The sequence below is a fragment of the Peromyscus maniculatus genome, chromosome 8 (assembly GCF_049852395.1).
Source record: "Peromyscus maniculatus bairdii isolate BWxNUB_F1_BW_parent chromosome 8, HU_Pman_BW_mat_3.1, whole genome shotgun sequence".
Classification (NCBI taxonomy): Eukaryota; Metazoa; Chordata; class Mammalia; order Rodentia; family Cricetidae; genus Peromyscus; species Peromyscus maniculatus.
In genome coordinates, this window is record NC_134859.1 from 62,538,602 (window position 1) to 62,826,959 (window position 288,358).

At 44.0% G+C, this 288,358-nt stretch overlaps 5 protein-coding genes, 1 long non-coding RNA gene and 1 pseudogene across 10 annotated transcripts in view; 5 read left to right on the forward strand and 2 right to left on the reverse strand.

The window, feature by feature from the left end:
- Positions 1-28,800: 28,800 nt before the first annotated feature.
- Positions 28,801-63,785, reverse strand: Gosr1 (golgi SNAP receptor complex member 1). 4 transcript variants are annotated; one of them, XM_006977422.4, is made up of 9 exons: positions 63,343-63,785; positions 60,851-60,971; positions 56,037-56,124; positions 55,661-55,768; positions 51,284-51,375; positions 50,041-50,115; positions 38,209-38,238; positions 34,821-34,903; positions 28,801-30,642 (listed from the first exon to the last, which is right to left on the reverse strand). In XM_006977422.4, exons 1-9 carry the CDS (start codon positions 63,371-63,373, stop codon positions 30,518-30,520), a joined length of 753 nt encoding a protein of 250 aa, XP_006977484.1. In that variant the 5' UTR covers positions 63,374-63,785; the 3' UTR covers positions 28,801-30,517. The 4 variants fall into 4 exon arrangements, with proteins under 4 accessions (XP_006977484.1, XP_015851695.1, XP_076399034.1 ...); XM_015996209.3 differs by having other exon boundaries at positions 60,857-60,971; positions 63,343-63,498; XM_076542919.1 differs by lacking the exon at positions 63,343-63,785 and adding an exon at positions 62,738-63,141.
- On the forward strand, positions 63,410-90,082 carry LOC121831366 (uncharacterized). The gene is made up of 4 exons (XR_006074740.2): positions 63,410-63,641; positions 64,619-64,761; positions 81,577-81,734; positions 88,671-90,082. It is a non-coding gene; the product is annotated as an uncharacterized LOC121831366 (long non-coding RNA).
- On the reverse strand, positions 83,822-154,208 carry Cpd (carboxypeptidase D). The gene is made up of 21 exons (XM_015996208.3): positions 153,406-154,208; positions 147,490-147,737; positions 124,142-124,284; positions 122,807-122,976; positions 121,676-122,025; positions 120,975-121,166; positions 118,188-118,355; positions 114,963-115,072; positions 109,720-109,825; positions 109,139-109,281; positions 107,340-107,509; positions 105,147-105,470; positions 103,047-103,242; positions 100,121-100,256; positions 99,446-99,577; positions 98,637-98,732; positions 98,469-98,533; positions 93,501-93,632; positions 90,097-90,282; positions 89,433-89,532; positions 83,822-87,736 (listed from the first exon to the last, which is right to left on the reverse strand). Exons 1-21 carry the CDS (start codon positions 154,152-154,154, stop codon positions 87,510-87,512), a joined length of 4,143 nt encoding a protein of 1,380 aa, XP_015851694.3. The 5' UTR covers positions 154,155-154,208; the 3' UTR covers positions 83,822-87,509.
- Positions 154,209-174,380: 20,172 nt separating this feature from the next.
- On the forward strand, positions 174,381-174,481 carry LOC121831880 (U6 spliceosomal RNA; annotated as a pseudogene).
- Positions 174,482-182,963: 8,482 nt separating this feature from the next.
- Positions 182,964-209,491, forward strand: Tmigd1 (transmembrane and immunoglobulin domain containing 1). 2 transcript variants are annotated; one of them, XM_076542920.1, is made up of 7 exons: positions 182,964-183,202; positions 197,718-197,820; positions 200,218-200,496; positions 202,552-202,830; positions 206,828-206,931; positions 208,277-208,317; positions 208,822-209,491. In XM_076542920.1, exons 1-7 carry the CDS (start codon positions 183,125-183,127, stop codon positions 208,823-208,825), a joined length of 888 nt encoding a protein of 295 aa, XP_076399035.1. In that variant the 5' UTR covers positions 182,964-183,124; the 3' UTR covers positions 208,826-209,491. The 2 variants fall into 2 exon arrangements, with proteins under 2 accessions (XP_076399035.1, XP_006977485.1); XM_006977423.4 differs by lacking the exon at positions 182,964-183,202 and adding an exon at positions 191,261-191,510.
- A 21,682-nt stretch (positions 209,492-231,173) lies between these two features.
- Positions 231,174-271,593, forward strand: Blmh (bleomycin hydrolase). The gene is made up of 12 exons (XM_006977424.4): positions 231,174-231,582; positions 231,932-232,129; positions 235,462-235,571; positions 236,350-236,491; positions 237,814-237,902; positions 239,129-239,221; positions 251,583-251,738; positions 252,574-252,732; positions 252,833-252,900; positions 254,400-254,517; positions 257,370-257,439; positions 270,689-271,593. Exons 1-12 carry the CDS (start codon positions 231,570-231,572, stop codon positions 270,838-270,840), a joined length of 1,368 nt encoding a protein of 455 aa, XP_006977486.1. The 5' UTR covers positions 231,174-231,569; the 3' UTR covers positions 270,841-271,593.
- A 12,369-nt stretch (positions 271,594-283,962) lies between these two features.
- Slc6a4 (solute carrier family 6 member 4) overlaps positions 283,963-288,358 on the forward strand; it is a 34,787-nt gene continuing 30,391 nt past the window's right edge. The window contains exon 1 of the mRNA XM_006977425.4: positions 283,963-284,058. The gene's annotated coding sequence lies outside the window, so the exon portion shown is untranslated. The remainder of the gene's footprint in view (positions 284,059-288,358) is intronic.

Genomic DNA, 288,358 nt, shown 5'->3' on the forward strand with positions numbered 1-288,358 from the left:
TTTGGTGACAGGATTCCACCCTCAGCTTTTGCCACACACTTTGCTGGCCTGGAAGGAAAAGCCCAATGGAAGGAAGGCAGACATGGATGGTTTGGGGCCGGGGGGGGGGGGGGGGGAGGAAAGGAAGCGGCTCTCTAGCTGCTGGGCGCCACAAGCAGGGGCTGTTTTCCCGGGGTGGGGTGCTGAGAGAGCATTGGCAGGGTCACCAGGCTGGGCAGCCAATGGGCATGGAAGGAAATGCTGAGAAGCCCAGACATGGGAGGGGAGCAGGGGAGGAAGGGTCTTAGGACTCAAGAGACAGCAGAACAAAGTGGGTCAGGTTATGGCGCTGGGTTCAAATCTCAGTTGGCTATTTACTAGTTGAGGCCCCCTGGGGAAGCTCCTAACCCCTCTGAGCCTTATCAGATCTGAAGTGTGAGCATCCAGTGAAATAATCCATGTCAAGATGAGAACATCACCTCCACAACCACCTCAGGCCTACCTATCACCCAAGAACTGAAGCTGGAGTGCACATGGCCCATGAGGCTGGCTGGAGGCTTAGTCCTTCTCTCCCCGTGCCTTAGGAGGATTGCCCACGCCCGTGCTTGGAGGCCCTGCTTCCTTCTGCTGCAGAAAAAAATCAGTGCCTAGTCTACCTGCGCTATACACATGTGTGGGGGGTTCATGAACAACCATCCCGAAGGTAGATCTGGTAGCACAAACCTGTAATGCCAGCTACCTGGGAAGCTGAGGCAGGTGGATTGAAAGTTCAAGACTAACTTGATTGTTGAATAATCTCAAACCCATCATTCTAGGCAATTTAGGGAAGTCCCATCTCAATATAAAAAGCCTCGGGACACAGCTCAGTGGTAGAGCACTTACTTAGCACATGTGATGCCTTGGGCTCAATCCCCAGCAACACACACACAGGTATACACACACACACACACACACACACACACACACACACACACATGCACACCTCCCCCTGCCTTTATAGTATCCTAGTCACACCCCTTTCCTTGGGACCTGCTTCCTGTGGGGTCGATGGGGTACTACATGGTTAGCAGCTAGCTCCCCTTCCACCTGGTCTCACGTTCAGTCCTCATCTGTGTAACAAGCACCCTCCCTCCTACATGGGACGTGAATGTGTGAAGTGAGGCAGTGGGTGAGGAAGACACACAGCGCATACTCATGGGGACCTGTGTGGGGTTTCCAGAGCAGGAGGAAGTCCCAGAGTCTGCCTGGAAGGGGAAGGGGGGGGGGGACTCGGGGAGGAGGGCTTTCCTGAGGGGCCCCTCCCTCTCTCCCTCTCATCACAAACTTGTACTAAAGACCTCCTGTGTATCAGGCCCGGCACTGGACCCCCAGAGACACAAAGATGAAAAAGACAGGCTTCCTGGATCACGTGATCTTTGATCTCCAGGAAAGCTCTAGGTAGGAAGGGGTGGTTTTGTTGTGGCTGGGGAGCTGCCTGGATCGGTGATGGCAGCAGTTTAGTGGCCTGTCCCAGGAGGTCAGATGAAGCCATCAGGAGAGTGGCCCCCTCAGGAGCTTATCCTGGTATCTGGGGGACAGGCAGCCCTCTCACTGTCTTGTCGAGTGGTAAACTTCACAGTGAGAGTCGTTCTTCTTGAGACTGGCCATTTGTGTAGATGCCCTGGGTCCCTGGGGTCAGGCTCTAGATGTCTGCATAAGACACCCCCACTCGGGTTCCAGAGGGCCCCGGCCTGATTGTTACAGTATGGGCCCTTGCTTCATGCTTGCCTTTGTCTCTGTAACCCTAATAACGGTGCCCCCCCGTAGGGGCCTGTTCACCATAGTGTTGCTGGTGACATCACCCTGGTGGCATTTCTCCTTACTGTAGACCCTCAGTCAAGTAGGGCTGAGGCTAGCACTTCCTTATACTGGGTGCCAGCATCATCTTAACCCTCCTAAGACCTCTGAGAGAGCTCATTCATCGTCCTGAGATGAATCAGGACTCAGAGAGGCACAGAGTTAGACAGGGAGAAACAATGGAGAAGCAGAATGGTCTTTGGAAAAGTAGGGTGGGGGCTGGAGAGAAGGCTCTGGGCTTAAGAGCACTGGCTGGACCTGGGTTTGATATCCACTGCCCATGGCAGCTCACAACGGTACATAATTCCAGTTCCAGGGGATCCAACACCCTCTTCTGACTTTCATGGGCACCAAGCCTGCACATGTTTTCCATACAGTTAGGGTCCACAAGACGTCCCACAAAAGACCACTGGACACATATGCAATCAGCAGGTGTTTATTATCTCAAGAGTAAGAGTTCCGGCATGCTGAGACCGCACATTGGACACAAAGGCAAAATGGTGACCCTGAGAGAAACTCCCAGGCTCCTTTTATACACAGCTAAAGGAGTTCTAGAAGCAGTTACGTCATCCTGTCTATGATTGGCTTACGTAAGTGGCATCTATGTTAGTACATTTCTAATTGGCTAGGGCTAGCAGGGGCTGGCCAGGGGCTGGCCAGGGCTAGCAGGGGCTGGCCAGGGCTAGCAGGGGCTGGCCAGGGCTAGCAGGGGCTGGCTAGGGCTACAGCTTTACCATCGTTGGGTAAGTTTGGTCAAGTTCCAAGGCGGGATAGAAGATTTGTCTCTGGTCATTGCCTTGAGACGCCGTAAGGGATGGCCCAGGCTTGGTACATGCCATCTCCCTCATCCCTGCTGTCAGGGGTGTTCAAGATTGATTGTCCACGGTTCATGGTTCTCACAGGAACTGCTTGCTCAGTCTCAGGAAACTGAAACTGAGGCCTGATCTCTGACAGAAGACTGAGTGAGCAGCCTGTTATGGCATCTGCTTGCCTCTCTCATATACATGCATGGAAAACACTCATATACATAAAATAAAATTTAAAAAAGTTTTCTCCTAAGACAGGGTTTCTCTGTATAGCCCTGATTGTCTTGGAACTCATTTTATAGACCAGGCTGGCCTTGAACTCACAGAGATCTACTTGACTCTGCCTCCCAAGCCACCACTTCAGGCTGCTGCTGCTACTTTTTTTCTTCGTCTTTTTCTTTCTTCTTCTTCTTCTTCTTCTTCTTCTTCTTCTTCTTCTTCTTCTTCTTCTTCTTCTTCTTCTTCTTCTTCTTCTTCTTCTTTTCTTCTTCTTCTTCATCTTCTTCTTTATCTTCTCCTCCTCCTTCTCTTGATTCTTCTTCTCTTTCTCTTTCTTTCCTTCCTTCCTTCCTTTCTTTCTTTTTAAAGGAAATAAAAGCAGTATGGGTTACAGGGGCCCCTCTAGGCCTTAAAAAGCCCCCATAAAGATCAACAGCCCGGCAGTGGTGGCACACACCTTTAATCTCAGCCCTTGGGAGGCAGAGGCAGAAGCAGAGGCTGAGGCAGATGAATCTCTGTGAATTCGAGGCCAGCTTGGTCAGCAGAGCAAGTTCCAGGACAGTCAGAGCTACACAGAGAAACTCTGCCCTGAAAAAAACAAAAAAACAAAAACAAAAAAAAAAAGGAAAGATGGACAACTTCTAAGATGGCAGGCTTCTTCCTCACCCTCCTGCACTGTGACTAAAGCAGCTTGAAACAAAGGCCTTGGGGGCGTTTCCTCCCAGGAATACAGGCCCCTTCTGATGGACCAATAAGTTCAAAGCCTCGTCAGGACACATTTACACAACAGCTGTGGCTCAATCAGCCACCACCTAGACGTTCTTCAAACTGATCAGCCCTCAATTAGGGGAGGAAGATCCTTCAAAGACATAAAAAAACCAAACCACACCGAAACACCAGCCTTGGGGGAGAGGCCGGGCTTCCTCCATGCCCCCTCTGCTTTGGGCAGGGTCTTTCTCTCTGTGTATGGGTGCATTTCCTTTCTCCTAATAAGAGACAGGTGCTGGCTGGGGAGCTGGGGAGCTGGGGAGCCTGGGAACCTGCCCTCTCTTCCCGGAGAATTGGACATTTTAATGTACGTCACTACAGGGCTGGGTATAAGACCATCACATATGGTATATGACCTCTGCCTTAGGGCTGCAAGACAGCCATCTTTTAAAGAGCATTAACGCAATCCCTGAAGGTCCCCAGTAAGGAGAAATGCCACCAGGGTGATGTCACCAGCAACACTTCGGTGAACAGGCCCTTACGGGGGCACCGTTATTAGGGTTACAGAGACAAAGGCAAGCATGAAGCAAGGGCCCATACTATACCGATCAGGCCGGGGCCCTCTGGAACCTGAGTGGGGGTGTCTTATGCAGACATCTAGAGCCTGACCCCAGGGACCCAGGACATCTACACAAATGGCCAGTCTCAAGAAGAACGACTCTCACTGTGAAATTTACCACTCGATAAGACAGTGAGAGGGCTGCCTGTCCCCCAGATACCGGGGTGCACAGCGGTCCTTGGATGATAAGAATGGGGAATCTCCCCCTCAGCTGCTATGAAAGTACTTCCACCCCGTCTCTGTGGTGATGTGCCCTCTCAGTGAAGTGATCCCCTCTTGGAACTTAACCATTGCCTTCACGTGATGTGTCTCAATGCATTCTCTCCCGTCCACTTGTGTCTTAGTCAATTCTTTTACCGCCCAAGTCTTCAGTCTTTCCTAGGCTGTTTCAGATGACCGTGACCACACCACTTGGCTTGGTGGTCTGAAAGTGACTCTGGGACCATTTGCCTGAGACAATCAACTTTTGGAAACGTAAGAGTGGACCGGAAGGAACTTTGGAACCAGCAAGGGGGAAGCTGGAGCCCTCAACACAGGAAGTTTCAAATGACCGAGGTTGTGCTGAGGACAGAGGGTCTCCCTTGTCTCCCATGGGCTCTGGCATTTGAACACCCCAGTTGGTGGTGCTGTTTGGGGGTGCCTAGGAGACGTGGCCTTGATGAGAAAGTGTGTCCCTGAAAGTGGCCTTTGAGAGTTTAAAGACTCTCTCCACCGCTAGTTCTCTGTTTCTTGTTGCAGTTGAAGATGTGAGCAAGCGCTCAGCTTCCAGAGCCTGCCACTGTGCCTGCCCCCTACTGTCACGGTCCCCTGCCGTGACCCCAGTGCCTGCCACTGTGCCTGCCCCCTACTGTCACGGTCCCCTGCCGTGACCGACTCTTATTCCTCTGGAACTGTAAGCCTTCCTGATAAGCTAACTTGGTCACGGTGTTTTACCACAGCAACAGAGGAAACTAACACACCATCTGTGCACAAGGCGATGTTCCCCACCACCCCAAGGAAGCTGGCAGAAAGGACAAGAGCTGTATACATACGAGGGTCATGGATAGCATTGTCTTAAGACACAGCCTGGAGGCCTGTGCATCCTAGAACCTGGTCCCTGCTTCCTGCTCCCAAGTCCCGGCTGTCTTTCACCCTCCTCCTCTGACCCACAGCCCTGTTTGCCCAGGAGCGAAGCTCAGGAACCTCATGCTGGTCACGTGTCTCCAGCTCTCAGTCTGGAACCTCGTGCTTGTCATGTGTCTCCAGCTCTCAGTCCTGCCGTCCTCTGAGACTTTCAGGCCATAGAGAGGCACCTCAGGCCTCATCTCTCCAAAAGTCCTCCTCTCAAGTGACTTTCCCTGTTCAGTCTTTTCCTGATGGTGCTGGGGATCGAACCCAGGGTCCTGTAGATGCTCGGCAAGAACTCTACTCCCCAACCGTACCCCTGCTTCCACTGGTCCCTCTTACTCTCCTTCCTTTTAAGGGTTTATTGTAACAACCTGAGAACACCCAGGCAGTCTTGCTTCTCAGACATCTTCCTTGCTTGAGATGCACAGGGAAGGACAAGATAAACCCCAGCTCAGCTTAGTGGGTGTTTCTTAGCAGTGGAGAACTTCACCCCACTTTCTAAAGTGCTTGCCAGTAAGGTTGCAGCCCAGGTGTGAGGGTGGGAGGCTCAAGGTGGGTATATCCCCAGATCGCAATACCTGAGGGATGGTATTGGAAGCTTCCTCAGGGCAGAAGGAAATCCAAGCAGGTGTCTGGACAGAAATTTCTACTGACAACCGAAAGAAGGCTCTAGGCTCCAGAGGGCCTTTTTTCTCAGCCTCCAGGACTAGATGGGGCCGGTGGAGGAAGGCACCTTGGGAGACTCACTTCCTCCTGCATTCCTGGCTGAATAGGCATTCCCATCCCAGAAGGGGTCCAGGTGCCATTCCCAAATTGCTTCCTGTCTGCAGCCCCTGACACTGACCCTGAGCCGCCGCCGAGGGCAGCCGGGTTTCAGAGACCTCAAGTAACACCCCACAAGCGGAGCAGAGCACAAGCCTTTCCCCAGAGCCTTTAGCAGCTGAGTGGGTCAACTGGAATCTGGGCCCTGCCCAGGCAGCTGCCTGCTGCATTATTGATGTGCCGCCTGGCCACGAGGATGAATAATTCACCAGGACAAGGAAATAGGAGGTTCACCAACTGGAGGCATCCCGGCTCCTCCCCACCCTCCCCTGGCTTTGGGTTTACGTTTCTTGTCTTAATGGGTCTATCTAAACCTCAGGTTTTTCTTCCCACCTATGGGGGAGGCATGGGCATGGCCTCCTACAACTTGAAATTGGTCTAACCCAGGATGGAGCTGCCAGCCACCTGGACACACGGAGCCTCGCCTCTCTGAGCCTCAGGGCCATATTGGAGACTGTGCTATAATGTGGATGAGTGGGGCATCCCCGGCCCTGCAGCCCATGGTTGTGAAATGTACTGCCCATGCTGTTTATAATTAATGCTGGTTCCCGTCAGTGTCACCAAGGGCTTGGGAAAGGGGACGTGCTGGACTGCTCAGTGCTTCAGGAGAGTGGTTGCCTCTGAGAGTGGGGAGCCCAAGCCAGGGAGTCTTTGGGTGGGGTGGGCAGGAAGGATCAAAGGGCAGACATTGGAAAGTTATAGAATCACCCAGAATCCTGCAGTGATTTCTCCTCCCTGATCAGAGTTTCTGAAGTCTAGTCTCGGGGTGGGGGGGGGGGGCTTCCCTCTAGGCTGGAAAGACATTGCTACTGCAGGAGGATAACAGTGGATCTGGCCAGCTCAGTCCTCATACATTAAAGACCCTAAGCTCAGTTCTGGTCAGCAGAACATTACTGAAGGCAATAGAATGCCTGACTCTAAGGCCAAACCCACTTGTACAAGAAATGGTGGCGTTTCCTTATAGTCTAACTTAATTGTCCCCATTCTGCCAGATGGACGCTTTAGTCAGATCCCTGAGGGTTACAGCAGGGTCACAGCAGGCTAAGGCAGAAATGATTTGGCCCTTTCATTTGTCACCGAGATCTCTCCATTCCATTGTCCTTAATACCTGTGATGGTCCTGAGTTATCTGTCCCTGGTGTGGATTATCATTTTAACTATGTAAAGATGTGCTACATTTGTTTCTGCTGTGGAATATTACTTTACCAACTTGAAGCTGTGTTACATTTGTTTCTGCTGCCTTTGTTAAGGATGTCAAGATGTGTTACATTCATTTCACTTTGCCTGCCTAAGGCTGATTGGTCTAATAAAAAACTGAAGGACCAATAGCTAGGCAGGAGGAAGGACAGGCAGGGCTGGCAGGCAGAGAGAATAAGGAGGAGAAATCTAGGTTCCAGATGAACGAGACAAAGAGAAGGAGGAGAGAAGGAGGGAGAAAGAGAGGGATATGCCCTCCAGCCAGCCATGGAGAAGCAGTGTAAGATATACAAAAGGAAGAAAGTGAAAAGGCCGGAGACAAGCCATAGATGAAGAGAAACAGGTTAAGTTAAAAGAGCTAGCAAGAAATGAGCATAAGATAAGGCCAAGAATTCATAACTAATAATAAGTCTCTGTGTCATGACTTGGAAGCTGGTTAGTGGCCTAAAAGGAAGCCAGGTACAAGTCTCCAAACTGCTCTTCTGCCCTCTCCTGCTCAGGGACGATTTAGTTAAATCCATTAGGAAACACGTTTGGCTGAGCATGCACAGGCCTTCCAAACACTGGTGTAGACAGGATAGGATTGTCTTGTGCTCACTTAGCAAGAATGATTTAACATGGTCAGGTGCATGGCTCGGTGGTAGGGAACTTCAGACCCAGCCTTAGGTTTGATCCCTGGTACTGAAAGGGGAAAGAAAGAAAAGGTCCAGACACAGGCAGTTCAGGCAGGTTCAAGGCCTCCACGATGTCATCATTCATGTCCCAGGCACCTTCATGGCATTTGTCTAGCTACAGACTACCTCGTGGCCACAGGATGGCTGCTATAGTTCCAGCCATTGCATGCATCAAGGAGGAAGAAAGGGGGAAGGCATACGGGCATATGGCCGCGGAGTGGGTGGCTTTTGAAGAGCTTCCCTAGAGGTTCCAACTTCTGCTTAATGTTCTCTGACCATGATATGCCACGGCACCAACCCTAGTTGTGGGTCAGTCACCGAGAGAAGAGTTGCTAAGTGTCTCCTGTGTGACAGCCTGTGCTGAGCTTCCAGACTTACCTTCCAGTGTTTAGAGGGACAGACAGATGGACACATACTCTCAGTGTGTGGGGGGGGGATGTTAGGAGGCATCTATGAACATCTGTGCTACGGGACCACCTGATGATCAGCGACCTGAGGAAGACGCTTATATCATTGTGGTGTGTGGAAGGGCAGGTGTCCAGTCAGAGGTAGGCCAAAGGTCAAGGTCCAGTCAGAGCAGGCCAAAGGTCAAGGTCCAGTCAGAGCAGGCCAAAGGTCAGGGCCAGGCCAAAGGTCAAGGTCCAGTCAGAGGCAGGCCAAAGGTCAAGGTCCAGTCAGGGCCAGGGCCAGGCCAAAAGTCAGGGTCCAGTCAGAGCCAGGCCAAAGGTCAGGGTCCGGTTGGGCCAGTGTGGGGTGCTCCTGTGGCCATGTCGGGCCGTGGCTCATGCCCGTTCAGTGATGCAGCCTGGTGTGGGTGGAGGGATGACAGGGCAGGTGGAGTGACAGCTGACATGCTGTGCCATTGGAAGGAGAAGGGACCGTGAGGTCCCCAGCAGCCCTGTCCTATAGAAAAGGGCTTTGTCACCCAATAGAACACTCTGGATTGAACAAGTTGAGCAAGTGGCCAGAGTGGTGAAGACTTCTCTGAGCCTTTAGTGGGCTGATGGGCCTGAGACCTTCCAAGGTCGAGAGAATTGTCAGTATTCCCCAGTTCGTGGGAAGCTGAGCTTTCTTTGAGAGGCATTTCCCCCTCAAAACCCATTTTAGATTTGCTATCCCAAGTATTTCTCTCTTTTATTTAAAAACTCTTGTAAACACCCTTTATTTATTTATTTGAGACTCCCTTACACGGATTAGGTTGAACGCAATGGCCCCTGCTTCCGCTAACTGCTGGGATCACATCCTTTTAAAATGGCTGAATGTTAGCCGGGCGGTGGTGGCACACGCCTTTAATCCCAGCACTCGGGAGGCAGAGCCAGGCGGATCTCTGTGAGTTCGAGGCCAGCCTGGGCTACCAAGTGAGTCCCAGGAAAGGCGCAAAGCTACACAGAGAAACCCTGTCTCGAAAAACCAAAAAAAAAAAAAAAAAAAAAAAAAAATGGCTGAATGTACTGTGTGAACCATTCCGGTTTACTGACCTGCCTTTCCCCACAGTGCTGGGCATCCCCATGTCTAACCTTGTTCTCCCCACTTGTTTTCCTGTCTACAGGTTAAACACCAGGCTGTAAACTCTGAAGGCACTTCAGGGCATCTCCACCTGCTCACACCTGAGTTCCGTGCTCTTCTGGGCCGGTGATGACATCCAGAGCCTAGCTTCCCACAGGGGCAGCTGACCCAGTCACTGTGGCAACCCAGGAGTCAGGAAGGGGGAAGCTGCTCTTGGATGGGGCTGGAAGCCCATACCAGACAGCCAGGAGCCTGGCACTGAGGCTGTCTAGACCAGACTGTTGGGGATCCCTTGGGAATGATAGCTGTCATTTTCCTCATGACTCTGGAGAGTGCCAGGCAACCAGAGCCTCAGCTAGAAACCTTGTTCTTCCCTGAGAATGCCTGCTGGGGCGAAGGTCAGGCTGGGATGTTGAGTGGTTGGGGCTGAGTAGCCTTCACTCCCACTCAGGGCCTGGGTACCCTTGGTCCCTAAAGGTCTGCCCTGCCCCCTGCATTTTTCACTGCATGGAGATTTTCTTCTAGAAATAGCTCAGTCTGGTTTAAATTCTAGGGTTCTTCAGGAATTTGTAACAGGGATCCCCTTTTGCATAGTGGACTGTCAGAAGTTTCTGGGTGAGAGGAGACCTTGGTGTTCTTGGGACATTTCTGGGAATGTAGCCAGCAGGGGACCAGTGTCCCAGAGGTCCGTGTCTGGGGGTTCAACCCTCACCCCGACTCTCAGACAGCTGTCCAATTCTGTACAAGGGTGGGACTGGGTGGGGCAGTTCAGATGCTGGCCTGTTGTGTGTGAGTTTCAGGGTTCCATCCCCGCACCTCACAATGAAAACCAAACAAAACCAATGCAAGTTCCATGCACCATGCACTTGGTGGGCTTGGGGTGGGCTTGGCCGGGGAGAGGTGAGGAACCCAGCCTTTGGGCTTTTTGTTTTCCAAGACAGGGTTTCTCTGTATAGCCCTGGCTGTCCTGGAACTCACTCTGTAGACCAGGTTTGTAGCTCAGAGCTCTGCCTGCCTCTGCTGAGATTAAAGGTGCGTACCACCATGCCCAGCTTTTTATTTTTATTTATTTTTTTATTATATCTTGTTGAAGCCTTTGGGTTTTTATTCCAAATACATCACATCATCAGAAACTTACAGCAAGCCTTTATTCCTACATTACTTTTATAATTCATAATTTAATTTAAGAAATAAGAATGTATGAGGGAGGAAGGATTATTCCCCGTGATCCATTAGCTGAGGCAATCAATGTGAATATCTGAGCATTTGTCTCCGGGCTTTTAAAAGGGGGTTTGTTTTGAATATATAGTGAGAGCCACTTTGCGACAGGCCTTGGCTAAGTGCTCTCTGGCCGCTGGACTTCACGGAGCTTTTAAGCCACGGGCCTCTTCTGTCCCTGCAGCCGGCCTCCTTCAGATGTTAACCTCACACACTGAAATGCTGGAATCCTGGGAAGTGAAACAGCCTGGGAGGTGTCAGAGAGGCTGAGTGCCCTGGGCCTGCTCTACCCACTCGGGGGACGGGGGACGCTGCAGGGAAGTGCCCTTGCAGCTCACCACCGGGCCACACAGGACCCACGCCGTGGATTTCACGGTCCTGGAACTGTGCGCACCCGGCTCCCGTCAACAGTTTCCCCTCGGCCCCACTCTGTCTTTGTCTGAACACTATCTTCTTGCCAATCCAGATGCAGAGGCCCAAGTCTGAACCCCGTCCCCTGGCTGAGAAGCCAGTCCCTAGGACAGGGCTGGGGCAGCAGAGGAGGCTTTTTTCCCCCCAAGTCAGATTCTAGAGACCTGTCAATGTTCACATCACCTTCCTTGACTGGATTCGAATTCACCATGGAAACACCTCTGGGCCCATCTGTGTGTGTGTTTCCAGAGACTGAGGAGGAAGACCCAACCCGAATGTGGGCAGCATCATCCCTTGGGCTAGGGTCCCTGACTGAATAAAGGGGAGCAAGCAAGCTGAGCACCAGCATGCATCTCTCTCTGCTTCCAGTCCAGCAGCCTCCCCTTCCCTCTGCCATGCCTTCCTCCTGCCAATCATGATGAACGGTACCATCAAACTGAGCCCAAACCCTTTAGTCCCGAAGTTGCTTTTCTCCGGTATTTTGTAACAACAAAGAGGCAAGTTACTCATGTACCCACCCATCTGTTGGGGGCTGGGTAGACTGGAAGGCCCTGGGCCTGGCTGGGAGGTGGAGACACTCCCCAGAGAGGGGAACACACAGTTCCAGGCAGGCCAGGCTGTCCTCTAGGGGCCCCAGGCTGGATGAACTCATGTTTTGATGGTGGCCCGTGGGAGCTGCTCTTGGGATGGTTAAACAGGCAAGAGGTAAACACATGCCAGGGTGACAGAGGAGGGTTTCATCATAAGCACAATACAATGACAGCAGGGCAGACTTGGGGACATGGAGTGTGGGGGGGTACTCTCTCTGTACTTGTGGCCTCCGTGATCTGCCTCTCTGGGGCCTGGCTGGGGGGAGGGGAGCTTTGTTTCTTCCCGGGTTTCGTTTTCCTCGCATCATCAATACAGTCTCACCGCAGCAAACTGGGAGAATTCGAACGTGCAGAGTAGAGAACGACGACCCTTGCCCCACTTGCTCGGTGGACCTCCTCACACTCAGAGCCTGAAGCCCCTCCCACAGCGGCTCCTCTTGCAGACTTGTTGACTGCCGGCTTCTTCCTGCTGTGCTCCTAAGTCCCCTGAGAGCAGGGGCCTGTCTGCTGTTTGTGTGTGTGTGTGGGGGGGGGGGACGGGACGGGACGGGACACACACAGAGTCGGGGCTCGGTTTGCTATATGGTGGTTGATCGGTGAGCGTTTGTGCTCAGGTGTGATCACACAGTTCCTGCCATTTTGCACACGGATTCCTTCCCTTCCTACCCTTCTCCTTCCCTCTCCTCCTCTCTTCCCCTCTCTCCCTTCCTGTGCTGGCTAGTTTTAGGTCAGCTTGACACAAGCTAGAGTCACCTGATAGGAAGCAGCCTGGTCTGAGAAAATGGTACCGTAAGACTGGGCTGTAGGCAGGCCTGTAGGGCTTTTCTTTGTTAGTGATTGATGTGGGAGGGACCAGCCCATTGTGGGCGGAGCCACCACTGGGCTGGTGGTCCCGGGTTCTGTAACACAGGCTGTGCAAACCATGGGAGGCAGGGCAGTAGGGTAGCACTCCTCCACGGCCTCTGCATCAGCTCCTGCCTCCTCATTCCTACCCTGCTCGAGCTGCTGTCCTTATTGCTTCTGACGAACTGTTGTGTGGGAATATGAGTGAAGTAAGCCTGCCCTTCCTGTCTCAGTCACTGTTCTATTGCTGTGAAGAGACATCACGACCAACACCACTTCTATAAAAGAAAGAATTTAACTGGGGGGCCTTGCTTACGGTTGCAGAGGGTTAGTCCATTATCATCATGGGAGGGCATGGCTGGACCATGGCAGTACTCACAATGCTGGAGCAGTAGCTGAGAGCTACACATTGATCTGCAGGAGAAAGAGACTGGGCCTATCATGGGCGTTTAAAACCTCAAAGCCCACCTCCACTGACACACTTCCTCCAACAAGGCCACACCTCCTAATCCTTCTAATCCTTTAAAACATTTCCACTCCCTGGTCTATGAGGGCCACTTTTATTCAAACCACTACACCTCCCCAAGTTGCTTTTGGTCATGGTGCTTCATCGTAGCCATAGTAACCCTCCCTCAGACACTTCTTTCTGCCTTGTCTCACTGGGCAGTCATGCTGCCCTCAGACCTGCAATCCTCTTGTCTTAGCCTCCCATCTGCTGGTGTTGCAGGTATAGACTGTTAACACCCAGCTTCCTATTCTAATTTCTTTTAATTTGTTATATTTATTCCCCACATGATTGTCATTTTTTAAATTAAATATTGTTAGTGTGTGTGTGTGTGTGTGTGTGTGTGTGCAACACGATATTTGTGTGGCCATGTGTGTCACAGTACACATGTGGAGGTCAAAGGACAACTTGGTGGAGTCGTTCTCTTCTCTCTCTTCACCTTTTTTTTGTTTGTTTTTTTAAGGTTTATTTATTATATACAGTGTTCTGCCTGCAGGCCAGAAGAGGGCACCAGATCTCATTACAGATGGTTGTGAGCCACCATGTGGGTGCTGGGAATCGAACTCAGGACCTCCGGAAGAACAGCCAGTGCTCTTAACCCCTGCGGCATCTCTCCAGCCCTCCACCATTTTGTAGGTCTCGGTTGGACAGGCTAGTGGGGCAAGTGCTGAGTTATACTGTCGGTCCCTAGACTAATTTTACTACCCGGAATGTCACTGGGTTCTTCACCCCAAGTGGGATGGGGCTGAGGTCATGCCCAGGATGGCAGCTTAGGTTCAGGATAGACAGGGGGGGCACAGAGAAGGTTGGTCCCCAACAGGTGATAGTACAGTGAGATGTTACCAAGAACTCCGCTGAGAGGAGCCGAATGGGAGCAGGCTCCTGTCAAATCCCTACCTCGTGTGTGTGTGTGTGTGTGTGTGTGTGTGTGTGTGTGTGTGTGGTGGGGGGCTCCATCCTTGGGCCCCCAGTAGGTTCTGTACATACATCACAGAGGATCACTGGACTTGAGATCTCACAGCTGGTCAGCAGTGGAGTTGAATGGGAGCCGCAGATCCAATAATGAAAGCGGCTGCTTAGGGAAAACATCAAAGCAGAAATCTAGGCCATGTTGTGAAGAGGCTTTCAATTACAAAGGAACTGGGAGGACGTTTCAGAGTGCTAAGCGCCTGTGCAACCGGGACTCTGTGGAGAGCCTTAGTCTGGGCTGGTGAGGAAATGGAGTTCATCAGACTGACTGCTGGGGCCAGGGCTGGCCAGCTGATTCATGAACTGAGGCAAAGTTCCCAGGGACTTTAAGATGGGGTGACCCTTGTTCTTGTATGACACGTGAAGACGAGGAGGCTGGCTGGCTGGTGCAGTGTGTGGGCTTTGCCCGTCTGAACTGCAAAGCTCTACAGAACACAGGCAATTGTGGAAACATGCAATGGAGGCTGAGTGGACCAAAGTCTCTCAATTATATACATTCATCACCTCATTCAAACAAATATTAATTATGCTTGCTAATTCAGAAAGAACTTTCCACACAGCTCTTGGTCTCATTCTTTCAAGACTACAAATTTCTCAGTGGCTTCAGACATGGCCACTGAAATGGGCAGGTGCCACCAAGAGGTGACCATGCTCCAACAGAGAACCCCTGACTTCTAATTTAAGATCCTTAGGTCAGGGGCTGGCGGTGCTTAGCAATGTCCCTGACCTTGCAGTGACCCAGGTACAAGTCGCTGTGTGTAAGTGTTTTGCCTACATATATGCATGTGCACTATATGGATGTTTAATGTCTGTGGAGGTCAGAAGAAGGCATTGGATCCCCTGGAACTGGAGGTATGGATGGTTGTGAGCCCATGCGGATGCTTGAAACAGAACCTAGGTCCTCTACAAGAGTTGCCCTTAACTGCTGAATCATCTTTTCAGCCCCCAAATAAAGAAATACATCTTTAAAAGAAATGCACAGATAGGTCTTTCAGCCTCCCCCTGTCCCCCCTCCACACCACACCCAGTCAGGCTTCTTCCCTGTCTGCCTCCTTTCTGGTCACCTACTGCTGTTTATTACCCAGTCAGAGCTGTCTCTGGGCTGGATTTACGTCCACGGGCCACACTATATCTTTGGTTCTTCTTTTGGTTGTGGTTGCTGAACCCAGGGCTTTATGCATGCTAGGCACAGGCTTTTGCATTAAGCTATACCCCAGCCCAATTCTGGTTTTATTTTGGTTTGTTAGATAAGGTTTTCATCCTCCTGCCTCAGCCTCCCGAGGGCTGGGTTTCCAGGCTTGCACCACCAAACCCAGTTCCCAACTTTAATGAGAAGCCCTAGTGTTCTCATCCCTGGATTCCTGCTCAAGTTCCTAGCAGCTTGGAGCTCAGTCCTGGCCTAATTAGTGGTCCCAAACGGTCCATTCGAATCAGGGGCAGAGTCCTGCCTGCCCAAGGGAGTCCCTGAGGAACTTGTGACGCAGCAGGTGGTGCCCCAGAGTCCTCTGCCCTGCCTCCCTTACCCAGAGGCTTCTCCCCAAGCAGATGATGGGGAAGCCGGCCCTGGAGGCTCATCCTCTGATAGACGCATGGTCCTTCAAGGGAAGGAGTCTCCTTGGAGTCTTCTCTCTGATGGAAGGAGGGATTCAGGGACACAGACATCAAGAAGCTCCCAGGATGAAGGCATGGCAGGGTATGTGGGTGGAGAGCAGAGATGAGCCGGTCCTCCCTGTTACACAGTGGAGGAGAGGGAGATAATGGGCATCGGGAGTCATGCCCATAGTGAGCCGCAGATCATTTTCACTAACTATCCTATGCTTTGGGTGAGTGTGGCATGTACTTGCCATGGTGTGGATGTGGAGGTCAGAGGACAACTTGTGAGAGTCAGTTCTCTCCTCCCACTGTGTGGGTCCTGGGGGTCAAACTCAGGCCGTCAACCTCGGCAGCAAGCTCCATTACCCACGGAGCTATCTCACTGGCCCCAGACTTTCTTTAAGAGAGTCACATACATCAGGTGTGGTGGCACACACCTTTAATCCCAGAATTTAGGAGGCAGAGACAAGTGGATCTCTACGAGTTTGAAGCCTACCTAGTGAGTTTCAGGTCAGCCAAGGCTAGACAGGGAGACTTTGTCTCAAAAAACTCAAGAGAGTCATACAAGCAACGCTTTATGAGAATCTACTGCTCACATTCATATACCTTTCATTTGAGCCTCATGACTATGTATTTTATTACTAATATTTTTAAATATTTGTTATTTGTGTGTGTTTACACGCACACGCGCGCGCGCGCGCACACACACACACACAGACACACACACACACACATCATGACCTGAGTATGGAGGTGAGAGGACCTCAGGGCAGGAGTTATTTCCCTTGCCCTTGTTGGTCCGGTCTCTCTTGTTTCTGTCACTTTTCACACTCCAGGTAACACTTCTATGCTGTGGAATGGAGTATTTGTTTAACTATGTAAAGATGTGTTGCATTTGTTTGTGTTACAGAATAACTGTTTAACTGTGTAAAGATGTGTAGCATTTGTTCATGCTGCATTTATTTAACTATGTAAAGATGTATTGCTGTTTTACCTTGCCTGCCTAAGGCATTTGATTGGTCTAATAAAAAGTGACCAGCCAATAGCTAGGCAGAGGAGGGATAGGTGGGGCTGGAAGGCAGAGAGAAAAGGGGAGCTGGCCAGCAAGCGGGTGGGGGGGCAGCCAGCTGGAGGCCAGACAGACAGGGAGGAAGCAAGAAAAGAGGATGGACAGTATGTAGATGAGGTAAATAAACCACGGGGCAGCGCATAGATGAATAGAAATAGGTTAATTGAAGCTTTAAAAAAAAAGAGATAGCTAGAAATAAGCCTAAGCTAAGGTTGAGCATTCATAATAAGTCTCTGTGTCATGACTTGGGAGCTGGTGGTCCAAGAAAGCCTGCTACACTTCTGTCTTTGCCTCCCATCCCCCTGTACAAATGCTGGGGTAACAGGTGCGTGCCACCAAATAGGACTGTTCAGGTCCCAGGCTTCAGATTCAGATCATCTGGCTTGTGGGGCAAGTGCTTTTCTCTACTGAGCTGTCTCAAGTTAATTTAACTAATTAATTTTTTTCTTATCACTTTTTGCAGCATTGTGATTGAATCCAGCACCTTGTCCATGCTAGGCAAGCACTCTACCACTGAGTTATATCCCCACCCCCAACAATGCATTCTATTTTATCTATTTTGAGACAGGGTGTTTCACCCTGTGGGCCTGGCCGTCCTGGATCTTGCTCTGTAGACCAAGTTGGCCTTGAACTCACAGAGATCCGCCTGGCTCTGCCTCCCCAGTGCTGGAATCACCCCTGGCCCCAGTGTCCAAGGGCTTCTAGTTTGTCCACATCATCACCAGACCTTACCATTTATTTCCTTTGGTAGCGGTCATCCTTGTGAGTGTGAGTTGTAAGCCCATGGTTTTATGTCCTGTCTCTTGTCCCCATTGACAGGCAGGCTATTAAGGGACTGTGCATGGACCCTGTCACAAGTTCCACCAATGAAAGGCCACGAGTATTAACGAGATCTAAGGCAATGGGAGGGAGAAATGTGTGTGGCTGGTCGGTGGTCAAACTGTAGAGCTGGTGCTCCAGTTGATTTGCAGAAGCAGGCAGACCCAAACCAGAATCCAGCAGGGTTTCTAGGGACCTACGATGTTCTGAAATGGAGATAAAATTGCAAAGGATCAAGAAGTAGCCCAGACAGCCCTGGGCAAGATGAACATATGTGTAAGATTTATGCACCTACATGTCGAGATACATCATACCATTTTAGTAATTATGATAATGTGGTAGTGGCTCAGGAGTAGGAAAATAGACCAGTGAGAAAGATGGGAACATCTAGGAGGAGACGGATATACTGGATTCCCAGTGCAGTGAGGGCAGGAAGGCTCTCCATAGGAGAGGGAGTCTCGTCTCCTGCCTCACATCATCGACAGAAATCAACTGCAGAAAAATAAGAGCCCTAAACATGAAAAACACAACAGTATGGCTCCTGGAAGAAACCACTGGAGCATGTCAGAACTGGAATGGTCACTCATTGGTGGTTGAAATGGAGACTGGGATGGCCATTTAAAAAGACCTATCAATAGTACAGCCTGAGACTGAATATTCACATGCTCCTTCTCTAGAATGTTCAGAGCAGCATGGCTTATAGCAGTTTCGATTTGAGAGTAAAAGGCAGCCTAAGCTCCACATGGTGGCTTACGCTTTAGAGTCAGCACTTGGGAGGCAGAGGCAGGAAAATTAGAGGCCAGCCTTGGCTACATAGTAATACCCTGTCATACATACACACACACACACACACACACACACACACACACACACACACACACACACCCAACAAACAAAATAAAAACCCAAACCAACAATCAATTAACCAAAGAAACAACTGACCAACCTAGCAATAATGTCCCCAAACCCCTGATCCTCCTGCCTCTATTTCCTGAATGCTCAGATTACAGGCATATGTGGTACTGGGGCTTGAACACAGAGCTTCAGGTATGCGAGACACTTCATTAACTATCTGTATGTCTTTTATTTTTATTTATTTTTGTGATAGCCCTCACTATGTAGCCCAGGCTAGCCTTTAACTTCAACTTCCCAAATGCTGGAGGCTCTGAGTTTAAAAGGGGCCTATTCCTTTCACTTGTCTGACTGATTAACCAATTAATTAATCGACACAGACTTGTATTCAATGGTAGCCCAGGTTAGCCTTGAACTCAAGACAAGCCTCCTGCCTCTGCCTCCCAGGCGCTGGAATTACAAGTCTGCATCATTACACCTGGCTTTCTGGCCTGCTTTAAAAGGGAGCCTTGCTCATCTTCTCATTTGGAGGTCCTCCTCCTTGGCCTTTGTCAGTATATTCTCAAGTTCAAAAAACAGCTAAGCGTTCATTAGTAAACTGCAGAGCACCCCTCAGTCCAATTCATAAAACAGACAGAATGAAAGGACGAGGCTGTGCACTTAGCAGCAGAGGAGTGCACAGAATGATTTGTTTTCAGGATTTTTAAAAGGAAAAGTCAGTGCGGCTCATTTATTTATAATGGGCTAAAACTTGGCAGGCATAGCTTAAAAGCGTGCGTGGGGTGGGGTGGGGGTGTAGACTTGAAAAATTAATCAGGCTCGGCCATCTGCAGAAGGAAACAGTGCAGCTTTTGCAAAACATGATGCGGATGAAGAATTAATGGCTCGGGAAGTTGTGGGCATCGTTATGTGAAGACGCTGGCCACAGGCAGTGTGGGGCCGGGGCGCCTCAGTGGCAGAGAGCTCCCTGCTGTGTGAGCATGCCCTGCCCTGAGGAGAGAGGCAGGGAAGGGGGAGAGAGAAGCCGGGTGTGTGTGTGTGTGGGGGGGTGGGGGGTGGGGGGTATTTTTTATGATACATGATTCGATTTTGTAAAAGGGCTGGAGAGATGGCTTAGTGGTTACGGGCACTGGATGCGCTTCCAGAGGAATCGGTTCAATTCCCAGCACTCCCATGGCAGCTCCCATGCATCTGTAACCCTAGTTCCCGGGGATCCAGCACCCCTCTTCTGTCTTCTTTGGGTGCTATGATGTACAGACATACTTTCAGGCAATCCACCCATACAACAAAATAAAATTTAAAAATATTGGGAAATACATCTTTTTTCCCCCCTTTTCTACTCAGTCCATGTATTCTGCCATGAATAAACACTATTTTTTGTTGGAAAAATGTAATTTGGTCCATAAGAGCTTGCCATTTTCAACAGATTACAGGGAGCTTTTGGGCTCCATGAGGGCCTGTCTCAAGGAAAATAAAAAGGACTCAGTCTAGGAGATGAATTTTAATTTATGTGAAAATTTTATGAACTAGTTAATTAATGGATTGGATCAAAGAGCAGGGCCAGAAAAGAGTCCCTGTGAATTCTCCTTTGCTTTCTTGGATGAGGTCCTTGCCTAGTCAAGGTCTCCCACACCTTCCCAGATCTGTCACCTCTGTAAACCCGTATCACACCCCAGGCAGGAAGAAGAGGGGCAACAATCCAACATGTTTTATTTCATTATGATTTTTTTTTAAGTTGAAGCAAACTGGGTCTCTGAGAGTTCGGAGGTCATCTTCAGCAGGGACAGGTGAGGACATCACAGGAACATCATTCCTTCAGTACAAATACTAGGTCCTGCTTAGAGGAATCCTAGCCCAGACATCTGCCAACTGGGCAGCACCATAAATGATTGAAAACAATCGGATGCAAGATGCTCACGGTTCCATTAATGGCTCATCGCTCCAATTTCCTACCAGCGAGGAGTTTCTGAAGCGCTCCTGGCTAAGCAGGCAACCTCTATACATCCATTAAGAGACACGCCTTCAATACTGATGTTTTCAAAGCAGCCTATTTCTTTTTATAAGAATGTAATTTAGGAGGCTGGGGGGAAGAGGGAGGGAGGGAGAGAGGGAGGGAGGGAGGGAGGGACAGAGAGAGAGAGAGAGAGAGAGAGACAGACAGACAGACAAACAGAGAGACAGAGAGCTCAGTGGTTAAGAGAACTTACTACTTTTGCACTGGACCAGAATCTGGTTCCCAGCACCCAGACAGTTGCCCACAGCCCTCTGTAACGCCAGCTCCAGGGATATGATGTCCTCTTCTTGCATTTTCAGGCACTGCACAAACACGGTGCACAGACATACATATAGGCAAGATACTCTACATACAAAATTTTTAAAAAAATTAAAGTTAAAATGTATCTAATTTAGATTATTAAAAAATACTATCTGTGTTGTGTATAGAATCAAATCCTTCTTGTCTGTCTGGGACTTCCAGCCTGTCATTCTTTCCCCCAGGCCACTTTGTAAACAGTTTTCTTGAATATCTTTCTCAATAGTCTACATATAAAACAATCTGTGAAAACGAGTAAAATATTTGAACAGTCAAGCAGGCTGTGGTGGTGGTGCACACCTTTAATCCCAGCACTCAGGAGGAAGAGGCAGGCTGGTCTCTGTGAGTTCAAGGCCAGACGGATATAATGTACTTGAATAGTTATTTTTATCAAAAAAAAAAAAAGATATGTAGGTGATAAGCAAACTCATAAAAAAAAAAACCAACATCCACAGCAAACAGAGAAATTCAAACAAAGGCTCATTGGGCTGTCGTCACGCATCAGGTCTTAAACTTGAGATTGGACTAAACACTGGTGAGGATGGGGGTGAACTGGGGCTCCCCGTGTGGCATGGCACAAGCTGAAGAACAGCTTAGCATTTCTTAAATACTCAGGCATACATTTGCACTGTTGTAGTTAAAAACGGTGGGCAGTGGCCTTGGCCGGCGGCTGGGAGCCAAAGGGCCAGGCAGAAAGTCACGCACAGCTTGCAGACAGCACTCCCATAGAGGATTTTATTAAGGGAAGGGAAGGGATGCAGGGTGCACCTCTGGAGATAAAGGCTGAGGAGAGAGGAGGAACGAGAGAGGAAGAGAAGAGACGGAAAGGGGGAAGAGAGGAGGTGTAGGAGCAGCCTCGTGGGAAGAGAAAAGAAGAGACAGAAAGGTGGGCAGAGCCCACCTCTTAAAGCAGGCTTCGAACACGTACAAACGGGCTATGCAAATGGGGCTACGGAGGAGGACGTTGTCAGGACCTTGAGTAGGCCAAGGTACTGCCTGCCTACTGGCCAGGTAACATCTAAATGCTAATATTCCCCCTTTTGTTTATTATTAAAAGGCGAGGAGTTAGAATCGGTAGCACGTGAGTGGGAATGGGGAGCTGAGTTCTTGAGGTGGGAAGAGGGAAGTTGGGAGTCAGGGCCATGCACAGAGGGAGGTGTGAGTGAAGAAGCATTCAGTTAGCTGTCATCCTGGAGAACTCAGGCATCTGTTCCTTGAGGGAGCTGAGAAGGCAGGTTGCTAGGAGAAAAAACAGATTGTTATCATTGGCCCCATGAGCTGGGCTAGCCATGGGAAGAGTGATAACTGTCAGAGAGAATGAAATGGAGATGTGCCCTGGTTGTACAGAAGAGGCAAGGGTGAATGAGCCAGATGAAAGAGTTGATATGCTCTTGAGTCTGGAGTGGTGGTACCAGCAGTGAAGTCCCAGGAGCTTGGAGGGATGGCACACCAAATCGAGGGATGATGTATTCCAGGGGTACAGGAGCCGTCACATCTGCTGTTTTTCTGGAGATGGGAAATGCTTCTTTCCATCCTGTAAAAGTGTCAGTAAGTTAGGAGATAACAGAGTTTTTATAAGTGGACATGTGGGTGAAGTTAGGTTCCTGCCGGTACTCATCTGGTTAGTGTCCTTGGAGCTGGTACAGGGGCTGGCATATCTGGAGGACCCCTTGTGGGTTGGCCTTGGCATGAGTCTGGCAGGAGGGGTGGACCTGTGCAGGAACCTGCAGGTGTCTAAAACAACTGCAACAGATTTATATCTTGGTGTCATCGCAAAGGGCTAGAAACTTAAGGACTCCTGAAAATACTTTGTAGTCAGTACTCTATCAGTTTATCAGAACAGCATTTATCAATGCTAAAATTTTGAACCTCTGAAATTACATCAGAAACCAGTTTATCCTGTACCCTGAAGTCTGTGAATGAGGCACATCTGTCTGTACTTTTAACAGGAAACTTAATAATGAGCTACCAAGGTGCTTGTAGCCTTGGGGTTGGAGGGGCGGGGGGAGGGGGGAAGCTGTAAAACTGGCAAATCTATTAATACCTTGGTCACCAAACACCATCAGATCTGAGAAGGACAAGTAAATGAGGAGTGAGGCAGCTTTCCAGCTACCTAGGCACTCTCAAGTCTCTACATGGCTGTTGGCGGGTAGGGGCCATAAGTCCCAGTTCAGCTGCTAAGCCCAGAAGATCTGACAGATTTTTTTTGGAGTAGGTATTTGGGGAGACTGACCCACCTTGACTTCGCAGCATGGGACAATCAATTCTCCAATGTCCTTTTTTCTAGTCCTGGCAGGATCTAGGTAGCGGCTGGGGTGAAAGGTAGTTTTTTGCTCAGTGGCTAGCGTTGCCACATCCAAAGCAAGCCTCCAGGTGAAGGCTCTTCCGTGGCCATACATCTTCTTGGAGGAGATACAGGATTCTGCCAGGAGCTGGCATGTCTCTCTATCATATTAAATGCCATATTCTCAGATCTCTAAAGGTATTTGAGGATCAGGGGAATAAAATCTTTTAGGTATATCTAAATTAGACAAATGTAGTTTGTGCTTAACTTTGAGAGCATATATAAGGTAAATCTGAACATACAATTTTCCCAGTTAGTTACAGCTTACTAATGTTAGTAAAAGCAAGATTAGGCATATATTCTTAAATTGGTCTCTGTTAGCCCGAATAGACCTTAGATAAGGAGAGAGACTAGGTATCATCAAATAGGAATATCTCAGTCTCTGGCATTTAGCTGTGGTCCTAAGATATATAAGGCAAAACCAAGTTTTAACGTTGCAAACAATTTAGTTTCAATATCAATGGGCTTATTCTTAGGTTACACAATCTGGCTGCCAGCAAGAGTCATCCCTGTACATGAACGCAGAGTTGCAGCTTTAGTATCTCAGGAAAGCAGCATTCTTTTAAATCCTATCGTTTACAAACCTTGTTTTTAGGACAGGACAGGAATTATCACATAGAAATCTATTTAATCCAAAATAATTCGAAGACCTGATGTCTCCTGGTGGACCCGTCACCCTTACTAAAGATGACTCTCTTTTTAACCTTAGTCAAGATGGCAACTAATCACCTGGTCACCTCCTCACCATGGCAGACCATGTATGTGGTGTTTTCCAGAGCAGTTTAATCTGGAATTACAAGGCTTTTTTTTTGTTTTTTGTTTTGTTTTTTTTTAGGTCTTAAACCATACCAAATTTCTTAGCTTTTTTTCCCCCATAATTAGGTAGAACAGCATAAAGAACTTTCTCTGTCATGATAAAATCTGAACCCAAGCGGCTAGAGAACACAGCCGAGCTGTTAGCAAGACACACGGAACACGTAATTAAAAAACAAGCCAAGCACACTGTAGCCACACTCCTGCACTCCAAGAGACAAACACAAAGTTTTCAAAGGAAACGGTGTCAGCTGACCAACTTAAAATCCTAAAATACGAGTTTCCAGTATAAAGCAGCACGTGAGAGACCCTAAGAATGAAAGACGTTTCCTGGCCAAGGTGGCGGAGGTTGTGGCGCGGGATGCTGTTCTTATCGGGCCAGCTCACTGCTGGGCATTGTCAGTCCAGGGGCAAGCGGAGGCGCCTCATGCACTGGAGTGCAGAGAAGGTGCTGTAGAGAAAACAGGGAGACAGAGTAGCAGCACAGCTGGGCGGGAGGGAGGGGACCCCATCCCTCCCGGGCTGTGGCAGCGGCGGCGGCAGAAGGGAGCAAACAGTGACAGGGCAAACAGAGTACAAACAGAACGAGACATGTTGAGCGGAAGCATGAGATGCCAACAGGCACAGAAGCAGGGAGCAGGACCTAAGAGCGGCATCCAGCAGGCCACAGCCCGGGACCCATGGCTTGGGAGAGGAGAGCGAACAGGACAGACACGCAGAACTTTGGAGGAAGCGTTCCTCAGTCTGTTGTTGAGATCACAGGAGGGAGGGGTAGACATTGTTGTCTTGTCCAGGGAAGGAATTTTATCATTCCTTTACACACTGTGCTAGACACTGGGGGGCTAGGGATGCTCCTCAATAGCCTTGACAGGTCATTCGTTGTTCAGAAAGCTAAGACAGGCTGCTACGTGCAGGGGGCCAAAGAGGACAGACAGAGGCAGGGCATGCCCACAGCAGGTGCCAGTCGGGCAGTGAGAACCAGCTCCAACCATGAGGGGGAGAGGGAAATGGAGAGGATGGTAGACTTATTTAATCTAGGGTGAAAAAATATAGAATGCTATCTTCACGTTGAGATCTCTCATTTTTAGGAGACAACTGTTTAAACCTTAACCTATTGGCACTGGGTTAAAATCAGGTACCAACCATATTGGTGTGCTCAAGAGAGAAGAAATTTCTGCAAAAGGTTGGGTGTGTGAAAATGTACAGAGTAAATGGGTTGAGGTAAGTGCTCATTTGCTAGAAGCCACATCTCTGAAGCAGGCAAATGGAAAACCACAGAATGTCGGGGTGACGGTTATCAAAGGACCATGCGGGAGGGAAGAAAGTCTCCCAGCCATCGTGGGAATTCTTCTAAGCAGGAAGTTCAAACTACATCACCTGGTCTTTTTAGATTCTAGTGTCTTCTGAGAGTTAGCCTAGAACAGAGAGTTGCACACTGAGCAACTCTGCTGAGCCAGGAACTGTAGCCAAGGCGAAGAATCCTGTTGGTCGCAGCTCAGTCACACCATCTGTCCTCAGGACACTTGCTTTTCTCCCAGCTTTCACGCTAAGGAAAATGTCCTGATGGCAAACATCTTCAGTGAGCGTCCAGTCATCTCTGGCTATGAGACTAGGGTGCCCTGGGCCAAGCTCAGGACCTTTTGTGAGGAAAGAGTTGAGCAAGCAGCAACAGCCTCCTTCAGAGGACTCCCCTTCAGCAGGGTACCTCTGCCTTCTCTCTTGGATGGCCTTGGTGCTGGCCAGGGCTACGAGTGAGGGTGCGGGAGGGCGGAGAGAAGCTGCACTCTGTCAGTGGCCTAAGCATTTCCTTTGACTTCACTGCAGCGCACCAGCACCCGTAAGAAACGTAACTTACAGATGGGACCCTCTCAATAGCACTTGGGTAGTGGCATGCCTTTGAAATCATTAAGGCTATGAAACTCTGAATGATTACTTTTAAGCAAAATCAGTGATTTTTAATTTCCCTTATTTCTTAATCAGGCAGCTAGAGTTAAACGATCTCTTTGGAATTTGACACCAAATTCCTCAAGAGCCGGGGGCATAGCTGGGTGGTCGAAAACTCGCCTAGCATGCACAAAACCCTGGGTTCCACCCCCAGCGCCGGGAAAAACAAGCCCCCAAGACTCGAATCCTTTTACCACTCACTCAGGGACTGGGCAACACCCAGTTGTGCTTCCTATCTATGGGATGGAAAGGCTACCCGCACGAAAGCGCTGGTCATTATCTGTGTCTACATGGCAGTGTGCACACACATGGCAGCACACAGTGGTTGTAAGGTTAGGTCCCCAAGGAAGAGGCGGGTGGCACCTCAGAAGCCATGCTGGTCAGGAGGGAATGGCCGCAGTGCTGAGAAAGGAGAACACTGTGGTCGGATACAAAGGACTGTGGAGCGTGGGCTGCTGTGGAGGGCGGGGCTTCTCTCTGCAGTGAGGCAAGGCTCTGGCCAGCCTTGCAGTTGGAGAACTGGCACACTAAAACCCCAGCAGTACACTTTACAAGGCCAAACTTTACCTCCATGGACTGCACACCTTATACTGTAGTTAGTTGATTTCTGTGGTCCTGGGACTCAGAGCCAGGGCCTCCTGCATGCTCAGTGAGTACTCTAGTGTTGAGCTGTAGGCAGCCCTGACAGTGTTATCTTACAAAGAGACAGAAAACATGACTAAGAACATTTGGTTCAAGACTGGGAAATGAGCTATTTCCGTTTTCTGGAGAATCAAGTTCAAACAGTCATTTAAGGAGGTGAGGGCTTATGTTTCTGACTAAAATAAACATCTTTAGACTTTTGTCACAACCCCTGACATGTTACGATAAAGATATTCTCCTTCATTAAAAAAACGGTGTGTAGGTAAAGCTACCTTCATGTATGTCCATTCATGTATGTCATGTATGTTCAATTCCCACATATATGCTAGGAATCGAACTTAGGTCCTCTGGAAGAGCAGCCAGTGCTCTTGACCACTGAGCCATCTCTCCAGCCCTTCTTTCATCTTTGAGCTCAAACACCACCCAACTGTTCATTCAAAGCTTGGGGCATCTCGAGAAGTCCTACACAGCAGTGATGTCACAATCCCAGAGGGGCTCAAGGTTATCTCGCCAGTACAGACAACCACAGGTCTGACTATTTAGATATTTAATTTATTAAATTATATAACAAAGTTTCTTCTATACAGTCAGAAAATGCACATTTAGATGAGAACAAAAATTAAGTACAAATACAATAATATTGGTTCCAAGAAGCAATTTTAAAAGCAAAAAATTAGAAAGTGCATTTGGAAAAGAACAGATTAAAAAAATCAGTATGGCATTTTTCATGAGGAAATCGTCTTCCATCAGAATAAAGTGTGATCAGAACTGATTCTGCTCCCATCTCTAAGAGCTACTAGGGTGTGATACAAATATTTTGGTACTACAATTTTAGATCAGATGCCAAAAAAAAAGAAAAAAAAAGAAAGATCCTTTAAGACATGGCTCAGCCTCCCCAGCTTCTCACCCAGACACCATGCTTAGACCCTGCTTCTTGTTCCTGACTCCCCGAGAGGGGTGTGGGGGCACACACAGGAATGAACAAGTCGAGTTCGGGAAATTCCCCATCTTTTCGGAGACCTAATGTGAAGAACGGAGCACACTCAATCACTTGAGCAGGTTTGACTACTCTGTCACATTTACAAGTGACCGGGCACAGCATTTACCCCAACAACTTACTATTACAAGTTTGAAAACTCAGTGACTTTCCAAAAATCTTGTCTAGTTAATGATAGATGATGAAGTCAGAAAGGTCAGGCCCATTCTTAAAAGCCACTTCCTTAGGTTCCGGTCATCAGCGGCGAGACAGGGTAGTAATGGGGGGTGGGGGAGGGAGACCAAGGTCGCTCAACTTGATGGCCCCAGGCCACGGCATCACGGGACCAGAGAGCACACTTCCACCCACAGATCCACACCAACCGGGAGGTGCTCAGGTAAGTATCGGGTTCTAGGTACCTGGTATCCTCAAGGGAGTTCTTTCCCTCCCTGTCTCCATTCTTAACTCCCAAGATTCCCACATTTGATCTGAGTACCAGAAGAAAGGGAAAAGACATTCTCAATAAAAGGAAATTTGGTATAAAGGAGAAGGGAAAAATCCAAGGTGACTGATGCAGTGGCAGAGAATCCCTCAGCATCACTGAAGTCCGGGGACAGCCAGGGCAGGCAATCTGCCGCAGTTGTGGATCTCGGGAACAACTCAGTGAACGTCTTTTCTAAGTCACCGGTACACAGCCAGACAAAACTGTAGGAACTTACTGTTGGGCCCCGGCATGGTGGGCGGTCTGCACCAGGTAGCAGTCCAAGGTTCTCAGGAGGCTGAGGCAGGAGTCACTCTCGAGACAAACACACACTTGGAATTTTCTCCTGTTTGTTTCCATTTTTTCTATCTTTTAGTGAAGTGGGAAGTTTTGAATGGTTACTAAAACTTTTTTTAAAAAGGTATTCTGTAAAAATGATGGCTACGGGAACAAATCTTTCCTAAGAAGCAGCATTTCACTGGGATCACAAGTCAAAAAGGCCTCTGACCTCAGGCTCTGACCAGAACTTCTTAACTGCCAGCTCCTTAGCCTGAAAACTGGGTATGTAAGCCCAAAGGGGAGAAACGAAGACAAGCTGAAAAGTTACGGGTCATAAAACTGAAGTTCCTATGGCTACCACAGGGTCCTGTAAAGGGCAGAACCGGAAGGAAGGAGACCCTTCCCTCTCGAGCACCGCACTGGGAGTCAGTCAGACCCCAGCCTCTACAGCGAGCGTTCTCGGCATCCTTGGAAGAACTGGTTTACTCAAAAGGAAAACAGGCAACATAATTCTATTCGCTCATCTGAGCACAGCCTCCCGGAGCGGCCCACCCGGCACCAGCTGCGTGGTGTGCTGTGGCCTCCCAGCCCCAGGCCCTGCCCTGGCTTCCTCTCCCTCATCAGGTTTAGTGGATGAACCAAGTAATCAAACCAGTAGAAGACTGGCAGTATATTTAAATAAATACCTTTATTTAGGATACTTCAGGTTTTATATACGCCCACTATATACCAAACTCCCATAAAGTCTAGCTGAGGCACAACCACCAATCAAGGCCCTTTGAAAAAAATCAAAGATAATAAAGTGTCAGGGAAGAGAAGTTCTGTTCTCCCAAGGAGAATTTAACAAACAAATTTCCCTGATTCTTTAAGGTCCACAGTGGGAAATTTAATTTCCTTTTAAGGGCATACCCAGTCAACAAGCTGATTAACCCATACTTAGAAAAATAAACCCCATAATTAAGAAAAATATATCAAATGCCTTTCATACCCAGAATGTACTAACACTTCAACACTACAATGACAAACCTCTCCTCTCAGTCCCAGACCGGATGTCAATCTACCCATGAGCAGCACTAAGTACATCAAGTCCATCCTGTGGCACCATGCCCACACCATGAGGTGGTGAAGGGCTACACCCTAACATCCTCTCATTGCCTGGGGTGCCAGAGGCTATTCCAGTGGGACTAGCAGCCTTCTCTCTCAGTGAGCAGATGCCAGAGGTCTATAAAATATCTGCTAGTTCAGTAAGACAAGTTATCGATTTCAGATGCTGAGAAATGGCTAACTTCAAAAAGCCTTTACAACTCTGTCACTGTCCATAGCAATAAACAGGTGCAGACAGGAGTCACAGGCACCTTCAGCAACGAGACTGTGGCCTGGGGTGCAGAGGATCCTAACAGATGAGGAATGAAGAGACAGATCCTCCCAGGGCAGAGTTCCTGTGATCCAGGCTGCAGGGCACTGTCCCATGGGATGACATGGAGAGCCACCCCTCAATGTTTTCTCACATGTGGCTCATGAGCAGACTTCACTGAGAGCCACAGTTCCCCCCTCAGTTCCTAGTACTAATCTTCACATGATGAGGGACCACTAGGGGCAGTGACAGACACTGGCTGCTTGTCTGTCAGAGTGGAAATGCAATTTTATCGTGTAGAAGCAAATATTAATCCAGGGGAAGTAATAATAAACAATGACCAGCTCTTCCGGTGCAAGGTCTGCACTCTTGATGTATTCCCGGTCGGTCGTATAGCTGCCCCAGTGCTCACAGTGAAACAGAAAAGACACGCCCTTTCTACAGCGCTCTCCATTTCAGACAACCTCAAGCATGATGAAGCTGGACTATCGGCATCTTACAGACTGGTGCAAAATGGACTTTTTCTTGACTGCCAAGAGTTAGGGACACAGAGTAGAATCTAGATCACAGAGTATCAGCCAAGGACCGCTGATTTCTCATCACAAGTGTTAAATAAAAGGACAAGAATTATTTTTATTCACATCCAATCTCGTGGCTGAAAGCAAAGCCTTCTTTGGATGTGGAGAGCCTGGTGCTGTGAGGAGTCCAGCTATAAGGCCCACTGGTCATCAGGCTCCACCAGTGACTGAAGCCCAGTTCTTGGCTTCTGCTTGCTTACCTCCTACGGAGACACAAGCAACTGAAAACCTTTTGTTGTTGTTGTTGTTTTTAAAATTAAAAACAGAGTAATGTGTATTAGAAAAGCTAGCACAGAAAAACTGTGGCTTCAGCTCAGTCTGACCAGGTCCGAGTCATGGGTGGCATTAGAATTCATCCCTGGCAGGCTTGTGGCCAGGACAGTCTTTCCCTTCCTCGTTTCCCCACTCCAGGGCACGGCATGAAGGCAGTGGGCAGAGTCCTGGGGCCGTCCTTTCAGTGGAATGCGTACAGCAGCAACAGAATGGTACAGACGCCGATGACCCCCCCAAGGATGAGCGAGTCGCGTCGTTTCCTAAGGTTGATCCTTTGTATCAGGCTGTTCACGGCAGGAAAACGGTCTTTGAGAAATGTGGTTAAGGTCATACTTGAGAAGTCTCTTTAATGAAAAGTCACAGGAATCCCAAGCAGTAAATGATCCCAAACAACAGATGTCGAGAAAGCATGGGAAAGAGAAGAGCAACCCGCATTCCCAAACTGGGGAACTCAGTCCACCCAGGCTGCAGGGCGCACCAGCAACACGAACGGGCAGAAGAGAACCAGTGGAGAAACAGGACAGTGCAGAGTCTGCCAGGGCTTCTGGGCCGCCTCTGCAGGTCCCTTTCTGTCCTGTGCCCTCCCCTCAGAGACAGGGGTTCCGAAGAAAACCCAACCCTTTCTGCCCCAGGAAGGACTCCTTCTTGGACTCAGGCATTTGGGCACTAGTGAATTATTCAAAATTTTAGGTTTACTTTGCAGCACTCTGTAATAGGAAAATGGGCTAAATGCTCTAGCTGCTCTATTTGGGGAACATTTTTTAAAAAGAGAGAGAGAAAGAAATTAGGAAATTTTCAATATCGGGCTTTGATAACCACCCCAACCATATTTTAGTTAGTACTTCAAGTCATTATCATACTCCCTGCACGTGTAGACCAAAGCAGCTGCACTGCTCCATTTTTCTGGCGACACACCCTCTTTGTTGGCAGAGACATTACACCAAGTTCAGAAAGAGCAATGACCATCCTCTTCTTGAGAAATGTCAGTGTATTTCCCCCATGACTATTACAGGGACACGTTTACTTGTGTATGTACAGAACCTACATCTTGTATGATCATGACTCTAAAATGTCTTCAATGTCTAGAGTATACTCCCGGCATTAGTACATTTCTGAATGGGAAACAAAGTGATAACTGATAGAGAAACAAGTTTAAAAATCAGGAACAAGACACGCATATCAAAGTGACAAAATCTTTTACAAAGTAAAACCTTTTCACAGAGAAAAATCCTTCACTTTTTCGTGTTCAATGCAGGGATAAAGGAATTATCAGGGGCTGGAGAGATAGTCAGAGGTTAAGAGTGCTTGCTGCTTGGCCAGAAGACTCAAGTTCTGTTTCCACAACAGGCAGTTTAGAGCCACCTGTATCTCCAGTTAAACCTTCCTTTGGCCTCTGTGTGAGCACACACACACAGAGATTAAAAAAATAAAACAGCATCAAATTGTAGTATCAGAAAACCTTGACTGTAGTGGATCCAGTTTTTAGTTTAATCTCTGGGAACTATTCCTCTCGTTTTTTCTTTCTCTCTCTCTCCTTCCTTCCTTCCTTCCTTCCTTCCTTCCTTCCTTCCTTCCTTCCTTCCTTCCTTCCTTCTTTCTTTCTTTCTTTCTCTTTTTAATTTCAGTTTTTCGAGACAGGGTTTCTTTGTGCAACAGTACTGGCTGTCCTGGAGCTCCACTTGTAGCCCAGGCTGTCCTCGAACTCAAGAGATTCACCTGCCTCTGCCTCCCAAGTGCTGGAATAAAAGGTGTGCGCCACCGCCCATCTCCTCTCTTGTTTCTAATAATGCAGTTAGGGTAAGGCTGAACTTAGTCTCTGCAGGCAGGAGCATCTGTACTCGGGTGGTAAAAGAGTCCTCCCCTCGGCCAGTGGCTTTGCTAGGAATGGGCAGTGGGATAGGCTAGGGGATTTGGTGACAGCTGTTACAAAGTTTGTTCTTTCCCTATGGCCCTCGAGCTGTGTTGTAACCATCTGTCATCATAAGGGGAGAGGCAGACTAACGGAGAAGAAAGGAGATCTGTGACGGGGAAGGGCGGAGACGCCGGGAAATGACAGCCTCCTGCTGATGGTTACGCTGATGCTGTCAAACCCAGGTCCTCAGGTTTTGTCTTTCTGTTTTGCTTTTTACCACTTCGCCATCTTCCGAGGCCCTGAGCACACACTCTTTTGGAATGATGAGTGTTTTATCTGTGGTAGGGAATATGCCGGGCTTGGATACTGCTCCTTTAGTAGGACTTGGAGGACACATACATTCAGAGAGAAGGTACAAAACACAGTGCTAACAGATTGGAATGGACAACTCGGTTTCAAGCAGTATGTAAAATAACCCAACTATTCAGCTGCCACTTTAACTTTTTATTTTATTTTTTGAGAGAGGGTCTCACTGTGTAGCCCTGGCTGGCCTGGAACTTGCTTTGTAGACCAGGCTGGCCTTGAACTCAGAGATCTGCCTGCCTCTTTCTCCCAAATACTGGAATTAAAAAACAATTGTGCTACCACACCTAGTTTCTATTTTATTTTCAGTGGTTACACAAAATACAAATACCTTTACATTCATTAAGTTGGTTCTGCTCTTGTTAGTGACTAAGCTTATAGTTTATAATAAATATAGTATGCCAGCTTCTTCTGGGCTGAGGCAGGAGCATCACCTGAGTACCTGAGTCTAGGAGATCTTACTAGGCTCTGTGTTGTTGAACAGTTTTCTGTGAGACTGAAACATTCCATCCAGAGAGACTGAAAGCTTCCATGGAAGATCCTTAAGCCAGGAGGTAAACAACTCAATAATAGCTTCAGGAAGTCCCTGAAACTGACCGATTCACTAGGCCCCTCCCTGGGAGAGAAAGCAGAGCTAACATACAAAGAAGACTCTTAAAACCAGATCAGCTACCTACAATAGGTTTAGGCCAAAGTCACCTGGAAAGGACACTCTCTAACCTGTTGAGCTGCCTGCAGCTTGTGCCGTGTGCTCCAGGCTTCCAGCTTTTGTGAGCTGTCACCCATGCTGGGGTGGGCCTTGGAAATACAGCTGTCTATGAGTCACTTCTGCTCCAGTAGTAACCCTGCATCCATATTCCTGTAAGTAGCAACAATACAACTCATTGGTTCACCAAGCTGGACTTTGGTGGTATCTGTACTCTGGTCTATAGTGGTCCCCATATATGGGGTGAGTAAATGAGTGTGTTGCATCACCCCAGAAATGACATGCATTGACCTTTTATATGAGTTCTGGAGATGCAAACTCACACTGGGGACAGAGCGACATCACCTGGGGGAGGAGGAAGTATGGTAATGATTTGATTTCATGGAAATGCATGAAAAGTGCACTGGGGGCCGGGGAGAGGCCTCAGTGGACAGACATGCTTGCTGTACAAGCTTGAGGAACTGAGTTTGAATCCCCAGGACTTACATAAAATGTCAATGCATAGTGCAAGCATCTGTAATTCTGGTGCTCCTGTGGAGAGATGGGGAGGTAGAGACAGGAGAATCCCTAGAAGCTTAAGGGCCAGCTAGCCTGAGGCATATAGCTTCATACAAGAAACCCTGACTGAAACTAGGTGGAAGATGAGGACAGGCATCTGAGGTCCTCAGATGCCACATGTGTGCCGCAGAAACATGCAATGGATGCATGCATATGCACACACAAAGAAAGAAAAATCATGGGAATTTAAAATACAAATCATATATATATATATATATATATATATATATATATATATATATATATAGTGGATCTAGGCCAGGCCACTTTTCTAAGCCTAGTTCTTTATCTGCAAAGTAAATAATTTCCTGTTTTTTCCATTTTATGAAAATGACAAAATGAGATATGAATAGTACTATATAAATTGTATAGCACTATATGAACTATGAATGACTTGGCATTGTAGTTTTTATACTAGACTAAGAAAACTAACAAAGGATTAGAAAACGTCAAGCAACACAAGGTATATTCTTTTTTGAAGGGGTCGGGGGATAGATTATCAGGATAAAAGTACCCTCAAATTACTGTGGACCAGATGAGTTGGGAAGGTAAAAATGTAAAAACCAACAAGCAGAGGCTGTACTCTGCACTTGGGCATGTGCGGTCGCCATGTTCTGCCAGCAGTTATGTGCACCGCAGTGTCCCCTCCCTTCCAGGTACCTGTGACTGACTCCCAAGTGGCAGTTAGAAACACAGTGTTGGGGAGGTTAAGAATAACACAGGCAGGGAGTACTAACTTGGATCCAGAACTTTTAAGGGCAAGGAAAATTTGTGACAAATTTTACAAATCTAAGTCTTTAGTATTAAATCTCTGGAGTGCTGTCCCCTAGAAACGGTGCTAAACCTAAGTTTACCACACACACAGTAGGAAATCCTCACAGGATTTAATTGCTTAGGGGTCTTATAGCTACTGACAGTGCTGGTGACCTGCACCCCACCCCATAAAACAGAAGAAAGCAAGCAAGAAAAAAACCTCACCCCACCAACAGATTTCAGAAAGGATACTGGCCAAAGTGTTCATTTTGCTGTGAATTGACTTGAGCATTCCTCTCTGGGAAGTCATGTTTTCTTTTGTTGCCATAGCAATGCTTCAAGAGAGGGGAGAAGAGACAACTGAGTTGGCACTGGAGAGTCACCTTGCTCAATTCATCACATCTCTAAAAGTACAGTGAGCAACCAATCCTGGAATGACCAGGCAGGAAATGGGTGCAGACCACCCAGCTACCTTCCCGTTGTCTTTTTTGGACTTAACGTTACCACTGTTACCCAATGCGGTCTTTGTTATGAGTCACCTCGCGTTTTCTTCAAGTAACTAATGAAATGAGACACTAAGACACAACTCACCCTTACAAAGTGCTTCTAATGGCTTGAAAAGGATCAACTACAAAAACACTCTTCATCAGGAAAAGCTGCTAAGAATCACAGCCATGAAAACAGCCCAGGTACGTCTCCACATTCCACCAGCGCTCCACAGAGACAAACGAGGTTTCAAGAGGCTAGGCAGGCAGTAGGCAGATTTGGGGTTTCACTAAATGTAAGGGAAAACGTCCATTTTTCACAGAATGTAGCCTCTTCACGTGACCACTCTGACATCCTGTGGAGAATCTGAGATAGTATACCTTTTGCTATCACTTCTATGACCATGTGTTTTCAAGTCTTCCTGCCCCAGATATTAGACTCCCAGAGGGCAGGGTCAGTATCCACTGTGACATGTGACACATGGGGGAGGGGGTGCTTTAGATGTGAACATTAAGAAAGTTGAAAGGGGGAGGTTTTGGATAGGTATGATCAAGAATCACTGTACATATTTGAATAGCCAAAGAATGGAAGACACTCTAAAATGTATTTTAAAAGAGTCATAGAAATTGGGGGAAATGGTAGCTAGAGACACTGTCCTGGTTTACCTTTGACCCATTTTCCTCCACGGAGTGACAGCAGAACAAAAGTACTCACGCTGGGGAAGGACCGTCTCAAGCCCCACTCCCTTGTGTCAGGAAGACAGCCGGCTAGAGGGACTCATGTACCTTCCCGAGCGAGAGACCCGAAGAAACACAGGGAACCCGACGTAGGAACCTGCGAACCGTGTGCCCTGAGGTTACAGTACTGGACTCAATTCCCCTTGGCGTCTGTACTTGCAGAGAGACTTAGGGGCTACTAGTGAGGTGCTCAGCCCCGAAGGGGACAACCCATGGGGCCACCATTGCTGGTAAGCTGCTGGTCTCCATGGGCAAAGACTCACAGAACCAACTACCAGGTGTTCTAATGAGGGGGTGCTAGAGGGATGAGAAATTAATCAACACTTTAATTTTATGATGGAGACGACAAAGAACGTGTAAGGGGATACCTAAAAGGGTATTTACTGAAGCATTTTAGAATAGTGGGGGAAAAGCAACAGAAAAAATAAGAGAAACACCCCACAAAGCCAGTGACCTCACAGAACAGAATCGGAACGGCATAGGATGAGCTCAGAGTGGCCCAGGCTCTTTGGAAAAACCATGGAGTAGCCGTCAGGAGATGGTCACTGAAGCTAGGAAAGGAAGTGAGAGCTACTGACAGGCAAACAGGCGATACGTAAAAGGAGGCAGAAGAGTGGACAGTCCTTTGCAGTGCGGCCAGGAAGGCCCAGAAAGCCAGCTGTGGGGCTCTGGCCAAGGAAGGCTCTGAGCAAGCTGTCTCTACAGCACACGAACTCTCCACTGCTGGCCTTGTAAATGGCCAGTTCCCTAGAGAGGCAGTGATGAAGGCCAGACAATGTCACGAAGCTCCTCGAATCCAGGCCATCAGCTGGGAGCTGAGGCCTCAGCTTCCTGAATGCTGGGATACAGGCATGTGTCATTTGGCTCGGAGGATCGATCCTTTGAAAATATCGGGAAGAAAGGGAAGCAGCAAAGAGATGGACCCTGACCAAATTCCGCCTGACAGGACAACAGGGCCGGGAACCAAGCACTCCGACTTTAAAGCAGCACTACGGTCTTACAGAAAGGACCAATTCAAACACAGGCCCATCTGAGTCGTGAGGACCATCCGAAACACAGAGGCCTCTGTTTCTTAAAGGGGGACTACCATTATCTCATGTGCACTCTGACTCACAAGTGGATAGACATTAAAAAATAATTTCCACAAAGCACTTTGTATTCCTTGGAGAGTAGATATTACATTAAGTTATTACCTTGTTGAATATGCATGATTTCCAGTACCACATAAAGTCTATCTAGACATACTTTCCCATCTTATCTCATCATCTGGAGTTGAGCTGAGTGAAATGTAGGCTATTATTTCAAGTCAAATACTTAGAGATAAAACATAAGCTTCATATAATATATAATGCTTTAAAAATGATAAATCATTTATATATTTACTGGAACTTCAGATTTCTTACCAGTATTATGAACTAAAAGCATAGTTACCTATCTAAAAAAATTAATTTACCTTGTGTGTATATGTGTGTCTGCATGCATGCATGCGTGCATGTGCATGTTTCTGTGTGTGTCACATGTGCATGTCAAGGTCAGAGGATGATTGTCAGGAGTTGGCTCTCTTCTTCCACCAAGGAGGTCCCAAGGGTCCAGTCATCAGACTTGGTGGCAGACACCTGTATCCTTTGAGCATCTCACTGTCTCAGAGCAGTGGTTCAGTAGGAATGATGTACCCTCTCACTGTCTCAGGGCAGTGGTTTCAGTAGGAAGGATGTACCCTCTCACTGTCTCAGGGCAGTGGTTCAGTAGGAAGGATGTACCCTCTCACTGTCTCAGGGCAGTGGTTCAGTAGGAATGCTGTACCCTCTCATTGTCTCAGGGCAGTGGTTCAGTAGGAATGCTGTACCCTCTCACTGTCTCAGGGCAGTGGTTCAGTAGGAAGGATGTACCTCTCACTGTCTCAGGGCAGTGGTTCAGTAGGAAGGATGTACCCTCTCACTGTCTCAGGGCAGTGGTTCAGTAGGAAGGATGTACCCTCTCACTGTCTCAGGGCAGTGGTTCAGTAGGAAGGATGTACCCTCTCACTGTCTCAGGGCAGTGGTTCAGTAGGAAGGATGTACCCTCTCACTGTCTCAGAACAGTGGTTCAGTAAAGATACTGCAGCTCTAGAGTTACAAGAAATTCCAATTTGGGGAGTTGAGTACTTATTAGTCATGTGACCACAGCAAAGTCCTTAATTTCTTTTCATTTTGGAGACAGTATCTGCTGATCAATGTCTATCTCATGAGCCGGTTACTAGGAAGATTAAATGTCCCTTATAAAGGGAGGCCACAGTAGAAGTAAGTGCATTACCATCTAGTGAAATTCTCATCTCTTGAGGAGCATGGCTGACCTTCCCTTTTGTGAATGGGTTGACTTGATCTGTTCATTGATCTGTGCAACAAACAGCAACGAAGTAAAACAAAAACTATTCCTACCTTATTGTTTCTTCTATCAGACGGTCAGAACTGAAAAAAGGAAAGAAAATTCACAGTTTGGAATTATTAAACATATACTTAAAAACATTTCTTACTTTTTCTATGTTTATAAACTTTACAGCCTTTTCTGTACATAAAATAATTAAGATTTTTTAAAAGTGCATCTTGAGAAAATCCTGAAAAATTAATTCAGCCACACGTGAAATAATTTACATTTTGTTTAACTTAATTTAAACCTTCTGGTTTTTTTGGTGACATTCCTTATTATTAAAGTCTGGCTAGTTTTAACGACAGTATCAAGAAGTGAAAGTTCTTCGATCTACATAACTCAAAGTTGTCACTACTATCCATTCAAAAGGTAAGAATTACAACCAGCTTGTTGAGACAAGGTAACAAACACAGTTCTGGTGCCTCTAAGTAGTAGCGTTCAAACCTCAAAGTTCCTTCCTTTTTAGTTTTGTTCTGTTTGAAAACAAATAAACAAACAAACACAACTAAACCAAATCTCAGCTCCTGAAACTTGAGAATCCAAGAATGTGAATGAAGAACAACCATGCCCCCAACAGCTCACACCAAGTAAGAAACAGCCAGTCCAGGCTGAGATAAGCTCGGGACTTAGTGATGGGCCTTTACCAAGCTTAACATCAGAAACAGATTTCCAGAATTTGGCATTTATCTGGCAGCTACAAAGCATGGAGTAGCACAGAAATAAATATTTGCATTTCCCCAGCCACTTTCTTCCAAAAGAATTACTCTGGTTTCAATTTATCAGTGATATAAAGTTCAATAAAGATGAGTTCCATAAGAATGCCATAAATACCTTGCATAAGTTCTACAATTAAAAATTTTTAAAAGTATCAAAGATAGTGTCTTGGAACTCACTACAAAACCCAGGCCCTCCTCAAACTCAAGAGATCCATCTGCCCCTGCCTCCTGAGTGCTGAGATTACAGGCCTGCACCACCATGCCTGGCATACTTCAGAGTATTTCGATCAAACATTTTAGTATATAAAGAATTTAAGCCAGGCGGCGGTTGCAAACGCCTTTAATCCCAGCACTTGGGAGGCAGAGCCAGGTGGATCTCTGTGAGGCCAGCCTGGGCTACAGAGTGAGATCCAGGACAGGCACCAAAGCGCCACAGAGAAACCCTTTTAACTATAACAGAGATGAAATGCTTCGGAGTTTCCATTTATTTTCTGTTATATGAATGTTTAAAAAGGACTGGAGGACTGGGAATGTAGCTCAGTTGGTAGGGTGTATAAACTAGGTGCAGTGGCACATGCCCATAACTCCAACACTTAGAAAGTAAAGACAGGAGGATCACAAGCTGAAGGTTATCCTCAGCTACAGAAAGAGAAAGGTCAAGTTGGCATACAAGAGACCTTGTCTCCAACAAACAAACAAATGAACAATCAATTAAAAAAATGAATAGGACCGGAACTTTGAAAACCAGATGAATCACAACATTCTATAAAATAGCACTTTGTAATTGGTTTTGAATCCTCTTATATATGGAGTAAGAGCTAACCAGAAATACATTTTTTTTCTTCAGCTCAACCTACATTATGGTCAAGGTTCAAGCGTGTGGCTATCTGAGCCCATCTCATGGACTTTTCATACCATAAGGTTAAAGAAAATAACCTAAGGGAAAGCAGCTTGCAAATGGCGTAACCTGTAGGCGGCTTGCTCTAGATCAGGCACTCTGATGTCTCTTAGCTGCTCTCTAGTCTAGGGTCTCCTTTCACAATTCTAAAGGCTTACAAATGTATGTGTAAGCGTGTGTGTGTTTGTGTGTACAGGTGCCTGTGGAGACCACCAACGGGCAGGCCATCGGATCTCTGGAGCTGGGAACTGAATGCAGGCCTCTGGAAGAGCAGCGAGAGCTCTAAGTCATGCAGCTTCCCTCCAACCCTCGTAGTTGTTCCCATAAACAACTTCCATCTCAGTCTAACTCAAAAGCTGTGCCCTTATGAAGCTTCCCCTTATGGACCAGTGTATACAGGCAAAACCATTCTTCTTTACATTATGACAGTATGTCCTCACATCAGTTCACTCGAGAATATAATATGTAGTGTACTTCGGATATTATGCTACAGAGAAAGAAAAGGGAAGGCTTTGAAAATACACCATCTCAGAGGATATCACACTTATTTGTTTACTACTTCTCTAAGCAGTGTGAGTTCCCAGGGGTAAAGACTGAGTCTGATGCATCTTTGATTCCCCAGAGTCTAGAACAGTACCTGGCACACAGGAGATACTCATTAAATGCTTAATAAATGAATGGATAAAACGAGTAACAGACACTTCTTGCATTAATAAAATATCAATCAAGATTAGCACTGAAATAATCCTTACAATCCTATAAGTTTTCCACAGAAGCACACACACACACATTTTATAATCATAATTTTATAATTCCTCATTAGACATAGTTCCTCCATTTGAAGTCTTTTGTTTAAGAAAGGCGTGTGCCAACTAAAAACAGATTTCACTACTGAACCAGCAAGTTCAAATTAAAGAAAAATGAGCTGTGTGTAATAGCTCATAACTATGATCCAGCTGTGGGGCAAACCTATAATCCTAGTTCTGGGGACATGGAGGCAGGAGGATCAGAAGTTCAAGGTCATCCTTGGCTAACCAGGTCATTCTGCTTTGCCATTTATTTCAATATTGGAGATAACTGGACCATTTGAGACAAATCTGTAACAGAGAACCTTGAAATAGCCCATGAATAGAATGAGAGACACACAACAGAACAAATTCTCTACTATGCAAATGAGCCCTGGTAGAGCTGAGGGATTCCTTAGGATTTCTTCACTGTGCTTCCCAGGTTTTCCCTTCAGAACACTGCTGTCGGAGAACTACTTAACTACCATCCTGTCCTTCTTGTCACCTGGGCCGACAACTCTGAACTCAGGAGCCAAACCAAGTCTTTGATTCCCTTTAAGTTTATCTAGCTGGTTGTGGTCATAGCAATGATAAACATTTTTTATCAAATAATGCTTTGTAAACATTTTCTCTCTGCCTATGGTGTTCTCTCCTTGGAGTAACATTTCACACAAGCATGCACAAAACCAAAGACTACGTATGCATGTACATAAATTGTTTCCTTGTAGTTACATGTGAATAACAACAGGAGCAAGTAGGAACTTAGCACCAAGGCTGATGTGTAAACCTGCTGTCCAGATGGGTGAGTGGGACTGTTAACCAGCCAGCCAGGCTTCCCTACCAGCAACCCCACAGCATATAATACTCAGTAACACTCAATACTCAAGAAAGCCAAGGTCAAATCCTTAAATGCCAGGATTCTGTATTATTTCTCTCATTGATGTTATACCTGACCATTATATAACTTGAATTCTATGATACTTATTAAACTACCTACAGTGCAACCATGTAGAAAACTTTTTAGAGACTTATTTTAAATTATGCTACTTATGTGTGCATATGCATGTACTGAATGTAGGTGCCTGTAAAGGCCAGATGCATTGCTTCTCTTGCAGTCAGTGTCACTGGTAGTTGTGAACTGCCTAATGTGGGTGATTGGGAAATGAAACTTCAGTCCTCTGCAAGAGCAGCACGCACTCTAAACTGCTAAGCCATCCCTCAAGCCCCATAAACACACACACACACACACACACACACACACACACACACACACACACACACACACACACACAGAGCATATAAAAAGGGTTGTTGGTGTAGTCCCTTTCTCTTTCAGTATTTACAGTTGTCTTTTTGGCTGTGATCCTAGCCTTCAACGGCTAAGCCATCTGTCAGACCTACTATTTACTTCTGTTGATCTTACACATGTACACATGCGCATGTTCCATGTACCATGTTCTTATGTGCAGGACGGGCTGACAAAACCTCAGCATGCATTATCTCTGCAACCCTGGGCGGTCTTTGCATTCAGAACCACTTTGAGGAACAGCACAGAAACAAAAAATCGGAGGACCTGGGCTCAAATCTCTGTGAGTTCCAGACCAGCCAGTACTACACAGTGAGACCCTGTTTCAAAACAGAAAGAAAACAAAATGTCTAGTGGTGATTAGCAGAGTGCTTGCCAAGCATGCATGAAGCTCTGAGTTCAAACCCCAGTGCTACATCAGCTAGGCATGGAAGCACACACCTGTAACCTCAGCACTTAGTACAGGCAGGAGGATCACAAATTCAAGATACCTGACTATATAGTGGGTTCGAGGCTAGTAGCTACAAGACCCTGTCTCAAATAAAAAATCAAGCCTAACTAAAATATTTCTGCAAAAAACTTTAGACTATACAAATGACATGGCTGGTAAAATTTAAAATTAAATTAAAAATACCAAAACCCTAAACATAATTGAATAATGTATATGAAAAATAATCAATAGTTAAAAGGCAATAAAATAATTCTTTCCTCATTCACAGACATGGTTAGACCTAAGGTAACACAAATAGATAAGTGTACATTCTCTGTGTCTGCTAAGCGGTCAACAGAATGAAAACAAACAAGTTATCAACTACACATTGTATGACGTGCTTTGTACAATGATGGTTCTGCATCTGAAAAGTTACCGGAAATAAATTCTGTGACATTTCAGAATGCTGTTAACTTTATCAAGTGACTTGACTTTAATGGCATTCATTTTTATGTATCACAAGCTTGCATTCCACTTTAAAGGTGAAAAAATGAGAGAAGCCAAGTAATGCGCTTTCATAGTAACTGGTCTTTCAGTTCTCTATAAAATCAGGTCACGACGGTTCCTTGTTACAACAAATATAAAAATTTAAAGAAACAACCCACAGGAAGGCAGTGAGGCCTGGACAAATAGCAAGCATTAGGAAAGGTATGTTAAGTAAAAGCTACAGTATTAAACAGTTATGAGACCTCGACCTACATCCTCTCCAAGTCTTGTTTCTTCATCTGTACACAGAGGGACGCTTCTTAGAGACTTAGTGAAGAATTTAAATTTGCACACTTTTCTCTCTCTGTGCGTGTGGTATATGCACATATGTGTACAAGTGCATGTGTTAGTGGACATGCAAAGCCAGAGAAGGGTGTCAGGTGTTCGCCTTTTATCACTCTCTGCCCGAGTCCTTGGAGGTATGGTTTCTTTCCGAACCTGGGGCTCATGTTTTCCAGCTAGCTGGTGGTCAGCAAGCTGCAGCAGCCTGTCTCCGAGCTCGGGTGCTGGTCCCAGGCACATGTGAGAGCACTTCGGAGTGCTAGGGTTGACTCTAGGCCTTCATGGTCGAGCAGCAAGTGCTCTGAACCAGAAGCTATCTCTCCAGCCCCAGAATTTAAAATTTCAAAAGGAATCCACTTTACAAAGCAAAAGATAACTGGTTACATGAATAATATTTCCTATAGTCCTTAAAATTAATTTCATATTTGTGCATGTGTATTAAGTATTCAATAAGTGTTTGTAGTCTTCTACACTAGGGTATAATGTATACTCATGTTTATGAAAATAAAATCAGTAGCTTTGCTTAAAATCACTGATGCATACAGCTAGGTGTTAAGTGTTATGGGCACAGCAGGGGCTGGTGAACTAAACATGCTAACGGCAGACGAAGTTCTCCCTCATGAAATTTACATTCAAGAAGGGCCTGAGAGGGAAAGGACAGAAAGAACAAAGCGTCAGACACTGTCATGAGGCTTTGTTAGGCCACAGATGGGTGGCCTGGCTGAGTTAATGTGTAGACATGGCCTCCTTGAGGAGGGGCAGGTAAGCACAGAACCTGAACTTGTCAGCAGACAAGCTCTCTGGAAGAGCAAGAAAACAGTGGATCAAACAAAGCAAAGACACAAAGAGGATGACAGGGAAGGGCTTGGCCTCTGGGAAAGGAAATGACCCGCATGGCAGGCAGCTAGCTGCAAAGGGATGAAGATGGAGTTAAGACGGTTAGGTAAGATGACCCACACGGAGGGCGCTGCAGACCCTGGGGAGGTTAATTCAACTGAGGGAACGGGGGAGGAGGGGACTGTCAAAGTAGAACTTCTTTCAGGGAGTGGATGAGGTGAAGAGGCTCTGCTCAGTCTGTAGGCTAGCAGAAAACAGAAAGCCCAAACGGATGCTACCGGCTGGCTAAAAACCTCACCGGAGCCCCGAGCATACACGGAGCATACCCACCCCTCTGGCAACAAGAATGATTTATGCCTCACGCTGAGCTGATTACAGTGAGCCATCTACTGGCCAGGGATATTCAGACTTCTTGCCCTTTATCTACAGATATCCACACAACTTATACCTAGGAAACCTTCCCACAAAGGAAACCCCGAGCTGGATGGACTCACTGCTAAACCCTGCACACGTAAGAAGGACACAACACAGCCTGCACAAACTCTTTCAGAAAACAGAAGGGACACATCCCAAGTCACTTAAAAGGGACAGTATTACTCGTGATAAAAACCACACAGGGACATTCCCAGAATAGAAAACCAGATTATATTTCATACGAATAATGCAAAATTCCTTAAAATAAATCCAGCAGTTACAGAAAAGAAGTATTTCATGATCAATTGGGATTCCATAAACGCAATACTAGTTTAATGTTTGAAAATAATGTAACTGATCATATTACGGTAATTAAGGAGAAGCAACTGTTCTCAATAGTTGTAGTTAATTAATTAATTAAAACACTGAACACCATTCATGATAAAAACTACTAGCAAAGAGGAGCATGGAAACAATGCCCTCAATGGCAATAAACAACAACGAACCCTCCTTATGCCTATATCTGAGTTCCTGAATAACACTCGCTAATAAAAGAAACTGAGGCTGCTTAGTCAAGTGGCTGAGCTGAGGGAGGAAAATGTAGCATGAGCCATGAATGTTTCATGCTACCGGATGTCAAATGACAGATGCTAACCCAAATGAGGCTCCATGATGTAAGTAACAAAGTAACTACAGTCCCAGACAAAAGCATCTGACTCTATGCTGAGGAACATTCATACTTCCTACAGATCTAAAATCAACGGAAGAAGGACTGATGAAACAACAGCCAGGAGAAAACACTGCAGGGAGAGTGAGATCAGACAGGAAGGGTAAACGGACGGAGTGAGAACATTTTGAGGAGAAACAGTATTGCGGAGTCTCCAAGAATCTTCTTTTATATCTGTTTTTATTTTATTTTATTTTATTTTTTAATTAAGGACTAGGGGTCGGGGGCTGGAGAGATGGCTCAGCAGTTAAAAGCATTGACAGCTCTTCCAGAAGTCCTGAGTTCAGTTCCCAGTACCCACATGGTGGTTTACAATCTTTTACTACAATTCCACAGGTCTACCACCCTCTTCTGGCCTCTTCAGGCACCAAGAATGCATGCAGTACACATATATGTAGGCAAAACACTCATACAAATGAAATTACATTTTAATTTATCGTGTGTGTGTGTGTGTGTGTGTGTGTGTGTGTGTGTGTGTGTGTGTGTGTGTGTGTACAGGTGTCACAGCATACAAGCAGAGGTCAGAGGACAACTTCTATGAGTAGATTCTTTCCTTCTCCCACGCAGGTCTTTCCATTGATCCCAGGCTTGGTGGAAGTACCTTTATCCACTGAGCCATTTTTCTAGCCCTGCTTCTTATTTTGGGACAAAGTCTCAATATGTTGTTCAGTCTTGCCTCAAATTTATAATCCACACAATTCAACCTCCCATACAGATCTCATTATACTTATTATAACAGGAAATATATTTAGCACAGTGTACACACACACACACACACACAGAGTCCTAGGGCTAGGGGTGTATTAAGTGATAGCATGCTTGCCCAGCATGCAGAAGGACCTCTGTTCCATTTCTCCTGGAAGAGGAAGAGCACATTCATCATTTCTAGCTGTGAACTCTGCAGCTACAGTAATGACTGGCCCAGCAAGACATGCCCCCTGGTGCAACAGCAGCATGGACACCACGGGGCTAACCAACTACTTTCTGACCAGGTGAAATCTGGACCTGACACCATGATGAGGCTAAGTACCTATGGCAAGATACGTCATAGGCTAAAGGAGAGAATTTACTATTGTTATTCTGATAAAAAGGACTTAATATTAAACCATCATTATACCCATGGATTAAGGCATCTCTCAATCCTCAAAAGAGAAGCTTCTGTTTGCAGCAGGTGATGATTAAAACAGATCTGAAACTAGGAAAGATGCAGAGAATAAGAGATGACAGAATTTTCATCTCTAAGGGATTATATACACCACACCCCCTCTTCCAAGGCTCAGGATCATTGTGGAGGTCAGGGCAGAAAGTGTGTAAGAGCCAGAGTCGGCTGATGACATGGTAACAATGTTTCTGAACGCAGCAGGGCAGGCACACATAGGAACTCACACCAGTTGTGACATATGCACAAGATTTGTGCAAGCCCAGGCCAGACCAAATCCCAGCAGAAAGAAAGGGTCAGTTTCCTCTAAGAGTGTAGCCCATGATAATGAAGCACGCTCCAGCAGAAGGACACACCTCCAAGAATATTTGGGCTGCACAAATTGGTTTTGATGGGGGCAAAAAATGACACAAAGTTGGGTGGGAAAGGAAGCGGAGGTGTATCTGGAAGAGCTGAGGAAGGGTAAGACCAGAACTCACTGGGAGACTGTGTTCTGACACTGAGAAATGACTAAATCCTCTGACTAGTATCAAGACCCTGCTCCATTACACTTCTACTTGCCTCCGTTTCTTTTCTCACAAGAATGTTGAAAGGAATACATATAAAGTACTTTGAAATCAAGATACATTCTATTTTCTCATCCTCTTTTATAACTTTTAACAATTAGATTAGATACCTGTACTTGAACTGCTTCACTTTTCCCTGTAAAATAAACAATATCAAACTCCTACAAGATTTACTGTGAATAATCAAAATAAAAACCCAACTTCCTGAAAAAACTATTATAAAATATAGTGTAGGAAATATTCTGAAGTCTTGAAATAAAAGTATTAACATGAATTGTTATTTTGGTATACTCTTTTAGACAATAATTTTAAAGTATTTCTCAATACATCTTACTTATTTTTGTGTGCACACGTGTATGATTGTGGGCATGCACATGTCACAACACACTTGTGGAGATCAAAAGACAACTACTAGGAATCAGTTTTCTCCTTCCACTATGTGGGTCCTGGGGATCAAATTCAAGTTATCATGCTTGGCAGCAAGAGACTTAACCCTCTGAGCCATCTTGTTGGGTTTCAAATAATTTTTTTGTCTTATGTGTGTATATGTTTGATATGAATGCATACGGGGTGTGTGTGTGTGTGTGTTAGTGGGGGCATATGTGTGTGTGCAGAGACCAGAGGACACCCTCGGGTACCACTCGTCCTTACTCCCCTTGTTTAGGAAGGGTCTCTTGTTGGCTGCTGTCTATGGCAGGCTAGCTGGCCCAGGAACTTCAGCTCTCTCCTGCCTCCTCCTCCTCCCACCTCACTGTTGAGCACTGGGATTACAGACACAGGCCACTGTACCTGGTCTGAACTCAGGCCCTCATGCCTATGCAGGAAGCACTTTCCATATGCCACGCCAGCTCTCCAGCCCAAATCACTGCTGCTGAAGGAAACTATTGGATTTCTGATGTCTTCCTTACTTTCTCGAGAGACGGTCCCACTGCATAGGCTAAGTTGACCTGGAATTCACTGCGTAGCTCAGGCTGGCTTTAAACTAGTGAGCCTCAGGCTCCTAAATGCTGGGATATTTAAGCAGGTCTTTCCATGCCCAACTGACTGTCTTTTTTTGAGGCAATAAATACAGGAACACTAAAACAATCTGATTTTTTCTTTTGTATTACTTGAATATAGTGCCTTTTGAATTACTCTGTACTCTAGGAATATATTGATATAGTTCTGGATGCAATGAAAATTCTTTCACAGTGGTCTTACCCAACACATAGACAACTCTCAAGGCCTATAACTGTATACTCTACTGACTGCCCCTGTGGCAATCAATATGCAACAACTAAAAGAACTAGGGCCCGGGCTGGAGAGATGGCTCAGAGGTTAAGAGCACTGACTGCTCTTCCAGAGGTCCTGAGTTCAATTCCTAGCAACCACATGATGGCTCACAACCATCTGTAAGGAGATTTGGTGCCCTCTTCTGGCCTGCAGTCATACATGCTGTATACATAATTAAAAACAAACAAACAAACAAACAAACAAACAAAAAAAAAGAACTAGGGCCCAATACGATGGCTCAGTGTGCTGCCAAGGCTAGGGACATGAGTTTGAGCCCTATAGCCACATGGTGGAAGGAAAGAAGAGATTCCTAAACCTTGTTCTCTGACTTTCATGTGCACGCTGTGGCACAAACCCTGCAAACACAAAATACATTTTAAAACTGTAATTTACGAAAAAGGAGCTGGAGAGACGGTGCACTGGTTAGAGCAACTGCCATGTAAACATGATGACCAGAGTTGAGACCCCAGAATCCACGGAAGTACCAGGCGGGTGTAGTGGCCCAGCTGGAATTCAAGCTTCCGCATGAGGAGACAAGGGGTCCTAAGAGCAAGGTGGCCAGAAAGACCAGCTATACTGGTGAGCCAAGGGCTTGGGAGACCCCACCTTAATGAACAAGGTGGAAGAGTGGGAGAGAATCAGCCCTAGCCTCAGGCCTCTACAATCATATAGCCACACATGTGCGTGTGTACACACACACACACACACACACACACACACACACACACACACACACACACCCCATGATGGATAATAAAACCAAAAAACCAAAAACCAGTTCTAACACTAGAAGAATCATGGCTTCTAAAGAGATCTTAATTGGCCAAATTGGTAGTTCAGAGGTGGAGCACTTGCCTAGCATGATTCAATCCTCAACACCACATACAAGACTTGATATTACTCTGTGTATGTGTACATGGTACACACAAAGTGTGCTAAGATATGCTCTTACTCTGTTGCCCAGACTGGTCTTGAACTGGTGGGTCAAAGCAACCATTCTGACTTACTTTCCTAAGTAGCTGGGATTGTAGACATGCACCACGACACTCGGCTCTATATTCCATTTTATTTTTATGTGTATGTGTGTTTTGCCTACTTGTGTGCCTGGTGCCTGTGTAGGCCAGAAGAAGACATTAGATGAAATTACAGACAGTTGAGAGCCATCATGTAGGTGCTGGAAATTGAGCCCAGGTCCTTTGCAAGAGCAGCTGGTGTTCTTAACTACTGAGCTATTGCTTCAGTCCCTCGTGTCTTGATTTTAACAGCTTATATTTAAAGTGGTGGCCTTTATAGGGAAATAAATTCAACAGTACCTTAAGCTTACCAGACATAACCAACTAATGACATTCAGTAACAAACAGCAGATGAACTCCTAACATTGACTATTATGAATACTCAAGAGCTGACAAGCTGAGTTCAGAGAAGACCATTTTGATCCTGAAGTTCTACCACAAAATACAAATAAGATAAAAAAAAAAATCATGGAGAAAAATAGATGACACAAGAGTAGAATGTGGGGACTTGTTTTAAAACACATCTATACTTCATCCAATCATCAACTGAAATCTCGGGAAACAAGCTTTTTTTTCATTTTTTTTTTCCTTTCTTTTTCTTTTTTGATATTTGGCCTTGTTCCCCTTTATAAAGCTTCACTAATAAGGAAGTGGTACGAGACCACTCCAGCGTGAGTTATTAGTATTCTTATGGCACCATTAATAACTTGCAGAAGGGTAACAGCAGCACAGCAGCAGTCTGGTAAAGAGAAGACAGGCAAAGAGCGGAGTAAAATCCTCAAAGGCTATCTTTTAATTATGGCCGATGAGCTGGCATCCATTTCTACTGAACCCACTTGGAGCAGGGATAAATTCTCACCAGCAAAACCCTTACTCTACAGGCAGCACTTACTTCCGAAGGTGGTCATGTTCTTTCAAAAACAGTTCTGTTCTCCTGTTGTTCACTCCAGACCCACTTTTATATGACCTAGAACAACGTCAAGAAAAGGCAAGAACACTTTAGAAGACGCTGCACCATCAGGTGAAGGGGCTAACCCTGAGATAGCAGAAGAGACCACAGTTTCCAATAAACAATCAGAACACAATGCTTTTCATTTCCCTCGAAAAACACTATTACAGACGTCAACACAAATGTTGCTCCAGATTAGATTTAGGGGTGTTCTGTTCTTCACCAGCCCAACCCAATCTCAAGAGAGGACCTCACTTCCCTTCGTGTGCTATCTGCTGCATCGTTTTCTCCAACAGAAGCAGAACTTTACACTCGTCAGCACATAGCACACTGGGCAAGAGAGCTACTCAAACGATGTAATCCTTCCTAGCAGTGCCAGCCTGAGGAACACTGAGACCCAACTGTTCCATCTTGGCTCACTTAGGAGTTCCACATTCATTGCTAGCACAATAAAGTTACCAAAGTGACACTTACTTCTATCAATATTATCATTTTCCTGCTTTCCACTAGTAGTAAGAATCAAGAACACTTTCTTTTCTTGTTTTTCTTTTCTTTTTGAGGCAGGGTCTCCTATGTAGCCCTAGCTGGCCTTGAACTTACAGAGGTCTGTCTGCCTCTGCCTCCTGAATGCTGAGATTAAAGGTGTGTGCCACCACAACTGGCCTTTTAGAACAAATTTTTTAAAATTCTCAAACTGAACCAATGCCTACAAAAACAGGATCTGGTGAAGGTATCGAAGAAAAGAGCAAATCTCATAGACTGAGGTCATTGTAAATTGCTCAAAGTCCTTAGTTTCATACAAGGTTTTGATTTTGTATTAAACCTGGGAACTTCTACCCACATACAAACACATTTCAGAATTTCAGGGATGTTAATAGTTATCTGAATATGTAAGTGCTAGGGCAACAGAGAGAGGCCAAAGTCAGGGAAATGGACAGTTACTGGCAATCAGCCCTTCTTAGCACATCTTTCAAGCTGGACTTAAGATCAAGGTTGGCAGGGGCTCCTGGGAAGACTGGGAGATGGCAAAGCAGATTCAGCCCATACTGTAACAAGGCACAGAGGACAATGGAATGGAAATCAGAAACCCCAAATCTAAATCCTGGTTGTGCTACTCAATTTGCAATTAACCACAGATGTAGCCTAAATCCACATAAACATTCTATGAACATGAAAGGTAACTTACTCAATATCTTTTCGTACTGATCCCATGAGATTCTCCCTTTCCCGTATTGCCATAAAGTTTGCTTTGGTTTTATGGAATTCATGTGTATAATCCTGAAATAAATCAATATCCAGTCTCAACACAAACTATTAATGTACTTTTATCCCTGTAAAGTAGCTGTGCGTGGTCATCAGGTTACACGATTCAAACACTAAGCATTCTACCACCTAGTACCATAGCACACAGAATTATAAAGACAAAAGTCTAAGACAAAATGACTTCAGATAGCATAGGATAAAAGAGCAGAGAGATTCTTCTACTCAATGATGTACTTAGTAAGACTCATGGCTCATTTTTTTTCAAACCTTTGCCCCCATCCCCATCTTCCCCGCAGTGTTGGGGATCCAACTCAGGACTTTACAAACGCAAAACAAATGCTCTACCGCTGAGCTACACCCTCAGTTCATTTTCAAGTGTTTATAATTTTTGTCCATTTTCCTATTTTGTCTTTTATATTTATGTTTATATTAATTCTGTGTATATTAAACAAACGAGTCATTTGTTGTAGTTTCTGACATTAGATCTTCCTTAGCTCTTTAGTACTCAGAAATTATATTATAAATTTCATCCAGGCTCTATTTGGAACTTTGATGTTTTTTTTTTTTCCTTTCCTCCTTTCTTATGCTTTTTCTACATTTAAATCTTTGGCCTGGGGGTGGGGGGAGATCTGCCAGTGAAGCACTATCTGATCACAGCTGGGCTGTCAAAAGCTGGGTGTTGATAGTGTACCCCTGTAATGCCAGCAGTGAGGAGACAGAGAAGAGAGGAGCCCTTGGGCTCACTGGCTGGTCATCCTACCCAAATTGGCAAGCCCCAGTTCCTAGTGAGACCCTTCCTCAAAAACCTAAAGAACAACTACTAAGGAGCAACAAACAAAGGTCAACCTTTGGTGCGCACGCGCACACACACCCCTTTAAAGAATTTTTACAATTTATGCATGCATGTTTGTATGTGGGTGCATGTGTGCATGTGTGGAGGTCAGAGGACAACCTGCAGGGGTTAGTTCTCTCCCTCCACCATGTGGGGTCCAAGGAGTGAATTATCAGGCTTGGCAGCCAGTGCCTTAACCCATGGAGCCACTTGGCTGGCCCCTAGATACAAACTATCAATTACCCTAATTTTGAAACAGGCCTTAACATGTGGTAGAATTCAGTACCCGTCCTGTGCACTTTCAGAACTGTATTAAACTGTATTCTTGGTTACTCTTTTATGATGGACTAAATGGACTTTGGTGTCATCTTGCTATTCTAAAATAAGTAAAGAAAGTCATGCTTGGCTGGTGCACACCTCTAATCCCAGTACTTGGGAGGTGGAACAAGAGGATCAGGAACTCAAGGTCAGTTTGTGGTAAAGGAAACTCTGTCTCAAAATAAAATTAATTCATTAATTTAAAAAACAAAGAGTTGGGTATGGGCACACACTTACACACTTGTAATGTTAGCATTTGGAGGCTGAGGCAGGAGGATGAAAGTCAAGGACAAGTCTGGACTACAAAGCTAGACCATAGAGCCTGCCCCAAACAAAAATCACTTCCCATGTTTTCCTTTATATATGTGTATATAAGTTTTCATTTACCCCACAAGAGGGTTTTGAACTCCTGATACTCTTGTCTACCTCCCAAGTACTGGGATTACAGGTGTACACCATCACATCTGGCTGTGTTTGTGTGTGTGTGTGTGTGTGTGTGTGTGTGTGTGTGTGTGTGTGTGTGAGAGAGAGAGAGAGAGAGAGAGAGAGAGAGAGAGAGAGAGAGAGAGAGAGAGAGAGAGAGAGAGAGTGTGAGTGTTCATTTTCTGGTGTTCATGACTGAATAAGGACTTCATTTACACTATCACTATGCTGCCCCACCCCCAAGCCCCTTTCATTATATTTTCTAATAAGTCATTGTTTATACAGAGGATAATGGCTTGCTTTAGATATATGTCTTTACTGAATTTGTTTCTAGCTTTTCTCACTTAACTTCTTGGTTTATCAGACATATACAATCTTATCATGCCACATGTTAGGAAGTTTGCCTCTTCCTTTCAAATATTTATTTCTCAGGTTTTATTAACTGTACCAACAAGAAACTCCAAAGCAATGTCAGACATTTATGATGGTTATAAGTACTCTTTTCTTGTTTTGTTTTTTTCTTTGAGTCAGGGTCTAATTTAGTCTACTGTAGCCTTGAACGTCTGATTCTCTTGCCTCTTCCTTCCAAGTGCTGGAATTACAGGCCTGTACCAGCACATCCAGTTCTATGCAGAAGTGGGACTTATACTCAGGGCTTTGTGTATACCAGGCAAACACTCTGCTACCTAAGCTGTATCCCCAACTCCCTTTTTCTTTAGTGAGAACACTTTTAGTGTTTTACCATTGGCCATAATCCTAGTTCTCAACCTGACATTCACATTTTTGCATTAGGCAAATTATTTTTAATCCTTCTTTGTATGTGCGTTAGTGCATATGTGGTAGTTTGAAAGAAAATGGCCCCTAAAGAGAGTGGCACTATTGGGAGGTGTGGCCTTGTTGGAACAGGTGGGTCTGGTTGGAGGAAGTGTGTCACTGCGGAGGCGGGCTTTGAGGTCTCACTTATGTTCAAGCCATGCCCAGTGACAGACCACTTCCTGTTGCCTCTGCAAGATGTAGGACACTCAGCTACCTCTCCAGCACCATGTCTGCCTGCATGCCGCCATGTCCGACCATGATGATAATGGACTGAACCTCTGAACTGTAAGTGAGCCACCCCAGTTAAATGAGTTGCCGTGGTCATGGTGTCTCTTCACAGCAATAGAAATCTTAACTAAGACAGCACAAGCACACACTTGCACTTCTGGAGACTAAACTTGGAGCCTTGTGCATGCTAATCACAAACTATTCCTTTTTGTTGTTTTTTCTTAAGACATCGTCTCACTATGTACCCCTGGTTAGCCTGGAATTCACTACACAGACCAGGTAGACTTCCAACTGTGGCAACCCCCTGCCTCTGCCTCTGCCTTGCCGGTGCTGGTCAGCTACATGATAGCTACATGCCACCAAACTCAGATTCCTAGCTGTGAGCCAGCAAGATGGCTTAGCAGGTAAGGGCGCTGCTGCCAAGCCTGACGATCTGAGTTCAAGCCCAAGACAGAAAACTAGAACTGAATCCTGCAAATTGTCCTCTGACCTCCACACATGCACCACGGCACATGGACTGTGACACACACGCACAAACTTGTGCACACACACGCACACACACAAATAAATGTAAGAAAAGAAAGTTTTAAAAAGATTCCTATCTTTGTGTGTGTGTGTATGCATGTGTATGGTGTGTTTCCTATACATATGTATGCAGAGGCCAGAAATGAATGTGGGTATCTTCTTTTACTGTTCTCCACCTGCTTTTCGAGACAGGCTCTCTCAATGAAGCTTGCTGTCTTGCCTAGGATAGCTGGCCAGCAAGTTCTTAGGATCATCTGTGTCCGTCTCCCACAGCACTAGAGGAACAGGACATGTGGCCTCGCCTGGCTTGTATGTGGGTTCTCAGAATGTGAACTCAGATCCTCTTGCTTTCATAGCAAGCACTATGACCAATCAGCCATCTCCCCAGGCTCCTATTACCACCACCACCACCACCACCACCACCACCACCACCTCCACCACCACCTCTAGACATGGTCTCACTCTGCAGTCCTGGCTGACCTGGAACTCATTATGCAGACCAGGTTGGCCTTGAACTCACTGACAGTGACTTGCCTCTGACTCCTGAGTGCTAGGATTTAAAGGTGTGCATCAATTTTTTTTTTTTTTTTTTTTGGTTTTTTGAGACAGGGTCTCTCTGTGTAGCTTTGCACCTTTCCTGGATTTCACTCTGTAGACCAGGCTGGCCTCGAACTCATAAAGATCTGCCTGACTCTGCCTCCCAAGTGCTGGGATTAAAGGCGTGCGCCACCACCGCCTGGCTTAATTTTTAAAGAGTTCTTAAATAGGCTGGAGAGATGGTTCAGCAGTTAAGAACCCTGGCTGTTCTTCCAAAGGACCCTGATTCAGTTCCCAGCACCCACAGGGAAACTCATAGCTGCCTGTTACTCCAGTTCCAGAGGATCTGGCACCCTCACATACATACATACAGGCAAAATACAAATGTACATGAAATAAAAATAAGTAAGTTATTTTAAAAAGTTCTTAAATTGTAATGGTTGATTACTTTTCTTGGTAATAAAAATGTTTGCCTTCCAATTTTCACTTCTGTATTTTAATACCACCTAATACATCTTCAAACATTTAGGTTGTTTTGCTATACTTTGATATTCTAAACACAGTTAACTATTCCTCTTCCCTGTTACCTCGACAACATAAATACTATGCCGAACACATTACCTGTAGAATGTCTCTATGTCGCTGCAACGTATGCATCAGTGCTGCATTCAAAGAGGGGACCCCTGCACTGTTGGTATATTCTGCCATTTTGTCATTCACCCCCGTAAGCTAGGAAGAAAGGGAGAAAGCATTTTAAAAAGCACCAGAAACAGCGCAAGTAAATCAACATGTCCTCTTGGCGGGCAGTAAACAAGGCAAGACTCAGTCAATCAGCATTTCCCACAAACGACATCTGTCACAATTTGGATGGCTGCCATTAAAATTCAAGCAGTTGGAGGAGAAACACACCTTGAAGAAATGAATGGTTTCAACAAACAATATAACTCAGAACCATATCTAACAAATAGCAAACTAGCTGTTTACCAAAAGCACTTACCCTTGCCAAAAGCTGTTCAATTTCAATGGCCATTGTCTCAAACATTCTATCTTGACTTGATCCATTTAATAGGGGTGTTGTGTCAGAACTAAAGAAAATTTAAATTAAAAAAAAATCCATTACTTAGTGCTTTAAAACAGCCTAAACTAATGAGGTAATTTTTCTTTTCTTTTTTTTTTTTAAAGGTAATTTTTCTTAAAGAGGTCAAATGAACCCCGAAACATCCCTTCTGTTTCTTTAAAGATTATGCTTTACAGCCAGCAAGATGACTCAGTGGATAAAGGTGCCTGCAGCCAAGCCTGATGCCCCCAGTTCAGCTCCTGGGACCCACGTGGTAGTAGGAGAGAACTGACTCCTGTAAGTTGTCCCCAGACAGTCCACACTGTAGCCCTCTACATAAATAAGTGTAATTTAAAAAACAAAACAAAACTATGATTTTGTTTTTCTTTTTAAAAATATCCCACATGTCCTAAAATACTAAACACAGTGCAAAATATAAACAAATATAAAGACATTCCGAATGCTGTGTACTATTCCCCAAATGATAGAAAAGAGCTGAAGCAACTCAAACTCTGAATCTGAGAGAACAAATAATGGGAAAGAAGCCAAAAACTCCTTAAAATGGTGAAGAAAAAAATGGATTATAGATTCCATTTGGAGCCTGTGAGAAATAACCTTTAGCTTTTCTCCAAAATTATGGTTTACGCCTTTAAATTCTCTCTTCCTCTACTGACTCTTAATAAGAAATAAACCTGAGATTTAAGTGACTTGATTAGATAAGCAGTTATTAAGGAGTCAGGAGCTAGCATTCAGGCCAACAGAGCCACGACCAACACACTTTCATACTAAGTTCCCACATTTCCATCGTAATACGTGTTCACCTCATACTATTTTACAAAAACATCTTGAATGTCTTTTTATACCACAATAGCCAGTCAGAAATCTGACTTTTTACAGATGAAAGATGTTTGAGACTCAAATTTTAAAATCACATACCCTGAGAGTTTCATTTACCTCTTCTGAAAAAACAAAACAAACAAACCAAAAAAAAAAAAAAAAAAAACAGTACCTTTTATCAGGAACCCAAGTAGTGTAGATATAATCACACAAGCAGCTTCATAAAGACCAGCTGTTCTTCACACAAATAAAATGGATTACACTCTCTAATCTGACTTAAGACCTTTTCCTGCCCGTTTATAGCATTTGAATGTGGAGACTCAAAGACTAAATCATCGATTCATTGTCAAAAAGAACCTCAACGACCACTGTTCCCCTATTTACTTTCACAACAAAACCAATCAGTGAAACAGCCAAAAAGTAGCTAATGAGAATTATTTAAAAGATTATTTATTTTACTTTATGTTTTTTGTTTGTTTGTTGGCCTATGTGAGTTTACATGCATCATGTGCATGTAGGAGCCAAAAGAGACCCAGAAGAAGGCATCAGATTTCCCGGACCTGTACAGGCAGTAGTGAGCATGGTCATGTAGCTGCTGAGAGTCAAACCTGCGTCCTCTGCAAGAGCAGTAAGAGCTCACGGCCATCTCTCCAGCCCCAGATTCTTTGTCCTTAAAGACAGAGGTTTACTTTGTATACACAGGCCAAGCTAGCCTGGAACTTGTGACCTTCCTGCCGCATTCTCTTAAGTGCTGGGATTATAGACATGTACCATGACTGGTTTTAATAAGGATTCTTATTAGACGTTTAACTAGGTTTTAAGCTTTATTTCTTCTTCAAACATTCCCATATACATTATGCCTTGCAACATGACATAAAAATATCTAGTTCTTAGCCAGGCATGGTGGTACACGCCTGTAATTCCAGCACTTGGGAGGCTGAGGCAGGAGGTAACGGGGTTGAGTCCAGCTTGGGCTACACAGTGATAAAAGAGCATGGTGTGGAGACTGGGATCAGTTCTTTACTGTGTCACAGCTAAGCTAAGGCTGTGAACGTATCTCCTAGAATGTGCAACCACAAAAAACCTGTTGATTGCTAATATAAACTCTCCTCCACCAGGTACACTTAAAAGAGCAGTGGGCCAATAGAGGTCAAGGAAGGAGACTGTCTGTCTGCTTCATAGTTACATGCCTCGCACCTGGCAAATTCTGACACGTTACTGTTCTTTAAATATTTGTTGAATGAATGAGTAACAGGGCATCTCTACTACTGGATATTCCATATTCATTATTCTTAGGACAGTACAGAAGTCCAGGGAAATGGTCAAAAACTCGATCTCTACAATATTAGGATTCTGTTAAATTAATTCACTTGATAGTGTGTGATGATCCACAGACCTTCTGATTTTTTTTAACTAATTAATTAATTTACTTATTTATTGAGACAAGGTTTCTCTGTGTAGGTAGCCTTGACTGCTCTGGAACTTGCTTTGTAGACCAGGATGATTTTGAACTCACAGATTCGCCTGCCTCTGCCTCTCAAGAGCTAGGATTAAAGGCGTGTAACACCACTGTCCAGGGACCTTCTGATTTTCGACATACAGAAAAACAAAAACAAAACAAAACAAAAACCCCCAAGATTCCTAAAAGCTCTGGTGACTGCTAACTTTATTCATCTGACATGTGACATGCTTCCAATCTGGGCATCAAACAGAAGCCTCAGCATTCGAAGTCAGTCTTTATTTTCCAGTGCTGGGGATTACAGGCAAGGCCTCACACCCACCAGCTAAGTGCCCTGCCACAGAGCCTGTGTGCTCACAGCCTTAGGCTCTCTAGTGAAAGCAGAATCAGTTCCAGTTTGTAGCTGAACTCAGAATATTTTTAACACATTGTTTCTTTTAAAGGGAATCCAAGCAGAGACCACAGAAAAAAGCATCCTGCAATAGTATTTCCTGACAGACTTGAGTTTTAAAATTGTATACTTATTGGCAAAACCAAATGTGAGCTTTAAATCTGGTGAAAAGCTTTCTGAACAGAAAATTTATTCATTGGGAAAAAAAAATCCTCACTCCCTCACTCTCCTTACTTAGTGAAAGAAAGTGTGCAAAGCAATGCCTTGCACTGGAGTCCATGGGGTATGCTAACTAACATTTTTAGGTCCACAAAGTTAGCCTTGCTAACTTTGCAAGCCACATGTCCTTATAAAAAAGGAACACTTTTGTTGTAACAGTGAAAAGAGCTCTTGCTGGAATGTTTTTAATACAGTGGCTTTTAGAATGTGGGTTCTGGGGGGTGGGGGGCAGAGGCAGGAGCCGGCGCAAGCCTTTAATCCCAACACTTGGGAGGCAGAGTCAGGCGGATCTCTGTGAGTTCGAGCCAGCCTGGTCTACAGAGTGAGATTCAGGACAGGCACCAAAACTACACAGAGAAACTCTGCCTGGCGGGGGGGTGGGGGGTGGGGTGAGGGGGGAGAATGTGGGTTCTGGAGAGAGAAGGTATAAGTTCAGATTCAAGCTCAGTTTTGTTGTTTTAATTATTAGCTAAAAAATATCCATCCTCCACTACTCTTTGAAAAATACAGAAATAACTGCCGACTAACAACTGAAAACTCTGCTATCAATGCTATCATCGCATTGATATATATGATGGACATAAGTACAATCTAGGTGGAAATATTTACAGCAGCATTTTTACAAGGCTCTAAGAATGGAATTTGCAATACAGTGATTACTCTGTTAGCTATTAAAATTATTATTATTAATTAGCAAAACTTAGAAATGTCCATCAAATAGCTAAATCCTAATGCAGTTGTTTAATATGTGAAGCAAATGAAGACAGTAGAGTTAAATCTATCAACAACTGAACCTCAAAGACAATGTTAAATAAAAAAAAACACACTGCAAAATAGCTTTTGTAATATACTATGAATTACCCAGGAATACTAAGATATGTAACAAAAATTGTAATATTTATATGCAAATAGGAAAGACAACATGGTATGCTATTAGGGGCTTCACTGGAATCTGCAATGATTATTTTTTAAAAAGAGACAGAAGCAAAAAAGGGTTCATTATATTATTCCTTATATCTTTCTAAGCATCTCAAACATTTCCTGATTTTTTTTTTTTATGAAACAAGTGGATAACTTAATCATAAGACTTAAAAATATGAATAAATTTTTCTTGGGTTATAATATGCTAGTTTCTCAAAAAAGAAAAATAGATCAAACATTAAAACTAGCTTCCATGATCAACTGTGAGGGTCCTGCATTAGATTCATGCTAAAAGAATAAAACACCAGGAAGTTTGTACGTTTTGCATTTAGGTTAACTCCTCAGTTCCATTCAGAAATTACAAAACAAAAATCAGCCAGGTGGTTGGGGGTACACTCCTTTAATCTCAACACTGGGGAGGCATTGGCAGGAGGATCTGTGAGTTTGAGACCAGCTTGGTCTACAGAGTGAGTTCCAGAACAGCCAGAGCTATACAGAGAAATTATCTTGAAAAAAAAAAAATCAAACAAACAAATCATTGTGGGCAAATCAGACATTTCCGTGGACTGAGACTGAAACTGCTCTGGATTTGCTATGGAGCCCAGATGAGTTTGCAATCATGTGGCTCCTGTCAGCCTCCACATGTTCACAGGCCTGGCATCAAAAACATTATGGATATAAACTCATTTCTAAGCTCTAGAAGTTTCCTCCTGAGCTATTACAATCTTGGTCTAAAGCTCTCAAATGTTAGTCTTAAGAATTACAATTTCGATAAGACACCCTCCACACATACACCACCCCCACAAAGACAGTGACAAAGAAATTAAAACATCAACAATTCACCAGCACACCAAGTCATAGAGTTCTACAGCTCGGTTTACTTTTACAAACGTCATACAGTTAAGGTACCCGAGAATCTGGCAGTACCTGTACCTATCGCGGCCTCCATCCCGAGCGCTGCTGTGACTGTGACTTGTGCACAGTTTACTGAAGGAAACTAGCTTCAGGTCAAGTTCATTTTCCAGCTGTCGAGCTTGTTTCCTGAGATCTGTGAGGAAATTACAAAAGCAAATCATTTTCCACCAAGAGACATTAAAATCACAAGACAATTTTGAAGAAAGCCAACTATTGTATATTGATCTCTGATCTAGCTCCCCAGAAATGGAAGACTTACCCAAGAAAGTAAATTAGCCATGTCTTTAAACTTCAGACAGGAGCGCTAAGAGAAGCAGCGGTAGGAGACACACAACCTGTCTGTCACTCTTCTTTTTTTTTTTTTTTTTTTTTTTTTTGGTTTTTCGAGACAGGGTTTCTCTGTGTAGTTTTGCGCCTTTCCTGGAACTCACTTTGTAGACCTGGCTGGCCTCGAACTCACAGAGATCCACCTAGCTCTGCCTCCGGCATGCTGGGATTAAAGGCGAGAGCCACCACTGCCGCTGTCACTCTTCTTTAAGAGACAGCTTGACAACCAATGCCCTAACATTCCTGAGATTACTTTTACAGCAATAAACCAAAGTTGTAACTTGAAGGAAAACAAGAGAATATAAATCACAAAGATATGAAAATGGTTTATGACCACCACATCAATTTACCAGCTAACTTTATAAGAAGCCTGCATTCTTTTGGTCTTTTTTGTTTTGTTTTGTTTTGTTCGAAACAGGGTTTCTCTGTGTAGTTTTGGTGCCTGTCTTAGAACTCACTCTGTAGACCAGGCTGGCCTTGAACTCACAGAGATCCACCTGCCTCTGCCTCCCGAGTGCTCCAGCTTGCCTGCATTCTTTTTGAAAGACATTTCCTTTTATGTTTCAAAGCTTTGTTAGGATTTATTATACAGGTAAAATACTTTAGCAATTAAACACAAAGAAAAAGCAAGTCAACAAAAACTAAAAATGCTTTTTCAAAAACATAGGGGAAAAATAGAGGTTAAAAACTAACTGTACTATGAACAAGGCGAAATACAAATCTAACAGGTTTATTTAAAAGCATATGTTTTAAAAGTAGAAGCAAACAGATAAAAAGGTGTAACAGCTTGGCTTCTAAAGGGCTGAATGAAAGAAGCCATACCAGGAAATTCATATATATATATAAAATCTGAGTATTCTTATTCATGGTAGAGTTCGAATGAAAGGCTAAAATACAGGAAGGAATAATGTAAGAACGTCTTAGGAATACAATGCAGTGAAAGGCAGGAAGCAGAATTATATGACGGAGTAAACCTACCCAGCGACCAAATCCCACTTCGAATGTCAGCTCCGCCACCTACTGTCTTTGAGATTTACTGATGATTCAGTTCATCTAAAAACTTCAGCCTTCAGCTTTAAAGAATCTAGCACAAGGTATATTGCCAATAATGACTTGCTATAATTATTACAACATAGTGTTTCATAGCCTAATGACTATCAAAGATACCAGTAGCCACTTCTTCATAATTTAAAAGTAAATTTTAGCTACTACAACTATTCCCAATAGGGCATTTGAAATACATATTTTAAGCTCTAGGCATGTTTCTCTAACCATAGTTATGTCCAGTGGGAAATATCAAGTAAAAAGCATTTTGAAAATATGACAGATAGGAATTTAAAATTCAGTCCTTTATGTCAAGAGGTTGATGATAAGAATACCATACTTTCCAGGGGCTTCATCAGTCAGAAAGAGGAAATAGGTTAAAAAAAAAAAAGAAAGAAAGAAAGAAAGAAAGAAGCAAACAGTTAAATGAAAATATAAGCCATTTCTGATTGTTGTGGCTCATCGTGGTCTAGGAATGTTTTATATGACCTCACTTGATGGGACCAGATTTTCAGGAATTAAACACACCTGAATGTTCTCTTGGTGAGAGAAGGATAGCAAATGTATCGATTAGGACCCTTTATCATCTTAACAAAACCGATCTTGGACTCCAGGACAGAAGGTAAAGTTATTTTCAGTATTCTGTCCCCCCATCCTCGGTGAAGTCTCAATCTTAAATTGCCAACAGGGGTCCAGGAGGAGACATTCCTCGCAAACTTTGCCCAAGGCCGGGACTGACAAGTTCCTCTCGCTCTTAGTTTTCTGACAGTGCCCGCAACTCCCAGGCTCTGACTACTCGTCTTCCGGGCTCCACACTCGTCTCCTGGCAAGAGTTGGTCCCCAAAGCCCTACCGCAGAGTCTCACCACCCTCAGCTACGTCCACCAGGAGCCTCAGGCGCCTCTCCCTCCCCTTCCCCGCTCCCTCCACGCCGCCCAACCCCTTCCCGGATCCGGCTCACTCCGCCCCAGCCTCTTGCTCAAGTTCCCAGGCCCGGGGCTCCTCCCGGACCACCTCCTCCCGCCGTGTGGCCGTTCCTGAGGTCTGTCTCTTCCCTCTGCTGCCTTCCTCAAGACCCAGCCCCACTCAGTCCCCTGTGCACCGGCAGGAGCCACCCGGAGGCCTCGCCCTCACCTTCCCAGTAATTGCTGGACCCCGCCGCCATCTTTGTTGCCCAACGTCAGTCGGGACGGGAGAGTAGAGGCGTTGCGGGCCAGAGAGTCACCTCCACGCCTCCTTCCACCCAGAGCGCCAGGGCTGATGGGACGTGCGAGTCTCCGTAGATAGCTCCACCTGGTGGACAGTTCGCTATTTTACAGCCTGAAGTGGCACGTTAGAAAACTTCGGTTTAGCTTATGACGCGGCCTGAATCTCTCTTTTTAGGGCCTCCACCTTCGATTCGTTCGTCTTAGGCTTGCTCCTCCTTTTAGCAGGTGACTGAGAGGAGAGACACTCACAGTTCCCGCATGTCCCCCTAACTAGATGTTTGGGCACTTGGGGGGTGGGGTGTAGTTTAGTGTGTAAGATGCCTGCCTTAGATGTATGTAAAAGGCTCTGGGTTCGATCCCCAGCACTCCGTAAACAGAACATGGGGTAGCACATGCCTTCAATCCTAGTACTCAGAAGGTGGGGATAGGAGGATCAGAAATTAAGGTCATCCACGGCTACGTAGGAAGTTCGCAGCTAGGGATAAATGGAACCCTGTCTCAAGGGGGAAAAGGCATCTTCAGTCAGCATTTTCCTTTCTCGGAGCTAGAGGCTCTGCCTCATTCCACCTCTCCACCTGTGCCCATCTTCCTCTCCCCAGCATGTGAGGCTTTCTCCACTCCCTGGTTTCCTTATGTCTACAGCAGAGCTCAGTCTTCTGTCTCCTTTCTAATCAGCAAGGGTGTGCTAACTGCTTCCTTCCCTTTCCTAATGTGCCCACAACCCAAGCTCACCGATTGGGTTAGACTGGCCGCCCGCAAGCCCCACTTCTGCTGCCCCGTGCCGGGATTAGAGACATAGGCAGCTCTGCCTGGCTTTTCATGTTTGTGCAGGGGATCTGAACTCACATCATGCTTGTATGCCAGGCACTTTACGGGTTGAGTATCATATGCATTATATTAATAAATGGTTATGTGTTGTTTATTGAGAAGCTGGCTGTGGACATAGGGTTGCCACTTCCTGCCCCCCCCCCATACACACACTTCATACCCAAGAATGTCTCTCTTAAAGTGTCTCATCAGATGCCCCGTCTGGGGATGGGCTGGCTGGCTGGTCCTTTGAGGAGGGAAAAGTAGAACAGCAAAATGGCCCAAAGAGTCAAAATACCATGTCCATGAGAACAGAAGAGAGTAACGTGTTTGAGTCTAAACACTGTGACCTTGATCACAGCTGGAGGGCCAATCATTCCCATTCACCTTCCCAGAATAAAGACGCCTGTGGTGGGGACGGCTCATTGGCAGTGTGACCTAAGAGAAGACTTTCTTCCTGGAGCCCTTCTGTGGATCAGAGGCTCCAACCGACTGTTTCTGTTCTCCAGGCTTCCGCAGTTGCTTTCTGCTGGATGACGTAAGTGTCTGATCTCATGAACTACTACCTCCTTCCTGTTGGCTGTTTCATTCTTTTACTTCCGCTTGCTGTATACCTAAAAAGCGCATTCATTTGAAAAGAGCATGGCTATTGCAGATCATTCTTCAGACAGAACACTGAGCCCTCTCCCCCCCAATGCCCGCCAGTACTCATTTCTAAAACTCTATTCCCCGTTGTTCTGGTTGGAGAATATCCGTTCTTCTGTCTACACGTTGGTTAACAAACAACTGGGTCCTTCCTCTGCCCCCTCCATGTCGCTGCTGAACCTATTTGGTGAGTTTATTTCAATTATTGAATTTTTCAGATCTGAAAACTTGCACTCACATCCTCACGTTCTTTTCCTTGTGAACACAATTTCCTGCTGAGACTCTGAAACATCATTTGTTGCAAGTTTGTTTATAGACGAGTGTGGTGGTGCACAGCTTTAGTCCCAGCACTTGGGAGGCAAAAGCAAGTGGATCTCTGAGTTTGAGGATGGCCTGGCTTACATAGTGAGTTCCAGGACAGTCAGGGCTGAGTAGAAAGAGTCTATCTCAGAGAACAAAATAAACAAGCAAAATCAAAAGAGTTTGTTTATAAGTGCTCTCCAAATTGTTTTCATCATAGGTGTTTTTAATTCTTCGTCAGATAATCCTGACATCTGGATGTTGGAGTCCATTGGTTGTGCTCTTTCATTAGTTTACATTTCCTGGGGTCTTGGTGTATGAGTGATATATGTCTGTCTATGTATGTGTCTTGAGTATTTTAGGGTGGGGAAAAGATGCATCAGTTGGTAAAGCAAGCCCAAGGACATGAGTTCGAATTCCCTAGCATCCATGCACCTATGTTAAAAATAAATAAGCCAGGAATAGTAGATTGAATTTGTAACTCTAGTGTGGGTGTTGGGGGTAGAGTGGGGAGATGGCCAGATCGCAGGAGCTCATTGGCAGCCCCCAACCTTGTGGAACCTGTGAAGCTCCAGGTTCAGTGGGTGACCCTGTCTCAAAAATCCAGTGGAGCCGGGCGGTGGTGGCGCACGCCTTTAATCCCAGCACTCGGGAGGCAGAGCCAGGTGGATCTCTGTGAGTTCGAGGCCAGCCTGGGCTACCAAGTGAGTTCCAGGAAAAGGCGCAAAGCTACACAGAGAAACCCTGTCTCGAAAAAACAAAAAAACAAAAAACAAAACAAAACAAAAACAAAAAAAAAAATCAAGTGGAGAGTGATTGATGGAGACATCCAGCATCCATGTCAGGCCTCCACACGGACACAAATGCATGCATATCTGCATGTATACACACACACACACACACACACACACACACACACACACACACACACACAAATTATCTCTCACACAGAATAGAAAATTAAAGATTAAAAATGTATTGTGAATATTTTAGGTATTATAAATTTCATGGTTGGAATGTGAAATGTCCTCCCACAGAGTCATGTATTTGAACACTTGGTCTCCAGTGGGTGGTGCTATGTAGGTTGTGGAACCTTTAGGAGGTGGAGTCTTGCTGGAGGCGATGAAGTCTTTCCAAGTAATAACATATTAGAAAAACATAGTTTTCTCTAAATGAGCCCATGTTCCCTCGTTACTAGGCCTCTGAGTTTGTTCTCCCATGGTAGGTGGGGAGAGCCCCACAGCAGCTGTGCACGAGCCTAAAGTCCAATGGCACTTTAGACCTCAGCTGAAGACCAGCAAAAAAACGTCCATATGCAGACTAGAGATAGAGACATGAACCAGGAACTGGGGGAGATGGTTAAAGTGTTGCGCAAATGTGGGGACCTGAGTTCAGATTCCCAGCACTGGCGTAAATGCCAGGCAAGTGTGGTTGCTTGCCTGTAATCCCTGAAGCAAGCTGGCTAGCTAGGCTAGCCAATCAGTGAGCTTTGTTCAAGTAAGAGAACCAGGAGAGCAGTGAGGAAGACACTTGACAGGAACCTCTAGTGTACACATGCACATACACATGTATGTATGCCTATACACATGCACACATGCATATATACATGCACAGATGCCACACAAACATAGGCATGCAATATAGAAGAATGAATCAAAATCCATGGTATTTTTTCGTGAGTTAGAGGATCTGCTCCTACAGACTTAATCATCTGTAATACTTAATAACCTTAATAATCTGTAATTCTACAGATCTTAGTCTCGTATTTACTGCTGTTAGTGGGAATGCTGAACTGAAGATTTCTTGAGGTGTTCCTGAAGGGAGCCCTGGCAGACAGCTTTTCTTAACTGTTCAAAAATGTGCCATGACTTTCCAACAGAGTGTCTTCTTGGAAGAGACAACAGGGTATTGACATTGGGTTTCCTACAGTCTCTGTCTACATTGAAAGGTAGGGTTTTCAAACACAGATTTACACATAGAAACCAGGTTGTGTGGACACCATGTGTGACAAGAAAGCAATGCTCAGGTCAATCTCATTTATCTAGTAGAAGACATGGAAGCCTCTAAACCTATCCCTCCTTAGTCTATTGAGAGTTCCTTTTCATGCTTCAGGGTGAGTATGTACGGCTTCCCATAGAGAGGTTCACAAAACCCAGTCATCTGAAAACACTTCATTAATTTGAAAATGAGAAGCAAAGAGCTATTCCCCGACCAGTACCTCCTTATTAGACCCTCCTCCCCATTAACATGTAACATAAGCATTTATACTTTTCTAACATAGAAACGCCAACACAAATATGTAGCATCATTACATAGCAGTTCTTTAATACAGAACCAGTTACTCTAAGGGTGTGCAAGAGATTTAGAAAAATATCTCTAATCAAAGCTCCCAGCACTAGACCATGCCAAACTCAGAATGTTTGCTTTAGAGAGCTCTTTACCTGTTTCTTTGGATGCACCAAAGATCCACACCAGGCAGCTCGGCAGCACAGAGGTGTGCCAGCCCCAACAGGAGCTTCGCTGTCAGCAAACTCACACCTCAGGGGCAAGGAGAGGAGACACTGTGAGTGTGCCATTTAGGACCCAGGAAAGGCCCTACCTAGCTTGGAGGACCTGAGAGATGAACCCTGGCAGGGGGAACGAATGGGAAATGTCTTAGGGTTTCTATTGCTGTGAAGGGACAACCATGACCACAGCAACTCTTATGAAACATTTAATTGGGTGGCTTACAGTTCAGAGGTTTAGTCCATTATCATCATGGTGGGACATGGTGGTGTGTAGGCAGACATGGTGATGGAGAAGGAGCTGAGAGTTCTTCGTCTTGATCTGCAAGCAACAGGAAGTGAACTCTGTCACTGGGCTTAGCTTGAGCATAGGAGACCTCAAAGCCCACCTCCACAGTGGCACACTTCCTCCAACAAGGCCATATCTACTCCAACAAAGACACACCTCCTAATAGTGCCACTCCCTTTTGGGGGCCATTTTCTTTCAAACCACCACAGGAAATGATGTGTTAAAGGTGGGAAGCTGGATTCTCTTTCAGACTAGGAGGAGATCCTGCCTGTAGGTAAGGTGTAGGAGTCAAAGGCTATACAATCATCATGTAATGGAATCTCTATCACATGAGACAAACAGCAAGGACTCTGCCCCCTGACTGATTATGGCATCCTCTAATGCCTGGCTCAGCAGATCTTCAACACTGTAACCCATGAAAGAGTCAAGGAAACGGGCACTAGTGCTGGGTGTGTTCTACGAAGCTGTCACTAAGATTGTTGGGGTCTCACCAGGGCATTGGGGTTCATGTTGGACAAACCTACAGATGCAGTATGAGTGCCAGGGGATAATCTGCAGTGTTCTATGAGTCTTTCCTGATCAAAGTTTTCAGGAATGTAGGATATGATATGATATGATATGATATGATATGATATGATATGATATGATATGATACGATAGCAAGGTACAATAGTTTGAGGTATTCCTTGGCTTGGCAGAAGAACTACATCCCTAGTAGTAACTTTTGCCTCTTCCATAATATACTTCTGGTTTTGGAACAGGTAGCCACATGGGTTCAGATCTCAGATAGAGTGGATTTTTTTCCTATAATGCTGGGCATTGGACCTAGGTCTTCCACATCTAGGCATGTGCTCTATCACTGAGCTATAACTCCAGCCCTTGTGTGTGTGTGTGTGTGTGTGTGTGTGTGTGTGTGTGTGTAGGCCAGAGGTTGAAGTCAGTGTTTTCTTCAGTTGTCTGCTTTATTTTTGGATACAGGATCTCTCACTGAACTGATCTGGCTAGACTGGCTAGCCGGCAAACCGAAGGGATCGTCTTGTCTCTGCCCTCCCAGTACTGAGAGTGTGTGCAGCCTCAGCCAGATTCTTATGTGCACGCTGGGGAATCAAACCAGGTCTTCATGCTTGCACTTTACTGAATGAGCCATGTCCACCTCCCCTTCCCTCACCAGCCCTTTTTAACTTCAAATTTTGCGACAAGAGTCTCACTAAATTGCCTGGTTTAGCCTTGAACTTATTCTGTACCCTAAAAGCCTTGAACTCTTAATCCTCCAGAGTAGCTGGGGCTATAGACCTATAGTCTGGCTGGCCCATAGGAGTTCTCAGGGTATCTAGATGCCTCTGTTCTTTGTTTACTGCTTGGGTGCCACACCTTGGATATTCATCTTGCTCACATCCCAGGACACTTAGGTTTCCCTGGCTTCAGACATTCAGGTAGCCAGAGTAGCTCTCTCCCCTGCTCCCCAGCACTCCTTACCCCATCTCCCCCCAACCCCTTTTGAGATGGATGGTTTCAGTTTGCAATTTAGGGAAGGATATTGGCACACAGGCAGACATGGTGCTAAAGAGGAGCTGAGAGTTCTACATCTTGTTCCCAGGCAGCAGGAGAAGACTGTGCACCACACTAGGTGTAGCTTGAGCATATATGAGACCTCAAAGCCCGTCCCCACAGTGACACACTTCCTCCAACAAGGCCACACCTCCTAATAGTTCCACTCCCCATGGACCAAGCATTCCAACCCATGAGTCCATGGGGGCCATTCCACTTCAAACCACCACACCCACTGAGTCATTTCTCTGACCCAGAATTTACCTGTCTCTTACAGACAGTTGGAGTAGGGACGGATCAGCTCAATCCACTGTGGGTGGAACTGGCACCAGGTATGGTTCTCTGTGGAAGTTGATTGCTTTAGGTTAGCCCTTACTTTTACTGTGAAGCTCTTCCTTTTCTAACAGAAAGCAGGTTTACCTGTGTCCACTGCGTGACATGCTGGACTATTGTCTGTAGCATGAATTCTCATTGGCCTTAATAATAAAAACCCAGAGTCAGATGTTGGGGTAAATGCTGAATGATCAGAAAAGCAATAATTACATTAACAATGTCTAGTCCATTAGCATTTGACAAATTCAGAGAAAATACTCCATTATCTATCATAGCTTGGTGAGTGCAAAGTGTTGTACCTAATTTACTTTCAATCCTAACTTGCATTACCAACCCCAAACTAACTTTTTATGTTCCTCAACCTTATACACTTTACATTTCTTGAGTGAATTTCTTTTCTGAATATGTTCATAAGGAAAACTATAACTATAAAGTCTCCAATTCTATCAGAGACCCAAGAAAGAAATAATATTACCCAAGTAAGCAGAAAATGCAAGCAAGTGACTTCTAAAAACTGTGAGAAATGAAAGAAACATCTGGCTGCCTGGACAGTCACCCAAGATTCCTCTGTAACATTGGGGTATCCATCTTTGGCCTACAGGTCTAGCATATCTGACAGACTTTCCTGTGAAGCAGGATATTCTGAAGGGCTATCCCACCTTGCCTTGGCAAAGTTTGGCAGCCACTTTCTTTGTGTTCTGCTTGTCCAATTTGGAAAATATATTGTTAGCAGTTGAGGCAAGAGCACTTTCTTGCCCAGTGGCTTACTTTTGTCACAAAGAAAGTAAAGTCCATGTGGAATTTCTTTGATGCCCGTCATCTTCTCTGAAGTAGATTGGTGTTTTCAGGAGCAGACATGTCTCATTGTCATAAAAAAAACCCTGTTATTAAATCATCTTAAATGTCATATTCTGTAGATCTCTGAAGTGTTTGAAGACCACTTGCCTATCTAAAAATATATCTCTGTTTGACCTTGAAGACATACCTAACATGATTTTAATAGGTGGCTAACTACTAACCTGAATTTCTTTATTATCCTAAATAGTTTGTAATAATAACTTTCAAGGACTAGAAATTTACATTACATTGTTAAATGAGCTGTATAGGTACAATACCTTGAACAAGAATAGAAACGTATGTACAATATGTTCTAACAAAAATAACCTTAAATTTGTATCAATATACGAAAATCCATATTTAAGACTATTAGTTGTTTTTTTTTTGTTTAAAAGTAGATTTAATAATGTACCCTTATCCTATCATATCTATATCCCCCATTTTTCTTTTTAAAACAAGAATTTTGAATCTAATCTCCTTTGTTCAACTTTTTTCCTGACCATTACCAATAATAACTTATAACCAACCACGCTAAACGATGACAGATATCCATAGCCCAATGAAAGACCAAAAACCAACCACTCTACCTCTTGGGAATGTGGGTGTCATGTTTTGGTTTTTTTTTTTTCCGAGACAGGGTTTCTCTGTGTAGCTTTGCGCCTTTCCTGGATCTCGCTCTGTAGACCAGGCTGGCCTCGAACTCACAAAGATCTGCCTGCCTCTGACTCCCAAGTGCTGGGATTAAAGGCGTGCGCCACCACTGTCTGGCAGGTGTCATGTTCTTAAATTTACTTCCTGCTGTCTAGCATCTTTAAAGGTTCCTGAAAAGAAAAAATTGGGTTAATTATTAAGTCCTGGGAGAAGTAGCTGCACAATTTTTTTATCCAGTTTTTGCATAATGGGAAAGTGCAAGGCTTGTCTCAAGTCCTGGCTAGAGTAGTCTGTGAGGCTGGATCATCACAGCTAGCCACCTCAAAATGTTCCTGAGCAGTTAGTAGTCCAAAGCTAATCTTTAGGTGGTGTTTTTCAACTTAGTGGTGCTATTGTATTCCTGTTGGAATCGTCATTGTGGGGCCCCATCATCCTTTTGGGGACTTCAAAGGTCACTGTTAGGCATGGCCAGGGTTCACTGCAGAAAATATAAACATTTTAAAAGTCATATGCATCAGATCTCAAAGAGGTCAATATTTGCAAACCTGAAATCATGTACAGGAAGCTAGATGAAGCCTTTTTCTAAAATTAGTTAGTACTCTATATGACCATTAATATCATGACAAAAAGTTCTAAACATATACATATTAATCTTATAAATATAAATCTTATAAATCTTGCTATAATATTTATACTTTAAGAAAAGTTTTCAAGAGTCAAAATAAAACCAAAGGATTATGAGATTAGTAGCAATAGAATAGTCCCTTAATTTTGGTTTTCTTCTGTCCCATATCAGGTGGCTCTTCTTACATGAGACAGAGATTTTGGATTTTCCTTCAACAAGCATGCTTGGGTTTAGAGAAAGAGAGAGCCACACTCCAACTCCAAAGCCAGCTTTAATTTCCAATTGGACTGAGACTACAAAAAGACTTTTTTGCATTATATGTTGTAGAGAACAGCAGAAACAAACATTTAGGAAGGTTTATGGAATTTTATCCTGTTGGAGATGTGATATACCAATAAGCCGATATACTCTTTTTCTTGGGACATTTTTTTTTTCTGGATGATTTGTCCTTTTCCTTCACATGTCTCATTTGTCCAGTGGTCTTCAGATTCCTTAGCTGGATGCCTTCATTCTCCTGAAAAGACAAAAACAAAACCCTTCCCCAGTCCTAATTTTGAGGAGGTTCCCTTTTGGCAAGTTATATCTGATCAAATGAAAAGTGTTTGTTAGTCATAAAGTTAGTCTAGATTGAATGGCCACGTTGTTTGATGAACTATAATCTCTTCTAATTAAGAGGTCTCTCTTGTTCATATTGAACCTTTATCAATTTTGATGGTATCCATAGCTTTTCTTCTCCCGTGGAAACAAAAGCAAAACCTCTTCTTCAACTCAACACATATCCTGGTTTCCATTCTGAGGTCAACACATCTTTAAAGTATACAGCCTGATTTAATTCTGTAGTTTTTGTCTGTTATCCAATGGAAAATTCAGTTATTAAAGCATTATGCAGTCTATTTCTGGGGGTCTTTATTGCTCCTTTCTGTTTATTTAGCATATCCTTTAGAGTTCTATTTGATCTTTCTATAACTGCTTGTCCTATAGGATTGTGTGGTATACCTGTAAATATGCTTTATATTGTAATAAGAAAAATATTTTTTATTTTACTAGTGACATATGTTGGAGCATTGTCAGTCTTAATTTGTACAGGTATTCCCATGATGGCCAAAGGTTCTAGCAAATGCATGATTACAGAATCGGCCTTTTCAGAACTCAACAGTTGCCCATTGAAATCCTGAATAGGTATCATTGGTGTGATGTACATATTTTAATTTTCCAAATTCTACAAAATGAAACACATCTACCTGCCATATTTCATTCCTTTGAGTACCCTTTGGGTTATTTCTTGCAGGTAGTGGAGTTTGGTTGTATAAAGAACAAGTAAACATTTCCTTTTTTCCTTGGCTTCTTACCAAGTAATGAAAAAAAATCTTTTTTCAAACCTTTGCTAGTGACATGGTGTTTTTATGAAATTCTGAGGCCTCTAGCACATTTCCTATCAATAGTTGATCAATTTCTTCATTACTTTGTGCCAGAGGGCCTGGCAGACCCATATGGGATCAGATGTGTGTTGTATCTATGGGATGATTCTTATTCCTGATTATTTTTTGTAACTGAATAAATAATGAGGTTAATTCTGACTCATCAGGATAAATTCAGCAGTTTCAATATGTAAAACAACTCTTTCTGCACACTGAGAATCAGTAACTATGTTAAGAGGTTCTGTAAAATTCACTAATACCATCAGAATAGCATATAATTTTGACTTTTGGACAGAATCATAAGGGCTTTGAGCCACTTTACTTAAATTTCCTGATTTATAACCTTCCTTTACTGACTTGTTTGCATCAATATAAAATGTAGGGGCTCCAGAAATTGGAGTTCCCTATACAATATTAGGACGAGTCCAGTCAGTTCTTTTATAAATTTAATTCTTTTGCTTTTGGGGTATTTGTTGTTAATCTCTCCAAAAAAAATTACTGCAAGCTTTTTGCCAGTGTTCATCTTCTGCCCATAATGAGTCAATTTCATCATTAGTAAAAGTTACTGCAATTTCTGCTGGGTATATTCCTGCTAATTGACAAAGTCTCAATTTTTCTTTTAGAATCAACTCAGAGACCTTTTCCACATAAGTTTTTATTTTTTTACTCTGTTTATGTGGTAAAAAGATCCATTCCAAGATAATATCTTTCCTCCTGCATTAATGTTCCTGTAGGAGAATGTGTAGAGTGTAAAATAACTAGAATGCAATCAAGCTCTGGATCCAAAAAATCCACATGTGCATCTTGTATTTTCTTTTCCACCAAAGCCAGTTCTCTTTCAGCTTCAGCTGATAATTCTCTTGGACTATGTAAGTCCTTGTCACCATTTAAGGTTTTGAACAAATTACTCAATTCATCATTTTTTACCCCAGTAGTGGGCTGTAGATTAGAAATGTCTCCTAGCAATCTTTGAAAGTCATTAAGAGTCCACAATCGATTTCTCCTAATTTTCACCTATGGGGTCTAATTTTTTTGTAGACATATTTTATATCCTAAATAATCAATAGAATCTCTTCTTTGTATTTTTTCAGGAGCAATTTGTAATCCCCAACAAGGCAAAATTTTCTTTACTTCTCCAAACATTCTTTCTAAAGTATCTATATTTGAATCATCTAGTAAGAGTAACTATAGATTGAGGAAATTGTTACATATCATTTCCAATGGCTGATGTACAAAATATTGGCACAGGGTGGGGCTATTTAACAGTCCCTGTGCGAGAATCTTCCATTGATATCTCTTAACAGGCTGAGAATTATTATAAGTAGGCACCGTGAAAGTAAATTTTTTCTCAGTCTTTTTCTTGTAAGGGTATTGAGAAGAAATGGTCTTTTAAATCAATAACTATAAGAGGCCATTCTTTAGGTGACAGGGAAGGCAAAGGAATTCCAGACTGTAGAGAGCTCATTGGCTAAATCACCTTATGAACAGCTCTTATATCTGTTACCATTCTCCATTTTCCAGAGTTCTTTTTAATAACAAATACAGAAGAATTCTTGAATATGCTGAGCATTTAGCTGCTCCTGTACCAGCTGTTCTAAAGCCTGTAATTTCTCTGATGTTAAAGGCCATTACTCAAACCCATACAGGTTTATACATTAACTATTTTAAAGGTAGGGCTGTTGGTGCCTTTGAAAGATTAGCAGCTGTGTGTCTTTTTCTTATACAACCTGAATGATCAGTGACTATTCTTTATAATACCTTCTAATATTTCCCCAGACACATATGCTAATTTATGGTTTATTTCTGAGATTAGAGGAATGTTAATCTGAGTATTCCATTGCTGTAACAAATTATGTCCCCATAAATTCATTGCTATGTTAGCCACATATGGCTTTAATTTTCCTGTCTGTCCTTCTAGCCCTATGCATTCAACCCATCAAATGCTCTGTTTCACCTGAGATAACAATTCCTAAAAGCTGAACATTTACCTCCTGAAGAGCCCAATTTGGATGCCAAGATTCTGGTACAGTTATTGTTACATCCACATCTGTGTCTGTAAGACCTTCAATGACAATGTCATTTATTTCTTTTTTAATTTTGGTCTTTGTTCATTTATAGAAGTTTGCCAAAATGTTCACTTTACAGTTTCTCCTGAAATTTTTGTTCTCTCTTCTATAGCTATTCGATCATCCAGAGCTGTATGAATTTTTTACAATAGGCATTAGGTTCTTTAATTGCTCTGGGAAGGAGTTTCCTCCATGACGATAGGAAATGACTGAATTGAATTTGACATGGAGGCCTGTGAGAGGCCCCTCAAGGTGTTTCTCAATGGCAAAGGATTACCTTGATTGTCCCTTGTTAATCTATATTCATTATTCCAGCGTCTGCCTTTGCCACACCTCCTGCACACTCCAGAAGGGAGGGGCTTTCTGTTGGGATTATTCTTAGAAAAAACATTGGTTTTAGGAATGTCCTGTTTAGAATCCCTTTGTAGGTGACCTTGTTTACTGCAATTGAAACATTTGACATTACTACTTTTGTTCAAACATATGGAAATCACCTCTCCTACCCAAGCATCATTGTGGTTATGAGATTCAATATTGACTGTTTCGAGGATCCATTCCTCTAAGGTACTGATCTTGCATTTAGTGGCCCAATTATCCTTTTGCATCATGCATTAGCAATTTCAAAAGCTCAATTTTCTTTCTACTTCTTCAATTCTGTCCCAGGCATTCAAGGCTGCTGTGTGGCATAAAGCCAGGGTGTGGTCATCATATAGAGATTGTCTGTGTACATTAGCATAATCTTCCTCTTCAAGAAGTTGGTCTTGGGAGATTTCCATGCCTCTAGCCCTACTTCATTGTTCAATGGTCTTAGCTTCATCTTTCTACCAGGTCCTCCATTGTAACTGAGGACCAGGCTCCAAGACTGCTGTAACCAAGTCTCTCCTGTCTTGAGGTATAATTCTATTACAAATTGGCCACGAGTTTAACATCTGCTTCACAAAAGGTGAATGCATGCCATATGAGACTATCACTTCCTTGAATCTCCTCAAATCTAACATTTGCACAGGAGTCCATTCAGCTCTTATACAGCCTTGGGAATATCTATCGTTTGGCAATTCCTGTTACTGGATAAATTAATGTTGGTTGTTTGAAAACCTTAGGCTGTTCCTCTCTAACCTTATAATGCAATGCTGAGATTGGTTCTCCTTTAAATTTCTCTGTCTGGGTCTGAATATCTCTATGATCTGTTTTAATAAGTTTTCCCAAAACTTTTATCTTGGCACACATATTAACCAACTTTAATGATAAAACAAAAATGATCAAACAGATAACATTTATAATTGACATCATGTAAATCCCACCTAAATTAATTGTCCTCTCATTTAATTGCTCCATTTCCAAACTGGCCAAAGTATTATCATATAGAGACCTAACTCCCTCCATTGTAATCGTGTTTCCCATTTTTTAATGCGGGAAAAGAGTCCCTCTTTTAACTAATTTCCCACTTTAAGAATTCCCAGTTGTCTCACCAGATCTGCCAACATGACGACTCAGATGACAGTGAAGTGTGGGACTGACTGCTCTGCATAGAATAGAAGCCTGAGCAGTTTTCAAGGCAGCTACCTAGTGTGGCAGCAGCCTGAGGAGGGGGTCCAGGGAAAGCCCACAACCCCCTGGGAGAGAAGCCAGAGAGCCTGCCATCTGCAAAGGGGACATGTGAAAGCTGCTAACTCCTGTGGTTTTGGAGTCCAAAAGCCTACGGTGTTTGCTGCAGAGAGGCCACAACTGAAAAATCCCAACTCACTCAGAGGCTCGAGGAAAACCTTAGGCGGGGTAGTGACTCCGGCCTCATGCAGCTCCAGCCTGTCCTGGTGGCTGCAAAGCCACAGGCAAGAGGCTTTTTTGTGAATTCATGCCCAAAAAGTTGGATGCCAGATGTAGCACTAATTGGTCTTAATAATAAAAAGCCAGAGTCAAATATCGGGGTAAATGCTGAAAGATCAGAGAAGTGAAGGAGCCAGCCACTAAAGAGCCTCTACCAAATCCTCTGACCGAAAAGGGTGAGCTCCTGCCTCCTCCCACCTTACATTCCTCTCTCTGCCCAGCCATATCACTTCCTGTCTCCACCTCCCTAGTGCTGGGACTAAACACATGTGCCTCTAAAGTACTGGGATCAAAGGCATGAGATCCCAAGTGCTGGGATCAAAGCTGTGTGCCACCACTGCCTGGCCTAGAGGTTAACTAGTGGCTAGCTCTTCATTCTGATCTCCAGGCCAGCTTTATTTGTTAGAGCACAAACAAAACTTCACACAATTGTCAGTCAGTGACAAGGCCCGACCTATTGGGTGCTCTGCTCTTGCTTGGCTTCTCTGCTGTTAGATAGCACTCCCCCCCCCCCCCCGCCCCCAGACAGGGTTTCTCTGTGTATCTTTGCGCCTTTCCTGGAACTCACTTGGTAGTCCAGGCTGGCCTTGAACTCACAGAGATTCGCCTGGCTCTGCCTCCCTAGTGCTGGGATTAGAGGTAGATAGCACTCTTTCTCCTAACTCCATGTAGGAAACAGCAAATGCCTGTGGCAAACATTTTATTATCCTGTTCACAACTCACTTGCTTTAGGCTACTAAACTCTTAGTAGTTCACCAATTCTTTAGTGTGTATTTATTTTTCCTATCCCAACTTTTTTTTTATTTTGACTCAGTGGGTCTCACTAAGTAGCCCTGGCTGTCCTGAATCTGTACATAGGTCAAGCTGGCCTGGAACTCAAAGAGGTATACCTGCCTGTTTCTCCAACTACTAGGATGAAGTGTGTGTGATCATGCCCAGCCCAATTTTTGTAATTGCTCTTAATAAAGTCTGTTTCAACTCAGTCTACCCAGAGTTACAAGTAGAACTAAATTATATTATTTATAATTTGTAAATTATTTTGTATTTTCATATATAATCATATTATCTGCAATTAAAAGATTTTTTTCCAAAAAAAAGTTATTTTATATGTAAGAGTATTTTGTCTGCATGTATGTGCACTATATGCACACTTGGTGTCCAAAGATAGGAGGGGGGTGTCAGATCCCCAGGAACTGGAGTTAGGGATGGTCAGCCATCATGTGAGTACTACATACTGAACCTGGGTCCTCTCCAGTAGCAACAAGTGCTCTTAACCACTGAGCCAACTCCCAGCCCCTGGTATCCATATCTTATTTTCATGCAGAGATTTCTTGTCACAGAGAAAAGTCCAGCTACTTCCATAGTGGTTCGGTTTTGGTGACAGGGTAGAAAGTGCTCCACCTCTGCAGTTCTCATCTGACAGGATTCTAAAGCATGCCTTTTGCTTTTCTTTCATCCCCAATTGTCAAAAGGGTGCTTCTCCTTGTGTGTTCTACGCTTCATTAGAAGCTACATCTCAAAGATGCCCTCAAGTCACACCTAGCCAATTCAGATCAGGCTTACATTGAAGCCCTGACTCTCCAGTTTGTGGTCTGCTCCACTTTGACATGTTTTAGACCATATGGTGATTCTACATGGGCCCAGCAACCCAACATATGCTTTATAGAGTTGACAGTGGTAAGAGGTTTCTGAACATGCCATCACTAAGAATTGATCCAAGGCCTGGAGAGGTGGCTCAGTGATTAAGAGCACTGGCTGTTCTTACAGAGTACCTGGGTTCAATTCCCAGCACCCACATGGCAGCTCACAACTGTCTGTAACTCCAGTTCCAGAGAATCTGACACACTCACACAGACATACGTGTAGGCAAAACACAAATGCGAACAATATAAAAATCAATCAATAAAATGGTGTGGAATAATCATATAAAAAAGAATTAATTCAAAATCAAATATATGCCAGGTGGTGGTGGCACGTGTCTATAATCCCAGTACTTGGGAGGCAGAGGCAGAGGCAGGCAGATCTCTGAGTTTGAGGCTAGCTTGGGCTACAGAGTGAGTTCCAGGACAGCAAGGGCTACACAGAAAAACCCTGACTCAAAATGCACTCCCCACCCCAATAAAGTGTGCAGCAATTCCAAGGTGTCTGGAGCTGTGCTTGCCTGTCTTCTCACAGTACTTCATGAGTTTTGGTTCGAGCACACGGCCCAGACTTTGCACTGTGCATGACATCACACCACACAAAGGCAATGACAGCTGCCTGAAGCACCCAGCTCAGATTCGAGACTATGTTATAAAGTTCAGTGTTAGTGCACGCCTTGAATCCCAGCATTTGGGAGGCAGAGGCAAGTGGATCTCTGTGAGTTCGAGGCCAGCCTGGGCTACAGAGTGAGTCTCAGGAAAGGCGCAAAGCTACACAGAGAAACCCTGTCTCGAAAAACCAAAAATAAAAATAGACAAGTGTATTTATCTCATTAGCATGTAAGTGTTTTCATCTTTAATGGTGAAGTTATGTGTACCAAAGAATTAAAATAAATTCTTTATGATTGACTATCACTGGATGCTTGCTTTGTATATCTACTCTTTGTTCTTATATGCCAGGATTGTATAAAAATTCCTTGGGCTGCAAGTGGACACTGTCAACAGCGCTATCAGACCCTTCAGATGGCACAGCCTTGTCTGTCTGGCGGTAATTCTAGATCAACACTGGAGTGGCACATCCATTTGCTGGCATTCCTGTCTTCCTCTCAGTTCGCTTCCCAGCCTGGTGGCGCCACTGAGGGGGTAAGGGTAGAGGGGTATTAGCAAGGACATGCTGTGATGTTTATTTTTTTCATCTTGTTCAATTTTGATTATGACATTCTCTACTTTCATATTATATCAAGCATATGGTTTCTATATACATTTTTCTTGGAGGCAGGTTCTTGCTATGAGACAGGCTGGCCTCAAATTAGGGGTCTTCCTGCTTTCTTGCCTCAGATTACTGACATTTCAGGTGTGTGCCCTCACGCCCACCTCTTTTCTGTTTTGCATTTTTCTGAAATGAAATACTGGGAGACAGCCAGGCTGCTGACAGTGTTTCCAGCTATCTGCAAGTTCATCTTCATCCTTGAAGAATGTATTAACATATTCTATGTTGGAATCACTCAGGCATCAGCCAGTATTTTGAAAGTAGACTTTCAGTCTATGTTTGTTTGTTGTTGGGAATGAGTTTTCCTTCCTTCCTTCCTTCCTTCCTTCCTTCCTTCCTTCCTTCCTTCCTTCCTTCCTTCCTTCCTTCCTTCCTTCCTCAGGCATCAGCCAGTATTTTGAAAGTAGACTTTCAGTCTATGTTTGTTTGTTGTTGGGAATGAGTTTTCCTTCCTTCCTTCCTTCCTTCCTTCCTTCCTTCCTTCCTTCCTTCCTTCCTTCCTTCCTTCCTTCCTTCCTTCCTTCCTTCCCTCCCTCCCTCCCTCCCTCCCTTCCTCTTCCTTTTTCCTCCTTCTCCTCCTCCTTCTTTTCTCTCTCTCTCTCTCTCTCTCTCTCTCTCTCTCTCTCTCTCTCTCTCTCTCTCTCTCTCTCTCTCTCTCTCTCTCTGAGACAGGGTTTCTCTGTGTAACCCTGACTGTCCTGGAACTCACTCATAGACTACACTGGCCTCGAACTCAAGAGATTTGCCTGTCTCTGCCTCCAGAGTGCTAGGATTAAAGGCATGTACCACCACCACCACCACCACCACCTAGTTCAAATTTCTTAAGACTCCTAAGAATGTCTACAAGTCTATCTTCTGGCCAAAACAACTCTCTAAATTTATTTTTCATATCTTGTTTCCAGAAGTCTCTTATTTTATAGTTTCTTGTGATAGTCCCTGTTGACTGTCTTTTGTTTCTTGTTTTATAGCATTTGATAATGCCAACACCCGAAACAAAGAGAAGCTTTTTTATTTGTTCCTACGGTGGTGAAAAAGTTGTGGGGTCCCCTCTGCCTCTATGATGGAGACACCTTCCACAGAAACTGAGCTCTGTGTAGCTGGCCAGGCTCTAGGCATCCTCCTTCCTATGCCGGCTCCTCCTCAAATGTGCCACCATTCAAGTCCTGTTAGAGAGAAAACAGTACAGAGTCCTTCCCTGTACCCCTCCAACACCCACATCCTCCACATTAAAACTCAGCAGTCAGTTCTGCATTCTCTTTGCAGATTCATCTATCCGAAACCCTCCTGAAGTTATTTTCCCCAATCCAGCAATCCTCTAATCCTGTCATTACCATAACCTGCCCACACCTCACTCATTCCATACTGTCTTTAGGATTAATTCTAGGTTCCTTATGTCTTTTCAGATCCTAACCCAAAAGCTTGTTTGACACTGGGCTCTTCCAGAAACAATATGATCATCCCAAGTGACAGTGTGTACAGATGCTGGAGTCCTGGGAAACACTTGGAATTCTAACAGGTGGTGATGCTCAGGCTGAACCATGAACCCTGAGCCTTCTCCATGGTGGGCCACTGCTTTACCACTGAGCTACACCCTCAGCTCTGCTCTAGCAGCCTAAACTTCCCTCACACCTCCTTCACTTTGGCTCAAGCTCAATAACAGTCCTAGAATATGAACAATGTTATCAACAGTGTGTTTATTCTCTTGTTTCTAAATGGTCCACCTTAAATTTATACAACTATCAGTCTTCTTTTCCACTACAACTCTGACTTTATCTTGGTCTCTTCATACTCTTCTATTTGAATACATTATTTGTACTAAAGTTGAGGTATCCATTCTACGCCTATCCCCGCCTTTGGAGACAAGGGGTCTGACTATATAAACCAGGTTGGCCTTGAACTCATAGAGGTCAGCCTGCCTCTGCATCCTGAGTGCTGGGATTAAAAGCGTGCGCTATGCCCAGCTATACTGACTCTTTTAATTACTACGATCCTTCAATCTATTCATGAAACCTGTACCCTTGTGTCTTCAGTCTTCTTCCAGGAGAGCCTCAAAACTGCACTCGACTCTCACACACTTCTCCCTCACTCTATTCCACTGAGGCCAACCTGTCATTCTTGCTCATCTCATTCCCATTTGTTTACACTGTACCAGGGAACCAAATTCCATTTGACCTAGCCAAAAGTACTAAAGAAGTAGCGTGCTTGCTTTAAACCTATTACTGGGTAATGCTGGTGGAAACTGTAACTTTAAATGTCATTCCATTGCTTTTTAAGTTTTAGGTCACTGATGGCATCGTTATTTAACATTTATAATAAGTAATAGAGAATCAGCAGTAGGATTTTAAATGGAAGTGAGAATGGGACATGCGGATCTGCATGCTGGCTTTTATTCATAACTGAGAAGCGTCTGAGCAGTGACTACTGTATTCACAATGCTGGTAACAGCTCCTAGACATCTGAAAACTGAACACAACTGGTAGACCGTGTTTATAAAACCAACCAAAAGACTTCTGGATTCAGGCATGAAAAAAATGGTCAAACTCAGGACAGGATTTCAAAGTTAAACAAGCTTTTACCAAAGAAGTGTAAAGACAACCTAATCTCACCTAAGGACAGTCTGAAGCGTCTGGAAAATTAAAATGTCTGCCACACTCCAGACCACCTACTGACCCACATGGTAGAAGAGAGTTCCAGCAAACTGTCCTATCTAAATGTCTTTTAAACTGAAAGGATGACCTCTAAAAGAGCTTTGTTTATATTGCTGGAAAAGTCCTTTCAAGTGGATCAGGAAACAGATGAAGGAAAATGACACTGGCCACTCCAGGTATCCAGTTTTGAGACAACTCCACCTCATCAACCCACACTGTCATTCTACTGAAGACTTAACAAACATGAAAACGAGCCTCGGAGCCTGATCTGAGAGTCCTGAAATTCAAGGTCACATTGCATAGGACATCAATCCCAGGCTGGGCCAGGCTGAAACCTCTCCACACTTGCTCAGGAGACTTTCTACTGAGAGATGCTAAACGCTACCGAAGCACAGTCTAATGTCATTTCTGTTCCTCTAGTCTGAACTATGAGTTCCCTGTCGGCACAGCCCATGCTTGTTTACATAAGTGTTTTCCCAACTCAGTAGAGCAGCAATAGCGAAGAAACCTGTTAAATAACAAGGGGACATTAAATTTATCACCATCACGCCTGACATCAGGGCAGGTTATTCTAAATGGGCTTCACCTGGAACAGGGACCATAATTTTAACAAACAAGTTTAACATGGGTCTATAAACCTCTCGTGCTTTCCTGATCTGAAGGACAGCACACAGAATAGATGTGAAGTGGGCACAGTGTTAAAACCTGGGTTGTTACTGTGTGTGGTGCTTCTGGGGAGTGGCTGAACACATCATTCTGGGCGAGCTACGCAACTGTGGCTGCTACGTGATACCGTCACTTCTGAAACAAAACCTGTTTGTCAATTCCTACAGAAAGAACATTGGATAGGTGACTCCCTGTTCTCTGACTTTGGTACTGTTTTCTACTTAAGTCAGGTAGAAAAACTTAACTTAAAACTTTCAAAATTAGAGCAGTAACTTTCTTTGGCCTATTGTTTTTGAATAAAGATTATGAGACAACACACAAAGAAAGACAAACATCATAAAATAACTTTTATACAGGATTAGTAGATCTGTTTACATATATAAAAAACAAAGGACCTCATTACAGTTAGATTTCACATAAATTACACAGATTAACTTTTTAAAACTACTATTCAATTCTTTTAAAGTTCCTTTTAAATTTTTTGTTTTGAAGGCACAGTGCATGAAATCCAACAAAGACCAAAGCACTTAGGAGGAAGGGGTGTCAGGCATGCCACAGAAATAGCTAAGGGCGGTTTGGGAGCTGGGGAGGATCATTCTGAAAGAAAGCAGAGAGGTGAAAAGAACATAAAAAATTCCATGTCATACCTCCAAAAAATCTGCAGCACAGAATGTAGCTAGTACATTCATGTTATGCCACTTATAAACATCGTCATTGTCTATATTTACATAATTTTTATCCAATTGCCTCAAAATGGTAACCTACTTTCAACTTTCAGAATCAACCAGGGGAGTATTCTCAGAGTCAGTGGAACCATTAATGAATTTTTTGCCAAATATAAAAAGAGAAGTGGGTGTTGGGAAGGTTTTCTTCAAGAACTAGAAATCCAAATTCAATTGACATTAATCAAAGGCCCTACTCACCCTCTCCCCCAAAACCTGCTATAATTAAAATTAACCAGAAACCTAAAGTTATCAACAAGTTGCTATACAGAAAGATCATTGAATATTTAACTATTAGTGGAATTTTAGTAATAATAAAGGAAAAATTGGGGAAAATGCCGGGCTGCTACCGTAAAACAATCCCGCCAGAGACCCACATCACAGGACACCATGACAGATTCATAGCCAAGAAGCTTCTAAGAGAGCAGGGATAAAACCTGGCACAAGTGTGAGTGTGACAAGACAATAAACATATTTAATGCTGGGAATAAGTAGAAATCAATGGAGTAGCGAGTCTTGGTTTCTGGTAACCTGGGGCTAGCTCAAAAACACAGCAAGTTCAGACATAAGTACTACCTTTTTATTTTTCCACTCATAATTAGTTTTAAATTTAATATTCACTAATTCAGCAAATCTCATTCAGATGAAATCACCAAAGATTAATCACTGAGCCAAAAATACAATGTTTCCTTCCTTGAGGCTGACAGAGTCCCAAAGCCAGTTCCCTTCAGTGAGGACCGAAAGTCCTCTTCGCTGGATCAGATCCCATCACCACCCAGAGTTCCACCAGATACACTTGGCAATCTTTGTCAGTACAAGTGCATCCTCACAGGCAGACACTTTAAACATCACCTACCAATCATGTAGCCTTTATTAAGGAGCAGGGAGGCGAGGCTTATAAACTCATCACCAGGACAAAACAAAGCCTGTGAGCAAAGGAAAGGCACATCTCAGACTGGGGCAAAGTTCCTAATACTGTGACACTTGGGTCCGTGACTACAGAAATGGCAAGTCTCCAGGAGAAACACTGAAGGAATGCATTCCCCATCCCATATGGCTTCAGTGCCCTCTGCTGCCAAAGCGGTCCAACATTCGATTAGATCCACAAACAAAAGAAGGCAGGGCTAAGAACACAGTCTTAGTAGGCATGGATCGTGTACATTCATGTTCACAGGTAACAGAGGGTGGAAAGGGCTGGCTTTCCAGCTCAATGCATTAGACGTTCACCAAAGACTTGAAACTTAGAGCAGAATTTGGGTTTCATTTCAGGAAAAATTATTCTGTATATTCACCTCTAAAAATTCCACACATACTTTAAAAGGCATGGCCTCTGACCACTGAGATGGACTGTTAAGGACACACTTAATCCGAGAACAAGCGGCAAGGTGTTCTTTGGTGAACACCAACACTAGTAAAGCAAAGGCTGTCACAGGAACTTGGTTTCTAGCTGTAATGTCCCGAGCAGGGCCCAGCCACAAGCCCCTTGTTGGTTTTCTGACTTGGCACTTTGAAAAATAAAGCTGAAAAAGAGCAATACACATCATTTAGAAAAACACAAAGTGTTATTAGAAGAAATGAAACCATGTGCCTTTCACTAATATTAACTTCCACGAACTGTTCTGTTCATATGGTAAAACAAGGGTTCAGATCTGCTGATACCAGCACTAATTCCAGAATGGCTGAACCTAAGCCACCTAACCGACCACACCTAACAAATATCATGATCTCATTATTCCCTTCCATGAACCAAGATCTGGATTTCATACAGCCACTTTGATGCATTCCTCACCAATGTGGCCGAGTGGCCAAGGTGAGCTGAGGCTTTGGGGTAACTGATACATTAATGGTATGAATACAGTTTGGAAAGGTAAGAGCTAGTTTTTTGATCCCCTGATTTAGTATAAGTTCAGCAGCAACTTGGCCATTAAAACATTCAAAGTTATCAAACTGTTACGTCATTGGTAAGACTCACACTTACAAAAAGCATCATTCTACTGAACAGCATTAAGAGACACAATAAAATGCAAATCTTTCAGGTCTTTGCCTGACTGGCAGTGAAGAGGACACCTTCACACCACTGTCCCATCACACGGCAGTCCTTTAGTTGACTCTTTTAGATGGAGGGAGCCATATTTAAAAGCTTTGAACTGAAAATTTTAACATAATCGCCTGATTTAAAAAAAAGCTGTCAAAGGAATCATTAGGACTTGCAGAGGCCTGTACACACAAGGCCACAGTATTTCTATAACAGTATGCCATCACACGGTGAAGGCTTGGGCTGGAGCATCAAGTGTAGACATTATGGATCCAGGTGTATTAAGAATGTCCAAGGAGGTCTCTTCCACTCCTAGATATTTTCATCAGTAGAATTCGGGGCCTTTAGGTGTGGGGTCATCTGGAAACGGTAGGTGTACAGTACGGAAAGGGGCTGATTTAGGAAACATTAAGGAACAGGCATTCCTAGAAGAACGAGTGCTTCACAGATAAAGCAGCAGCACCTGTGGGTTTTCCCAAGTTAAGACAGGCAAGTCCTTACTTCTGCTCCGTCTCCCTCTGACCTCTACGCATGGGGACACCTGGTGCCTCCACAGCAAAGCCAGTGAGTGTTCCCCTTTAAGATGAGGATATTTAGAGCTTTGATAAACCTTACAAGAGAGGTAGTGAAATCCTGCTTAGAGCACAGCCCACCAGTTCTGATCCAGCTTGGAAACAGGTAGAAAGATAAATACGGAAGCCCATTTATTCCATTTTCTAATGTCATATATGTTTAAGAATCATCCAGCCTCCATTACCTGAATAAGAGAAACCCCAGCTATTTGCTAACTGGAGAAGAGAACTCCTCAGTAGATGGAGAAATATCTCGAGTTTTTAAAGCTTTATGTCAGAGTCTGACTGGTGTCCCTGCCTTAATGTTTCTAGATTCTTTTGGCCTTTAAAGTAAAGAGAAACAAAACTAAAGCCACTAGTAAATACCTGATGTACAAAATACAACATCTACTAGATGGCTTTATGCTGTTACTATATAAGCTCTGAACAGCTCATCTTAAATTAAAAAGGAAAACAAAGTGGCTGTCCCATCTTCTGCTGCATAAATAGAAATCAGATTTTTAGAAAAGGTTAAGAGTACTTTAAGGAAGGGAAGTTCAAAACTGCCCATGATATTCAGAGAATAGGAGTTTAGCAGGATAACTTCCCAAAGCTCTTTGTAGAAGGAAGGAATCTTTCTTCTCACTGCAGTCTCCCAAGAGGAGCTGTCACTTTGCTTGGTGCCTATGGAGGGAGATATGCAAAACGTGTTTTTCAATGTTTGCTAGAATACAACGTTTCCTCTTCTGTGTCCGTTTCATCTTGGAACTCATGGCTTAGGAGGGACTTCTTGGAGCCAGTGGACATCATGCGAATTTCATCCTCATACTCATCATGATGCTGCCGTAGCCGATGGAAGCCATCTTTGTGTCTGTTAGACTTGATGGAGCAGATGCACCAAATGATGCAAGCAGTTAGGATCAATGCTGACATGGTGGCACCTGTCCAACAAGACCACACAGGGCGTTATGAGTAAGCAACTACCTCCAGAGCCCTTTAAATAATATGTCATTTACTGTAATTTCATGCAACTAGGAGCAATTTGCTTGGTCTGGAGATGTTCTTCTGTGGTAGACTGCTTGCCTGGCAGGCAGGAAGCCTGGGCTTCAATCTCTGGGATCTCAACAAAAACCACCCTGTTATCCTAGACGCAGCACATGCACAGGGTGCGAACTGGGAAACAATGAGCAAACCATTACATTCCTACTACCTCAAGAGAACTTGTAATTACTTTAGTGTTATTTCCCTACATCTCCTTTCTCTCTTTCCTTCTTTCTTTATTTTCCTGGGCTGGGGATTGATTCTAGGGCAATCCTAGAGCTGCACTCCCAGCTCCCCAGATTGTTTGTTCATTCTTTCTTTCTTCTTTTCTTTCTTTTTTTGAATTTAAAAATAGTTACATTTTGTTTATTTATATTGTGTGTGTATGTGTGCATATATATGTGTGCACACATGTGTGCATATAGAGGTCCGAGGACAACTTGTAAACGTTGGTTCTCTCTACTGTGGGCTTCGGGGATTGAACTCAGGCCATCAGCTTGTGCAGCAAGAGCTTCTACCCACTACGCCATCTCACTGGCATCATTTGTTTGTTTGTTTGTTTGTTTAGGCTGGGTCTCACTGTATCTCAGGGTGAGACTTGCTATGTAGTCCTGACTGGCCTCTAACTTGCAGTGATCCTTCTGCTTTAAGCTCTCTGTTATTTTAAACTTGTATACAAGGTTACCAAAACAACAGTCTTACAACAACAGAAAAATAATAGTCATGAAATAAAAATTGAGTTCACAATAGCTAGTGGCTGGCAAAGCTAGATTTCACCCATGGCTGAATCCAATGCCTGTGCCTTTACCCACCAAGTTCTTTGTATTTTGCCAGGTTCCTATGAGAATGTTAAGAACCCCACAAGAGGTCTTGTGACCACACCATGTTCCCAAGATTTACCGGAGAACCCCACCCCTGCAACAGAGCTTGGGCTTTTGCCTTAAGTCCAAGTCAAATGAAGAAATGAATGGAAGATCACTGTGTCAAACAGATGCAGTGGAGTGGAACACTGTTTTTCATGTGTTTCCCCCTTAACCTTTCAGTAATTCAAACAATGGCACATTAACCCGGCTGGGAAATGTTCCCTCTTTCCTGGACCTTGAAAAACATAAGTTCTAGCAGCCAGTGTGATCTTGATACAGAGCAACATTTGCTTATTTAACAATACCCAGTAAGATCAACTGTGCTGACTATGACGCGAAGGTCTGGGGATGCAGATCAACTCTCTGTTGCTTAGAGCTTTTGTTTTGGTGGAGGACATTAAATGTAGACAGTACAGTGGACAGATACGTATGGTATCAGTGATGACTATTATAATGGAAAAAAAACATAGGGTAGAGATAATAACAGGGCTACTGTGTTAGCTAGAGTAATGAGTCAAGGTCTCTTGGTGGAGGTGAACTTGAGTATGGGCCTGCAGAAGTTAGGGGCAAACCAGGAGAACATATAGGACAGGAGCTTGGGGAAAACAGGCTTAGATAAATAGACTCTAGGGAAAAAGCAATCAGCTAGAGGTGTTTGTCAGGGCTAGCCACTCTCAAAGCATAACAGCAGAACTGGTTTTAACTTTAAGTACTAAAAACTGAAAATCTTTACCTGACACAGTTACCACGAGTTCCCTTGGCAAACCAAATATCCGGTTATCTGTATCAAAGACTATTAGCACAGAACTGGGGGCATCATGATGCACAAAGACCTGCAAGGATAAAGTGTAAGAATCATAAAACAGTCACTATGGCCTGGAGAGATGGCTCTGCAGTGAAGGGCACTGGCTGCTCCTCCAGAGGACTGGGTTTGGTTCCTAGCATCCACATGGCAGCTCACAACCATCCATAACTCCAGTTCTACAGAATCTAGGACTCCAAACCTTCTTCTGACCTCTGCTGGCAATGCATGTGCTGGATGCATAAACATATATGCAAGCAGACATCCATACACATCAAATATTAAAATTAAAATTTAAAAAGTCACTTATGGTATACTATAGCCCTGCTTCACGAAATGCTTTTGGGCCTATAAAACAAACCAGGAAGGTAACTGAGTGTCATCCTAACTATACAAAATGCTATGCAAGTTTTTTTGGTTGTTGTTGCTGAGGAACAGAAAACTTTTGGCAACAAAATGATAATAGATGCTGTAATCAAGAGGTGGACATATTTTTCATTTCTTTGTTCCTTTCAAGCTCTCTACAAGAGTTTCAAAATAAGACACAAATGTTATTAACAATAAATACTTATATAATCTGACTTGGGTTTCTTACCTGTGAATGCTGCTGCTGGTATCCTTCAGCAATGGCATTGATGTTATGGACACCGGGAGCTAAAAGCACATGGAAATAACCCCCCTCTTTTGTGTGTACTTTTATTCCTTCATTAAGTACAATGACTGCTTTAGAGATCGGTTTACCACTCTTGTCTTTAACCAACCCATGGACTCCTTTGTGGACCTGAAAAAAATGATAACATAATTTATGTTTCACAATGTCAGCAGATATTTTACAGGCAATATAGCTTGAGGCTTGAAACACACACACACACACACACACACACACACACACACACACACTCCCTACACAAAACAACAACAAAACCCTTGTAGTTATGAGTGGAGCACATCCTATAATCCTAGCTACTTAGGAGGCACATGCAGGAAACAGAGTGCAAGGCCACCCTCATCAAATTAGCAAACCTGTCTAAACAAAGTAGGGGTTTGATGGTGTATTATAGCTCAGTGGTAGAGTACTTAACGAGCATGCCAAGGGTTTTTGGTACTGCAAGGTTCTGCAAAAATCAAACCGAACCAAGCATGCCCCTGTCAGCCTGGCTTACCCTTCACCCCACTGGCCCGGACCACATTTGCTCATTAGTCAGTACTTCAGAGCCAGAGGGAAGAGAAAGAACTTTGTCTCTGGAAGCCTAAAGCATTAGAAGCCAGCCTTCAAATGCCTTGAGTTGTTTCCTTCCATGGAACAGTGACTGTATAACTGTATGATCCTCAGCTGGAAGAGCATGAAGCTCGCAGCCACAGCAGATTCAAGATATATGAATGCACAGCATCTATTTTGGCAACAAAAAGATGAATAAAATTCAGCCTGGGCATTAAAACAGAATCACGAGAAGAGGCAAGATGGCGGAGACAAGCAGACGCAGGTAGGCCTGTGGCAGCGGCCCGCGGAGGTGGATGGGTCCGGCGGCAGCGGCCGACAGGGACATTTAGGCCCGGCGGTAGCCGGCTGAGACATTCAGGCCCAGCGGCGGTCCACAGAGGTGGACAGGCCCTGCGGTGGAGATAAGCAGACAGAGGTGGACGGGCCTGGCGGCGGCGGCCAACAGAGACATTCAGGCCCGGCGGCGGCGGCCCACAGAAGTAGACAGGCCACTGGGCAGAAACGGGCGGACGCAGGTGGGTCCGCAGCGGCGACTCGCGAAGGTGGAAGGGCCCGGTGGCAGCGGCCGACAGGGACATACAGGCCCAGCGGCAACCGGCAGAGACATACACACCTGGTGGCAGTTCGCAGAGGTGGATGGGCCCGGCAGCAGTGACGGGCAGGGGTAGGTAGGCCCGCAGTGGCAGCCGGCAGAGACATACAGGCCCGTTGGCCACCCGCAGAGGCAGACAGACCCAGCGGCAGTTGACAGGGACATACAGGCCCTGCGGCAGAGACAAGTGGACCCAGGTGGGCCTGTGGCGGCGGGCCACAGGGGTGGACAGGCCCAGGGATGGAGAGGGGCGGACACAGCTTGGAACGGGGACGCCCCTAGCCCCAACACCTGGGGAAGAGGTTATCTCCGTGGGTCAGAACCAGGGCGAGTCTGGGCACTCCGTTTGGGGACAACCCAGGGCCCAACTGCTGATCCTGTGAAACCCAACAACTTGGAGGTGTTGGTGAGACTACCCTGCTCAGCTGAAACCCATCTGGGAGAGGATTCAGATGCCTACAGTTTGAAGTCTGAAGAAACAAGATCAGCTGAGGAGTTGACAAATGAACAAAACGTGACCTGGGAACACAGAAGAAGGCGCTACCCAGCCACTAAACCAGATCACCAGAATCATAAGTATATAATTCACTGACTGAAATCAGCTGTCCCTGAAGAAACAGCCCAATAGCACCAATTTAACCAAGAACCCCTACTAAACCAAGACTAAAAATTAGAACAAGAGAGGCACTCTCAGACACAGACACCACCTGCACCACACAGAGGAAAAGATGAGTAGACGCCAGTGCAAAAATACAGGCAACAACATAAAGACCTATATGGCAACATCAGAACCTAGTGATTCTACACCTGCAAGACCTAAACATACCATGACAGAAGAAACAGAAGAGATCAACCCTAAAAATGACTTTAAGAAGATGATAGAGGCCCTTAAAGAAGAAATAAAACATTCCCTCAATGAGGAAATAAAAACTTTCCTTAAAGAGGAAATGAAAAACTACCTTAAAGAGGAAATAAAAACTTTCCTTAAACAGGAAATGAAACACTCTCTTAAAGAGGAAATAAGAACTTCCCTTAAAGAGGAAATGAAAAACTCCATTAAAGAGGAAATAAAAAACTCCCTTAAAGAAATGGAAGAAAAAATGAACAAAAAATGGGAAGAAATCAAATCAAGCCAAGAAAAAGCAATTAAACAGATGAAAGAAACATTCCAAGATCTGAAAAATGAATTTGAGACAATAAAGAAAACACATGCTGAGGGAATGCTGGAAATAGAAATCCTGACCCTATGAAACATGTACATGAAGGTTTACAGCAGTGTGTTGCTAATAGTAAAAAAGTTAAAACAACTCAAATAGCTATCAAATACTGGAGAGAAATATAACGTGGCTTATTCATACAATAGAATATTATTAAGACATAAAAATGAATGAGAAACTAACAGATTAAATGACTTTGGTGAACCTTCATAATTTCATTTGTAGATCTTTCCATTTCTAATTTATAAATACATTTGGGGTTATAAATTATAAATGTACTGCCTCCTGTCAACATTGTATACTTCTATTTGATGATTTCTGTGTCAAACATTATATGGAAATGTTTCCAAGTATTTTCTGTATTAACTGTGAATGAATAGAACAAAATAAAATGCCTGTGATGGAAAAAAAAAAAAAAAAAAAAAAAAAAATTCAGCCTGGGGAGATGGATCAGAGGAGGAGAGTGCTTCCCACCCCAGTGTGAGGAGGGCTGGAGTTCAGATCCCCCATTACCCATGTAAAAGGCCAGGTGACCATGGTAGCCTACCCTGACCCAGTGCTCAGGAGATAGGGACAGGGATCCCAGGGTCAAGCTGGCTAGCTGGACTAGCTAGATTACTGAGCTCTGGACATATCAAGACATCCTGTCTCAGTATATACAGTGGAAAGTGAGCTCAACCTCTGGCCTCCATGTGCACATGTACACGTGTATGATGGCCCATGTGTTAACAGCATACACATACACACCAATAACACACACACACACACACACACACACACACACACACACGCGCGCACACACACACACACCTTTTCACACACAGAACAAAATCTTTCTATATACATTTAAAAAATGTTTTAATAAATGTTTTCATTGAATACACTCCTCTGATGAAGCCTAGCATGGATGAGGCTTTGGGTTTGATCCCTATTATCAGAGGGAAACAGACAACTCAAAACCAGCTCACCTCCACCAGCATGCTAAGGAGAGACTTCTTGTTCTCTGCCCACAAGGCAGGGAGTTGAGCTGCACTTGGGAAGTAGCAGCAGCTTGTGTACACGGTGATTTCTGGGCAATGGCCGTAGGTAACACTGTAATCCTGAAACATAAAGTTCAGAATCAAATTAATACATGCGAAATTAACTTTGTAAACGAAATGAAAAGAAATGGGTGATAGAAGCAGCATTGTGATGCATCTTACACCAAATATAAACAAGTCACCATGTACAATAATGGGTCGCAAACAGGACAGTGACGATGTCTCGTTCCTTCTGATGCAGCAGTGTTTCCCACAATGCCTCTACGTGTGGGTGATGTTTATTGGGGTTGCTGAACGAAAGAGTCCCCACGGACAGCCAGCTCGCCTCTCATCTCTAGAATCCTCTGTTGCTCCCACGGCACTGGAGGTGGAGGACAGCACTTGCGCCTGATACCTTCAGTCTGAACCAGCTGTGACAATGGCCATGGCCACAGTAGAGCACTTAGTCAAGTGCAGGAACCACTTGTGCAGACAGATTTCAAACTTTACCTGCCATCTTTCCCCTTCAACTTGTTCTTTTTCTCATTTACCTAATGATACTAACTTTCTCACGTTGTCATGAAACTATCTTTTGTTAATAACATTTTTTCTCTTATGTTTTGAGATTACAATGTAGTTATGTCACTTCTCTCTATTCTCCTTCCAAAGCCTTCCATATATCCCTCCGAGCTCTTCCAAATCCATGACCTCTTTTTTCATTGATTGTTGTTACACATATTCTGTATACATACAGATCCCTAAACATAACCTGCTTAGTCTATACAATGTTACTAATATGTGTGTTTCCAGGGCCAACTATTTGGGATTCTAACCAACTGGTGTGGTATTTGATAACCAATTGGTATGCTGTTCTTTGGGGAATATTATATCTTCCATTCTAACCATTCCTAAGTTGCCTGTAGTTTCTGTTTGTTTGTTTGCTTGTTTGTTTTGTTTTTGTTTTTGTTTTTGAGACAGAGTTTCTCTGTTTAACAGTTCTGGCCGTCCTGGAACTCACTCTGTAGACCAGGCTGGCCTTGAACTCACAGAGATCCACCTGCGTCTGCCTCCCAGGTGCTAGGATTAAAAGCGTGCGCCACCAGCACCCAGCACAGTGTCTGTAGTTCTTTGTATAGGGTTGAGGCCCTGTGGGTTTCCCCCCATCCACTTTAGCATGTTTACTGTGTTGTCCTTGTTCAGCTCATGCTTAGGCAGTCATGTTGGTGAGATTTTTATGGGTATAGCTTCTGACATTCCTAAGAGACACAGTCTCACAGCAAGCTCCTTGACTGGCTGGCTCTTGAAATCTTGCCCTCTCTTCTGTAATGTTCACTAAGCCTATATGTGCTGGAGTTGTTTTATAGTTTATCTGTTGGGATTGGGCTCTGCAGCTCTGCATTTTGATTGGTTGTGGTTTTCTGTAGTGGTCTCCATCTGTTATAAAGAGAGGCTTCCTTGATGAGGGTGAGGACTACACGTACCTGTGGGTCTAAGGACAAGTGTTTAGAATAAGGACTGTGCTGGTGTAGTAAAGTGGTGGTTGTAGGTTCTCCTCTAAGATCCTTGACTTCACTAGCCCTGAGAAGTTGGCCAGGTTTCTTTTGTTGAATGGGTCTTAAGTCCATCTAGAGAGCTGCTGGTTACTGCCAAGGTATTCAGGCCACTACTGCGCCCTCGGGGTTGCAGGGCCAGAAACTTCACCTTTGACATGTTTCACTCTCACCCACAATTTCCAAACCCTGTCAGCTCTACTTCAGTACAATGAAGGGTTTCAACTTTCCCACTTCTACAGCTGAATTTAGGTTTCAGGTCTCTGAGAGGGGCAGACAGGTGTCTCTCCCAACAAAGGGCCATTTATCAACAAACTACATTCAGGGACGAGGGAGAGAGCATGAACAAGGCCTGAGTCAGCCGCACAATGTCTTAAGGACCCTTGAAACTTAACCAAGCATGTCCAAAGATAAAACCTCAGCCAATGAAAGTGTACTCATGTAACTGCTCCTTGCTTGACCAATTATGTTTGAGATGACCTAACCACTCCTGAAATTCCCTTAGCTGTGCTAAAAGGGAGCCTGCACGCTCCTCTCAGGGTCGCTGTCATTGTGTACAAGTGTCGACCCCTGCATGCTGGAATATTAAACACTTGTGTTCTTGCATACTATTGGAGCTGGGGTCTTCCTTCAGTGTCTCCTCGGACCCTACAACCAAAACTTCAACACTTGGTTCCTAGCCTAGTGTCACTACTGCAATCAAAGCCTTCCTTGATGACTGCTTGTCTAGACTATTTCAAACCAGTTTCTTCACAGCCTCCCTTCCAAAGTATCCAGCCCACTATTATGAACTTAATTTCCCCTAAGTACAACTGAGATCATGTCACCATCGCCTTGCTCAAAACCTTCAGTGGCTTTCCATTCCTAATGCAAACACACTAATTCAAAGCTCTAAACTCTTCACTCTTGTCTCTATCTAGTAATGGCTCCTCAGTCAGCTGCTTACTGGTCCCAGTGTATGCCACTAAATCTTTCTGAACATCTTGCTTCACCCTCTGTATTGCAAACATATCTCCATATAAAGAGAAGGCTATGGCTCTGACTAGGTATAATATTTTCTGTCTTTAAATTTTCATATATGTAGAAAGATATTCTCTTCTAGGTCAAACCAATTAATTCTCTAACAGCTACTTGTTCAGTAAGTCTTGAACAATATTTTGTCATTAATATGAAAAATCTTTCCCACATAGTAAATTCTTTAAGAAATTTGTTAAGGATTTGTTTTATGTGTATTAGTGTCTTGCCTGCATGTACCTATATGCACCACATGTATGGAGTGACACAGAGGTCAGCAGGCACTGTCCTGGAACTTGATACAGGTGGCTGTAAGCCAACATTGTCCCAGCATGTGGGTGCTGGGAACTGTACCTGGGTCCTCTGGAAGAGCAGCCAGCATTCTTAACTGATGGACTAGCTCTCCAGGCCCCACATATAGTAAATTCTTAAAAAGTAAAGGAGCAAAGAAATGGGAATGAAGTCAATGTTCTGTTGCACACATGAACCAAAGACCAGTTAATCTCTCATTGTCTAATTGTAAGAGCACAGACAAACCAATTAAATGCTGTCAGAAAGAAGATCTATAGGTTCAACACGACCCCTAAGTAAATCCAAACAGCCTTTTATGCAGAGAAAGAAAAGCCAACCTCAGGTTCAGCTGGAATTGCAAGGACCCTTGAACACCCTAAACAACCCTACAAGAACAAAGTCAAAGGGCTTCTGAAGCCTCGTTTGGAAAGATATCACAAAGCTGGAGCAAACCAAAGGACAGACTGCATGCAGACAAGGGACAGCATGTCTGGATAACCTGCACATCTGTGTTCAAATGCTTTTGGAAAGGACATCAAGACCATTCAATGAGGAAAGGCTTGCATTTTTAACAAAAGACAACTAAAGACAACTAGATCCTTACCCTCCAACAGACTGAGCTGCCTTACCCCATATACAAAAGGAACATCTACCATATCAAGAACTAAAGCCATAAACTCTGACAAGAAAAACAGTCTTAATAACCAACAAATTGTGAGAAAAAAAATTAAGGTAAGATAAATTGGACATCAATTAAAAAAAAAAAACCAAAACTTTTCCTATCAAAAAGGCATGATCAAGAAAGTAAAAAAGGGCCGGGCAGTGGAAGTGCACACCTTTAATCCCAGCACTCAGGAGGCTGAGGCAGGCAGATCTCTGAGTTCGAGGCCAGCCTGGTCTACAGAGTGAGAGTTCCAGGACAATCAGAGCTACACAGAGAAACCCTGTCTTAAACAAACAAACAAACAAACTAAGAAAGTAAGACAGGCTCAGAGAAATGAGTCAGTAAGTAAACATAGTTGTCACCAAGACTGACAACCTGAATTCCATCCTAGGACCCACATGGTGGAAAGAGAGAGCCAACACTCAAAAGTTGCTCTCTGCTTCCATAAGTAGCACTTGCTTGCTTCATTCTCCAAATAAATGTACTTTTTATTCAAGTTAAAAAGGCAGCCTATAGGATGGTAGTTGAAACTATCTGTAAGTCATGTACATGATAAGGATTTAATATGTAGACTATATGGAAAACTAACAACCCAGTGAATAAAAAAATGTTTTAACTTTATTCTTATTTCATGTGTATGGGTGCTGTTCTGCCTGCATGAATGTCTGTGCATGTATGTGCAGTACCCAAGAAATCCAGAAGAGGGCATTGGATCCCCTAGGACTGGAGTTACAGATGGTTGATAGCCACCATGTGAGTACCAGGTATCAAACCTGGGTCCTTTGGAAGAGGTGTTCTTAACCACTAAGTCATCTCTCCAGCCCCCAATTGAATTTTTTAAATTAACATTGTGTGTGTGTCCATCTCATGGTACGTTTGTGGAGGTCAGGAGACAAACATATACAATATGCTATGTATAATAGAATTATATTTTGTTCTAAAGGCTATGTGATAAGAGGTATGAAATGGATAAATTTCAAAAAATATGTTAATATAAGAAATTAGACACAAAGGATTACCAAGTAAGTCCTCTTATCAGATATTTAGAATGGGAAAATTCCTAGACATAGAGGTGGAGGTTACCAGGGTCTGTGGAAAGGGAGAACAGGGAGTTACTGTGTATGTAACTGGTACAGATGCAGTTTGAAGTAATGAAAAAAAATTGGAAGTATACCTGGTAGTGGTTGTACAAGACTGTAGGTATAAGTAATGTTATGAAATTACACAGTTAAGAATGTTTACAAGAGAAGATCACTGTCAGGTTAATTTAAGGCTTAAGCATGTCTAAGAAGTCACGAGGCAGATGCCAATCACTTCCCTGTCTTAGAAAAAGGACCTGCTTTTTCACTCCATGACCATCATTCTGAACCCATTCTAACTGTATCCTCTGAAACATACCTTCATGCTGCCCAGATGACTGTGCCATTCTGCTCCACGCATTACTCCTCCTGGAATGTTCTCATCTATAAAACCGTTGGGAGATGTATGATCAACAAGACCAAAAGACTCTCTTCTCCCAAAAGCAATCAACCAAAATGAGTAGCACAGGGTAGGGGGAATGCCTACCTGACTTATTTGGGCAACTGGGTTGACCCATGTGCATCGATGGATGGTTATTTGCATAAAGAGACGCCAAATGCTTTAAAGTTTCTTTGTTTTCCACTACCAAGAAGAAAAATTTGAAAGTCAGTGGAGAAATTGAAGATTTTTGTTCAAGTTCAGTACTGTGGATTCAAGTCCTCTTCCTCTCTTTCTAGCAAGTTCTGCACCCCACTGAAGTTTACTGAGGAGTTACCATAAATAACAACATTGTTTTGTTTAGTCCAAGATAATCATACTTAGGAGCAAACATCTTCCTCACATTAAAAAAATACTAAGGGTGAATTTACACAACATGCTACTACACTAAGATACGATTTTTTGGCTTATTGTACCTCAGTTACGGACAACTGGGGCCTAATAACAATATCCCTTGTAACTGCATTGAAAATGACTCAAACTGTCTGCATATGCTGTGACCTGGTGGAAATTCAACAAGCAGCTGTTTAGCTTACCACAAGCACAACCCAGTAGGCAAGATGTCAAGCATGGGAGGGAGAGCTTAGACTGGTCCCCTGAGCATCTGGCACTGTGCCATATTCTTTTTGGTATTCTCAAGTTCTACAAACACTGTTTCCTCAAAACCTGTCTGTAGACCACACTGATCAGGCCTTCCTTCTCCAACCTGCCCCAACACTTCAAGTACAGGATGGACAACTGGATAAGGTTGACTATGTGAGCAGACAGCAAATCAAATGCTCACTCAAAAACGTTTAGAAGGGATGTTACTTAGTGACTTGGAATTTCCTACATGTGTGGACTGATACTCAGCATACCTGTCTGGACTGGCTTGTCATAGGGATATGTGACCAGCACAGAACCACCGTCTAAAGCAATGGAAAGGCTGAAATCCTGTTTTTGAATCAAGTTTTCAATGATGGCTTTGGTCTCAGGTTGGGAAGCATTACCTAAAAAAGAGAAAAGTTAAATATCAAGTTCTAAATTTTAGTGAAAGCATAAAGAAATACTCTATTTGAATTCCATTATAACTCTGTCTTACAAAACTTGTAGGTAATTATCTCTCCACGTGCTGCCTCAAGCAAAAAAGACATGTTCTCACAGGGAGGTTATTCTGAGTTGCGCATAGTTTGAGATAATGTGTGCACATTAGTAATATATATAACAACATGCAAATATCCTGTGTATATACACATATTCAGAAGGGTAGAGAGAGAGAGGGCCTATGCTACCTCTATATGCACTGGAACACCCCAATAATCCTGACTAAGTTTCTTTTTAAAAAAAAAACAAACACAAAACTTCAATTACTTTTGCAAAGTGAAAGGAAAAAAGTTCAAAGTATTTTCTGGAAGTCTGCATTGATTTATACTTCACACTCATAACCTAGACAAGTACCACCCCATTCCTCATCTACAAAATGGGGCTGATCAGTCTCCAGTACAGAAAGAGTTATCCCCAAAGTCCTTCAATGTCCTCAAATACGGTCCTACTTGTGAAGTCCGTGTCCAGGTCTTTGCCACGGGCATTTGCTTGCCCGGTCTTTGAGGTACACTCTTTCTCCTGTGCGCGCTCTCGCCCATCTGGATTTAGAGAAGGCACAATCACAATTCTAGTCCTGTCAACCAACTAAAATGAAAAGAAATCAAGAGTCCATTAGCTCTATGTGGAACTGACATGGCCTTCCCCCTCAACACAGTCTTTATTGTTCACTTTAAATAGTGTTTTTAAAAGGCAGAACACTAAAAGAAACTAAAATGTAAAATACAATTCTCATTGCCTTCAAATAAATAAAAAAAAAAATGAGACAACACTGTATAATTAGCGATCCTCTTGGTGACAAACGGGTCACAGAAGCACCCCAGGTGGGCAAAATCCAGTTTGCTGGCTGCTTTTTACGCAGTAAAACTGTGTAAGTTTTTACTGGAATAACCAAGCCCATTCATTTCTGTTTAATTATTTTGTGTGTTATAATGATGGAGCTGAGTAGCTACAGGATGTCTGCTCCTGCAAAGCTTAAATATATACTATCTGGCCCTCATAGAAAACAATTGCTGATCACTGACTTAATAGTAATGGTGGAACTCTTTTCTGGATTAAAAGTGGGAATGTAAAATCTGAAAATACCAATGCCTTTTCAGACAAAGAGAGTTGAAAACAGCATGTCCCAAAACCCAAGCTAGGGTATCTGCCTTGCTATAATTTCTCCTCTAGATGCTCCATAGGCAGTAATACACATGTAATACCTATACATGTGACATGAAATAATTTCTGAGGTGCTTCACCCTACGTATTTCTAATAGTGCAACACTTAATCTTGACTGTCATTTTGACTAGATTTAGACTCATTCCAGGAACACACCTCTGGACATGCCTGTGGGGGTATTTTTAGAGAAGTTTAGCTGTGGACCCACCCTCACTGTGGCACCATCCTACGGACCAGGGTCTCAGACAGAATAAAAAGGAGGAAGCAAACAGACCACTTCATGTCTGTGCTTCCTGACTTTGGACCCACTGTGACTGGCCACCTCTTGCTCCTGAACACTACAGGCCTTCACCATCACGATGGGCTCTGATGCCCTCAAAGCAAGAGGCACAAGAAACCCTTTCTTCCTGAAAATACGACCCTTTAACTCACTTGCTTTTAAATCTCTGCCTTTGGGATATTCTAAGATAATTTACACTTCATCACGGACCTACTCAATAGAATCTTTGGATTCTGTCACCGTGTTTCTCTTTTGGCAGGTTCTACTGTATCCCAGACTGGCTTCAAAAGCTTTGTGATTGTTAAGGTATTTTACCTATGATATGGTCGCGCTCTCTCTCTCTCTCTCTCTCTCTCTCTCTCTCTCTCTCTCTCTCTCTCTCTCCTTTCTTTCTTTCTTTTTTTTAAATATGGTCTCTTATTACCATAAGACCAGTAGGTACAAGTTTAGCTATATATAAGAACAGCCTGGGCTGGGGTATAACTCAGTGGTAGAGCATGTGCCTGACATGTACATGTCCTGAGTTTGATCTGTAGTATGTGAGTGTACATGCCTAAACCCTAGAGCTTCAGAAGTGGAGGTGGGAGTGTTGGCGTTTGAAGCCAACTTGGGCTATATAGCAAGTTCAAAGCCAACCTTGGCCATATAGTAAAACTGTCTCAAACAAATAAGCAAACAGCCGAAAGCTGTGACACGTTTTGTGTGGCAGGGGGGAAGGGAAGCCTAAGGAGTTAAAGAAGAAATACTGATGCCTCCTGGGGATGAAGTCCAAGCCCTGGTATTTTTAAAGGCTCTGAGGTATTCTAATATGCAGCCAGAGGTTTCACTATCTTATACTATCTCATTTTAAGAAAGAACAAACAAGTGTCTGGGAGACACTTTGGCAACCTGTAAGAAGCTGTTGATGGAATTTCCTTTGCTGGAGATGCTAAAATAATTTTTATTAAGTCTGATCTCACCTAGGCACACAGGTCGCTTCTAATCCTGATCAAGACACCAGTTCTTTCCCAGTCTCTTGTGGGAGAGTGGTACAGTATGGCAGTACTGCATGGGCTTTATAGCAAGATACACTTAGTGTTCGTTTGTTTTTAATTATAAGAAACACAAACAAGAGACTTTATATGTTGGTTTAATGACTGCCTTCCAGATGTTTTGTAAATTAACAAATACCTCTACCTCAGTTTCCACTTGTATGGAATAGAGAATCCCATCCTTGAAAGGATGAGGACCGAATAACAATATATCCAAAGTACTGGGCAGTAGTGCTTGGCACAGTCAGTGTATATTCAAAGAGTACTGGTTCTTCCCTCTTTCTCTAATCCAATATAGGCAGTGCTAATTACTGAGTGTTCTTGCCCCTTTCCCTAAGACAACACAAAGCAAGACTTCTTAATCATAGATGCCTAAGCCCCTAGGACAAACTTCTTTTCTCTTCTACAGCCACAGATGGCTAAATTAGATAATGCTGTATTAGTTTGTATACAATTACTTACAGCCAAGATTCCCAAAGATTTTATATACTATATGAAAAGGTAAAAAGAATTCTATCTTTCACTCTATTTTTCAACCTAGTGGCTCATTTTTAAGTAACTGAGAATGGCAGTTCCTCAGGTTAGAACACACAGAACTGTGGGCAAGGTTAAAAGGAGCCTCACCTTCAAGGAATACAGGGCTGAAGACAAACTTTTAGGACTTTTTCTTCTTTGCCTCTCAACATACACAAAGAAATATACTAGGAAGACACTATGAACAGTGAGGATATTCAAAGATTGTTCTTTTTCTTACGATTGTTCTTTTTCTTACAATAGCACAATGTACTAGCACTGCTTTTGTGTAATATAGTAAGAAATTAAAAATTTTTAAATGGTGCCCTGATATCAATGATTCCAGAGCCTTTGTCTTTAAAGTATGGCAAAACAGACTATTCTCTTACTTGGGTAACAACTGGGTTCTTTTTGTAATTCAGGCAAAGAAATTCTGCCAGAGCCAAAAGCAGTTCAGTTCCAACTGGAGCATTTCCATGGATACCAGCAACAAAACGAATCTTCGGTTCTTCAGGTTCTGATATGTTGGGTTTATTGGAGATTTCGAGGGACCAAATGTGACGATACTCAGCACTCTGTCCCAAACTTTTAGAGCCAGAAACAAAAAGTCAGCAAGTAGTCAAGTGTTATGTGAAACTTAACTTATGGACTTTAAAAACAGAAACAGATGAAGACAACAAAACACAGAACCCTTTAAGTATTTTAAAGAGTGAGTCACTGTCAGAAAACCTTAGGAGTAATAGTTTTCCTTGAGCAAAGAAAGTGAAACCCAAGTCCCGCATTGCCAGGTGCGGCGCTCATGACCCTGCTGGGCAGCCCTGCAGACTCTAGTCCTCATTCCTCACCACACTGCTCTAGCTGGCATCTGTCTTCTCTATGGAGCAGACCCGCCTGGCTCTGCCTCCCGAGAGCTGGGATTAAAGGCACCACCACCACCACCACCGCCGCCCCGCCTGTCACTTCAGTTTTTTTTTTTTTTTTTTTTTTTTTTTTTGGTTTTTCGAGACAGGGTTTCTCTGTATAGCTTTGCGCCGTTCCTGGAACTCACTTGGTAGCCCAGGCTGGCCTCGAACTCACAGAGATCCGCCTGGCTCTGCCTCCCGAGTGCTGGGATTAAAGGCGTGCGCCACCACCGCCCGGCCACTTCAGTTCTTTTATGTAAATATTTAACTATACTAAATGTAGGTGTCTCCTTTTAAAACCTAAATTAATCTACATAAATAACACAGCTAACACACTTTACAATAAATGCAACACTAGTTTGACAGAAAAAAGCTAAGATCATAAAGTCAAAATAAATGATCAAATTTCCACTTTCACAAGAGTTTTGAGCTCAAGGCTGGCTTTCTTTACTGTGACAGAAGATTTACCAGGTCAGGAGTAATGTATTAGCACTAAATTGAAAACCACCAATAGGATAAAAGTCATTGCTTTTTCATGATGCAATTCAATGACACTTAGTGCCTGGTGATAGACCACCTAAAAAAAGTCTGTCCCTAACAATGGTAGACATGCTGTATTTTAAGGCAATATCTAATTTTCAAAAGCACCTTGAATTAGAAACCCTTGAATCAAAAACCCTTGAATTAAAAGGGTTTTAAAAATGAACTACGTCAGCTAGCAGAAGACTGTTCAGTCTGGGTTTATTCAAAATACGCAGACTAAACTGCAGGTGGTAGTATGGTAGATGACTTTATGCCCAACAAGGCAGAAACGCTAAAAAAATCAGTTCAATAAAGGACGTTAGTTGGTTCTGCCAAATTAAGCATTGTCCTACATCTATAAATACTGTAAATCAGAATTTAAGAAGCAAAAGTTTCTGGCAAAATTCAAAGAACCAATGCAATGAGAAAAAGTAAAAGGCTACATGATGCTCATTAGGTATGCAGAAGGCAGCTCATAAGCCTGGGACAGAAGGTAAACATCCTCCCTACAGCAGGGAAAGCACAGTGAGCAACTCATCGTGGATGCTCTGGAGTAACTGTAACAAGGCATGAAGACCTAGAATAATGACACAGGGAACCTGAGCAGAGAAGCCCCAGAATGGAAGGAAAAGCTGTCCCAATCACCAGTTTAACATGAGCTTGTACTGTGGCTTTCCCAGGGTCGCAATCAAGCATGTCTTTAAAATGTCAGCTGAGAGACTATGAACAGACCAGAGTGCAGCAGCGACAGCAGCTAAGCCTCTTTTCTAGTCAACAAGTCTTAGACATGATCCCTGGCAGATGAGCTCAGAGTTCCAAAATGTGCCCACTGCCCTCAGCAAAATAAAATAAGCTAAACAACATTTAGTCAGGATATAAATCTGCAGATGGAACGTGGCAAGTGTGTGAAATCAGTCGGAGGAAGCATTAGGAAGAGAAACTTTACTTTCAGAAGGCTCAGTCTGTACAACTCTAACCCTAAGCAAGTCTAAGATCCATTTGGATGTGGCAAAGCATGAATGAACCCGCTTAAGGAAAGTGAAAGAAAAACAAAGTGATCCTCACGTGGTAAGGTTTGTAATGTGTGGGTAGTTCATGACAAGTCCTCTCAGGAACTCGGATAAGTCTTTGTATGAATGGTATCGATAGAGAGCCAGGTCTGAGGACGAGCTGAGCATGAAGCCCTCCAAACCATTCTCAGCAGAAAGGTGTTTAATTAAGGCTTCGAACTCTTTAGTAGTCGGGTCACTGGCATCATCAGTGCTGGCACTATCCCCCTTTCCTTTCTTCGATTCATTGTTTGCATCTGTGGAAGATCGAACGAGCGTGAAGTTGACCTGAATAGCACCTTCACTCCTGACGGTCACATTCTTGGTAACGGGGTTATACCTGTAATAAAGCAGACAGATCAGACCCATATTTCCTTAGTATCCAAGCACTGGGAAATAGAGATGTGTAGATCCAAGGAATAAATGTGATGCAGTTCCCAAAAGAGTAATTTTCAACTTTGAGGCAACTTATTATTAAAAAAAATTACCAAAGAACAAACCTAGGTAAAAGTATAATATGAATGTGTTTCTAAGATTTCAATTAGGATTTCATGTTGGGAGTGGTGGCACACAACTTTAATCCCAGCTGAGGGAGGCAGTTCTCTATGTTCGAGGACAGCCTGGTGGCTATAGTGAGTTCCAGGACAGCCCCTGCTATGGAGAGAGACCCTGTCTCAAAACTAACAAACAAACATAAAAAAATAAAAAATAAAAAATAAATTTAAAAACAGAGGATTTCAGTGGTTAAGAGCACTCACTCACTGACTACTGTTCCAGAGGACCTGGGTGCAAATCCCAGGACCCACATGGCAGCTTACAATCATCAGTAACTTCAGCTCTAGGGGATCCAACACCCTCTTTTGGCTGCTGTGGGCAACAGACATGCACAGACATATATGCAGGCAAAATACTCACACACTTAAAATAGTAAAAAATTAAAATATAATTTCAAATGAAAGTTTGAGCTTATTAAGATACCCAGTGGCTCCGGGGTCTGAATACACTCAACAGCCTTTAAAGCATGTGGGTGGAAAAGTCTGAGGTAGCAACTTAGGACATTCTCTTCCAAAGATGACTCTGCCTGCTTCTCAGACACCCTGGTGCTCTAGTTTCTCTAATATTCTGCCCAAGTAGAAGAAAACAGAAGAACCTTGTAATGCAATAGTATGGGCTTCTGAGCCTGTTTGTGAGCCACTAGATATTTAAAGGCTCTATTCTTTGTGGGGAAAAAGGTACTAACAACTCTGTCTCCATGGATTTAGCTTTCCTCCAATGGATGGTCAAACTAGCTTCACAAGTATGTTGGTTAGAAAGGAGAGGGGAATGTTCTGTGGTAGCGCCCAGCCTCATTAAATCAAGAACAAAGAAAACTAGCTGAGTGTGGTGATAAGCCTGCACCCTTAGCACTCCAGGGGAAGGGCAGGAGGGCCAGAAATGCAAGGCCAGCCTCCACTACATAGGATGTTTAAAGCCCAACCTAGGCTACATCAGCTCCTGCCTCAAAACAAGAAAAGAGAAGATTCAGAGTAAGTAAATGTTCACAATTCTAGGCCACTTGTAAAGGACTATAAAGAAAATCAGGTTGTTTGAGTTTTCTACCATAGGCTTATTTTCTTCTTTTTAATAAATAAATCTAGTTGGGGATGCACTTGAGAGGACTAGGAGTTTTGGGGTCAGCCTGAGCTACATGAGACCCTATCTTTCAGATAGACAGACAGATAAAAAGACAAACAAACCCTTAAGAGGAAAATGTCTTTACTCAGAGCTTGTAATCAGCAGAAATTTTCACTGAAGCAATGATGTAAATGTATCACAGAAAAATGAATGCATGTGAGAGCTTGGAAAAGCTATAAAAGGGAACATATACAGAATTGTGTTCCCTGTGGGCAGCATGAACTAACTCAGCAGAACAAGAGTATTTGCCTTTTTCCCTGCTTCTTCCAACAAGTACATCCCAGAATTACCACTGACTGAGGGAAATCACAGGGAGAGGGCAGGTGATCAGAGCAGAGGCAGGCCCATGACTTCAGAGACTATTTGACGGTGCAGGGCCATAGGCAGCAGATACTCAGTAGTGAGACTAGCTCTAAATCTCTCTGCATTAACTCCACGTTCCAGGCTCTCTGGGACTTTCTGGAAATAACCTTCTAGAAGGGAGCCATGTTTGTCTTATTCCCAAGGCCTGAATCTGAAAGCAGTCACCACTCACCCTCGAGCAGATGCTGTGATCTTGTAAGTCCCTGGGACCAAGAGGCGCCAGTAATCTCCAGCTTTGTAAGTAGTCACTGGGTGATTAATTTCAGCAACACTGAGGGTAGCATTTAATATGCCCCTGCCATCTGTGGCATCAAGGACAAACCCTTTGACACCCTGATGAACCTGGAGAAAGAACAACAACACCAGATTTTGAATGATCATTTAATTCCTTTGGGAGCACATATCCACAATGACAGATTACTAATAATGCAAACAAAGGCGCTTCCAGGACCTTGGCTTCTGAATAAAGCTAAATGTAAATGTTCATTAAAACATATTTGTGCTTCTGAAAGCAGAGGCCATGTGAAGAACATAACAACATCTTAAATTTTAGGACATTATGACTACTTCAGAATATAGGATGCTGCAAAAGAAAACACGCCAGGCCTGTTTCAAATAGACTGCTTTAAAAAGGAAGAATGTTCTAAATTAAAAAAGATAAGGAGATACCACAATCAAATATACTATATCCTGCTTGTAAATATATCTATAAGATTACATGTAGGGCACATAGAAATTTGAATATAGACCAGATATTATGTAATATTAGAGAATTGGTATAATTTTCTTAGGTGAGAAAATAGCATTTAGAGATGCTATACAGGAGAATATTCTTATTTTTAGGAAATAGATGCCTAGGGGCTACACAGATGGCTCAGCAGTTAAAAGCACTGGTTACTCTTCCAGAGGACCTAGGTTCATGTCCCAGCACCCACATGGCAGCTCACAACTGTCTAGTAACTCTAGTTCCAGAGGATCTGATTCTGATGCCCTCTTCTGGCTTCTACAAGCACCATATATATATGCAAATACCCAACATACAAAAGTAAAATAAATGAATGAATAAAAGTAAATAGATGTACAGGTGTTTAAAGGTAAAATACCCTAACATCTCTAATTTCCACTGAAATAGTTAGCCAGAAACATGCATCTGTATAGTTTTTATATAAATAAAGCAAACACAGCAAAATGTACAAAAAATGTTAAACCCAGGTGTGGAGTGGTGTGTGTTTACTGTACCAGTCATATGCCTTCTCTATACATGTCAATAACAACACATAGTGGTTTTAATATTAGTATACAAACTCAGGAAAACTATAGAAATGTGGTAGCATAACATATCAGGTTATTCTAATTCACATATTTCTGAAGACTCTTTACCTGCTGGCCACTGTGCATATTCAAATAAAAGGATCCAAATAAAACTGTTACATACTTGTGCATGTTACACATACACATAATCAATGACAATAAGAAAAACATCCCTCCTATCACCTAACAAATGCTGGTAAGCAGCTAATTCATGTCAGCTTTTTATAAAGACAGGATTAAAAAGTAATCACTAACCATTACAGCAAATAGTACCTTGTTTAATCACTTTTTTCTTCTTCCCCAATTAAACTCATCTACACCCATGAATTTTCTAGGTAAATATACAAAGCAAACTGGAATATAGAAACAGAGCAAATATACTAAAACAAATTAGAACTAGAAAAGGTATATTCTGGGGCTGGAGAGATGGCTCTGTGGTTAAAGAACACTTGCATCTCTTGCAGAGGACTTGGATTTGCTTGCCAGCACCCACACGGCCTCCATGGACACTGCACACATGTGGTACACATACATATATGCAGACACCCATACACATAAGAATGTTTTAAAAACATTCTCTAACTTCACTATAGAAAACCTACATGTACATAAAGCTCTTCTTGGTCTTGGAGGGAATCGTGTTTGTTCTTGAGTAGTTACCTGTTTCATAAACTGAATTAGAGATCTTCGATTTTGCTCCCAGTACTTTGGCAGTTCATTCTCAAACGGGTATTTTACACAACCTAGTTCGATAGTTACTTCAAAGCAATTTGTCTGTAGATAGTTCCAGTCCTGCATACCACCTAAAGACATGGAATTAAAATATATCACTGGGAATACATTTGAAATTGTTTAGACAAGGTGAGAATCATTCCTAGTAAAAAGCCAAATTATCTTGTCCCTGCAGTGACTGAAGAACAGTACTAACTCATGGGAGAGCTCTTTGACGCTGTGTTTTCATTAAGAACTCATTGTACTGCACGGCCTTCCCACTAGCACATGAAAGACCTATAATGGTTTGGAGATAAAAATCTAGATCCTGGTCAGGCTGTAATGCAGTGTGTCTATGCAGAGCTCAAAGAGCACTAAACGCCAAACAGTTGAAAAGGTTATTGCAGTGTCTAAATCATTTGAGCATTTTATAAAAAACAATAATTCTTTTTCAAAATTGAAAAAGATCATTAGCAAACAGCACCATCCAGGGGAACAGAAAACCCAAGCTGTACGGCCTTGATCTCTACCTGGGACGTTATACCAACTAGCTCCGTTTGTTATCCCATGAGGAAAATACTCATTAAGGATACTCTTATCCTTGCAAGGTGTTCCTTGAAACATCTGGGAGTTTTCCTGAAAAAGAAAAAAAATGTTTACTAGTATTTGTTTGCAGCCATATTTAAAAAAAAATGCTGGATGGATACAGTAAAAATTTTAAAAGGTTACCAAGAGGGGTATATAGAAGCTTGAGACTTTTCAATGTATATATAGTATTCTGTCAGCTGAATTTTGACTATGTGAGTTTATTTTTTTTTAATAAAAATCAAAGGCCACTGAAGTGATTCCGTTGGTAAAGACATTTGCTGCACAAGCCTGGAGACCCGAGTTTGACCCCTGGAATCCACATTGACTCCAGAGTTGTCCTCTGACCTCCTCCACACATTGCCATGGCAGGCAACCTCTTTCTCCTGCTGCACAACACACATTCACACACAGTAATAAGGAAAAATAATTAATGAAAATTAAGAGCTTGGTGTGGCAACATCTGTCTACACAAGACAAGCCAGTCGACATTCCTGTACAGAGTGGGGAGACTGGTATTTTTTTCTTATTTTTATTTATTTATTGCCATTTCTGCAGCCATTTTTCTTCTTTTTTTTTTTTTTTTTTTTTTGGTTTTTCGAGACAGGGTTTCTCTGCGTAGCTTTGCGCCTTTCCTGGAGCTCACTTGGTAGCCTAGGCTGGCCTCGAACTCACAGAGATCCACCTGGCTCTGCCTCCCGAGTGCTGGGATTAAAGGCGTGCGCCACCACTGCCCGGCGCCATTTTTCTTCTTTTAGGACAACATTCCTGGAAACAATTTGTGTGTTGGTGTCTTTAGTATGCAGCCTGGCATGTGCCATGAAGTATGTATGCAATCATTTACAGTTCCGTGAGGGCACAAATAAATGCTACGGGATCCAGAGGAGAGAAGAGGGCTTTGACTGGGGAAGAAGTTTCCTGAAGAAATGCAACTCTACAAGATGGCCAAAGCTGCATCTCCCTCCTTGGCAATAGAAAAGAAGGACAAAAAATGGTGACATTTCCTATCACCTTAGAATTAGCCGTTTAACTTTAAAATATATAAACAAGCTCCTAACAGAAACTTACTGTGCCTATTAAAAGCATCTGATCCCACCACACTCATGTAAAAACCATTATTTTAGATCACTGTAATAACTGTACATATGCTTTTTTTAGTGCGGGTCTTACTGTGTAGAACTGACTGTTCTGGAACTCTCTGTGTAGACCCTGGAGATCCTGCTTCCTCCCAAGTGCTGGGATTGAAGGTGTGCAGCCATCACCACACCCAGCCATACTTTGCTTTCTGGTTTTCTACTGAAGGTTGCCACCACGATCCGCTATCCTCCTGACTCCATCAATGTCTATCCATGTCTACCTACTCATCAGATTATACTACAGAGATGTACTGTTCTACTATTGGACCAATATGTAGATTACAAACATTCATAAATGTTAAAGGACACTGTAAAGAAATCTAAATAGATTCCTAGCATTATTCCTGCATCTTCTCAGATCATCTAGTATAAACACACTCTGGACACCACTGTTCTAGGCAGTAACTGCCACCATATCGATTCACTCTCAGAGCTGTTAGGAGCCAGTGAAGGTGGTGTGTGATACCTGAATGGCTCTAGGAAATGTATTCTGACCAAAGATACTTGACAAGGACACCAAAACACTTCAACAGGCAAGTAATAATCTTTCACAGACGGAATGGAAACATTGAATATCCACATGCAAAAGACTGAATCTATAACCCTTCCTTACACCATACCTCCAACTAATTAAAAGAAGATCATAAATCTCAATATAGGAGCTACAACTTAAGAGTGAAAATTGCCGGGCAGTGGTGGCGCACGCCTGTAATCCCAGCACTCGGGAGGCAGAGCCAGGCGGATCTCTGTGAGTTCGAGGCCAGCCTGGGCTACCAAGTGAGCTCCAGGAAAGGCTCAAAGCTACACAGAGAAACCCTGTCTCGAAAAACCAAAAAAAAAAAAAAAAAAGAGTGAAAATTAGGAATAAATCTTTGTGACCTTTGTTTACTAGGTAGACACCAAAAGTATAAATGACAGAAAGATCAGGAAACGGTATGCTATGAGTCCTATTACACCCTCTCCCTCACTCGTTTTTCATAGTTTTCAATTGAAGATGTTGCTTTGCATGCCTAGCACACATCTGGGTCACACTTAATTTCTCTGGGATGCCAACTTACGACTTTCTTCTCCTGATTGCCTTTTGGAGTAAGAGGGTTTTCTGGTTTATATACGTGACAATTCAGTTCCTAATTTTTAGGAATTTCTCTGTGATTATCTCTCTGTTCATTTTTATATTATGAGGTTCTTTTACATGATTTCTAGCTTAATTGTTATCTTTTCTGTCAGTCTAGCAAAGCCCAACACTTGAATGAGGTGGCTTTATTTGTTCACCCTGCTGGGAAGCGTGAAGTTATGAGGCTTTGGGTTTTAGAAGTACTTTTCTTTCTCATACACTTACCTCTTTTTCTTGCTCTTAAACGAACTGCCAGAAGGCACCTTTCTTTCTCCTCCAGAAGCTATGAGTTTCAAGACCCAACCTGTCCTTTTAAAGTGTCTATCTTTTTAGATCATGCTGGAGCCTTCTGTCTGTCTGTTTGTTTGAAAGAGGGTGTCTCTATAGCCCTGGTTGTCCTGGAACTCACTCTGTAGACCAGGCTGGCCTCAAACTAACAGAGATCCACCTACCCCTGCCTCCCTAGGGCTGGGATTAAAGGTGTGCACTGCCACCACCACCTGGCAGTACTGGAGCCTTCACTGGAGCCTTTTGAAATCTGTTCTCAGAATCTCAGTGCTCTCATTTGCCCCATTACTTGTTTAGTATCTTGGACTCCATCCGTTAGCCTGCACTTACTTCACTGTTCTGTACCCCCCCACCCCAATCTCTACAACCTGTCTTCTTCTACAGGTTAATCAGCTCTTCCTCACTGCCTAGCCCTCCTGATGAGGCAAAGTAGGATGGGTGCATGACAGGTCATGCTTATTATTGTTTTACAGTTCTTTATTTGCATGTATAGAAGAGGTGAGAGAACACCCTGTGGAAGTTGGTTCTCCCCTTCCACATGTGGGTCCATCCCAGGAACTGAACTTAGGTCAGCAGATTTCACAGCCAGCACCTTTGCCTGCTGAGCCATCTTTCCACCCCTATTGTTTTAACTCAGTTATTTGCATTTTCAAGATCTTTCATAGTGCAATCGGTAGAATTTTGGTAATTATAAAGTGGGCTTGTACCAAATGAGGAGAAATATTTAGAGGATGACTACTATACAGCCATTACTGTCTTTGGTCACTCAGAAACCTACCAAGACTGTTCATACTGGAGAAATTCGGAAGCATGGAGATGCAATCAGAGGGAGATAGCTTTGCGGGTGTTTACTAAGGTTTATGTAAACTGTATTTTTACTGAAGGTGCTTCCTGGCCAAGAAAAAGGAGGCTGTGAACAAAGACAGAGGACCTTAATGACCACCTTCCCCACTGACGGCGGAAGGTAGACATAGACTCCAGAGACAAAGGCGGATGCAGTGGGGTCAAGAGAAGGAAGAGAGGACAGGTAGGATACAAGTAAATGATGGCTGCGAAGACTGAATCTGGATGGCCTCACACCAGTTTATGCAGTTCTACTTTTGTTCAATGCAAAGTCACCTACTGAGAATAAGTGGAGTCAGAAGAAAGGCTTACAATCACCACAGTGGGAAATGAGTTGGGGGGCCAAGGAGCAAAATGTCAAACATTGCCACCCAGGACTGAGGGCTCAGCTGTGCTTAGTGAGTGAAGGCTGACTGTAGCAGACTGCCACAGCTGTGTGGCTATTCTGGGTTATGTCTGTAACAATGGGATGAGGAGAAAGTTGGTGGTTGTGCTGGTTGTTTTTTGTCAACTCAACATAAATATAGACATATCTGCGAAGAGGAACTCCAGTTGAGACCATGCCTTAGTCAGATTGCCTCTAGGCAAGTTTATAGGGCATTCTGTTGTTGTTGTTAATGACTGAAGTGGGAGTGTCCAGACTGCTGTGGGTAGTGCCACCCTGTAAGCAGGTGGTCCTAGCTGCTCTAAGAAAGCAGACTGAGAAACCCACGAGGAGCAAGCCAGTAAGCACCATTTCCACAGCTTCTGCTTTAGCTCCAACCTCCAGGGTCCTGTTTGGCTTCCCTCAATGGACTGTGACCCAGGATATGCAAGCCAAATAAAGCTTTTCCTCCATAAGTTGCTTTTGGTCATGGGCTTTATCACAGCTACAGAACCAAATGAAGACAGTGATAACTACTGAGGACTAGATATTGGGAAAGCAGGTATGTGAAAAGGATATGCAAGATCCTTAGGAATATCACTGAAAGATATAGCTATAGGGCTAGGCTAGGGAGAAAGATAAACAAAAAAAATTTAATAGTCTAAGGAAATAAAATTAAGGTAAAGAATTGTTGGGGCAGGCAGTGGTGGCACACGCCTTTAATCCTAACACTAGGAAGGCAGAGGCAGGTGGATCTCTGTGAATTTGAAGATAGCCTGGTCTACAAAGTGAGTTCCAAGACAGCCAGGGCTGTTACACAGAGAAACCCTGTCTCAAAACAACAACAACAAAATATATTAAGTCATGGTGAATGAGTGTAGAGTATGATGGGACTATGTGAAAAAATCTGATCAGTTAATTTTGATTTTTGATAGATGGTAAAATATTCATTCTTCTTATTGTATGCATGCCCCCCCCAAGATATGCCACACCCAAATAAAAGGTAACAATTCTTTAAGGTAAAATCAACAGCTGCATTCTTTTATTAGCAACCCTGAATATGAATCTCACAAGGTCCATTTGTAGAGCGGGAAAGAGTATGAAAGTGGGATGATCACAAGTTGTAATCAGAGAGCAGAGTTGCAGTAATAACCTTTATGATCCATAACCAATAAAATCACAATCAGCTATGAGAGTACCTGATCTGAATGTTTTATTTTTTTAATTTATTATTATTAATATTTTGGGTTTTCTCTGTGTAGCCCTGGTTGTCCTGGAACTCGCTCTGTAGATCAGGCTGTCCTGGAACTCACAAAGATCCACCTGCCTCTGCCTCCCAAATGATGCAATTAAAGGTGTGCACCACCACCACCAAACTACAAATGCTTTAATTTAAGGTAGTTTTTACTGAATTAACTTTCCAGCATCCAAACATAAACCTACCTTGGAATAAGAAAGCGCTATTTGCTGAAACACGGCATCATCTGGTGATTTACTGTATATAGCCACTCCTTGTTCATTATCATCAAAAGGATAGTTAACCACCAAAGAACCTACAAGGGAAACAGGAAAAGGCACCATTAACTGTTCTAAAATAAATCAGCAATACAAACAAGCTTTTCACAGTACAGTCAGAACCGGGTGGTGCTGATTGTGACCTTGACAGGATCTGGAACCAATCATCGGCAAGCTTCTTCCACAGTTGTGAACTAGGAACACTTTAAGAATGATCTAGGTTGTGTCCACTGTAGCAGGAAGACCCACCCAAAAGCAGCACCATTCTTTTGGCTATACTGCAGAGGAAGCTGGCTGAGCTCAAGCACTGCCCATTCTCCATTTCCTAAACGAGAAGATGCCTCAAACTTCTGCCGTCAAGACTTCCCCACCAGGATGGACTGAACCCTGGAACTGTGAGCTGAGATAAACCCCTTCTCCCTTAGGTAGAGTTTGTCAGAGTGTTTTATCACAGCAACAGAAAAAGTAAGATAGAAGGGAGATCCATGAAATTTGTCAAGGCCAATTATCTTAATATAAAAAAAAAAGATAAAGATTAGGGATGTAGCTCCATGACAGAGGGCTTGTCTAGCCTGCACAAGGCCTTGGCACCAATCCCCAGGCCTATCAAAAAGAAAAACACAAACAACAGCAAAAAGAAAAACCCCACACTTCCCCTAGTGAAAATCAAAGTGAGCAAGTGGGAAACTAATACCCACGTACAAGTGTAGCTAGAGTTTTCCTGCCTTGCCCACAGTCAGGACAAATCTCTGTCACTCGCCAGTCCCACAACCGCTCAGACCCAACCAAGTAAACACAGAGACTTATATTGCTTACAAACTGTATGGCCGTGGCAGGCTTCTTGCTAACTGTTTTTATAGCTTAAATTAATCCATTTCCATAAATCTGTACCTTGCCACGTGGCTTGTGGCTTACCGGAGTCTTCACATGATGCTTGTCATGGCGGCGGCTGGCAGTGTCTCCTTCTGCCTTCCTGTTCTTTCTTTTCTCCTCTCTGTTAGTCCCGCCTATACTTCCTGCCTAGCCACTGGCCAATCAGTGTTTTGTTTATTGACCAATCAGAGCAACAGATTTGACATACAGACCATCCCACAGCATACAAGAATCAAAAGGCTCTCTTAACTAAATAGGTCTTAAAGAACTTGCAATTAAAAACTATCACATGGTGAAATTAAGCGGGCCCAAAGTCTACCCAGCTCAATGAACTTCTAGAATGGCTAGAACAGCCATTCTGAAGCTGTGGAGCTTCACACTGGATTTTAGTGAATGTGTAAAGTGCTTTGATGATATTTTAGATCATAAAAACTGAGTAAATTTTGATACTTTTTCAGTAACTCATTTTAAAGGTCATGGAATTTTAAAATAAGAACAGACCCTTAAGGTCCAACTAAGTCATCCCTTATTTTGGACATGGAATCTAAAACAGGTTAAGTAACTTATGTTATGGATAGCAGGGCCAGCCTGATCCACACAGAAAAATTCTTAAACTTTCTTATAGTCTAATTATTCCACTGGAGTTGCACCATCTGACTCAAGGTAAAGACAGTGATGCTTTCAAGCACAAAAAAGCTGTTGACACCCCTCATGCTTTCCACTGGAGGGAAGTAGTAAAGGTGGGTCTAGGGAAAAGCTTTGAGCTACATGTGTCAAAGGACTGATCCTTTAGTTTCCAGCTTGTCATACTGTTCTCATGTGTCCACTTATTATTATGCTTTCTACTGCATCAGCATGCATGTGTAGAAGTCAGAAAGCAATTTGCTGGAGTAGGCTCTCACCTTCCACTGTGTAGCTTCAGGGGATAGAACCTGGCATGTGCCCATATCTGCTGGGCCATCTCTCTGGCCTGATACCTCACTCTTAGTCACATAACTCTAGCTGGACATTGTGATGTTTTGTTTTGTTTTGAGACAAGTTCTCATGTATCCCAGGCTGCCTTGAACTAGCTATGAAGCTGAGAAGGATCTTGAATTCCTCCTCCTGCTTCTTTTTCCTGAGTGCTGCGATTATAGGCATATGCCACCATGCCAGGTTTATGGGGGTGCTGTTCATGGATTCCAGGGCTTCATGATGTTAGGCAGGTACTCTACCAACTCAGATACAGACCTATGGTATTTTTCCTAATAATGACCTTTTCTGTTCAACTGACTCACTCCTGATGAATCATATTGACATATATAGTCCCAAACCCTCAATGAGAATGAAGTCATTATGCTGCAGTTAAGTAGCTATAGCATATGTGTATATATACATACAGAGAGAGAGACGGACAGCCAGACAGACAGAGTGCACAGTGGAAGACAGGAGAACATCAAAACCTATACTCACATAAGAGAGTTTATGAGACTTCAGGAGCGAGCAAGACTGAACATTTGGATCTGCTGGTGCTTGGTTTTTATGATGACAAAGTGCATGGCGCCTAGTTAACAGGATAACGAATGAACATGAAGCCCCTGAAGAACTATTGGAGAAAGGGGAGCAGGTGACAGGAGAAAAAGAAGAGCAAGAAAGGGGAAGGAAGGATGGGGGGAGGGGAAGAAGAAGGAGAGGGAGGGGAGACGGCTCAGTGGGAGAAAAGCACTTGTGGGCAAATCCACAACCTGAATTAGATCCTCAATCCAGTGGAAGGAGAGAACTTACTTCTGAAAGGTGTCCTCTGACCTCCACACACATGCCATAGCATGCATGCACGCACGCGCACACACACACACACACACACACACACACACACACACACACACACACACACACCATACATACACAATAATAAACAGCATGAAATGAAAAATGAGAGAAAGATGAGGAGAAGCTGAGCTTGCTGTTTGCCTGTAATCCCAGCACCATGGAGGCAGAGGCAGAAGGAGGTTGGCTGTGTGAGGCCAACACAGTCTGCACAGTGAGCCCCAGGCCTGCCTGGGTACTTGGTGAGGACCTGTCTAAAACAACAACCACCACAAAGGAAAGAAAGAAAGCGTGTGTGGGGAAGGAACAACCAGCTCACTGACCTACAGAGCAAGGAGGAAGGTTTTAACTGTTCTCTGTCACAGAAGCAGTAGAGGATACTCACTTGAAGCTAGCCTAGGACTAGATAGAATTTCAGCAGAATTTTCAAATGCTCTCAACAAGAGCTACTTAGTCCATACGGAGCTGCCATACCTCCATGCAGATTGGCCGACAGCACAAATGGATAGGCCTTCACCCAGCTCATCACCGCGATGGTCTCTGGCTGAGTGGGATCTGTGATTGGAACAAACTGGTCTGGGAAATTTCGATTTAGGTCAAAGTTGTTGCTGTTGTTTCTGCCAACTACACTTATTGAGTCTCCTGCAGGACAAAGGATTAAAATTTAAGACATGTTTTATTACATGTTAATGCCACACACACAACTTCAGCCATCTTAAATGTAAGCACATCAGGCCCATTGCTACCAAACCCACTGTGAGCAAAATGTATCTTTTTTTTTACATTGTATATTTTTTTTTAAAAAAAAATCTCTTTTCTAGATCTCTAAAGCAAAGAGGTAAAATCATTACTCTTTAGCATCTGTCCTCTGCTCATCCTTTGAAAGGAAAAAAAAATCCAAATTACACAAATGATACTAAAGCATTGCTCAAGTGTTAATAATAAACACACAATAGCATAAGCAACCCCTTGAGTTGGTGGGACTTCATCACAAAAAACCAGACCAACAAAAAGAAAACTGAGGATGCTGACATTAAAGTGGTCACAAGAAGGTACCATCAGTAGAGAGCATTGTATCGGGATATTTCACCCGATAAAGGAAAAAGGTTCCACTCAAGCTTAGCTGTGGAGATTCTTACATGAGCAGGAGCCCCGTTGCTGTCATTATAACGAGAGACCTGAGGTGAGGAGGAGCTAACTGAGGGACCTATGGGTACTGTGCTCTCCCTTTCAGAAGACTGGAGGTGTGCGTGTGTGGATCTGTGATGCCGGCAACTGAGGAGCAAGAACCTCAGAATGCTAAGATCACCCGGAGCCTGTCTGTGTGAGAGCCATGTCAGCGCGGTGGGAGCTACCCTCCTGTCTGCACATCCACACTGCGGGGCCTGCTCCATCCACAGGAGACGCTGCTAGGAGCAGCTGTGGAGAGTAAAGCATCATGCCCAAACAGGTGGCTGGCCACCCTCAGGTTGGCTATGGAGAGACTACAGAGAAAGAATAGCTCTGCAAAGCTGTCCTTTTATACAAAAGCTTTCCTCCCTGACACCCCACTTTGTGCCTAGGAAAGCCATTCCCTTACATAGAAGGGATTGGGGTCTGACACCTGGCCAGAGATGATCACAGATAGGTGTCACCTGGAAGACTTTATCTGCCTGACAAAACAACCCTTGCTGGCTGTGAACATTCTCTCCTCAACCTTCCACAGCCCATAACCACCTCCCACCCAACCAGACCCAAAGCCCCTGGCTTAGGTGTAAACATCAACTGCTTAGTTCTCCCTTGAGACTTAGATGAATCTTATGTTTCTCTATATAAATACATTTAAACTTTTCCTGTTAAGCTACCCTCTATCAAGTCATTCTAGATGAAAATTATCAAACTTTTAAGGGAAAAATATTTAAAAGTTCCCTATGGAGTCCTGGGTGGGAAAAGATGGATTCTTACTCTTCTGGGGTTCTGCAGAAGGCGGCCTGAGTAAGCCTGTCCTCCAGATCGCTCAGCACTGCCTCAGGAGAGATGGGCCTGCCTAGGGAGGCAGGCAAAGGAAAAGCACTCACTTAGCAGGCATGGAACATGGATGAGTATGGGAGCTGCTGGTTTGAAATATTATCTCGTTTGATTTTCCAAGGATAAAGTAAGGTTACAAATATAATAATTTAATAAGAACAGTTAAAAATGAAACAATTTAGAAAAGTCTTCCTTTTTTTTTTTTTTTAAATAAATGATGGTTCATCTTGCTTGTCAACTTGACTGGATTGAGACACGAGACTAGCAAAGCGCACTGTGGGGTGTGCCCTCAAGGATGTTTTACATACATGGGACAGTATGATGAACAGGGCTGGCCCTGAATGTGTGTGGACCGTCCACTAGGCTGGGGGACCCAGAAAGAACAAAACCTATGAAGGAGGAAGCCAGCTAGCAGCTGCCAGCTCCGTTCTTCCTGAGCAGGTGCATTCACTTCTGCTGCTGGCACCCATGGATCTGACTTTGGCTTCAAGACTTTCAACAGCAACTCGCATCAGGGACTCCAGGCAGCTGCCAGGGCTTCAGCCGTGGACTGAATCATTGGTGACTTGGTTTAAGGCTTCCACCTTCTTGTTCTGAACAGCTACCAAGTTCTCTGGTTCTCCAATGCACACGATTATTGTTGAACTACCCAGCTTCTAATCATATAAGTCAATCTGACTAAGCCCTTTTTATGGTTTTACACACACACACACACACACACACACACACACACACTCACTCATCTCTATCAGTTCTGTTCCTCTAGAGAACCTTGATGAAGACAAATAATCACTACAGAAATGCAAAATCAAACAAAGACCCCACATCTTGGTGAAGGGCTGGAATGAATACCTGTTAGGACCCCGGACACCCACATTAAAAAGCTAGGTACTCAATGTGCATCTGCAACTCCAACGCTAGGGGGCGGAGTTAGGCAGATCCCTGGAGCTCACTGACTAGCAAGTTGATCTGAATCAGATTCCAGGTTCTCGAAAATAAGGAGTGGAGCAATTGAATAAGAACCCAACATCGACCTCTACCTTCCACACACATACTAGTGTACATATACCACACACACATTCTATACATATGTTTCATCACATAATGAAAAGTCTGCCCTATTTTCTAAGTACATAAAAGCTAAAACCACTCACAAATCATAAAAACAAAAAACTTCAATGTCTTCTCTATTTCAGAATAACCATGCTATACAACAGTCAACAGATGAGGCTTTAATAGTCAGCTCTGTTTTACCTTCCTGGGACTTTTCATACCCATCAGGATTCATGGACGGCATAAGGTGAATTCTAGTGCTGCGAACCAAATCTGTTACTTCAGGGTCTGTTCCAAAGTTCTTGCAAAGGTATTCGATGAGGTTTAATAGCAGTTCTCTTCCAACCACTTCGTTTCCATGCATATTTCCAATATACTTAAATTCTGGTTCCCCTGAAAACAAATAATTACATGGAAAAGCCTGTTTTTTCCTCTTCAGTTAACATGAAGTCTGTTTTTTCCCTAATATATATAAAAACCATAAGCTAAAATATTAAGTAAATATGTATAGTCAACATCAAGAAAAATCTACATAAGCATATTGTAGCTTCCTTACCAGAATATATGTCCGAGCAGATTATATATATATATATATATATATATATATAGAGAGAGAGAGAGAGAGAGAGAGAGAGGGGTCTTTCTAATATGCATACATGTATATCCACATGCCAAACTGAACTCAGCTGAATGAATCCAATCTATGAACACACTAATATCATGCAAATATAGATTACTAAATGGATTTTCTCTTCTGGGAACAGAATGGCTCTGTTATTTTTGACCATGTGTTCTTAATTGAAGTTACACACTATACAGATGACATTTCTGAACAAAGCACAGTGATACAACACTAGCTTTGAGAGGAACTACTGAAATCATGTGTAAGGCCAGCCAATTACCTGGTTCATGGACACCTGGGTTATCAGATATCTCCATCACATACAGTTCTCTTGACTCCACTGATTTTCCCAGTGAGTAAAGACGAGTGATATTAGGATATTCGTTGGCAAATCTTCTCAAGAAGATTTCCATATCAGGGAAATGGTGGTGGTGAAAGTCTTTAGGCTGAATTGGCTGATGAGAGGATGATGTTCCAGAAGGAATATTAGGGACAGCCACTGTGCCAGGAGTTGCTACACCCTCAGTTGAGTCAGGCATTACTGAAGTCACAGTTGGTCGAAGGGAAAAATCCATTTCTGTGGCTGGTCCTTCTTTCACCATTATATTATTAATAGTCAATGGCATATACCTTTAAAAAATTAGAAATGGAGGTGGCATGGAGTTAAGACACACAATGTTTTAGCATTATGAAAACACAGTGACCTTTTTTCATACTCCTGCACTTAATGATCTATCAAAACTCAAAAACTAAACTAAGACAACTGCATAATTTAGCCATCTTAGAATGTTATTTCCCAGAAAATACTGTTAAGTCTTTAAGAGTTATTTCTCTCACAAAGCTTCCCGGGCATCAAACACTAGAATGTGTGTCAAAAAAAGCTGCTGTGATATTCAAAGGGACAGACAAGCTATTGCCCCATGTACTGCTGCCACGGTGTTCAGAGGCAGGTGCTAGGCATCTCGGCACAGCCTTGCCAGACTAGCATTCCCACTTCCTTCCATTACAAAAGCTCAGAATTAAAGATTAGTAATAAAATCCCCATGACGTGAGCATGCAGTAAGGTTTGCCCAGGTGAAAACCACTGCTTTAATGTATCAGAAAGCTGTGAGGACAGGCCTTCAAGCTCTATCTACAGAGCCCGGGCTGCTTCTCTCAGATTCAATTAGCAGAATCTCTCGTAAAGCTTTTACAATTGTTCTGCCGCCGACTGTTACAATTATGCTCCACACTGTTGGACTATGTGAAAAACACTCTGTGATTGTACTTTCTCATTATTAAAGAACCAAAAAGTCAGAGAACAAGGAAAAACAGAAGCCACACTTGATGAGTAGCATTTAGATAATCCCTCTGTCTTACATCTAAAGAGAGGCTTGGCATTATAATTAAGAGTCTAGTTTAAAACTTTTACCCAGTTGAAACTGCTGTAAGATTGTAAATTCCAGGAATGAGTAATCTATGGAAATCACCAAATCTTCCAGTTGTGATATTATGATTAATACCAGCCACTGAGATGGTTGCATTCTCTAACCCAGCTCCTGTTACTGAATCTTTAACAAATCCTTTAATTCCAATGTGGACCTAAAAGACAAAAATCAAAACTCAGAGGCAATCGGTTTGGTGCTAGAGTTTCTAAACAGTAAGACTATTATACTAGTTTCCAATTTTTCTTTTTCTTTTTGGGACAGTCTTATTACGTAGCTCTGGCTTGCCTGGAACTCTTTATAGAGACCAGGCTGGCCTCAAACTCACAGAGATCCACCTTCATCTGCCTCTGGAGTGTTGGGATTAAAGGTGTGCACTACCATGTCCAGGAGCCAAAGTATTTTTTAAACCCTTGAGGTTGAAATGAAATATAAACCAAGTACTCAAGTAAAAATTCTTTTTATTTTAAAGAATTTGTTTGTGTGTGTGTGTGTGTGTGTGTGTGTGTGTGTGTGTGTGACCTGCATGTATGTATGTGCACCATGTGTGTTCCTGGTGCCCCACAGAGGCCAGAAAAGCATATTGGATCCTCTGGAACTTGAATTAACTGGAATTACAGTTGGTTGTGAGCTACCATCTGAGTGCTGGGAACTAAACCCAGATCTTCTGCAAGAACAGCCATTGCTCTTAACCACTGAGCCATCTCTCCAGCCCCATCACTAAGTTCTTAAATTTAAATTATAAAAATCTCCATAGTCCTGAAGTGCTTTTGAAATTCCCTCTCTTTGAAGACAAGCTTCTAATTTTCTCTCCAAACTATAATATGGCATAGTCAATAGTTAGATAAACTTTTCTGATAATTACATTAAACTGATGTCCACAGTTCATATAGTGGTAAACGGTCTCTAGCAAATATGAACAAATGGCACTGTCAAGGTGACAGTACGAATTTGCAGGATTTTGTTGGTGCCAGGAGTTGAATGTAGGGCTTCATTCATGCCAAACACTCCTTCTACTACTGAGCTGTATCACAAACCCCCAGTACAAATTTGGCCAATTATTTCCATTTGTAAAAGTGTTCTAAGACTGCCAAAGGAAGCTTCCATGTAGCACAGAGCCAGGGTTGGACACAGGGATAGAAAAGGTGGATTTTGATGTACTCTAATAGATCATAAACTAATAATTTCTAGGGATAATCTACAATCTTAAAACACATAAGATAAAGAACACCCTATTTGGATTGTTATTCATGTGCATTCAAATTTCTCTCTTATTTAACCCATTATTTCTAAATCCCAACCTTCTAGGCAGCAATTTTTACCTTTTCAATCAATGTGATCAAAGACTCACGATTATTCTCCCATTCTTGTCGAAGCTGAGAAGCAGGTGGATACTTGCAACAAGACAATTCTAATGTGATCTCAAAACAGTTGGCCCACACATAATTGTAATCTTGCATACCACCTGTAATGTGAATGGAAAACAAGTTTATTTGCAAAAGGAAAGGAATTCCACCCTCCAAAGACTGAAGAAATTAAATCATCTAGTTTTTTTCCTTTGTAAACATTTTTGTTTACATTAAATTGTTTGAAATTGAAAGAAGGCTCTTCAATTACATAAACTAAGAAGGAAGGTTTATATACACTGGGAAGGAATTCCTTCCATATATATATATACATATATATACATATATATATACACATATGAGAAATACATTTAACTAGCATGATGAGTAGCTATGAAAAGTATGATTAAATCAGTTAGTAACAACAACTGTTTCAGTTGCTTACAATGTCAGACCAGTTCTGTTTTGTAGTCACAGTATTTCTAGCAGTTGTATAAGGGAGGTATTACTATTTTTCCCATTTTACATATGTGAGAGATCAGGCACAAAGATGTTAATATTTAAAATAGAAGGACACAGTGAAGAAAGAGGTCACATTATCCTAAAGCTATGAAGGACATTCCCTGCTAACATGTCATTAAGCATCTACTATTCTAGCTGTATTCCCTTTATCAAGAAGGTGGCAAGAGAAAAAGGCTCCATTTAGGGTGGTACGGGTCCATAAATCAGGGAAAATGAACTCTTTAAAAAGTGTTTAATGGGAGGCAGAACTGGAAGGAGAAGAAGCACCACAGTCAACTGCCTTCCCCCCTTCACACCTACACAAGCCCACACACTCCTGCACAAGCGATTCACCTTATCGTGCCTGCCACTTGCTTTTCTCACATCTTGTTTTAGGAGGATGAATAAAGAGTGGCGAAGGAGGGTGGCATAACTTCTCTATAAGCTCACCTTGCTCTAAAATGTGGGTAGGCAAATACACACAGAACCAGGAGCCTCCCACCCTTTTTTGCATGTGAAACAGGCCCTGACTTTAGTCATTTCCATTATCCCTCAGAAGGATACCCCAAAGCTCAAATTTGCTGAGTCAATACCTAGAACTCATCAAAATTGTCCTAGGTACCTGTCCCAGGCAAAGAAGGCATCCTCTTTCAACTGTCCCTAGAGATCTTGGCTCTACCCCCTGACAACACAAAACACAAATGTGCATTCTGAGGGTTATCTTTCTCTAACTCTTGGTACATTTTAGACCTGGGTTGGATACCAGATACCCTGCGTATCAGATATTTATTTACATTATGACTCATAGCCATAACAAAATTACAGTCATGAAGTAGCAAAGAAATAATTTTATGGTTGGGGTCACTACAACATGAGGAACTGCATTAAAGGGCCATGGCAGTAGGATGGTTGAGAAACACTTAGATTATAAAACTCATAATAAAAGAAACTGAGCAAAGAACTTTAAATAGAATCAGAGTTTTGTATCTCCAACAAAAACCATTTAGAAGAAGAAATACAAAGAAGGAAACTGGACATATGCATGTAGCTAGAGTTTTCCTGCCTTGCCCACAGTCAGGACAAATCTTTGTCACCCTCCAGTCCCACAGCTGCTCAGACCCAACCAAGTAAACACAGAGACTTATATTGCTTACAAACTGTATGGCCGTGGCAGGCTTCTTGCTAACTGTTTTTATAGCTTAAATTAATCCATTTCCATAAATCTATACCTTGCCACATGGCTTGTGGCTTACCGGCATCTTCACATGCTGCTTGTCATGGCGGAGGCTGGCAGTGACCCCTTCTGCCTTCCTGTTCTTTCTTTTCTCCTCTCTGTTAGTCCCGCCTATACTTCCTGCCTAGCCACTGGCCAATCAGTGTTTTATTTATTGACCAATCAGAGCAATTTGACATACAGACCATCCCACAGCATATGCAATCTGTTCTCAGGACACATAAAGGAAGCTATCAATATACTCATGCCCATCCATGTTAATCAAATGCTTGTAAACAAGGATGAGTTTTTAAAATTAATTTTAAGGCTAGCATACAAAGCGTAGAGTTTCACATTTATTTTATTTTTAAATTATTTTGAGGTACTGTGAGATGAACCTGGGACCTACATAAATATACAAGTACACCATTGCTCAATTAGATCCCCAGCAGGGGCCAAGTCTTTGTTTATAATCTAGAGGTGACAACTACAGCCATAAAAAAGAAATATAAGCATGATTACACAGGTCACATGATGGCTACACAACAATGTGAATATACCTAATGCCAATAAGCTGCACACCTAAAATTATTGAAATGTGCTGTGGAATACTCCCTTAGTACAGTGTAAAGATTTGTCACTCAAATTGGCTTAATAAAAAGCTGATTGGCCAGTAGCCAGGCAAAAAGTATAGGTGGGACAGCCAAACTGAGAATGCTGGGAGAAAGAAGGGCAGAGTCAGAGGAGTCGCCAGCAGATGTAGAGAAGCAAGATGGGCATGCTATACTGAGAAAGGTACCAAGCCACATGACAGCATAAATAAGAAATATGAGTTAACTTAAGTGTAAGAGTTAGCTAGTAACAAGCCTGAGCTATCCATTGAGCATTTATAAATAATCTTAAATCTCCATGTTGATTATTTGAGAACATGCAGTCAGGACAAGAAAACATCTGCCTACAAAAGTGGCTATTTTTATATTATATATATTGCCATAATTTAAAAAAAAAAACAGCAATGGAGAGATTATGGGCCTATACTGGTAGTTTCAATTTTAAGATTGAGGAGAGACCTAAAAGGTTTCTTGGGAGGTGTTTCATTGCTTCAGTTTTTCTAGTTAGGTCTCAGAGAAAAATGGGTAACTGAGTCAGAAAAGGAATCTTGCAGAATCAGAGGAATCAGTGAAAGTGGAATTATAAACTTCGGGGTAGGGTCTGGCGTATGTTGGTTAAGTAGTAACTCGTGACTAGGAAGCTACAAGATGAACAGGAACGTGGGAATCCTGTGAGAGATCGGGCTGGAGAGAGAGCAGGTCTAAAGGGTCTGGGGACTAGAGGCTGCACTACAAGACTGTTTCTCTTGTTTTGAACAGAAAAGTGGCATCAGAAATGGAAGGTCCGATGGTCCAGAAAAGAGGAATAGGGAGAGAAAAGAGGAGAAGAAACACTAGAGAAGAGGACAGGGAAGAGGAACAGCCTATTTTGGCACTTTTAACAATGGTTCGAGTCAAACGTGATTTGACCTAAAGGTGGTGGCAAATGGATGGGAAAGATGCAAGATGAAATACTGACAGGGTCTGCTGAACAGTGGAAGGTGATGGAGAGAAGAGAATCGGGAAGGACCTCAGGCCTGACAGCTGAACTACAGACAGAGCTTGGCAGAGTGGTTGGAGGGGTGTGACAACAGGTTTGGAGCAGGCTAAACCTGAGTTTGAAGTATCGGCAGAGTGCTTAGATAGAAACATCCAGGAAAGCATTTTAAAATTCAAATTGCAGGCTTTAGTAATGGAGTACAACTTTCTCAAGAAATGGTCTGTGGTGGTCTGAAAGAAAATGGTCCCCAAAGTGAGTGGCACTATTAGGAGGTGTGGCCTTGTTGGAGCAGGCATGGTCTTGTTGGAGGAAGTGTGTCACTGGGGAGGCAGGCTTTGAGGTCTCATATACGCTAAAGATACTGTCCAGTCTCTCAGGCCACTTCCTGTTGCCTACAAGATTAGGCCTCTCAGCTACTTCTCTAGCACCATGTCTTCTTTTATAAGAGTTGCTGCAATTATGGTGTCTCTTCACAGCAACAGAAACCCTAAGTACGACATAGTCATTGAGGCCAGGCAGTGGTGGCACACGCCTTTAATTCCAGCACTTGGGAGGCAGAGCCAGGCGGATCTCTGTGAGTTCAAGGCCTGGTCTACAGAGTGAGTTCCAGGACAGGCATCAAAACTATATGGAGAAACACTCTCTTGAAAAACCAAAAAGACATAGTCATTGAGGACTAGGAAGTTAACTCATTCATGGCAGGCCTTGTTCTAAGTACAGGGTAATACAGTTATGAAAAGACAATGTCTACACCAAGATAACTTACATTCTTAGACAAATGTGAAAAGTATCAAATAGTGAGGAGTGGTGTACAGAGTTCAAGTATGATGTGACTATAGTGGACAGCTGTTCTGTCTATGACCTTGAAGTGCCACCCCTAGAGATGCAGCAGGTAACTGCTTTACCTGCCTATGACCTTGAAGTACATGCCTCTGAGGTGTGGCCTCATGGCAACCCTTAAGACCTGAGATGCACATGGGCATCCTCTTTTTCCTCCCTCATGGTTTGGATGTGGGACTGAGATAGGCGGCTGGAACAGCATTACAGAGCCTGCGACAATTTTGTTTTGTATAGTGAGTTTTTCTCCCTTAATAAATTCCTTTGCCCTTTAAGCAGACTCTATGGATTTCTCGCTATATGTGACAGCCAGAGGCTGGTGACAGTGGATGCTGGACTATCAGGAAAACACTCTGGTGAGGAGGATCTTCATGTGGAATCAGTGGTAGACCCCCTTTGGGCATGTCTGTGAGGGGCTTGCCAGGGAGGATTCACTGAGGTGGGTAAGACCACCCTGAGTACGAGCAGCAGCATTCACCTCTCACTGTTTCCTGACTGCAGACAGTGTGACTAGCCCATGCCTTCTCTGCCATCGTGGAGTGCATGACAGAGTCCAAAGAAATCCTCCTTTAAGTTGCTTCTGTCTAGTACTTCATCACATCAACAAGAAAACTAACACACACTACTGAGCCAAAACAGGAAAACAAGACAGAACCAGCTGGGTAAAAGCCACAGAGAAGAGACTTGTCACTTTAGGGAAAGGGGAAAGTGGCTGTTGTGGTTCTATATGACAAAAGAGAAATGGTTCAAAATGACGCTGAGCAATGTTAGCAATACAGGGTCACACAGGGCTTTGATACTCAGGATAATGAGTTTAGAATTTTATCTCAAGTACAATAGAAACCACTGCAAAGTTATCATCTTGGTCTTATTCTGTTAATATGTTCATAACATAAAATTTAGTGCCATAATCATATTTAAGTGCGTATTACAATAATGTTAACTGCTGCCATTGTTCGGATATGGTTTGTCCTCCAGCAGCTCATGTTCTGGAAGCTTAAACTACAGTGTGGTGAGATTTCAGTGACTGAGCCTTCAAGAGATAAAGTCTCACAAAAAGTAATAAGGTCCCTGGGGCACTGTCCTTGGGAGGGATTAATATAGTTCTGAAGGAATCCCAGTCAATTCTCAAAAAGAGTCCTTACAAAGCAGCCCATCATCACCTTGCTCTCCTCTGCATGTGGCTGGTTCTCTTTTTATTTTTCTGCCTTATCACCATCTAGTCTAGAGGGCCCTCACTAGAGGCCACTGATGGACCTGTCTGACTGGAGCTTTCGGCCTGTGTTAGTTACTTCTTCATAAAAGTGACCACAGTGTCTGAGAACAGTCTAGCGGAGAACCATTTATTTGGCCTCACGGTTTCAAATTCAGTTCAGGGTTGTGTGGGCTCAGGTGCTTGGACAGAAAGAACATCAGGGGGGTGGGAGTGGCAGAGTGAGCTCTTCACTTCATGGTGATCAGGAAATATTGATAGGGAATACAAGAAGAGGATAGGGTGAGATGTAGTCCTGAAAGGCCTTACCTCCAACAAGACCCCACCTCCTCCAACAAGACCCTACCTCCTCCAACAAGACCCCATCTCCTCCAAGACCCTACCTCCTCCTCCAACAAGGCCCTACCTCCTCCAACAAGACCCCACCTCCTCCAACAAGACCCTACCTCCTCCAACAAGACCCTACCTCCTCCAACAAGACCCCACCTCCTCCAACAAGACCCCACCTCCTCCAACAAGGCCCTACCTCCTCCAACAAGACCCCATCTCCTCCAACAAGGCCCTACCTCCTCCAACAAGGCCCCACCTCCTCCAACAAGACCCCACCTCCTCCAACAAGACCCTACCTCCTCCAACAAGGCCCCACCTCCTCCAACAAGGCCCCACCTCCTCCAACAAGACCCCACCTCCTCCAACAAGACCCCACCTCCTCCAACAAGACCCCACCTCCTCCAACAAGGCCCCACCTCCTCCAACAAGGCCCCACCTCCTCCAACAAGGCCCCACCTCCTCCAACAAGGCCCTACCTCCTCCAACAAGGCCCCACCTCCTCCAACAAGGCCCTACCTCCAATTTCTTACCACCTTCTAATAATGTCACCAGATTATGAATTCATTCATTAGGTTAGAATCCTACTATAACTAATACTGGAAATATATTCCAGATAGACCTAAAAGGGTGCTTTCCTAATCTCCTAGATGTTTCTCAATTCAAGCAGATTATAATTAAGATTATCCATCAGAATCTCCAGAAACATAAGCTAAATAAGCCACTTTTCCTTGTGGCTTGGATATCCTGTAATAGCAATCAGAGAATAACAATATCGGTGTTGCTGCGTGACAGATCTCTAGAACTTCATCTTACAAAACTGAAACCTTGAGCCCAGTGAACAACTCTCCTTTTTCTTCTCTCCTAGGCTCTTGGCAGCTACCATTCTATTTTCTAAGATTTTTGATTTCAGCTACATCCTTATGACTGGCTTATTTCATTTAGTATTACTGATGACAATACAATGGCAACTATGTATAAGAGATTAAACTAGACTGTTATAAAAATAAATTTAAAAAATACTACTAGCCAAAGGCTAGCCTTGTTGAAGAAGTAAAACAGAGAATATAAAATAACAATGTGAGAACAATATTAATATGAATTTGTCTTTTGCATAGGTGAAATTTAGTAACTACTTTATTATAAATATGGCCAAACCACACTTTTTAAAAAATATTTATGTATGAGTGTGCTATCTGCATAGATCCCTTTAGGCCAGCAGAGGGCATCAGATCCCTGTGAGATGGTTGTGAGCCATCATGTGGGTGCTGGGAACTGAACCCTGGTCGCCTGGAAGAGCAGCCACTGCTCTCAACCACTGTGCCATATCTCCAGCCCCAACCCACACTTTAATTAAGCCAGAGGGCAGTGAAACAGACTGTAACAGCACTGAAAGCGATCAAGCTTGAGTCCTAGCATCCTTTTATCTGGTGTTTGTTTTTTTAGTTCAGTAGCCATTTTTGAGATACTAATTAAAGAAAGGAGGATCAAGTTTATTTATTACAGAGTGTTATGTAATCTGGTTTTCATATTAACTTTTATAGGACTGTAAGCAGCCAGTTCTAAGCACTGGCACATCCAAATACATCCTCAGGGTAGTGAGCAGGAGAGGGCAGAAGTCTTTTAACAAAGATGAGATCTGGGAGCTAGAGAGATGACTTTTGGTTAAGAGGGGCACTCATTGCTCTTTCAGCGGACCTGGGTTCAGTTCCCAGCTCACTGGGCTGGAACTCCAGGTCCAAAGGTCTGACGACCCCTTCTGCCCTCCACAAGCACTGCACACACAGGGAGGGGTGCACTTACATCCAGGCAGGTAAAACACTCATATACATAAGATGAAGTTAAACAAAATCTTTAAAAAAATAAAAGTAAGAGCCGGGCGGTGGTGGCGCACACCTTTAATTCCAGCACTTGGGAAGCAGATGAAGGCAGATTTCTGTGAGTTCGAAGACAGCCTGGTCTACAGAGTGAGTTCCAGGACAGCCTGGTCTACAGAGCAAGTTCCAAGGCTACACAGAGAAATCCTGTCTCAAAAAACCAAAAATAAATAAAAGATTAAAAATAAATAAATAAGTAAATAAATAAGAGCTTTAAAAGTACATCTTAGTTGTCTCTAGTCCTAAAGATCACACATTTTTAATATTGAGTATTTAACAAATAGTTCTATGAACGACACAAAACTAAAGGTCAGATTCTTGGAGATAAGCTTCTCTCTGTAGGTTCTTTAGACCCAAGAAGAGACTTCAGTAAACAGTATACCTAAACATAACTTTAATATTAGCTTCACAGTGCAGAACCTAGTGAAACAGAGACAATCAAAATCTTGACATGCATGCCCCAAATTTTCCTTTGCCAAACTCTATTTAAGTTAGACATAAAGCCATGTACAGTGATAGTGGAAGTAAAAAAGGACAACAATGTTTTTCGGCTGAGTGTGGTGGCGCCCACTTTTAATGCCAGCACTTAGGAGGCAGAGGCAGGTGAATCTCTGAATTCCAGATCTATGGAGTCAGACCTTATCTTAATAAACGCAACAAACAACAACATACTATTGGCGGGTAGTGAAGGTACCTAGTGTTAGAAGAACATGAAGCATAGGCACTGGGTTCAAACGCCAACATCACACCAAAAATACATACACAAAAAGCATCTTTACCATAATCAGAAAAAGGGATAATAGCAAAAGTTGTAGGATTAAATATAATAAAATGTATGATACATATCAGTATCATAAAATTTACTGAGGGACATAGAAGATCTTAAGAATATTAGGAGACTTGTATAAAGATATAAAATTTTTCCAATTTAATTTGCAAATATTAAATATTATATTAAGCAAGGTCACACAATTTCAGAAAGAAATAAGCCACATTTTCTCTCATATGTTTGAAGATATTTACCCAGAAAGCATGAAAGTTTTACTATGTAACATATCAAATAAATGTTTTAATCTATATAGCGTTTAATGTAAAAATTAAGTCATAAACAAAAGTAGAAGCCAATATGAATACTTCTATATTCTCAGAAGAAAGCCTTTCTAATTATGATATCAAAATGTGAAATCATTAAAGAATGATAGATTTAGTTACCTAAAACCTATAAAGTATCTCTAAAAATAAAAATTATAATTATGTGGATATAGTGCAATCTATCCAGTCTCCATGTGACGAATGAATATTCCAACTTTGATTTTTTTTTTTTTTTGGTGTATATGATTGTTAAAAAGAAAAAAAGAGAAAAGAAAAGAAAAAAAGTGGGTGCTGGAGAGAAGGCTCAGCGGTTAAGAATACCAGCTACTTTTCCAGAGGTCCTGAGTTCAATGCCCAGCAACCACATGATGGCTCACAACCATCTATAATGGGATCTGATGCCCTCTTCTGGTGTGTAGGTGTACATGCAGATAGAGCACTCATATACGTAAAATAAATAAATAAATTAATTAATTAATTAATCTTTTATAAAAAAAGTTACACATAGATCTTATAGTGGAAGAGTTCTCATGTCTCTAAGTAAATATCCTCAAATGTATTTAATGATGTAAAAAGTCTGTTTTCCAAAGTGGCTGTCACATTTTCACAATCTCACCAGCAATGGGTGAGCTGCTGTGTATTACCTAGATAAGTTCTTAAGCAACTGGCCAATTTTAAATGGCTTAGGTGTATATATGTATAGTGTGGATGTATAGATGTAAATAGCATTCTAGGAAATGTGTAGATGTATAGTGGTATCTCACTGTGGTTTTAATTTATATTTCCCTGATGATTGATAATATTACATATCCTTTCCCATGAAGGGACATCTTTCACTACATTTTTATCATCTGTATTGGGAAGCCAGACTTGAAAATGTTGCAAATATGAGGATGTTCACAAAGGGGTTTCCTAAGGTTATCTATCAAGTCCTGGCTCCTGAACTACACTCCGGAAGTGCATGTCTGACCTGAAACAGTACATTTCCAAGACTGGCTTGAGCGATACAGAGGACAGATCTCGACAGCACCAAACGGCCTTTGAAAACCGAACTGAGACTGGAGTCCCACTCCACCTAAGGCAGGTCAGAGCTTACGGTTGAATCTAAATAGGCCATTTCCTGCTAGAACAAGCAAACAACAATTTTACCATAAAAATAAACAAGGACGGGAAGAAGGAAAGAATGGAGAGAAGGAAGGAAGGAGGGAGGGCATTTTATGGACAATGGTAAGGGGCTTAAGCACTGTTGCTGCTGGAGTATCAGCTGAGAGAAAGCAGAGAAAGGAAACTGAAGGAACAATGGCAAACACTTCACAAATTTGACAAAGGTCAAAAAGACAAAAATCTCTTCCTAACTTCTAACAACCAAACACAAATGAAACAATCCCTGAAAGCAGACCGACAGCAACACTGCAGGGAGAATTCTGGAATGTTCAGGAAAGGCAGTTTAAATGACTGTGGCTTTCTCAAAAGAAACTACAGAGGTCAGGTGGCATGAGGCAAACATTTTAAAGTGCTAAAAAAAACCCAACAAAACCACCAATAACACCTGGCAACCCATAACCTGGGGTTTTATAGCCAATAAAAAATATCCTCTAGTAAAAAAGATAGAACCAATAACCAATAAGAGAGAAGCAGAGAATCTACTACAACCAAACTGACCTTAACATAAATTAACCAGAAAGTTCCTCAGATAAAAAAGAAATAACGCCCGGATTTAGAGAACAAATGAAAAGCAGTAGCTGTAACTATCTGGGTAACTATATAAACTATTTTTAGCCAGGTGGGGTGGCACACACTGTAATCCCAGCACTCAGAAGGCCAGGGACATCTAGTAAGACCCTGTCCTTAAACACCAAGGGCTAGGTCTAGCAGGCACAAGGCCCTGGGTTCAGTTCCCAGTAGACATACACACAAAAAACTAGTTTGCTTTCTCAGCAATCAGGAGGCTGAGGCAAGAGGATCATAAGTTTAAAGCCAGCCTGAGCTACATAAAAACATTCTATCTCAAAATATAGCTTTACCCCAAGCTCCAAAAACCAAAGGCATAACAGGAAAATTAATTAAAATTTAAATCCAAACCTACCAGTCATTATACATTCAATATAAACGTTACAAACAAAACAGAATAAAAGCAACAGTAACACCTGGCAACCCATAACCTAGGTTCATTCATTTTGACAATTTTTTTTAGTTGAAACCCATAACTTTGTCAAAATCAATTAACATTTAGTGTTGGAGATCAGATTACTTCATATATACAGTATAGATAAGTTAAAAGTAAACAACAACAACAAAAAAAAAACCTGGAAAAAAGATACCATGTAGACACATTTAAAAGAGATGAAGGGCTTGGGATATTAGGTCACTAGTAGAGTGCTTGATTAGCATGTGCACGGTCTTAGGATAAATTCCTAGCACCACAGGGATGAGCAAAAGGAGGAGGAGAAAGAAGGGGAGGGGGAGAGAAAAGGGGAGGAAGGGAGGGAGACAGGGGAGAAAGCAAACAAAAGAAATAAGAACAAAAAATGAAGTCTGATATCTTAACTCAGAGAAATAAAAACTGTGAGGAATAAGATTATATAATGATAAAAGGGCCACTTCACTAAGACAATATAGCCCTAACTGTACAAGTATTTAAAACAGGAAGAAGAACTGATAAACCTAGGAAGAGAAATGCACAAATCTACAGTTACAGCTGCAAACTGGCATTCTCTCAGTCATCAGCACAAGCAAGGGGCAGGGGCCGCAGAGGACAGAGAATCCACAGCACTGGGAACTCACCAGGTCTAAAGGCTCGTTACACTGTCCCCACCCAACAGCAGCAGAGCACACATGCTTTTCAAACACGTACAAGCAGTCATCAGATACACCACATCCTGGTCATGAAACAAACACAGGTTTAAGGAAGTGAAATCCTGTCCAGCATGTTCTCTGGCCATGATGAAAGTGTAGAAACCAGTAAGAGGTCCAAAAAAGTATCTTTTTCTTGATAAAAATCTCATAAAAGTAAAGCGCATTTCCTTTAAGAACGAATGAACTCCCTTCAGAAGGTAATTCATGGATTGGGTTACGTACTTTAATCTACATTTTTCTAAAACTCGTGACTTGTCAGTTAAAAGAACAGAAAACAGACTTATTTCACAAGGCAAAGCAACACAAAAGCTATCCTACCTTTAGAAAATCAAAGTCTTTTGTCACCAGCTTCAATTCATAATTTAGAAATTTCTTCTAAAATTATCTAGAAACAAATGGAGATACTGTCTGGCATGAATAATTTAAGAATTTTTTGTGAGTTACCACAAGTAGGCATCAGTTGACATCTATATTAAATTTAACATTTGTTTTTCTGATACTAAATGTCAAAGATCTCATAAGTAATTGTGAGAAACCTAAGTAGTTGGCTTGGATCTATTGTCTTGATTTCTTTCGTCAACACAATACTGATCCACACAAAGCTAGCCTTCACTGTAACAGGAAGCAACCACTGATGTGTAACTCATCTGACATTGCCACAGCAGTCACTGCCAAATTCAGTTGAGACATTTACTTATTTTTTTAGGCTAGTATGTAATTTGGCTCAACATAAAGGAGAAATGTCAGACTTCACAATAACATCTTATACAGGCAAAGAAAAATTTAATTTGGGGAGTAAAATATTCAGCTATAAGTATACCTCAAGGCAATAAAACACCTTAATAATAGTAGAAGGGATCTGCTATTTGTCTTATTAATAGTTGTATATAAGCAAGCTTCTGTGATCAATTAATGTCTTAGGGAGCTATCTAAGCCAATGATCTTCAACTTGTTCACACTAAACTGAAAAAAAAAGCAACAATTTACAATTTATGGATTTTTGTGGCACTGATGATCAAACCCACAGAGGGAAGAGGGGGTCAGATACCCTGGAACTGGAGTTATAGACAGGTGTGAGCCACCATGTGGCTGCTGGGAATGAAACTCAGATCTTCTGGAAGAGCAGCCAGTGCTCTTAACCTCTGAGCCATCTACCCAGCCCCTTATTGCATTGATTTTCAACTATTTATTTTTGAAACTTAAATTTTTAAAAATTTATGTGATATATGAGTGTCTGCTCATCTGTATGTGCATTGCATGCATGCAGATGCCCACAGAGGGCAGAGGAGGGTGTTCAATGCCCTAGAACTGAAGTCATAGGGACTTGTGAGCTGCCATGTGGGTGTTGGGAACTAAACCCAGGTCCTCTGGAAAAGCAGCCAGTCCTCTTAACCACTGAGCCATCTCTCCAGCCTCCAAAGTAATTATTAGAATCTGTCTGGTGCTACAACAAATTGTTATCAATACCATTATTAATTGCTACAGTAGCTAAAGGTTCTGATCAAATTATCTACTCATAGCCATTACTCTTTGTAATACTCAATTCACCTCTCTAACAGAACAAGTCCCTGTTACTGATTTTAGCACAGAGATCTGGCTTTAAAGAGGAGAGAGACTTCAATCCAGTCACCTTTTTTTTTTTTTTTTTTTTTTGGTTTTTCAAGACAGGGTTTCTCTGTGTAGCTTTGCGCCTTTCCTGGAACTCACTTGGTAGCCCAGGCTGGCCTCGAACTCACAGAGATCCGCCTGCCTCTGCCTCCTGAGTGCTGGGATTAAAGGCGTGCGCCACCACCGCCCGGCTCCAGTCAACTTTTTATAAGACACTAACTATTTACTCTTCTACCTCAAGCAGAAAGCTAACGGAAAGAATACAGTAAAAGTGTCCCTGTTAAAAACAGCAACTATCAAGCTGGGCATGGTGGCACCCACCTTTAATCCCAGCACTTGGAGAGGCAGGCAGATCACTGAGTTCAACCTTGTCTACAGAGTGAGTTCCAGGACAGCCAAGACTACACAGAGAAACCCTGCCTAGAAAAACCAACCAAACAACAACAACAAAAACAAACCCAACAACACACACACACAAAAAACCGAACAACGTTCCCCCTCTTCCAAGGCTTAAGGAACATCTCAGAAGAGTGTACTTTTCTTATTGTACCAGTTGTTGTTACTCCCTTACAGTACCTGTTGAATTTTAAGTTAAGTACTATAAGAGATTAAGAACTGATAGAACAAGTGTAACAATATACCATACCGAAAGTCATAGGAATGTGTTGTCTCCTCATGTCTTACTGGAATGCACTCATTTCTCTGGTGAGGAGGTGATGTGACTCCAGACAGTGCTGAGCTACTGTGTGAGCACGGCTTGACTGGAGCACTACAATATTTGAAAGTCATGTGAAAAGCCAGACTATTGGGCAGGTAGCACACACACTGTGGATATTCTCATCAAAGGGATGAGTCAGGTCCCAGGCAAGACAAAAGATTCATCGTGCTACGCAGAGCAGTGCATAATTTAAAGCTTATGAATTGCTTATGTCTAAAATTTTCCATTTAAGACTTTCAGATTATGATTGATAGCCAGGAACTGAAGCTTGGGACAGTTCAACTTCAGATAAGGACAGACTTCTTAGCATTTCAAAAGGCAGTAAGAAATTGCCATAATTTGGATTTCTGTTAATTTCTCTATGTACAATAAATGATAATTCTGCATTCCCCCAAGACACTTTTAAAAAGTTCATAAACATGACATTCATTAAAAAGTTTAAGGGGAAACACGGAACCAAAAGAATGAAAAGTACAAATTGGCCTTTAAAAAAAAAAAACCCTCAATTTTAAATCTTTAAATTCCTCTCAACTTGTTCTTTGTGCCCTGGTAACTTCCTGTGAACATCCGTTTCCTCACCGCTCCCACTAGATATATATTTGCTAATGATTTGATTCTACAGAACAAAACTAATTACAACAGTCCTGCCTGCCTGTTCTCGCTTCCCATTTGGTCAACACTCTCTCACGTCTGAATTGTATTTATCCTTCTAAAATTATTCCCGATCATGAATTACACAGAAAAGAGATCAAGGACTGAAAACATCGAATTCGTAAACATGAGCTCTGAAAACTTGGGCCACAACCCTACCGGCGCATCTGGCTCTCTCCTGAGCCCATCATCATGTTACAAAGGATACAAGTGTGCTGAGCCTAAAGGTCAGACTGTAGACGAGGGAGAACTACAGCTCACAAAAGCAAACTCATGACTCAAGTAGAAGCAATTGTTCTGTTTGAATGTGGTTTCACCTTTTTCCTTTTACATTAGGTAGCACTCAGACTAAAGAGGAGAAAGATAAAGGAGATAAATTCAACCAGGTCTTTAATGAACAAGATGAGGTAAGACTAAAAGCACTTTATAAGACACATCTCACTATCAGTCGTACTTGTGAAACATGAACAGGTTCAGAATTAATGTTTGAATTGTCAGCATTCCTTCAAGAAAACTTCCAGGTATAAAATGCTACAAACGTTTTCACTCGGGAGGTGAAAAATCACCCATCTGTTCAACTATGTTCTAGTTGGATTTTGACTCTAAGCAATAAAATTATGCCAGGAAAGAGTATCAATTCAATTTTCCAAATCGTGGACTGACATATGCCGTTCAGATGTCTCACAAGCCCAAGCCTCTTCATTTTGCTCCCACCCATGCTCTAGAAGCTGTTTCTTAACAGTTCCATTGGAATGTGGGACTAAGTACTACCCCAGCTGCCCTCTTCTCCCACAGCAAGGCTGGGGTGGGGGCATCTCTTCTGTGGGTTCTCCTTGACACTTAACTAGTGGCTAGTCTTTTGATTCTTCTCGCACAACTTCTTCCTTCCTTCCTTCCTTTCTTTCTTTTTTCAGAGACAGAGTTTCTTTGCACCTTTCTTGGATCTCGTTCTGTAGCCCAGGCTGGCCTCAAACTCACAGAGATCCACCTGCCTCTGCCTCCCGAGTGCTGGGATTAAAGGCATGCGCCACCGCCACCCAGCTCATCCTCGTACAATTTCTTATACCTCTCACATTCCCTTTTCCTTTCCTCATATTCTTGTAGATAAAGCCCTTATCGTCAAGAGATCACATTCCAAATAACAATAAAAACTCTCCCTAGGCTCCCTTTGCTCTAGACTCTGTCCCTTTCTGCATGTTAAACAAAGGTAACTCTGAAATGGGCAGTACCACCCTGCCCAACACAAGTGGGCAAGATTTACATTCATGCTTTAGAAAGAAGAGGGTGCTCTGGGAAGGCAGGAGAGCTGAGTTACTGCATGGGAGGCTTTCCAGAGGCTCGGTGACCTGGAAAGGTCCTTATTTGCCCAGGAAGGACAAGGAGTCTGGTGCACAGGAAAGGCTGGAGACAGGTAGATAAGTAGGCTGACTAAGTAGGTTCAAACCTGATCTACTGAAACGTGAAACCAGCAGAGCCAGAAGAACCCTTTAAGATTGCCTTCATGTGTTGTTTGTTTACGACATAGTTTTAGAAAACCAAGTCACACTTCCTAGACCCAGACCCAGCTTTCCCAAGCCCTACAACTGTACCTCATTAGTAAACAGAGGTCAGGAAACACGCTGTGAAGCAGCTCTCTGCACACGTTTGCTCTTCAGGTTCGACTGGTTTGTCTAAGCTGTTTAGATCCACTAGTCTTCATGATCTAACAGTTACTGGAACACAGTTTAAACCCCTACCATCCTTAAGGACTCATCTTTTGTTGTTGGTGGTGGTGGTGGTTTTTTGAGACAGGGTTTCTCTGTAACAGCTTTGGCTATCCTAGAACTGGTTTTCTAGACTAGGCTGGCCCCGAACTCACAGAGATCTGCCTGCCTCTGCCTCCTGAGCACTGGGATTACAGGTGTGCACCACCACCGCCTGGCTAAGAATTCATCTTTTATTGGTATCAAAATTGTAGGGTTTTTTTTCAATTATGCATTGCTTATTTAATTTCTTGTTTTCGATCCCAGTTTTCTGGTATATACCCTATTTAACGAAATACAAAACTCTTGTGTTATTCTCTTCACAGCAGCAAGCTATTTCAAGTGCGTGCACTTCAGTATTTAGAGCACATTAGTGCTGCTCAACGTAATGGCCATTTTAGAAGAAGAATGATGTCCACATGATCAAAGGAGCTCACACTTACACAGGGCTGCTCTGGTTATGTGATGTGGTATCTGCTCACATTTCATAACTCTGCCAAAAGTATAAAAAGAGGGAAGAAGGTTGGATAAATCAACAGAATGCTTCCTTCTTCCAAAGGAAGAAAAAAAATCATAATTGCCAGTTTGAAAAGGCTCAGCTCCATGTTAGCAACAGCTTAAGAAACAAAATAAAACCCCATAAATATAAAGCATTACAGCAGCTGTCCTAACTAGTAACAATATTCATAGACATGTGAACACATGAGGCTGGTGGCTATATTTCTGACTAATTTCCTGTCTCCATACTCATTCAAATTATAGGGAAAGCAACCCACAGTAAGTTGTAGCTCAAACTTCACTATAAATGACTATAAGTGAAGTATATAAGCATGCCAGGACAAAAAGGAAAAAGAAGTTATCACATAAAAATTACAAGGTGTTTTGTTCCTGTTAGAAAAAATTGAAAGTAATTCAGTTCTATGGCAGCAGAGATCAAGAGCAGAGCTGTTTCAAACTGCAGGCTATTGCCCATTACTGGATTGTAAGATACGTTACTACACTTTCAAAATAAAATGAAATAGAACAGACTAGAGGAAATAATACCATATATATTACAATGGTAGATCAGTTATCAGTTCTCTGCAGTGATAGTCATGTTTTTTGCAGCAGAGCCAAGGTCCTGCTGTGTGCTACATAAATGCTCTACCATTGAGCTATATCTCTAGCCCCACATTTAAGTATTGTTTCATAAAGGGTTTTTGTTTGTTTGTTGTTGTTGTTGTTGTTGTTTTCAAGACAGGGTTTCTTTGTATAGCCTTGGCTGTCCTGGAACTCGCTCTCTAGTCCAGGCTGGAACTCACAGAGATCCACCTGCCTCTGCCTCCCAAGTGCTGGGATTAAAGGTGTGCACCACCACCACTTGTCTCATTAAGTTATAATAAAGTTTTTAACATGTATACCCACAGATGAAATGCACATAAGCAACCAAAAAGAGGACTGGGAAGATATTCAGTGGCTAACAGGAGATATTGCTCTTTGTAAGGACCCCAGTTTGGTTCCCAGCACCCATGCCAGGCAGCTCACACCCACCAGGAACACCAGCTCAGGGGACTAGACACTCTCTGGCCTCCATGGGCAACAGCACTCTTATACATACACATGTAGGCATACACATAATTTAAAAAAACTTAAAGGCATTTCATACTACAAGATATTAGTGAAAATTTAAAAACCACAGAGACCTACCATAAAGCAAACTTATTTTCTCAGGGGAGGAATAATATTTTTATAAATTTTGAGTACAAAGTTCATGTATCTAATATTTTAAACAACCATGTACCCATTTTTTTTGCGATAACAAGAATTTGTTTATTCAACAATTCACAAAAGATGTACTGTTTGCCTTCTATATACCAGGCATGATTTTAAGTCATGGGAATAGAAAGCCAAATAAAACAGAAGTCTTGCCTTGATGAAGTGGAAACTCTAGCAGAAATAAGTAATTTCAGTAACTGATGCAAAGCTAAGTGCTTAAAAATAGTTCTCAGTCAAACCTTATATTCCGATGAAATAGATTCTGTAGTTTTATCTTTATTTTATACATAGGAATTGAAGGTTAAGGAATCCGTTAACATGTTCAAGATCAACTAATCTCTCATACACATGCACACACAGAGCTCACCAGCTGAGCTAGAATGGCTGCCCCACCAGCACACAGAACTCAGAACGAGGCTGTCTAGAAGTGACTTCCTGGCTAGACACAACCACCAGGCTGTGGCAGGTGAGTGTGACTATCCACAGGCTATTAGGACAGACATTCCCTAACTGGATCCTGTGGGCTTGAAAGACGTGAGAGAAGAAAGGACTGCACATGGGCAGCTAGACACTCGAGTCAGCCTTAGCAAGGAAGGTAAAGGTGGCAGTGGAAAAATCACTCCCTCCCCCACTACTTATCTGCTATCTGAGCCTTCCAAGTAGCAACTGTTTCTGCCCTGTTCTTACTGTGTCCCTATCACATAATACAGGATATGAAACATGGCAGGTAGTCAGAACCATCTGCTAAGTGAAGAGTTAGACTGTAAGTTATTTCATCTCTTACTTCCTGAATTTCTATAAAGCAAAAGAACTGAACTAGATCATTATAATCATTTTCAGCTCTAGACATCTACACTTCTTTGAGCAGGAATTCATATATATATCACATGGAACATTAACAAAATCATTCCAGGTCATCAGCTTTGAAAATGTGCCCAGTCACAGGTTTACAACATCTCACTGAAGTCTTCCATGAGATAAACAAGATGGTTTTGCCCTGTTCAAGCTACTGGAGCCAGCACAGCTTTCTCTTTAAGGAGCGGTTGCTCTGGCAGGAAGAGAAGCTAGCTACTGTAGAAACAACAGACCACATCTGACCGACCGTTCAGCTCAAATAAGAGTGAAGTTAATGCTCCCAAAACAATGAACAATGGCAGCAACAAAGCTCAGCTTCATCAGATGTGGGGAGAAACAGAAAAATTTAATAACTGGTTTAATCAAATAAACCGTGACTATGTAGCAAAGTACACTTCTTTTCTCTGAAGTTAGGATGGCTATTTATCAAACAGTATGTTTTAGTATATTTTTCAATCAATGGTCAATTAGGAATTATTTTTTAACCTTTTAGGGTATTTTTTCCCAAAAAGATAAGGTAAATTATCTTTTATCCCATTGTCTTAAATAATATCTCTCATTCATAAAGTAACTTAACCAACTCACAAAACTACTAGTTCACAAAGTTAGATTTTAATATATATATTTACTAAAGATTGAAATATAAGGATTGCACATTAAAGTATGCCCCTTATCAAAAGTTTCAGTGGTTTTCAAATCACGTCTAACTTTAATGAGAGAAAAGTTTACTTTCTAAATATTTCAAGCCTTTTTCTAGATGTTTGTTACACATAAAATATGGATAGAAACTATGGTGGGGAGCAGGAAATTCAGCCCTCAAACTTATGACTCATTTTCAGGATATGCAGATGGATATACAAAGTAAAAAAGTAATTAGCCAGGCATGATAGCAGCACACAACTTTGATCCCAGCACTTGGGAGGCAGAGGCAGGTGGATCTCTGAGAGTTTGAGGCCAGCCTGGTCTACACGGTGAGTTCCAGGACAGGCTTAAATAAAGGTGTGTTAACAGATACGTCACAGGACATTTTCTAACGAGAGTGCCGGTAGGAGGGTAAGAAGACCAAAGCATCTCCCCATGGGTTCCAATGACATCCCCATGGGTTCAGCTGTCCCTTCCGCTTACTATTTGAAGATTTTTTAGACAGTCTGTGTAGCTCATGCTAGCCTCAGACTTGTAATCCTGCTGCCTTGTCTTCTGGGTGCTGGGATGCATGTGTGCCACCATGCCAAGCTTCTTGTGCATATTGCTTATATTTGATGTGATGTATGCCCTGTATGTATGAAGAGAGGGTGTACACACCCATGGACATGAATGAGGACAGAGGAGGATGTCAAGCACCTTCCTTTCCTCTCTAGCTCTCCACAGTGGGTCTCTCCCCGAACCTGAAGATCACCTTTTCAGTTATGTTTCCAGGATCTTCCTGCCTCTGTCTGTCAAGGCTAGGTCACAGGCACACATGGCCGTACAGGACTTTTATGTGGGTGCTGAGGATTTGAACTCGGGTCCCCTTGCTGAGCCATCTTCCTAGACCCACTTCTGCATATTCTTTTTTTTTTTTTTTTTTTTTTGGGTTTTTCGAGACAGGGTTTCTCTGTGTAGCTTTGCGCCTTTCCTGGAGCTCACTTGGTAGCCCAGGCTGGCCTCGAACTCACAGAGATCCGCCTGGCTCTGCCTCCCGAGTGCTGGGATTAAAGGCGTGCGCCACCACCGCCCGGCCACTTCTGCATATTCTTAATCAAACATTCTATGCTTTACTATTCAAAGTATACTGAAGATTTTAAGATAATAATTACTTTCATGAGTTTTGATTTTTTTTTAATTTACCTTTCATGAATATAGGTATTTTGCCTGCATGTATGTCTGCACACCGTGAGTATCAGGTGCACGTGGAGGTCAGAAGAGGACTACACATCCCCTGGAACAGGAGTTAGACAGGTGTGGGAAGTTGTGAGCTGCCATATGGGGACTAGAAATCGAACCTCTGGAGGAACAAGCAGCAAGTGCTCTTACCTGGTGAGCCATCTCTCTAGCCCCACTTTCATGACTTTTACAAGAAAGGCAAACAATTCAAGCTTGCTTTAATAACTTTTTCAGAGACAGCGAAGGGGGTGTACATCCATGTGGGTAAATGTGTTTGCAGATGGACATGCATACTGGTACATATGATTGTGGGTGTACGTGGGTAACTGTGTTTGCAGATGGACATGCATACTGGTATATATGATTGTGGGTGTACATGGGTAACTGTGTTTGCAGATGGACATGCATACTGGTACATATGATTGTGGGTGTACATGCTTATGTGTGTGGAGACCAGAGGTTGACATCGGGTGTCCTCTTTCATCACTGTCCAGTTTATTTACTGAGGCAGGGTCCCTTGTTGAACCCAATTCAACTAGCCTACTAGTTCGAGGGATTCCCTTCTATGTCTCTGGAGCTCTGGGATTACAGATGGGCCACGGTGCCCTTATAGGTTTTTGTGGGTTCTGGAGATCTGAACTCCAGTCCTCACATTTGTTCCACAAGCATTTTATCCACTGAGCCATCTACCTTTATAATTCTGTTAAAATAGTAGTCTATGAAAAATAGGAGCCCTCATATATTTCTGCTAGGAAAATAAATGGTATAGCTACTATGGAAAATAGTCTGATGTCCCCTTAAAAACTAAACAAAGAATTAATACATGACCCAGCAATTCCACTCCTAGTCATATACACCAAGAAAACTAGGATGTATACAATAGTGTTCATTACAGTGTTACTCACAATGCGAAGCAGAAATGAGTCAGTGCCATTGAGGGAATGACTAGACAAAACCTATTACATATCTGTGCATACATGCATATATTCTACAGAGAGAATATTCTTTAACTATAGAAAGGAATGATGTTCTGGTACATGCTATAGGATGGATGGACCCTAAGAACATTAAGTGAAGCACACTAGATGCCAAGTACAAACAGTTTATGACTTCAGTCATGTGAAATATCTATAACAGGCAAATTCACAGAGATAGAAAATAGATTAGCAGTTTCCTGCAACTAAGGAAAGGGGAATATAATGGAAATGATTACCAAGTCATTACAGAGTGTCTAAAGTGATGGAGTATTTTGAAAATAGACCGTAATGGTTGTATATAACACTGTGAATGTTGTTACTAACACTGGAAACTTATACCTAGAAAACTGGCCAGACATCATGGTGTAACCTTGTAACTCAGTACTTAGAAGGTGGGAGGCAAGATGATAAAGAGTTCCAGGCCAGTCTGAGCCGCATGAGACCGCCTCAAACCCAACAACAATAGAAGCTGGACTGCTGGGCTTACGAGCAGTTCGGTGCTGAAGTACTTGTCTAGGTTGCGTGGGCTCCTGGAGTTTGATTGCCAGAACCACAAAAAATAACAAAAAAAGCACACCCACATGCATGGAAAACAACCCAAAATGGCAAATTTTCTGAGATTTATATAAAATATTAAAAAGTAAGCTGGAATTCCATGATCACCGCACAACAGCAAATGTACCTTTATGTAAAAGGTAAGACTGGTGGTCACTGTACTCACTCAACAACTTAGACACATAACTTGACTTTCTATGTACCCTGACATGTGATATGCTCTATAGAATGATTTTACTGGGAAACTGGAGTTGAATTATAATATGGAAAGTGACAAACCTAAAAACTGGAGTGTTCTAGAGGACAGTAACTTGGACTTTTTTTTCCTTTTCATTACAATTACATTTATTCCTGTGTGTGTGTGTGTGAGTGTGTGAGTGTGTGTGTGTGTGTGTGTGTGTGTGTGTGTGTGTGTGTGTGTGTATAAATACATGCACACAACAGTGCATTTGGTGGAGGTCAGGGGACAACCTTCAGGAGTTGGTTTTCTCCTTCTACTATGTGGGTCCTAAGGACCTAACCCAAGGTGTTAAGCTTGGTGGCAGAAGCCTTTATCCACTGGGCACTGGGCCATCTTGCTAATCCCAGCCTGGACTCTTTACAAGATCAAATGCAATGGCTGAGCCTTAAGCAGATCTTGGAGAAAAAGGAGCTACAGAGGATGGTTGGGGACAAGAAGGGGAATGAGCTGCAGGCAGCCTGTGGATGATAGTACTGGGTTTCTAGTGATTTCTCAGTCATGATAATGGTGCATGACAGAACAAAGTCTGGGCTGGTAAAACAGTGCTGAGGAACTGAGGTACTTCAGCAGCAGCCTATTTCTGGATGGTCTGGCAAAAGATTGCATGTCTGGGTATAAGTAGGTGGGGAGGTAAAGCATATGGCAAAAGAGAACAATGGATTAATTTAAATGAAGGATGAATACATGTTTCTGTGGTCATCTTTTAATTTTACTGTAGTTTTGGAAATTTCAAAAATGCAAAGAAATAACCTTTTTAAAATTGAAACACCACACTTTTGTCTTATATTCAGAATATACAAAAGAAAGCTAAGCCAGCAGAAGGCAAATAGAGCTGTTTCAGTGCTTTGCATACCTTCCACGTCATACCAGTGTGCACCGTTTGTGATGCCATCTTTGAAAGTCTCGTCTTCTTCTCCGGGACAGTGGGGCTCACCGGTCTTCATTATGGGGTGGTTAGAAGCGTAGGCTTTCGCCAAGTATCTGAAGACTTCATCATCGGATGTTCTGCTGTAGACTCCCGTGGTCGCGTGCTTGGGAGAGTCATCAAAAGGATAGCTTGCGACCACTGAGCCACCATGCAGATTTCCAGAAAGCACAAACCTTTGAAAACACAATCAAATTACATATCACCTTCAAAAGAACAGAAAATACCAAGCATTTAAAAATTTCACAGGATCTTTCATAAATAAACTCATTTTTTTCTTTCTTCATTCTTTTTTTAATTAATTAATTCATTCATTCATTCATTCACTCAGTCCTGAAAATGAACCCAGGGCCTTGGCACATGCTAGGCATGTGGTTAACACTGACTCCATCCTCCACAAATGAATACTTACCTTGGGGCTGGCAAGGTAGCTCAGTGGGTGGCTACCACCAAGCCTCGAGCCCTTCTTTTAATCCCCTGGGCCCACAACAGTAGAAGGAGAGAACTGAGTCCCACAAGTTGTCTTCTGACCTCCACATGCACATTTGGCATGTGCATCCCCCCCATAAATAAATACAAAAAGTTACTTAAAATTTCAGAACTAAAGATATAGCTTAGTGGCTGAATACTTGCCTAGCATGCATAAGCAAGCCCTGGGTTTGATCTCCAGCAACCAATAAATAAATAAAGGTGCTTTGACATTTCAAATACATTCCACTTTTATAGTAGAATATTATTTTAAGGTGTGTTACTTTTGTTTATGTTGCATTTGTTTAACTCTGTGAAGCTGTGTTACTGTGCCTGTGTAAAACACCTTATGGTTTAATAAAGAACCAGCCAATAGCAGTGCAGGAGAAAGGATGGGCGGGGCTGGCAGGCAGAGAGTATATATAGAAGGTGAAAACTGGGAAGAGGAATCTAAGATGAAGGAGGAGCCAGAGAAGGAGGAGGACTCCAGTGCCCAGCTACCCAGCTACACACACACACACAGCAAGCCACGGAGAAAGAGTAAGATCTACAGAAGTTAGAGAACAGGAAAATCCCAGAGGCAAAAGGTAGTCGGAATAAGTTAAGCTAGCTAGAAACTAAGCCGGCTGGGCATTGACAAGTAAGAATAAGTCTTCATGTGCAATTTATTTGGGAGCTGGGTGGCAGGCCCCCCAAAAGACCAAAAGAGCAAAAATACCCAACACACTTTGCATAGTACTTTACAGGGTTTTCTATCATTGAACATGCTCCTAAATAATACAGCATTAACTAATGTTTTAGGAAGTGTCTCACATGAGGAATTTCAAGTTCATTAATTAGATTGACCTTCAGGAACTTGCCAGAATTCAACCTTTTCTCCTCCTACCTACGAAAGTGACAGTTTCATATAGTGTAATCTCGAACTTGTGTTTCACAATGTGTCAGTTTCGTAGGAAAAGTGACTAATATAATAAATACTTGTTGAATACAGGAGGTAAGTTAATAACATGTTTTGTATACTTACTGCCCAAAGAAAAATTTTAAAATAAGGTATCTAATTTAAAACACAATGTATCTTATATGACTCCAGTTTCACAAAATCCTAATACCAAATTATATTTTCAAAGCTTAAAAAAAAAAGAGAGAAAGAAAGAACAGCATGATACAGTGGGCCTCCTTCAGAGAAAACTAATCCAGCACAGCAGAGCCGCCCTCTGCTACTACAGGACTTCTGACTGAATAAAAAACTGACAGACAAGGCTGCTCCTATTTAAAAAAAAAAAAAAAAAAAATGTTTCTACTTGGGGTGGGAGTGGGTTCTGGGAATCAAACTCCATGTTCACGTAAGCCACACATCCTAACACTGAGCTACGGCCCCAGCCTCATTTCTATGTCTAAGTGAACCACTTATGCACTCAAATTTATGGATACAGAAAAATCACAAGAGCTCCTTTAGTGGAGAAAACTAAAAATAAAGGCATATTCTATTTGTACATCTTTCCCTTATGTAACAGTTTAAACCATTACTACAAATAGAGATTAAATTCTTTCTCTTTGCATTTTAACTAGAATTTTCCTGCACCTGCTTACTTGTAGTTGAAATAAACGGACCTTTAGAGAGTCTAAACATTTCTCTCTGTATGCATGAAAGAAAACGAAAATTATCATATTGTAATCTGAAAGGCTACTTTAGGCATGATCGGTACCATCTCTGAGGTGAACAATGAAAATTATAACAGAGGAAAGAACTTAGCCAGTAATGATTAAGACAACAATTGAAAATAAAGGCAATTAGTTTAAAATGAATACAATTCTAATTAGCTCCCTTCCAGACAGCAGAGTACACTGTCTGCTGTAGTGGCATTAGGACAAACTTTGGAGCTGGGCAAATGTCTCCCAGAGCTGGTGTTCACCAGCAATATGATCAGAGTCATTGCCTCTAAATCCCAGTTTCTCTCTCTCATCTATAAAATGGGAATATTCTACCTACCTCTCAGAATTGTTATAACTACTAGAGACAACACACATGAAACACTGAGGCTAACTACTACGTGCTAACTTCTCAACAAACATGCGTTTCTTGGGAGCTATCTAGCATCCTGGTGAGAGAATAACTGCCATACAGATTTTCATTCTGCTCGACTTCCACTGCCATTTCTTGAGTGATAGAATAACAGAGAAACAACAATGAAGGTCACACTCCAGCTTTCAACCTTCTCCTAGCTTCCCCGCCCCCTGGCTAACGTATTAACTATTTACTGTCTGGTTGTATTTCTAAAACAACTCAAGTATTTCTTCCCCCTCTACTTACTTTGGGAAGACTATCAAAAGGTTCAGGCACTTCATTTAGCAACAAGCTTTTTTTTTTTTTAAGTATTAACTATGAGCTGACTACTACTGTAGGCACTGAGAATACATGAACAACAAAAAGTCTCTGAATAGTCTGTGTAAGTGGGGTGTGTTACTTCATATATTTCAAGTTAAAACTCTACTAAATGAGAGATCATTTTGTTCAACATTTCTTGTAACATTTCTCACAAAGATCATAAAGAGGACCTGACAATTCAACTACTTTTATTGCAGGGAAACATTAGTAATATCTGATAGTGATTAAATTTGATTTTCTGAATTCTAATTACATAGCTTTAAGATCCATTGTCACTCTTCTGGGGCCAATTTCAAAACAAAGCAATACCTCTCACAGTAGCTGTAAAACTACTCTTTAGTATCTTTGTCAAAGCAGCTTTGTATATCAATTCCAATCTGATTTGAAAGATAGTTTAAGACTTCCATTCACATCCTAAGTGTTTCTCATGCCTGGCTTCAGTATCATAAGATTTTTTAAAGTTACTAAATATACAATATTAAAAATAAGAATCTTGCCAGGCAGCGGTGTCACAGGCCTTTAATCCCAGCACTCGGGAAGCAGAGGCAGGAGGATCTCTGTGAGTTTGAAGACAGTATGGTCTACAGTGACTTTCAGGACACCCAGGACTACACAGTGAAACCCTGTCTCAAAAACAAAGTAGTTTTCTCATATAGACTAATGTCTGTGTTTTTCCTTTTAATATCCCTCCCATCCATCCATCTCAAATTGTGTTTTTAATTTTATTTAATCAACATCCTTTGTTATTGATTAATCATTAATGAATATGTATTTTGAGTTAATTTTTAAGACTGAGACTATGAATGAATTTTCCTTTTTGATTAGAGTTACATCTGAAAACAACAAAATTTGGGAGTGACTAGAGTATCCAAACCACTGCCACAGGCAAAGTGACTGTGTAATACCAACTGACTCCATGAACTTTAAAAACCTCACACACTCCTTTCAATGACCTAACAAGACCATGACATAACTCGTGATCATTAAATACGACTACTCATTTGGAAGAGTTGCCAAAGAGTGAATTTTGGGCTTGAGACTTTCAGTATAGCCTCAAGGTAACATATACCAAAGGAAATTCTGCATGTTGGCCACAGCAGAGCAACGGGAAACAAAAATCCCTGCAAGAGTTCTGACGGGACACGTTAGACCCAAGCAATGGAACTAGTGCAGCAGACACAGGTTCTCCAACAAGCCCTAGCTGGCAATGGCAAGCACCCTTAATTCCAGCAAGGAGCAAGAGGATCTCCGTGAGTCTGAGGTCAGTCTGGTCACAGTCTATGCTATGAATTTCAGGCCAGCCAAAACTACAGAGTGAGAGAGACCCTGTCTCAAAACAACAACAAAACATAAAATAAAAAGCCCTGCTCACTATAGCTTCTGACAGCAAGTATTATATCAAAATCAAATTTATATAGATGTTCAGAGATCTCACATGGTCAGGGAAAGGAAATTGTCCTAGAACATGTAAACAAATTAAGTATCTGCAAGGGACCTTCTAACCACTAGTAAAGTGGAAGGTGGATGATTAAAACACTTGGAACCATCATAATGTCCACAGATTTTCTAGACCTCATAGCATATGACTGCAGTCTTACAAAAAACATCTCAGGAGGGCACTACGCGGCTCAGTTGGTGCAATGCTTGCTGGCATGCACGAAGCCTTGAGTTCAACCACAGGCAGAGTGGCCGCACACGCCTGGAACCCCAGCCACGGCAGAAGCAGGAGGCTCGGGAGCTCAAGTCATACCTGGCTACACAGCCAGTCCGTGGCTATCCTGGGCTACATAAGAAAGGATTCCAAGTCTCACCGAGAAATTTCTTCGTTCATTTTTACCTTTGCCTCATCCACCGGTCCCAAAAAACCCTTCAACTCAAGACACAAAGGTCGTAACTACTGCCTTCAAAAGCCTTCTGAAGACAGGACGTGGGAACACGCTGGCAACGCTGATGCTTGAGAAAGAGGCACGTTCTTCACTTCAGATTCCATCTGGAGTAAGTACCATCTTCCTTTACCCCTTCCTCTTCCTCTCTAAAGACTCAGACCATATGCTACCTCTCCCACAAGAGATGGTCCTTACCACTGCAGCTCATGCACATTTTGTCAGGGGGAAGAGTTTCTGCAAAGTTGTAACTGAGTAAACACCATTATATATATAATCTTGTTACATACTAATTTCTGAAGGTCCTTCTAGATCTTAAGTCTTAAAATCCCACACAATGCTTAAATGTTGTCAATGTAAATGATTAGTTGTGCTGCCCCCAATAAGAAGGCGCACAACCGGCATCAGAAATGAAGCAGTTCTGACCTGTGGGAGTCTCCCCTTATTCCGTTCTCCCCTAAGCAGAATCGGAAATAAAGGCAGGGAAATCGGTTTCTGTCCAATGTCAGAGGAAGTGCTGGGGGTGTCATTTGCTATTTCTGAGCGACATTCTGTCTCCCTGGCTTCTGAGCACCAGGCTTATATTGCCCGAGTCTAGACAACCAGTTTGCCCCTCAATTTCCCCCGTATGCAAAACAAGGGTATGAGCGGTGTCTAGCGGATGTGAGTGGTGTCTAGGTCGCCGGGTTGTGGTCAACATCAAGTGATATAATGCAGTCACAGAAAGTGCTTACCACAGTGTTTCTAGTGATGACATCGACAGCTTAGCCTCATAATGAAGGTGTTAACTTAAGAATCCTTAAAATCTTACCCAGCGCTCCTTATACGGCGGTCCTTAAAAAATAGGGGCGGAATGACAGAAAGTCTCCCCTCGGGCTATGCCCTGCACAAATGACAGCCCCAGGGCAGGCTTCTTGACAATGAGCAAGATTAGGATGCATTGCAGCCCGGCCTTCGTTCCAGTTACAGAGTGTCACCCTCCACCCGGACTGCCCCCCACCCCCTTAGGCTGGCAAGCATTGTTTGAGCGCCTAGTGGGTGCCGGGATCAGCCTCCTGCCCTTGAAGACTTCACGTGTGTGCGAGAGCAGGGTCAGGCAACACTCACTTGTTCTTGCGGATCCAGTCGATAAGGGCGCGCACCTCCGGCACCTCATCGAGGGAAGGGGGCTTGCCGGTGCTGAACTGGTCCGGGAAGCTGCGGTTGAGGTCGCGGCCTCGGCTGTTGTAGCGGCCACCGGTCCCGGGCGGGCCGCTGTCGCCGAGGCCGCAGTCGCCCTCGCGGGAGCGCTCGAAGCCATCAGGGTTCAGGCTGGGCAGCAAATACACGTCGGTGGTGTTGAGCAGGCGGACCAGGCGCGGGTCCCCACGGCGATAGCCCGACGCCAGCTCACGGGCCAGGTAGACCAGCACCTGGCGCGACACCGTCTCGTCGCCGTGCATGTTGCCTACCAGCTTCACTTGCGGCCGGCCGGGCAGCAGCGGTCCTGCGGCGTCCAGCCCCGAGGCGGCGGCGGTGGGCGGCGGCCCCAGGCCGGCCGTGAGGCGCAGCACCCACAGCGGCCGGCCCTCCACCGAGCTGCCGATGCTGAAGAGCCGCGCCAGGCCGGGCGGCCCCGCGGCCGCCGCCGCCTCCAGCGCCTCGCCCAGCGCCGCTTCGTGGTAGTAGTGGTCGAACTGGCCCTCGGCCGCCTCGGAGCCGGCGACGGTCGTCGTGGTCGCCTCAGCCTTCTTGATGTGCGCGGCCTGGGCCGAACTCCTCAGGAGCAGCAGCAGCAGCAGCAGCAGCGGTGGCGACGGCAGCAGCTGCAGGCGACCCAGCCGCCAGGGCGGCCGCTCATCCCGGCCGCTCGCCATCTTCCAGCAGCGCCGCTAACACCGCTCCGCTCCAGCGGCTCCGCACTCCGGGCGGGCGCAGCCCGCCGGATCCCCTCCGCGCCTAGCAACCCCATCCCGCCCTCCGGCCTCAGCCAATCGTGGCCCGGAATGTCTGGACGTCACGCTAGGGGGCGGGGCCTTCCTTAAAGCGGTCGATTTCCCTCTGGGCGTGCCTTCTCCACTCCAGACCCCAGAGACTTTAGTCACTTTCTCTTCTTTCACTAAGGCTCTCTTCTCTGTCTTCCCCGCCTCCTTATTTCCTCTTCTGCATCTGCTCTACGGCTTCTCTCTTCGCTCAGTCTCTATAGCTTCTCCCCTGGAATTCTTGCCCCCTTTTTCTGAGAGCTTTTACTATCCGCCCCCTTCTTTGTTGCTGCGTTTCTCAGCTACGCTTTAACGCTTTAGAGTCGATAATCGAAAGAAGTAAACGGTTCCAAAAATTCAGAGGACTCCCGAGAAAATCAGAAAGTTAGGAAGAATCTGCGCTGAAGAATCAAAGACCTCCTTATCCCATCTCCTTTGCACATTTCCCCCCCTCCTGCCTAGGCTTGAGCCCACCTGCCGGCATGCCATGGAAGAGAATGAGACACCTGACGCACCTCATAAAGCAATCCATTCTGTTTCTGATTCGCCACGTGGCTAGATGTCTCCTTTCTGAAATGGAAAACTGTAGTAGGCTCCCCCGGTGTTAGTGCGGTCTGTTTCATTGGACACCCAAAAGTGTTGGACTGCAACTGGTCTTCTGTGTGTGCTGGTCTCGGCCCTCGTTGGGGAGATACCATTTTATAGTAATCCTTCCCTCCTCTCACACTTCTTTTGAGTAAGAGCATCTAGATCACCTCTGCACAGCTATAACTGCAGTTTTGGAACGCTGTTTTTAAGAGAGAGGTTTAGCATTTCTAGAAATAACTGCTCAGCAAGCATAATCCCCCTAGCCCAGTGTTTGGGTAAATCCAGAAAACCTAACCTTCCAAGTAGGCTTTAATTACTTTAGCGTGAAGAAATTTGAAGTTTGGCAATCCTGTTACTAAGTGTGAAATGCTAACCCATCTAACCACATAACTGTGATAACCATTTTTTATTATTACTATTATTATTCCCCGATTTCAGTGCTGGCTACTTCAAAATCTCTTTTCCGAACTATAACTGACTCTTCATAGGACCTGTGGAATTCACTGATTACCAAATATGTGTTGAGTAACCAGTGTGTGTCCCAGTGTGGATGCTGGGAAGCAATGCATAGCTCTGCCTAGATAGAGATTCAATGCAGTTTGTAATGTACATCTGCGGAGGCATTCCTGAGGAGAAACTCATTCAGCCTGAGGAAGAGGAAAACAGGAAGACAGGGAAGAAGCCCAAAGAGAAGTGAAGAACTCTGGGTAGGAGGAGGAGCAAGCACAGCAGGTTGCGAAGTTTGAGAGCAGAGACTCTGTGTTCTAGAATTGTCTGTAGGTCCAGGCTACTAGTAAAGGGGATCACAGAAGTAGAGGTAACGAGAAACAAGGTATGTTGAACCAAAATGGAAGGACCCTGCGAACCAGGACCTGGGAACTAACTACATTTGATCCAGAAATCCATAGAGTGCAAAGGATGGGTTTGAAGGTAACTTAGAAGAATCCCCCTCTGACAATGACTTGGAGAATGGACTAGGTAGGCAATCTCAAAGATGAGACATATAATCCAAGAAGACGACAAGGCTTGAACAAGGGCGGAGCTGGCAGAAGTGGGAAAGAGGAAATGGATGTAAATGGCTTAGGAGTGAAATGGAACAGTTCCTGCCACCCCAGGGAGAGGATGGTAGGCTGGCTCCAGATTGAACTAGTGCTTTGCCATGGTAACAAGCAGTGGTGTGTGACACCTACTCCTACAGAGACGTGAACAGTCGTCTGCTCACCCCAGCTAAGGAACCGGTGACAGACCAAAGCAAGGGCACCACCAGAGTCTGACTTGGTGAACTAATGATGTTTATTGAGGCTATAGAATATGGATGAGGGGTCACTGACAGGAGCAGAAGTGACTCAAAGACAGCAGCTGCATCGCCAGGAGTCTACCCAGTATGGGTGATGGTTCATAAACCGGAAAACTGGAAGGCACTCTGCAACCTGCAGACAGTGCAGCAGGTTGACAGTGTTTGTCTTTCAGTCAATTCGGTTGGTTTGTGCCTCCTCCAGGCAGCTCAGCTGATCGCTGTGTCTTCTAAGCAGCTCAGCTGGTCTGAGCCTTTTCTAGGCAGCTCAGCAGGTCTGAAGAGTGTCCTTCAGCAGTCTTTATGGCTTATGTGCTGAGGGAGGGAGGGGTCTAGTGAGTCTGGTCAGTTTCAGGGACTTCCTGAAGCCGCTGAAGTGTTTCCTTCTAAAACTTCGCAGCAGGATGGAAAGTTTCTCCTCTCCTTTTGACATTCTGCCTCTTAATGAGATTTCCTCCAAGATGGAAGGTTTTAATCTTGAAGGAAATTGCTACAAACCCCAGTCATTCTGGTGCTGTGAACACTTCTTCTCCATGTCCCACTTACACTGCATCATGCACAACAGCTGTAACTTACCCCAACAGCATGCAGAGACCCTCCTCCCCTCTGGGAATGCTTAATCATTACACTGTGCATTTTTGCAATCACCCAAATCCAAAGAGCCCAGGGAACACATCAACCTCTAATCATATGTTTCCTTCTTTATCGTGATCACTCTTCTTTGACTGCCCCTCACTCTGGCAGAGCAGCTTCCCTAAGGAGGAGTGGCTGAAACACAAGTGTCAGCGAAACAATGGTATGTAACTTGAGCCAGTGCTCTTTCTGGCATCCTTAGGCCTCCCACAGCGCACTCCTGGGCCCTGAAAAGGCTGGAGCTTTCTTCTTTTCAAGTACAACTTGGCCTGTCATGAAACCCAAAGCTACAGACCAGGTCACTGACTGCTCAGTGAAGGGGAATAGAAGGGTGGAGGGCTGGCTTTGTAGTTACCCACAGCTGAATACCGCCTCTGTTCCAGAACTCTAGGAGCTTGTGATAGGTGTCCCTTTCCTAGTCCACCTCCCACAAAAGCATTGGCTCACAAATAAGTAAACTTGGGGAAAGCTCAAAAAGGTTAAAAAAAAATTACTGGCTTCCTGTTTACAGTAGCTGAGTAGTAATAATCTGGATTTAAAAAAAAAATGACAGAAGATAGTAGATAGCCTGCCTTATTCAATAACCATTTTCTTCACAAGATTTGTAGATAGGGGACTGGAGAGATGGCTCATAGGTTAAGAGCACTGGCTGCTCTTCCAGAGGTCCTGAGTTCAATTCCCAGCAACCACATGGTGGCTCACAACCATCTATAATGAGATCTGGTGCCCTCTTCTGGTGTGCAGATATACATGCAGGCAGAACACTGTATACATAATAAATAACTAAATCTTTAAAAAATGTAGATAATTACAACAGCATGATCATGCACTTGTAAATGTCTTATAATGAACGATCGAGAATGCCATGCCTAGAGGGGTTTGTGCTATTCCACATCCAATAGGAAAGGTGCAGAACTATGTGTGAGGGTGGTACAGACAACACCTGTGCTTTAGCAAGAACGTGCCACATGTGTGGAATAGGTTAAAAAGCTCTGTTTAGACAAAAGCTGATTCTGCTAAATTCAGAAAGACAAAAGGATTTGGGGCTGGAGAGATGGCTGCTCTTCCAGAGGACCCAGATGCAATTCCCAGCACCAACACAGTGGCTCACAACTGTCCGTGACTCCAGTTCCAGGGGATTGGACTCCCTCTTCTGGACTCCAATGGCACTGCATACATATGGTACACATAAATACGTACAGGTGAAACACCTATGCACATAAATTATTTTTAAAAAGAGTGGGCTGGAGAGATGGCTTGGCAATTAAGAGCATGTGCTGTTCTTGTAGAAGACCCAGTTTTGTTCCCAGTACCAACATGGTGACTCACAACCACCCATAACTTCATTTCCAGAGAATTCAATGCTCTCTTCTTCTTTTTTTTTTAAACGATTTATTTATTTATTTATTTATTTATTTATTTATTTATTTATTTATTTATTATGTATAAGCATGTATGACTGCAGGCCAGAAGAGGGCACTAGATCTCATTACAGATGGTTGTGAGCCACCATGTGATTGCTGGGAATTGAACTCAGGACCTCTGGAAGAACAGTCAGTGGTCTTAACCTCTGAGCCATCTCTCCAGCCCTCAATGCCCTCTTCTGACCTCCCCAGACACATGTGTCCTTATACATACATGTAGGCAAAACTCTCATACACATAAAATGAACAAAACTTAAGGAGAGGAGGATTTGAAGTATGTTTAGGTTGTCGGGTTTACAGGATTTAACAATTACCCGGATAAGAACAAAGGAAGGAAGAAAAAAGAAAAACCAGTGAGGGTGACCAGGTAGGTGGCTTTGCCATTATCAAAAAGAAAGACTTCAGAAGGAAGGAAGCTAAGTGGGAGGAGCTTGGGGAGAGGGAAAGGAACTGGGTATTGGGCTGGAGACCTTTCAGATTTGAGGTGCCTGTATGAAATCCAGAGTGGCCATGCCTGTTCATCTGTATGCTTTTCCCTTTGAGACAGAGTCTCCTGCAGTCTAGGCTGGCCTCCAACTTATTATGTAGCTGAGGATGGCCTTGAACTCCTATTCTTCTTGCCTCTAACTTCTGAGTTCCAGACTCATTGTGTGTGTGTGTGTGTGTGTGTGTGTGTGTGTGTGTGTGTGTCTGTCTGTCTGTGTCTGTGTCTGTGGTGTGTGAGACCAGGTCTCAGAGGGGTGGGCACGTCTAGGAGGTTTGGGAACAATTTCAGAAGCAGTGTCCCAGAAGTAGGTCTTCCAATGAGTTGAACAGGCTGGATGATGTCTGAGCTTGTGTAGCTAAAGTACTGAAGAGAGGCACTGAGGCCCATCTGAAGGCAAACAGCTTTCTTCACAGACCAAAGCTGCAACTCTAAGAATTCTCAATTTAAATGTGAGATACTATATTCATTTATTCAATAAATATTTATTATATGTATATAATATGCATAATATATACTATATACCAGACATAATTGGACAGCAATAAATAAAATAGAAGAAAATACTTGGACTAGGGTTGTAGCTGATTGGCAGAGTGCTTCCCTAGCATGTGTGCATGAGGCCCTGAACTTAATCACCATCACCACAAGAAGAGATCCCTTCCTTTGGGAGAGCTTATATAATACAAGAGGCATGAATATGAACAGATGGAAAGGGAATATTCAAAATAAACGGGTTTCAGACAGTGTATTAGCTATTCCCCTCCCTGCTGTGACATATTTGACAGAAGCAGCTGAAGAAAAATAAATGAATTATTTGGGTTGATGTCAGAGGAATATGGTTCGTCATGGTGGGACAGCCTGGTGACAAGCATGTGAGCCAAGTGGTCATCACTGCAGTCACAAAGCACAAATGAGTGCCAGGGCTCAGCTCACTTTCTACTTTTTTTTTTTTTTTTCAATCCAGTGCAGAGTCCCTGCCATTGGATGGCTTGGAACAGGTCATGGTAGAGGTCAAAGTGTTGAGACATAGCCGTACTCTACATATATCTTGAAAGTAGGATGATAAAATTCACTGATGGATTAGTGTGACAGAACTAGAAGAACTGATAACTCCAGGATCTAATCAACTAACAATAAAAAGAGAATTACTATTTACTGGAGGAGGAAGGTTTGGGGGAAGGGCAGGCCTGTGGAGAATTAGCTGAAGCCGAATTTGTAGAGCTGCCTATTAGACATCCAAGGGGTGAAGCAGGTAGCCGCACGTGTAGATCTGAGGTCCTAGGAGAGGTCTGGGCTGAGGGTCTCCGTTTGAGTCCAGGGCAGGGAGACATTTCAACTGTAAGGCAGGACCACCACAGGAGTGAGAGAGACCGAAGAGAGCCGGAAATGGAGATGTGAACACCCGATCCTGTCCCCTTGGGGCCCTTGGATGTGCGCAGGTGGGAAACAGAGGAATGAAAGACTAAAAGTCTCTGGGTGGTCAGTAAGTGGAGAAAAGTCAAGAGAGCAGGAGTTCTTGGAAGCCGGGTGAGGGATGCGCTTCACTGTCAGGTGTGGTCGTGGGTGTCTGGGAGGAAGGGAAGGCAGGAGAATAGAGAGATCCAGGCCAGTCGGGGCTATATGAAGAGTTCAAGGTCAGCTTGCCAGTCTCAGAAAAGGAAAAACAAAACAAAGCAAAACAAAAAACAAGGAAGGAAGGAAGGAAGGAAGGAAGGAAGGAAGGAAGGAAGGAAGGAAGGAAGGAAGGAAGGAAGAGAAAAGGCGGAGAGGGAGAGGAATGGGGGAAAACAGCATATTTAAAGGAGAAAGAACGGATTGTGTTAAATGTTACTCAGGGCCAAGTATGACTTGACTAAACTAAACCATTGAGTTTAGTAATGCAGAGATTACTAGTGAATTTTCTTTTGTTTTTGTTCTGTTTTGTGAGATAGGGTTTCATGCAACCCAGGTTGGCCTCAAACTCTCTAAGTAACTCAATAAGTAATATCAAACTCCTGACCCTCCTGTCTGAAAGCAAATTTGAAATAGGCAAGAATAATATCATTATTTGGATGGGAACTCCACTTCAACCCTTGGCACCCTGGCATCCCTATACCCTAAGAGTCTGGAATGTTCTGATGGAAGATCCACCTCAACTCCCCTCCCCTATCTCTTACCCTAAACCACCCCTTCAAAGCCCACCAAACACAGCTCCTCCCCCAGAGAGGCTCAAGACCAATCCCACGAGGTATTTAAGCTGCATCCCAGAAAACAGACACGTGGTTCTTCCCGTCTCTGTTCTGGTCTCCTCTCTGAGGGGCCAGGAAATCACCTGGAACACTTTACCCATTAAACTTGGCCTTTTCTAATTCACTCCGATTCGGTTTAATTTGGATAGCTGCGTCAGCGGAGAGGCCTTCAGCGTGCAAGACTTATCAATCATGTCAATCGTCGTCGTCTGTGTAATAATAATCCCCTTATGTTTATGTGTGCTTTTGTGTACGTTATCTCAGGCAATGCTCACAGCAACCCTGCAGGCTGGCAGGGCACCCTGAAAGGGTCCTAGTTTTAAGTTGCCACTAGCTAGCTCAGGAAGGAATCCAGCAAGACACACAGCAGAGCCACAGACATCTGCTGCATCTGGGGAACCTCTCCAGAGCGCCTGTTACTGCACCGTGGACTTTATTTGTTCCGCATGAAGTATATGCACATTATAAACTTACATAACTCACAGTGATTAAAAGTGAAGGGCAGTCACAAGCAAGCCTAGAACAGAGACACGTGTCTGTGAGAATGGCCGAAAGAATGTGTGAATAATTTTAAGGTTCACTGATCACTAACAAAGAAATACAATGCAATAATGCAGGTGAGCTTGTATGTGGTTAGTGCCTGTGGAGGAAGAAATCCGAAGAATTAACTCGGGACTCCAGAGACCCATTAACTTAAAGAATACTAGAGGAGCTGACAGAAAAGATGAAGAAACCATGCAGCACAGCTAGAATTTTCACGTACTTGCTGGGACGTTGCGTGGGAAAATAAAGTGAGTTTCACTCTTAAAGGGGAGTGTTAATGAAGGGAAAACTCACGGTGGACTCTGGCCCATCCGTGCGGCTGTTGTCATTACCAGCCTCCGGGTTCCGCCCAACCCTTCCGTGGGAAGATTTCTCTTATCTAACAGGCGTGGCCTTTGCCTCCAACCCACCCTTTGCCAGGTCACAGTTTACCTCCTGGCCTCTGAATGGGACACCACTTTCTATGGAATCAGACTGCAGTTCGAGCTCGTTTATCCTGCTTGGCTTCTTCTGTTAGCTTGTTTCCTTTAAACCTTCCTAGGTTTCTCCTCAAGACACTCCCCCAGTAAATCCCTTCTACAAGCTTCCTGTCTCAGGAAATGCTTCCAAGAAACCTGCTTTTACACAGCCCTGTGTGGAGTTGGAGAGATGGCTCAGAGGTTTAGAGCCCTGGCTATTCTTGCAGAGAACCTGGCTTTGGCTCTTAGTACCCACATGTCTGCTCACAAGTGCCTGTAACTCCAGTTCTAGAGGATCCAACACCCTCTCTGGCCTCCACCCACACCAGGCATGTGCATGGACACATACATACATACATGCAGACAAAACACTTATACCTGTAAAAAATTAAAAACTGGAATGTTTTTGCTTTCTTTTGTATTTTGTTGATGTTATTATTTGCTTCTGTAGCTTTTTTTGTTTTACAGAATTCTTAATTCCCTTAAGTCTCTTCCTTCTATGCCAAAGGGAAATGAAATATGTTTATTGAAGTTTCAGATTTGATTTTGGTTAAGTCGGCCTATTCTAGTTCTTCATTTGTTTTGCTCTATTTTGAGATGAGGTCTCACACTGTAGCCCAGGCTGGCCTTGAACCCACTAAACTAGAACCATAGGTAGGACTATTCTGTTTTAAAGGAGGTTTTTCGTTTCAGTGGTAGAGATGGAAGCCAAGGCCTTGAGTAGGCTAGGCAGATAGATGCTCTGCCTAAGCTTCATCCCCACCCCTATTTTAAATGGCAGTTAGAGCCAGTTTCTAGGGCATAGGTCACTGCTACTGAATCATGAAACCAGGTTAGTAATTCCGATCTATATTTCCAAAAGACCCTGAGCCAACAACAGAGGGACAGTTCTGTTCCTGTGAGACAGGCAGGGAAGGGAGCAGGTTTCAGACACTTTCAGTTGTATACATTGGAAAATCTGACTCAGTCTTGCTTAAATAATAACTGGAATTTATTGGCTCGTATAACTGAGAAGTCCAAAGTGAAATCTGGTTTCAGGCATTGCTTTATCCAAGTGCCTCGTTTATTTTTGCCTCTTGGCCCTGCCTTCTGCAATGTTTACTTTATTCTGAGTCTGGCTCCCCATGTGATTCCAGGAAGGTTGCTGGTTGCCACGTGTTTTCTCATTCATACCTGGCAAGAAAAACTGATCACGCCTTTGGGATAGCCAAATATCTGGTTTCACTCAGATTGGAGAAACTTGGGTCTCATGCCTACCCATGAACTGATCACTGTGGCCAGGGAGAAGACCCCTGTAGCCTTTGCTGGGGTCAGGGATGGTGTCTAATTCCCACGAGTCACCTGACTCCACAATGGAAATCAAAGTTCTGGCAAGGAGACATCAGGGAACAGAATCTGAGGAGACCACCTGGAAACACCGACCTGCAGGACATCTTCCTCATGTAACATCTCCCAGGGTGCCTTGCCTGGATTGGAGGGGGTGTGAGTGAGCGCAGGACAGAAGAGGAGCGGTACCCTGAACTAGCACCAGTAAGAACAAAGCACTAATAGCCTGGGCCTGCACGGCAATTTAGTTTGCAATATACATCTCATCCAGTTTATCTTGATAATCGCCAGTTTGAAAGGAAAAAGGAAACATGTGTCCCGTTCTTGGCTGTTCGGTATCTGAGCCCCTCCCCCGCTGAAGGAACACCCCCACTCCCACTTCACCCCACCCCCACTTAGGAGTCTCAGGCAGCACCTTCTGGGGCTCCTCCTTCGCAGGGCAGGGCCGAGCAGATGAACCCGTGACAGAGTTTACATTGGGAGCTGGTGACACAATGAAGCATGGGCTGTGGCTAATTCTAGCTGAGGTGGAATAGAAAAGGCAGAAATACGGTTTCTGGGGCGACACAGAAAACAGGACACTTGGCTTCTGGAGCCAGAGGTGATGGCAGGACAAGTCGCAGCAGATGGCACTCGGTGACTGTAGCTACTTTAGTCCGGCCACTTACGTTGTTCTTATCTGTGTATAATCTGTGGATTGTCCAACATTCTGGCAAATCTATGAATGAGTCAGTGTCTTTTTACTCTGCTTTGTGTTTATTTTAAGCTGAATATATTCATGTGCTGTCACGGTTCGGGTCATAAATAGCATCCCATGTGTTAAGGCTTGGTCACCAGACTGAAGCTCTGCTGGGAACTGACAGAACCTTTAGGAGGGACTCGGTGGAAGAAAGTCAGGTGACTGAGGCCTTGTCCTTGAAGGGGATAGGGGACACTGGTCTCTTCTTCTCGTGTTCCCTAGTAGCCAAGAGCTGAACAGATGGCCTCTGCCATATGCTCCCATTATTATGGACTGCACCACCACTGGTCGGTCCAGGGCCAGGGGCCAGTCAACCAGGGACTGAAATCATGAGTCCAAATAAAACATTCCTCCATTTAGACGGATTTAATCTCAGCTGTTCGTCACAGCAATGGGACACTAACTAACACACGCCGAGCCATAAGGGTTTGTTTCTTCTGGGATATCTTTTTTTTTTTTTTCCTGTACAGCCTTCTCTTCAGGGATAATTTGGACCTCTAGATATGTGTGGTTTTGTGGGGCTTTCCAAGTCAAGTAAATAGTGAAGTATTCTTTGCAGATCATCTCAGGCTACTTACAGAGAAACAAATCTTGCTTACTTACTATTTTTCTTTTGGGGAGTGCCAAACCTTATAAACCAGGCAAGTGCTCTGTCAGAGCCACGCCTCAGCTCGCCATTATCCTCATACTGAATGCATTTCCCCCCAGAACTAGTTTCTTAGGGCTGCACCTTATTGAAACACAACCCTTGGAGGGCTGGATTATTCTCATTTTCCAGGAGAGAGGACAGGTCCTAAGAGATTAAGTGGGGGCACTTAGGATCATGTTTGTCACCTTTCTCTGGAAACTTCAAGCACCACCCCTTTTTTAAAGCATGTGCATTACTTGCTCAAGGTAAGGAGTAACCAGAACAGGATCTTTTGTTTCCCAAAAAGCACCCTTTCCTCCACCCATCTGTCTAGTGCCTGAAATGCACCATTAGGAAAGGGCTCCAGCATTCCGAAGCTTCTCTTCCATTAAAGAAAAAAAAAAAAAAGCAAATGAGAAGTCATTGAAGAGAACTCTTTAAAAGTGTGATAAGGGTGCTGAGGTATAGCTCTCCACAACTGATGGCTTCCAGTGAGGGCTCGGGAGGGGAAGGACCCAGTTCTATTCAAGGGGCAGGCCACTGAGAGTTTGACTATGCTGCAGTGAGTATATGGATGATACAAATTGAACTCGTTAGCTGGTCATGGTGTCACACGCCTCTAATCCCAGCACTCGGGAGGCAGAGGCAGGCAGATCTCTGTGAGTTCAGGGCCAGCCTGGGCTACAGAGCGAGATCCAGGACAGGCACCAAAACTATACAGAGAAACCCTGTTTCAAAAAACCATAAAACAAATTGAACTTGTTTTCTTATTATTATTTTCCTATTTTGGGGGGGGGGTCACAAGGGAGGGGGATGGACGTGGAAAGACTGGGAAATGAGTGTGACCGGGGTGCATGATATGAAATTCCCAAAGAATCAATAGAAATATTATTTGGGGGGGGGGAGGAAATGAGCTGGAGAGATGGCTCAGCAGTCAGAACACCTGCTACTCTTAAGGTTCAATTCCCAGCACCCACACGGCAGCTCACAACTGTCTATAATTGCTGCTCCAAGGGGTTTGACATCCTCTTCTGACCTCCAAGGGCAACAAGCAAGCACATGATGCACATGCATGCATGCAGGCAAAGCATGCACACACATAAAATAAAATAAATAATTATAAAAATATTTTTAAAAAAACAAAAACAAATACTCCAGGGGGCTTGCGAATGTGACTGCTGATATCTAGGGGCGGGGTGTTGTTATGTATGACCTTTTCGTGGGGCAGTTTGAACAAATGGCTACTGACCAACAATAGATGGGAATAAAGAGCCCACCTAAGTCTAGCTTGGTGAAACAGTAAGTTTGTTGGGCTTAATTACAGAGCATGGGTGAGTAGTTACTGACAGAATCCGTGGCGACCTTAAAATAGTTATACCACCAAGTCTCAGCCCGCGTGGATAATGACTTCCCCAGAGCTGTATAGATGGAGTCCCTCTTTCAGGTAACCTTCTATACCTAGAATACACGAGCCCCTCTGAGACCATGAGACCACGTGCAGCAGGGGCAGAATTACGTGCACCTGAGCAGGAGAAGCCGCAGGGAGTCCTCGATCTCAGGTGAGGATCTCAGGACCCTTCCGGCCCTCCTTCCACGCCTCCACACCTGCGCATCAACAGGCTGGATCTTGACCGGGGGCTTGCAAGAAGTTGCGGCTGCTTCTGATAAAGAAATCTGGCTGTTACTCTTTGAAGACAGCATTCCTCCAAGTCCTCTGACCCCAGAGAAGATATAACAGACTGCAGAGGAGCTAGAGCCCTGAAAGCAGACTGCGTGTAGAGAGCACAGAACAAGGTAAGATACTAAAAGGAGAAAACTTGGGTTCCCAGGGGCTACTTACGTGGCTGGGGCAAGCTGAATTTGTCTGACATTTCTAAAGTAGATCATTGGCTTGGCTGCCTCTCATCTAGAAAAAGAGTGGCGTTCCATGTAGGAAAGCCCCAGGGAAGACTAGATTACTTGGGGGCGGGGGTGCAAAAATTTGTGGTTTGAGGATTTAGCTCAGTGGTAGCGGTCTAGCAAGCGCCAAGGCCCTGAGTTTGGTCCTCAGCTCCGGGAGTGGGCGGAGAGGGGGGAGGGGGACACGAGATTACTATCAAGTGATGGGTGCTCATCCTAATTATCCGTTAGAATTTAACCAATGTAATTACAAACAAAACCAGGTTCAGTGGCGAGACTGACAGCTCAGCGCTTCAGTAGTCCTCCTTGTTCTTGAGAGAGAGAGATCCTGAGACTCCTGGTAGGTGCCTAAAGCCATAGATAAGCTCCAGGGTCCCCGTCTCAGCTTCTTCGAACACTGGAGTTATCGATGTATGCCGCCGTACCCAGCTCTGACGAGGGTGCTGGGGGATCTGAACTCAGATTCTCTTGCTTACATGACAAGCACTTTATCACTGAGCCATCTCCCCAGACTAGCATTTGGATGGTTTTTTTTGTTTTTCCTGCCCTCACTAAAGTATTTTGTCAGTGTCCCTGCTCTCATGCTCTGAGACCACTACTAACCAAAATAAAAGTTAACTGGACCCAAACATTGTGATACTGTAACAGTGGAGCCGATGACCCAGGTGGCCATCAACTGACTCATAACAAGGTAGCATATACAGTGTAGAAACTGGACAAAGGATAACTCATGTTCCACAGTGGTCAGAGCAGGGCAGTGTAGGATTCCATCATATTTCTCAAGATGGTTGCGATTTAAAACATTTGAATGGCTTATTTCTAGAATTTTCCATCTCGCATCACTATGGTAACTGAAACTATTGAAAATGAAACCAGAGATAAAGGGACACTGCTAAGTAAGTTTTCCTTTCTGGATTATAAAACTTGACAGAACTCAACAGAGCTAGTCATGAGTATATGAAATGCTGTTGGAACATGCTCTTTAAAATGGCTGAGATAGCTAGGCGTGGTGGCTTTATCCACTCAACATCTCACGGGCCCTAGAGCTTCCTTCTGGATATCCCCGAGGTAACTACAGTGAATATTCACCAGTTAGTTTTTACAGTTTTTATAGGAGTGGATCTGGATTTCTTTTATATGTGACTTTGCTGTTAGGACTCAATGCAACTGGGTTATAACTTCAGTTGTATCTTATACTTATTTTATAAGTTTGCCAGAGACCAGCCCTAGATTTCAGCAACAAATTCAAATGCTCCCAAGTGTTTGTTCTCTTGCCCAGATATATATATATAATCATACCCAGAGTCAAAGACCTTTTCCAATTAATGAAAAATGACAAAAATGACAAGAAATCAGAACTGTTCTGTTGCAGATAGAGCCCAGAGTACATTACAACCCTTTAATCACACACACCAAAAAATAAAAATAAGTAAATAAAAAGTTCAGTTACTAAATGATGTCCCGGCAGGCAACAATACCCACCTCCAACTTGGAAGAAATGCTTCAGTCGGCATAAAGCACATTCACACCCAGCCAGCTGGATTGTGTCCCAAGAGGACAAGCTGAAGCACCAGAAGGTGAAGAAATTGATGCTATTTCTGGGGACAATCTGCAGCCACCTCTCTGTCACAGGTCTGGGAGAAAAGTGATGCTTAGAGCCCTGGAGAAAGCAGCTACCCACATACCACAAGCCTGCACCAGAGAGCCAGAGCACCCGAGGAGACCCCTCTCACAGAGCAGGGCGGAAGGCTTGCGAAAGTACCTCGTAGGAAAGAATTACTACGTCATTGCTCATTATGCATTGGAAATCCTCAGAGAGAGGAAAGAACAGATAATGAATCCAGATAAAAATTAGGGAAACTGGTGCAACCAAAGATAAGACAAGATTGGCGGAAATTGTAGCAAATTTCCAAGGGCAGCTGATGTTCCGGCTAAGCCTCCTGTGTTGCTTCCTACCCTGGTCCCCAGATCTTGTCTTTATCATTTTCTTGCTCCTTAGTTATGCTCTACAAGCTCTCCCAGCCACAGAGTAGCTCACCCAGCAGATCTGGATTAAGCAGAGTCTCTCTGTGGGCATTCGGAAGTAAAGAAAACACAGGTCAGATGCATTAGAGCCTTGGAGGCTTTCACACTGTAAAGATGAGAGTGTCCCTTCCAGCAAAAGCATTCTAGATAAAGTGCTGTGTTCAGGATGACATGGACCCTTACCTGTATGCTAAAATTACATAACTTCTTTCTATGCTGTGAAATTGAGATTTTTATTAATTAAAGACGAACATTTCTGTCACTCTTGTTTTCTCCCTTAAAGGATGACCAACAATAGACATTCAAAGCTACTAAGGGAAACTATGGAAATCTGAAGAACTCATGATTCAACGGCTTAGGTGGAATTCTCCTCTTTCTAACATCCCTTTGCTGGCGTCCTTCTCTCAGGCCCCCCATAAAAACCCTTGCTACACGTGGTTGCTCCTTACCACTTCCTGTCAGCTACTTGCTGACTCAGCCTCCTGCTCACAGGTTAATTTTATTTAATCAAACACATGTGTGAATTGTTAACAAAATCAGTAGGAAAAAATTCAACACACTTTAAAATAATATTCCCCAACCGAATTCTTTCCAGCAAATCCACTAGATTTTTTTTTTTTTTTGTAATTGATTGGGGGAACCAATAAAAATTTGCACAGAAGTAACACACCACACACACATACGCACACACACACCCTAAAATGGTTAAAATTCTAAAAACTGACAATACCAAATTGTGAACTGGGGGAAAAAAAATGAGACTCTCATGCATAGTTGGGAGAGAAGGGAATAAAGAAAAAAAGCAAAAACTTTTTGGAGTGCTTGGGGATGTAGCTCAGTTGATGGGGTACTTGGGGATGTAGCTCAGTTGATGGGGTACTTGGGGATGTAGCTCAGTTGATAGGGTGCTTGGGATGTAGCTCAGTTGATGGAGTACTTGAAGATGTAGCTCAGTGGATGGGGTGCTTGTGTAGGATACATGAATTTTGCTTAATTGGATCATTTGAAGTGGGAAGATTCACTTCTCATTGGGATCTTTGAAGTGAGAAGACATGCCTTCAGTCCAGATCTTTTGAGGCAGGAAGACTCACCTCTATTCTGGGGTCCATCTTCTGCTGGCAGCCTATATAGGAAATGAAAGAAGGAAGCTTCACTCTTTGCCTGCTTGCTCCTGCCCTCGCTATCAAGTCCATTCGTTGACTGGCATTGGAGCCTACTTCTTTGGGATTCCAGCGTACCCTGAAGAGCAGCTGAGACACCCAGCCTCATGGACTGAACAACTACTTGATTCTTGGACTTTCCCCTTATAGATAGCCACTGTTGGATTGGCTGGATTGCTGCCTGTCATTAATTCTGATAAATTCTCATCATGTATATGTGTGTGTGTGTGTGTGTGTGTGTGTGTGTACACCTGGATATATTCTCCTATGTTATCACACTGTTTGGGGTTTGTTTGTTTGTTTGTTTGTTTCATCATAGATTATTAATTTTAAAAAAAATCTTTCCAATCAGCTCCAGTTTGAATTAGAGTTTGGAACCACTACAGAAATAAAGTGAGTTGATGGTACTACCACTAATTAAAAACTCTGAGCCCGTAGGACTTTATTTTGACGCGATGTATCTTTTCCGCCCTGTCCTAGAAGCTGCTTCACTCAGGTATAGCAGGAAAGTGTGCAGTGTGAAACTGTCCTACAGACAGCTACTGGAAGACTGAAGGCCAGAGAGGCCTCCCTTCCAGAGCATGAGTAAGCGCTGGAAAATAGGTCATCCTTGCCCCATACATTTAGATAAGTGCACTTCTGGCTACCCTGCGTCTAGATTCTAACGTGTGCGCTTTTAATGCGGCACCAGCTTCCACGGCAATAGCTCTTGCAACTTGGGCTTCTCAGAAGACAGGAAATGAAGCAACCCGAAGCTTGAGGCAGCCTCGAGGCTACATCTCTGTGGAGGTGTCAGGGTAGCATGAGAAGCTAGTGCGGGGGCTGGGGATGTGGCTTTAGTGGCAGAATGCTTGTCTAGCATGTGCAGGCCCTGGGTTTGATGCCTTCTACCACAAAAGGAAAAAGAAAAAAAAAGTGTGAAATCAAATGAATTTAAAAGTTGGCTCCAACATTCAACCATGAAATTCTGAAAGTCGGCTCCATGCCTAAGCTCTGTGTGTCTATGAGTGGTGGAAAGGAACAAGGTGACTGGACATGGCAAGCTGAGGTGGTCCAAGAGGTCTCAGGTTCTATATGTGCAGTCTGTCTTCCAGCTAAGGAAGACTTTGAAACAAGCAATGAAGGAGCCCTTGTAACCTGGTTTTCAAGGCTGTGGAACATGGAGGCACACATGACCAGTTTGGTGCTGCAGAGGCAGAGAAGCTGAGCAATATGATCACACATCCTTCCTTGAGACAAGGGCTTCATAATCTAAGGCAATACTAGGTAAACTTTGATGTCAGTTCATGTGAGCCATTGGGAACATAAGGTTATCTCCAGCTGAAATGCCCATGAATATCAGGAACTAGAAAGCAATAGACAGGCACTACGGAGGGAACTGGGTAAGCAGGAATTGTTATCTGATGCCTAGTCCACAGGCCCAAACTGTGTATATGGGAGACCTAAGAAAGAAACTGATTCAGCAAGGACCTGAGACTGGTATGGAGCATTGGTGGCAGTGCTGAACACCTTAGTGGGGCAGGATCTTTATGAAACATTTCCTTCCTGTAGAAGGTGATGCTAGAGCTGGAGATGGTTTGCCCAATCAGGGTCTCCCCTAGCATCCAGATGTGGATGGAGCGTCAACAGCTGTGACTCTAATTACAATGCCAACCCAGGACCCTTTGGACACAGGAAACCAGTAGGTACCACAGGGGACAGTGGGGCCTAGCTTTCCCTTGACCCTGGGAGGGGATGACCACGTTGAGCCAGCCCTATGGAGTTCATCAGAGCAGGAGAAGTACAGGAAGGCCCTATGGAAGAGTTCCAGGACACAGAAGTGGATGGCTTGGAGAGAATGATGGAAGATTGTGGAGAGCTCACTAAGTTAGTGCTTGTGTTCCATGCAACCGTGTCCAACACTGACCCATGGAGGAATCAATGGATATAAAGGGATGGAATTTTTCTGTGCTTTATTAGACCTTACTGAGGTTTGACTTCATTATCTTTTTAGTTTTAAACGTCTGCGGTCACTTGACACCTGCTTGGAGCGACTGGCAGTGGACTTTCAGAGTGCTTTCCCAAGGAACAGTGGCTCGGGACTTTGCATCATTGTTCTGCCTACCCTCTGTGTAGAGGTTTTGCTATACAGAGACAGCATGATACTGACCCTCAGTGGGCCTGTTTACTGTTTACCTTCCCTCATAGGAGGCAGTGGGGTGGAGCATCATGGGACCCTCAACCGAGTAACAATGGCACAGGAGCCCATTTATTTTCCAAGAATTATAATGAACAATCGTTAGAATAAATTTTTTTAATTTGTTTGTTTTGAGACAGGTTTTCTCTGTGTAGCCCTGGATGTCCTGGAACTCACTCTGTAGACCAGGCAAGCTTCAAACTCAGAGATCCACCTGCCTCTGCCTCCCAAGTGCTGGGATTAAAGGCATGTGCCACCATGCCCAGAGGAGTGCCCATGTTTTAAGAAGTCAAATTTTTTGTTGTTTCCTATGATAGCATCTTGTACTAGTTTTTTTCTTTTAGGCCACCAAACAGCTCCCAAATCATGACATGGAGACTTATTAGTTATGAATGCTCAGCCTTATTTTAGCCCTTATTTAATCTGTTTCTCTTTATCTACATTTTGCCTCAAAGCTTTTTGCCTTTATATATATATAAAATCTCTTACTTCCCTGCTGTCTCCATGTCAGTCTGTCTGACTGGTTTCTGACCCTGGGTGTGTCCCTCTCTTTCTCCTTGTTCTCCTCTTTTCAGCTTGCTTCTTCCTTTTCCTAGATTCCTCCTCCTACTTATCTCTCTGCCCGCCAGCCCCACCCATCCCTCTTCTGCCTAGCTATTGGCCGCACAGCTTTTTATTAGACCAATCAGGTGCCTTAGGCAGGCAAGGCAAAACAAATGCAACACATCTTTACATGGTTAAACCAATGCAGCATAAACAAATGTAATGCACCTTTACACAGAGTAATATTCTGCAGCATAAACAGAGGTACACATCTTTGCCTAGTTAAAGCAATAGTTCACAACAGCATCTTTACAGTATCGTACTGTAGAACTGTAAAACATGGATTTGGAAATTTCTTTAAAAGGTCATTTTGCCAGCTGTCATTTCTCAACTACACCGCAGGCCCTTTCACTGGATGTCCGAGAGGCACTTTGGTTCAGCAGAGTTAAAGAAGAATTTGTTGTCCCCCCCCCCTCCATACTTTCTTTTCTTTTCCATCCAGGCGTCGATCCTGCACCGTTCCGTAACTCTCTGTGCTGCTGGTTGTCAGTGGTACGGTCTGCGCTCCGCCATATCCCCAGGACTTGTTCCTTCTCAGCCACCACCCGACCTCAGCCGCCTCTGACCGTGGACCTGGAACACTGCTTTGCTGACACAGTGACTGCTCCTTATCTTCTTGTTCTCTTTGTTCTGCCTTCTTGCTTCTCTCATACATGGACTCAGAGCTGTTCTGAGGCAGGGGTCGCCAAACCCTCCAGGAAGCACACTGTATCCGTGAAAATGATTGAGCATAAATCTCTAGTATTATATGAGTATTTTAAATACTATATATTTCTAAATTATGTACCTGGATAACTAAATGTACATAATTACAAAATAGAAGTATATATTAATATGAAATGAAAAGGAAATAGAAAGTGAACGTCCCCCCCGCCCGGTGATGAGGAGTAAACCCAAGGCCTCTAATATTCTAAGCTAGCATTCTACCACTGGTCTATATCCCCAGCCTGGTTTTTAATTTACATTTTTGAGTTTTTAGAGGTCAAAACTGTTTGTTCTTCCTATAATTGAGAAATACCCGCTATTTTCAAAACATATTGGCTTACCAAATTGTGAGGCAGTAATTCAGATGCACATTTCTAATTTCAGTTCACTTTTAAAAATAGTTTTTAACTGCCATCATAGCTGACAAGGATATTCTTAGTTACAAGCACCAAATGCACCCAAAGCGCATTACTAAATTCCAACCTTCATTCCCATACAACAGTCATGAAAGGCCTTACTGAGTTCGGCCAACAGGGAGGCCAGCATGTGCGCTTGTAATTCCAGAACAGCAGTCTGTTGTTCTGTTGTTGTGTTTGGCGGTGCTGGATTGGAACCCAGACAGCATTCGTCCACTGAGCTACACCCTCAGCCCTTCCAACTTCGAATTCACAGCAATTAAGAAGAAAAAGAGAAGGACTAATGATGGTGTCCACTGGCAGTCGTGATGACAGAAACATCCATTCCCAGAGGCAACTTCAGTTTCTGCACTATAATAGCCCAATGTCACTGTGTAATAGCCCAATGTCACTGTCACCTCTCTTCCAAGCAGTAGAGAATGCAGAGCTTTCTGGCTGATTCTGGTTTATGATGTTATTTAGACTGCTGTCTAGATGCTGTAAGGGCCCTCCCACGCTGTCCATTCTCAGAGCCTGCGACTCCATCTTCATCAACAGTATCTCTTTTTGTAATTCTTTTTGTGCACAAATAAACTAGGGTCAGCTTCTGTTCCTTGTGACTAATACCCTTGGCTAAAGGAGGATAAACTTTGCATGTTCACTGAACACAGTGCACGCGTGACATAAAATTGAACAACAAACCCTTAAAAGAATCCATCCCTAGATAGTGGTTTATTAAAACATCGTAACTATATTACTATGGTACTTAATGGTGAAAGACTGAAGTCTTTTCCCTAGAATAAGGAACAAGTGTTCCCTTTGGCAGCGCATATACTGAAATTGGAACAATACAGAAATTAGCATGGCCTCTGTGCAATGACATGCACATTCATGACATGCATGAATGACATGCACATTCATGAAGGGCTCCATATTTTAAAGTTGGATGTGGTGGCACACCCATCAGTTAGGGTAAGTAAACGAGGAAAAGGAAATTAATAAAAGTCATCTAGGACTGGAGAAATGGCTCAGAGGTTAAGAGCACTGACTGTTCTTCAGAGGTCCTGAGTTCAGTTCCCAGCAACCACATGGTGGCTCACAACCATCTATAACGAGATCTGGTGCCCTCTTCTGGCCTGCAGTCATACATGCTGTACACATAACAAATAAATCTTTTAAAAAAAAAAAGTCATCTAAAAAAAAAAAAGGTACAACTACCTCTATTTGTAGATGACATGACCTGATCTCTAAATAGACAAGGTATCCACCAAAAATCTAGAATAAGTTCAGCAAGGCTGCACAAAACAAGAGGAACATGAGTTGTACTTTTTAATGTTTTTGAGACAGACTCTTGTTGTGTAGCCCAGGTTAGCCTTGAGCTCAATCCTCCTGCTTTAGCTTCTAAAATGCTAGGATTATGGGCCTATGCTACCACACTTGGCTTCAATGTATTTCTGTGCTCTCGACACATATGTATGATGAGAAAATGAAAACAAGCCATTTTATAATGGCACCAGAAAGAGTAAGGTGTTTAGGAATAAGTTTAACAAAAGTACAAGGTGTTTACACTGAAAAGCTATGAGACCTCACTGAAAGAAATTGGGACCTAAATAAACAGAAAGGCTTCCCCTGCTCATGATCAGATGACTAGACAGTGTAAGGTGGCACAGCTCTGGAGGCTGGAGAGATGGCTCAGCGGTTAAGAGCACTGACTGCTCTTCCAGAGGACCTGGGTTCAATTCCAAGCACCCACATGGCAGCTCACAACTGTGTGCAACTCCACTTCCAGGGGACCTGACACCCTCACACAGACATACATGCAGGTGAAACACCAATGCACATAAAATGAAAAATAAATTATTTTTAAAAAGACAAGATGGCACAACTCCAAACTTCTACACATCCAATGCAATGTCTATCAAGATGCCAGCAGCAGCAGTGGCTTCCTTTTCATCTTCTTACTCTTTTTTTTTTCTTTCAGAAATCAGTGAGTTGCTTCTAACATTTATAGAGAGATGCAAGACTCAGAATAGCCAAAACTCTCTGGAAGATGTAAAAACCTATCAACCCTATCAAAAAGCAGTAGGCAACTAAGAGTTCAGTTCCCCAGTACTCCATAAACCGGCCATGGTGGTGCACATATCTAATTCCATCACTCAGGAGGTGGAGGCCAGAGAATCAGAAGTTTAAGGTCACCCTCAGCTACATGGTGAGTTTGAAGTCAGCATGGGATACATTAAATTCTGGAGGAGAGAATAGCAATCGCCTAGGGGTAGATATTAATGGAATGGAAACCGGTGTCCAGAAATCCTTCCCAGTTCTTGTCAACTGATTTCCAACAAGGGTGCTAAAGCTACCAGAGGGAAATAATTGTCTTTTAAGCAAATGGTGCTGGGTCAATTGGATGGTAACTTGCAAAATAATGAATGTGAACAATCTCATGTTGTATACAGCTAAATGGATCACAGTTTAAAACCATAAAACTCTCAGAAGAAAACATAGGAATAAATCTTTGTGATGGTGAACAAGGGAATAATGTCTTAGTATGTCATCAGAAAACACAAGTAACAAAAAAGAGCCAGGCATAGTCTCACATGTGTGTAATCACAGCCTTGAGAAGTGGAAGTAGAGGGATCAGGAGTTCAAGGTCATCTTCAGCTACATAGCAAGTCAGCCTGGACTACATGGAACCTTGTCTCAAAATGAAAACTAAAACACAGAATAGGGGTTGGGAGGGATAGGGCTCAGTGATAAGACTGCTTGCTGTGCAAACATTAGGACCTTAGTTTGGAATCCCAGAATCCACATAAAAATCCAGAGTGCTGTGAGGTGCCTTGTGCTCACAACCAGAGTGCTGCAACAGCACACACCACACACATACAAATCCACGAAAGCAAAACAGCAGCTAACCTTTTAAAACATTTCCGTGTGTGTCAAAGGATGGACTCACTTGCTACCACTCACGTGTGAAGGTCAGAGACAATTGCAGAAGTCCTTTTTCTCCTACCGTGTGGATCCTGGCAATTCAACTTGGCTTGTCAGGCTCGCAATTACCTTAACCCACTGAGATATCTTGCCAGCCCTCTGTTTTTATTTTATATTTTAAATTATATATACATATATGTGGGGGTGGCACATGAGTGCAGGTATTTGCAGAGAACAGAGGGCATCAGAGCCCTGGGAACTGGAGTCATAGGTGGTTATGAACCACCTGACAAGGTACTGGAGGAGAACATGGGTCCTCTGGAAGCTGTATGTGTTCTTAATCACTGAGCTATCTCTCCAGCTCCGCTCCCCTTTTAAAAAGTCAGCTGGGTGGTGGTGGTGCACGCTATTAATCCCAGCACTCAGGAGGCAGAGGCAGGTGGATCTCTGTGAGTTTGAGGTCAGCCTGGCCTAAAAGTTAATTCCAGAACAGCCAGAGTCACAAAGGAGACCGGACAGCTTTAACATCCTAGCCTTCAAATGTCTCAGTTTCCCTAACAGATGAAGACTACTGGCATACACCAGCCTCCTCTACTCAGCTTAGACTTCTTTAAAATTAAAAATGTTTATTCCATAAAGAACACTAGAAAGAAATTAAAAGGCAACCTACAAACTGATGGGAAATATTTGCACATCATATATATGATAAGGGACTTATAATTTGAATATATAAAGATCCTTATGACTCAATTTAAATGCCCAGTTTAAAAAAAAAAAAGGTACAGGATTTTAACAAATATTTTCCTCTAAAGAAAAATACAAATGTCCAATAAGCCCATGGAAAGATGTTCAGAATTATTACCCACTAAAGAAAAGCAAATGAGGCCGGGCAGTGGTGGCACATGCCTTTAATCCCAGCACTCGGGAGGCAGAGCCGGGCGGATCTCTGTGAGTTCGAGGCCAGCCTGGGCTACCAAGTGAGCTCCAGGAAAGGCACAAAACTACACAGAGAAACCCTGTCTCGAAAAACCAAAAAAAAAAACAAAAAAAGAAAAGAAAAGAAAATGAAAACTACCTTGAGACCAGCAGTGTTAATGCTGTAAGGCAAATTGTAGTGATTGCTGCTATGACTTGTGAATGTAGAAAAAAACAAACAAACAACCAAACAAAAATTGAACTGTGAATGTTACAGGGTGAACTGTACGTTAGTGAACTATAGCTCAGTAAAACTATCGCAACTTCCTGCGCCCGCACACCACCTCCACTCAGACACTAATACTGAGATGTCACTTTCCGACTGTTAAGTTGGTGAAAAATTGCAACTCTCCATGATTGATGATTCAATAAAATAGTTCCATTTTAGAAAACTGGGGTTTAGTTCTTAAAAAAGTGAAACAGAGTTACCATCTGACTAGCAATTACACTCACAGACAGATACATACCCCAAGGAAATGAAAACATGTGCACTTGAAACTTCTGTTTGGGTAGCATGGTCCACAATAGCTGGAAACAACCTAAAAGTTTGTGAACTGATGAGTGAATAAACCTATATAATGACATTTTTTTTTTCAGAGCTGAGGACCTAACCCAGGGCCTTGAGCTTGCTAGGCAAGCTCTCTACCACTGAGCTAAATCCCCAACCCCATGACATTTTAATATAACAAAGAATGAAGTCCCTGGTGTCTTATAGATACCATGCTGGGCTGTAAAGATGCCTCAGCAGTTAAGAGAACTTGTTTTTCTTTTATTATTAATATTTTTCATTCTAGTGCATGGGTGTTTTGCCTGAGTATGTCTGCACCATGTGCATGCCTGGTGGCTGGGGTCCTAGACGAGGGCATCAGATACCCTGGAACTGGAGTTACAGATATTGTGAGCCACCATATGGGTGCTGGGAATTGAACCCAGGTCCTTTGGAAAAGCAGCAAATGCTCATAACTGTTGAACCATCTCTCCAGTCTTGAGAACTTGCTTCTCTTGCAGAATACCTGAGTTGGGTTCCCAGCTCCTATGTTGGGTGGCTCACAACTGCCTGTCACTCCAGCTCCAGGGAATCTGATGGCTTTTTCTGACCTCTGTGGATACCCACACTCACATGCACACACACAAAGATTCATATACACCGTAGTTAATAATAAATCTAAAAACAACACTTATGATAAAAGAAAGAGGTTAGTTAAAAACTGAACACAAAGCCAGGCGGTGGTGGTGCATGCCTTTAATCCCAGCACGTCAGAGCCAGGTGGATCTCTGTGAGTTCGAGGCCATCCTGGTCTACAGAGCAAGATCCAGGAGAGGCACCAAAACTACACAGAGAAACCATGTCTCGAGAAACCAAGACAAACAACAAACAAACAACACTGAAAACAAAAACCACTATTTTGTGTGGTTATGCTCATCTAAAATGTTCAGGACAAGCAACTGAAGAGCCAGAAAGTCAACTAGCAGCTTCCAGGGCTGGAAAACAGGGAGGAAATAGGGAGAGATTGCTGAGGATTTCTTTTGGGGCAGTGAAAATGTTCTGAAATTAGATAACAGTGACAGTTGTACAATTCTGTGGACACACTAAACAGCACAGAATTGTAATTTCTAAGATGTGCTGTTTCCCTGCAAACACACATGTGCACCTTGTATGTGTCTGGTACCCATGGAGGTCAGAAGAGGGCATCAGATTCCCTGGACCTGGATGGTTGTGAGCCTCAACATGGGTGCTGGGAACCAAACCCAGGTCCTCTGCAAGAGCAAGTGCTGTTAACCGGTAAGGCATCTCTCTACCCCACAAAACTGTAATTTTAAAGGGCAAGTTTTATATTAATTGTATATCAAGTTTTTGTAAAATCATAGCTAATAATGCAAAAATCACACACCAGAATAGCATTCTAGAGCCAAATAGTGAACAGAATGCTAGTTAAAATGAAATGTGACTCTATATAAGTATCTGAAAATATGATTATTCTACAAAAGTAGGCAATAAAAAAACATTCCAAATAATAGAAGGATGGTATGACTGCACTGTTGCATTTCACTGTGTGTTGTATCACTGTTATTGTGTGAGCCGATGCCCACGAAGCTGGAAAAGCATTGTTTGAGGGTATCTAGGAGATGCTCTTCTGGTGAAGTCTCAATCAGTAGATCAAGTAAAGAAGACCAGCCATTGCCAATCCCTACCGTCATCCAGGTAACCATCATCCAACCCACAGAGGGAACAAAAGGGCAGCAAAGGCCCACATCTTCTCTGTTTGAGCTGTACCATCTACCTTCTCCCTGCTTAAACCAGGCTGTCCTGTGTTTCAGGCCTCTGGACTCAGAATGGTTACAGCACCAGTTTTCCCAGGTTTCAGCTTGCAGGTGGCAGATGGTGGGACTCCTTGGCCTTCGTGGTGTTAGGAATCAATCCCAGAAGTCTCATCACGGACAGATAAAGATAGACAGGTACATAGAGTGAGACTTCTGGTTCTATATATCCCTGGAGAATCCCAACAGATATACTGGGTTCACAATTTATTCGCCCCTATTTCTGAATATATTGTTAATTTTTAGTTTATATATGAGCAAAACACTACTCATCTTTCTCTTTTCCTTTGCCAGTTTTTTTTTTTTGTGTGTGTGTGTGTGCCTGTGTGTGTGTGTGGTGGGGGGGGTGTTTTCGAGATAGAGTTTCTCTGTGTAACAGCCCTAGCTGTCCTGGAACTCACTCTGTAGACCAGGCTGGCCTTGAACTCAGGTCTGCCTGCCTCTGCCTCCAGAGTGATTAAAAGCGTGTACCACCACTACTGGGCTCTCCTTTGGTTCTTATTTATTCATCTTTGTGCTGAAGCCAGAGGCCGGGTCTCACACAGCTGAGCACGTGTTTTCCTACTGAGCTGTCTGTCCCCCAGATGCCACCACGGCTGCTCCTGTTGAGTTGTCTGTCCTTGTTTTACCGTCATTTTCAAACAAATCACAGAGACTTGTCCAGTGCGAAAATGTTTTTTCCCTCCTAGAACAAGATCTTGCTTTCCAAATTGATGAGTTTTTATGTCTAATGGACTTAGTAAACCTCAAAACCACTGGAACATCCCTGATGTCTCTATTTATTGAGTCAAAACAAGGCTGTAAATCAGTCCATTGTTAAAATGGCACAGGCCTGTTCCCAAAGCTGACAGGACTCATGTGCGATGAGAAACCGAACAGAAGTCTTTTATGACAGTCTAAGCTGTTGCATAAGTTTGACAGCACACAGAGTGAAGGCATCAGAGAACATTCAGGAAAAAACAAACCCAGTTCCTCTACTCTTGCTCAACAGCCAACTGAAGAAAGACTTGTGTGATCAAATATTTGGGTTTTCTCTCACAGACACCAAACAAGTGATCCTTCCTGTAACAGACATTCTCGGATTCTGTTGTGTGTGGCACTGGGTTAGACCACACGGCTCAGCCCCCCATTCTGCTACCCTCCCCCACGTCAGCTCTGGTCTCCAGGCCCAGGCTGTTTTATTTGTGCTTTTGACTTCAGACTTTACAGCCTCATTCTCCACTTCCGTTAGTCTTCCAGAGTAGCTCATAGAACTCAGGGAAACATTTAGGATTACTGGTTCACCACAAAAGTACCTATCAGAGACCGTGACTTGTTGGCTCGTGTTTGTAATCCCAGCACTTGGAAGGCAGGAGCATTGCCATGAGTTAGAGGTTGGTTTGAGCTACATAATGAGTTCCATGTCAGTCTGAACTACACCTGTAGTCACATGCACGTACTCATACACAGATGCACAAATATACACATAATTTAAAACTAATAAAAATAAATACTTAGTAAAGCAAATAAATACATAAAATTAAAATAAATAAAGTTAAAATGAAGGGGCCATTGAGGTGGCCCAGTTCAATCCCAAGGACCCATAGAGTAGGAGAGGACCATCTCCAGCAAAGTGTCCTCTCTGACTATTCAGACACACACACAGACATGCGTACATGTAAATAAATAATAAAATAACACTGACAGATATTAGGAAGGCACTCAGTGGTAGAGTGATTGCCTAGCATGACAAAGGTCTGGATTCAATCCCCAGCACCACAAAACAAAACAAAAATGAAAATCAGAGGCTCCTGATAAACGGCATCGCATGAAGATTGGGGTTAAGTAAAGCGCAGAGGAAGGGATGCAGAGCCTCCCTACCCTTGCCACCCCTCAGCATCTCTGTGTTGGTCAGCTACCTGGAAGTTCTCCAAACAGACTGCTGGGGGTTTTATGGAGGCATCATTATACCAGGCTGGTAGAGTCAAACACTGCCCACTGATGATCAACTTAACTTTCAGCCACTCTCCTAGTCCCCTGCTGGGAGACTGAGAACTAGGGCTCATAAATCCCAACCCTCTAATCACGCCTTGGTCCAGACCAGCCATCATCCTGCAGGAATCCAGAGGCTGCCAACCACCATAATCACATGAGCATGTATGAGGCTCATCACTTTGAAGATTCCAAGGCTTTAGAAGTTGGTATACCAGGAGACAGAGGAAGACTACAAATATGTTGCATGATATCACAAAAAAAGTAATTACTAGTATGTGTACATCTTAGAGACATTTCTTACCACAGAGGAAGGAAAGGGCTGACACTGAGCAGAGATCAGCCTCTAGCAAATGTATGCAACCCACGTGTGGGAAAGTGTGTGAGGGCATTTTTTTTTCATTCTATCATCCCAGACTTGTACTCTGGGAGAAGGTATTTTTCATCTACAATAATTGTTTTGTGATCCAAGGGTAAGCCAAATGAGTTCTTTCCTTTCTAAGCGGTGTTTTATCACAGAAACAAAGGGAAACTAGGACACCTGGTCTGGCTCTTTGACGGGTCAGACCTTAGCCTACTGTCCCTTCCTCCCATGGCAGGGACCAGGCTGCCATATCAGTCTTGAGCTATCTCTGGGCTTGTCAAGTATGCAATAGAAATGAAGTTTCGTTTTGAAAGCCTCTTTTAGATTATTCTGTTATTCCTGGTGGAACATAATGTCAATTAATTGGATGGTTTTCTTTAAGTCCAAATGCTAAATTTATTCGAATTAAACCTAGCTAGGTCACAGCCTGAGCAGCCTACTACTTCCTACAGTGTTCTTCCAGTGGGTGTGTTGTCTCTCTATGGTGAGCAAAAGGCACAGCAAACATTGACGGGGTCCCCCTGGCAATGGGTACGAACTCAGGCTGTGCAGATGGCTGGCTGTGTGGGGAAACTGGCAGAAAGCCGGACGCCCCTCCTGAGCCACAGGGATGAGGCTGGGTAGAAGAAGGGCTAGCGCTTGGGGTTTCAACGTGTGGAGCCCCATGGGAAGCTGTTGCTGCCCTGCTGTCTGCCCTATCTGCTGCCTGAGTCCAAAGGCCTGAGACCCACAGCGCCAGTGTGTACCTTTAAGAACAAAGAGTGGGAGGGGCTGGGGATGAGGAAGTACAGACAAGAGATGCTTTTCTACTTGGGGGGAGTAGGTGGAGAAAGGCTACAGACAAGAAGTCTGTACTGAGGCATCAGGGTGGACAGTGTTTGCTTTGTGCATACAGTGCTAACCAGGGGCTCTTGGAAAACAAAGGCCCTGCCTGATCTCGGCTCTCCTCTGATCCGTCGCCGCTGTTAGTGTAACCTGCACCCAGGCTGATGGCAGGGCTATGTTCACCTCCCACCCTCCTTTTCATGGCATGCCAAGGACACATAGATGGCATCTGCAGGATCCAACAATAGCAGAGGTGAGCCCAAGGTGCCTACCAGTTTCTTAGGCCCAAAGGATTCTTATTGTATGAAGCAGGTTCTGTGCTGTAGAAAGGTCAGGAGTCCACTTTAGGTAACAGGAGACGGTTAGCAAAAATCTGAGCTTTTTCAAATTACATTTAAAAACTCTGTGTGTGTGTGCGTGTGTGTGTGTGTGTGTGTGTGTGTGTGTGTGTGTGTGTGTGTGTGTGTGAGAGAGAGAGAGAGAGAGAGAGAGAGAGAGAGAGAGAGAGAGAGAGAGAGAGAGAGAGAGAGCGCTGCACATGTGTTATGTGGGAAGGTAGAGGCCAGAGGAGTTTGTCCTTAACTTCTACCACATGGGTTCCAGGGACCAAACTCAGGTCATCAGGCTTGGTGACAGGTACCCTCACTCTCTGATCCATCTCTCTGACCCTTAAAGAAAAGGGGACTGTGCATGCCTGGCATGTGCTCTGCTGCTGAACTACATTCCCAGTCCTTGGGATGTGGACATATACTTATTTCCAAATGCCTCTGAACTATACTTAATGCAGTGCTGAGAACTGAATCCAGGCCCTCATGAATGCTAGGGAAACACTCTACCACTGAGCTATCTCCCCAGTCCTAACACCTAGCCTTACTCTAATAATCTAGGAAGGGCTCCCCCCATTAGCTTCCATCTGTTCTTCCTTGGGATGGGATGCACTAGCTCCAAAATGCTTCTAGTCCAAAATCCATTTCCCACTGCCTATCGATGTAAAATACGTTTCCCCTACTTATGCAGAGGAGCTCTGGCCCAGAATTGATCAGTGTGAGAGAGTCAGTGTAGACTGGAAAGGCATGGCTCTCAAGTCGGGCAGACTGGCTCAGAAACCAAGATTCCTACGTCAGAGTCCAGAGATATCATCTGTAGTTCTGGAAGAAGAAACGAAGCTATAAAGGGCACCACAGAGAACTAATAAACCTTGGCAAAACCTTGAAGCAGCTGGGGACATAAAAAGGAAATGTGGTTAGTATGTGAGCGAGTTAAAAAGTTATTAGGGTTGGAAATGTAGCTTAGGGGCACTGGGTTCAAAGCCCAGCCCAGAGGGAGGGACAGTGTGGTTTCAACAGATATGTACCATGTGCCAAACACTGTTCTAGACATAAATACACCAAGAAAACCAAACAAAGTCGCTGTACTCATTATTACAGTAACAAACCTTGAAGACAGTGACTACCAGAGCAAATAGGAGTCTTGAAAAGAGATGCCTTGGGGAACAGGTTTGGAAGAGGGGAGCCATGGACAGAAGCACAGCCTGGGGTTGTTTTTCCTTATGAGTCCTGCTGTGCATCTGGATTTAAAGTTTTAAAAATTTTCAATTATTAACTATTTATGAGCTGTATAGTGGGTTTTTTGTTTTTTCTAGTTTTTTGAGACGGGGTCTCACTTTGTTACTCAGGTTGGCCTTGAACATAAGGGTCTTCTTGCCTAAGCCTCCCAAGTGTGGGGTTTACAAGGGTGTGTTATCACACTCAGCACCCTCCCCCAGGTATATAATCACACCCAGTGTCTCCCCACCTGCCGTGTGTGTGTGTGTGTGTGTGTGTGTGTGTGTGTGTGTATGTGTGTGTGTGTGTGTGTGTGTGTATGTGTATGTGTGTGACTGATGATTGAACTTAAGGACTTGCACTTGCCTAGTCAAGTATTCTACCACAAAGCATCTCTAGCACCTCAAACCATTTATTATAAGAGTACTTGGTAGGAAGGGGGCATGTGGGTGACCACTCCCTCCTGTACATCTTCCCATGGTATACCCTGAGATATCCATCCTCTGGGCTGGCCTGAGCAGATCAGGTGACTTCTCTTTGCCTGTTTCTATCTGACACTAAGATGCTCATGTAAATTTCCCCAGAGTCCTAGAGGGACAGGATGTTGTTCATTGTGGGACCTCTGTAAGGACTTCAAGCTTCTTGGAAGAACACTGGTCAGGGCACAGGGTGGAGCTTGGTAGACAACGTGTCTACCATCAGGGATGAAGCCAGGTGGTGCAGTCTCTACCATCGCAAAGGCGCCCAGACAGACCAATCATGACACAGCTTCCATCTGGATGGTACTGTGCCGTCGTTGATGGCATCTGTACTGCTCACTCATGGAAAGACAGGGTAATTTGCTGTCCTGGCTGGATTATTGCCACAGAAGATTTCACAAGAAAGCATTTAATCCCTAAGGCAAGAAGGGCCTCCAAATGAGGTGCAAGAACAATTATGTATTATAAAAGAAAGAAAAGAGATAACTGTCTGGAATCAGGATGTAGTTAATAGGAAAACACTTAAAATACCTGCGTAACAGAACAAGGAAGATTGCCCGGGAAGGTGAGCAGGTGCTCCTCTGTGAGTCCATGCCCAGACAAACACAGAGGCTTCGGGCCATTCGGGTGGCACACACGTGTGCTGGGGTGGCACAGTGATGCTCTGGTAAATGTCTGACAGCTCCGGAGAGGAGAGCCTGGCTTTGCAGCGCTTACCAATTTCAATTACATAAATTCTTGCACCTTGGCCAATTTCAAGCTACCCAATTGAAGTCACTGGATGTGGAGCTGGGAGGGAAGCCGTCAGTTCTGAGCAGTGCCTGTTGGCTGCTAGGTCCAGCCAGGTTCCAGCACTGTGGTTCGATTATAAACCAGAGAGCCCCTAGGTTCCTCAAGTCATCTGCCCCTAGCCTTGTGGATAATGCTTGGACTTTTATCCCAGAACCCATCACATCTTCCAAACAGAACTGTCTATCTTGTTATGGAATTGTACCAAGAGCTGTGGCTGGCTTCCCAGATGTCCTAGGTCTCTCCAGAGGTAAACAGAGCATTGAGGGCCCAGGGACAAAGGAAGTAAAGACTTCAGCAGAGAGCTGAAGACAGGTGGTTATTGAAGCAGAAGCAGAGGGCACCCTGTCAGGAAGGGTGGGGTTTCCAGAACGTTTGGAGGACTCTGGGCTGGCCCCTGGCCCCTCTCCTCCTCTGATCCTCTTTTCTCTCGCACCCCCTCCTATTACGTCATCTCCTAAGCCGGGATGATCCTTGGCCCAGGGAAACACCAAAGGCAATGCAGCAATCCAGCTGCGGAGTAGTTCAGCTGTTACATGGGAAGGTTAGCACTTCCCCTCCGGCCTCTCCACACCGCCCCCCGCCCCCGCCCCCACTGCCTCTTCCCTGAGAACTCCTCACAGAACCAGGTCCAGGTCCCCTTGCCCACTACACAGTACACCAGATTCTGAAATGACAGGTTTTGCAAAAGGAGATTACTGGCAGGGTAGCCAGGCTCGTGAACTCAGATTTCAAATCCACTCCCGGGAGGGTGGGACTTGGGGCTGTTTATAACCTCAGGTGTGGGGTAAGGTGAGCAGATTCTAATCAAGAACTGATAAAACAGGCATTCCGGAACTGCGAGTAGGTGGTTTCCTTGTCATTTACCCCTTTGCAAAGTTCACAGCACAGGAATTCTGGGACTGTCCTTTTGGTGTTGGACTTTTTCTTCCAAAATCGACACAATGGTTGGCAAGAGCATTGTTTATTCAGAAAACAGCTGACAGGATGCGGCAGGCAAACTGCTGCCAGCCACAGGAACCTTTAGGCCGTCAGGAGGAAGGACTCCCTCACCTCTGACTGCCAGCCATCACCCCTTGGAAGTTAAGTGGCTGCTGGGGTCTTTGGCCCTTGAATGAACCCTCCTGCTCCCACAGGAAGCGCCCCCTGGTTAGTCTTGGGGCGGGTGCTCTGAACTCCTGGCCTCCTTTTCCTCTCTCATTAAATCCTCTGTACTGGAGCCAGTGGGGCTAAAGCCGGGTCCCACGGGGCTCGCTGCTTGTGTGGAGAGGCCCCTTTAAGGAAGAGAGTACCAAATTACCAACATTCATTGACCGACCATCCGGGCCTTTAGAAAGGGCCTGTGTACATCATGGTGCCTGGAGCTGGAGCTCCATTAGATTTTACTAGGCAGTTCGAGAAGGAAAGCGAATGCTTGCCGGTGACGCAGGTAGCAGATCATCTCATCTGGGGGTGCCGCCACCACCTCCTCTTCCTCTCCCGCTTTGGATAAGGAAGTCTCAGAACTCTTTCCACTTCAATCAAGACTGACAATAGAAGACATTGTCCGCTCCTTCTAAGGGACTCAACTTTATTCTCCCCGGCTTGATCAGAACAGACCAGTCCTGCCAGTAACAGAGACCGGTGTAGAACCATTGTGGGTGAGAAGTGACCTCTAGTGGTCAGTCGCAAAGGTCACCCACTTTGGCTCTAAACAGTGCGGGGGTGGGGTGGGGGGTCCTCAAGCGGAGGAAGAATGTGGTGGCCAAAGCAGGTTTGGAGTTTGAGGCCAGCCTGAGCTACATACTAAGATCCTGTGTCAAAGATAAGATAAAGGGGTCAAGGAGATGTGGGAGTGGATACAGTGCTTGATACATATGGGAGCCCTTTTTCAGGTTCCTCGTGGCTTTACCCAGCAGGTCCGCATAGAAGATGATCAGGACCACGGGCCTGAGTGCAGGTGTCTGAGATGGTCTGCACTTGGCTGTGCTGGGGAGGGGGGGGGGTTTGCTCCACCCCTTGGCGTCTCTATAAATACCCTGGGGCAGAGACAGTCAGGGCCCGTTGGAATAGGTTCCAGGCCCTCTGGAGGCTATCCTTTATTTTCTATCTGTTTATCTCTACAGTCTAAATCCTTCTATCTAATATTTCCTGTTGCTCTCACTCAAGAAAACTCTGGGGAGCTGTGGGGTTTGTGGGTAAACGCCCCACAGATATACAAGTATGAGGACCTAAGTGTAGATCTCCAGTACCCAGGTCAAAACCAGATGTGAAGAGTGCACCTGTCATCCAATGGATGGGTAGGGTGGGGAGACAGGTGTATCTGGGGGCTCCTTGACTGGCTAGTCTAGCCAAGACTGTGAGCTCCAGATTTAGTGAGAAATTCTGTCTCAAAAAAGAGGGTGAAGCTTGGCATAATGACACACACATTTGATCCCAGTGTGGGGGAGGGGGTGTGAAGCAGGTGGGTCTCTGAGTTTGAGGTCAGCCTGGACTACACAGTGAGTTCTAGGCCAGCCATGGCTACATAGGGAGACCTTATCTTTAAAAATAAATAAATAAGTAAATAATAAATAAATACAGGTGAAGAGTGATAGAAGAAGACGTTTGATGTTAAAACTCGGCCTCCACACGTTCATATGCACTCACACACATATATATCATACACAGAGAAAAAGATTGAAATCAGATTTTCACCGTCACTACTGTGCTGTCTACTTTGAGGGCAGGGCATGTGTCTCCCGGGAACATTTGCACTTGGGTTTCTGAGTTACTAGTATTTTTGTTTGTTGGTCTTGTTTGCTTTTGTTTTTATATTGCCACTAAAACCCAGGACTTTGTGCGCGCCGGGCGGGCTCTCTGTCACTGAGCCACAGCTGCCACCCCATCTTAGTTTCATCGTCTTTAACCCAAGGTCCCTTAAGCCTAGCATCCTTCCGTGGGAAATGGTAACTATCATGAGCGCCTTCTAAATGGAGGCAAAGGCTGACTGAAAGAGCAGGGGTCAGGTGTAAGGAAAGGGTCAGCGTGTGCTTGGTACTCAGTTAAAATCGGTTCTCGGTCCTTCAGATCCAAAATTCATAGAGGCTGAGGAAGGAAGGAAGGGATAGATCAGAGGGGAGGAACTGGTTTTGGTTTTTAGTACAGGTAGGCTGTGGAGGGTAAGAGCCCAGGATGAGAGACCATCTCCCTAGGAAAATGTACACACATACACACAAACACACACACGTCCTCACAGATTTGGCAGTTTTCCCAACGCTCCAAGCCCGTTTGTAGTAGTTTAAGAAGTCACATTAAGAAACAAGATGGCTGGGCATGTAAAGGTGCTTGCCACCAAGCCAGAAGACCCGAGTTCAATCCCCAGGACACACATGGGACAAGGAGAGAACACCTCACCTTCGCACATGAGCGGTGGCACATAGATGCCCTCCCCCTAGAAAAATAAATGTAATTTTTTTTAATTAAAGAAAAACTAAATACATCTGGAAAAGCATGTGCAGAGGGCAGTTTTCAATGGATTCTGATTCCCAGTTGGTCAGTAAAGAGGTGTGTCCCCTTAGACAAGCCCCTTTTGTGGTGATATTGTGTTCCCCAAAATACTGTGCACCCTAATAAACTTATCTGGGATCAGAGACAGAACAGCCACAATATTAAACATAGATAAAGATAGGCAGTGGTAGCACACGCCTTTAATCCTAGCATTCCAGAAGCAGAAATCCATGTGTTCAAGGATACAGCCAAGCATGGTGACTCACGCCTTTAATCCCAGAAAGCGAGACTTTAATCCCAGGGAGTGATAGCAGAAAGCAGAAAGAGATACAAGGCGAAACTAGAAGCTTTTGGCTGGTTAAGCAATCAGGCTTTTGAGAAGCAGTTCAGCTGAGAGCCATTGGGATGAGGACACAGAAGCTTCCAGTCTGAGGAAACAGGATCAGCTGAGGAACTGGCATGGTGAGGAAGCTGTGGCTTGTTCTGCTTCTCTGATCTTCCAGCATTCACCGCAATAACTGGCCTCAGGTTTGATTTTATTAATAAGACCTGTTAAGATTCCTGCTACATATTGGTGCTCGCCTTGGCAGTGTGTGTACAAAAAACCGGAGTGATAGCATGGCACCTGTGCAAGGATGATGTACGGATTTGTGAAGCATTTCGAATATTTTTTAAAGGGAGAGTATCACAGTGATACTTGGCTATGTAGTGAGCTAGAGGTCAGTCTAAGTCACGTGAGACTGGGTCTCAAACGCACACGTGAAGAAGTCCTGGAAAGATGGCTCAGCATTAAGAGCACTGGCTGCTCTCCCGGAGGATTAACGTTCCGTACACAGAACCATATGGTGGCTTATAACTTTGTGTAGCTCCAGTCCCAGGGGATCCAACACCCTCTTCTGGCCTCCCTGGGCACTGTACGCATGTGCTGCATAGATGTATATGCAGACAAAATACCCATACACATAAAATATAAAATAAAAACAATTGTTTTTAAAAACAAGTGAAGGTTAAACTGATGTAAACTTGCCAGATACAGGATAAGATGCCTAACTACATTTGTATTTCAGAGAAACCATGACTTTTTTTTTGTTTAAGTATTAGTGTATACCAAGTGTTGACTCTGTCATGAATTACCGCATTAATCATTATACTGGACATAACACCATTTTTAAAAGTATTATTTACCTAAAATTTAAATTCAATGGGGTGTGTTCTATATTTTCACTTGCTAAATCTGGAAACCCTAGACATGATTTTGGGTCTTTTTTTTTTCTTAAAGATTTATTTTATTTTATTTTATGTGTATGAGTGTTTTGCCTGCACATATGTATGTATACCATGTACATGCCTGGTGCCCATGGAGGCCAAAAGAGGGCACAGGATCCATTAGAACTGGAGTTACAGACGATTAGAAACCACCACGTGGGTGCTGGGCACTGAGTCTGGGTCTTCTGAGAAAGCAACAAATACTCTTGACAGCTGAGCCCTCTCTCTAGCCTCGAGTCTCTGTTTTATGCTTTTGGTGGTGGTAGTGGTGGTGATTTGTCCTAGGGCCTGATCCAAGGGCCTCCCATAGGCTAAGCATTCTCTCTAACACCAGTGAGCTATAGTTCTGTGGCAATTCAGGTCTTGATTGAAGGGCTATAGTTTTTTATGATGAGGAATCCTAATAATAGGGAATGGGAAGTTGCTTAAGCTAGAAATCCTGGAGGCCCCATGCCTTTTTTTTCTTTTTTCCTAATACAGGGGATTGAAGCAGGGCCTATGCTAGGCAGGCACCCTGCCACTGACCTACATCCCCAGCCCTTCATTTTCATTTTCAGACAGACTTTGCTAAACTGCCCTAGCTGGCCTTGAACTCACCATGTCATCTAGGCTGGCCTCAAACTTGTGGTTCTTCTGCCTCAGCCTCAAGTAGCTGGGATGATAGATGTACATCATGCCTGCGAGTAACTGAAGGCAGTTTAGTGGGCACTGTTGGATTCTGGGTAGAAAAGACAACAGCCTGGGTCTCTGTGTTGATCCAAAAGCTGCTCTGTGATCACTAGGGTGTGAAGGCCAGATTCCTTGCTTTTCTGTCATTCTGTAACCTTCAGTGGCATTCCTAGTGACCTGTGACCCTGTTGCTGTGGACCTACAGTGCAGTCCCTTCCTGGGCTGGGAACCTAACACGCACCTCTAACTTGTGCTGGAATCAACATCCTGCTGTCCCTTCCTTCCTTCAGCTCTTGCCCTCGAGAGGCTGCTATGAAGGGGATGCTGCACTAGATTCTGCCCTTAGGTAAGGTTTTTTTTTTTAATAATTATATAATTTATAATTTAAATTTATTTTATGTGCATTGGTGTGAAGGTGTCAGATCCCCTGGAACTGGAGTTACAGACAGTTGTGAGCTGCCCTGTGGTTGCTGGGAATTGAACCCAGGTTCTCTGGAAGAGCAGCCAGTGCTCTTAACCGCTGAGCCATCTCTCCAGACCCTGGCAAAGGTTTTTACTTTACCACCCTGATCTAGACCTAGTTCTATAGCCCGTGGCTCTCAAGGAGACTCACAAGCCACTCTGTCAGAGCTGCCGGGGAGGTTTGTTCAAGTAAGACTCTGAGTCTCTTCAGAGCTGATGAAGGAAAGGTGCCTAGATATGTTCCTGAGTGAGCATTTGTGATGGGTATGTGTGAGTGTGGGTGTAATGTGTGTATGGGATGGTGTATGTGTGTGTATGTGAGGGATATATATGTATGTGTGTGTGTGTATATATATGTGTGTGTGTATATATGTGTGTAGGGGGTATATGTGTGTGTGTGTGTGTGTGTGTGTATGGGGGTGTGTGTGTGTATGTGGAGACTGTTTATGTGGGGGGGTATATATATGTGTGAGAGAGTGTGTGTATATATAGGGGATGTGAGTGTGTGTGTGTGTGTGTGTGTGTGTGTGTGTGTGTGTGTGTATTGCTGAGGATAATCTGAGGGCCTCACATGTGCTAAGTGCATATTTTACTACTGATAAGGAACACATCTGCCCACCCCAACCCCATAATTCTCATGCTCACCTTAATCAGAAACCCACAACTTCCTGGTCTCCTTCTCTGGCATCTTTCCAGAAAGGCCTGGGTCTGGGGAATGTGGAGCACATATGGGTCACTGTTCTTAGGACTTTCAAAGTGAAAGCTGTTGAGTAATAAACTATATTTTTTTCAGTGCTTGTGTTAGAATCCAGGATCCCGTGCATGCAAAAGAGGTGTTCTGTTACTTGTTCCTACCCAAGTCCTGAACTCTACTAATAGTCCAACCACCCATACTCCTTAGGCTTGGGTTAACTTCTAGACTTAATTGTTAGCAGAAAGATGATTTTCCTTTCCCTCCATTCCAGGAGGGGGACTGTTCCAGGGATTTATATGACTTTGGGCAATCACATCACTTCCCTGACTCTCCGAATAGGGTACCACCACACCACCATTTTCTTGTTGGAAATCCCTCCTCATCACCTGAAAGCCCTCTGCAGGGTTCACAAGCTTCCTTATTAGTTTCTTTAGAATGACTAGAGCCATTTCCACCTTGGAGTTGGGAGAGTTGTCCTGCTCATTAGAGCATCCTCGAGGGTACCCACTTAATGTTGTGAAGATTGGGGAGTACTAGGAGACATCAGAGCTTTGTAGAGTTACCTCAACAATTTTCCATAGAGGGCAGTAGAGGGACTTGAGAAGACACCTTTCAGGACAGAGCCATCATAATGGGCTTGGATGGAACTGGCATTCCAAATACTTAGTAAACAATAGGTGCTCAATAAATACTTGTTTAATACACTGCTTCAACATTTTAGTATTAAAACTGTCAAACATACACAGTTGAAAGGATAGCAGTTAAAAGGAAGATCTATATAACCCCTGGCTGGATTCAGTAACCGTCAATTAACATTTACAGTGTTTATTCTGTTGATTGGCTGTTTGTGTTGCTGAAGATCTCACCCAAAGCCTTGCACATGGCAAGCACCCACTCTTTCACTGAGCCAGATCCCCAGTCCTGGTTTTGCTGACTCATTTGAGAGTTGTCATTCTCATAGCACTTAACCCCTACACAGTTTGCCGGCATCTCTTGAGAATTAGGGCATTCTTCCACATAACTGCAACATGGTTATCGCACCTATGAATAATCAACCATTGTTTCCTAATATTATCTAATATCTAGGTACAGAAATTGCTGTGAGTGCCCTGCCCATAGCCTCATGGCCTACATAGAAGTTGCCCACAAACAGTTCCCAGAGAGTGAGTAACTTCCTGTGTGTCTTGAAGCTGGCTCACCAGGCAGGCTGGAAGACAGAAAGACACTGACGGCTAATTGCTCAAGCTCCTTGCCCTGCATGAACTGACTCTGGGCTGTATTGCACAGAACTCATCGAAGGCTCCACAGTGGTCACTTGCTCACCAGCACATCCTTTGGGAGTTCTTTCCCGGTCTCACTAGTGATGCCTCCTGAGATGGTTGTTAGGGGAACTGTTTGGACTCAAAGCTTTATCCTAAGATCTGCTTTGGAGGGATCTAAACCCAAGGCATCGGGCCTTTGCAAAATTCACCCTTAAAAGTTATTTGTGTCAGGCTGGAGAGATGGCTCGGAGATTAAGAGCACTAGCTGCTCTTTCAGAGGACCCAGGTTCAATTCCCAGCACCCACATGGCAGCTCACAACTGTCTGTAACTCTAGTTCAGGGGATCCTGACACCCATGGCAAAACACCAATGCACAGAAAATAAGAATGAATAAATCATTTAAAAATGTTTTTTAATGTTATTTGTTCCTGTAAGTGAGTGTGTGCAGATACCCGTGGAAGCCAGAAGAGGGCATCAGATCCCTTGGAGCTAGAGTTATAGGCAGTTGTGAGCCAGACATTGGTGCTTGAAACCAAACTTAGGTCCTCTGCGAGAACAACAAGGACTCCTAACCATTTCTCCAGCCCTGCTAAATTCATCTTTCAATGATAATAGTAGGATGTGCTGCTCTTGTATCCGCTGAGAAGCATGCCACAAGCCTGCTCGGGGTGGGAGGCTTCCACCCAGTCAACAGGAGCTCTTCTCGATGATGATCCTTACTTGAACAATGCTAGAGCAAGGCTGGGCCGCAACCAGCCTATCCTCCTAACAATAATAATTACAGCTTATGAAGGGCCTACTGTAAAGCAGCTTTACATGCTCCATTTCACTTAATCCTCACAGTGACTCCGTAGGGAGGGTACTATTACTAATTCTATTGTGTTCATCAAGAGCTGAAGGCTCCTAGGGGTTAGATAACTTTTCAAAGTCACACAGTCAGTAAGAAATAGATCTCTAGCATGGTTACCCAATGTGTTAAAATGCATACAAAGAGCCAAGTGTGGTAGTATACACCTGCAATCCTAACATTTGGGAGTGGAGAGGCAGGAGGATCAGGAGTAATAGTAGCCATGGCTACATAGTGAGTTCAAAGCCAGCTTAGGCTATATGAGATCTTGCCTAAAAATAAATAAGTAAATAAACACAAAACAAAAATAGAGAGAGTTGAGGGTGTACCTCAGTGGTAGAGTGCTTGCCTAATATATATAAGACTGGGTTTGATTCCCAGCAACGGAAAAAGGGAGGGGTATGGATAATCATAAGCATTCTTCTATTTTTTTAATGAGTGGGAACAATAGTACTTGGCAGGTAAAATGTCCATTAGTAATACTACCATAAAGTATGGGGGGTGAGGGCTGTGTGCACACACATGCATGAGCATCCATGCACGTGTGGAAGTCAGAGGACAACTCTGGGTGTCGGTCCTCATCTTGCTCCTTGTTTGAGACAGGGTCTCTTGTATATGAAGTTAACTGGCCAGTGGCCTTTTGGGGATCCTTCGGTCTCTTCCCCCCCCCATCTCCACCTCCCATCTCACTGTAGGAGTGCTGGGATTACAACTACTGTATCAGGCTTTTATGTGGGTGATAGGAGAATCCCCACTGAGTTATATCTGGCCTGGCTCCAGACAGCCAGCACCAAGCCTTAATCCACCTTTGTTTCTCAGTTACCCTTGTTTCTCCTGTTGCCCTCCATGTGAATCTTGTCTGAGAGTTTCCCAAGGATACAAAGCCTTTGCAAAACTTGTTTGGGAAAAATCCCTGGCGAACTGTGCTATTCCTTGATTGAGTATTTGCCTTTGGCATTGTCCCTTTTGGAGGCCTGGTCAGGTTGTGTTGAGGATATGGAAATCAACTTGCTTAAGTGTAAATTTGGAGAAGAATAAAAATGCCCTTGGCTAAGGGAAAGTGTCTCAGTCCTGAGAGAGGCTGAGTTTCCCTGCAGCTGGAAAGGCTAGAGACATCCTAAAGGTGCAGCTGTGTCTTGTTTCCATGAACCCACAACACAACAACAACATGTGGGCTCTGGAGATCTGTACTCAGGTCCTCATGCTGGCACCTTACCCACTGAGTCGTTTCTTGAGTCTAACTTAAGTATTTTCTTTCTTTCTTTTCTTTTTTTTTTTTTTTTTTGGCTTTTTCGAGACAGGGTTTCTCTGTGTAGCTTTGCGCCTTTCCTGGAACTCACTTTGGAGACCAGACTGGCCTTGAACTCACAGAGATCCGCCTGGCTCTGCCTCCCGAGTGCTGGGATTAAAGGCATGTGCCACCACCGCCCAGCCAAGTATTTTCATCAATAAAATCAGTTTAGCTCATTCTTGAAGTATCGGGCAGTGGCTCCTCAATCCAGAGAGAGCCTCGAGGAGCTAAAACTGTCTCTTGTCACTTGGTACAACTTCAGCACAGGGCTCAGGTTACTGATGATAAAAAATTTTCCAGAATTAAGTTATGTGAAATCTTCAAGTGTTACTGCGATTGTGAAAGTCAAACCTCTCCTGAGACTTGTCTGGTCACAGTCCTCAAGCTATCAGATCGTCAGGCTCAGTCATCTCAGTCGAGGTGACAGTGTGGGGTGAGATGTGCTAGAGGTTTTTGCACAAGTTCAGGCTTCCCTGGAACAATACGCCCCTGTTAGGAATATCTGGCCCCACCCAGTGACCTAGGTACACAGAAAGGCTTAGGTCTTGTGAAGATGTCATTTCCAATTCCTGTCTTCTCTAAGAATGCAGAAAGGGAAACGGACTTTGCACCCAGGTTATCTCAGTTACTTGACCCCACTGTCATAAAGTGTTCAAATTCAAGCATTATAAAGGATCATAACAGGGAAATAATGCAGGGTTCCTGGGCAGAGGAAGAGTTAGCTGAGGAGCTCAGCTGCTCAGAGCTCAGCAGGTAAGAGACAAGCTTGTCTTTCATAGAAAGTGAAGTCCGGTGAGGCAGGTGGGTTTCTGTGAGTTCAAGGACAGCCTAGTCTACATAGGGAGTTCCAAGACAGCCAGGGCTACAAAGAGAAGCCCCATCTTTAAAAAGGCAGGGAGGGAGGGAGGAGGGAAGGAAGAAGAAAGGAAGGAAGACTCTGTTTTAAAATAAAACAAGTAAGTAGTTGTAGGGCTTAGTTGTGATTGAACATATATATATATATATGAAGTGTTTAACAGTGTCTAGAAGTCATTTCAGATATATTCCTGCCATATGTGGAGTTGTACTCTGTACTCTTTTCTTTTCTGTCTGTCCATCTGCTGCAGTTCTAGTTTGGGGCATCAAACCTGGGACTTTGTACATTTGAGGCAAATACTCTACTACTGAGCTATATATACTCCTTGCCCTTAGCTCTAAGGGAAATCGTATATACATGCTTTTCCTGGACAGACCTGAGATATCTTAGAAGGATGGAGCATCAATGTGCAGAAGATCGGAAAAGGAAGCCTCGACTATCCATTCTTGATAGTCCACATGTGACCAAGGGGAAGAAATATTAAGATGAGACCATGTTTACAACAAGTGGACACCTTTGAATCTGTAGTAATCTCATGAACTCTCCATGAGGGGCTGGAGAGACGGCTTAGTGGTCAAGAGCACTTGCTGCTAATACAGAGGATCTAGGTTCGATTCTCAGCACCAACATTGCAGCTAACAACCATTTGTAACTCCAATCCAGGGGACCTAACACTTTCTCCCTGTCTCCTTGCTCACAAGTGGTACACAGACATACATGCTGGCAAGATGCCCAAACACATAAGACAAAGATTTTCTTTTGAAGGAATTCTCTGATTGGAGAACGGCTTTCCAAATGTGACGCAAGTTAGACTTTCCAAAAAGAATGACTTCATTCAGTTCGGACCACCTGAGAACAGAGAATTCATTTGTCTTTCTGTTAAAGTGATAGTTTTCTCACTTCTCCCTCTTCAAGACCATCTGATAACTTGTCTGTAGTTTCTTTTTTTGTTGCCATTAAAAAAAAAAAAGTCTTAAAAGTGAAAAGAACTTAATCAGAATTGTTTAATTAAAAAACTGGGAGTGTACGTTACAGCTGGGGTGACTCACTTGGGACTTTATTTTAAGGGCCTAATAGGAAGAAAGTTCATAAAGTCATTGTAGATCAAAGTACAGAACCCACTGCATTCTTTGCCTCCAGGAGAGCAACCTGCATTCATTAAGGATGGTTTTGAAGATCATCTGGCCACTGCAAGCATGCAAACTTCTCCTGGTGGTTTTATCTTTGCCACAAGTGAGAACAAGTAAGTTAAATATTTTCTATGACTTCTTTTTAGATTAAAAAAATTAGTTAAAATAATAATCTATGGACATTGGGAACAACCTTAAGTTCCATTTTGGAATGGCTACCCAATACAATGGGTTCAGGCAATAGGAGTCAGAAAACATTTTCTTTTCTTTTCTTTTTTTTTTTTTTGTTTTTTGTTTGTTTGTTTTTCGAGACAGGGTTTCTCTGTGTAGTTTTGGTGCCTGTCCTGGATCTTGCTCTGTAGACCAAGCTGGCCTCGAACTCACAGAGATCTGCCTGGCTCTGCCTCCCGAGTGCTGGGATTAAAGGAGCGTGCCACCGCCACCCGGCTCAGAAAACATTTTTAAAAGTGGGAAAAAAAAAAAACCTACTGTTTTATGGCTCTGATTGTATAAGAGGATGAAGTGCGCTATTCTCTCTAGAACTGTAGTCAGAATTTTCTCACATTTTAATATATTTTAGTACCGATTTCAGGAGAGATAATCTTCTGTCGATTTGAACACATCACTTCGAGGAAAATATTGCCCCTATCTTCATCTCTGTCTCTGCCTTAAAGTGGCTTCTCTCCTCTCTCAGATTTTAAAAATACTTATTCACGATAGAAACAAATTAGGCCAAAGGCTTAGCTGTAGCTTGGTAGTAAAGTGGATACTTAATTTGCCGAAAGCCTCCAGGTTCCATGTGCAACACCAAAAACCAAAACAAGGGGCCTGGGTGGCTGGCTTAGCGGCGTCTTCAGCACTCACTGTAAAAGCTGGCCAGGTCTCTGTGCACTTGAAGCCTCTGCACTGGGGAGCGGAGACTGGTGGAGACTGAGAGCTTACTGGCCTGCAGAGGATGGCTTCTGCCTTAGTGGGAGACTCTGCCTCGAGGCAGTAAGGTGCAGAGAACAGAGGGAGACAGACACCTGGAGTCCTCTGGCCTTTGCGGAAGTGTGTACAGTTGCAGGTACTGGCACACTTGTAGTCAAGTTAGAGGCTGTGTTAACACATATTTGGGGGGACAGCCTAGCAGCAGCCAGAGCTCTAACTTCTAAACCAGGAAAAGAAGAACTGAAATTCAGGTATATATTACTATACAATGAAAAAAATTTATAAAAATCACATCGAAAAAGCAGAACCCAAACCCTACAGGGTACGGTGGTGAATGCTTTTAATCCCAGCATTTGGGAAGCAGAGGCAGGGGGATCTCTGTGACTTTGAGGCCAGTCTGGTCTTCATAGCAAATTCCAAGACAACCAGGGCTACATAGTGAGACCCTGGCTCAAAAAACAAACAACAAAAGAGACCTGCTGCAGATCCTGAATAATGCACCCCACAAAATCTTGTCTACCTCAGAAATCATCGTCATTTAAACATTTTTTAATTTTACTGTACTGTCCAGTATTAAAACTGGGAGTTTTAATGAGAAACACAAGAACAAATTCATCCATGTTCCTGTCCTCTAACAAGAAAAGTATTTTTTAGCACACGGGAGGCAGAGCCAGGTGAATCTCTGTGAGTTCGAGGCCAGCCCGGTCTACAGAGTGAGATCCAGGAAAGGCACAAAGCTACACAGAGAAACCCTGTCTCGGAAAAAAAAAAAAAGTATTTTTAAGTAAAGTCTTTGTCAGTTTTGATGCTTGTGATAATTATTAGAGATGGAATTTGTATTCTACCTTTGGATTTTTGTTTTAAATATTTTTCCATTTTGATAATCTTTTTCAAGTCCTTGCATTTCTACTCTATCCACCCACCTCAAAAAAAAAAAAAAACCCACATCAAACCTGATATTTCTCTGCTTTTTACCTCTGTTTACCAGTTTTAGTCTATATAAATATATGATATTTTCCTAAGACTTTCCTTAGTGAACATCCCAGTTATTATTGTTTTCTCTATCAGGTCACTCTGGAATTGTTTTGTACACACTTTCTAGCTTGGTGGTTGTCAAACTTCACTGTACATTTGAACCACCTAGGGAGCTTTTGAATAGCCCAATACCTAGGTTGTACTCCTGCCAATCAATCAGATGATCAGGGTACGAGCCTAGCACCAGGATGTAAAAGATCTCTGGGTATTTCAATGTGCAGCAAAATATGGTGGCCACAATTTTAACGTTTTTTTCTTATTTTAGCTAATAATCATGCCCTCATACAGGTAATCCTAGCACTTGGCAAGCTGAGGCAGGAGGATCCTCAGTTTGAAAACAACTCATCAATCAACCAACCAAACAAAAACATTGTTTCTATCTCCTTGTAAAATCACGTAGATCTATATGATTTTAATTGTTGAGAGTGTACTTGATTGCATTGATGTAACATAATTCATTTAACCAATCCTCTGTTGGTGGACATCTAGGTTAGACATTTTCCTATCTTAACAGTTGTTTGTTTGTTTGTTTTTTATATCCTCAGGTTCTGTTTTAACTGTGAATGGTAAAACTGAGAACTATGTCCTGGACACCACATCTGGTGGCCAAGCATCTCTGGAATGTGCTGTTCAAAACCACACCAGAGATGAAGAACTTCTCTGGTACCGAGAAGATGGAAGAGTAGATTTGAAGACTGGGAACAAAATCAACAGCAGCTCTGTCTGTGTCTCTTCCATCAGCGAAAAAGACGATGGAGTCCGCTTTACCTGCAAGCTGCAGAGCGATCAGCAGGTGTCGGTCTCCGTGGTGCTCAATGTTATTTGTGAGTGGCGGGAAAAGAAACTGCCAGTCAACCTTGCATGTCTGCATTGTGTTAAGTGACAGTTGAGGTCCCAGTCTTGATTCGGCCACACTGTCCCATTCAGGTTCCCATATGAAACATCGGAATGCCTATTCCCCCATCTCCCCAGGAGCACCAAGGATCTGCCAGTCACAGTGAAATTCTACACCCACCCTCCCACATGCGTGTCTCTCATCTCACAATGTTGCCCAGGCTAGCTTCAGACTTATGAGCTCAAGCGGTTGCTCTATCTCAGTCTTTCAAAATCAGCCACCGTAACTCGCTTACTCATTTTTTCAACTAAAAATGAGGATATTCACCCTTTCCTGTACTTACTGACTGCTCATGTTTCTTCTCTGTGAGATGTCTGCCCATGCCTTTTAACTATGTTTCTATTTGGGTATTTGCACCTTTTAGTCATTAACTTGTATCAGCAGCAGGGCCTGGTGCTTAAACATTCATTAATGTTAAATGATTAAAGGGAACGGTTAATAGGACGTGTCCAAAAGTGGGACTGTTATGTTTGGCAGTTCTGTTCTCTACTCCAGCAGCTTCCTGTGTGTCTGAATACCACATAGCACCCTTGTTGGATATGGATACAGAATTCAAGCTCATTCCAAAGAGCAACAAAATGTCATTCTTCTGAGAAAGTTATTAATAACACAACCCACTCAGGGTCTAATTATTCAGTGTGCAGATGATACAAGCTCCTTTTCCCTCCTTCTCCAGGTTTGCCTCCTTCCTTACTGCCCACTCTAACCACTGATTAATTTCTGGAACATTTATATACCAATAAACACAAGGGGCATAGACAGGAAGGGAAAACTGGCTTGGTCATTTCTCCTCCTGGATGTGGGTGAGGGTTGGAATCACCGGATGAGGATGAATGTGTCTGACTAGCCACAGCTACAACTCTTGCTGTGGAGGATGAAAGAGAAGAGGCATGAGGATTTACTAAGCTTTCGTAGAGTCAAGATTTACCATACCTAGAGGCTTCCTGAAGCAGGACGTTCTTTTTAGAGGGCCACTGAGCCTGGGCAAATGTGGTCAGACAAAATGCAAAACTTGAGGGTGTGACTAGCTTTCCAAACCACCACCACATTCGTAATAGTAGTCAGCATGATATCAGCTTCTTTGCAGGGATTGTCTCAATTAATCTTCACAGCAGCAGGAAGGTACTATCATCCAAGTTTTTTTTTCTTTCTTTCTTTTTAAATGAGGAAACTGAAACTTGAAGAGTCGAGTAGCTGTCACAAATTCACACTAGAGGACATACATGGAATTAGTGCTGGCTCCCATGTCTGTCTTTAGTACAGTACTGTTTTAGCCAACCCTTGTATCAATCAGACTATTACATATGCTCAGAGAGCAGGACTGGTTTTGAAACAGGGTTGCACTATGTTGCCCTGGCCAGCCTGAAATTTTCTATGTAGACCAGGCTGGCCTCGAACTTACAGAAATCCACCTGCCTCTGCCCCCCAAGTGCTGGGATTAAAGTCATGAGCTACCATGCTCAGCTATTATTATATATATTATGTTCCGCATCATATACAGCTTTAGGTATGTCTTTTTTAGGAAAAACCTCTACATTTTATTTTATTATTATATGTGCATGAGTATTTTACCTGCACGCTTGTCTGTCTACTGTGTGTGCCCAGTGCCCACAGAAGCTAGAAGAAGCCACCAGATCCCTGGAATTGGAGTTAGAGACGGTTGTGAGCTGCCATGGAAGCAATGGGAATTGAACCTGGGCCCTCTAGAAGAGCAGCTAGTGCTCTTAAGCGCTGAGCATCTCTCTAGCTCTTCAAGGTCATCTTTCCAACCTTTGAAGTTCTATGACGTTAGGAACTGAATGCTTGTCATTTACTTTCATGTCCCGGTTCCTAGCTCTGTACCTAGCGCACAATAGCTGGCCCACACAGTTTTTGTCTAAGGGGTGAATATACTCTGAGAAAGACGGAAGGGAGATCTCCAGTTGCTGACAGAGAACTAACTACTGCTTGTTTCTAACTAACCTTCAATGCTTGAATCTTACAGTCCCTCCTCTTCTAAGCGGAGATGCCTTCCAAACCATAGGGGAAGACAAGGATGTAAGGTTGGTTTGCGACGTGAAATCCAACCCCCCAGCGCAAATGACATGGTATAAAAACAACAGCGTCCTGATTTTAGAGAAAGGCCGTCACCAAATCCAAGAGACAAGGGAATCTTTCCAGCTGTCCATCACCAAAGTCAAGAAATCTGACAGCGGAGTCTACAGTTGTGTTGCCAGCTCGTCTCTGAAAACGGAGACCATGGACTTCCACCTGGTTGTTACAGGTAATTCCTCTTAAGTAATTGCTCAGTATGATGCATCACTCAGAAGACGGCTCAGGAAATATGATCAGTGACAACCGATGGTGGTGACCATTATGCTTTGTAGCGAAGATTTTCATTGGAAAATTATCCCCAGCCAGGAGAATTTCTTTAGGAATTCTAGTCTGAGTCAGAGCTGGATGCCACAAGCCTATAATCTCAGCTATACAGAAGGCTAGGGGAGGGAGACTGTGAGTTCAAGTCTTGCCTGGGTAACTTAGTGAGATCATACTCTGAATAAAAAAAGGCAAAGAGCTGGAGGCTGGGACTATAGCTCTGTGGGTAGGGTGCTCTCCTTGTGTGCAGGAGGTCTTGAGTTTGATCCTGGGCACTGCAAATGGCTGGGATAGCTCAGTGGTAGAGTATTTGCTTTAAAAAAGAAAAAAAAAATTCTAAGCCTGGTGTAGTGGCCCATGCTTTTAATCCCAGCACTTGTGAGGCAGAGGCAAGTGGATCTCTGTGAGTTCAGGGCCAGCCTGGTCTACAATGTAAGTTCCAGGACAGCCAGGCTTACTTACATAGTGAAACCTTGTCTCAAAAAAAAATTTTTTTTTTCTATTTTAGAAGAATTATGCTCATTCCATATAGACCACTGGCTTTTGAGCAGAGATCTGGGACCAAGGTAGAAAGCAATTCTGGTGTGACTACAACTTCGCTCCAGCGTTGATGTGTGCAGGAACTAGCCTTTTGAGTTCACAGCCTGTAACAGAAGAGAATTCAGAAATACACAAAAGAAAAACATGGATTAGATTTAAAAAAAAAAAATCTCTGAAATCATTCCTAATTCTTGACTTCTAGCCTGTTGCCTGATCAGCAGAGGGAGTGGGGAAACATGGTTAACCAGAGGGCATTCTGCTCCGTTCGCTCAAGCTTATCACTCATGGAGAACCAGTGAGGTTTAGAAAGTAGTCACCTTAGATTTGTCTCCTTTTAAAAGATTTCTTCACTTTGTTTTATGTGTGAGTGTTTGCCTGAGTGTATGTATGTGCACCGTAGGCATATTTTCCTTGGCTTGTTGCTCAAAGAGGAGATTGAAGTGCCTGATGGATGCCACAGTGCACACCATTCCTCTGTACACGGTTGGTCTTGGCAGGTACTCAGGGAGCAGGCCAACAAGTCCAGGCTCCTGCATCCTCTTAGAGCATTACTCACCAGACCTACCCATCGCCATTCTTGCCACTTCCCGGGAAACAAACCAAGCTCCTTCCTGCTATCTGGACTGATGTCACCAGAGCATAGCTTCTTCCTCCCCACCTCGGGGAGCCAGGGACACAAGCACAGTGGCCGTGGGATCCAGAGTGGCCGTTAGCTGACTGCCCCATCACTGTGGTCACTGGGTTTTTCAATAATGTGTCCTGCAGAGCAGCGACAGTACGCCTCGGGCTATTTGATTAAAACAACAACAAAACCTGCAAAAGATCCTGTGTCCAAAGGGCAGAAGCAGTGGAAGAGACACCACCTTGGAGCTTGTGACTTTTTTTTTTTTAACTTTCCCCAGAACCTTTACAAAAACATGGTGGGGTGAGCCCCATGTGGTACTATCCTAATTAGATATAAGACCACACTTGAAGACTGAGTGATTATAGCATCCTTGTTGGTTAGGAAGAAAGCATAATTGCTCCATAAACACGTTTTTGGGGTTTTTTGTTGTTGTTTTTTGTGGGTTTTTTTTTTTTTAAATCACACAGCTTGTGTGGCAATCAGCACATTGCCTTTTAGGTGGGCAGAACCGTGTTTTGGGTGGAGTTCTGCCAACCCAGCTTGTTTTCTTATTTCTTTTTTGCTGTGTTACTGCCCAGGCTGTCAGTGTGGCTTTTATAGCACACGTGGTCTGCTGCTGGTGCTCAGTGGGGCTTGAGGCCGAATTTTCTGGCAGGCTTTCCCGCTTCACAGTGGGGGTTGTTTCTAAAGGGCTGTGAGATGCTGGAAATGGCCTGAAGCTCTTTGCCAGCGTAAGAGTTAGCACACGTGTTAGGAACTGTTTGGCCTGAACGGTCTGAGGGAGAGGGACATCAAAGCAGGACAAGGGAGGCGTGCAGACCGTCACACGTGTGTCAAAGTCACTTCAACCAGGAACTTGGAATGCAAAGTGAGCCAGTAGGTCAGTCGTTGCTTTCAGCTTGGCTTGTAGAAGGAAAACGGTTACATGTGGCTTCATGATTTCCAGTGTGGTGAAAGGTATTCCGATCTGGGACTGCTTTCTGATTTCTCCTACTCATCCGATTGCCCCTTCCTCTCTGTTCTTGTTGGGTCTGGGGTCTCACGATAATGGGGGACAGACCGCCAAAGTCTATTAAACCAGAAGCAAATTTTATTCCAGAAAAATAAAGAATAAAAAAATTATAAAACACCGAGGGGTATGAAAGCTTATCAGCTAGCTGAGACCCCAGCCAATGTTGGAATTCTGGGCCTGTGGCAATGGAGGTGGGTGCTGGCCCCCTTTTACAGTATCAGGCACGGAGTGTGTGCTAGGAGTCATGTAGAAACAACTACTGAAAGTTAACTTTGGTTTCAGTAATGAGTGGTAGGGGATTATCAAAGAATAGCTGACCCCAGGGCTGCAAAGGGTAATCTCTAGTAAAAGAAAACTAACATTTGGGTTGTTGACAGAGCTGCCCACCACAAAACACAGAAGGGTCCAGTTAAAGGTTAATCTTTTTTTTTTGCTAGCCAAGCTGATGGCTGTCAGTTTTTATTCCTTAAGTTTATAATGTTATATTTCTATATTCCTGGACCCTTCATTCTGATAGCCTTCCTTGGTGAGCAAGTAGAGGTCTCCAGTTTGTCCCAGAGTTGATGAGTATAGAGGGAGGGTTTTCTAGAAGGCTCACCAGGCCAACCTCTAAGGAGGGGTGGCACTACCCACACCTTCATGAGAATAGTTTGGAGAAGAGCTAAGAAAGGGCAGAAGTGGAGGATACTCTGCCCTGGGGGTGTAGCTCAGTGATAGAATTTCTGCTTGGCATGTGTTAGGCCCTGGGTTCTATCCCTAGTATTCCCATACACACAAAATGAGGTCTATTTTATCCATTTGCTCCCCCACCCCCATTATCCTGAGCAGGAACCGAAAGAAATAATTGGAAGAAAATGTTTAAAAGATAATTGGTCGGGCCAATAAGATGGCTGAGTGGGTATTCGCTGCCAAGCCTGACAACCTGAGATCTGTCCCTGCTTCCCACATGTTAGAGGAAGAGAAGTGACCCCCACAAGTTGTCCTCACACCTCCACCCCCACAAATAAATACATGTAATACAAATAAGCAAACTTTACGTGCGAGTGGCCTTCGCTTCCAAAGCTGTCACGGCTGCTGCAGCTCCCTCACTGTCCTTGTCGTTTAGAGAGCCATGGGGATCTTTGCCAAGTTGGGAGGGCTGATGACTGAAATTCTACTTCCTTTCAGACACCAAGCGGCCGCTCTCCACATGTCTCCATATCTGCCTGGGGCACTAGCACAGCTCGGGACCGCAGTGTGCGTTGCTCCATGGACCCATCCATGCCTCCTGCCTTTCTTAGTCTAGGGAGCCCTTTCCACCTCTGTCTTCTCGCTCTCCCAGCCTCCTTCCCTCTCTTTATCCTTCTGAGAGTCCCCCTAAAAACCTTTGTGCTTTTGAGAAGGCATTCACTTCACGTTTGCTTCTGCTTCCTGTGGCAAAAACAGAAACAGAAAAATAAAGAAAGCACAAAATGGCCTGAGTGGTCATTTGGGGTGAGGTACTCATATTTCAGCAACTTCTTTCACAAAGGAATGGGTTCAAAATCTGCCTCTGCCATCTGTTAACTCTGTCATTTTGGATAAGTAACCTAGCCTGTCAAAGACCCTCATTCCTCATCTACTGAGGTTGTTAGGGGGATTTAATTAAAAGGGTGGTGTATGCAAAGTATAGGGGGCCATGCCTGGTTCATATCACAAACACGTAAGTTAGAAGTTGACTGTTCCTCCCTGCATTTGCTTTCCCAACAGACAAGGTTCCGGATTTACCGGTAGAAGCGATCATTGCCGCTTGTGTGGTGGTCGTCCTGACACTGGGTTTTGGACTGCTTGCTAGGAGAAAAAGAATAATGAAGGTACCTAAGTAGTCTAAGTTACTGGGGTAAAACGTCATCTGAGAGGCTGGGGCTACGGCTCAGTGGTAGACCGTGCCCTGCACATACAAGGCTCTAGCATCTATCCTGTGTATAGCTTTACAAGAAGACAAGTGCCAAAGGACAAAGCCTGAGTGGAAATACCTATGGTGTCATAGGCGGGGGCTTTGAAGTCAGTTTGTCCTCCTTTCAAATTTCTCCTGACAGGTGTGGGTGGCAATGCACACCTGTCTTCCCAGTGCTGGGGAGGGAGAGGCGGGAAGATCTGGGATGTAAGTCCAACCAGGGCTGCATAGTCAAATCTTGTTTCAAAAACAAAAGCCCCAATCAATAATTTCCCCTTTTATTGTTGCTATGGTGCCCTTGGTACAATAAACAAACACAGGGAGGAACAGACTGCATGCTCTGCTCTTGAATACAGCCACATGCTCTACTGCTGTGGGCTGGAGTTTGACTCGTCCAAGTGTTGACATCATTGTTTACTGCAATTCAGAATATGTGCGTGTTTAGGTTAATGCCATGCATTCGACTCTGCCAGATCTCTCAGGGCCAAAGAGGGCACATGTGGCAGAAAACCTCTAAAGAGAGACAGAATGCCCTAGGCTGAACTCATCAGTCAGCAAGTGACATTCTCCGTGCAACAGTAACTAGATCTGATTCAGGGCAACAGTGTTTCCCAAGAAGAAATCCGCCCCACCCTGGATTCCAGTCCAAAACATTTTTTCCAAAGAAAGAAAGGAAGGGAGGGAGGGAAGGGAGGGGAAGAGAGAGAGAGAGAGAGAGAGAGAGAGAGAGAGAGAGAGAGAGAGAGAGAGAGAGAGAGAGAGAGAAAAGAACAGCCTAGATAGAGAAGATAGTTTAGTGGGTAAGGATGCTTGCAGCCAAGCTCGATGATCTAAGTTCAATTCCCAGAGCTCATATGAGGAAAAGAATGAACATCTGCAAGTTGTCTTCTGTACTCCATATATGCACTATGGCATGAGACTCCCTCACCATATATGTGTACACACACACACACACACACACACACACATACATGCACACGCACTCGCACATGCACTTGTGCTCGCACACGCGCACACACACAGATTTTTTTTAATATATATATAATGAAGACCTAATTGTGAACCTTAGAAATGTTCTGATTGAGACCAATATCTTCTCAATGCTCAATAAAATCTATCCATGTGGTCAAAGAGACCTGCGCCCACACAGAGATGGCTGCCTTGTAGTTCCGCAGCACCCGTTGCCATGCTGATGCATTCAAAATGTTCACTCCTGACCTTCGAAAAGGAGGCAAACCCCTGAGCTTGTGCTTGCCTTTTAGCTCTGCATGAAGAAGAAAGACCAGAATACAGACACAGCTCTGTAAGTACTCCGGCAGGGGTAGGGGGTGGGAGTGGGGGATGGTAGGGGCAGCAATGGCATCCATCATCAGCATCCTTCTCCAGAGACTGGATGGAAGTGCTGGAAGGTGAAGGGGGTCCAGAGGAGACTAGACAGTGGGGGGAAAACCTGCCTCCACTTTAGAGGAAGCACTGGGAAGGTTGCCTGAAGCAGGAACACCTTGGGGCCTTCTGCCTACTCTCTGAGCAGGTTTGGCCAAGGCTTGCACAACTGCATTGCCACACAGCAACTGAGGGAGCTTGTCCCGGAAAGAGCCTCTGCTGCCCTATCCTCACAGCAAGGCCAGGGCACTTGGCCTCATCCTCCATGCTGTGACCCCTGGGGACTGTTCCTTTTGTTCACACGTGGCAAGTGGGCAGCGGGGAAGAGACAAAAGCATTCTGCCTGAGAGGATGGATTTTGTTTTGAATTTTTTTCCCTTATTACTACAATCATGGTTCAAATTAATTTCTTGCTTCATTTCAGATGAGAAAGCTGAGCCGCCACCTAACACGGGAAGAGTTTTTGCATCAGGACCACCTCAATTTGTGAAATGTCATCTGTATTTATTGCTACTTTTCAATTCACTCCGATCAAATTGTCAGAGGTTATGAAGAAGTATTTAATTGTTAATTACTAAACAGTAGTTGTTATGATTAATTCCATCTACTTATGGAACTATTTTATGCACAAGGTTTTGTAATGAAAAGATTCTGTTAAGTTCCTTGAAGTACATGTTAATTGACTGTGATTTATTCCTGATAGATTAGTAACTACTCACTATCTGACTTATATTTTTCTAGATAGGAGACTAACTGACATTGGGGTTTTCCAAATCAATGCAGTAGCAAAGAAAGAAAGAAAGAGAGAGAGAGAGAGAGAGAGAGAGAGAGAGAGAGAGAGAAAGAAAGAAAGAAAGAAAGAAAGAAAGAAAGAAAGAAAGAAAGAAAGAAAGAAAGAAAGAAAGAAAAAAGAAAATCAAAGTAGAAAACATCATCGAATGATGACATTCCAAAGTTGCCAGGGAGCACATAAAGATGTAAATTATCTCCTGCTTGCAGTCTCATTAATGTCTTAGGACTAAAGAAGGAAGGATCTAATCTCAGACTTAAGACATTCCTTCAAATGGAATAAATTTAGTATCATGGAATTTTTAGCATATGTCCTTGTTTTTCTTATCTCAACCCGGCTGACACTGTCGTAAAACTGACAGGTGGCATGGGATGTACAGAGGGCAGGGTGGCTGGACGGTGCCTCGCAAGTGTCCTTCACCTCTTTCTCCGTCGTCATTTGCATAGACCTTTCTATGTGCATTGTGACTCAGCCTGTACTCAAGCCCTATAGATCACCTTTAAATTGCAGTTCACTTATCATTCATCATTGACTCCCTCCGCATCCATTCTTGGCCTTCCTTATTTTTTTTTTCCTCATAAGAACTAATGCTCCTCTCCCATACAACTGGAGTGAGCTGGGCAAGAGACAGCACTAGCCAGAATCATCTTTAGTATGTTTACAGCTATCCCCTTCTAACTTGAACGAAATTTCTTTTGTGTGTGTGTGTGTGTGTGTGTGTGTGTGTGTGTGTGTGTGTTTAAGTACTTGGAGTTAAATCTAGTTCTCTTTACATCCTAGACAAGAGACTCAGCCTCTCTCCCCTCTTCAGAATGTGTTTAGTGTAATAAATATGTTAGAAAGGGGATGGGGAGAGAGGAGATGGGTGGGTGGAAAGATGGTCTGGCTTCATGCAGGATTTCTCCAAGTAGAGTCCGGAAGCCCTGGTAAGATGCTACAAGGGTAAAGTAGGAGAACTGTGGATAAGTCAGAATGCTTGGATGATTAGGTGGAAGCCTAGAACGTATAAAGACAAAACAGATCCCAGGCAATGACAGCTTGTGGCAGTTTGTTTTGAAAGGCAAAGGAAGTAAAAATGTACATATAGAAACGGAGGTAGAAGGGAGAATCCTGGCTCTGGTCTTGGCTGTGCTGTCTTGGGCAGTCTTTTTCCCTTCCCTGGGCGTTTGGAAAACGAGGGGACTGGATTAGGAGAGCTTTAATGCGTTTACATTAGCTTGGCAATTCTGATGCCCACATACTTTAGGTAAAGCGCTGACAAGGACTGAAAAGGTAATACCTTTGCCCCACCTAGCAAAATTATGAATCACAATATGTTCTAGCACATATAACAATCCTTGAGAATTGCAGGTCATCAGGAGAGAGTTTCTTCACCCATATACAATACAGTGGCCTTGTACATTGGCACAGACTGTGAACTACACACACACACAGCAAAATCATAAATGGACATTGCATTTCATTTTGCTTTTCGGTTCAGAGAAAACAGAGTCAGTATTAATACTAGGTCTCCAATTAAAATCAAAGTGAGTTTGCTAAGGCTATGAAATTACAGGCCTTGGAAATAGATCCCATTTGTTGCCTCTTCCCCAGGGTTTTCTCTACTTACTCTGAGATAACTGAAATCTTGACACTTGGACTTCTAATTTTGACTTTAGATCAAGTTCCAGCAGAAAGGACAGAGACAGTTGGTCCTTTCTCAGTCTTTCCATTAATGAGGACTCCTTTTATTGTTATTTTTCTTCTTTTTGAACTTCATTCTTTCTTTTTAAGGATTTTATTTTTATTTTATTTTATTTATTTATTTTTGTTTTGTTTTTCGAGACAGGGTTTCTCTGTGTAGCTTTGAGCCTTTCCTGGGACTCACTTGGTAGCCCAGGCTGGCCTCGAACTCACAGAGATCCTCCTGCCTCTGCCTCCCGAGTGCTGGGATTAAAGGCATGCGCCACCACCGCCCGGCTTTTATTTTTATTTTAATTGTGGTGTGTGTGTGTGTGTGTGTGTGTGTGTGTGTGTGTGTGTGTGTGTGAGTGTAATGCCCATGGAGGCCAGAAGAGGGCATCAGATCCCCTGTAGCTGGTTGCGAGCCACCTGACCATGGGTCTTGGGAACTGAACTTAGGTCCTCTGCAAGAACAGTTTGTGCCTTTAACTGACCAGCCCCTCTTTTTTCCCCCTCCTTTTCTTCCTCCCTAGTGCTAAGGATCAAACCTAGGACAAGTGCTCTACCACTAACCTTTATCCTTTACTCCACCATATTTTTGCCAGAAGTAATCTATCAATCAGATTCTACTTATTGTAGTAATCTATCCTCCTAATTTTAGAAACACTTATCAATAATATTTGCTTGTTAGGCTGAATTTGCATTAGGATAATCCAATTACCCAGTCAATATCATTCCACCGAAAAGCAAAGAAAATGGTACTTTATTTAAACTCTGCAGTCTTTTAGAGGTTAACAATATAAGCCAGGGTAGCAAATGCCTGTATTCCAGCCCTTGAGAGGTGAAGGCAGGACTATTAGGAGTTCAAGGTCAACTTCAGCTACATAGTAAGTTTGAGGGTAGCCTGGGCTAGATGAGATCCTGTGTCAAATAACAACTACCAAAACCCAAAAAGAATAGTGCTGGGGGGTGGGGGTGGGAAGCAATATGACAAAAATATACTGTATGAAATTCTCAAAGAATAAAAAATAAATAAAAATAAAAGGAGCAGCAAAAACACCCAATATAATCATTAGTGTTTGGCTGAATATTTAAGATGGCTTCCCCTCCCGGCCATCTCTACCCCTTCATTCACTCCTGTTATGGAGTGATAAGGATTGTTGGCATCCTCAGAGAGGTCACCTGTCTGCTAGAAGCTCATTTTGACCACTGGCGACAGAGTCAAGTCTTTAGAAGAAGTGAGAAATGTGTACTCACATGCCTAAGTCTCCTAAGTGGATATTTTTGTTGTTGCTTTGCTCTCTGATGTCTAGGAGTAGATGAGTCCTCTCGTGCTAACGAAAGCCATTTCTGGACACATAGGTCCTAACCTGGTGTTCACTTGAACTTTCACCGACTCAGTGGGGTTTCTGTGGCAAAGCTCTCACACCAAACTCAGGAATGCTCATTAAAATGTATCCAAGGATAGACAGTTACACTATAATGTGCTGGGGACTTGATCCCAATTATTTTTTAATCTTGTAGCAAACCCTGTGAAACAGTCATGACTGCCCCGATGTTAAGAAGCCTTGAATCAATCTCAGCACAAAAAAAGATGAGGACACTTGGGCCCAGAACACTTGCTAACTAAAGAGGGTGACTAAACTGGGATTCACGCCCAGGCTGATCTAACGCTTGGGCACTGGAGTGGGGGACGGTATCACAGAAGGAAAAGAAAGTTACACAATAGAAGGAAACCACACCTCCCATTATACCAAGAATGGTGTCGGTATTCATCCTATTTTGAATGACTTACAGAGAATTTATAAGCAAAGGTAATTTGCAATAATCTTGGTTATGATGCCTTTGGAAAATGTCACCATAGTCTTTGAGAGAGTCTGCCATATCAGAACTGTTGGGGGAGAATTGCTGCCTTAGCTATTTTGTGCCCTCCCGGTGACAATTATAAAGTGTCTCTCGAACCTGTGCAGAGGTGGACGTTGGAATCTCCACTTGACAGGTGTAGAAATGGAGGACAGAATGACTTGCTCAGTCACACAAGTAGCACGGGGCTGAGCTGGGAGTCTAAACCAGGGCGGCTTGCTCCGTGGTGCAAGGATGAGGATAAAGGCGGGCGAGTCATCCAGAGCCTCTTGCCTCTTTGAGGGGCTGAGGATTGTGACCAAGACATACTTTCTGAGTATGTACTCATCATGTTTCCTGTCTGTTTGACATCAGTACATCTATATGACTTCTAGTCATCGAGTAGCATCACTTTTGAACAAAGAAAAGCAGAACAGGCTTTTTAGGTTTTTCCATTCCCAGATGTGGCAGCTGTGGACAGATGTCAGGGCCTTAATAACCCTGTGGACTAGAGCTTCCTGTTCATGTGTAAATGAGACTTCTGTGTTAAGCCGCCAGATTGGAAAGGTGTTTGTTGTTGTTACTTCTGACTAATACAGATATTTTCATCATAATAAGAACTCAAGAGAGTTAGTGTAGCTCCGTGGCAGAGCACTTCCTAGTATGTGTGAGGACCTGGGTTCAATCTCCAGCAATGAAGCAAATCAAAACAGTTTATAAAATGGAAAAAAAAAAGTTTAATAAAATAATGTTTAATGTCAAGGCAAGTTTCTTTTTAATTTTTAAAATTTTATTTATTTATTTATTTATTTATTTATTTATTTATTTATTTATTTATTTATTGTGTTGGGAGGTAGCTTGCTTGCTTACTTCAGAGGACATCTTGCAGGAATCATCTCTCCTTTTTTACCATGCTGGTCCCAGGGATCAAACTGAGGTCATTAGGCTTGGTGGCAAGTGTCCTTAACCTCTGGGCCATCTTGCCAACCCAAGGACAGTTTTCTTAATAATCCTATCCCTCCTACCCCCTATGGACTCTGAGTCATAGAAAATGCTGACTGACCTGCCAGAAAACCATGCTTATCTCTTTGAATAGGTTTATATCTGTTGGGAACACATCTTTGAGGAGACAGGGGAGCAATGATGTGAGCCAAAATAAAATCAAGCCACTTGTCTCATTTTATGAAAAACAAATATCCAAATTCTACTTAACTTCATGCCAGGGACTGAAGAGAACGCACACTCCCCATTAACCACAGATGTCTCAGCACTTAGGGAATCTTTTGGGGAGAATTTATCTTGGCAACATCAAGCATGTACATGTGGGCACATAGCAAAGGACTTGTATCATGGGTTGTTGCCTTCCATAGCGCTGTAAAGCATGTAGTTCTCAGAGCATTTCCTACCTGTATGTATACGGCTCGGGTTGGGGGTGGAGTCGGGGCCGGGGGTGGGCGGTGTGGAGATCTGAGCCAGTACCAACAGATTCCTAAAGTGTTGCTCTGGAGACTCGTGGCTTACTATACTACTGCCCTTTATTTCTTCCGATGCTCTCAGCAAATGTTAGCCCCTGTCTAAATAAGTGAGGAAGGGCGTTCTCTTATGTTTTCTTGTTACCTTGTAATTTATAAAGCATTTTACACCTGGTTTTTCGGGGTTTGGTTCTGTTTTTGACTCACATAGCCACTCTGGTAGGTGATGCTGGCATTATTTATGATTGGAGATACTAAAGTTCAGAAAGGTTAAGTGATCTGTCCAAGGCCACACAGCTAGGAGGGAGGGCCACTCCTTTCTATCAAGCCTTTGGCTGTAAGTACCACAATTATTCTTGGTTTTCCAGGACGCTCAGCTCTTTGGCAAGTTGACAGGAAGAACAGAGACAGGAGGTGGAAATTTTGACCATGACACATAAGCTCCAGCTGTTTCTATTTGGCGCCCTTAGGTTGTTAAAGGGTCCATGGTAAGATTAAAAGAAGTTTTGGATCTCAAACTACAACGTTCCCTCTGTCCACAAGCCAGCCAAGGGCAGTCTGGAGACTTACTTCATATAGACAACAGAAACCTCAGTTCACATCTGCCTCCTACACCAAGAATAAACATCTATAAGGTACTTCCTATATCACAGAACACACATATAGAGAGGAAGCACCCAGAATCGACACATTAACATCAAATAGAAAACAGATGTGGACGGACAGGGAGAACAGAATGAGACAAAAACAGGGAGAGCAGGAGATGGAATAATTTAAAGGGCCAGTGACCAGACTCTGCTTATCCACTCAAAGAACAGGAGCCCTGACGTGAGCAAGGAGGTGAATAAGCACCCAGGCAGGTCCTGGGTTCCTTTATGGTTCTTAAAGAGTGAGTAGATCATGAACTGTGTCTTGTGTTCAGGATTTGCTGTATAGGGAATGCAGACAGTCATTGGGTTGCTTGCCTAGTGCCTGGGTTTGATTCAGCCTGTGGGGCTCCTGGGAGGTGGTGGGACCTTTAAGATGTGGCATCCAGTGGGCGGTCTTAGACCAGTAGGGGTGTGTCCTCAAAGGGAATTGTGGGACGCCTGCTTTTTAGCAAGTGTGGAAGGGAATAAGGGCTTCACTGCAAGTTCCTATCAGCCACCAGCCTAAAGCAACAGGATGCAATAGCCATAGACGGAAACCTCTGAACTGTGAGCCGAAACGAAGCTTTTATTAAGTTGAGGTCTCACCTGTTCTGTCACAGCGATGGAAAGCTGACTTACACCCTTGGCTTTGGAATCATGTCCTTTGGGAGGGTGCAGCTCCTCTCAGAGCTTTGGTCAGGGTTAGGGTACTGAAGCAAGTGGCCAGGTTCCTGCGGTTTCAGGCTATGCTGTTATGCACAGCCAACACCGCTCATGGGAATGCTGTAGCTGCCAGACAGACATCCACGACGTATAGTATATGAGCGGTTGCTTTGAAAACTGGACGCTCATCCTGGCTCCAGCACACGGAATCATTCATCTCTTATAGATTCAAAACGGAAGGACCATTCAGGAGCATCCTCTGTACAGCCCCATGAGCTCCCGTAATACACAATTTAAAAAGTATATATTTAACAATAACGACTCTCAGGTGTTGCCACCTTTAATACCATTTTTGCAAACTGCACGTTCCTTCCAAAGCAAATTCTCAGTCCCAAACAGGGCATTTTCTGTCCAGCTGTTGCTTGTGGATCTGATGGGTCGCTCGAGGGCATCATTAAACAATTTCATCAAAGAGGACATAAACTTTGTTGCTGCTGAGGCACCATAACCTTGGATTCCAGAAATGATTTTATAGTTATGAGACTTCATAAAACGGCTTGATAACGAAACTTGGCTCACATGGAAATCACCAGGCTGATGGACTTTGTTCCAGTTGGAGATGTGAGTTGCGTTTGTTTTTAAGGAAGTATCTATGGATTGACTGCCAACTTTGTCTTTCTGCTAAATTTACAGTTTCTTTTGATCACTCTAAAGGTGGGGGATGATGCTTTTTGATTTCACAGTCGCCAGTCATTTTACTGATGCTTCTGCTGTGTGTTCCTTGTTTGAACGTTGACTGGCCATCCTTGTTTGAACATTGACTGGCCATTCTTGTTTTCCATCCACATCAGATGAATGGGAAAACTTAGCAGCTACAAATGCATGCCGAAGCTTCATGATAATGATGTTCCATCTGCCTGTCAAAGCTTGGAGTAGAAGCATCAGCACATCTCAACTATTCATCTTGACTTGCAGGCAACAGGAAGTGGTCTGACTCACATCTGAGTCAAGATGCAGGAATTTCAGCTCCTCCATGTCTACCTGCTCGCCACCATGCTTCCTGCCACGATGACAACGGACCAGACTTCTGAAACTGTAAGCCTCCACCTCAGTTAAATGTTTTCCTTTATCAGAGTTGCCGTGGTCATGGTGTCTCTTTGTGGCAATAGAAACCCTAAGACGAGGGAATAGTGACAGAACCCACTTCAGACATAGGGTTGTTAATGGGGAATACATGACCAAAGACTACTGAGCAAAGTCTGTGACGTAAGTGGTGCCGGAATCATTTTGCTCATGTCTTGTGTTAAATAGGAACATCCCTTTTTAGAAGAGGAAATGGACTCAGCAATTAAGTAACCTCACACCCCTAAACGATAGAGCCAGATGGAGTGGATTTCAAATATTGGCCTCTTTTTTTTTTTTTTTTTTTGGTTTTTCGAGACAGGGATTCTCTGTGTAGCTTTGCACCTTTCCTGGAACTCACTTGGTAGCCCAGGCTGGCCTCGAACTCACAGAGATCCGCCTGGCTCTGCCTCCCGAGTGCTGGGATTAAAGGCGTGCACCACCACCACCCGACTTGGCCTCTTTTTTTATCTGTTTCTTTTCTTCTGATACTGTTTTGTGAGACAGACCTTTCCTCTGTAGCCCAGACCTCAAACCTTGTAATTCTCCTGCTTCAGTTCCTGAGTGATGATGGGATTACAGACATGGACCACATGGACCTCCAGGTGCTGCTCTCCTGAAGAAACCTGGCCCCTCACCAGGCGGCCTCCAACTCAGGGACTTGGGCTTGCTGGGTAATCACTCACCGCTGAGCTACATCTCCAGGTTTTTTTTTAGTTAAGGGGTTTTAGGAAATTTTTTTTTTTTTTTTGGTCCTAAAAAGAGAAACTTCTTTTTTCTTTCTCTTTCGCGGTGAGATGCTGCCAAATCTTTTTTGGTTTTCATCTGGGCTATGAACACACTCAGTTTCACTTCTGTCCGATGAATCCTTCCTTCCTGGGACAAAGAATAAAGAGAAACAAAGCGAGAACGAAGACTGGAAATTGCGCGGCAAACAGCACCTGAGCTCCCACCGGAAGGGTGGGACCCAGTCACCCCCTCCTGCGTGCTTTATTTAGCAACATTTTCACTTTTTGTCCCAAGAAAAGGAAGAAGACAGGAACATCACGACTATTGCTCTGCACCATGCCCTCACTTTAGCTAGAATCCACTTCACACACAAGGGAAGAGTGAAAACCTTGGCGTCTGCGGCTGAGCAAAGCCGGTCCGACAGCATTCCTAAAAGGGAACAAAGACCTGTGGTCTCCAGGGGAAACCTAATTAGAGTTCTCCCTCAGGTCAAATCTCTCCGGCTTTGGATCTCCTGTTATTCACTCCTCTCTTGTTTTTATCTTCTGTCCAGCTTTTCTGTATTTCAGTAGTATTTCTGTCTCGGTGACTGTAGGTGAACGTTTTGTAAGAGAAGGGAGTAACTTATTTAATTAGAGAAATTAGGTGCTCCCCCGACCTCAACTCCACCCCAGCCTCAGCCTACCTCAGGGGCTCACACATGAAGCATTTTCAGAGCTCAGTCAGGGCCCCCTTCTACCTGATTTCCACAATACTGAGGATGAGGACACTCTATATCCTGTTTTTTTTTTTTTTTTTTTTTTCTTTTTTGGGTGTGGGCACCTGTGTTCATGTGTGTGGAAGCAGGAGACACCTCTCCTACATGGCGTCTCTCAGGAACCATCTACCTTGTTTTTTTGAGACAGGACCTCTCACTGGGACTAGGACAGGCGGAGTGGGCTAGGCTGGTTAGTGATTACCCAGCAAGCCCCAGGGACCCGCCTGTCTCTACCTCCTCAGCGCTGGGATTACAAGTGTGGGCTGCCACACCTAGTAGCTTTTTATTTGGGCACTGAGGTTAAACTCAGGTCCTCATGTTGGCAAGTGCATCACTGATGGGCTATGTCCTTGGTCCCATTATCACAAGGAACTTCCTTTATTCCTGGAGGAGGGAAAGAAAAATGAAGGCAGTTCCCGTGAATCTTTCAGTTTTGGGTTTCAGTTCCTCAGTGGGCACAGTGGGCCCTCCAGTCCCTCTCTTCACATCCCTCAGCCTTCAGTTTCTGTTTAAACGGAGACCTGCTGCCTTAAGATAATCTGCTTAAGTCGTTGCTGGCTAAGTCCTGTCAATGTGACACCAACTAGAGGTATCTGAGAACAGGGAACCTCAACTGAGAAATCACTTCCAATAGATTGGCCCATTGGCATGTCTGTGGGGTGTTTTCTTGATTAAGGATTGATGTGGGAGGGCCCAGCTCATGACAGAGTTGGGCAGGTGGTCCTGGGTTTTGTAAGAAAGTAAGCTGAGAGGCTGGAGAGATGGCTCAGCTGTTCAGAGTGCTCGCTGCTCCTTCAAAGGACTCGGGTTCAAGTCCCAGCAGCTCACGATAGCTTGTAACTCCAGTTCCAGGAGGCCTGATGCCTTCTTCTGGCCTCCACAGGTCCTGCATGTACATCTAAACAGGTGAAACACACCTACTCATAAAGAAATCAAGAAAGGCCGGGGCGGTGGTGGTGCACGCCTTTAATCCCAGCACTCAGGAGGCAGAGCCAGGTGGATCTCTGTGAGTTCGAGGCCAGCCTGGACTACCAAGTGAGTCCCAGGAAAGGCACAAAGCTAAACAGAGAAACCCTGTCTCGAAAACAAAACAAAACAAAACAAAACAAAACAAAGAAATCAAGAAAGAAAGCTGAGTAAGCCATGGAGGCCAAGTGAATGAATGTGCAGCTTCCTCCATGGTTCCTGCCTCTGCTCCCTCACTGACTTCTATCCATGATGGACTATGACTGTGACAGGTTAGCATAAACCCTTTCCTTCCTGAGTTGCTTTTGGTAGGTGTTTTATCACAACAGTAGAAAGCAAACTAGAATACTTCAACTAGAATCCCCCCCCCCATTGTCACTTGACAAATTCCTAATTGGACAAGACCCGGTAGTCATTAGTCTCTCTAGAAAAGCTCTCCCCAAATTTCCCAGTCCGACTTCAAAGTTCCTCCTTTATGCTCCACATCACATCAGGCAAACATCCTCCACTGCACCACTCATTGCCAGTGCGTATCCCAGATCCAGCCAATTCCACCCCATGCCGCACCCCCTGGAACACGATAAGTAAACTAGGCTTCCCTCAAACTCAGAGATCCTCCAGCTTCTGCCTCCTGAGTGCTGGAAGTAAATGCCTACACCACCGTGCCCAGATATTACTGCCTTCTGGATAAAATTATTGTCTCCTGAGATGTCTCCCAACCCCTCCACTTTCTCCTCCCATTCCCTCTTCCCCTTCTCTCCACTCCTCTTCTATCTCTCCCTTCCTCTTCTCCTTCCATCTCCTCCTCTCCAGGTCTCTCTCTGTTTCCCAGGCTGGCTTTGACTCAGAATATTTTTTTTTTTAAAGATTTATTTATTTGGGCCGGAGAGATGGCTCAGAGGTTAAGAGCACGCTTAACTGCAGGCATATGTGCAGACAGAACGCTGTATACATAATAAATAAATAAATCTTTTTTTTTTTAAGATTTATTTATTATGTATACAGCATGTATGACTGCAGGCCAGAAGAGGGCACCAGATCTCATTACAGATGGTTGTGAGCCACCATGTGGTTGCTGGGAATTGAACTCAGGACCTCTGGAGGAACAGTTAGTGCTCTTAACCTCTGAGCCATCTCTCCAGCCCTCAGAATATTCTTGTTCCCACCACTTAAGTGGTAAGTTCTACACATGCACACCACACATGAAACTTATATTCCTTCCTCTCTTTAGTCTTATTATTTATACTGCAGTCATAGTGACCTTTTAAAGTAGAGAGACTCCATTTATACAAAATTCAGATAATACACAGAATTAGTTTTAATGAATAAAGTGAGTACCTGTGAGCCAACTTAAGAAGTAGATAATTGCCAGGTGGCAGTGGTGCATGCGCTTAATCCCAGCACTCAGGAGGCAGAGCCAGGCAGATCTCTGAAGGCCAGCCTGGTCTACAGAAGCGAGATCCAGGACAGGCGCCAAAACTACACAGAGAAACCTTGTCTCAAAAAACACAAAGAAAAGAAAAAAAAAAGAAAGAGAATTAAGCTGGGTGGTGGTGGTGGTGGTGGTGGTGGTGGTGGTGGTGGTGGTGGTGGTGGTGGTGCACACACCTTTAATCCCAACACTCAGGAGGCAGAGAAAGATGGATCTCTGAGTTCAAGGCCAGCCTGGTCTACAGAGTAAGTTTCATGATAGCTATGACTATACAGAGAAACCCTGTCTTGAAAAACAAACAAATGATAAATAAGTAAATAAATAATAAAAATTTAGAAAAGAAAGAATGAAGAATTAAAAATACCTTTGAAGTTCAGGTTGTCTCCTCTCTGTTAACTATACTGGACTTGATATTAACATTGCTTTGTCTATTTGTTTGTCTTTTTATCTATTTGTTTGTCTTATTTGATATGCTGGGGATCTCTGTCTTTGTCTGTCTGTCTGTCTCTCTGCTGATAGGAATCAAACCAAAGGCAAGTACTCTACCACTAAACTACATATACCCTCATTATTTTGTCATTTTGTAAGTCTTTCTAACCAATACATTCTTTAGTTTGCCTTGTCTTTGAACTCTTAAAAAGGGCAGCATGGTGTTCACATCATGATTTGTTATATGCAGTAATATTGTTTTGGAAACTCATCCATGTAGATTTTTATTTCTGTGTAATATTTTATGCAAGTGTCTATGAATGAGCTAGTGGGTTTTGGGGGGAGGATTCTGTGCAATCTCTAGCAATGCTAAAATACACAGTCTTGACCATGACACCTAATGAGCAATTTCTCCTGGGAAGCGCTGTCCAGCAGAACTTCCCATGATGATGAAAGTCTCTACTGTACAGCAGCTTGACACTGTGGCCTTGCCTCCAAGCAGATATGGATATTAAACACTTAGAATGTGACTCCTCCATCGAAAAACTGAATTTTTGTTTTAGTTCTTGTGCTAGGGGCTGAACCCAGAGCTCCACACTTACGAGGCACTCATGATTACCACCGAGATACATTCCTAATCTACATTTGAAATTTTACTTTAAATAAATAGCCAACAAACTCCTGGTAGCCAGAGTGTTTCTAGAATGGACTTGCTGAGTTAGAGAGCATGTACACCTTGGATATTATGAAATATAGCCATATACTACATAAGGATGTTTCTGTCAATAACAGATAGTATACAAGAAAGTATCTACAAGATTATAATGGAGCTGAAAAGTTCCTTGTGTCCCAGTGCACAACACAATAGGTTACAAGTTTATGAGGTGCTGCTGTAAGCAGACCTGCTGGATGGCCAGCCATGTGATAGCATAGCACAGATATGATGTTTGATGATGTTATGTATCCATGATATGATATTCTCATTGTTCATTTAGAGGATGACCCTTCCACTTACGTAAACTGTTTTACTGCCGAACAGCATGCCATACTATACTAGCTTGAACCTCACACATCCCCTGTTTACTGTTTACCTCATCTTGATCGTATCAAGAGGTCATATCAAAAGATTGACTTAGGCCATCCAGGCTTGTGTAAGGTCACTGTGTGTTTGCACAACGAAGTCAACAACACAGTTCTCAGGATGTGCTCCTGTCAGTCAGCAGCTGGGACTGCATTGACAAATGCTTTTAAGCTGGCAATGTTAAGTTATGCTCCCATGAGCAGCATATAAGAATTGTCAATGGTGGTGTTTTTGGTTTGTTTGTTTAGCATTTTTCTTTTAATCGTTTTAGTATAGAGGTGTACAGTGGTATCTTATTTCAGTTTTAGTTTGTAGTGCTATCATTCTTGTCCTCATCTGTTTCCTTCTTGTGTGTTGCCTATTTAGGTCTTTTGTGCCCTTTTTCTTTGGGCTTACTTTTAATTTTTTTTTAAATTACATTTAACTACTTTATTTGTATTTTATTATATGGGTACATATGTGCACACACATGCTTATGGAAGTCGGAGGAGAGCTAGAAAGAGTCGTTTCAACCCTTTTCTTTTTCTTTCTTTCTTTTTTTTTTTTTTTTTTTTTTTTTTTTGTAGCTTTGCGCCTTTCCTAGAACTCATTTGGTAGCCCAGGCTGGCCTTGAACTCACAGAAATCCACCTGCCTCTGCCTCGAGAGTGCTGGGATTAAAGGCGTGGGCCGCCGCCGCCGCCGCCACCACCACCACCACCACCACCACCACCACCACCACCACCACCACCACCCCTCCGGCTCGTTTCAACCCTTTTCATCTGCTTTCAGTTGACCTTTGAAAACCACCCATCTGCCAGGTGGTGGTACATGCCTTTGATCCCAGCACTCAGGAGGCAGAGGCAGGCAAATCTGTGTTTGAGGCCGGCCTGGTCTACAGATGGAGATCTGGGACAGCCAGGGCTACACAGAGAAACCTTGTCTTGAAAAACAAACAAACAAACAAACAAAAACAAAACCCCCCAAAAACAATCCAACCAGCCACTAAACAAACAAACAAAACCACCCACTTACCTAAGAGGTATAGATAACACTCCTCTGTGGGCCTTGATGGTAAGCTGAGGCAGTCTGTGTGTGCAGAGCATTGGTGACTTCTAACCCCAGTCACCTTCCCCATCCCCATCCTGTCAGCACCCCCAACCCTATCCTGCACCTGCAGACTTGAAATTTGCTACCTGGTCTCTATGTGTGGTCACTTGGCAGACACACACACACACACACACACACACACACACACACACACACACAGAGCAGTTACACAAAATTGTCTCAATTCAAGACTATTTCCTCTTGGCAACAAGTATAAGTTCATTGAAGAGCAGATACTATTTTCCCAGCTAAAATGCTCCTCCATGTGGCAATAGCACAAATAGTTTCTAGTTCACTTCACTACCACCAATTTCAAAAGTATGCATTTCTTTTAAGACTTATTTTTATTTTATGTGTGTGTGTGTATGTGTGTGTGTGTGTGTGTGCACGCGAACGAGCTGATAGAGGCCAGATAAAGCATCAGACCCCCTGAAGCTAGAGTTATATATGGTAAGCCATGGATGTGGGTGCTGGGAACTGATCTTGGTTCCTCTGGAAGGGCAACAAGCATTCATAACTAAAGCATCTCTCCAGTCTCCAAAGTATGCATTTATTGACAAATGTTAGATATTGTGAGGACTTCACCTTGCTTGGGATTTTGTGCATGTCATGAAGTATTATTAGTGGTTATAATGAACTATTTCAAATATACTTAATCAAATGTAGCTGGTCCTCTATATCCATGGGCCCCATATTTACAGATTCTGTATCTATATACAATTGAACTGATTGCTGATTGAAAATATTCCGAGAAGAATGCCCCTGGAAGCTGGAGAGGTGGCTCAGCAGTTAAAAGTGTGTGTTACTCTTGCAGAGGACTTGCGTTGGGTTCTCAGCACCCACGTCAGGCAGCTCATAACTGCCTGTAACTCCAGCTCCAGGGGAGCTGACACCTCTGGCACCCTTAGACACTGCACTGAAGCACATGTGCCAGTGCACACACACAATCTTTGAAAGTGCACCTCTGCTGAACATGTGCCAACTTTTCTTATTATTCCCTAAGCAATATGATGTAACAACCTTTTACATAGTATTTATGTGAGGAATTATCAGCAAGCTAAAGATAATTTAAACTACCTGGGAGGTTGCATCGGTGGTAGGTAAATACTATGTGATTTTATACAGAGGAAGTGGGCATCCTGAGAGCTTGAGAGCACTCGTGTATTAATGTGTCCCTGTGGGGCCTGAGGAGTGCACTCTAATTTCACCAGACTCTCTCATTGTTCCTGCATCACACCCGAGTCCATCCGGGCCCCTTTGCCTGTCTGTGCCCTTTTCTCTGTCTGGTCAGTGGATTGCAAGCACCTGGGACAATGGTGATTGGAAGGAGTCTTTTTTTGTTTGTTTGTTTGTTTGTTTTTTGAGTCAGGGTTTCTCTGTGTAGCTTTGCGCCTTTCCTGGAACTCACTCTGTAGCCCAGGCTGGCCTCGAACTCACAGAAATCCACCTGCCTCTGCCTCCCAAGTGCTGGGATTACAGGCGTGCGCCACCACCGCCCGGCTTGGAAGGAGTGTCTTATCCAGAGGCAGGAAAAAATTTGCAGAGACAGCCTCATTCAAGATCCCTGGGTGATATTTCAGGAAACAAGGCAAAGCAAACACCCAGACACAATTTACAACATTATATTTCAGGAAACAAGGCAAAGCAAACACCCAGACACAATTTACAACTAATGTTGAGTATCACAAAAGGCCAAGTCTTTGGGCCAAGAGAGAAAGGTCAAGTGTTGGGTTGAACTTGCAAGGGACTTAGGAGCAGCAGGGAACACAGAACTCCTGAGAAAGCAGTCTGCCTGTGCTCGTGTGTTGAAAATGTAGTGAAGGGCCAGGCAGAGTGGCACAGGCAGGTCTCTGTGAGTTTGAGGACAGTCTGGTCTACATAGAGAGCGCCAGGCCAGCAGGGGATACCTAATGATACCCTGCCTCAGAATACAAAAACAAAAATAGAAAGTGTGGAAAAGGAATATATGTTCCTTTCTCTCAGAAAGTTCTAGGTCTGGCATCTCCAAGCCTTGGCAGATCAGTTCCTAGTGGCTTTCCTCATTCCAAGGATGAAGGTAAGGGAAAGAATGGAAAGAGAAGTAATGTCTCCAAACTCCACTTAGGTAACTCTACACCAGACATTAGGAAACTCCTACATCCATAGGCCATCAAGATAAATGTGAAACAAGTTATACACACACACATCCACACACATGTGGACCCCCTTGAGAAAAATGACAATTTTGTATGGAAGAGATGCCTTTGTATATTTACACATGTACATGCTGGGTGCATGCACCTAGAGGTCAGAGGTCAATGTTGCATGCCTTCCTCTATCTCCATCTTATTATTATTATGTTTTGTTTTGTGTTTTGGTTTTTCGAGACAGGGTTTCTCTGTGTAGTTTTGGTGCCTGTCCTGGATCTCGCTCTGTAGCCCAGGCTGGCCTCAAACTCACAGAGATCCGCCTGGCTCTGCCTCCCAAGTGCTGGGATTAAAGGCATTCGCCACCACCGCCCAGCATACCTGGCCTTTTATATAGGTGTTAGGACACTAAACTCAAGTCCCTCCTCTTATGCAGTGAGCACTTTAGCAACTGGGCCTTTCCCCAGCCTGGAAATGACAGTCTTTACAGAGAAACCCTGTCTTGAAAAACCAAAATATATATATATATATATATATATATATATATATATATATATATATATATATATATATGTGTGTGTGTGTGTGTGTATATATATATATAAAATATATATATATATATATATATATATATATATATACCCTCCTTGACAGTCTTTTTAAGACAAGTCAGCCACCCAGAGTTTTATAGAGAACTTTTCAGTTTTAAATATTGATTCAGAGTTTTATAGAGAACTTTTCCGTTTTAAATATTGATTCAAAACATTGAAATCATCCTAGGTGTGGTGGCGCAGGCCTGCAATCCTACCACGTAAGAGGCAGATGGAGGAACTCTGAAGATGGAGGCCAGTTTGGATTGTATAACCAGACCCTGTCTTAAAAATAAATAAATATTAAATCACCACCAGGGGCAAAGAGAGCATAGGGAAGCTGGAATTATTCCAGTAGGCCTCAGATGTGTAAACCCTGAAGCTTATCAAGTCAGGAGACTTTTGACAAAAGCAAATAGCAGAGTTGTTTGGGAAATGCCTAATTGTAAATGATTTTCATGAGCTTGTAAAGTGTTGGTGTTAGATGCCGGTCCAGGCCTCTAGCCACCATAGAAGGCTGACGTGTGCCATCAAAACAGAAGCAGCTGATCCGCACCTGTCAAAGACTCGTGGACAGCAAAGGAGGGGCCCGGATGGAAAATTTGCCGGAGACTGGCCCTGTTTGCTCTGCCATAGGAGCGCTCGGCAGAAAGTCTAATCGCACTGGCGCATTGTGCTATTCCCTAGGGTGTAGCTTTGTCCCACTGTGAGATGTCACTGGGTCCCACCGCATTTCTTCTGGCTGGAGTTAAAGGAGGGGAAAAAAATACACACATTTTGTTTGAGGGGAATTGTCTTCCTGGGTGGGGGAGGACCCAATGGAAACCAGTTTACTATATACCTCCCCTCCTTGCCCACACGAGGGCTGAGTGTATGGGTGTGAGCTGCTGGAAAGCTAGTACAAAGGGTGTCACCCTGACAGCAGGGCAGAGCAGGAGGTCTGGGAGGAGATGGTGATAGGAATCTGCAGGCATGGGGTGGGGAACATAACTATCGGCATGAAAGGGGTGGCAGTAGCTGTAGAACGAGTCCCTTCCACTTCTTGGGTGATTCCATCTTCTCTTGACCTGAGTGCTTACGTTAGCAGATACACATTTTCCTGACACACAGTCCCATCTCTCATCTGTACCGGCGTCCTCCCCACAACCCCAGTGGACATAATTCCATCTCCGCGTACTACAGTGAGGCTTTCCCCACCCCTCGACTGCCGCTGCAGCTGCCCTCTCAAGACTGGAGTTCTCAGCACCAGCAGTCTCATGGGCTTGGTAGATTAAGTTGACAACCAAGAGTGGCCATCCCATCTGGCCGATCTGGACGTTGAACACAGAGCTCCCCAGGCCATCTCTAACTTCCTTGGCTGCTCCTTCCCTCCCAGCTCCTCGGTTTTCACCGATGCTCCCCTTGCCCACAGCATCCTTGTAAGACTTACCGTAACCTGATTAGCACAGCCCTGGGACAGGGTAGGTGTGCAGCACACAGAGCCTAGAATGGATTGCAACCCTCTGAGCACACTTAGCCTGGTGCCCTCTGAACCCCTTGTGCAGTAAAATGCTGAGGTCCGGGGTGCTAGCCTTGGTCTTCATCTTTCTGGTTCTGGCCTCTTCTGCAAACTCCCGTGGTCACAGCTCTAGTCAGGGTGTCTTACCTCATTTCTAGACTTCCATATGTCCCCTGCAGTCCTCATCTTTGCTTTCCTGTAGGAACCTCAAAGTTGTCATGGTTCAAATAGAATTCAGACCCCCATACCCCCATACCTTCATACCCCCAAATATGCTGGTTTTTCTGTATTTCTTCTTGATTCGGGGTTTCTTAAACTTTTTCCACTCACAACCACTTGTCACTTAAGGACTTTTTTTTTTTTTAAGATTATTTATTTATTTATTACGTATTCAGAAGAGGGTACCAGATCTCATTACAGATGGTTGTGAGCCACCATGTGGGTGCTGGGAATTGGACTTAGGACCTCTGGAAGAACAGTCAGTGCTCTTAACCTCTGAGCCATCCCTCCAGCCCCACTTAAGTACTTTTTATGTGACCCTAGGAGTATGTGTATATGTACCAAAAATGTATTACTAATAAATCATAAACTTATTTTGATACAATTCTTTGATATGCATATAAGATCAAGGTGAATTTTCATACTGAGAAGATGGAGGTGCTTGTTTATTTTTTACAAAGAATTAAATATTGACTGAATGCTCGATATTGCAGGGCATGAACCATCCTCAGCATTTCTTAGAGTTGATCAACAGTTTGGTTTTATCATCTCCAGTGCTGAGAATGATGCTTTGCATAAACAGAGAGTGAAAAATGGCAGAAGTGGCCTAGTGAGGTGGCTTAGCAGATCAGGGCACTTGGAAGGAGGTGTACATGTACACACACACACACACACACACACACACACACACACACACACAAACATATAACAAATAAATGTAAAACAACTTTCAATGGGAGAAGTACAGTTAGGGCCCCTTTAGAAATTGCTGGAAGAGCCAAGAGTGATAGCACATGTCTCTATTCCCAGGCAGAGACAGGGAGATCTCTGAGTTCCAGGCAGCCAGGGCCACGTAGTGAGACCCTGTGTCAAACAAACAAACAAAGAAAAAAGTCAGAAAATGTTGGGAATATTTTTTTTATATGAAACAAGTCAGCCACTCAAACAGCAGTCTTTAAAATCAAACATCCTAATGATGCACTAATTTGACATTTACATGAAGAAAATGATAGGGAATATTTTAAATTTTTTTGTAATTAACCATTATGTTTCAACAAGAGCAGAACATCTTGCATGTACAGTAAAACACTGCAGTTTATAGTATACAGCAGTGTATACTCTATCGCTGAGGTGTCTCAGGCAATGTTCACTTATGTTACCTGGTGTGACAGCACACACAGGTCAGTGTGCCTATCCTGTATTCAAATACCAGGCTGCAGTGACGTCCTATGAGGCAGCACGGTTAAGTTTGCCAGATACATCTCAAATACATTGAGTGCTGGATTTTGAATGAATTTTAGTCATTAAGTGTTCAGAAACCCTTTTACAATTGCCAGTTAAAGGAAAGATTTAGTTCTTAAGAAGTATTATGTGTATGGGTGCTTTACTTGCATGTATGTCTTTGTACCACACATCAGAGAGCCCACAAAGGCCCGGAGACATCAGATCCCTGGAACTGGAGTTATAGATGGTTGTGAGCCACAGTGTGCGTTCTGGGGTCTGCTCTCTGGAAGAGCAGTCAGTACTCTTAACCACTGAGCCATCACTTTAGCCCCTGCTGAAAAAATTTTCATGATCCCCATCCTACCTCCAGTTACATGATCCCATATGGGGTTAAAACCTAGAGTTGTAAAAGCCAGGTCTTGGTTAATGACATCATCTTCTAGCCTCTAGTTCAACTGCAAGCTTAGAGGCTATCTATGCTTCTTCCATTTCCACAATCTAAAGCTGCTGTTGTCTCCCAAGTGTTCTACTGTAACAGCATTCTGACTAATTTCCCTGTCTCCAGAATCTCTCCCTTCCCCATCGTCACCAGATTTTTCTTTACACAGATCTGAGACTATTGCTCCTTTGTTTAAAACATTTGACTCCTAATTAAGCATAGAATAAAGTCCAGATGCTCAGGTGTGGCATATAAAACCCTTCACATCCCAGCCCAAATGTACTTTCCCAGTCATGCACCTTGCCTCTGATCTTAACACATTTAACCACACCAGATAGTGATGCACAGAGGCCTGCGTGTGATGTTGTCATGTGCTCCCATGCCCTGTGTCTTTGCTGTTACCTTGAATGCCCTGTCTCTTCTTCTTTGTCTTGTAAAATTCCATCCACTCTTCAAAATTATGATCATTGTCTTTCTGTGGTGCTGAAGACTAAATTCAGGGTCCCCATGCTTGCTAAGCAAGTGTTCTACCATTGAGCTTGGCCTTATCCCCACCCCCCCCCCCACCCCCCGGCAAGCATCTGGCTCTAATAACTAGCTGCTACTTACATGGCATTACTGTGTTGTTATTATAGATTATGTCCAATGTCTTTCCCACCACATTTTAAAAAAGATTTTATTTTTTAATGTGTATATGTGTGTGTCTGTGTATATATGTGCACATGTGATGGGTGCCCATGGTAGCCAGAAGGGAATGTTGGATCCTCCGGAGCTGGATTTACAGTTTTCTGACTTGGGTCCCTGGAAAAGCAGCAAGTACTTTTTTTTCCCTGTTTTTTTCGAGACAGGGTTTCTCTGTGTAGTTTTGGCGCCTGTCCTGGATCTTACTCTGTAGACCAGGCTGGCCACGGTCCCGAGTGCTGGGATTAAAGGCATGCGCCGCCGCCACCACCGCCCGGCTGTGCAAGTACTCTTACCTGCTAGCCAGTCTCTCAGGCCCACATTAGGAGTTTCTTGAAGGCAAGATTAAACTTTTTAGTCTTCATATCATCAGAAGATTGACGAGGATCTGTTATACTGTAGATCTTGAGTAAAAGTCTATGATTTGAATTGGGCAGGAACTTTGGACATGATTTTGCAAAACGATCAATGATTTCTTTCAGCACGAGTTTTAGCTGTTTCTCTTTTTCAGAAAAGGGAAAAATCTCAGAACAGGGTTGTTGATAGGCTGGCTCTCTTGAAGATGGTTGCTATGTCCGTTGCCAGCCTTTAGCGGAGTCTCTCAGGGACACAGAGACTGAATTTTCAAACGACAGATGAGTGTCTGCGTGTGGCTTTTTCCAAACATCAGAATTCCTCTGAACCGCGGATGATTATCAATTTAAGACTTAGATTCTAGGCTCCACAGAAAACCCAATAGTAAGGTTACAGTGAGCAGTTGTACTTATTTTATATGCAGTGCTCCACCCACCCAATCTTGAAAAACTGATTAGTTATCTTGAAGGGTGTGTGCTTCTTTTACAGGTTTTGTAGATATTGGGGGGAAATTTTTGGTGCATAAAACTGACCTAGTCATTCTCCTTAGCCCAAGCTGGGCTCAGTAGAAGCCGCTCACCGAGCCTTGTGATGCCCAGAATGTGTAGATGAAATGAGCAGATGTGTATTTGTAGAACCGTGGTAGTAGCTTATGGGTGGGTGGGAAAGAGATTGGTTCCAAAATCCTTTCAAACACAAGAACTTTGTTCTCACTAGAATCCAAGCAACAAGTTGCAATTGAAAAAATGAACAGATTGGTCAGCCAAGTGTTGACAGGAAAAGCTTTGGGGTGGATTTCCTGAGACCTGCCAACCCATCCTAAGGTCCCATGCCTAATTTTGGGACCCCAGGTTCCTTTTCATCTCCTGGAGCCTTCTTTTGGCTTCTCAAAAGACTTCTGGGCGTTAGTTTCCCCAGCGTTAGAATGTGAGGGATCTGGGCTCAGCACAAAACCCTCAGCCTACTTCCTCTGGGAGCTTGGGATCCTGGGAGGGCGCCCTTGTAGGATCACAGATGGCGGAGGGCGCCGCTGGGGTGAAGAGTGAGCAACACCGGCTACCGGGGTTGCCAACGTGGGTGGCTTTGCGGGGCCGCGCCCCGGGGTAGGGTGCCGGCCTCGGCGTCAGCAAGGCCGCCCCCCGTCGGCCCTCCCCCGGGCGGGGCCAGCCCCGACGGCGCTGACTCAGCAACGCGAGGGGGGAGTTTTGTCCCTCCGCGGACCCCGTTTCTCTCGGCCACCATTGAGCGGGTTTCCTTTTTCCGGCGCTCCGGGTGCAAGAACTAGGTCCGAGCAGCTAGGCAGCGGACTGTAGTGTAACCCCAGAGCTCACCTGAGGACCCCGAAAACTAACGTTTCCCCACGAGGCAGCGTGGGCGCCATGAACAACGCGGGTGAGGCGCCCCTCTTCCCGCGAGTGTTTCCCAGGGTCTTCTCCCAGGCTCCAAGGACCCGTGAGGCCCGGCGGCGTGAAAGGCCGGGGTGCGGGGGTGAGACCTAGGCAAGGGCGGGGATGTAGCCCTCCCGGAGGGCCAGAGAGCCAGGAGGGAGCCGGCATCCTGCAGGAGGATGGCGGGGGAGGGCTTTCTGACTTCAGCACTCTCCAGGATGCTCTTGCGAAGTTAAATCCAGGATCTACAGTGACTCTGTCCTAAAGCTGCCTCCCCCTCCCCCGTCAGCCTCTTTTTTTTTTTGGGGGGGGGGGAGAGGTTATAATTATAATGGCGTTTGATCTCCCCACAGGACTCAATTCGGAGAAGGTAGCTGCTCTGATCCATAAACTAAATTCCGACCCTCAGTTCGTACTTGCCCAGAATGTTGGGACCACTCATGATCTGTTGGACATCTGTCTGAAGAGGGCCACGGTGCAGGGTGCTCAGCATGTGTTCCAGCACGTTGTGCCTCAGGAAGGCAAGCCAGTCACCAACCAGAAGAGCTCTGGTGAGGTCTTCGACTTCTTGCCTACTTTACTGACTGCAGCCTGTTTTATTGTCCTAAAAATGGCCTTGGGAGAACAGAGCTTTGTAGCACATTGAAAGAACTTGTAATAAACCAGAAAAGAGGCCCAAGAACACGCAGGCCCAAGAACACGCAGGCCCAAGAACGTTGCTTGTGTGGTGGCCTGTTAGCGTTTAGTTTGAACACTATAAATGGGTGATGGCCATTGACTGCACATCGCCTTATTGTCTTGATATTATGTGGTATTGGATTGGTGTGGTTTGTTCTCATGCCATTTTTATCTTAACAGTTCATCTAGAAGTAGGTGAAGAGAGAAACAGTTAGAGGGGAGAGGTTGTATACAAAGATAAACCAAAAATCGAAGATGAGCTATGCCCTTGGTCACAGATAGTCCATACAAAAATATCCATGCCCTAGAAGACTTCCCAGAATAATGCTAAAATCCAAATATATAAAATAGGAAAAAAAATGTGATTACAACCAAGTGTCATTGACTATTATTTTAAAATGTGCTCCATGGGTGCAGCTGGAGTTACTGGGCTCATAGGTCAGTTCCCATCAGTAGGCTACTTTCTAGTACTCTTGAGTTCTCATTTCTGGCTGACGGAGAATTCTTGTTTTGCTGTACACTGTCCTGTTACCACTGTTAGAAATACATCTACACTGAGAGATTGGGTATCCAGGAATCCAAAGAGAAGAAATATTCTCACAACAAAATTGAACTAAAAGGACCTTGCATTATTTTTCGTTTTGATACTTCTCCAAGTTCATGTGTACTTACAGTAAACACATTAGTGCTACTTAGAGCAACTCAAAACTCAAAAGGATACATTTAACATGGGCAATGTTTTGCTGTATGTAAATTATAGATTAAAGATTGATTAAGGATTGATTTTTAAATTTTGAAGGGAAAAAATTCTGACCTTGCAAAAACTTTTTATGTAGTAGAAAGTGCTTACTTAGCATGCTCAGGCCCTTAGTTCAGAAATGTTTGGGATGGTGAGGTCTGCCAGGCTACAGACTATCTAGTTAATGTATTACAGTAGTCCCACGTGTTCTGATTGCAATGGTCTCCCAGGGTAACCTGGGAAATGTGGTGTATCTCTTTAATTTCCTCTAAATACTAACAGTGCATGAGCGATGTAATTTGTTCTTGTGATGTTTTCATCTTAACAGATCACCCGAAAGTAGCAGAAATAGAAATAGTGTACAGGAGAGAGGAAGTGTACAGATAAGCCTGAAGTTAAGATGACACTATTCGGAAACACCATTTAATTTTTCTTTCTTTGTTACAAAATCATTCTAGTTCAGTGTAGAAAATCTGTGAAGTACCAGTAGGGGAATAGTTTTTGTTTATCCATCAAGCCTTTATTCGCTGTACAAGTGGTTTTAATATGAGATCATCCTTGAAGAATTTTTATATGTGCCCTTTATAAACCTCTTCATTTGTTCATATGTTGTTCTTATCTGTAAAAACATTGTATCCAAATATGTTGAAAGTTTCCCCTGAATTTTCCTCCAGAAGAGCGTTACTCTTTATTCAAGGCTCACAGAGGCTTTCAGGATAGACATGCTGAGTTTATCTTGAAGTAGAGTTGTGTTTTGAAGTTGCCCTAGTCCACACTAGTTTGGAATGCTTACAGATATTAGATTCCATCAGTTTCTGAGAGGCAAAATACTTGAATGTTCTGGACATGACTTCACATAGAAATGTTGGGTGTCATTGGAAATAGACCTTTAGAAACTTCATTTACATTGGTACAGAAAGCTGTGAACTATAGAAGCTCTGGTTATGCATTTATAGGGGTAAATGAAGACATGATTGTATTCTCAGTGCTTGTTACAAAGTCTTCAGGGACATCATCATGTGTGGGTTTAAAACATTGCTGTATCAGAAACTTACTAAGTAGAAGAATGATGGTGTGTTGTGGTTGAAAACGTGGATACTGATGGCCAGGTGCATATAAAGAGTATGAAGCTGAAAATAGAGTAGAAAAGTAGAAAAATGGTCCTTCTTTGTAGCCAACAATGACCTTGAACTTCTCATCCTTCTGCCTCCACCTCCCAGGTGTTGGATTATGATTGCAGCCACGTACTACCGTGTCTGATTTATATGGTGCTAAAGAGGAATCCAGGGCTTACTCCATGCTAGTTAAGCATTCTACCAACTGAGCAACATCTCCATCCTGGAGAATAGTGCTTCTAAGTAAATTTACTGTGTTAACATGATTTTAAGAGGAAAATATTTCGTTGTTTCATTTATGTCTCAATTTTTAAATTACATATATTTTAGCTCTTGAACTGAAGTGATCCTCCTGCTTCAGCCCTCCCAAACTTTTCATTTGTATTTAAATATTTATATAGCCCAGTTAGTCAAATACTTCCCTTAAAAACAACTCAGTTTTGGGAAGAGAGGCAAGTGCTCTATGTTAAGCTTAGCACTCACTGAAGGATGCACTGTCCATTCCAAATCAAGGTTTCTTGTGCATTCCAAATCAAGGTTTCTGTTCATTTCAAATTAAGGTTTTGATTTCCAAATCATTCTCAGGTGATTTGTATTTCCTTAGCTCTCTGTTCAGAAGTAGAATGCTTATTGGGCAGTATCAAGAAGTAAAAGGGTATTTTCCCACTTCACTAATGTCTTATGAAGAATTTAAAAAACAAAAGTTTCTTTATTCTGTGTGTCTTTTTTGGACATCATGTAATTTATTCATGATCTCTCTTCATTTTCTTTTAGTGTTCCTAGGTTATCCTAGAACTCACTGTATTATCTAGGCTGACTTTGAACTTATTGCAATCTTCTTGTTTCAGTCTCCTAAGTACTGGGATTATAGGTATAAACCACCATGCCCAACCTAAAAGGTTCTGATTGGTTTTTGTTTTCTTTTGATTTTGTATTTGAGTGAATGAGTGAGTGTGCGTGTATATACCATATAGTAGTAATCACGACATGTCTTTCAGTTTGCTTTGGTTTCAATATTTCTGTTTTGGACTGAAGATGTAGTTAAGCTGGTAGAGTGCTTAGCATGTACAAATTCCTGGGTTTGGTTCCTAGTATCACATAAAACCAAGCATGGTGACACATGTCTATATTGTACTTGGGACATGAAGCAGGAGGATCAGGAGTTCAAGACTACTCTGGTTATATAGTGGGTTATAGGAGACTCTGTCTCAAAAACAAATGAATCTAATATTTCTGTTCTTTCTTACTTAGTCTTGATGTGCGGATCTTAGGGATTTGGGGTTAGGAGGTACAGTTGGGGCAGTGGGATCTGTAAACAGTCTTAACTTCTTGGTTTGCTTTCTCATTTTAGGACGATGCTGGATCTTTTCTTGTTTGAATGTTATGAGACTTCCGTTCATGAAAAAATTTAATATTGAAGAATTTGAGTTTAGTCAATCTTACCTGTTTTTTTGGGACAAGGTAGGGGACTGACCTTGCATGATTCTTTCTGTTTCAATAGCAAACTAGTTAGGCGCAGCCTTTATATTATTCTGCTTTTCTCATGATAGTGTGCCTTTTGATTATAGCTGTGATACCATTCTGATTCCCAAGTATCAGAAGTCTAGCTTCTCAGAGCAGAAGTACTTTTCCTTCTGTGGTGCCAGGCTCAGGGCCAGGGCTTCTGGCGAGATTTGATGAAGCTCTGACCCTGACCTCTGCCCCACAGCGGCTTTCTGTTTGGTAGGTGGCTGCATTCTCTGAGGAAATAACAAATCTATTGACTCACTGCCCGTGTTTTCTTTATTTAAAATGTAAAAGTTTGTTTCCAGCAATTTCCCTTTCTAGCATCTTTACTTAGGCCATTGGATCTTTTAAGCACTCAGTTTCTTTTGGTAGCGCCTTTCTGAAAAAAAAAAAAAAAAATCAGTAAATATTTTTATTTCAGTTTAAAATCTTTAAAATATAACTATTCATTAGATGTTTACTGATTAAAGACTAACAGAATTTATTTGAACATTAGAATGTATGTGCAGCACATGGATGCAGTATGTTGCAAAATATATGCATGTATAAGAAAAGACCAGATATTCTTTTGAAGACAAATACCAATATTTAATTGCCAACTTCAGTTTTAAAAATCTTATATGTTGAATTCTTAGTTGTCCCAAGTCTCCCATTCTAGTGATCATGCATGGCAGTGACGTGATTGGCTCTCTTTGCCTTTATTTATTTATTTATTTATCTTCTCTAACTTTAGGTTGAACGCTGTTATTTCTTCTTGAACGCTTTCGTGGACACAGCCCAGAAAAAAGAGCCTGAAGATGGGAGACTGGTGCAGTATTTGCTTATGAACCCTACCAATGATGGTGGACAATGGGATATGCTTGTCAATATTGTTGGTAAGAATTTGTGTCTGAATGGTATTGCAAGCTCTGCAGGTAGGACTAGGCCGTTTCTTTGTTATGTACACAGTGGAACTGGCTTTCCAGAGGCTGCATAGTTAGCTCTACAAACCTTTACGTCTCATTCTCACTGTGAAGTCCCTTTCTTTAAATAACTGATAAAGAAATAGATGCCGTGCAGGCTTGACTGGGAGAAGAATTAAGTAGAAGTAACTTCCCATTAAAAAATCACTTGAGGGGCTGGAGAGATGGCTCAGCGGCTGAAGAGCACTGGTTGCTCTTCCAGAGGTCCCAGGTTCAATTTCCAGCACCTACATGTGGCCCATCGCCACCTGTAACTCTAGTTCTAGTGTATTAAATCCTCTCCTAGCCCTTACATAGTGCACAGATACACATGCAAGCAAAACACCCATACTCACTAATTTTAAAAGAAAGCACCGAGGAATCGGGAAGCATATTACTAGGGCTAATGGGACGGGTACGCAGTTAAGAGGACTTACTCGTGTTACAGAAGACCCAGGTTAAGTTCCTGGTACCTATGTGGTGGTTCACAACCATCTGTAACTCCAGACACTTGTCTGGTCTCCTCAGGCACACAGGGTGCACGTACATAAATGCAGGCAAAATACTCATAAAATCAAAACAAATCTGAAAAAGAAAAGACAGTTGGTTTGGTGGTGTAGGTCAGGGTAGAGCGCTTGCCTGGCATGCACATGGCTGCGGCTTTGATCCCTAGCAGTGAGACAACACACAGGCAGAGCAAGCAAGCAGACAGAACCCTGCATTTGTTTGCAAGTGTCTTTATCCTAACATTTTCTTTTGGGAGGCCGCATGCTGAGTATTTATAAAGTATCATAGGTCAGAATATTAGAATTAATTTCAAGGTGGATAGCTGTGCATGTTAAAAGTCTGGGACTGGAGGTATAACTCAGTAGTAGTAAGGGACTTAGCACACAGGAGGCCCTAGATTCAGTCCCTAGAATCAAACAATCCAATAAGACTGGTAAGGGCTGGGGATGAAGTCCAGTGGGCAGAGTGCTGCCTGGCATGCACAAAGCTCTGGGTTCAATCTAGCACTGAATAAACCAGGTCTAGTGGTGTATGCCCGTAATCTCGATACTCAGGAGGTTGAGGCAGAAAGACTTGAAGTTCAACGTTATTCTTAGCCACATAGAGAGTTTGAGGGCAGCCTGGACTACATGAAATCCTACCCTTGTTTATTAATACAGCCTATTTAAAGAAGCCAATAATTTGGACAGGATTTCTAATACTAGAATTTATTTTCATTTTATTGAACACTAAAATTTGTTGTCTCTTAGAAAAATATGGTGTTGTCCCCAAGAAATGCTTTCCTGAATCTCATACAACAGAGGCAAGCAGAAGAATGAATGATATTCTGAATCACAAGGTACGGAATATGAGTAGGAGGGACTGGGTTAGTGCACTGGACCTTAAAACTGTAACTGACTTTTTAAAAAGAAACTAAAAAGGATAACTATTGATGTCAAGGTCTATCAAAAGCAATGTGGCTACACATTAACCTCAAGAAATTAAGATTACTGTGTTTTGTTTCTGTTGATTTTAGTATTTTCTTATATGTATTCAAGTGAAGGTTCTGGGGTCAGTTAACCTGGGTCTCGAAGACACAGGCTTCTGTGCTCCTCACTTGCTTCTAGTAGAGGTGTGCTGGGCTGCTTCATGTACCAGCAGAACCAAGCAGAGCAATTTGTTAGACTTCCTTTAAAAGTGTGCTTTGTTCTTAGGCTTACCCAGACCACATCAGTGTGGTTTAGCCACCCACTGAGGATTTGATGTAGTCACTGAGCTGTTTTTTATGGCTTAAGTTACCCTAATGAATCATTTCTCCTCCACATTTTCCCAGGGATGATTATAAGCCCTGTGCGGTGGTGCTCTGCTTGCCAGGTCTCTTTTTTGAGAACTGGAAGTTGCCAAAATCTGCCGCCCAGATCTTCAAGGCTGAAATTAGATGTTATCCCCAGGGAAAAGAGTGTATTTAAAAATAAGCATAGATATGTTTCCCCAATATTAGATGTAGACTGTTTCCTACCCAGGGAACTCTGGGTCTCTTATCATAAATCTTAGCTTTGGATTTCATTTTGATTGAGAGCAAGTTACTTTAGCACTGCGGTTCAGTTTCAGAATCTCTTTAATGTTAGGCTTCTCCCAAAATTGAAAGAAACAGAAAACCATGTTGGAGGTTTATGTAGTCGCTGTCACAGTGACTGGCAGAGAAGGTAAAGTGGACAGCAAATAGAATTCTAAATGAGAATGTGTTAAGATCATGCATAGTGCTGCCATGATCTGTCTCCTGCTTTCCTCGGGATGATGGGTACCAGGACCAGATGTTCTTCCATGCATATACACAGGGGACTGTCAATTGCAGAGAAAGATCAGTTCTGTCCAGTATTTGGGGGCATAATCCACATCTGTGTCCTTATTGAAAGTAGTTTTCACTATCTGTCTTAGTGGACCAATTGGGGAAAATCACTTGTTTCTATAAACTTTGCCCAGGGTGTTAGCTGTGTTGTACTTTCAAGCTTAGCTAGTGGTGATCTGTTAGGCTTATTAACCGCTTGTGTAACTACTGGAATGCTGAATAACTTTCTATCATAGATGAGAGAATTCTGTATACGGCTACGGAACCTGGTGCACAGTGGAGCAACCAAAGGGGAGATCTCATCTACACAAGATGCCATGATGGAGGAGGTAATAAGAGTCTTTGGACTTTTGTGGCTTGTCTAAAAAGCTCCTGGAAACATCCTGCTAAACTGATTATGGAATGCAGTCACTGCAAAGGAATATTTAATTGAATAGAAGCTACTTACTTTTTACTTAAGAGGTAGAGACAAAAGGATCAAGAGTTCCAGGTCAGCCTTGGTTGTATAACCTTGGCTACAGGATACCCTGTCTGAATAAAACAAAAACTACTTATTTTAAAGCTGAAAAAAAAAATGAGATTTATGCTTGTTTGCATTTTAAGGACTTGTACTGATGTTTCTTAATTCCTAGTTTAGGTTCTATATAAAACCATTTTTTTTTTCATTTATAAATAATACCTTCTGTGAGTTTGGCACTGAGGGAATAAAGATGAGAAGGCAAGTTTCTGCTTTCAAAGAGCTCAGGATTTGTGTGCCATTTCCTCCCATCCTCCCTCTCCCGGTACTGGAGATGAAATGGAGGCAGGGCCTCTTGCTCTATCATGGAGCAATATCCCTGGCTTTACAAGTTTAGTCTTGGGGAAAAAGAAAAACCATGAATCATGGTAGTCATTGTGTGCTAAATGTGTAACAGAGTTCTCTGGTCATGGAGGGGAAGTGACTGATCAGGGAAGATAGTTGAACTGTGTGATTAGCAGGGACTGCCACCCCAGGCAAAGGAAGTTTTGTATCCAGCAGGTGGGATGTAAGGGCTCTTGGATAGACAGCCAAGCAGCTGGGTTTATTCTGTAATGAGGAGCTGTTGATGGTTGTGTCTGTTAAAAGTAATGTGTGTTGAACACCTAGAAAATTGAAAAGTCACCAAATATAGGTATTTACTAAGGCAGATAAGAGTCTGTATTAATATCCATATTCAGTACTAATAGATGTGAAGCTGAAATTCTCTGAGAAAAGAACAGAGGTTATCTTCTCCAGCCCGTGGGCACAGTGGTGAGACCACAGTTTAGGAGCAGAGCGGCTTCCCATTCTGTCACTTAGTGGGAAACATGAATGTTAAGGGAGACAGTGCAGCATGGTGGAGCATGTCTGCAGAGTCAGATTGGTGGCCTTCCTGCTCAGCCACATGGCCTAGGACAAGTTCCTTCCTCCTTCAAGTCTCAGTTTGTTCATGGTTACATATCAGTGTTTGATATGGTAGCTGTTTCTTACATATTTGAATAGATGAATGAGTGCACATTGCTTATTTGCCAACTGTATTTCAATTATATTCAACTTTCTTCAATATTCTGTTGAAGAACCGTTTTTTAGTACAGAAGGAAAGAGACTTTAGCGTTAGATGTACCGTGGATTTAAATCTGACTTGGTTAGATTTAAATCCTGTGATCTATCTGCTCACTAACCTGAGACTCAGTTTGAGATTTTAAAATACTTCCCTCCTTGGAATGGTGGGGAGACAAGGAGTGGAGGGAGGTCAAATATGGAATTGATGTCAAATGCCTGGTGCTAGTGTCCTGCATATAGACAGCAAACACTCAGTAAACGTTTGTTGACTTCTCTTCCTGTTTGGAATGGTGGCTCTTGCTGAGGCCATCTCTCCTGAGAATTTACCTTAATTTGTGATTAGATTAAGGTAATGGGAATGTAGCAGGGATGACGACCGTATAGCAGGGCCAGCAAGTGACTCAGCAGGGACCGACCGAGTGCTTCCAAGCTTGATGACCTAAGTTCAGTCTTTGGGACCCACATGTTGGAAGGGAAAGATGGATTCCTCCTAGTCACCCTCTGATCTCCACACATGCATGCACAAATCAATAAGTGAATTTAAAAACTTTAAAGAAAGGTCCAGAGAGGAGGAGGAGTATTACTACTCCTTTTTTTCTTTTTTTTTCAAAGACAGGGTTTCTCTGTGTAACTTTGGCTGTCCTGGAACTTGCTCTGTAGACCAGGCTGGCCTTGAACTCAGCTCACAGAAATCTGCCTGCCTCTGCCTCCTGAGTGCTGGGATCAAGGGTGTGTGCCACCACTGCCCTGCCTTTTTTTTTTCCTTAAGAGTTATTTTTACTTCTGAGTGTTTTGCCTGCATGTATGTGAGTTGAGGAAGTGCCCACAGAGGCCAGAAGACATCAGATCCCCTGAAAGTGGAGTTACAGATAGTGGTGAGCTGCCATGTGGGTGGCTGGGTCCTCTGCAAGAACAAATGTTCTTAACTGCCCAAGCCGTCTCTCCAGCCCCCAGATATACTACTTATAGATCATAAGTATCATATTGGCCTGTGGTGTTTGCTTTAGTGATCCTTGCATTAATAATATACCTTAAGATTTATGTCCAACCATAGAATTAGAGGACAATAAATGATACAGAATTATAGCCATACATTTTTACATGTTTTGTTTTGTTTTCTTCTCCTACCCCTACTTTGAAATCCAAAGAGAATACTTTACCATGTCCTGAGTCTGGGTGTTCTGTAGTGTTGTTTACTTAATGACTTATTTCATCTGTTCACTACAGATCTGTGTGGTAGGTTTTTACATTTTTACAATCTTCCAAATAACTCCTTAGTATTGAACCCAACTCTTTTGTAATGAAGAGTCTAGCTTCACTTAAAGCCACAAATTAGTACCTATGATTTACCTAGCCTTATGAGCAAGTCTCAGTGATGACTTCAGTGAGTAACCATGAAGCCGAGGTAGTTTGAATGGAACTTGTTTATGCCAAAGGCATTCTTTCAGAGAGGAGCGTAGGTGGTTTGTGGATGAGGTAGACCCAGCAGGTCTTTTGGAATCATGTAGCCACTTCAATTACAGATGTTTTCCATGTGCTCACTTTGGAAGCCTCTGTATCCCTTTAGGATTACTAATGTATTCTTTTCTAAAACATGCTCTATTAAAAATAAATCCTCAAACAAAGACCACTAATACTTGCCAGGGCCCTGAAAAGGGACAGGAAGTAATTTTGACAGCTTAAGAAATTCTATAGCAGGGGTTCTTAAAAAACAGTAATGGCACTGGAGAGTTGGCTCAGTGGTTAAGAATACTGGCTGCTTTTCCAGAGGACCCCAGTTCTGTTCCCAACATCCACATGGTTGCTCACAACTATCTGTAATTCCATTTCCAGGGGATCCTATATCCTCATCTGGCCTCTGGACACCAAGGACACATATAGGCAAACTCTTACTCACATAAAATAAAAATAAATAAACCTGTCAAGTGGTGGTGGCACATACCTTTAACCCAAGAGGCAGGTGGACCTCTGGGTTGGAGGCCAGCCTGGTCTGTAGAGCAAGCTCCGGGACAGACAGGGTTACACAGAGAAAATCTGTCTCAAAAACTTTAAATAAAACATTGAGCCAAGGATATAGTTCAGTGGTATAGTATTTGTCTAACATGCTTAAGGTCTTGAGTGTGCAGAGGAAGAGAAGTGGGAGGAGCTGATAACACATTCCCGATTTTTCGGAGATTATACTGATGTCTGTTCGTATTATCAGTGACAGATTTGGACCAATTTGATAGGTAAACAACATTATCTCATACATAGTTTTGGATGAGGCTGAGCATTTTTATAAACTATATTAATATCCTAAAAATTATTTTTAGATATATATTTTTAATTTTGTGTGTATGTGTCTGTGTCTGAGTGTATGTTTGTATACCATGTGTATGCAGGAACCTGCAGGGGTCAGAGAGGCTGTTGAATCCCCTAGAACAGGAGTTAAAAGTGATTGGGTCCTCCACAAGAGCAACAAGTACTTTAAATCATTGAACCATTTCTCCAGGTCCTAAAAATTACTATTAAGAAAACCATATTGTGTGTACATGTGTGTGGTATGTATATAAGAGTGCAGTGTCGGAGGACTCCAGAAGAGGGCATCAGATGAGATATGGTGGGTATCAGCCATTGGATGTGGGTGCTGGGAGCCTAAAGCAGGTCCTCTGCAAGTGCAGCAAGCACTCTTAACCACTGGACCATCTTTCCAGCCCAGGATTCATATTTTACCTGTCTTCCTGAGGTACAATCTGAGCTGAGCTAAGAGGAATAAGAGTGTGCCAGGCAGGGGGCAGCAAGGACAGTGCCCCAGGATGGAAGAAGCTGGTATTCCTGAGTAACAGAAAGAAGGCACTGTGGCGGGCCGGCGGCGGCGGTGCACGCCTTTAATCCCAGCACTTTGGAGCAGAGCCAGGCCTCTGAGTTCAAGGCCATCCTGGTCTACAGAGCAAGATCCAGGATAGGCACCAAAACTAGACAGAAACCCTGTCTCGGAAAAACCGGAAAAAGAGGAGGAGGAGGAGGAGGAGAAGAAGAAGAGGAAGAAAGAAGAAGGAAGAAGAAGGAGGAGGAGAAGGAGAAGAAGAAGAAGGAGGCGGCGGCACTGTGGCTTGAGTCTGGGAGGAGGACAGATCACAGTGGGAATGGGAACTGGCTTAATATAGGACCCAGAGCTGTGGTGAAGAGCTTGCATCTTATTCTAAGTAAGGTAGCCTTTAGGGAGTGTAAGCTAATATTTTGTTTAAAATATTTTTTACTCTGAAGCTGTGCATAGTGGCACAAACTTGTAATTGTAGGGCTAGGGTGGCTGAGACAGGAAAAATCACAAGATTGAGGCTAATATGGCTATATATAAGCCTGTTTCAAGGAAGGTAGGTGTGTGTGTGTGTGTGTGTGTGTGTGTGTGTGTGTGTGTGTGTGTGTGTGTGTGTTGATCAGAGAGACAGGGACAGGGAGACACCTTCACTCTGTATTTTGAGAACAGATTGTAGAAATAGAGAGACTAGATGGAAAGTTAATTGTAACCCACAGGTTAGAGATGATAGCAGTTTGGGTAAGGCTAGAGAGTGCGACTCCTAAGCAGCGACATCTCTGGGTTTGTCTGGAAGGGGTGGTGTTAGGACTTGCCAGTGAGCTGTGTGGAAGACAGGGAAGGGGAGATATCTTGGTGATGTCATGATGTCTTGAGGGAAGATTGTAGATATGAGGAAAAGCTTTTTATCAGTTAAATCAGGAGGAGGGAAACTGTGGGAAAGAATAAAGGAGAGAAATAGTAATTGAGACGATTTGACAGGAGGGAGAGATAGATTGGTCTAATGAAGTACTTAGAAAGTTTCACAGTCTGTGTACAGCAGTTCAGAAACTACAGACTGAGTAGGTCTGCAGCGGAGAGGAGTCTGCGTTTCTAGTTGTTGAACTCACACACTGCTCTGGAAGCCATCTCAAGAACACTGTTACCCCATGAGTTCATTCTCTTAGCATCCCAGAGCAGCATTTACCTTGTGTATTCCAGCATGTGCCTTACACGCCTTTCCTCTGTCTGAAGATATGTGTAATGCCTCTAGGGTGTATCTGCTCTCTTTACTTAGGTAGTGTTTTTTGTTTTTAAGCATCTTATCCATCTTATCCACCAGGAAGCAGTAGGAAGTGCTTGTCTCCTGTCCTCTTCCCCTGTGGCTTCGTCACAAAGGTCTATTCCATGCCTCTCCAATAGTCCATTGAACTCCTGAACTGCCTTCCAAATTCACTGCCTTTATGAAGACTTGTGGCCAGACTGATCAGTGGTTCATTTTACCTTTAAACCTTGTTTTTCCATCAGCAAAAGCAGGAAGTTCCGGTAATTGATTTCTTAAGAACATTGTAGCAAGCTAGACACTGTGATACATACCTGTAATCTCTCCACTTGGGAAGCTGAGGCAGGAGGATTGCAAATTTGAGCCACTAGATTGTGAGACAATATCTCAAAACAAAACAGTATTATTGTAGCTTTGTACTTTATAACAATGGAAGTAACTAAGTTTCCCTGTGCTCTAGATTTTTTCCGATTTTTTTCAACAACCAGTGCTTCTAAGGTTGTGCCACCTCGACAGAGTTCCAGCCTCTGGACTCTTGAGATTTACCAGTTTCCTCTGAACTGCTGTCTCCTCACCTTTCTTCATTCCTCATCTCCCTCTGGTTGGCTTTCAAGTCTCTAGTTCTCACCTTGGGCATATTTATGATTGCCCTCCTCGTGCATCCTTTCTCCCTCACCTGTCCAGCTTCTCTGTCTTCCAGATGCAGCCGTGTGCATGAGAGCTGACTCGGCCCCATCTGGTGTCTGTACATTGAGGCGGGTGGGCTGTGCTTTGTTCCGAATCCCATGCTTCTTGTGCCTTTTTTCCTTTTTCCTCCCCTTATACTCTTTATGCCATTTGCCATGTTAGACCACAAGTCAGTGAAAAGAAATCTCTGCTAGAGGAAAATAGTTTTAGAAGCCGATTAAAATAGGGTTTTTTTTTTTTTTTTTTTACAAACTTAGACTCTATCTTCTTAGAAGATATATTTTTTAAAATTATTTTTATTTGTTTGATTTTTTTTTTAAATTTATGAGTGCTCTAGCTGCATGTATGCCTTTATGCCAGAAGAGGGCATCAGATCCCACTAGAGAGGGTTGTGAGCCACCATGTGGTTGCTGGGAATTGAACTCAGGACCTCTGGAAGAGCAGCCAGTGCTCTTAACCTCTGAGCCATCTCTCCAGCCCCCTAAAATTATTTTTATTATTGTATGTGCATTGGTGTTTTGCCAGCATATATGTCTATGTGAGGGTATCAGATCTTGGAGTTACAGACAGTTGTGAGCTGCCATGTGGGTGCTGGGAATTGAACCTGGGTCTTCTGGAAGAGCAGCCAGTGCTCTTAACTACTGAGCCATCTCTTGAGCCCCCTTAGAAGATGTATTTAGCTAGAGATAGGAATTTGATCTTTCTTATACAGACTTCAGCTTTTCTGAAGGGTTATATGTTGGTAGACAAAGATTACACATTCCCAGAGTAAGAGTACTTTAAATTTCCAACTTAATTAGCAGTTAAATTAATCAAGCATTAAAAGCCAGATGGACTTAAGAGACGAGTGTAGCCATGCTGAGCATGGCTTCTCTTGACTGCCTTCTTCCAAAGGTACGAGGGGAAACGGTCTCAGTGGGTCAAAGACATGAGAGAATTTTCCCATTAACTTATTACTGAGAAGAGTAGCTAAATGCATTGGCTTATTTTTTTTAAAACATAAAAATAAAAATGAACAAGACGACATAAATGTTGGCTGGGGGTTGGGAGAGTAGAATCAGGTCCAGGGGTCTCTGTGCTGAAAGCCTTTAGCTTTCCAGTATTTTGGAAAGCCAACATTGCTTAAGCTCATTGCCTTGACTGTGTTCGTTTTTTGTTTTGTTTTTTTAGATCAGGTTGGATTGTACACCCGTTTGCTCTGAAATCACAATTGGAAGGCACACACAGTAAATTCTGTGGACATAGTACTCTGGGCATTGGAGACTTGGCAGTGAACAATTATAGGAATTCCCACCTCTAGCTGACTTTCTAGTAGGTAGAGACAATGTCAAAGTGTAATACCCCGTGGAGAAGACAGAGGGAGGAGCAGAGGTGGGGGGTGCCGTTCCCCAGTGCCTTCATGTGGATTCTGACGTGTAATTCTATTCTGAGGAATATCTTCTACGTCACGAATGTCAGTTCAGTTTTGTGAGAATCGGGTGACACTCCGGCTTTGTCCACCAGAGAGCAGACTTGGATAGTCAACGTTAACTGTCATTTTTTTGTGCCTTTGGAAATAGCATTATTTCAAAACAGAGACTCTTACATACCAAGAAAATACAGTCTCTTGAGCCTTTGAGATGATGCTTTGGAATATTCCTTAAAATTATCCCCTTCACATTGGTACAGATGGTTCAGGGATGACAAACAACTGGTTGGTAAAACTCCATGTGGTTTCGATTGTTTTTCGAGACAGGATCTCACTGATGTAGCTCTGGCTGTCCTAGGACTCGCTGTGTAGACCAGGCCTGCCTCAAACTCTCAGAAATAAGCATGTTTCTGCCTCCCAGTGCTGGGATTAAAGGTGTGTGATACTCCTGGCTTGCAAAACTATGAGTCTTAAGTTGAAGAAATTTTCTAGAATCTAAAAGGAAGTGCTGTCAGCCATATCATGTATATTTGATTAAAAGCTTTTGATTTCTAAGAGGTGAGCAACTGGGTAGCTATGGTCTTGAAAAGGGGCTTACTAGAGAATTCAGTTTGATAACATAAATGCAGACTTCTTTTTTAAAAGTTTAAAAAACTTTATTATTATTTTACTTATTTATTTATTTTGTTTTTTTGAGACAGGGTTTCTCTGTGTAGTGCTTGTCCTGGATCTCTCTCTTTAGACCAGGTTGACCTCAAACTCTCAGAGATCCATCTGGCTCTGCCTCCCAAGTGCTGGGATTAAAGGTGTGTGCCACCATTGCCCAGTTTATTATTATTTTATTAATGCTTGTGTGTATACTGTGTTTGTGGGTGGACATATGCCATGGTGTACATAAGGAGGCTGGAGGGGGCAGCTTTGTGGAGTTGATTCCTTCCACCTTGATGTGCGTTCTGAAAATAGAGCTCAGATCTCAGGCTTGGTCAGCCAGTGCCCTGACCTGCTGAGCCATCTTGACCAGTGCCAAATTTCTTCTGATGCTTTCGTGTGTGTGTGTGTGTGTGTGTGTGTGTGTGTGTGTGTGTGTGTGTGTGTGTGTGTGTTTGTATATCTGTCTGTGTGTCTGTGTGTGTTGCCTCAGGTGCAGCTTTGGGGAGGAGGTAGTAATTTAATACTTTTTACTTTGGATATTCAGGTACGGAGAGAGAATATACTATAAGGTACAATGCACCTTAGAGAGGAAACTGTCCTTACTTGTCTTTAAAATATGTTTAGAAATAACCAGATATTCACTTAGTTGTCTTAATCTTTCACTCTGTTTATTTTGGCCAGAGAGTGGTGGATTTACCACCTTTGGATAACTTGGTAGTTGATCAGAACAATTTCACTGATAGATATTTATACATATATGTTAGCAGTTAACAGTTGAACATACAAATCATGGTCTCTACCTTAGTTATCAGTGGTAGTGTCCTCATGGTGACAGAGTCCTAAAGTTGCCTTCTGTAGTCTTAGCACTGAGCAAATCCAAGATGCTGTATGATCCATGTGAAGCCCAGGCAGAGCTCACAGTCCATGGCTGGGGCAACTCAGTTACAGTTGCTTGTAGCTGCTCTGCCTCTCTGCTGTGCGGAAACCAGCTGAGAATGTAGTAGTAGAGGATGGGGTTTGATGTTCCAGCTGTGGCAAGCTCATAAAGCACACAGCAAATCCTAATAAAAGACTCTTCTCTCCCAGAAAACAGAACAGAACAGGATGAAAAGTAAGTGTAACATCTCTTTTGAAGGTTAATCTCCTGTAAAGATAGTGGAATCATCACAATAAAGAACAAACTGCTTGTATGCACGGAACACAAGTGAAGCCTGCAGGCATGTTGACAAGAAGAAACCAGACACAAAAGAGCATGCTTTGTGATCCAGTTGTATGAAGTTTAAGAGTAGGCAAGACATGAACCATGACTCTAGGAGTTGAATGACAGATACCTTGGGAGAGTGTGTGAGTTATTTACTAAAAAGGAACCAGGGCCCTTTTCAGTGCATTCTGTTCTGGATTGTGGGTACTTCCGTGTATGTTAAAACAGTGAATTGAGCTCCACAGTCAAGAGTAGGGCATGCTACACTTCCTGAGCATGTGGACAAAAGTAAGACAGGAAATTAGGTCGTGGAGCGTGGATTTGTTATAGGAGGTGAGAGGTAAGTTTCATCGAATTCTCAACAGGAAGTGACTAAGAAAGTGATGCTTCTAAAATTATTTACCCTGAGGTGACGTGGAGAAGGAGCCAGGTGTGCTGCTCTACCCAGGTCACATGCTCAGCATGGCTGAGGTGCTTAAGGGACACAAAGTAGCCGTGATGAAGTGGTCCTCCCCCCACTTCCTCTTTTTGTTAGCAGGGAGAGGAGAGAATATGTGTGTACGTTTCCCTGAGTACGTGTACATGTGGGCACAAGCATTCTGCAACACAGGTGTGGAGGTCAGAGGACAATTTACTGGTTCTTATTCTTAAAAACCTTGTGCTGTGTTATAGGAGAAAAGTTCTATGAAACCAGAAAGCCATGAGGTAAATTTATAGCATTTTAAAAGTTGAGTCCGAACTCAGTTCTGATCTGCCGTTTGCTGGCTCTGGGACTTCAAGCATGCCACTTACTTCCTGAGCTTTCTCTCTCCAGTGACAGTAAGAGCTGCCATCTTTGTTGAGAGGATTGAGAGCTACAGTCTAGAGATTGTAGTACAACACAGTAGGCCTTAATAGATGGTCCCTTTTTAAAGCTTGTAGCTTTAAAAAAAGAAGCAATATTTTTCTGTAATAGCACATGACTTCAGTTCTGATTGTGATCTCATAGTCACCGGCTCTATGATTTTAAGTAGATTACTTCATTTCTTTGAGTCACAATCTCATCTGAGAAAAGGGAGGGAATGAGTAGATTACTTTGAGAGTGTTACAGTAACTAAGTGAGCCTAGTAAGAGGTTTAGTCCACTATCACCATGGCAGGAAGCAAGGTGGCATGCAGGCGGGCACTGGAGCAGTAGCTGAGAGCTATGTCTTGATCCGTAGGCAGAGAGAGACTTTGGATTTGGGATGGGCTTTTGAAACCTCAAAGCCTATTCCTAGTGACACACTTCCTCTAACAAGTCCAGACGTCTTAATCCTTCTAATGCTTTCAAATAGTGCCACTTCCTGGTGACTAAGTGTCCAAATGTATGCACCTGTGGGGGCCATTCTTATTCAAACAACCACAGCAGTGTTCTCAAAGGAAAAAAAAAAAAGACAAGGAAATGTGAGAAGAGAAGGAAATATTTTATATATTCTGGCCTTGTACAAAGTATTTATTCCTTTTTTCTTTGTATAAAATGAAAGTAACACAATCATATTTTTAAATTTTATTAATGCTAACACAAAGGTCTTGTTATGGCTTTAAGAAAATATATTATTTGGGGCTGGTTAAGAGCTCTTGTAGAAGACCTGAGTTTGATTCAGTATCCATATGGGGCAGTTTAGAAGTTCCTTTATCTCTGGCATTGGATGCCTCTGGTCTCTTCTAGCACCTGTGCCTCCCTACACAGACACACATATGCACATAATTAAAAGTAAAAAGTATTTTAAAAATGCTTTGGGGACTGGTGGTATTGTTCAGAGTACTTAGCTAGCGTGAATAAGGCCTTGGTTCAATCCTCAGTAATAATGCAAGCATACACACACACACACACACACACACACGAAGGGAGGCACAGGAATGAGAGTGGAAGAGGATCATGAAACAGTGCAGTATTTTCCAACAATCTTTAGCAGGGTTGGAAAGCCGGCTCAGCTACCCTTGCTGTGGTACCAGGTATACTCCTCCCAGTTCTATGAGGCAACTCACAACTGTCTGAACTCCAGTTCCATAGGAACTGACCGTTCCTAGACTGTGGGCACCAGGTACATATGTGCTACAAACATACACAACTTTGCAAACATCCATACACATAAAAAAAAAAACAGATCATTAGTAATAGGTTTTCCTTTTCCCGCTCTCCACCCCCATAAGTTTCTCTGCTGATGCAGTAAGCCAGATCAATCCAAATTGAAAAACTATAACTGGTTTATTTGAGCAGAGCAACTCCTGGGCGGGTTCTCCAGTCCCAGAGATAGAGGCCAAAGAAGTTGTGCCCCCAAATGAAAGCAGGAGATTTTATGGGTTGTAGGTAAGGAATGATGATGTGTCCACCACAAGCTGGGTTTGTGCCCACATATGGTCAGAAACTGAGCGCTTGGCAGGGACTTGGGCAGCTGGCAAGTTTGTAGCGGGGGTGGGGGGGACGGGGAGACGACAGTAGCCTCCCCAGAATGCGGAACTGGGCTTTTGGGCACCTTCCCTTTGTTCAGAGGCTCTGAGCAGGTGGGGTTTGGAGAGAGAGACAGGAATGGGGCTTTCTGGATTGGGCTAGGGCAGCTAGAGGTTCCAAATGAGCAATTAGCAGAGTAACAACTTGGATTTTGTTGGGCATTAGTGGTGTTCAAGCTTCTTTCTCTCTTTTCCTCCCTCCCTCCCTCCCTCCCTCCCTTCTTTCCCTTTCCCTTCCTTTCATTTCTTTTCTTTTTTCTTTTTCTTTTTTTTTTTTTTTTTGAGACGGGCTCACTATTTATTCTGACTGGCCTGGAATTCACAATGTAGACCAGGCTGGCCTCGAACTCACAGAGATCCACCTGCCTCTGCCTCCCGTGTGCTGAGATTAAAGGTGTGTGCCACCATGCCTGGTGTGGGCAAGTTTCTCAGCTAAGGCAATTTAATTTGCAACACATTGCTAAGAATATTACTATATTCACATTTGGAGTTGTATTGTTCAGAGTGCTTGAACTGATGTTGACTGTGACAATTTCTGAATCTTGGAGCAGTAGACGATTTCTTTTGCAATTTCTGGGTTTGAAACATGGCTGTTAATTCCTCAAAGCTGTTTAGGCTTGTGGAAATGAAACCCTTAATCACCCCTTCTCTTACAGATATTCCGAGTGGTGTGCATCTGTTTGGGTAACCCACCAGAGACCTTCACCTGGGAGTATCGAGACAAAGATAAAAATTACCATAAGATTGGCCCCATCACACCCTTGCAATTTTACCAGGAACACGTGAAGCCACTCTTCAATATGGAAGATAAGGTTAGAGACTGGTACCGGCGCTGCTGGCTATTTACTTTCAAGTGTTTGTTGTTTACACACAGGGTATAAGATGTCCAGGTTAACGTGCGCATCTGTCAAACTAGATGTTAAAGACACTTTTTGTTTTCAGTCTCTGAAGTTTGTATGCACCTAACAAAAGTAGGCACACCAGGATCACTTTCCCCCAGTGGTTCTCTTCAGAGAATTTCTAACTCTAGGCCAAGGGTCAGCTTATTCCCACATCTCCAACCTTCTTCCCTGTAATGTAGGGTCCAGATCAATCTCAGGACAAAGAAAAATGGTGGTATATTGGATGGTGCATATAGGCTCAGAACACCCTAATCTTCTGGCCTTTCTGGGAGCTTTCTTGTTAAAGGAGGCGTCCACTCTTGGCTCTTCTTCCTTCTTCTGCGTCTGCCTAGCAGGATGACCAGGGCCTCCTTCCTTGATGGGCTTTTCAGCCCTCTTCCAAGAAAATTGCATTGCTTGAGCCTCTCTTACACTTTGAGGAAGGGCCTGTGGCAATGTTCCATGATTGGCACCTTATGTATTCTATGCATTATGACAGAATTAATTTGGGGGCAGTTTTTACCAGGAGGGAAGACAAGTAGAGACAGCTCTCAAGTGTGTTCTTTGTGCTAATTAGAATATGCAGTTCCCTTCTTTATATGTGTTTGGCCAGTTTTTGCTTGTTACTTTTACCTTGTGGCTGTAATGTTTATTCTTGTAGTTGGAGGTGATGAGCTTGTAACCATAGCAGCCTAGCAGGGAGGGTTGTGTCTTGCTTGACATCCTTGGTCTTGTGCTCTAATACACATGTTCTTGATCTCAAAAGATTTGTTTTGTGAATGACCCACGGCCCCAGCACAAGTACAATAGATTGTACACAGTAGACTACTTGAGCAATATGGTTGGAGGGAGAAAAACGCTGTATAACAACCAGCCCATTGACTTCTTGAAAAAGATGGTTGCTGCCTCCATCAAAGATGGAGAGGTTAGTACTGCCTTACGTTTCCGTGTCTCCCACATGGGGTTAACATAGCTGCTGCTTTCCTTTCACTGTTTGGTTTATGTTGACTCTCTTCTATTTCTAGGCTGTGTGGTTTGGCTGTGATGTTGGAAAACACTTCAATGGCAAGCTGGGCCTCAGTGACATGAATGTGTGAGTGCCCGGAATTCAAATAGAAAGTTCTTTGTGGGTTGTTGCTGTTGGCGTGCACTCGTGTACGAAATGCCTCTGCTGAGGTTCATCGAGACACTGAGGTTGGCCTAAGGGTGGGTCTTTCTCTGCATCTGCTCCTGGCAGAGACTGCGCATGTGTATCTGCTGTAACCCAGGAAACCAAGATGTACTAGAGCAGAAATCACTGTGTTCCTAAAATGCTGGCCTATGTGGAAAGACACTGAACATGCAGTGGGTCGTCGGGAAAGCTGCTCGGCACATTTGGGGTGTAAATGAGAGACTTTCCAGAGCTCTTTAATGATCTTTCTTTAAATGCTTCTCTTACTTTGATGCCTTATATATTTTCTCTTCAGGACAAGTTGGACTAATTTATATATTTACCTTAAATCATTCTCCTTCATCTTTGGTGACATTGAAGGTTCATTTCCAAGCTGAATCAGACAAGATTCCTTGGTTTTAAAAAAACATCATTTTAGGGGCTGAAGAGCTGGCTGAGCAGAAGACCCGAGTTCAGTTCCCAGCTAATGTCAGACAGCTCACGCCACCTGTAACTCCAGCTCCAGGGGATCTGATGCAGACATGTGCATATACTCTCACAGACACACGAATTCAGTCTTTACAAAAATAATAAAATAAAATACATCATTTTAGATTTACCCCTAAATAAATGTTACTAGTAGGAGTAATGTCTTAATATTTAACAAAAGGAAAGAAACTTCTAATGGTGAAACTTTGTGGTTTTATATATGAAATTAGTCTTCAATGTTTTAGCATTTATATGTTTAAATGTCACATTCAGAGCAAAGTGGTGGCACTGGCCTGTAGTCCCAGCACTTGGAGAATGAAGGCAGGAAGGATCAAGATTTCAAGTCAAGCTCTGCTATATAGTGAGTTCAAGGTCAGCCTAGGATACATATACATAAGATCCTGCCTATCAAGTAATTAATTCCACAGTCAGTGGTTTGATTCAGTAACTGGGAGGGTCTACCAACTTGAAAGAGACCATTTTTATAACAAAGAAGTTATTTTAAAAGCTTTCATTTTTTAAAAGAACGTTTTCTTGCCTATGGTGGTGGTGCACAGCTTTAATCCCAGCACTCAGGAGGCAGAGGCAGGTGGATCTCTGAATTAGAGGGCAGCCTGGTCTACAGAGTGAGTTCTAGGACAGTCAGCTATGTAGAGAGACCCTGTCTCAAACAGAAACAACAACAAAAAGAAACCAAAAACAAACAAAAAACAAATTTAAGTTTTCTTTTCAAAATAACAGTACAAATTGAACTCGTCAATGTTTATTATTGAGAGTTTTATGTGGTCGTCTTCTGTTGTCCTGCAAACCATAGTAACATTGTTAGGAGTCTCTGTAGTGGTTCTGTGTGCCAGTGTCTGCAGAGCGGCTCCTCTGGAGCTGGCCAGCTCAGTGTCCTCGTGAAGTCAAGCTGGCTACACTCTCCTTAGTTTACTCTGTCATTGTTTCTACAGCTATGACCATGAGTTAGTGTTTGGTGTCTCCTTGAAGAACATGAACAAAGCTGAGAGGCTGGCCTTCGGTGAGTCACTCATGACCCACGCCATGACCTTCACTGCTGTCTCAGAGAAGGTAGGCCCCCCGGCATGCCACTAATTGATTGGGCTATTGATGCACAAGTGGATCCACATGCTCCTGCAGACGGCCAGTCCCGCAGAGCCGTAGGCATTCTGTGTTTGATTTCTGTTGAATGTTAGCTTCCAAATAGGATGTTCCTGTGTCAGTCACTTGGTGCTCGGCTACGTGCTCAGTGGTAATAAAAACAATAGTGTACTGTGAGAAGGAAAATTTAGACCAGCAAGAAGCAGAGGTAACTTCTTTTCTGTAATCTGGAGGGTTAGTAAAGGAACCTAGGAGAAGATGTAAGAAACTAAAATATGCTCTTAGAGTAAGCATCTGGATGGCCTTGCTCAGACTCACCCTCTTCGCATTGCTCAGTGACATTCACAGGTTACTGTCGTACACAAAAATCTGTGGCCTCCATGCCCATCACTGGATTATGATAGCTGTAGGAATTGGGATGTAAGTGCTTTGAGCTCTCTGTGTTCCAGAACCTTGTGCTTTCTTATTCAAATCCAGATCTTAGCTGGCTGTAGTGGTGTGCTCCTATAGTCCCAGCCCTGGGGAGCCTGAGGCAGGCAGATTGTGTGCTAGGTCCCAGTTTGATCTGTATCTCAAGACTGCCTCAAAATGGAACGATTCTAACCCAAACCTGCTCTTAGAGGTTTAATTACATTTATATAAGTTATAGGGTTTGGTCTTTAAGTAATAAGACTCTTAGGTATTCTGAGTTTTTTTTTTTTTTGTTTGTTTGTTTTTTTTTTTTAGTTCAAGCGCAGTGTGGTGTGTAAAGCACCCTGAACTAGTTAGACAGCCAGTAGTCATTCCTGATCCTCATGTGCTTTCCCTAAATGGGTACAGAAGGGGAGGTCTTCAGCCAGGGAGCTATTTTCTTCATCATTGAATCTTCTTAGCTCTATAGGTAGAGAGGTCGCCACACCAAGATACAGACAGATGTGTGGAGTTCATCGCTGTTGCCTTTGCAGATTAGGAAAGCCGTTCACACAGCATGCCGCAGTACATTCCTACACATAATCTTTTTGTTGAAAGGAAAACATTTGCCAAGCATTGTAGCTCATGCTTGTAATTCTAACATTCAAGAGATAGAGGCAGGAGGATTGCCATGAGTTCAAGGCCAGCCTGGCTATAGTGAGAGACTATAGCTAAATAGCCTGGCTAAAGAGAGAGAGAAAAAAAAGAGAGAGAGAGAGAGAGAGAGAGAGAGAGAGAGAGAGAGAGAGAGAGAGAGAGAAAATAAATTTTCTTTCCTACCACTACGAGTTTTTGATCACTAAAACTAGTTTGAACTATATTTTAATAATCATACTGAGGTAAATGCACACTAGTGATATATTCCTAAAATATCCTTCTTTGTTGACGATTTCATGGAATCTCGATGAAGTAGGACCATGTATCATTTGATTTGTATGTGATCTAGATGACAACTTGACCTAGGTCATTTACAAGAATGCGCTGCTAAGATAAAGAGAACAGCAGACATTGTCAGACTTTGACAGGTGAACAGATGTGGTTGTAACAGTGATGTTTCAGAGGAAGAGAAGAGGGATTACAGTGGGCGGGGTAGAGAGCAGAGCATACATTTAACAAGCTGGGAGCATGGCTAGTTCGGCGTTATTAGCACAGGTATTGGATGCCTGTCGGTTGATTTGTTGGCTCAATCTGAGATCTAAGGAACTTGCTAGAGTAGAGTGTTGGGGTGAGCAAAGGCAGAGGAGATGGAATCCCACATGGGTGACACTCATTGGGCAGGGACATGCAAGTGGGAGCTGACAGTTGAAGTCATTGGAAGATGATACGAGGGTCAGTGCCCTTCTCATGCTACAGGGATGGGGACTGTTCTGACTCGAGCAATGTCCTGGGTAAACACGAGGAAAACTTTTTTCCCAAATAGAGCCTGCCTTTTGTCCCTCTCTATGTCTAATAAAGACTGAATGAGGGTTTTGGTGAGTGTCACTGTCTTGTGAGGAAGATGAAAACTGAGCTGAGTTTATGAATGAGGACAGAAGAGGGAGAACGGCTGAACTGGCTGGGCTTTGGTATGAGATTGCTCTTTTTATTTTTGCTTTGCCATTCAATCTCATATGAAATTCAGTATTCATGTAACTGAATCAGTAAAAACACATTGGGAGGGTATCATTACCTAGTTTCCTTAAATAGAAAACTGGGTATCATATTTTTGTTTTGCTTTTTAAAAACTTTGATTAGGTCTTAGAATCTTTCCTAAAATGAATGCAATGGGATGCTTTTCAAAGAATGTGAGTGAAAGCAGGAGTTCCTGGGACAGCTTTGGGCTTTGAGGGGTGGCTTCTCTCCATCCGCCTTTGCTTGGTTCCAGAGAGCCAAGGTAGTCAGGCTTCGTCAAGTACTTGACCCACTGAGTCCTCCAGCCGGCCCCATGTGCCTTTTCTTTCCTGTGTAGAATAGAAAATAAAGGAGGGGATTTCGGGTGCAGGGGGATGGCTCAGTGGTTAAGAGAGATTATTGCTCTTTAGAGGATGAGATTTTGTGTCCCAGCACCCATGGTTGGAAGTTCAGAAATTAACTAGCTGCCTGTTACTCCAGCTCCAAAGGGTCTCACACCTGCTCGCACCTACACATATACACATACACGCACACACAAATAATTTATAAATCTTTGAAACAAAAAAGGAGGTAGTGTTTCTTATTTTATTGTATTTTTACATCCAAGAGATTAAAATTCCACTAATATTGGAGTGTCCTCTTGTTGACATATGGCCCTGCTCCTTACAGTCCTCTAAGCAGTTTGAGATGACCTAAAGTGACGTGGCACCAGCTAAGAGAATCTCATTTCACACTGTCCACTGTTGTTCACTTTCTGGCAGGATGATCAGGATGGTGTATTTCTGAAATGGAGAGTAGAGAATTCCTGGGGTGAAGACCACGGCCACAAAGGTAAGGTTCAACCACGGACTCAGCGAACCTGGGGTCTGCTGCCTTCCGCCTCTCCGGGTGGAAAGCTGTCCCAGTGTAGGGATTTGTCAGTACTCATGCCTCTGGCTCACTGTTCTACAGGAAAACAGCAGGCTCTTGTTTGCCCCAGGGTTCCCATGGCCTCCTCCATGTACTGAGACCAACGTGTGTTGTTACTGGTTCCACACCACACTGACTCTGCAGGACTGTGACACAATATCTTGGTTGAATGGAAGATAGTGAGTCCCTGGTGTGTGTCATTTCATACATTTTTGTCTCTGCACCAGCATATTAGAGAAAGAAGCCTTCCAAAGGGGAAAATGGAATTGGCAAAACGAAACTTTCTGTAGGGAGCTCTTAGGATTTTCTTAAGTTAGGAAGCCTAAAGTTACCATTTAAAACTTTTTTATACTGCAATTTCAAACCCTCGTAGAAATCAGAGTAAGCTACAGTGGCAAGGCTAAACAGAATAAGTAGGTATATACAGGTTGTAGGAAAATTTATATATGGATAACTAAGAAAATTAAGATCTCTAACTGACCACTGATTAATAGTTGGGAATGTTCTTGGAAACCATGAGATTGTTTTGTTGATATATAAAAGCTTTTTAAAGGCTGTTTTTATGCTTTAAATTTTAGAGCTTCAAGCTGAAAATGGGGGCTGGGAATATAACTCAGTGGTAGGGTGCTTGCTTAACAGGCACGGGACCTACCTAGTCAGTCCTCAGAATGGACAGAGCAGGGAAGGTGAAGGAGGGAGAAAGAGCAGGAAAGCCGGGTGCAGTAGCACAGCCTGTTACCTCAGCTGAGCTTGTGGGAGAGTTCAGTCAGCCTGGGCAACTTCGTGAGGCCCTTTTTCAAAACAGAATCCCCAAAGTGGGCTGGGGATATAGCTCAGTAGAGAGTGCTCACCAGTGTGCAAGGCCCTACCTAGGTCAGTCCCCAGTATCGTAAAACTAAAATAGTAGCTGTAGTCACGTGTGATAGGAACACGTACATGTGTGGACTGGTAGTATTTTGTGGCCAGCTCTTTCTTGTCGTCTGTCTTCCTTACTTTGGGAGAAAACATTAACCACATAGCCTATTAGACTATTTACAAGAATGAAAGGTGTGAGTGTGGAAACCAGAGATACAAGATAGACACTTAGAACCAAGCTAAAGCACACATCTCATCCAACAGGGACCAAACAGATCAGAAGAAGGGAGGGTTGATCTCCGCCTTCCTTGTGTTAGAATAGTGACTTTCCAACTGTGTTGTTCAGAATGCTCATGTCCGAGGCTGGAAGCTGAAGGAGGTGAGGAGGTTGGAGATGACCCGATGGTGCTTCTCTTGCTTGTATTTGGAAACTGCCTGAGACTAGCCAAGGAACTTGCTTTGATCCTGACAGGACTTCAGTGTCTAACTGAGCAGCATAGCCCAGTTTGTCTATGATGGCCAGCATCTGAGGACTGTTAACTGCCCTTCCAACTCTCTTCCTTCTCCTTGTGAAAATGGTCACTGGTAGATTTTGGTTAACCATCCCTGGGGACCGTGTGAAGTCCGGCAGCTCCATGTATAAACAAATAAAACCCTGCTAGTACACTTCTGTCAGTATTTGGGGATCACACGTCCCTCTTCTATGATTCTGTAAGTTTTAAGTTCACTGTTATGAATTACAATGCAGTGCTTTAAAAAGCATGATTTTTTATTACGTCACTTTCATGTTAATACAAATACAATTGGCTTTAAATATTGAGTAGAGGCTTTAAGCCTTAACAAAGCTAGCAAAAAGAGTGAAGGTGACTGTTAAACCTGTAAGTCAGTGATAGTTAAGAAATGGATATAGCATGTCTTTCTCTGTACCGCCAGCCAGCTCCCAAATAACAACATGGAGACGTCTTACTAATTATGAAAGCTTGGTCATTAGCTTAAGCTTATCCCACTAGCTCTTATAACTTAAATTAGCCCATTTATATAAATCCACATCCTATCAAGTGACATTACCTCTCTTCCATCTTGCACCTCCTATTTCCTCCCCATGTCTCCCACATGCCTAGATTCCTCCTCCTCTTCATTTTTCTCCCCATAAATCCCACCTATACCTCTGGCCTAGCTCTTGACCATTCAGCTTTTTATTAGGCCAGTCACAGCAGTACATTTTCACACATTGTACAAATATCCCACAAGAAATGAACGCTTATGTTATCGGCAGGGGAGATGCAGAAAGATGGTTTCCCAGAGCGAGGCTCATCCTTTATACTCCAGTGTTGATCCCCTGCAATTTCCCCAAATGCAGAAAACTCACGTGCATAATCTGTAGAAGTTAGGGCTATTTTCATGCGTCTCCCATTTTAATTTTTAAAAAAGAAAGGGATGCTTGTTTCAAAGGATTGGATCACTTGCAGCAAACCTAAAATACTGGGTTCCAGTCATTTCCTCTTGCTTCAGGTGAGCGTCTCTGGCTCCTGTCCCATCTTTGTAAATGGGTTCCATCCAAGAAGGGACTAAAGTCATAGCTTGCTTTTTGGGCATTTTCATTCTGATGTCACTGGGTTTGGGGTGTAAGAGAGGCTGGAGAGTGTTGTGTGTTTCGTGTGGTCACTACTCTGAAGCCAGAGGGTTCTGGCCCTTTGCTAGTTTCCCCTGCAGCTGGACCCTTGTGCCCTGGGTGGTAGAGGTTGAACTTCTCAGTCCCACAGCCTCTGCTGTGTTGAGAACCAGGGTCTTCATGCTCACACTCTTGGGATCTTCTCTGTTTAGTGAAGGCCGAATACTGTTTGGGTGGTTGTTCTCAAATAGCTAAAATGCCTGAGATTGTAGGGCCACAAAGATAAGAGATTGAACTGGGGATGGCCACGGAATAGTTCATTGAAAGCCAAAATAAAGAACCCTTATGTGTTTCTTGGTAATGTCCTTTCTGACTTACCAGGAAGGAAGGCAAACATGATCTGATTGTATTGGCACGCTTGCCTGGCCTTTAGAGAGCACCAGTGTGTTATCTGCTGACAACGTATGTTTACTCCAGCACGGTCCTCCTGTCTGTCATCCTGGTGGGCATTGGCAGGCCCTGGGGAGCCAGGCCTTTAATTTGTGTGAAGTGGGACCTGGAGTCTTGTTTCTGTAGACGTTGTTAATAGTTTGTAACTGTTCTCTACGGGATTTTTGTCTGTTAAGAGCCATGATTCTGAAAAGTGGCTTTGGTACTATAAGCTAGATGTAAACAAGCAAAGCTATGTAGGCAGATTGCCCTTGCTCCCTGCCCTGGTCTGGCTTCAGTCTTCTCCACTGTCATGTTCCTGGCATTTCCCACCCAGAGACTGCAGAGTAAATCAGATAATCTGTTTCACAGACTGGGCAGAGGCTCCTTCTGACCAAAAGAGACAGAAGGAAGGGTCTTGCCTTGCTGTACCAGTTGGGCTACTTGATACTGGTGAGTGTCAGTGTTCAGTCTGCTGTGCTACAGAGAAATGGAATTCATGTCGAGCAGGCATCCCACACAGGGGTTTTCCTCCCCTACTTGAAATGCTGGCCTCATATGATCCTAGTTATTGGGTTGTATCAGAGGTGGATCTCTTAGTGAGATAAGGAAAAAGACTGTAGGATTTGCCACCTTATTTTTTATTTTAAAAAGGTGATCTGGTAAAATAATTTATAAGCTGTTTAGAAGTGTAAGTTCGAGGAAATAGTGCTGAGGGTAGTGGCCTATACTATAACCCTAGTACTTGGGAGGTAAAAACAGGAAGATTAGGAATTCAAGGTCATCCTGTGCCATATGAGACCCAGTATCAGCCCTTCTCCCCAAAAAATAATAGAGGAAATCGCCCCTGGTTCCTCTCATCCTTAGTCAGAAATTTACCTGAGAGAGCATAATCTTTAAGCCCCAGTGACTGCAGGCCCTCAGTGATCTGTGATGGAGCCAAAATCAGAACCTAGCCTGACAGCAGAGCTGGGTTTCCTGACTGCTCAGCTGTGCTTTCTCTGAATTTCTGTTTTGGAAACATCTGGCCCACTCACAAGACAGTGCATGATGGAGTGCTTGGTCATTCAGACCATTCCCAGTTCTCTCTCTCTTTGCCGTAAGCTTGTTGTCTCAAGATGGAGTTCTCAGCTACGGCTTTAGCGCCTTGCCTGCCTGCTGCCATATTCCCTGCCATGATGGTCATGAATTCTAACCTGAAACCACAAGCCCCAGATAAACTCTTCTGTAAGTGGCATTGGACATGGTCTCTTATCACAGCAGTCGAAAAGTAACTAAAACAATGATCGATCTTTGGTGACCAGAAACAGTGGCTGAGGAGACATTCTTTGTGGTTTTGAGACAGGGCAGAGTATCGTATAACATAGTTCTTAGTGCTTATTCAGTCTGCTTTCGTGTGTGTGTGTGTGTGTGTGTGTGTGTGTGTGTGTGTCTTGAGGCAGAATCCCACACTGTAGCCCAGGCTGACTTTGAACTCTCAGTGATCCTCCTGTCTTAGCCTTCTGAGTGCTAAGATTACATTAAAAAAAAAAAAAAGGAAAAGAATAACCCTTGAGAGATGGTATTTCCAATATTGCAAATTCTCTTCATTGGATGAAAATCTTTATCTTTTAAAAATTGCCTCTAGCCGGGCGGTGGTGGCGCACGCCTTTAATCCCAGCACTCGGGAGGCAGAGCCAGGCGGATCGCTGTGAGTTCGAGGCCAGCCTGGGCTACCAAGTGAGCTCCAGGAAAGGCACAAAACTACGCAGAGAAACCCTGTCTCAAAAAAAAAACAAAAACAAAAAAACAAAAAATTGCTTCTTAGCCAGGCAGTCGTGGCTCACACCTTTAATCCCAGCACTCAGGGAACAGAAACAGGTGGATTTCTATGAGTTAGAGGCCAGCCTGGTCTATAAAGCTAGTTCTAGGACAGCCAAAGCTACAGAGAACCCTGTCCTGAAAAACAAAACAAATCTCTTACTCACTTTGAGCCAAGATAAAATTAGTTTGCATCTTTTAGGTACATGAGCTTTTAAAAATTTTAACCCACATTTTTTACCTTGCAAATAAAGGTTTTTGATTTTTTTTTTTTTTTAATGTGTGTCTCTCTGTGTGTATGTGTGCATAGTATACAGGTAACTTTGGAGGCCAGAAGAGGGTGGGTATTGGATCTCCTGGAGCTCATTACAGACGGTTATGAGCCACCCAACATGGGTTCTGAGAACTGAACTCAGGCCCTCTGGAGAAGCAGCAAAGGCTCTTAACTGTTGAGCCATCTCTCCAGCCTCGACTGCTTTTCTTTTAATTTCTCCACACATGTGTTTGTGTTTGTGTGTGTGTGTGTGTGTGTGTGTGTGTGTGTGTGTGTGTGTGTGTGCCACAGCCAGCATGTGAAAGGCAGAGGGCAACTTGAAGGATTCCGTCCCCTCCTCCTACCATTATTACTGAGCATGAGCAAACAGCCCAGACTTCAGTGGTCTGGGGTGATTCACACGGACCTGACACTTGGAAGGGAGAGGAACCGGAAAAGCAGTGTGCGGTGCTTTGTAACTATGGCTGTTGCACCTCATCCCTTAGGATGCACTCTGTAGGTAGAGACCTCTGTAATATTATTACTAGTAATAATACTGGTAACACTAGCAATACTTCTGGACCCTGTATCTGCATTCTCAACCTCCATGTGTTTTTCCTAGAGCTTGGATAGCTAACTGCCAGCTTTCTTTTGGGTCTGTCTGAGCCATTTTTAGGTTTCCTTGTATCTGACGGCTCTCAAGATGGCTTAGTGGGTAAAGGCACTTGCTGCCGAGCTCAGTGACCTGCGTGGGATGCCTGGAACTCACGTGGTATTGAGCCTGGGTGTGACTTTCATCTCTAAAGCTGGTGTGTAACTGGTATGTGAAGTGCAGAGGAGCACGCCCCTGCCTTGGCTGCTGCCTGCCGTTAATGCTCTACACTGACGGGTGCAGGAGCGTCGCCTCGCTCACTTTCTCCTTTGGAAAGGACTGTCTAACTTGGCCATGGTTCTGGCCTCAGAGCTTTGAGAATACAGCTCTCAGCATGACTGCTACTACGTCACAGCTCCAGGGTGAGCCCAGTTTCGTGAGAAAAGGCAGTGGAGAGGAGTAAACCCGGTGCTGAGGAGAAGCCATTAGCAGTGGCATCAGCTCACATTTATCAACGGGATGCAGAGACCCGTGCACAGACCGTGATGGAGTGAATGTCCCCGACCCTCAGAGGAATTTATACTTAATCTCCTGGGACATGGGAACAGGGTTGGAAGAGGGCTGTGATGTGATAGAAGTGGCATTCATGGTGTGCTTCTCAGACTGTAAGATACAGGACAACTAGACCGAGAAAAGAGAAGAAGGTGATTTCTCCAAGAGGCAGGTGACGGGAGAGAGGAGGGGCTGGGCATGGCACCTCAGTGGGGAGATGTGGGAAGGCAGGGCTGAGGTTCCTGAGAAGGTGAGGGTGGAAAGGCTACCTCAGCAGCCAGGTTGGTGTTTGGAGATTGAGGGCCATAGTCATGCAATGGCAGAGCAGTCAGAGCAAAGGGAGGATGCTCTGGGCTTAGATTCACAGGCGGTTTCGGGAACTTTAGGAGTCTGGGATGCTAACTAACACTGTCCTGTGTGCCAAACCAGCATGTCAGTGTTGTGTCCTCTGGTCTAGTACAGTAAGAGTCAGTCAGTCAGTCAGTCTCTCTCTCTCTCTCTCTCTCTCTCTCTCTGTGCGTGCGTGCGTGCGTGCGTGCGTGCGTGCGTGCGTGCGTGCGTGCGTGCGTGCGTGCGTATATAACAAACATAGGAATACGTGCTGGGTAACAGAATGATGAGTAGGGAGAGTGAACTGTGGCCCTCCTTAGGAGTTCTCCAGGAGGAGGCAGTTTGATGAAGGGTGGGGCTTCTTGCCAGGGCTATGGAGAGGCTAGGGAGTTGGTAGCTCAGACAGCAGTTCTTGGCATTTGGAGCATGCTTTGGGTAAGTCAGAGGTGTGTGGCCAAGTAGTAATGTGGCCTGCCATCCAGGAGACTTACCCTAGAACAAGGAGTGATGGTTTGAGGGGCAGAGAAAATTTACCTGTGAAATCAGACCCTTGGGCAGGAAAGACCCTGGCCTGACCCAGTTACATGTAGTCTCAGGCTTGCTCAAGGTCCGGGGAGAGGTAAGCAGCCGTCTCTGGGCCACTTAGGGAAGGGCTTTTCCTTGGGGTGGGTGCACTTTTGCTTATTGAATGGAAGCCGGGTATGGTGGCGCATGCCTTCAATCCCAGCACTCAGGAGCCAGAGACAGACGGATCTCTGTGAGTTCGAGGCCAGCCTGGTCTACAGAGTGAGTTCCAGAACAGCCAAGGACAGGTAAGGCTGTCCCCCAAAAAGGAGGGAAAAGTATAAATGGGGCCAATGAAATTGGGTAAAGGACCTTGCTTCCAAACTTTACACTGTGAGATTGGTTCCTGAGATCCACGCGGTGGAAGGAGAAAACAGTCTCCCACAAGTTGTCCTCTGACTCCCACCCCATGGCATGTTCGCACTTTCAAATAATGTAGTTTAAACACTTTTAAAGACAGCCAGGCAGCCCTTCCCTGTGTCTGCTCTCTTACCATGCCTCACTTTTCCCGGGCCTGGAGCAGCACCTCCTTGTGTTTTCTAGCCTTTGTGTCTGAGAGAGGCCCCCGTAATATCCGGCTCTACGGATATCTCTTCTGTTATCAGCAAAGGTTCATGACCATGAATGTGTCCTTAGCCCAGCCAGACATCTGTGTCTAGTCTGGAGAGAGAAGCAGCTTCTTAGGTCACCGTCCAAGGGACAGTCGTAGTGCAAGTGGTTATGTGGTTACCTCCCTCTGCCTTTTTCTTTATGAAACATTGATTCATTATGGGGGGAAGACAGCTCAAATAATGTATTGCCTCTCTCTTTGTTAAGAGGTTTTTGATTTTCTTTTTTAATGTGTGTCTCTCTGTGTGTATGTGTGCATAGTATACAGGTAACTTTGGAGGCCAGAAGAGGGTGGGTATTGGATCTCCTGGAGCTCATTACAGACGGCTATGAGCCACCCAACATGGGTTCTGAGAACTGAACTCAGGCCCTCTGGAGAAGCAGCAAAGGCTCTTAACTGTTGAGCCATCTCTCCAGCCTCGACTGCTTTTCTTTTAATTTCTCCACACATGTGTTTGTGTGTGTGTGTTTGTGTGTGTGCACACATGCCACAGCCAGCATGTGAAAGGCAGAGGGCAACTTGAAGGATTCCGTTCCCTCCTCCTACCATGTGAGTTCCAGGCATCACACACAGGTCACTGAGCTCGGCAGCAAGTGCCTTTACCCACTAAGCCATCTTGAGAGCCGTCAGATACAAGGAAACCTAAAAATGGCTCAGACCCCCCAAAAAAGCTGGCAGTTAGCTATCCAAGCTCTAGGAAAGACACATGGAGGTTGAGAATGCAGATACAGGGTTCAGAAGTATTGTTAGTGTTGCTAGTACTATTACTGAGCATGAACAAACAGCCCAGACTTCAGTGGTCTGGGGTGATTCACACGGACCTGACACTTGGAAGGGAGAGGAACTGGAAAAGCAGTGTGCGGTGCTTTGTAACCACGGCTGTTGCACCTCGTCCCTTAGGATGCACTCTGTAGGTAGAGACTTCTGAAGCTGCAATGTAAAATTAACAGGTTCCTCTAGTGGTGTAGATAGCTTTGGAATTACTTCTTCCTTCTCTTCTTCCTCTTCTTACCCTGTTTCTAAAAATATTTTCTTGTAGTAACCTTGAATCATTTGAGTAACTTTTTAAGTAGCCAAAAAAAATCATAGAACATTTCAAATATCTGGGAGAGAACATAGATTACCTCATGGTGTGACATGCTGTTCGGTTACCGTTATGTGTTGGACTGTGTGTGGAGCCCTGCATTTGTAGCAGAGGAGACATGCTGTTCGGTTACCGTTAGGTGTTGGACTGTGTGTGCACAGTGGTGCACTGTGTGTGGAGCCCTGCATTTGTAGCATAGAAATGACGGAGGATATCCGTGTAGGTGTGCTTTACTCTTACTTTTCCAAGTTGCCGTGTGTGCTTTGCAGTATCATCACAGTGGCTGGCTCACGTCTGTAAGGTGTCTCTCACTCTGTCTTAGACAGTTTGGAACACGAGACAGGCAGCTTTCAGTTTCCTTTCTGGGAGCCTTGCTGCACCCCTGAGTAAGGGCATCGGGTGACAAGTTGGCATCCTTAGGTCAGTGCAGTTGGACACACTCACCAGAGCCGAGCAGGTAACATCTCACTGTTCATTATACACAGAGTCTCATTGAGGCTAGCCTCAAGTGTGTGGGCTTCCTGTCTGGTCCTCTCTGTGCTGGGGTTACAGGTGTGCACCACCACACCTAGCATAATGACTTGGGGTTTTTACCATACTTGTTTGTTTTTTAAGATTTATATATTTCATGTATATGATGCTCTGTCTGAATGTCAGAGGAAGACACCAGCTTTTATTACAGATGGTTGTAAGCCACCATGTGGTTGCTGGGAATTGAACTCAGGACCTCTGGAAGATCAACCAGTGCTCTTAACCGCTGAGCCATCTCTCCAGCCCCCAACCCTTTTAATAGCAAAATAATAACTAACTACAAATTGTCAGTGAGGTAAAGTATATCTTAGAACAAATATGACAAAAAACTAGGAAATATTTCTAATTTATAAATGGCAATATTGGGGCTGGAGCTGGCTCAGCAGTTAGGAGCACATGCTTCTTTCCTGAGAATCTGGGCTCAGTCCTCAGCACCCACTTCAGACAGACAACCCACAGCCTCCTGTAACCCCAGCTCCAGGAGCTCCAACTTCGTCTTCTGGCTCCATGGGGCTACACTGTGTGTATATATACCCTCATCTATAAATATAATTAGAAATAAATAATTAAAAAATAGGTATTAGCTAAAAAAAATAAATGGTAATGTTTTGTTGTTTAAATCTCAGACCCCTGGCAGAGGGTCAGAAACTCAGGTAAGCGCTCCTGTCCATAAAGCAGCTATCTGGGACTCTTCCATGAGTGAGTCTTAGCACCTGGCTCTGCAGCTTTATTCCAGACCCTGCCTGCCCTTCACAGTGGGTTCTACCCTTTCCCATACAAAACTCTGAGGCATTGCCAACTGCTTTAGAAGTTGCTTGTTTATTTTATTTGCTCAAAGAATGTAAATAAGCTTAATGCTTAAGTGAAATTCTATCTCTTGAAAGTTGACTTCATTATACATTGCATTGTCTCTTCCTAAATGTTAACTTCGGGATCCCAGTTTGCTGTTCTCTCTTGGGCTGGAAGCTGAGTTCAGTTCAGAGCCCCGCACCCACAATCTGCTGTGAGAGGGCACCACAGCACCTTAGGGCTCCAGACTCTCAACACTCCTGGTTTCAGCCTCACTGGTCCTCATCTTCTTGATAAAACTCCAAGACATGCAGTGTCAACAGTTGGAGCGGCCACGTCCGTTATCTTCCCAGGGTGCAATTACTTGGCAGCTTTCACACTGTGAGGGTGTGTGGGTCTCCGAAGAACTCATATCCTGCAGAGAGAGGCTAATCAAGGCAGGTCCTCTTGGCAGGGACATGGAAAGGGTGGGCTACAATTGATAGGGGATTTAATTTGTGAGGACTTAATCTGATCTGCTTTTGGAACAAGATAGTGCAGATGTACTTTCTGTCCATTCTCTCTGGGCAGTCTCCGAAGACTCATTTGATTGTGTGCCGATAGTATTGTTAGGACACAGAACTTGATTACAGGAGTCTGCCTCCGCCCTTTACCTGCTGCGCTGCCCGGAGCTGGTCTAGGACACGTTCAGCCTGCACTGTGGTGAGGGGATAGTGGCTAATGTCTCAGATGCTGTTGGGAAGCTTTTGAGACGGTCTCGATTTGTAGCCTAGGCTGGCCTCAAACTTACAGTAATCCTCCTGCTTCAGCCTGTTATATGCTAGGATTCCAGGCATTAGCCAGTGCATCTCTTTGACAAGGCAAATGCTGAGTTTCTCAGGAGTACATACTTCAGATGTAGCAGGAGTGGGTTTGGGTACACTAATACAGGTAACAGTTAGGGCCTCAGTACCCGAGAGAGCAGAACCAGAGGCCCGAGTGTGGAATCAGGGCAGATCAGAAGCAGCACAGGCCATGCTCTGTGCTCTCTCCTTACCCACCATTGGAAGAAGCAGCCCTGCATCAAGAGGGTACTCACCAGGTGAGCAGCCCTTGACAAGGCTTGGTTCAGCCCCTCTGAGAGCACCCACATGTGTGCACATGCCTCTGTGAGGCTGGGTAATGGAACCCAGAGTCCATTGCACATTAGGCAAGTGCTCACCACTGAGCTCATTAGAGCGTTTTCTCATGAGGGAGTGGTCTTCCTGGTATGCACATGTCATCGAGCTGCATCTTCCTCTATCATCTCCACCCTAATGTTTTGAGACAGTATTTCTCACTGAACTGGGAACTTGCTGTGGCTGGCCAACAAGGGCCTGGGATCCACCTCTCTCCATACCTACCAGGGTCATGGTTTCAGGAGCTTACAGTCATGCTTAGCTTTCCATGTGGGTGCTGGTGATCTGAACTCAAATATTGATGTGCAGAAAGCACTTTACCCACTGAGCCTTCTCCCCAGCCCATGGAACTGTCTAAGACTTCATTTTTAGTATAATCCATAGTAATTGGCATACAGACATAACCCACGTAAGCTAACTTATATTTTAGATTTGTTTATTTAGTTTTGTGTGTATGAGAGTTTCTCCTGAAGGCATGGGTGTGTAGTGCATGTGCCTGGTGCCCTTGGAGATCAGAAGAATGCATTGAATCCCCTGGAACTGGAGTGGGTGGAATTAGACCTAGGTCCTCTGCAAGAGCAACAAGTACTCTAAACCACTGAGCTATCCTGCCAGCCATCTTTAATTATTTTAAGAGTATAAACAGGTCTTGAGGTCAAAGAAGTTTGGAAACTGCTTAACTAGAGAACCTTTTGGAGTTTGGGGTGTGTGTGCATGTATGTCTGTGTGTGCTTGTCTGCATGCATGCACACATTTGTCTTTATGTCTCCGTCATATATTACTTGCTTTGTTTTGTTTTTGAGTCAGGGTCTCATGTAGCCCAGGCTGGCCTTGAACTCCCTATATAGCAGAAGATGGCTTTTGAAATCTTGATCTTCTCTCCTTCACATCCCAAATGCTGCTATTATAAGAGTGTGCTACCACACCTGACTTTAGAAGACCCTCTTGGGAGAAACAGCTATGTCTTCTCCTGCGTAGGAGTTAACACCACAGACCCATGTTTAGAGAGAGAGAAAGGGAGCTAAGGGTCCGTAGCAGGTGCCGGCCTCACCTCGTGGGTAGTGGATGTTCTGTCCTGCAGATCCTTTGGTGGATCTTTGATGTGCATGCAGTGCTCCTGGAGAGACATGCTTTGCACATGCTTGTGCTCTGCATTCCCTCCCTAGCTCACAATCATGCTTTGTTTTTAACACACACTTCATTAGCCTCTTATTTTCATTTTGTTCTTCATACTGCTAGTGGCTCAGGCAGAGTATTTGCCCACACGAGCTTGCTGGGGGTATGGTCCTGAAGAGGAACTTGTGGAGGCTGAGATTCAGGTTAACCTCTCCGGTGGGAAGAGGCAGGTTGCTAGTGTGGGTACCTCTATGCAGTTCCCCGTGGAAGGGCCGTGCTGGGTCATGTGGGCCACTTGCTGTCTCAGTGTTCTGGCACTACACGTTCCCTTTCAGAAAAGCAAGGGCTGTGATCACTCAGTGTCACCTGCAGATGAGTGGCTGGCTGCTGGGCGTGGTGACATGGCCCATCTGCATGCCTGTAGTAGCTTAGCTGGTTGCTTTAGGAGTGTGTGAGACAGGAAGAGGAGCCGATGATACAGGCAGTGTGGGTGAGGTGAGGTGAGAATGGAGCCGCTGTGCTTGCTCTGCTGCCTAGAGATTAGTCCTCCCAGGGCTGAATATGAACAAGATGCTGTCCACTGACCTGCTGGTGTACAAGTCAGCACTCACCTTCAGTGAGGCAGCGGAGTGTGGGGCAGCATGGGACCTGCGGAGCCATAGGTCTCTGAACAGAACTTCCCTGGTACCGGCACATCGGTTGCTCTGAGTCCCCGTTTCGTAATTGGTAAAAATACAGCCACGTCTGTCTTGTCTGTGTCACAGGATTGCTAGTCAGACTGAGATTCAAATGAGGTTGTAGGTTAAAGCTGGAAGACACTGTGTAAAGACCTTTTGCAGAAGGCTCCCTGTTCTCTGCCGCCCTCCGAACTCACGAGTCCTCTTCCCTCCTCTGCAGGTTACCTGTGCATGACTGATGAGTGGTTCTCTGAGTATGTCTACGAGGTGGTGGTGGACAGGAAGCACGTCCCGGAAGAGGTGCTGGCTGTGTTAGAGCAGGAGCCCATCGTCCTGCCGGCATGGGACCCCATGGGGGCCTTGGCTGAGTGAGTGGCACTGCCTCCAGCTCTTTCCTCCTCCCATGGCATCGGATGCAGCTGCCAAGGACAGATCCAGGGACTGAAACCAAAGTTACATGGGTGGCTGTTCCCACAGGACACAGGCAGACTCTTGGGTTCCCAGTCTCCTCCAGGAACCTCTTTGGGAAAGATGCTTTATGCTGAAACAAATATTCATAAAGGAAAAAAAAAGGGAAAGATCGGGTCACACTGTCTGCTCTCCTCATCTCTAACAGCTTAGGATCTCTTAGCATTTGAATCGGAGGTCATTGTCCTAACTGTCTTGGTCTTTGTGTTTGTAATAAGAGAAGAAGATGAGCAGCTGAGGTGTATGGAGAACAAACAGACCCGTGCTCCTGTTCCTAGAGTAGATTGGGGGAGGGGTAGCTAGGATTTGAACTCTCAGCGCTGCATGCTGCCTCACAGGTCCCTGTCCTTCCTCCATGGCAGTCACTAATTCAACTTTTGCAGGGTTGCTTCATTGGTTCTACTAGCCTGAGAAGGGAAGGTTGATCAGGTCTGACATGATTCCTTCCTGTGGGGCCCAGCTCCACTGTGGGTCAGGTTGAACAAAGGCTTAGAGCAAACCTTGTCGGGGCCTCAGCTGTCATCGCTGGGCATCCCACTGACAGGTTTAACTTGTGTCTCTGCCTTGGGAGTTGGGTGGGGAGAGAAAGTGATGCTCATTCTTTCTGATAACTCGATGGTGCTGAGAAGCTTTTGAATAAAATACTTTGCTAAATGAGACTAAGCAGTGTGTTTGCTCTGTAAACTCTAAAAAGTGTGTATTTAGCTACATCTAAAACATCGGGAGGAGCCAGTGGTTGAGATTCTTCAAAGTTGCCGGGCAGTGGTGGCGCACGCCTTTAATCCCAGCACTCGGGAGGCAGAGCCAGGTGGATCTCTGTGAGTTCAAGGCCAGCCTGGGCTACCAAGTGAATTCCAGGAAAGGCGCAAAGCTACACAGAGAAACCCTGTTTCGAAAAACAAAAAAACAAAAAAAAGATTCTTCAAAGTGAAGAACCAGGAGCAGAGCCCAGGCTTCCCCGCTTCAGCTGCTCTGCACCGTATGCCCCAGCCCACCCTCATCGTTCTCATGGCTTCTGCAGGCACCAGATCTGAGAGCCCGTGTCCCTGCCACCAAACCTGCTTCCATCCCACGCAGATCCCGTGTCTCTACAAGGTGGGGTCTCCATGGCTCTGGCCTTAGGGGCTAATAAGCATGGGTGGACAGACTGCATCTGTTTCAGTGAACACTGAGCAGGGTCTCCATGTAGCATTACATCAGTGTCTACGCCCCAGATTTTTCTGGCTCCCCAAAATTGTTCTCAGCCCTAGCAGGGGATGTTGTTTGTCATGGCACTTCCCAAGGTCAAATTAGATAAAGACTCAAGCCTTAGCCAGTGTGTCCACAGTATTTGAGTCCTGCTATTGTAGGGTAATAATCCATCTTTACACACGTGAAAGCACAGATCTGAAAATACGGGTCACCTCCAGACTGAGGTCAAGGAAGCTGGCAGCTAACTTCTCATTTCTGTGTATACCAGAAACAGTGCAGTGCATCCTGGAGTGCTGTGAAAGGTGGCGTATAGTTGCTCTGGCACTGAAGGGCTGAGTCAGGAGGATTGCCAAGAGTTCAAGGTCAGCCTAGGATACATAATGAGTTCCAGACCAGCCTGGACTGAGCTCAAGAGCCTATTTCAAACAAAACAAACAAATAAGAAGACTGATGAGAAAGATGAACACTAGAATTCTGAACTTAATAAAACTGCCTTTCAACAGTGAGATGAAATAAAGGGCATTTTTAGAAAAAGAGAAAAATTGAGTTTTCCTTCAAAGAAGGAGGTGATCCAGCGTGGGAGGGTTAAAATGTATCAACGAACACAAAGCAAAGAAAGACTGCTAAATACAGCGGTCATCTGAACAGATCATGACTGGCCAAGTCTCACAGAGTTCACAAGAAAACTAAGAACACGAAAACCCAGAGGCAGGTGGACAGCTATGGGTTTGAGACCAGGCCAGCTACATAGGAAGACCTTGTCTGAAAATAACAAACGACCCTCCCCTCAAAAACCCCAAAATTATAAAAGTAGCTGGAGAGGCAGGTCATTGCGATTGATACATCCCAAGTCTTATCATCTGGGTAGGAGATAAAAGTGTTAATTTTAGATAGTCGTGTGCTAACACGTGCTATCTGGATCCCTAGGAAGTAAACGTAAGATAGTTCCCAGACAAGGATGAATAGCATAAGAAAACACAGTCTGCAGAAGATGGAGGGCTGGTGAGAAGGCTCAGCTGAGAAGAGTGAGTGCTGGGGAAGCCTGACACCCGAGTTCAGTCCCCAGGACCCTTGGTGGGAGGAGAGGACCAACTGAAAGTTAGCCTCTGACCTGCCAATGTCATGAGCATGTCTGTGTTTAACTACACACAGCATACAGTCCTACACACAACAAATAATAAACATTGGCTAACCATTTAAAAGGAAGACAGGATGGGAGAAAATAGCAAGAAAAATAGAATATCAAGATAGGGTACATGACCAGGTATGATGTGGCTCATGACTTAACACTTAGCACCCAGGATGTGAAGACTGGAGGATCTCTGCTGTGGATGTCCCTCTGTGTAAACAAAATGCTGATTGCCAGTAGGTAAGCAGGAAGTATAGGCAGGACAAGCAGAGAAGAGAATTCTGGGAACAGGAAGGCTGAATCAGGAGACGCTGCCAGCCGCTACCATGAGTACCAACATGTAAGATACTGGTAAGCCATGAGCCATGTGGCAAGGTATAGATTTATAGAAATGGGTTAATTTAAGATAGAAGAACTAGATAACAAGAAGCCTGCCACGACAATACAGTTTGTAAGCAATATAAGTCTTTGTGTTTACTCAGTTGGGTCTGAGTAGCTGCGGGACTGGCGGGTGAGAGAGCTTTGTCCTGACCATGGGTCAGGCAGGACTGGAGAAAACTTCAGCTACAGATCTCTGTGAGTTCAAGAACAGCCATGGTCTGTAAATCGAGTTCCAGACCAGTCAGGGCTGTCTAGTGAGACCCTGTTTCCAAAACAAAAGAGAAGCATATCTGATTGTCAGTAAGTTACAGTTTATATAAATAGATTAAATGTTCCTTTAAGTAATATTTAATTGCATTTTTGAAGGAAATTGAGCTATGTGCAGAGTATAAGACAACGTGGGTGACTTTCAGTATAAAAATGGCAGGCATTGTGGTGCACATCTGTAATCAAAGATGTGGGAGGTAGAGGACCCAGAGTTCAAGGCCATCCTCAGCCACATAGCCAGTTCCAATCCAGCCTGGGATATAGGAGACCCTTTCCCAAAAACTCTCATCAGGTAGTGTACTAACCAAGATAAACCTAGTGAAGCCACAAGCCACAAAATGAGGACCATTCAGAGTAGCCCATGTGTCCAGCTGCAGTATGACTGCCTCCCTGGTATTGGGGACCATAGCGGCCCTGGAAAGGTGATGAAGCAAAATCGTCCATAGAGATGGGCTCACTGCACGGCTTTACTCAAATTCCCAGAAAAATACGAAGACCTTAAATTACTGCGCTCCTAATAACACCTCAAAATAGATGAAAAACTGAAAACTATATGAAAAAATAATCCACATCGTAACGGGAGCTTGTCAAACCTTGTGATTATCAAGAAATCAAACGGTGAGTATATAAAAGATAGAACATCTGTTTGCTGTGAGGGTGGTCTGGGGAATTCATCTCACAGCTGCGTGCCCATTCTGGCACCAAGCATTGAACCTGGGGGCCTGCCCTAACAAATGCTCTTAGGGAGCTAGGTCCACAGACCACATGTGAAACTTTCTTAAAATTCCACCATTATAGTCTAGTCAATCTCACACGTCACAGGGTTGTTATGTGGCCCACACTCCAACCACAGGACACTTAGGTGGAGAGCCAAAATTAGAAGACTAGTTGAAGTGTGTCCCTGTGTTTAAAAATTAACTCAAGGCCCAAGAAGAGATTGCACAGGAAATTTAACCTGAATTATAATTAGATTAGTTATACCAATTCATATCAAAAGGGATCAGGAAGGAATAAGCCGAAAGGAAGAAATACCAGCAGAAGCTAATGGATTTACAAAGCCAAGTTCTTTTTAAAAAATGAAAGTAAATTAATAAATCTTTTGTAAGACTCGAAAGCTTTAAAACAAACAAACAAACAAAAGGACACCTGACTGGCTGTAGTGGTTGATGCCTGTAGCTGCAAATCTTGGGGAGGAAGTAGAGGCAACAGGATCAGGAGTTTGAGGTCATCCGTGGCTATACCAGTCTGCTACAGGAGACAGGCGGGTCCTGAGGGCCGCTGGCCGGCCAGTCCAGCAGAAACAACAGCTCAGTGAGACTGTCTCCCAAACTATAGTGGAGAGTGATAGAGGCCAACGCCTGCCATCAACCTCTCGTCTCCTCAGGCACGCGTGCGTCAGGTGTGTGACATATAATAAACTATCTTAGGGCATAAAGAATTTTTTTAAAGTCTGCTATAAGTGATAACAAAAGAACAAAAACCATGTAAATTTCAGCCATTTGTCAAATAAACAATAACCTCCAAAAACAAACAATAAAAGCCATTTTTTTCCCCAAACAAAAACAGGATCCAGATGAGTCCATATGGCGGTACACACCTATAATCCCAGCACTCCAGAGGCTTGTAGCAAGAGGATTGCTGAGAATTCAAGGCTAGCCTGGGCTAGAGTGAGACACTGTAATCCCAGCACTCAGGAGGCTGAGGCCAGCAGATCTCTTAAATTCAAGGCTAGCCTGGTTTACATAGTTCCAGGCCATCTAGGGCTGCATAGTGAGACTGTCTCAGAACAAACAAAGAAAAACCCCAAACAAGATCCCGTAAGTAGTAGCAAAGAATGGCAACTGTGTCCTCTGGGTGCCCAGAACGGAAGGTGAAGGCTTGCCCTTCATAATGCATCGCCGGAAGGCTGAGTTGGTGACTCTGGAAGGCCCCCAGGGCTGAATCCTCCTGAGAGTCATGCTGACTGTGCCAGAATCCAAGACCGATAATGGGACATGCCTTCCCATGTGGTTGTGGGTAGCGGGTAGGCGCACTCTTCAAGCGCCTCCTCTGGGAAGGGAGTGCCTCGATGCTCCAGGGCTGCAGTTCGTCATTTGTTGATCTTGTTCTTAAAGCAGTTCCAGATGAGCCCTCTCATACTTAGGACAACATGTTCATAACTTCCCTGCTTTTTATGGAGATGCCGCTTCCTGTGTGGGATTTGTGGGACACATGTATTACCAGCCTGAGGGAGGGTGCGGTCATCCTCCTTAGCTTACCTAACTCTTGCTTAGCTAACCTGGAGGGACCCTTATGCAGAAGACAGCAGGAAATGGGCAGGGCGGACTCTGGTCCTTTCTTTTCAGCTGTCCCATGACAGTTGCTTTTTGAGACCAGCTGTTGAAGGCTAGGACAGCCAAGGCAGAAGGACTGAAGTGACATCCTTGGGCTGAGGTGTGTGACGTCCATAGAGTGCTTCCTGAGCGTGTGAGAGGCTCTGGGCTCCATTTGCAGTGTCCTTGAGGGAGCCTTATGGCTCACCTGACCTAAACATTCCTAAAATCTGCAGAAGTCCTTAACTTCTACTTGGACATTTTCAATGGCAGAGACACAAAGTCACACCCAGATCACCTCTCCAAACCCCATGTTCTTACTCACCTGGCTCCAGTTTATCTCCAATACGCGTCTGTTCTCCCTTCCCACTATTCCCTCTTCCTAATGCTCTTCCCTGGGTCTTTGTTTGGCTGGCTTCTCAGAATTCAGACAATAGATAATGTCAAAGGCCATCAGATCACCTCATTTAAGGAGCCAGCCGTGTCCCCCCCCCCACACACACACTTCCCCTGGACACCTGTCACTCTGTCCTGTTACTGAAATCTATTTTCATTGCAGCACTTAAGGCCTTCTGAATTTATTTATCTATTTATATGTTTATTGTCTGGTTTCCCCAGAGTCAGTTCTCCCTGCCAGCTTCCCAAGGGCAGGACCTGTCTGTACACCCCCACCCTCACCCCCCAGTGTATGCTCCACGCCTGGCTCCAAGTAACTATCGGAGACTGACTGATTGATCGTACCTCACATTCTGATGGCTGTAGTCAGTTACAAGTTTATACAGAGATCTGAAGCCTGCTTCCCTGTAAGCGGCTGGGTGGGGACAAGTTGAACCGGAGAAAAGCCCCCGTGACTCCATATTCATTCTTAAAGTGCCTGGGACTGCACAAGTGGCGGGCTCTGGGGCAGGAGAGGCAGGGAAATGAGCAAAAGCCTGCTCAGCTTTCTTCTGGCCTGAACCCTTCCTGTTTTTAGTTAGCTCAAGCCCAAAAGAGGAGCAGAGGGACGATGTGACCATCAGGCTGGCCTGGCAACTCAGCTTGGAGGTGCTGGAAGCCTGAGAAGCCGCTGATGTTCCCTGAGCCTTGGTTTCCATGTTCCTCATATTAAAAAGTTATCTTAAAATTCGTTCAGTATGAAAGCTCTGCTTGAACATGAGTAACACTAATTTATTTTTAATAATCCGGCATTTAACCTATATAACAGGAAGAGGACAGAACATTATGCATATGTATATTTGCTCCACAAATGGCGGATTTCACTAAAACCCTTTCTCCCAAGCTTTCCTAGCATGCCTGGTGTGGCACGAAGGCTCCCTGGGCGCTTAAGACAATTCCCTGATCCCCAGCTAAGTCTGTCACTGAGGTGGAAAATGGGCACTTGAAAAGGAAAGGAACCATGAGGCCTCCCAGCAGCACCATGGGGGCCGTGACAGCCTGAAGCTGCAGAAGGGAAAGCTTGGCCGCTTCCCACCACAGAGACCGCAGACCTCAGGGAGGAGGGTGACCAGCTTACCAAGGAGGAGCTGTGGGGAACTCCTCAGATGCACAAGGCCTTGTTATCACGACGTGGGGGCAGGGTGCGGGGAGAAGAGTCCAAGAGAGCTCAGACAAGAGGGAGAAAGGGGAAGGAGACAGAGAGGCAGGGAGATGGCTCCTGCTCACTTCTGCAGCCCTGAGCTGCTGAGCAGAGCTCTGGCTTCCCTCTAGGCTCACAGAGCCTACCCCATACACAAACACACACACACACACACACACACACACACACACACACACACACACACACACACACACACACTGCCCATGTGGAGAACTATGGTCTACGTGGTGGTGAGGGAGCTGGCAGTTTCCCAGGGCTTGCTTTCTTTATAAGAAGCTTGGGTCCTTAGGATGCCTTTCTTTCCTCCCCATTTTTCTTATTTATTTATGTATTATTTTAAAAGAAAGAAAGCTGCTTTGAGGGCAGGGCCATGGTATGCTGGTAGAAGCCTTGCTTAGCAGGTACAAAACCTGCTTTTCTGGAAAAAAAATATGAAAGCATTTACTGCAGATTTTTTAAAGATTTATTTTCATTTTTTTGTTTTTGTTTTTCCAAGACAGGGATTCTCTGTGTAACAGCGCTAGCTTATTTTCATTTTATGTGTATGCATTACACACGTCCTGGTGCCTGCCAAGGCCAGAAGGACATTCTGTCCCCTAGAACCGGAGTTACCGATGGTTGTGAGCTGCCCTCTGGATGCTGGGGACCCCCTGGTCCTCTGAAACAGCAAGTGCTTTTAACCACTGAGCCATCTCTCCAGCCCCTACTGCAAATTCCTAATAGTATGAAAAGTGCCCAGTGGGCTAGAGAGATGGCTCTGTGGTTAAGAGCACTTCAGGTCCTTCTAGATGTGTGGGTTCCCGGTACCCACATCAGGCAGCTCACAACCACCTGCACCTCCAGCTCCAGGGAACCTGATGCACTCTCTGGCCTCTATGGTGGGCACCTGCCACATGTGGTGTATACTCACCCACCCGCACACATAGATAATTTTGTTTATATATACACATAATATATATAATAAATTTACTTATATATACACACAAATCACTTTTTTAAAAAGATGTACCTTAAACAGTGAGTTCTTTCCACCTCCAGCGTCTTTCTTACCAAAGCCTCAACTGTGTCCTGATTTTTCTATTTAGTTTGGCCCTCAGTGAGTACACATAACCCCTATTGTGTGCGCCTACCCCCACATATCAGTAAGTCTTGGGGTACTCTCATGTCAAACTGCTTTAAGTTTTAACCACTGTATGAGACTTCTTCCCCTCTCTTTCTCCTCTTTCTTCTTTATAGGATACAGAGTCTCTCTGTGCAGCCCTTACCTCAGACTCCTAGGCTGGGCTTAAAGGCATGCACCCCACCCTCCAGCCCTGGTCCCAGGCTGACTGTTGCTATACCATGCTTTCCCTTCTAGCCCTAAAGGCTGGTTTTGATTTCCACATCAGACTCCCAAGCTGCTGCCCCACCGCTCTTGACAATCCTGTATGCCAGGCACCAGCAGCCTGTGGACAATGGCAGGTGCTGAGATGCACTAAGAGAAAGATCTCGGAGCTTTGTGTGGGACTAGGGTAACCGGAGACAGAAGTGCTGTACACAGGGGTACCTAGGGGTAGGGCCCTCCTGGAATTCCGTGCTTCTGGAGAGTCGGAAATCAGCTGCCACCAGAATGTGACCCTAACTAGGGGTGCTTACAGATAGGGGAGGTAATCTAGTAGAATGGGTATAAAAAAAAAAAAAAAAAAAACAAAAACCTTGGCTCCAGAGATGGAGAGATGACTCAGCCAGCAAAGTGTTTGCTGCTCAAGCAAAAGGACCCAGAGTTCAATCCCCAGAATCTATATTAAAAATAAATAAACAGCCAGGCGTGGTGGTGCACGCCTTTAATTCCAGCACTCAGGAGGCAGAGGCAAGTGTATCTCTGTGAGTTTGAGGCCAGTCTGGTCTACAAAGCAAGTTCCAGGACAGCGAGGGCTGTTAAAAAGAGGAACTCTGTCTTGAAATAGATAGATAGATAGATAGATAGATAGATAGATAGATAGATAGATAGATAGATAGATAGATAAAGCTGGGTTAAAATAAACATGTTTGTAACTCCAGTGCCAGGAAGACAGGATCCTTGGAGCACCAGTTAGTCAAATGGGAAGAGAGTCTCTCACAAAAACCTGTGTAGAGCAATTGAGAAAGACACTGATATCAACCTCTGGCCTCCATTCCACCTGCACATACACAAAAAACCTGGTTCAAAGCTGAGTGGTGCATGTCTAAGCCCAGCATGAGGGAGGCGGCCTCTGCCTGGCAAGAAATTTTCAAAGTCAAGGTCAGCCTGGACTACAGAGTGGAGCTCGATTCTAACTAGTCTTAATAATACAAACCCAGAGTCAGATATTGGGGTAAAAACTAAAAGATCAGAGAAGCAGAGCAGCCAGCCACTGGAGACTGCTTACCTCTATGAATTCTCAGATTGAATAGGGCATCCTGTCTCTACGAATCCTGAGACTGAATGGGCCCGAGATCCCAGCCAACTTATATTCCTGTCTCCACCTCTTGTGTGCTGGGATTAAAGGTGTGTGCCACCACTGCCCAGCTCTGTAGATTATTGTATCTACAAGTAAATTAATTTAGCAAACTATCAGCCTTAGATAATTTGCACTGATATGGATTCTTGTATATTAATACAAATGAAAACTATTTTTATATTCCCAATTAAGACAATTTGTATATTGGTGCAAATTCAAAGCTATAATTGTCATATTGTATACATGTTCCTACTCCTATTTGAAATATTTTGTGTATTGATACAAATGTAAAATTATATTCTTCATACTGCATATATGTTCTACCTCTGTTTAGGATATTTTGCATATTGATACATATTAAGGATATTGTTATCATATTGCACTATACATTTCTATCTCCATTTAAGATATTTTGTGTATTGTCACAATTTTGAGGCCATCGTCTTTATACTGTACATCTGTTTACAGACTGTTTACCCTGTTTATGTGAAGCCTTAGTCCTTAGGTTATTTACGTAGATAAGAATTACAGAGCTATAGTCACCCATGCTTGTCATATCTATAGTTATGTTAGTTAGGTTTTCCAGATTTACAGAAACATATGTCAGATGGATAGGTAATCTTCAAACACTTCATAGACCTGGAGAATATGGCATTTAAATGCTTTGATAACTTAGAATTCTGTTGACATGAGACACGATTGCTCCTGGCAGCACCGATCTACTCCTGAGAAAATGTTTGGCTTCTCAGACGCTCCATTCGGAAGTTTGTCTTCTTCTTGGCACAAAATGGCCTGCCAGGCAAAGAACTGCCCTTGCCTTGACTGCTGACAGTATGAACGCTGGGTGGTGTGGTATTTGGAGGAGGCTGGGTTTCTCAGAGGCATTAGACTCTTGAAGAATGGCTGAGAAGACACCAGGGGCGGGGGGGAGTGACCAAGACAAAGTCATTGACTGTTTCCTGCCATTTTCAGAGCTGTAGCTGGCCCTTCCCAGTCTCTCCCTACAGCCTGACGAGGTCATCCCACTGACATCGACAGAGCCTTCCCTGGCACCCCTTCCCTGATGATGATGATCCATCTTCATCAGCTGGATCAGCCTCAGATGGCTGCTGGAGAGACGCCAGGCCTACCGAGCAGGAGCAGGACATCTGAAGAGGGAGGGGTGCTGGTAGCCATTTCCTGGGCTGGAGAAGAAGCCCACGAGGAAGGGAGGGCTTCTGCCTTCTGTCACTGACAGACAGACACGGCACCGAGAGCTTCCAGAGGGAGTGGCTGGCATTCGTAGGGCTTTGCCCTGGTCATATCCTCAGTGGATCATTGTTGGGCTTTGGGACTCCAGCTAGTCTTCTTGGTTATGGTGGTGGTGGTGGTGTCTGTTGCTGTGGAAGAAGGCTGCACCTAGCAGCTGAGCCCCATGTCTCTGGGATGGAGCTAGTGAGCAAAGAGAGAAATAATGCCTGGCATTCCTCCCCTCCATCAAAGTCTCAACCCTTTTGTCCTTTCTACAATTCTTATGTACGAACCCAAAGCAATGCCTCTGTGGGCTTCTGGCTTTCATTTCCTCCCTGTGTCCCCACCAAATATCAGAAACAGGGCTCTGGGTTGGGGAGGAAGGCAGGGCAGCATAGCCAAACAGAGCTCTGCAAGGCGCGGGGCCAGATCTGCTGAAAGGACTGTTGGACAGTTGCTCCAACAGGGTGGCCTCCGGGGTAAGAGGAAAGAAGACGCTTGGAGAGAGGATATGCGTGCACGCTGGCCAGGGGAGCTGTGGGGAGGGAGGGATGGACGTAGTCTGGGCAGCAGCGTTAGTTACCTTTCTTACAGCCCTCAGCTAGTGAGTCGGAGGCGAGACCACTTGGGGTTAGTCCCAGCTGAAGGGAGAACTTCTCATTCCCGAGTAGAGAGCATCTCCGTTCCCCACAGCCTGACTGGACCAACATTGCTATCATTCTCCAAGCCTGGGGCTCTGTGGTTAAGGGGCTGGCCCAACCCTCAAACAGTAGAAGGTTTGCAGTCCCCTATCTCATCCAGTTCGGAGGAATGTCGCCCACACCCAGCGCATGCAAGTTGGCAGTAGTACCAAGAAGGGAGAAATAGTCGGGCAGGAGGAGGCAAGGCCTAGGGAGGTCGGGAGTGAGCTCGTGAGAATGAATCCACATGGGGACAGCCAGAGTGAAGACAAGAGAGCCTTAGCTGCTGCTAAGTCACTCCTGCTCCTCTGTCTGCCCGGAACCCTCCTCAAAACGACCTTATTTTGGGGGCAGCCTTGTGTCTGCAAAGTAGTTACAGTCTCCCCCGGGGGCGGAGAAGGGGTAGCATACAGACACTGTGTTCACTCGAAAGGAGGAGCCCCGTGAAGGCCCTGCGACCCTGGCATTTGTCTTGATCACGGAGTGGCCAAGCTTACCCAGGGTCTCTTCGCCAGCCCACTCTCCCCAGAGCTCGGGAAAAGCTCCGGCCTCTCCTTGCAGTGCCCCGCCCTGGCGCCTAGATGGCACCAAAGCCTCGTACTTCGTATTCCCTGAGGCCGGGAGCCGCCCACACCTGCGGACCGAGAGCCAGCCAGCCCTTGGTGTCAGCTCAGCCCAGTTGGGGGTTCCGATGTCTAGGTTCAAGTCCCTTCGGAACAAACAAAGGGGCGGAAGCTTTCTCGCAGCCACAGACTCGCCATTACTTTCTCCTTTCTAGCTTTGATGTTGCTCCGCCTGTTTCCTGGCCAGATGAGGAGAGATGGGCTGGTCCCCCCAGGTCGTGGCTTGTCTGCCTCAGGTGCAGCCCCAAACAAGTACTGCATCTGCTCTTAAAAAAAAAAAAAAAAAGTTCTCGTAATTTTGGTGAAAAAAGAATGTAGCAATATTAAATTCATTTTTAAGCCTGTCTGTGTGAACAAAACAATACACACACACACACACACACACACACACACACACACACACACACTTAAAAACAATGTGCTCCCGTTGAAACGCCGAGTGCCTTCAAAGGCTGGTAGTTTGTGGGGTGCCCAGCCCCACGGGCACAAGTGGGTCCGCGAATCAGCACCGATGCTCTCTGCAAAATGTTTTCATCTGTGGCTAGGTAGCAAGACCGCTGGACCCTCCGTTCTTCCCGGGGGTACTTATTGCAGGCAGCTGCCGGCGGCTCCGGGCACCGGGAGGTTCCCTGCTGAGCTCGCATCCCACCTAGAGAGCCCAGAACAATGTCAGGGGTCCTTTAAGTCTTTGGAAAGACGGTCCGGATCTGTCGCGAGGTACCTGGCTGTGATCAAGAACGAGCAGTCTTAGGAAGTGACACAGAACAGGACCTAAACACAATTTGGGGGCAGATTTGGTAAGGGAAGAAATTAACTTCGGTTAGTGGAGCATCCTCCCGCCACACAAGTCCAAGAGCAGAAGAATCGGATCCTTCGCCCTGCCTGGCCCTGTCCCGGCCCTGAGCGTGTGTGCACGAGTAAGGATGAGTGTGTAAGTGTGGACGAGTGTGTGAGTGTGAGTGAGTGGGGGGCTCTGTCCCCCTCCCACCAGCCAGGGTGCGTGGACCCCCGCCCCTCCCCCGCCTCCAGCTAGAACTGCAGCGGCGGAGAAACAAAGTTCTTCGGTCTCAAAGTGACGCAAAAATTCTTGCGGAGCTCTTTGGCGGCGGCTATCTAGAGATCAGACCATGTGAGGGGCCGCGAGTACAAATAGCGCGGCGGGCGGCGCCACTCCAGCGGCCGCGCCGGTGCCTCGAGGGCGCGAGGGTCGCGCCGCCTCCGCAGCCCGGGACCCGCCGCCGCGCCGCCCGCAGGTGGGTCACTTTTCATTTTTTTTAAAAAAAATATCTATGTTTTTCTTTTTCTTTTTTCTCTAACCCATGCTTCTTTCCAGAAGCTCTCGGTCCCTCCCTTGACTCTCCCGGCTTAGGGCGCCTTTGTCTTCACCGCGCAGGGTTCTTGCGTGGGACCCGATGGAAACCTGGGGGACCCGGCGCTGGCCTAGCGCAGCCTCGCTCTTCCGCAAAAGTTGCTACAGTTTCCAGCGGTGGTTCGGGCTTGGGCTTTACTTTTGGGACACAGGCTGGTGGCTTTATGCAAAGACTCTGGCAGACACAAATGCTCAAATAACCCGAGAAACCCTTGAGTGACGCTTAAGAGGGTCAAGCCTCTGTGTGCTCAGATGGCCTTGCCAACTCGGCTCACAGGCCATTCAGAATTTATGGAAACACCAGTGGGCTGTGCCACACCACCGAAAGTGTGTGACCAGCAGTTGGTGGGGGCTGGGGTGTACATTCAAATTGTTTCTAAAAATTGGGTGTCCACGAAGGAGTTTTCCTTTTTTGCATGGCAGGGGAGGGGTTGCAAATTGAAGTATTCTTTTTAGGTCAGAGTGCTCAAAAATTTGAAGGGTAGAATTTCTAAGAGTCAGACGACACAAATGCTTGTGTGTATGTATTTTTATGATCAATTTTGTCCAGAAAAATAAACCAGGTCAATGGATTATTTATGGACCTGCTAGCTCTCATCATACGTAGTAAGGGGAGATCAAATATTTAATGTGTTTTCAGTTACATAGGAAAAATGTCTAAGAAGGTAACACTGGGGTTTGTTTAAATGTAATAGGGAGCCGGGGTAGTGTTAATGGTTGGTGGGCAGGAGCAGAGGGAGAAACGGCTCAGACTATGGCCCTTCTGTGTGGCGCTGCTGACATCTGAAGGTGCCTTTTCCTTCTCCCAGCCTAGTCCCCCGGATTAGAGTGACTGACTGCTCCAGCCACGGCTGATGGGCGGGGTCTTATTACTTAATTATTTGGGGCAGCTGTGAGGCTTGAACCCGGGGTCCTTTGCACCCTGAGCAGGCACCCTACCACTAAGCTACATGGAAAGAAAGGTGTTTACATACCTAGCCTGGCAGGTAATCTCTGAAATGTCCTAGGTGAAGCATGGTGGCGACTTTGCATGGTAAAGTAGACAGAAGAAAGGTTGGCTCTGCCTGGTGGGATGGAGCCCATTTGTAGCAATCAGGAGTTCAAGGTCATATTCCCTTAGCTAATTCAATGCTAGCCTTCCTTACATGAAACTTGCCTCAAAAACAGAGCAGTGGTACACCCCAGTGGCTTGCTCAGTTGGGTATGGAGCTTTCCTTACTAAGCCTGAACAAGAGCAGACTGAAACTCCTCCACAACAAACCTGGGATCCACCTCACTCTGGTGGCCCTCCCAGGACATTTCAGAGTGGTAACTCCCAGCCTGTGCATTCAATCCTGCTTCAGTTTCCAGTATGTATGTTTATATATCTCCCCAGGGTGAGGAAGGGGAGATGGACTATGTTGACACCCTAATGGAAGATCTCAGAAATTCCTCTTAGGGGGATTTTTAGAATCAGATGAGCATTTTGGTGAGGCTTGCAGGGGGGCGGCAGGGCAAGTGGAAGAATTTCCAGATGGGTTGTGACTGGAAGGAGGGTACTGAGTGAGCAGCAGCGGTTAGGTAGCTGGATTGGGTACTGTCCATGGCAGGCTTGCAAAATAGCCTGGGTGCCCCTGCCCAAGAGGAACCCAGGTAATTCTGGAAGTGAAGCCAGTTAGTTCATAGCCATCCCTTCACCATGCTTGGAGTGATATCATTTGGGTGCACAGGCTGCCTGAATTTTACTTTGGATTACTGCATTAGCAGGATGTGGTTATGGCTTAACTCTTAACTTAAGATGCCAATGGCCAGATGGGAAATTACACAGTCATTTCATGTTGGGAGACAAATGGGGCTTTCGCTGTTTTCAGTACCAGTGACAGTCCTCCGGGGCTCATGAACCAAGGCTTTGAGTTAGCGGGAAAGAGGGGCCTGGGAAACATGACGTTCAAGCTCCTGTGGCTGAGGTCCTAACCTTCCCTCTTGAAGGAAGCACAAATTGTAATCACCGTGCCAAATACCTAAGGGCTGAGGCCCTACATGGACACTGTGAGATGGAGTCCTCCTGAGATCTCCTGGTGTTTGAGCAAGGGCAGAGGCTCTGAATGCTCAGACACCTATTAAGTTCTGTGCCTAAACCACACCCAGCTAGCAGATGGAGTTCCTGGACTTCCTTAGTGACCCTGCGAGCTGACCTCCAGGTGCAGATAGGCGGACTTCTGTGCTAGTCTCTAGGCTGGGCCCCTCCCTCTGTGGTTTTCAGTGTCCAGCCAAACAGGCATGGGTTGGAGACCCACATTTGACAAAACGCTTGCTTATTCCTACTTTAGGAGGTGGTACAGCTGCAGCTTATCCTTTGGGGGTCACTTCAAGGAAACTGCTTCCTTCTCAGACAAAACAGCATCCTAAGAAAATACATCTTCCTAGGAGAGACCCAGGTGGAAAAAAATAGATCAAATTAATCTTTAAAAAGAAACCTGGCATGCCTGATTGTCCCAGAGCACAGAGGGGCAGCACATTGCTACGGTGGGCATGGGACCCACCACGGGCTGACACAGCCACTTTATTTCCAGGCTGAACTCTTGGCCGTGACATTGGTCCACATTCAGAAAGTGCTAATCTGTGAATAATACCTCAGCAGGGTCCGCTCTTCCAGCGTGTGTGTGTGTGTGTGTGTGTGTGTGTGTGTGTGTGTGTGTTCCTCTCGGTGGTAACTGAGAAATTGGATACTTGTTTACTGAGCGTTAACAACACAAACCAGCAAGTGCTTTTTCCCAGTCTGTGTCTAACAGGGTGACCACATGAGTAGAGAGATGGGGCTGGTGTGAGACTTCGGAATGCCTCCTTGTCATGTCCCTCTTTGCTTGGCTTCCCCTCCCAAGCTCCCACCCACCCCAGCTGGCCTCGGGGGACTTATTAGGTATGAAATCATAAGTTGTTAAACTCCACAACTGGATGAATTCCACGAATCTGCCAAGCCCGAGAAGCACCCTGGCCACGTGGCTTTATGGAGGAGATGTCCCAGTTTTCCAGGCACTGAGATTGAAGAAGAGCAAGAGGAAGCTGTGGCCTAGGGTCCCAAGGACCAGCTCTTCCTGACAGGGTTTGCAGGAGGGAGGGTGGAGGTGAGAGGGCCTGCATGGGTCACGTGGTGACCTGAGGTGCTTCTCCATAGCTCGGGAAACACTGGGTGCTCTGAGACTCTGGAGCCCAGGCCAGGTGAGAGGAGGCAGGAGGATGGAGTCTGGGTGCTGTGATCATTTCATGTTTTCCTATGGCCTTCTGGGACCTGTTCAAGGGGGGAAAGCCAAAACAGTTTATTTCCTTTGCTTCTGACCTGTGGAATAAAATAGGAGAACTCTGAGTTCTTCTACTAAATAACCACCCCCTGCGCCCCAAGGAAGGGCCGAAAATGAGGGAGTGGGGCGGACACAATGACCCTGGAGGAGATGCCACCTGTGCCATGGCTCTCAGGACCCTGCAGGCCTAGAACTTGTGCCCTGGCTGAGTGTCTCATTGGCCATGCTCGCTCTTGCCTTGTTTCTAAGGAGCAGAGCTGGACCGAGGAGGAGGGAAGACCCAGGGTGGGGTTAGCCGTTCTGAGCAGCCCCTGTCCCCAGCTCTGGGCGAGGGCCGATTAGAGGCCTCCCAGTCCTGGTCTAAGGGCTGGAATCAAGTGTCTTCTTGCAGATTTCAGCTGAGGTAGGGTTTGGTGACTCACATCTGCAATTCCAGTACTGGGGGAGCCGAGGCAGGAGGAGTTTGGGAGTTTGAAGCTAACCTGGGCTCCATGGTGAGACCCTATCGCAAAACAAAAACAAAGTAAAAAATAAATAAATAAAAAATTATCCTTTTTTGCCAAGTATGTTCTTTTTAATCACAGAACGTGACATTGGTTATAATAAGATCATTAATGTGATTATGCAAGTTACGTCTTCAAATAGAATACTTCTGGCTGAAGCTTTGGCTCTGTAGAAGCCCAGATGCTTCACCCCTAATATTTCAGTGTGCTTTTCTGAAGAATGAAGGTGACCTCCATGAGCACACTTCTCTGTCATGCTGTAGGAGGCTCAGCATGATACCGTAACCCAGCATCCAGCTGGTGTCCACTTGCCTGTCTCAATGATGTCCTCTTTAGTGGCTGGGGTTACTCTTTGTAAACTACTGGGAGTGGGGGAGGGGTGCCACATGTGTCTTGTTTTGTC

Excerpts from the sequence above, each read along its gene's own strand:
- Gosr1 (XM_006977422.4), bottom strand. The coding sequence starts at position 63,373 with ATGGCGGCGGGGTCCAGCAATTACTGGGAAG. Across the intron at positions 56,125-60,850 it reads GGAGGCCGCGATAGGTACAG|TTCTGACACAACACCCCTAT; the intron begins GTACTGCCAGAT and ends AATTTTCTTTAG. Across the intron at positions 55,769-56,036 it reads TTGAACAGCTTTTGGCAAGG|CTTACGGGGGTGAATGACAA; the intron begins GTAAGTGCTTTT and ends CTTTCTTCCTAG.
- Cpd (XM_015996208.3), bottom strand. The coding sequence starts at position 154,154 with ATGGCGAGCGGCCGGGATGAGCGGCCGCCCTGGCGGCTGGGTCGCCTG. Across the intron at positions 107,510-109,138 it reads TAATTCAGTTTATGAAACAG|GTTCATCAGGGTGTCAAAGG; the intron begins GTAACTACTCAA and ends TTCTTTCTCCAG. Across the intron at positions 99,578-100,120 it reads CCTGGACACGGACTTCACAA|GTAATGCTTCCCAACCTGAG; the intron begins GTAGGACCGTAT and ends TCTCTTTTTTAG.
- Tmigd1 (XM_076542920.1), top strand. The coding sequence starts at position 183,125 with ATGTTCACCTCCCACCCTCCTTTTCATGGCATGCCAAGGACACATAGA. Across the intron at positions 200,497-202,551 it reads CGTGGTGCTCAATGTTATTT|TCCCTCCTCTTCTAAGCGGA; the intron begins GTGAGTGGCGGG and ends TGAATCTTACAG. Across the intron at positions 206,932-208,276 it reads GGAGAAAAAGAATAATGAAG|CTCTGCATGAAGAAGAAAGA; the intron begins GTACCTAAGTAG and ends CTTGCCTTTTAG.
- Blmh (XM_006977424.4), top strand. Across the intron at positions 237,903-239,128 it reads ATGATATTCTGAATCACAAG|ATGAGAGAATTCTGTATACG; the intron begins GTACGGAATATG and ends TTTCTATCATAG. Across the intron at positions 239,222-251,582 it reads AAGATGCCATGATGGAGGAG|ATATTCCGAGTGGTGTGCAT; the intron begins GTAATAAGAGTC and ends CTTCTCTTACAG.